Source organism: Rhamphochromis longiceps, linkage group LG7 (genome assembly GCF_057381845.1).
Source record: "Rhamphochromis longiceps isolate RC_006_pf linkage group LG7, R_longiceps_female_GT1.1, whole genome shotgun sequence".
In the NCBI taxonomy this organism is placed as follows: Eukaryota; Metazoa; Chordata; class Actinopteri; order Cichliformes; family Cichlidae; genus Rhamphochromis; species Rhamphochromis longiceps.
In genome coordinates, this window is record NC_140563.1 from 32,540,180 (window position 1) to 32,806,410 (window position 266,231).

Genomic DNA, 266,231 nt, shown 5'->3' on the forward strand with positions numbered 1-266,231 from the left:
TAGAACCACCTTTAGCAGCAGTGACTTAAGTAATCATTTTCAGCTTTCTCCACTCCCTCATCAGCAGCCAGGTCCAGGAAGAGGAAGATGGTGGAAAAAACAGAAACAAAACAAAGGGAGAATAAGTCCACCAATGCCAGAGAGACTGAAACAGTGCGTCTACCATGACGCTGTTCTGCCCTTTGATGTGATGAAGTTACAAGAACTCAGAGACTAACCGAGAGCTCGAGACAATACAGGGAACAAAGGTTAATGGCCTGTAATGACACCAGAGGCACAGAGCACACGAGAAACAAAAGAAAACCTGGGGAGGGCCCTCGTTTTAGTTTGGACTTGTTTCAAAGCCCTTTTATCTGTGTGCATGTGTAAAAACTAATCCGTGCAGCCTTTGCTCTCACAGCATTTTACAAAGTTCTGATTCTGGGACAGAATATAAGCTGGGCGGGGGGAGTGAGGAGGGGAAATCTCTTAAATATGCTGAACCCTTTTATTCTGGGATAATCAGCTGAAATAGTCTTAAGTTTTAAGGGATCAAGAACACAGTCCTCTGGGTCTTTTTGTTCCTAATATCTTGTTGCACGTGTTCTGAATGTTGTTTTCAAACCGCCTTTGTAGTTTATGTCACAGGTTTTATCTTTGCAACCTGATGAGCTAGGTCCTGCTGATACTACACGCTTTAGTTGGTTGTGCAGAAAGCACGTTTTTTATTCTTGAGTCAGTCTGCTGCCATGTTTGCTACAGTTCCAGCTGTGGAAAATTGAATATAGAACATTATTCAGTCTATTTGTGGATATATCATCTGTTAATAGATCTTCATTCCTGGTTTCTTTGAGAACATCTCTGGCTGAAGCAGATGGCACTCACTTCATCTGTGTTGTCCAGAAGAGTCAAATGATCGATGAGATGCTCTCCTTTTATGTGAGCGTGAGAGACGGTAAGAAAGATCACAAAAAGTCAGAGTTAACAAAGAAGGTTGATAACCATGGTGGGGTTTTAGGTTGGTTCCATCAAGCCAGCTAACACAAAGAAAACCTGTCTTCATCTTTTAAAGCACCTCAGTTTTCTGCACTTTATTTTACTTTCCCGTCTCTATTCACCCCACCAGCTCATCTTAAATCCTGAAACCTCCCCTAGCTATATCAAGTGTACTAATGGACAGATAGTTGATCCAAGATCTCCTAGCAAAAGCTTCCCTGAAGCAGACTCAGAGCTTGTGATTTATTACACCAACGGTACCTTCTCTGATTATCCCATAGGTCACCATATATTTAAGAAAAATGGACCCTTTTCCCGTTTTAATGTTTACCATGTCAGTGTGACCCACCTGGGCTTTGCTTTTGAATGTGGCAAAAAAAACAAAACAACCCAAAATGTTCAGAAACAAGATGACGATGGTAGAGGTTACCTTTCAAATATATCTTATACTTTGATTTTTAGTGTTGAAACGACATCAGGAGCTCGCCTTACTGCTTCTATAGCAAAGCCAAAGATCTCCGACAGCTCTGGGTATAACACTGTCCTTTTTTGCAGTTTGTGTGAAAGTAATCTGGAACAAATGGAAGACACAGCACATGCTCAGTTTCATATTCTTTATTTACTGGTGCCGTGGTGCGTTCAGGGACCTGGCATGGCCACCGGCAACTCCTACAGCAGGAACAACAGAGCTTTTTTTCATGAAGGAAAATATACTGAACATGAAGGGATTTAAAAAAGCAAACCAAAAAAAAAAGTGTTTTAGCTTTGAACATCAAAGCAAAGATAGTCACTCAACTCCAAAGAAAAAACAGCTTAAAACACATATCTGTCTATTAATTTTAAGCAGCCGCTTAACCAAAAAACACAACTCAGGTTTGGGATCAATGTAGCTGGATAACAACATGTTAGCCAGGATAAGTTAAGTCAGAGTTGTTTTCTTTTTTTTATTAACTCTCATGCATCACACCCAGATTGTTTTCTTACTTTTTCAAAGCACACAATCCACAAATAGCTGCTTTTCGGGCCCCAAAAAAACAGTAAACGAACGTTTGGTGGCTGAAACACGCGTTCATTCAGTTGAGTGTCACAACAAGCTTGAAAGGAAAATAAATGTTTATATTAGCATCTTTTTAACAATCAGATTTTACTGAAAAAAAAAATAATTCCCCCCCAACAGGGTGAAAAAACTACAGATAATCTACACAAACCTTCATACGGTTGATTCAGACTCTCTATGAATATGTTATAAATAGGCAGAGTGAGAAGGGACGGGATAAAAGTATAAATATATGAAAATAAAGACAAATATAAGGTGACAAACAGACGCAGGAAGTCAAGTCTAGGGTTTTTTTTTTCAGTATTTTCTACTTATAATTTTTTAGATTCTCATGTTTTGTGTTCAACAAACAGAATTAATAAGAACAGAGTAGCAGCGGCAGGTTTTTTAGTTTTTGAACGTTTAAATATTTTTTTGGGGCTCTGTTGTCCCCGCTGCAGGGGATGATGGGAGCTGACTGCAGGCCACCCGAACAGCTTGGCATCACACAGAGTTGGGAGGGGGAGGGAGAGCGGGACGGGGGTCATTTCACCGCAACCAAAACAGTCTTAACCACTAACATCATCTTCTTTTTAGCGGCAACTCTGAATGGCAACTTTCCCTTCGGAGCTGCTACTTTTTACTCAGAATCTCTCAGGCTTACATTTTTTTTAGTCGGAAAGATTTATTTTTCTCTTCCACGACAGTTTCCTGAAAACAGGAAGATGATGTTGGCGTACAGGCGATTTTGGCAGACAGCTTCCTGTTTGGTCTCTAGGAGGCGCTGGCTGGCTGCAGAGGCGGGCAGGGGGAGGAGCTGCCTTCCTGTCGAGCTGGCAAAACTCCTCCTCCTCCGGCTATTGGCGTTTTTGCCCCTTCCTGGACGGCGGTGGTATTGGTGGTGGTGACGTCTTCGTTGTAGAGACGTTTAATGCCATCGTAAAAATCATCCACCTCCATCTCCTCCACCTGGACAGGGAGAGAGATATTTATTGCTACAGCTACTGATTCCCATATTCTGCTTATTTTCAGCTCCATATTTTTATTCTAGGGTAGCTTTGCATGATTCAGAGTTCAGAATAAGCCTCGTTTGTTCCTAGCTGAGCCGCCCAGTTCAGCCTCTGTTTGAAGCAGCCTCATTTAACTGCATTTCATCTCCTTCGAACTAACTTGTCTGAGTAATTCACCCTAGCAATTAGAATATTTGAACATCAGGTGGGTGGAGCTTCTGTGCCTATGAGGACCAGAGTGAGGCTTCTTGAGGCTTCCCTTCTGTCTGACATCATCAAGAGGAGAAAAAAAAGTGTAACAGTGCATATATGACAGGAAACAGAGGAAATAACAACAGGTCCAGCCTAATATCAAATGTGAGAAGAAAATAGAGTCACCTTGCGTTTGGTCGAGGCCTTGCAGCGCAGTGTGACCTTCTGCAGGTGATTAAGATGGCGGAGATGTTTGGGGGGAGAAAGCAGGGCTGGGATGCTGCTGTCTGCAGAGGAGGAGGAGGAGACACTCAAGGGCTGCTGGCTCTCCTCCTCTTCCCCACCATCAGCAGTAGACTGTGGGTGGGCAGAGGTGACATGGTCCCTGGAAGACTCGGTGGTGGAGGTGATGGTCCCTACAAAGGAGGACATCACAAATACAGCTCACGCCCTCTGATGCTAACACTTACTTTATGAATATAAAATGTGGCTTACTAAGAAAACTTTTTTTTTTCTCCTCAGTGGCAAAACACTTTCACAGGTCCGAGTTGGTGACTGGCTCAGTAGCATAATGTGCTTCAAGAAAGATTTCAGACACTGTCCTCCAGCAAAATCTGATAAGCAGCTCTGATGTAGAAGTCAAACATACCCAGTGTGCAGCAGGGTGGTGTAGGCTGCGGGGGCTGGTAGATGTACACGGTGTTCGGAGGCAGGGGAGCTCTCAGTGTGGAAAGACTACGAGCCACCAGCTCACGGCTGCGAATCAGCTCAGAGCTGTCGATCTAAGGAACAGAGAGAGAGACTTATCTTTACACAAGCTCTGCAGCCCTGACCTGATGTGATGGACAGAAGCATGTGTGCTCGCCTTTAACTAGTAAAATTCAGTTTGATCACAGCAGCTTGTAAAATAGTCTTAACTTCTAGTGGAATCGTTCATGTTTGTGTTCACAATTTTTCATCCTCCTGCTACACAAAATCAACATTTTCTCATTTTAAAAGGTGAAAAAGTCCATACGTGGACAGGCTGCCATTGTTCGAGACATACGTGTCGTCATCTTTAATCTGTTCCCCGTTTAGGTTTGGTCAAAAATGACTTCATGCTTTGGCTTAAACTGCAGTGGTTGCCAATTTCTTTGTGGCCAAAGTGACGCATCGCTGCTTTATGTGGACAAAATACTACAGACGTGAAACGAAACTAAAAGTGTCTTGTTATGAAAAAAAAAAAAGACGTGATAATTTATCTTTATCTGTACACACAAAGATTATGAGGATGCAGCTGCTTTGTTCACCACTTCTGAATGGCTGTCATGTGACCTGTGCTTTGTCACTGATGGTCAGTTGACAGCAGCGATCGTGGCTCAAGAGTTGGGCGTTCGTCTTGTAATCAGAAGGTTGCCGGTTTGAGCCCCGGCTCCGACAGTCTCGGTCGTTGAGTCCTTGGGCAAGACACTTCACCTGTTGCCTACTGGTGGTGGTCAGAGGGCCCGGTGGCGCCAGTGTCCGGCAGCCTCGCCTCTGTCAGTGCGCCCCAGGATGGCTGTGGCTATAATGTAGCTTGCCATCACCAGTGTGTGAATGGGTGGATGATTGTGTATAGTGTAAAGCGCTTTGGGGTCCTTAGGACCAAGTAAAGCGCTATACAAATACATATAGCAGACATACCAGGCTCCTGTTGCCTGGGTAACCCTCTAATATATTTACTGCCACACATCAAAAAGCAAAATCCAGCGCTCTCATTGGTAGTCACTTCAATTGTTCGCCTGGACATTCAGAAAACTTAAGGCTCGCCCACTGCACACCTCCAGGAATCTTTTCAAATGACGGTGCTTGACGCCACTGGGGATCACTTCCTGTGTGGACACCACTTACGCTCTGCCACTTTTCTCATCAAAAGTAAGAAGTAAAATTTATTTACGTATTCCAGTTAAAATCCCTTCATCCTACTTCAATAAGCATGTTACACGCCAATATAGAAAACACATAAAAATATTCCACCTTTAAAGTTCCTGGTTTCAGAACAGTGAATTTAATATCCTTTTTTTTTTCCATTCATTTTTCATTCATTCGCTTCCGCTTATCCTTTTCAGGGTTGCGGGGGGCGCTGGAGCCTATCCCAGCTGTCATGGGGCGAGAGGCAGGGTACACCCTGGACAGGTCGCCAGTCTGTCGCAGGGCCAACACACAGAGACAGACAACCATTCACACCTAGTGGCAATTTGGATTATCCAATTAACCTATCCCCACAAGCTGCATGTCTTTGGACGGTGGGAGGAAGCCGGAGTACCCGGAGGGAACCCACGCAAACACAGGGAGAACATGCAAACTCCACACAGAAAGACCCCGGCCTGATGGTGGAATTGAACTCAGGACCTTCAGGCAACAGTGCTAACCACCGTGCCGCCCTGAATTTAATATATACAGTAAAATATCCTTTTCTGTATTTACGGGACAGAGCTGTTTTTCTGTTTCTTACACCTAGTCACATTTTTTTGTATTTTTGACAAATTACTGTAAAACAAGTCATTCGATGGAGATCCTCTCCATCCATCCTCAACCTTTTTTGAGCCACGGACCGGTTTATGTCCGACAATATTTTCACTGACCCGCCTTTAAGGTGTCGCGGATAAATACAACAAAATAAAACCAGTACCACTACCAAAAAAAGAAGATTTATTCATAACACACGGGAAAAGACCCAGGAAAACCGAGTTAACGATAAAAACAATAACAATAAAAACCCTGAAAACCATAAATTTCCCATTTCCCTACAGTTCTACTCTGATGAGCCATAAAGTAAAGAATGAGGTAAAAACAAAGAGAAGGCTCTCCACAAATCTGTGTTTAATATGAGTGAGGTGACCGCGGGTGCCCTTTGTCTGACAACAGAGCTCTCCTCCTGAAAGTCATGATGCTCAGTAAAGAAACTGTTGCATTAGTTCCTCTCGTTTTTCCTCATAGTACTTCTTCCCTTTCTGCTGCAGTCATGCTGCAGGTGTAGCGCCCTCTGCTGGTATTTGTTTGCTCTTTTTTCCTCTCTGTCAGCCTGTTTGTCTTCCTGTCATCCAGAGTGAGTCATTGAAAAATAAATGACAAAACTAATTTAAGAAAAAACAAAACAAACAAGCAAAAACAGAAAAAACAAACAAACAACATAATTTGTTGGGGGGTTTTTTTGTTGGTTTTTTTTTAATGCTAACAGGAACTTGGAAAGGAACTCAATGAACTTAAAACTTGAGGACCACAGTTTCCTTTTTGTTCAGCAGTTTAAAGTTCTACTTTCTTAAATGAGGTAAATGGTTTTACATCTGCAGCTGGTGCTTGGCTAAAGCCTCAAATGTCTTTCTTTGCCTATAGTTATTGGTCGTTTTTACTTAGGATGACAAAAACCAATCAGATTCCAGGTTTTTTATCATGCCACACCAGAGAAATATTGCACAATGTGTGTGTGTGCTTGTTTTTTTTTACTGAACTACTGAACAGCAAATAGAGGAACAAGCCTAACAGCTTTTACTTCCCCTCGCTGCTCTCTGACACATCTTGTATATTAAACATGGCTGCCCATCAGTGTAGACTAATAATGACATTGGAAAGCTACAGTCAAATCCCAATCCCATAAAGAAGTTGTTCTAAAGAGGTCACACGAACGCCTGAAGTCTTCAGAGATAAACTGAACTATCACAGAGCTCCAAAGACTGACAGACTGATACCTGCGCCTTCCTCAGCAGCTCGATAGTGAGAGCCAGCCAGTCAGGACAGCAGTTCTCCAGCTCCAGGGTGAAGAGGGCCAAGGCCAGCATGGATCCTCTGAGCTATGGAAACACATGAGGGACAAACGTGCTCAAAAACCAAGCTCAAGTTAAGCTTACAAAATGACACATTAAATAAAAAGAGAAGTGAATCAAAGTGGAAATGTTAAAGGTTTGGTGCCATTAAATTGGTCTGGAGTCACAGCTTGTAACAGCAAATGTGTTTTATAAACACACTTTTGATAAATGACTGTGGTATGCTCTGTTTCCTATGATAAAGATTATTTTTGGTAAGTGTGGCAAGTTTGTGACCTGGTTCTTGCTCTGTAGGTTCTAGTCAGAGTGACCCTAGAGCTCACAGCAAATATTCAGAGCAGAAAAGAGCATCCATTGCAGCAGGACAAGATCAGATCTACACACCAGCAACCTGGCCAGTGAGCAAGCCAGCAGGGAAAACCTGTGACACTAGCCTGTTAGCAAAATAGTAGTAGGGGCTTTCCACTGTGGCGCGACTATAAGCGGTTATATTTATTGATTATTAACCCCTCAAAGACTCACTCTTAGCCAAGACAGGCCCTGACATTGAGGTCATAACACTGCATATATACATAAATATCATAATTTTATTATTTATTGTGTTATCTTAATATTTAAATGAAAAGTGGTATGAAAGGCTCCGTGCTGAAGGCATAATATCTTCAATCTGTAAAGTAAGAAATACTGAGTGTGTGTGTACCTGCATGAGTGTGTGGTCAGCCAGACAGTGGTAGAGTTGCTGAGTGAGCAGGGCGAGGTGCTGAGAGCGGTTAAGTCCCAACATGGAATCCAAGAACCCGGAGCGACACGACAGCACCATCGCGTGGAACTGGAGAGGAAGGAGAGGAAAAATTAATTGATCTGAATGAAGAAAAGAGAATCTGTGAAATTAACTGCAGACTGATTTGAATTGGAAGCAACAACAGCACAAAAAAGCACTTCTAAAAACTGGATTTAAGTGCATTAAAATAAAAACAGAAAGAAAACCGCAGGAATTTCTTTTTGCCCCCAGGTGTCACTAGCTGACTTTAATCACTTTAAAAAGTAATAATGTGTAAGCATTTGTGCTCGTGTGTGATTAGACGTACAATGTGCAGAAAGTCCAGCGCTGTGGCGGTGTGCAGGTCCCAGTTCAGTTTGTCCAAGATGATCCTCTCCATCCTCAGGATCTCTGAGGGAGAACAGCCGCACCCGCTGGAGGCGGCGAGCTCCTTCAGTGATGGCACACACTGGCAAACACACACACGGAGTCAGCTCTAACTGTCCTGATGCACTGCCTACAATCTAGTGTGTGTGTGTATTCACCTCATCCTCCTCACAGGTCTTGGCAGCCAGGAAGAAGCAGGCGATGGCAATGCAGCGCAGGTACTTTGGACGGGCCTGACAACAGTTAACATGATTTATCAGTTACGTATAATTTAAGGATTATATGTTTAATCAATCTGAAAAACCTTTCACCATCTACTCTCCGGGTTCACTTTTAGCGACTATTCTGGTTCTTCCAGGAGAATATCAGAGTGTTCCCAAACCAGCCGAGAGACTTAAGGGCCTCATTCATGAATGTGTGCTTAACCATATGTATGAGTGTTTTGCACACAAATCTGTGATTCATCAACATTTTGTTACCTGAATTTGTTTTTTACTTTACCTTGTTTGCAAGGTCAGTCCCGTCTTACAGAGTTTTCACACATCTTTAAAGTCATTCTACTGCTGCCACCACCAAAAATAACAAGAATAACTCTGGACTAGAAGAGTCAGGGAAACTACCAATCCTCTGACTGATCGATGAGCTGCCAGCCCTGTTTCGTCAGAGGGGATTTCTGTATTGCTCTTAATCTGGTCCCTCACTCAGGACTGATTTTCCTTAGGAGACCCTATCAGGGGCAAACTGCCCCTGACATCATGGTTCCTGGGATCATTCGGGCAGGAACCCGAATGATCCTGCCCCTCCACTTCCAGTTATTGCTTACCAGTTGGAAGGGACTGAAGTGAGAAAGGACAGGTGCACTGCCTGCAGTAATATGAGCAGTATACCAGTTGATTGTGGTGAAAGCAAATCTGTTAATTTGCCAGTCGAAGTACACTCCCGCCCTCACCTGTGGTCATCAGCTGTGAGTAGAGACAGAATGAGGGGGGGGGGGGCTGAGCTCCCAGAGATGGGCTGAGCCAGGCACAGAGTAGAGCTAATACTCCTCTGGCTAACAGAAGCCATGTTTCTATCCTCTGCTTACTGTATCTGAGTCATTCCAGTTCCAAAGTATCCAAATGTATCTTCAACTGAGGACAGGCCAAAATGTCCACGATTCCAAGGTCTAAAGCTACTCATGAAGATAGCCACAAGCACACACAGATACAGTGTTAGGTAGTGTTTGCGACCACAAATAAACAGAAACCAGCTCCTGATAAACCTCAGTGAGAAACTTCCTGTCTGTGTGGAGGGATGCTGACGGGACAATTGGAGCTCACGCTTCCTGTTCCTGTATGAACACACACCGTCAGCTATGAGGCAGGAAATTTAAAGAAAAATCAAGAACGTTCTGACATTGCCCCTCCTAACAAGCTGAGGTCTTGTCAGAAGACCTCTGTTCCCTTTACAGTCTGCTTCCTTTGTGTGGTCTTACACTTGAGCAGCAGATTTCAGCTCCCACACATAAAAATCAGACATTTTCTAGTCCATCAGAGTAGACAAACAGCCAAATAAATGCTGTGTTTACAATAAAAAGATTGCACCTTAATGCAAATTAGGGAATATAGATTTTATCTAACATGATACATTTAATCTAGTCTAATGATTTCAAGTTCAGAGAGAAAACTGCGTAACACTAGGATCATAGGATATTCATAGTATTTTCATATTCTGGAGTATCTGGAGGAAACCAGAATTACAGAGATGTTATCACTCTCATTCATGATTTTGGGCTACGTGAGGCCGCTGAGGAATAAAAAGGACTTTAATAAATGTTATGCGTTTTATAATAGTGGCAGTCTGAACATCAAGACCTACATTCACTCTGTTGTTAATAAGATGACCTTCATTGGTGGCAGAGTCCGATGTTTATCTGCTGTATGTCATATCTGAGTTTCAGTATCCTGATAAAGGTCTAAGACTGACAAACGTTTGATTGTAGTGAAGATTTCTTTAGAACAAATGAAACTAAACAACAATGAAGAAAAAGAAATGTCTGTCATTTGATATATGCTTACAGGAAAACACCATCAACGCGAGCCTTAAAAATGACTTTACACTTTTAGTTTGTTTCCCAGAAATGTGTATTCCCCAATTGACTGATGAGTGGTTGCTGGAGGCTGTTGTTAGGTGCACCAAAAACACAATGGCAATTGCTTTGGTCATTTGCAGACTACTGTGCTTGCAGAGTTCTGGCAACAGCAAGACATAACTTTTACTCTGAAGGCAAATTAATGCTAAATCAATGGTTTGGAAATGATTTTGTTTGATGGTTAAATTTTTTCCTTTTGTAGTCGTCAACTGTCTGCGAGCTCCCTAAACTGGCAGCTAGCCATCAGACCTTTGACAAGCCCAGTCTTAGACAGGCTCTAAAACCATCAAGTGTTCTTGCAGGAATGATTAGTTAGTTAGGCAAACATAGCCTGCTTTGTAGCATAAGTTGCCATGGTGATGGCACGAAGTGAAGTAAACGATGTAAGTGAAGTGAATGGCTCTGAAATCTTAAACCCTCCCTTAAACACACATTTTTCATTCACTTACTGTCTGTTTATTATGAGTTCTATTACATTTACTTTTTAAAAGATTCCCTACACTCAGATTTTCTGATTGGAGGTTTAGGTTGCTCTCTGCAAACCCTCACATGCTAACAGCAGGATTTACAGCACACCTGTTGCTCTCTACATACCTTGATGGGAGCGAGAAAGCGATCCAGGATGCTGACAGCTAACACCAGCGTCTCTGGGTACAGCTGCAGCCTGCCATGGACCTCCGTCAGCCAGCGCACCGCCTCGTCCCGCTGGGCCGGGGAGATGTCTGTATCCTGCAGACAACAAAAAAACCAAAACATTAAGACTGACTCAAGGGTTCGATGTCATTCATTATTCCCTACAGCAAAGTATGACACTGTGCAATTTTTATTTATATATTTTCATATTATTTAGAATTTTTTAAAACTTGTTTATTTTATGTTTTGAAAGCTACTTAAATGTGTTGTATTTAATAATAACTATTAGTAGTCATCTTCCATTACCATTTCTACAACGCAGTCCTGCAGAAACACTGAGGTTTAAGCCCAGCGTTATACCCAACACTGAACTATTTGTGGAACAAAGTTGGAAAAAACAAACAAAGAAATTGGAAATCTTGCAGAGCCTTTTTTTCCTCAAAGACTTCCTCGACAGGGCAAAATGGGGTTAGACAGCAAACTGGAATCTGATTTCAGGTATTTCAGGACAAACTTGAGGCTTCTGCGACTGACACACTTCCACTAAAGGGCCAAACAGGATCCTAAATCAGCTTGGCAGGCGGATTAGACTTGCCAGCAGATCTGCCTCAAAAACATTCCAAGAATTCCTTCTGTAAAGCATCTGAGAACTGAAAGAATTCACCAGCTGACGCACCCTTCTCACAAGTTTGTAACACTAAGATAAAATGGGTTTATATGCCATGCACAGGCTTTCTGTTTGGAAACTCCACTGGATTTTTAATTTGTTAGTTGGTTGAATGGTTCAACATTCAACCATTTAACGGCATTTATGTTATAATTACTGCAGAATGAAAATAACCCTGCAACAAAATCTGTTAAAGCATGACGACACACTGCAAAACCCATGTGCACAATAATAAACTGTACAATATATATGTCTACTGAGCCACTTATTCGACCTTTGCTGTGCTTTAACAAGCCATCTCATTGTTTTATTATTCTGCAGTACAATGAATTTACTGGACTAATTTGCTGCTTTTTCAGCCCCTTTATTGTATGATATTTGGCTACAGTGGTTTAATTTAGTCTTTCCTGCAATTCTGTGTTGTCATATTTCATTTTATGGAGCTCCTTGACTTTATTTAAGCTATTAAAGTTTCTGTTGCTGTAACAAAGAAATGTAACGACTTTTGGGAAAAACAAAGCGCATCCTTATTATAAACGAGTAGAAAATGTGCAGGTCTGACATATAAAACCAGGTGAAAAACTGCTTTAAATGAAGATAAAAGAGAAATAATGTTTCAAAAGATGGATTTTTTTTTTTAGCCAAATCCTACTATCATACGGTGACCATATTTTGATTTCCAAAAAAAGAGGACACTTGGCGCAGTCATGAAGAACTTTAATAATAGTGTTTGCTTAAAAAAAACTTTTACATATTTAAACGATGCCTTCTCTGTGTGGTTAATGAATGGGGAAATAAAAAAATGTCATATAGGCTTTTACAAGTCATCAAGTGCAAAAAAAAAAAAAAAAAAAAAAGAGGACGATTGGTCACCCTATACCAGAGGTGGGCAACTCCAGGCCTCGAAAGCTGGTGTCCTGCAGGTCCAACACAGCGGATTTAAATGGCTAAGTTACCTCCTCAACATGTCTTGTAGTTTTCCAGAGGCCTGGTAATGAACTAATCATTTGATTCAGGTGTGTTGGCCCAGGGTAGCATCTAAAACCTGCAGGACACTGGCCCTCAAGGCCTGGAGTTGCCCACCCCTGCCCTATACTATCATTAACAAGTAGAGATTTTTTTTTCCCACCCATCCATCTATTTATTCTTTGCTACACTTGTCAACTGTTCATCCTCTTGTGTTGCTGAGCATCAGCTGCCTTAATGTTGTTTCATATTCAGTGTTACCAGCTTGTCCTCTTGGCTTTCTGTGTGTGGACAATTATTAATATGTATTACCAAACCTTTTAACTATCACTCTACAGGGCCGAACCCTAACACAAATTCTGACCATTTAAAAACTCTAAAACAGAGTCCTAACCCCTAAACAGGCATTTTGACACCTGAAAGTTTAATCACTCTGATGGACTAAAAGTTACATTGGTTCATAAAAGAGAATTGGACACATTTGATCTAACCTTTCCTCTTTGGTGACAAAACACAGATTACAAAGCACAATATAATTTTAGTTTATAGTTCAGAGCTTTTTACTTCTGTCGCACAAAGATTTAGTTTTACTAAAGGTTTTGAGATTGCTACAGTGCTTAAACCATCAAACGGCACTAAAAACCTCAACAGCAGCAAGTTTCTACAAAAACAATGACCCTGTTAACACCCAAACATCAGCAGGACTCATTACAGTCAGGCATCTGTGCATCAGACATGAGCCAAAAGTTCATTTGTGTGTGAAAGTGGTTTGACAAAGGTGGTAATTACATTTCAAAGCTGCCATTAACTCCAAATTACCAGACACTGTAACTACATGTAATAGTCAGTTATGTGCTAAAACTGACACTAACCTAAAGGGGACATTTTTATATATTCCTGTACTCTACTAAAGTGGAGTAGTTCAAAATAACTTTAGTCTCTCTTACCGCTAGAGTACTTTAGTTCATCTTCTATCTAAAACGAACCATTTTAACTGGCTACCCTCGTCATCAAAAACAGCAAGTGGGAGGGGCTTCTGAGCCTCTATGGTATCACAGAAAATCAAGAGTAGAAAAAACTTTCAAACCAAGCATTCACAGCAATCTGAAGCCTGAGGTTTTGTCTCACAGGGATCACTTGTAGATATACTGATGTTCACTTCTGGAACTATAATCTATATGTATATGAAAATAAAGGACAGAGCACAATAGATCCACTTTAAACCTGCTGGTGAATGTACTGGACTGGCCATTAAATGGTCAATTTTCAGAATGAACCAGAATTTAAGATATTTTATTTTTATTTTGATGTTTCCGTGTTTAAATGAAATCCTATAACAAAACTTAAACATTTCTGATTCGTCACATAGCTTCTGTAAGTAAGTGGCTTACAGTTTCCAACACTGGACTTGCAGGAGAGGCCAAAGGTCAAAGCACAGCTGAATGCACCAGCCAATTAATCTGCAACGTGACACCATCTGGCCTCTCAGCTCTTGACTGTCCAAACTAAAAACAACTGGCCTACTTCCATCTTGTTTGTACTGGCTGGACACAGAAGACAAGCTCAGTCAGAGGCTAAGGGAAGTAACCCAGACACCAGCTTAAATTAACTTCTTTCATCTCTCTCTAACAATTCACTGGCTACATAGTCTCTGCAGTGTCTTCAGGGTAACTTTGGCCAGCCATCCCTTATCATTAATATCAGAGGGATGGTCAAGGCTTCCTGTAACTTCCTGCAGGGTGTGCCAGTCAAGTTAAGAAACTCATCAAATTTTCCAATCTAAAAATGCTTTTTACAAAAAATTACAAATGCCAAAAAGCTACACAACACAAGACTGTTAGCCCAGAAATTCACCACCAAGTCTGGATTTACTTTTATCCGAAATGACTAAAGATCTCCAAAAGGCATCTGTGAAGGTTCTCAGTCATCCAGGTCATCATAGTCTAAGGAGCTTGGAAAGAAAAGCGTCTGGACATCTTTAAGTTGCTTGAAGACGTTTCACTTCTCATCCAAGAAGCTTCTTCACTTCCAGGGTCAAACGGTGGAGAGTCCCAGATTTACCCAGATTTAGTCCCAGATGTTTCATTGACTTTTTGCTTAGTGACTTTTGCTCGCTGTGACTGTAGTGTTTGAGCACCCCTCTTGTTTTTACACCCTGATTAGACCGACTGCCTCCTTGACCTCTAACAGTGGGCTCCACACCTGCAAACTGGGCTAAAGGCACTGATAAACATCATAACTATCTGTTACATCATTTGCTGGAGTTTACTGGCCTCTGTGTTATCAGCTCAGTACTACAAATGAGCTTGGCAGATGTCAAAATGAAGGTTTTTGTCAACCGGAAGTCACGGCCGCTCTCAGTCAGAATTTTTTTCTATTCAACTTTCACTTTTCACATGATAAATGTCTGTTTGAGCCCCACTTCTTCATCTGCATTTATTTCGCCTTCTGGATGCCTGATGCAGACAGGGGAGATCTACCCCTCCCAACCCAAATTGGGAGGGGTAGCTCTAGAGGTGACTTTCTCCCTTTTACCCTTCCAAACTAAAATCCCTGCAGTATAAAATGACCTTTCAACACGTTTCTAGCTTTTCCACACAGAGACAGTGGTTGACACACTAATTCTTGACCTTCTTCCGCATTTAAAATAAGACTCAGCCAGATGTTTCTCTAAATATAGCCCCAGTTAGTTGTTGTCTAACCCTAGCTCCCAGGATTTAGCTCCCAAAACATCTTGCTATCTCCAGATAGCTTCTGATGGGTCCTGTTAGCTCCCTTGAACTCCTTGTTGATGCAGCAGTAGGTGAATCTGAACTGCAAACTTTCAGTAGAAAAGTTCTATTTTATCCTTTTCTTTGCTACAAACTAAACGATAAAAAGGATGTTTCATGTTTATTGTGTTCTGTGCTTCTCTCATATAACCTAGTCTTTGTATTCTCGTATACATGGACTGTTAAATCATCTCAACTCAGCTACTGTTTTTCAATATGCTAGGTAAATAAATAGGTACTTCAGCTCTAATCTGAATACTTCTGGCCATGACGTGTGCCTGCTCCAGCGCACGTAACCATGGGACCATAAAAACACCTGAGTCACCTAATGCAGGTGATGTTATGTATGTTATCATGACTACCGCTGCATTGCTCTCTGGGTGTATTTGGACAATGGTATCAGCACTCAGCAGACAAAAAAGACAAAACCTTCTGTATTTACCAAACAGGGTGATACCTGAGAGAACACCTCCACCTTCAACAACAACAAAAACCTCCACCAGCTGGAAAACACAACAACCGAGACACGTGACAGGACTGAACTGAACTGAAAAATATGTTAGTAAGGAATCAAAATCCACCACAGCACCACACGGGGATTATTGACCCAGGTCATGACCCGAGACAGAGGAAAAAGGTCACCTGAACCTGTCAACCCAGCACAAGGTTCATGCTGCTTGTTTGACTAACCAATCCTATTTCACTAACTAGATAACGTGTTTTTGAAGAACATACCTGAACTAGTTGCTAGAGACATATGCCTAATATTTAGCTAAATAAGACTAAGCTGACACTAATGCTAAACTTAGATTGGGCTTAAAGTAGAGAGGAAATACAAAAAAAACAGAATATATCTAAATTGAACTAAACTAGGTACAGCTCATGTTATAAAGGCATGTAGGAGGGTTATTCTTGACTAAAATAAATCTCCATTTTCTAAACATTTTCTTATTTTTGACCATCTGATAAACAGAACTGTGCAATATCCTAGGTAAGTGACATCATGTGAGAACATGCACATACACTGGGCGAGACCACCTGAGGGTGTGATGAAACAACACCTCTGTGACGTCAAATAACGACATGTTGAGACGTTCCCAGTAAACGGGGCGAGACCAGCTGGGCCGAGTGACTGTTCAGTGACTCAACGCCATGTTTCTTCTGCCCTGCTGCTTTGTGATTACACAGTGTCTGTCTATGATAATGTCTGGGAGCAGACTACTCTCTGCAACTCCATTATCAACATGCTGATATGGCACCATTCGAGAGCCATAAAAAAAATGACAATCATTACATAATCAACAGAAATCAAGTCAGTTTTGTTGGACCTGTGTTGTCTCTGAAAATTTGAACTTTGAGTCGCCTAACACATTAAACCTGTCCGGTATTATTTGTCCAATATTTCAGTGCTGATATTTAAAGACCTTTCAGTGCCGACCCCTTGGCCTGCGCCTCTATAAATTGAACTAGTGCCAGCTCTTTTCAGTAGCCTCGTCTTAAATTCTTGGCTCTATATTTCAGTGTGTAGATGGAAACCCAAGCCTGTGCGAAAGATTACATAAGATGGCCAGTGAGGGCTGAGGCCTTGTGGCAGTAAAGCTCACTAAAGAACCTTTTAGGCAGCCTGTAAAACATTCACCTCTTTGTTTCCTTTAGGATGGATGGATTTACAGATACATATACTAGTTTCTCTTTGTCATTTACCTGCATCCTTAAGCTTCTCCCTCTCTATCTGCACGCCTCACTTACAGTTCTCCTGCTGCATGTGGGAAAGTTGTGTCATTTCACACTGCATTTGTGAATGAGGAGGTCCCAGAATAAGGAAAATGTGCTAATCAGGTGGGTTAGTGAGATAAAAAGGCAACAGATTACAAACACAGTTCTTGGAGGCAGTTGAATATTTACTTTGATTATTTTTGCCATATATCTCCGTTCCAGTGGTAGTTGTTCATATTAAAACTGACTGAAGATTAAAACAATGTTGTCAGCGTATGTAAAAAAACACATTCCAGTGGACCAAAGCTTGCGCTTCACACTATTTCGAAGTAATCTGTCTTTTAAAGAAGAAACACATTTTTTCCTTTTAAACAGCTGAGATGTAGCTATACACGTTTGCCTTCGTGTGCACAGATTTGTGGATACTCTTCCACTCTCTATATCTGTGAGCCCCACTCACTCACGGTCTTCTCTTGATGCATGGTGCTAACAATATATTTGTTGCACAGAATGGAAGAAGCTGGGAAAGGCAAGCCAAGAACCGAGAATCCCAGCCAAGCAATGATGCAAACAACCAATTTTTCCAGTATTTCCAATGTTTATTATCTCAGCTTCACTGTCTACAAATACCTCTCATAACTATGTGAGAAAAATGTAGTTTATTGAATTTTCTGATGTATAAACTGAAAATAGTTCACGAATCCCAAGCTAAAAACCATCGGATAGACGAGCCAACAATAACCCTCATTATTCTGCTTTAACTACCAACAGCACCAGCTCTAATGGAAAACATGCTATTAAATATAAATTTGCTGTAGTGCAATTCCCGTACTGGTTTTTCCATGTCAAATCATAATAGTTAGCTATGTGAATACATCAGTTAAATAAACAAGGGTGACTTGAGGAAGCATCTCACCTGTGATGAAGGCTTCTTTGGCACGTAGACCTTCCACATCTTGGCTTCCCTAGAGGCGGCCTTTTCCAAAAGAAAAGACAGCCTCTGGCGTCCCCAGGGTTCGGTGAACTTCATTGTGTCCTCCCTGGGCTGAGCCTACCTCCCCACTGGATACAGCTACCTGTACAATTGGAGGGGCAAAATATCAGAACATTGCCACCAAGAGGGACTGCACCGGTGCTTTTATACTCACAAAACCACCTTTAAGATATAATTTTTAAGGACCACAAATGTGGTTTTCCAAAGCATACGTCTTTATTTTTCAGTGAGGGATTAAAAACAAAGAAGTGACAACATTTACTGAAGGTGGCAAACACAGTCATGAGTCCGCCGTCTAGGCTTCTGGCTTCTTCAAAATTGAATAAATTGAACCCTGAGGAGCTGATGATTATATTCCACTTCTGTCTTACGTCACCTATTTCTTACTAAATGTATCTTGTTCCCTGCAGCTGTCCTAAATGTCCCTTTTATATGTGTACATCATTTTTAATGGATTCAGAAAGAGATTATTAATTATTAATGGTCATAACAATAAATTAAAAACAAAAAAAATATTATTTGCAAATTACACCATTGCTCTTGTCATTTTGAGCTTTTCAAATATGGACCTCAAAACAGCTGATGTCACATGCCCATGGGCGACTTAATTGTTGGTTACATCCATATAATTAATTTTTTTTTCAAATGCTTTAATTTTGTATGTGTAATTTTATCACTTTAAACTCTAAAGAAATTAGACATTTCCCCCCTGTTATTTGACTAATCTCAGAAAATATACTGTAAATTTACCACGGGAATTTCTAAAATGCATTATTTTCCCTGTGCTTTTGCCACTGTAATTTCTAAAGATTTTTTTTTTTTTTTTTGCAATTTATCAAGATTATTGTTTTCTGTAAATGTACCATTTTAATCTCTGAAAATATACACAATCTCTTTATTATGGCTCACTTTAATCTCTGGGTTAAAAAACAAATCTATAACTTTAGCATTCAATCTCTAAAAAGGTTCCGTTTTCCACCTGTACTATTACTAATATAATTTCAAACTACACGTATTTTTTTTGTCATTTTATTAATTTTATATCCGTTTTTTCCTGCAAATTTACTGCTTTAATCTATGAACATTTTTTACCCTCAGAAAACATACCAAGTTCCTGTAAATTTACCATTTTAATCTCTCAAAAATGGAGAACAATTTTTATCTAAATGTATTGTTTAACCGTCCGAAAATATAAACGTTCTAACCCTACATTTCCTATAAGGCTGTGGATCAAATTCAGGGCCGTGGGTGTTTTTGGGGGGTACTGAAGCTCCTGGAGATGCTTAAACTTTGACCTTATCGATCTGAAACGTTAGCTTTGAACCTAGCTAACCGTAATCACATCAGTCACCGTCTAATCTATGACAAACTGAAATCAAACAATTTCTCATTTTATCGGGAAACTACCGTGAATATCCAACTGGGAAGTCCCTTTCACTTCGAAGCACCTAGGCTTCAGGAGCAGGTGTATTACCGACCATTTCCTTATGATATAACCAAGGATCCGGCTATCTTCTGGAGCTGAGCTAATCTGACGTGGCTAGCTGTTCGCTAGCTGACGTAACATGCTATTACTTATATATTCGCTCTTGTTTAAAAACACAAACATAGTTGAAAATGTTGCTCGCTACTCTCCACTATTGTGAAACAAAAACAGCTGCGGTGCGTAAAAGAGTCTCCAGACTGCGTTAACAACACAGCAGAGACATTTAAATGGCTGAGTCAGATCCAGTAAGTAGCCGGAGCCTGGAGCCTTACCTCCCCTGCGAAGCGGAGAAGACCGCAGTTGGGTTTCATCCGGTCCACTCGGTTCAAGGACGAGAGAAAAGGGTGAAAACGGGTACCCGCACTTCACTTTAGTCGTCCATCGTGATTCGGGATAAAAGGGGGTTGTTGTATATAAAATATATAAAAATAAAAGAACGGAATATAGACTGATACGTCTACTTCCGAGGAGGGGACTCGGGGGGAAGAGCGAAACACAAAGTCTCCGCCCACCTCCACGCCGAACGGGAATGCAAAACAATCAAACCTTCAGCAGAGGGTCACGGTCATACTAATAGATGTACCTTCAGGGGGAGTTTGTTTAACAGTTTACAGTGAACCTAGTGTACTCAAGACCATCTAAGATCACCTGTGAGATGGATTCAGCATAGCTTCTACATATGTAGATGCAACCCTGTTTAAAAACACAAACAGCACCACTTTATACTGCATAGGGAGCCAGTGCAAGGCTGCTGACACTGGAGAAATGTCATCTCTCTTTTTTGTCCAAGTCAGTAATCAGGCTGCAGCATTTTGCACTATTAATACACTAGCAATAGATGATTGATTAGCTCTAGTGTACAGTGCATTAAAGGAACAAAAGTAAACATAACTCTTTTATATTAAATAAATAATAATAAAATTAAATTTAACAAAAAGATTTTAGTATGTGTTGTAACAAAAGTAGTTAAAGAGTCCAGTTTATCTGTTAACCCCTCAGTAAATAGTCAAGGGACAAACAATATCACCTGCAAAAAACGTTGTTTTCTTGTTTTTTAAAATATATATCGAATATGCACTTTCTTACAAAACAGTGATTTCTAAGATTCACAGCTAAATGCAACTGTAAATGATCTGCATGGCAATGACTCGAGAGGTTATGTTGACAAATAACTGGAGGTAGAGAGAACATGTAAAAAGAAAAAAGAACAGGCCCCAAGACAGACCCTTGTATAACTCTAGATGTAAAACTGAAATTAGTTAAGAGGCAAACCTTTGACTCCTACAGTATGAAAAGCAGCTTTCAAGTCCAGCAGAAAAAAAGCAGAGCAACCACCAGAATCAGCACCAATTACAATATTGTTTGTGAAAGGACCGAAACCCGACTGAAAGGGCTAGGAAGGATGACAGTTGAGTAAAAACAGAGTTGTGTCAAATCTTAGCTCGTCACAGATTGTGTTTAAGAGAACAGAATCAACACAAAGCTTCTTTCTGGATGTTTCTGTGGGAGTTTACAAGCATTTGTCCCAGGAAAGACTCCATTATGTGGTTAAAAACAAAAGAAAAAGGCTGGGTCTTTCTCTGGTAATCTTCTGTGGGCCAGCGTAACCAAACCGTACTGATCAGTGTGCTGAATGCGAAGTTCATCGTGGACTTTTCTGTGACTCTGAGTCTGATGTATGGCAGGGATTTATGGTGTGTTTCCTACCAGCGTGTGGGAAGTGGTGGTTCCTCAAAAGCAGCTCCAAAGTAAATGCTGACGTAAGGGTTGACTTCTGCCTTTTAAGATGACCATGCACTTTATCATTGACACAGACAGCCAGACAGAAGTACTGATATCATTAGTGGTCTGACTAACAATCTTATCACAGATAAATGAAATTTTAATGCAACTTTCCAGCAGGAAACTGCAAACAAACTACTTTTTTTGGCTTCTGAGGGTTTTTAACAAATATATTTTTCTTTCTTTGCTTAAGCTGTCTTCTCTCGGGCAAGAGGAAAGAAAAGCTCCTAAAAAGTGGTCTAAAATAGACATTTAAACGTTCATTTACGCATTATCTAATGGAAATGTATGTAAGTTAGTGCATATTTAGATATCCCTTACCCACTGATATTTGCATATCAATGGATTCAGCAGTCACACCTTTCAAGCAAACCCTGGTTGGTTTCGCCACCAGGGTTGCATAAAAGTAAAATCATGAACTTTCATATTTGATATTTTTATTCTTGAAGTACTTCTGTGTTTCATTGCGAAGGTTATAATTTATAACCTTCGCAGTTGTTATTGAATTATAACTTATAATTCAATAAAACCATAGCTAAAAACATATGGGAGACTTAAAGCTTATAAAGCCTTACTTTAGTGTTATCAGATCTGACTCTATACATGATGTTTTCATGTTAAATTGGACTTTTAGCTATATACCCATTAATTTAGACTGGGGTCTTAAAATAACTTACCAAATAACTCCTGACAATACATCAGAAGATATTCTCATTCTGGTTCATTGTGATGTTACATGAACCCAGGTGTAGAATCTCCCATTCCGCTTGTTTTTATAAACTTTATTGGGCTTGCCACAGTATCTTTGAATTTAATCACTTTTGTGTTGAATTCTTATTTAATATAAACATCTTCATTACATCTGAAAGATCTTAGAGTATATAAAAACACTGGTATGCTTGTTTAAGGTGGAATTGAGGTTTAACCATTTACAGACATATTGTTTCACATCTGACACAGACAATGAATAAAAAAAACTGTCCAAAAAAGGCACTACGTAATGCTATGATTGCGTCAGGTCTCTGTGTAGGCACGATCCAATCAAAACATTACATTTTGGGCGGACTATTTGAACGCAGCAAACTTCGGTTTGCTGATTGGCTCACGGTAATGTTACTCAAGGTGGGCTTGTTTCTCGCGATCCAAACGCTGTGTTTCCGTTTCTCCGAGCTGTATCTGTGGATTGAAGCTGGGTTATCTATCTCCAGTGTAAATATGGTGAAAATGCTAATACGGTGGTACAAAAACACCAGAATCGAGCTGCAATTTGTGCCTTTAACACCCTAAAAAGGGGACAGCTGTTCGTAAAGCGATGGGTCTGATTGGTTGTGGCCGGGTGACGTCGAGAAGTAGGCGTGAGCTCACTCAACATCAACAAAGGACAGAAAAAGAGAAAGACGAAAGAAGAGCAGAAGAAAAATAAGCCACAGCAGGACAAATATGTGGATCTAACTCACAGAAACAGGTAGAGTAAACCATTAAAATACATCACAGTTGCATTTATTTTACTTAGAGCGTTCACTTGAGCGAGTAAAGTGTCGTTTTTTGTTTTTGAAGGTTTTTCATTACTGTCGACAGGAACTCGTCCAGAAGCGCTTAAAAATAGCAAATAGGTGAATTTTATAGTTCTGACATTAGATTAAAAGCATTTAATGTGTGTTTTTCCTTAAAATTGATATGTTTGCTTCAGTTTGCACGTACAGCATAGAGGCTTCTCTTCGCTGTTGTAGCTGGTATCATCTGGACCCGTTTTCCTTTTTTCTAAGCTCGGTTAAACTCACTTTTACAAACCACTGCAATGACATATAATCGGTTTATTAAGTCAACTCTCTGCTCTAGTTCTCAATTATTAAATATCTGTGTGGGTAATCGTGTTTCCGTAGTAAAATAGTTAAGATATTTCATCATTTTTAAACAGAAGCCCCTCCCCCCGCTCCGACTACAGAGGATTTAAACCATTAGCTAGCGGAGGCTAACCGTCCACATCAACTACAAAAATTCAAAAAACAAAACCAAAAGACAAAAACAGTGTTTTTAGACGTGTGGGGCAACTTAATTTGTATTTTAGGTCGTTAATTTACAGCCATAACAGGAAAAAGGGGTACTTGTTTTTCGGTCAGGGGATCGAGAAGACGTAGACAAGCGGAAATCTGACACCGAAGCCCAGCTGAGGGAAGTGGGCCGGGCCCTGGGCTCTGACCCCCAGACTGAGAGTGCACGGCAGTCACGTAACAGTTTAGCAACAATGTACCCGAAAATGTGAAGTCGTGTGACAACACGGTAACAGTGTAGCAGTTTAGCAACGACCGAGTGATTAACTTAGATCCTCAACCTGGATACAGATTATCTGACACGATTCCAAAGACTTCACCTCAAATGTGTCCTCTTCATTCACATTATTCTCATGATATACTCAGGCGTCTACAATAAAACAGACTAGAAAGCGTTTGTTTCTGCTCTGTGTGAAATACAGTAAAACCGGATTTTATTTTTCCCAAAAAGTTGATAAAACGGAGCAAATAATACGATAAAACAAAAGATTAATAGAGGATAATAAGTAAAACAATGTGCCACATAATTCCTCAAATAGAAATTAAATAGAATTTAGTAGCTTAACATGGTTTTCTTGGTGGGGATGTGGTGTTTGGGGGGAGGGGATGTGTTCATTAGCAGCTCTCCTCCCTCTATAGTTGAGGCAGTGAGTTTGTTGCCATACTCACGACAAGTCTATTCACGCAGCAAAAAGGTTCAAAATATTTTCATATGATCACAGAGACCTTTTTTTTTTTGTCAGGAAAGGCCAAACCCTCTTTGGGTGGGTAACCTACAGATGTTTGAATGCAGTAAATAAACCCCCTGCTAAATGGCAAAAATCTCGAAAATATAATGAAAAGTTAAGTAAAATGTTAACTATGGAACAAAACTAAAATGCAAACGAATGTGCAAAAAAACGAATCATGAAGAAGTCGTGAGCTACAGGTACAGAAAAGAGCTAATTGTTGCATGAGTGGCGCTGCTGTAGAATGTTAAACTGCCCAGAGGCTCTGTTGATTTTGCTTGATTGAGCTGAGTCCAAACGTCCTTGTGGAAAGAAGTTTGTGCATCTGGTGACTTTGAATAACCTGCCAGATAAGGCAGCAGGTAAATCAGGCAGCTGCCAGGATGCAAACAGGATTTAAAAATATAATCTAGATTTGTATCATTCAATAGTTAGAGGCATAAGTGTGATTAACTCATTCACTGCCAGCCATTGGCAGTGAATGAGTTAAACCCATTGACTCATTCACTGCCATTGACGGCTATAGACGTCGATGACAGTGAATGAGTTAAAAGTCACTTTTTTTTTTTTTAAACAAACAAAATGGAGAAAAGCAGATTTAGGAAGAAATCAGAAAATTCTGGTTAGAAGTGAATTTCATAACATGTAAAATGTCATAACAAACTCACCTCAGGGGAAACTCCAAACTTCTGCTCTGCTCTTCATTGTGACGGAGAGTTTGCAGAAATCCTGTTATGTATGTGTATTACAAAAATGCTTTTAGTTTCAGTTACGATTTGCAACTATTTGAACTATGACAGTCTTGTAGCTGCCGAGGAGCACAAGCTCACAGCAAAGGCTGTAAGTCGGCCTTTTCTTAGGTTACAGCATAAAAACTAAACTTTGTGACTTTTCTTTCCTTGCAGTGTCGGTACTGTGTTTTTAAAAAAGAAAGATCACTTCCTGCAGTGCCAGCTGAGACATGGATGCCTTCAAGCTGATGAAGGAGCTGAGGGTGAATTGTGAGCAGGAAGTGCATTACCTCCCCAAAGTAATGGGACTCAGCGCCATTGAATCCACAGCGCCGGTGGGCACCTGTAGATCTAAGCATTGCTAACAGGCTTCTTAATAACTGTGAAATTAATCAACAGTGTGTCTTTATTCTCCAGGGTGACAGTCGGATCTCGGCCAAGTGCAGAGATGCCAAAGTGGAGGATCTGTGGAGTCTGACCAGCTTCTTCGGTTACAGCACGCAGACGTTCGTCCTGGCTGTTAACCTGCTGGACAGATTCCTCGCCATGATGAAGGTATGAGACGTTCACACCTGCTAGGAGCAGACACTGCACACTTTAGCTTCAGAGGTTTCTTTACTTAATTGTTGTCTCTCCTCCCATCAGATCCAGCCCAAGCACCTGTCCTGCATCAGCCTCAGCTGCCTCCACATAGCAGCCAAAGTGACAGAGGAGGAGTGCAACCTGACGCCCACCGACGAGCTCATCCGCATCGGACAATGCCGGTTCACTGTGTCCGACCTCGCACGGATGGAGAAGATCATCACCGAGAAGCTCAACTTCAAGTCCAAAGCCGTAACCGCCTTAACCTTTCTGCACCTGTACCACCAGATCGCGCTATCGCACTGCACCGATAGGTGAGGCCCTTACGAACACGAGGTTACATATTCAGATTTGTGTCTGCAAATAGATGATCCGTTACAGTTGATGTTTGGAAGCTTGATGATTCCGGATTGGGTTCAAAAGTCTGGACGACATTCGATTGGCAAAAAGTCTTGATATGTGGGGCAGCAGGCAGTGTCTGACTGAAGTGCACTGATAACACCCGTTTTCTGCTGTTGGCAACAAAACTTTGCTCTTATGTAACCCTGCCGTGTTGTTTTTAACCAGCTCAGCTTGGGTCAAAATGCCACATCAGAGTTTACACCAGTTTGTTTTGTTTAGAGCAAATTAAGTTAATTGAAGAGTTGCACAGAATTTAACTGTCCTCATATTTGACATCAGTGTTTTAAGTTGCCCAGTCCTGCTAAGTGTGTTTACCACTGCCACCTGGTTGTGAAACTGAACACTAATCGGCTGACCACTTGTGACTGACAAAGATAATGTTGAGCCACCTTTTCGATTCTCAGTTTATTGCTATTAATAATAATAGCAATGTGGACAAAACTGATGATTGCGTGTGTTCGAGAATTGTTAAAGACCCGAACCTGATTGCATGTTTGTGTCTGTCCTAACAGGAAGACTACACTCAGCCTGGAGAAGCTGGAGGCTCAGCTCAAAGCCTGTCTGTGCCGGATCTCCTTCTCCAAAGCAAAGGTAACAATTCCATGTCTGTCCTGGTTAAAAACTGACAAATGCATTTTATTCTTGACACAACACTGATCCTGTTTAACTGTTTTCTTTTCTTTTCCTTCCAGCCGTCCGTCCTTGCGTTGGCACTGCTGAGGCAGGAGATTGAAGCCGTTCAGTCAGAGGACATGTTGGAAATAACCTCTCACATCCAGAGACACCTCAAGGTAGGCTGTTGCCAAACAGTGCATGACTTCATTACACAACAACTCATCCGGGGAGGGGAAGGTGTACAAATCATGGGGAAAAAAAAAAACTGAGAAATAGATTTTCTACACCAAAGTCAACAACACAGAGCAGGTGGATTTCAGAGGAAATGAGAAGTTTAAATTAGCAGATGTCTCATGACTCCATTAAAAGAGAATTAGTGTGGGCATTTTCCTGGATCAGCCGCACACAGGAGGCATTTTTAATACATGTTCAGACTTTTACTTGGCAAATGTGAACAACTTTATTAACTATCCTTACAGCCTGCGGACTTGCAGCTTCAAGATGAGACTCCAGTTTTTAAATAGAAGAAGTGAGCACTCGAGTTATGAATAGCAGCAGCCGTGTATCGTGAGAGTGTTTATTCTTAGCCCAGCTCTGGTCCAGAATATTTTCTTTATGTTGATGTCTGTAGTTATGTAACCTGGCATGTTGTGATGGCTCCATGTTAAAAAGGAGCTGATGTCATTGATCTTTAGCCCTTTTGTCTTTCTCACACTTGCAAATCACCAACACCACTAGGTTTCTGTTTAATTGTTAAGTAACCGGATAGTTTTAAACACACCGTCGTCTTGTCAGTGCGAAGCGCAGACAGTTAGACTGATCTGCTCCCCTATTTGTTTTCAGATTGCTGATGCTGACCTGGTGCTGTGGAGCAAATGCGTGGCCCAGTGCCTGTCAGACTACGCGTCCCCCGAGTGCAGCAAACCCGACCACAGGAAGCTGCAGTGGATCGTGTCACGGCGGACCGCCCAGAGCCTGCACAGCTACCGTAGTGTCCCCGAACTGCCCACCATCCCAGAGGGCTGCTGGGATGAGAGCGAGAGGTGAGGACCCCAAACACACCCAAGCAACACTGCCGTCACACCTCCAAAAACACAACCGATCCTGAATTTCTTGGTCTTAGTGACTTGTTTCAAGCTATAGAAACCAATCAGACTGACTGTACTGGCTTCAGTTTCACTCTGATTTGATCACTTCTTTCAAACACTCCTACCACCATCAACAACTACAAAAACAGAGGCTAAATGAAAAAGGAACCAAACACACCCTTTGTGTCATCACATACGCCAAATATTTCAGCCTTTGCAGTGACGCAGCACAGAGAAACGCCCTGAAAAGTCTCTGTCAGGTAATCTAGAGCAAGTGTAACAGCAGTGAAGGAGGACACTTACTGTTTCTGGTGCTGATAAAGTCAGAAAAATCTATGAAATGAAGTTTAAATCAGTGGAGAGAGCTCTGCGTTTCTTTTATTTTATTTGCAGTAAACACTTTCCTGTGGCAACAAGCGGCAACACTGAAGTTTCTCCTGTGTTGAAACTGTCTGAGCTTGTCAGGGCCTCTCATATCTCCCAGCCAGTCACATCCCACTGACACAACTGTTTCCATGACGTCACATGAAGCCAGGGTGGCCTCGCCTTTATGTATCAAGGACAGCTCCTTTTTATTTCTACGTCAGTGTGTTGAAAGCGAAAAGAGGAACAGACATGGTTCCAGTGGGCGGGTATTTAAGCACAAGCTGAGTACACAAAGCTCCCGATCAACAAACATCTTTACACACCTTAACAGTTCAGTCAGCTGAGTCAGACAACATGAGATCAGCTGATAGTCTTAAGTGATATGCGGAAGTTTGAAACAGCTGACTGGTTTTGTTTTGCTTTCATTGCTCAGCCCATCTCCATCCCAGTGCCTCTCAGCAAGATCAGAAATGACCAAATAGATTTAGAAGAGATCAGTTTCTATCACTTAATGCTTTTTTTTTGTTTGTTTGTTTGGTTTAGTGCAGCTTCCAACTGCCTTCAGTTGGTTCTACTGCCAAGAAACTCCAATTAAATTAAGAATGAATGGTGGTTGATTAATTGATTTAAAATAATTTTGAAAAATGTTATGATTTAGCTTTTCGGTGAAAATACCCCAATGCACCAGATTAATTTTCTATTTTTAGAGGGTGATGAGAAGGATGAAACAGATTTACTCATTAAGAGCCCACAGAGACTACTGCTGATACAAAAACACACCCAAACCAGACACAGACTTCAAAACAACCCCAATTAAGATACTCTCATTCCAAACATACCTGTGCAAGGTACAACCACTCCACACGCACTACTAATTGTTCACCTTGAAATTGACGAGATACTAACAGTCCAAATTCACCTCAAAAACACGCCAAAGCAGGAGAGCTTAGCAAGATACTAACAGTGTTACATGTCAGATGCTACCACTATTAACGTGACTCAGGAAGTTACTACCATGGTCGTATCAACTTGCCAAAGCCTCTACATATGACTGTACTGACCTCATACCTCCCTCTGTGTGTCTACAGCGAGGACTCGTGTGAGGATATGATGAGCTCGGGTGAAGAGTCTCTCAGCAGTTCTCTGGGCAGCGATGCCGAAGGTTCCTTCTTCCCTCCTCACCTCCGTCGCCAAAATCAACGCCAATACCTCTATGCCTGAAGCCTCTGCCGCCCGTGCCTCGCCGTTTCCACCCCCCACCACCCCGTGTTCTCCTGCCGTTTTTTAATTTATTGTTCAATAAGCTCTGGTGCTGGTGGAGAATAGCACAACTGGCAGCTGAGCGGTTAGACATCCTCCAGGTAGATTTGATAGACTTAGTTTGTAGATGTGTCGGTGCATGTTGAGATGTCACATTCCAGGATGCAAGTTTTTTTTTTTCTTTTTTTTTTGTAAGGATATAAGTGATGTTTTGCAGATAAACTCTGGGCAGCCTGGTCTTCAAGGTGCTGAGCTAGCAGACACATGACGGTCGCTAAAATGTCAGATCGGGCTGGAAGAGTAATTTGCCAAAACGTGGCGTTTGTTTTTGAGTATGTCTTTTGACTGTTATTAATCCAAGACTGTTTTAAGGAGTAGGAGGCGTTTCTCTGGCGTACAGAGGCTGAAAGCAGCAGTGGTCGCAATTTTTCTTTTAGTCGAATCTCATGTGATAAATCAGGACTTTAAAGTAAATGAGAGCAACCTAAAGATGTATCAGTGGCGTGTTCTCCAGTTCAAACTGGAAACTTTCTGACCGCGGCTGCTCCGGTCTTCTGTTTCAGTTTAATTTGCACAGTTTTATTATTATTATTTTTAAATGTAATTTCAAGTGTTAAATGGAAGTGGAGGTTGGAAAAACATTTAACGATCGTGTGTTTATGGATGTGTTTGAAAGTATGGCTCGGATTTAAATTTGAAGTTGCCAATGTTAGGATGTAGCTTAAAAACAAAAGGAATGTCGTCTGTGGTGTTTGAAACTGTTCAGAGATTGTTGTATGAAACTAAATAATAGTGACCAAGTGTCAAAAAAAAGTTGAAAAATATCAAAAATGTTCATACAAAAATATGTAAAAGTGTAAATGCTGTACAAAAAAAGTTTAATTTTTTGTAGATATTAAGTTATTTATTCTTTTTTTTTTGGTCACCTGTACTTAAAAAAAAAAAAAAGAAAAAAAAGAAGAAGAAAAGAATAATCTTATAAAAATATTATTTTTAAACATCTCGTCTGTTTCTTTTTTCCCCTTTAAATCATGTCTGCAAGCAAAAACTACTCCATCAATCAAACCTGAACCTGAGTGCAGCTCATTTCTCTACAGGCACAGCACTCATGCACATCCAAGAATTTAAAACACATTTAAGAGCCACATGTGCAACTTGGGTGCGTTGACTCCAGTAAAGCTGGACCCCCCCCAAAAAAAAAGAAAAACCCAAACAAACAAATGACACCTTTCTCCAGCTGTGAACTTGGCCACCCAGTTTACAACCAAATGTTCATCAAAACGACTCTGAGCTGGACAAACTGCTTTTTGAGACTGTACACAAGGCACAAACTCTTCAACAGTCTTTCGCCACCAAAAGACAGTTTTCTTAGAAAATTTCCCAACTGACTAACAAGACCTGGAAGTTTCTGCCCGACAGCCACAACAGAAGCTCTCTCTAAATAAAGCAAAGGTGCCTCCGTGCTTCCTTTACTACCTCCTTTCATAGAAGATACACTGGGTCGTCCTTTATGGAAGGAGATGAATCATCTGACAAATAATCAAGAATGATAAGTAGTGCAGCGCATCTAAATATTAACAGCGTTTCCATTGAACGCCACAACCTGCTGAATTTAAACCCACAGCTGAACTTAGAAATAAAAACCCCACGAACGTGGAAGGTGTGGTTGGTCTTTTAAGTTTCTGCCCTTGTTTCCCTTTAAAGGAGAAGTTGAGATTTTTGTTCATGTTAGTTGTGGTTTTATTGAGAAAATAAGTTAAATTCTGCTTAGATGTAGAAAAGTCTCAGAAACATAAATTTGGCAAAATGAGTGAAACAGAAACATAAAAGATATACGTCATAGACAAGAAGCTTTTTAAATAATGCACATTTAACCACACAGACAGTTGATGAGAGGCGGCTGTTTGTGGGCGTGTTCATTATGACCTTCAGGAATGGTTTTGGCATTAAATATGTGAAAGTTGGATGACAGCTGTTTGGTGCAGTAATATAGCCTTCACAGTATCATCTTCTGAAATGCGTTTGGGTAAACCAACTTCTGGTATCTTTCGAATCATTTTTATGGAAATTATTGATACGTTAAAGGCTCGTTAGCTTTATCTAGACTTTATAGTTATAACAGACCCTAGCATAACTCAGGGACCAGCCCTTGCTGATCTCAAGTTAATTATCACCATTACTCTCTACAGTTTTAATAATCCTGCATGTTGACCCTCAGCTTTTGTCACAAAAAGTCATAAATAAAACAGGAACATGAGCTCAGTCAGTTGCGTGCATGCACACACACGCACAGACACACACATACACAACTGAGGTAATAAATTCCATTCAGTCCTACCAAACAGTCTGCAGTGACTCCTCCAGACGTCACACAGGTGATCCTCCTTGATTAGCTTAGATCCAGTGTCCAAGTTTTCTCATTTCATTCCAGTGTAGCAAATCCAGGAAGCGTAATCCCAAAATCCCAAACAATACATTCCCAGACTGAGTAAACATTTCAAAATCCCATTCGAGACTTCTTCTTTGGTTGCGATGCCTGTGACAGTCGACCCTGTGAACTCTGGGACTGAGAGTAGGATTGAGACTTTGACTGAGAGGAGCCTGGCGAGCCGAAGTTCATTCTGGTCAAATCCACACTGTAATTTCGGAGAGGGATGGACTGGGAGCTGCGGAGCTGAGATGAGGCCAAGAGTGGATTTGTGGAGCTCCCCTCATCCAAGTAATGGCTCTGCGAAGGATCATCCTGGAAACATCAGCCAGTTAATGCGAGCATAAAGGTCACAAAAGGGCATTTATTATTCATGCCTTTAGATTTAAGATATATGCCCTACGGTATATGTACTGGGGGTGGGTGGTATCAAGTTAGCATAAAAAAATACATTATATAAAGAACAGCAGTGGTCCTAAAACGAAGCCCAGAAACCGTCCTCTTCAGGTGAGAAAGAATGAAGAACAGTCAGCCAAGCTAACACACTATGTTTAAGCTGCCAGGTACTTTGAAAATCAGATTAAAGGATTTTTGCATGAGACAGTATTGTACTTTGGCTGCCAGTGGTCACCTTTAGCCACCAAACGCTCATAAAATAATCTGTTAGATGAAACGAATTCTGCAAATGTTTCATCTAATTAAATCAAGTACAAATATTCTATCTAGGTCCTGTTATACAAACAATAACATTCACACCAATTTTTATTGTTCAGGTTTCTATTCTTTATGATATATGAAAAAATTAATTAATTAATTAATAAAAGTATAAAATAAATCCCACTTTCTGTATGTGAGCATTTTAAATCACCTGATCTAAGACATGTTACTACCTGTGGCGCGAACAGAGATTCGAGGTAGTCGTCTGCTGGTCGTTTGCTCCTCCTCTGACTGGCTGGTGTGAAGTCCAGTCCGAGTGTCTGGGTCTGAGGAAGGGTGGTGGTCCTGCTGGGGGTTTGCTGAGGGTTGCTACGTTTATCACGTTGTGGTGTGGCGGTCGGGGTGGGAGTTGGAGTTGCTGTTGGAGTGTCATTTAGAACGGTGGAAGGCGTCGCAGCCCTCGAAGTCTCACCCTCGGACATACTTAAGAACTGAGACAGCCTCCCTCTGTCCTCTGTGTCTGACCACGCCGCCTGGCTGACTCCGGAGGACCAGCCCGCAGAGTCAGAGAGGTCATCCAGCGCCGACTGGTAGCTGACAGACGAGGTAAAGCTAGCGCTCAGATTCAATCGACGTCCAGTGGCTTGCTTCGCCTCTTTTTCTTTCCTCCTCCTCCTTCGCAGAGCCTGCACCTTTGCCTCCTTGGTGAAGCCCAGCTGGTCCTTCCACCACTTCTGCCATGCCTCCTCACCCTGCCAGGAGAGGGTCAGTCGGTGACTGAGTGGATCTGTCCAGACATTTGTGTTAAACTGGTTTGGTAAGGGTACTACATGTGGAGGCCTGAGAGAGGTGGAGACCATGCTGTGAACCAGCAGTGACCGTCTGGACATGCCCAACCTCAGCTCCTTCCTCAGGCTTTGCATGCACTTATCCTGCCGTGAAGTGCCTTGATTGCCTTCAGGAATACAAAGCAGACCTTGAGTGTTGGCTTTGAAGTGCTGCAAGAGGTGTGAGCGGTGCTTATTTTCATAGGTTTTTTGCATCAGTTTCTGGAGCCAATGTTTCCATGTGACGAGAGCACCACTGCTCAGCTTTACTGGAGTCTTTCTCCGAGATGTACCACTGACAATTTCCTCCACTTCAACAGCTTTATCATTCACACCGACGTCAAATCCAATTTCTTCCTCCGCCCCTGAATCATCGTTGACAACAACCTGCAGCTGCATCCGCCTTCGGTTCCGGTTCATCTCTGACTCTGAATCCTCCGAGAAGCTGGATGCTTGCTGTCCTCTTTCCGGTGTTTCAGGTACAATCCTCGATGGACCCTGTGTGGGCCCAACGACGTCTTCGTCACTTGATGTCTCGGAGATGATCAGCTGAGAATCAGGTGGAAGGCTCTCAGCTGTTTTCCTTGCCCGTGTTGTCATTCCTGGACTAATTTGTTGCCGAGGCTTCAGATCACCCTCCTCGGCTCGAGGCTGTGACTCGTCGGTGTCCGGCTGCTTGTGCTCCAGGATCTGATAGAAAATATCTCCTGCCTCCGTCAGCTGGAGGACGCACATGCACTCCTCGCCACCACCTCCACCTTCTGCTGCCTTCTGGATGCAAGTGAGACCTGGAAACAAACAACCCAGTGAACCTCTGCAGACTCAGAAACTGTTATTACAGTGGGGCAAAAAAGTATTTAGTCAGCCACCGATTGTGCAAGTTCCCCCACCTAAGATGATGACAGAGGTCAGTAATTTGCACCAGAGGTACACTTCAACTGTGAGAGACAGAATGTGAAAAAAAAAAATCCATGAATCCACATGGTAGGATTTGTAAAGAATTTATTCGTAAATCAGGGTGGAAAATAAGTATTTGGTCAATAACAAAAATACAACTCAATACTTTGTAACATAACCTTTGTTGGCAATAACAGAGGTCAAACGTTTACTATAGGTCTTTACCAGGTTTGCACACACAGTAGCTGGTATTTTGGCCCATTCCTCCATGCAGATCTTCTCGAGAGCAGTGATGTTTTGGGGCTGTCGCCGAGCAACACGGACTTTCAACTCCCGCCACAGATTTTCTATGGGGTTGAGGTCTGGAGACTGGCTAGGCCACTCCAGGACTTTCAAATGCTTCTTACGGAGCCACTCCTTTGTTGCCCGGGCGGTGTGTTTTGGATCATTGTCATGTTGGAAGACCCAGCCTCGTTTCATCTTCAAAGTTCTCACTGATGGAAGGAGGTTTTGGCTCACAATCTCACGATACATGGCCCCATTCATTCTGTCCTTAACACGGATCAGTCGTCCTGTTCCCTTGGCAGAAAAACAGCCCCATAGCATGATGTTTCCACCCCCATGCTTCACAGTAGGTATGGTGTTCTTGGGATGCAACTCAGTATTCTTCTTCCTCCAAACACGACGAGTTGAGTTTATACCAAAAAGTTCTACTTTGGTTTCATCTGACCACATGACATTCTCCCAATCCTCTGCTGTATCATCCATGTGCTCTCTGGCAAACTTCAGACGGGCCTGGACATGCACTGGCTTCAGCAGCGGAACACGTCTGGCACTGCGGGATTTGATTCCCTGCCGTTGTAGTGTGTTACTGATGGTGACCTTTGTTACTTTGGTCCCAGCTCTCTGCAGGTCATTCACCAGGTCCCCCCGTGTGGTTCTGGGATCTTTGCTCACCGTTCTCATGATCATTTTGACCCCACGGGATGAGATCTTGCGTGGAGCCCCAGATCGAGGGAGATTATCAGTGGTCTTGTATGTCTTCCATTTTCTGATGATTGCTCCCACAGTTGATTTTTTCACACCAAGCTGCTTGCCTATTGTAGATTCACTCTTCCCAGTCTGGTGCAGGTCTACAATACTTTTCCTGGTGTCCTTCGAAAGCTCTTTGGTCTTGGCCATGGCGGAGTTTGGAGTCTGACTGTTTGAGGCTGTGGACAGGTGTCTTTTATACAGATGATGAGTTCAAACAGGTGCCATTCATACAGGTAACGAGTGGGGGACAGAAAAGCTTCTTACAGAAGACGTTACAGGTCTGTGAGAGCCAGAGATTTTCCTTGTTTGAGGTGACCAAATACTTATTTTCCACCCTGATTTACGAATAAATTCTTTACAAATCCTACCATGTGGATTCATGGATTTTTTTTTCACATTCTGTCTCTCACAGTTGAAGTGTACCTCTGGTCCAAATTACTGACCTCTGTCATCATTTTAAGTGGGGGAACTTGCACAATCGGTGGCTGACTAAATACTTTTTTGCCCCACTGTATCCATCTATCTTCTACTTTAACCACCAGAACATTAAAGCTTGAGGTGTGACACGGGTTAAAAAACTTCCACCTCCCACTTAATTGTTTTAATAGATCAAATATGGAGCCTGCATAAACTGAGCTAATGTATCTTATACATTTTCTAACATTCATGACTAAAACTTAGAAACTAAAAGTGAAGGCTTTAATAACTCATGGGAACTGTGTTAAGTTCAGGTAGACCTTATTTAACTACATTAGATGAACCAAAACTACACGTAGCGTATTTCAGATGATGGCTAATGCCACATTATGATTATGTGACTGTGACTGGGCTACAGGTACGTCTAATCAAAACCTATAAAAATTTAAGACTTTAAAGGTTCCTGCTAAATTAATTTGCAACTGATAGTTCACGTAAACTGTAGCATCACTTTCTCACCTGCGGCATATGAGGACAGTCTGTTGGTTGCAACGTCCAAGCGGTGAGGGATCTGGACTGGGAGGTGTTTCAGACTGTCTCTGGGCCTGAGCAGAGCCTGAGGAGGACCTCGACTGAAACAGGCGTTCCCTCTGCCTCCTGAACACACACAGTTTCACTTTTATGTTCAATCCATATCTCTATCTATATCTCTATATATCTATATCTATATGAAAGTAACTAAACCATGCTGCCCCCTGGTGGCTCACCTGCATACTGCAGCATCATAATTTCCTGAGAACTCTGGGAGCTGAGCAGGACCTTAGTGGTTGCTTCGCCAGCTGACAAGCTTGACGAGGCGCAGCCAGGAACAATGTGACAGAAAATAGGTGGAGACGTCATCATATGATCCCATTTGAGCATTGGGACGCACGGGAAGCGCTCGTCCATGATGTAGGCCGAGTACTGACAAAAAGTGAGAGAGAGGAAGGTGAAGTGGAACCGTTAACGTTTTAGCTGTTTTGTTACTTCCTGTAAATCTTAAGTGATGCTGGGCGTACCTGAGTGGTGATTAGGTGGTGGAAGGAGTGGGAGTCTCCTAGATACCTGGACAGGACAAGTCTCTCTCCGCTCCGACAATCAGCGGTGCTGCTGATACGAAACAGAGTGTGGCAGGAGGCCGGACTCACCTGGAGGGACAGAAGATGAGGGCGAGGAGGAGGAGAGATGGTGAAATGAAAGAAGAAGAAGATGTAGGAGGAGTCATTTGATTTAAAATCCACTGGGGTGGAGTACAGAAGCAAAATCGCCAACGTTAACCAGCCTCCTGACTCACCCTGATATCTGTTAGGTCCACCCCCGTCCTGTCCGCATACAGCACCACTCTCGGGTGGGCAGTGAACTCGCACCATCTCCATGGAGACTTGGCGTTGAAGTACAGGTTGCTGTCCTCATGTCGCACCTTCTGCATCCTGATTGGTCAGAGGGTCAATTTTAGTTTGCGTTTCCCTTTAAACATTGTCATCTCTGAGCAGAATGCATTGACTTTCTCACCCTTTCCCCACCGTCCACAGGTTTGCGGCTCCGCTCTCGCTCGCCACCAGAACTTCACCTAAAACATGAGGACTGGCAGCACAGAGCAGAGATGATTAGCCTCACATGCGCCCCCATACACACACAAAAAAGATCCATCTCATCAACTTCACTCTTTGAACTGTCACCAACCTGGCGCTGATACAGGTCGCGACCTCCGACGTGCTGACCACCTGGAGTGCCTGCGGCTCATTTCTCTCACTGAACCTCCAAACACCACAGAGGTAATCCGACCGCACAGCCACACAACCTGCAAAACAAACAAACAAACAAACAAACATCTTTAAAAACACCACCGTGCTCTGAAGTCATCTCCAAATATTCCCCACAGTTGCTCTCACATTCGCCAAACAGCGAGGCGGTGCTGATCTGTCTGACGGGGCCTCTAAGTGGGAAGCTGAACGGTTTGCTGCTGGTATCCACACAGAAAGGACCGCTTCTGTGGTGCTGCAGCTCCACCTTGTGAAAGTCTGCAGGTACTGTGTTAAGGGCAAGACGCATTTTATCCAATGATGGCTGCAGCCATGGTTATGTGAAATCCTGGCTTTGACCCAGTGAGTACTTTAAAAGTGAAAGAGGTTTTTTTTTTTTTTTTTTAAATGGTTTTAAGATCATTGTGGACCCAAAATATTTCTGACAGTGCTGCTTTAGAAGCTTCCTAAATCCAAACTCAAGGATACTGAGGGTATTCAGTGCAGGGTTTCCAGGATAGAGGAGGCAGCCATGCTGAGAGCCACCATCACTCTGTGAAAAGGGAACGAAACTCAGAGCACCCCCTGTGGTTCCTTCGGAGAACAGCAGGCGGTCCCTCTGCTCCGCCAGCTCATCGTACAGCAGTGAGCCGAGCAGCTCTGGAGGGATGGAGTGCACCACGTCATACAGCTGGCAGCTGTGCCGGGCCAGCTTCCGGCAGGGATACTTCTGCTCGCACCTGCGTGGGGAGGGGTAAACGTGATTAAAATAAAACTAAAAGAAAGCTTCGACATCCAGGAATTTCAACCAATCAACTCAACTCACATTTTAACCTTCAGCAAATCCAGGAAGTAGGTCACCCTCCCCATCCTCACTGCATCCTTAAAATATTTCTGCAATCAAACAGAAATCTGATGACCAATGACTGCACGGCTTTCTTCTGTGTTTATATACAAATGTTTACGTTAAACAAAATCTGTTGTTAATGTTTGCTTGAAACTCTCAGCTCAAGATCCAACACAACAAAAAGAACAAGGCTCCACCTTTTGGCGATAGTCAGCACTGCAATCAACACCATAAAAGCTGCATTGTTACTATAGCCCAGTTGGTTTCTGGGCTATAGTAACAATGATGCTTGCTAATGAATACATCCTGACTGAGTGGATCAATTCTGGCAATGACTTAAAGAGTTGAGAAAGGTGTGCATGGTATCTGGCTCCAAGCAATAATTTTATTCTTAGAACATTTATACAAAAGTGAACAATGTTTAGGACCAGAAAACAAACATTTTAAGTCTGTGGCTCCAGTTTGTTTACATTTCACTGGATGTTGATTTCTGAGACTTTGTGCATTTCCTCTTTTTCACCTGTCTTCTGCTGTAAATGGCATCAGTCCCAAAAATGCTGTAAACCTCTTTCACCTCTGTCTTCTGGCACTCTGTTAAAGTGTGGCTTTTGGTTGCTTCTGTTAAATATCTTAAAGACCAGATTAATATTTGGAGCCAAACAATGCAAATAATTTGAAACTAAACTGCCCTTTACATTAAGGTTCTGTTTGTGCTGTATTAAATTTGCCAAATCATCCATCTTCTTCAGTGAATCATTCATCCTGTACTGCAGCTGGTAATCCATATTCTGCTCCACAACCTCAGTGAGTTTGCCAACTGCATGAAATCCACCTGCTGGATGGAGTGGCCCTCCACCTCGCCCAAGATTGTGGTTTTGGAGTGTGTATAAACACAAATCGAGCTGAATGATATCCACTCAATCAGCGGCAAGGAAAACAGCAACTACCTTTTCAAAGGAAGAGTCATAATTTGTTCACTGTGTTCTTTTGGGCTGATAAAATAAATAAATAATTAAATGCTCAAATGAGACACCACATTAAATGTCCATAAAATCAGGGTGTGATTTTGATCACATCTGAAGTAATTTAACCCTATTGTGACGACACCCACCTCTTTTTGCCCTTTTAGCTTAAAGGAGAAGTGTTCGGACAGAACGTTGCTCATGCAGCCGAAGGCGTCCAGGGAGTGATCCATGAAAAAATTATTCATCTAAACACAAAGAAAAGATGAATGTTTGTTAACACGAGTCATCTGGGACTGTTCGTTCCCTTTAATGCTGATTAGAAATTAAACAGTTCTTCACTGCCCAGACAATTCAGTTTGTTAAACTGGAAAAAATATATGAAACAAAAAATAGACACAACTTAAAAATAAAACCAAACCAAAAACAAAAAAACCCTAAAACAAACAAACAAAATAAAATTTTGTCTCTTTGTGATTTTATGATTTAAACTGGCTCACTTACATGCTCTGTGAAGTTCATTGGATCCGGAGGTGTCAAAGGCGAAAGAATAGCTAAAAAAAAGTTAAAATTAACTTACATATATGTGGAAAAACACATTCAATGGAAGTCAAGAGTATCTGAAAGAGAAAAACTGCTCTATATTCTGGGCACACCCTTTATCTTCCCTTAGATGTTAAAATCTGGTCCTGAGCTATGACAGCTGTCACTGCAGTTTATTAAGGAGTCTGAACCAGAGGAGCATCTGCTGACTGAGGACTAGAGCTGGGCGATAGAACGATAACGATATGTATTGCTGTTGGGGGAAAACTCTGTAAAAAACCCAGGAGAAATAAAGACACAATGAGACAAAGTTACTTTCTTTATCAAACGTGTACACGGGTGAGCTGCTAAGAACAACTCACACCATGCACAGTGGCTTGGTAATTTTTATAGGCACAGAGCACAGAGACAGTGAGAACAGGATAACAAATAATAAACAGATAAAATAAAACAACTCCATATATGGTGCTAGTCTCGTCAGCAGAGAGCTAGGGAAGATAAAACAATCTAAAACAATATGTCCCAGAAACAAGATGTGTTTGCTGGGAAAGTCTAAAAAGATAATTCTAAACTAATCTAACCATAGGCAAAGGGCAGACAAAAGGCATCATAGAACATTTAAAAGAAGGTAAAGAAACATAGAATCATTTTTCCTGTAACAATTGCGAAATAACTTTTTCTCGATAGAAACTTAACTATTGCGATAGACCTCACCGCTCTTGTCCTCTTAAAAAAAAGAAAAAAAAAAAAGAACAGACAATCCAAATTAAGTAGCGCAGAGCCGAACCAATCACAGCTGCAGCGTCACGTCATGTAACTTGTTATGTACAGCACAAGTGCCAAGCTGCACATGTGTATTTGTCTGGGAAGCAGCCAGCCGCCGTGCCACCCCAGGTAATGGAGGAAATGAGTGTGCCGACTAGGGAAAAATCAACCGAGAGCGTGACCGAAGGTTACCGAAGAGAAAACAGATGATGGTTCCAATGCCGGAGAGATTGTCGAACGGAAGAGCCATAGAAGTTCCGTAGTGTGAAGGTATTTCGGCTATTTCAAGTCTGACAAAAACAGAGCAGTGCGCACTGTAAATTGTGCCGAAAGCAAGTCTGGAAATACAATAAACTGGTGCATGCTCAGTCTCTGACTGGAAGCGCTAATTCGTCATTCGGCTTTTGTCAGACTAAAGTAACTGTTAAAACTGTTTGAAAAGCTAAGCTATACAACAAGGAGAGATTGAGAATTTCCTTTTAGTTCTCAGTTTATTTGATATTGACAAAAGTTAGTCAGTTTTGTCTGTTCTTCTGTAAAACAAACTAAGATTTATTTTTAGAATTAATATTTTGTTTCTAAGTGGAATTGACAATTTAGTCTGTTTCGTTTGTTCTGTTTTGAAACTTAAACGCTTTAGCGGCTGCCTTTTGTGTAGTTTGCAATATTTGCCTTTATTTATCTGAAAAAGTCTCATGTTCCTTAAGTACATCTACCCTGTTGAACTTATTATGGGAAATAAATATTTAAATCAAAACAAGCTGCTGATTATTTCACATTTTACTTGTGAGCAACGGCACATTTAAATCTTACAAATATAGTTATTTGGCTTATATCGTGATAGATATCGTTATCGCCTCAAATGAAAAACCATATCGTGTTATGAAAAAATCTTATATCGCCCAGCTTTACTGAGGACTCACCGTGTTTAGGAGCCAGGAGGGGGACCGGCACAGGCTCGACTTGACGCCACAGCTCCCCTCCGACCTGATGCCTGGATGTGAAAGTCCAGGTGGAGAGAGGACCAGAACCAACCTGAAAGTGCAACCACATCCAACACGAATAAAGTTGGAGCCTAACATTTAACACCCCCACAGTTACAGTCAAGCCACCTGCTGGGTTACAAAAAAGAGAAAGAAATATATTAAAAAATCTCTTAAGTTGTAGTTTAAGCCAAAAAGGGGCCGTAACAGTTCTGTAACTCGGTAGGTGTAAACCACATGGTTGCCGATAAATAAAAAGATAAATAAAAATAAACAAAGACATTAACAGGAGAATTTGTCACACACATTACTATGATAACTTAACCTCAGTTTAAAGACCTTAAACATAAATATTGCTACGATCTAGTTTATTTTACCCCTTGAATTATCATATAAGCAAAGTTATAATTATTTTCCCTGCAGGAATGCGGACAGATCTGGAGTCACGGAATTATCCACGTGGGACCCACCTGAGGTTTGACCTGGTCGTAGCTGGCCCAGCCTCCAGCATTGTGTTTCTGCACCAAATTCGGCGGCCCGCAGTTATAAAACGATGGAAAAAGCTCCTGTGGGAACTGGTAATCCATGTTTGTTTAATGTTAAATCATTCAAACTGCGGTCGGGTTTTCCGTTGTCCACGATGCCTGTCTGTCTCTCTGTCGGTGTTGAAGAACAAGTTCGGGCATGTTCAGCTAACGTTAGCTATCCCGCCGCAGGCAGCGAGCGCGTGTTTCTATTTATTTTCGTCTGAACATCGTGACACCCGCTCAGAGGTGCTAAACACGATCATATATAAACACACGGGAGTCCAAAACAGACCACGTAGACATCAAAATGACCCCAAATCCTCAGTTAGTCCACCAACACGTGTAGACCCCCTACGACAAAACTACCGGAAGTCAAGCTTTACAGCTGGCGCCAACAACAACAACAAATACAATGACTTCCGGTTAGCTTAAAAAGACAAAAACAAAAATTCCAAACTTAAATGAAAAATGTCATGAGACTTACACAAACGAACAACGCCCCCTCCACCCACCCCCAAAATAAAACAAACAAACAAAAAAAACAACAACATGAAAAACAGGCGTTTAATTTTGTAGGACTATTTAAAGGAAATCCCAAGTGAGAAAACACCACCACCAACACTAAAATAAATAAAGTTGATGGTCGTTTTATGGAAAAAATTACAAAACCCCGAGGATACCGGAAGTGTTCGGTTTCATTTCAAAAGCGAGCAAAATTTCAAAGTAAAGCTTATTTTAACCGATCGCATCAAGGCGATAGACAAGAGTCATACTTTTTTTAAAAAATCTGCTTTTATTATTTTAGTTTTATTTACGGCGTTGTAGTTAGTTCCAATTAAATTCAAGAGCTATTGTATTGTATATAATATTTACAAATTAAACTGAGATTGAAACTAAATACATTATTCTCTATAATTTAGTGGTATTTTAATTATTACTATCATTTTGCTGTGTTGTTGTATTTAAGGCTCCATATCGCTGTCAAACTTTGCATTATTTTAGTTATTTAAAAAAGTGTTTCTTTAAAATTTTGTTTTTAGGTATGGCACGATGATATCACATCTAGCCATTTCATTGTATTTTATTTTTGCACCCGGTTATAGTTTTCCGCTGATTTTTGTGGATTTCTGCATTTTAGGAGCCACAACTTATAACGAATTCCCTGCGCATTTTGTTTTATTTTGAAAACCGTTTACCGGATGCGGCGTCCTATGGTCAGCTGACCGAGCATCTCTGAGCGTCTTTAGGACAAACAGACGAAACGAGTCAAGAAAAGGGTATTCCTGCGTTTTATTTTCCCACAGAGGGAACCGTTTACCACTCAGCCCCACTGTTAGTGGGAAATGTTCCAGTAGGCCGCTGCTTTTGGTGAGTAAAAGACGTTTTAGCGCTGTTTTGGTTCCGTTAGCTGCGCTGCTAACCTGGAAGTCCCGACATTGCAGGTGTAGTTTAGCCTCAGCGTCTCAGACATCATTGCGCAGCTGGTGTGCAGCATCCTTTTAATCACTCATGGGTAGATTTAAGATCAAATGTCCGCTGCTGGTATTTTTCCAGTTGCCAGCTTAATAGCTAGCCTTGGATTAAACATCTCCGTTTTATCCAAACGTGTTAGCTTTAAACCCGAGTGACACCAAGGTTACTGATGATGGCTTAATTACGTTTACGTTGTGTGTGTGTTATTTGTCTGGCTTTATTGCTCTTTTGTGTGTGGGTGACTGTCTTGAGACTGATGGTGTGTTTGTGTCGGACTGGAGCAGCTGGATTAACCTTTTTGACTCTCAATAGTAGAGGAGCAGAAATATGATGTAAAGTGAGCACGTGGCTGTACTGCCTGTGAAAACGTTTCTGATCGCGTTTCAGGGGCCACTGTTTGGGTTAATGCCAGAGTTTCACTTCCCACTCGGGAGTTACTCTTAGTAACTCAGTTTCCAAGTCCTTCTGGTTATCAAGCTCACTATCGGTATACCCATGGCTGACCTGGTGGAAAGCATCATGAAGAATCTGCACTTGTAGGAGGAGGTCTTCCTGAACATCTCTCGTGTCCTGGGCAACAGCAGCTTAATAGTTTCCCATGAAGCATGGTTTTTTGAGCCATGACTGCAATTTGTATCCTGATATTTGTGCCACAGTTTTATTTATTCCTTTGTACAACCTCATTACTTCAGGTTTTGGGCCACCTAGAGCTGGGCGATATGAGATTTTTTCATATCACGATATGTTTTTTTCATTTCAGGCGATAACGATATCTATCACGATATAAGCCAAATAACTATATTTGTAAGATTTAAATGTGCCGTTGCTCACAAGTAAAATGTGAAATAATCAGCAGCTTGTTTTTATTTAAATATTTATTTCCCATAATAAGTTCAACAGGGTAGATGTACTTAAGGAACATGAGACTTTTTCAGATAAATAAAGGCAAATATTGCAAACTACACAAAAGGCAGCCGCTAAAGCGTTTAAGTTTCAAAACAGAACAAACGAAACAGACTAAATTGTCAATTCCACTTAGAAACAAAATATTAATTCTAAAAATAAATCTTAGTTTGTTTTACAGAAGAACAGACAAAACTGACTAACTTTTGTCAATATCAAATAAACTGAGAACTAAAAGGAAATTCTCAATCTCTCCTTGTTGTATAGCTGAGCTTTTCAAACAGTTGTAACAGTTACTTTAGTCTGACAAAAGCCGAATGACGAATTAGCGCTTCCAGTCAGAGACTGAGGCTACGTCCACACGTACACGGGTATTTTTGAAAACGGAGATTTTCCGTTTTCGTTTTAAAAAAAATAATCCCGTCCACACATAAAGGCAGAAATGAAGAAAAACGCTGCTAGGAACATGCCAAAGCAGCAGGTGGCACTAGATTCCTAACCGTGCAGAAATGTTGGCCAATCAGAAGTCTAGAAGCCTCGGTGGGGAAAAGTAAACAAAGCTGGGGCATAGAAGCAGAACCGAGTCGTAAGTGTGGAGGGACAGTAACTGTGTGTATATGTAAGCATTTAAACACTGCAGAGAGTAGAATTAACAGTATTGTAGAAATTCATTTCACCGAAACAATAACGTGGCACACAGTGTGACGCATGCACCAGTTTATTGTATTTCCAGACTTGCTTTCGGCACAATTTACAGTGCACGCTACTCTGTTTTTTGTCAGACTTGAAATAGCCGAAATACCTTCACACTACGGAACTTCTATGGCTCTTCCGTTCGACAATCTCTCCGGCATTGGAACCATCATCTGTTTTCTCTTCGGTCACGCTCGGTTGATTTTTCTAGTCGGCACACTCATTTCCTCCATTACCCGCTGCCTCCATTACCCGCTGGCTGCTTCCCAAACAAACACACGTGCGGCTTGGCACTTGTGCTGTACGTAACAAGTCACGCGACGTGACGCTGCGGCTGTGATTGGTTCGGCTCTGCGCTACTTAATTTGGATTGGCTGACCTTTTTTAAAAAAAAAAAAAAAAAAAAAAAGGACAAGAGCGGCGAGGTCTATCGCGATAGCTTAATTTCTCTATCGAGTAAAAGTTATATCGCGATACATATCGTTATCGTTCTATCGCCCAGCTCTAGGGCCACCATTTAATTTGTAGATTGGTTTATGAGTTTCTGGGTTCATGCCTCTGTTTAAGTACTTACCTCAGGATTTTGGACCACAGATTCATTCGTTCGTTAATTTTTGAGCCACAGCTTTGGTTTGCACCTCAGTTTTTCTTTAGTGGGGATGAGTAAATGATGAGTGGGGATGAATGGTCCTAGTTTTCACTACTCCAGCATGGTTTAACTTTGTGAGTGTGCTGGTCCAAAGTCCTGAACTCTTGAGCTCCCACAGTGAGAGTATCAGGAGGCTCTGTTGTTGCTTTTGAGTAATCTTGTCACCTTGGAGCTAAGGGTCACTGCAATCAATACTAATGCTGATTGGAATGATTGCCTGATTTGCCTCACGTGATTAAACATGTGGTCTCCTCCAGGATGACATTGGCTCTGTTTATGGATCAATAAATGATTTAATGGCGATCAAAAGGATGTAAATAAAATGTCACTTTACAAGGCAGAATCAAACTTCCTGCCCTGTTATTGCTTAACTGAAGTTGTGGTTTTTTTTAACAGTCATTCTTGCTGACTTCTTATATGTGTTGTTCTGCATGATTGTTGTTATTTTTATCATGATTTTGTTGGGTCTCTGTATTGTGTTTTTTGAGTTGTTGTTTAAAGGAAAACTCTCCAGCGCTCTTTGCATAAGATTTGTTCTTGAGTCACATCACTTGCAGAATATCCGGAGTATGATAATGATCTGCACTGAGGGATGAACTCTTCACCTTCTGTTGTCACATGTTTGAGTTTTGTTGTTTTTCCGTCTTTTAATGGAGTGTTGCTCTTACAGACTAATCCAGAAAACTTGAAGCTCACTGCACCACACAGCTTGTTTTGTTGGCAGAGCAAGCATTTTTTAATTATCACTTGATCGTATTCATTTCATTGTGGGAAACCAAAGTTATGATTTCAGATTAAAATTATATTTATTGTGCAGACCTGCTACAGAACAATGCTAAACTGGAAGCTGTCTGTCTGCATACGAACTGTTATCTTTAAATCTAAATTTCATATTTGTTGCAAACCTTTCTTCAGACTGACAGCAGCCATCCTCAGGCTTTCTAGCAGTGATACCTGCAGAGGGAGAGCTGCAGAGATCGCAGGGTGTGCTTGGGTAGATTTATCTCACTGCTTTAGTAACTTATTACAATTTGGACTGTAAATATAAACACACTCAAAGATTTGTTCCTGCAGAACAATTTTTTAAACTTGACAAGTTTAAAAAGGTATTCCCATGTGAAATGGGTCATAAATGATCATTTCAGTAGTATTTTAGCTGTTTGAGATTTAATCCTGGTTCTGATTGTGTCCTTAGATAATCAGCTTTATTTGCTGGAGTAAAATCAAACTTCCTCCTGATTGTTGTGCATGAGCATGAGATCCAAAATGCACCAATCAAAACTGTTCCAGGTTGCTGTTACCCACGAAGTCATTCAAACATGTAAATGTTGCTAAAACCATTAAGCTAAGGCAGACTTCTGCCACACTGAAGCCTCATTGTTTCCTCTGTTTCTAGACACCTCACCATAATGTCGGGGAACAACTTGGTTCTACCCATAGTGCTCTGGGGCCGCACAGCTCCCACACATTGCATCAGCAGTCTGCTGGTGATGGATGACTTTAGCACCATCATCACCGGCTGCCACGATGGACAGATCTGTCTCTGGGACATGACGCCTGAGCTGGAGGTGAGTGTTTGTGCTCCAGCTTTATTCAATCTGCTTCTTCTCCTCCTCTCATCAAACACTCTGCTCCTCTCTTATGTTTCCTGCTCAGATTTGTCCCAGGGCAATGCTGTTTGGTCACACAGCCTCCATCACCTGCCTGTCTAAAGCGAGTGCATGCAGCGACAAACAGTACATCGTCAGTGCATCTGAGAGCGGGTGAGCAATCGTGAAGCGTGCTTCCATGAGACTTCTTTTTGCTAACTTTTATATAACACGTTCATGTGGGTTGTATGTACAGTCGCTGTGTGTACACCTTTCTTTTCTTGTGATTTTTATTTTTTAACTTGTGTCTTAAAGTATTTTCATTTCAGTGCTGAGGCTCAGTTGCGGAAAGATTTGTCAGAATAGTTTTGGGAATAAACTCTGAAGACTGGTATTTAAATTTGAGCCTTTTCATCCTAAATATGTGTCACATCTGCCCTAATTGTTATGCCCGTACAGTGGTTACATGTTACAGACATAAACTGTATAAACGACAGGTTTTGGGACTCTAATGTGGTCCATTTATTTGTCCTATACTGAGACTTTATTACCTTTTGCTTTTTGGTTTATTGGAGCCAGAAGTCCACATATTTGGATGAAAGGGTGGAGTACGAGGCTTTTACAGATGGAACTGGCAGACACGTGCATCTGTTAATAGATCAATAACACACTGATCTGTTAATGACCTGTTAACAGATGGGTGTACTGTGATCCCTATAAAAGATAAAGCTCTCTATAGAGGCAGAAACTGTTCTCTGTACGAGTCTGTAAAGTCCTGTAAACTTGGGTCTTTTAATATGGGAGTCTATAAGCGACTGACTCACTTATGGACATAAAAGGAACTGCACTCTTTGGATTTATTTCTCAGTCTCAGAGGTTGCTGCTTGCCTTTTTTGATTAAATAAGCGTTATAGCTGTCCTAAATGAAGTTGCCGTTGTGTTTCTGCTGTGATGATTTGTTGTAGGAGGTTTAGTTTGGACAGGGTGATGCATAAAATTTAAAAACAATGAAATAAGTCATTACAACATATAAATAATTTTTTTAAAGCATAGCTTCTAAGCCAGCTCTGAGCCAAATTCCAACAAATGCATAAGTGTGAGAAATGTGAAAAGTCTGAGAGGAAGGCACTGGTGCAGGACAGCACATCAGTGGTAAATGTGTATTAGACTGCCTGACTTCACGTCCAGTCATTTTCAGAGCTGGATGTTTTTGAGATGAGGCATTGTTGGTGTACGAAAGGGACCATCTCATGTACTGCAACCACTGTGGTTTTCTAAAAGAATGCAGTCCATTTTACTACAACCATAATTAGCTTAAAACAGATTAGGCTTCTGTGTATGAGGAAGCTCTTCAAAGTACATTAATGTGTGACAGCAGCTTTTTGACCTTACAGGGAGATGTGTCTGTGGGACGTGAACGATGGACGCTGTATTGAGTTCACAAAGCTGGCATGCGCTCACATTGGCATACAGGTAAAACACACACACACACACACACACACACACACACACACACACACACACACACACACACACACACACACGTATGCAGTGAATGATCATCAGACATCAAGATGTTAAACAGTACATTTGCATAGCACTGATTCAGCCTCGCCTTATTTATTCAACCCAAATACAGTCTGATTGGTTAATTATGTCAGGTGTTTTCTACTTGGCTTCTTTTTTTATGGTAATAATAATAATAATAGATTGCATTTATATAGCGCTTTTTTTAGGCACCCAAAGCGGTTTTACAATGCCACTATTCATTCACACACTGGTGGAGGCAGCTACAGTTGTAGCCACAGCTGCCCTGGGGCAGACTGACAGAAGCGAGGCTGCCATATCGCGCCACCGGCCCCTCTGGCCAACACCAGCAGGCGGTAGGTGAAGCGTCTTGCCCAAGGACACAACGACCAGGACAGAGAGAGCTGGGGGATCGAACCGGCGACCTTCCGGTTACAGATGAGCTTCCCAATACTATTGTAAACTAGTGTTTACTGTAGGGTTTTCATAATGAGAGCATACAAAGGGAATGGTTGTGCTCTTTCCCTAAGCTTTAAGGTGTATTTCCCTTTTCCCTGAAAAAAGGGGAAAAAAGCTCAGGTGGGAAAAAAAAAAAAAAGGTGAAAAGTATTTAACCAGCACACAAAAGCCTAATGTTACCTTCAGGAAAAAGTAGAGACCAAAATTAAACCACAAGGTGATTGAAAAGACCTTTAATCCAGATCATTTCATCTTCACTCCCCTCCTTCTCTGCCTCCTCTTCAGTACTACCAGTTCACCATCGGCACTCAGAGGGAGGGGCGTCTCCTCTGTAATGGCCACTACCCAGAAATCTTGGTGGTGGATGCCACCAGCCTGGAGGTCCTGTACTCGCTGGTGTCTAAAATCTCTCCTGACTGGATTAGCTCTATGAGCATCATCCGATCCCACCGCACACAAGGTGAGAGTTTCCCTCAGGTTCACTGCTTTGAATGTTAGCTTGCAGACTGCCCTGCACAAAACATCATCGCTGTGGACTTCTTCATGTTTGTACTTGTGAATAAGCTATGTTCTGTCTCTGTGCAGAGGACACGGTTGTGGCGGTGTCAGTGACGGGCATCCTGAAGGTCTGGATCATAACACCTGAGGTCAGCAGAATGCAGGTACACCTCCATACAGGTGTTTATTAAAACGCACATCAGGCTTCAGTTACACCATCGTAAATGAAGCTGTAAATAAAGTAAAGAAGAAAACACAGACCTCCCCAGTCCTACTTAGATTAGAATATCATAGACTGTATACAAAAGATAGATGTGGCCAGCTTGATGTCACCCACTGGTTTCTGGACAGCTTTAAAAAGGTACCAGCATTTAGTGGAGGTCAGGCCTAACAAGTTTACTAGAGTCTGTTTCAGCATACCTGTCGCACCCCTAATTTTAAAGTATTATAATCTGATGGAGGAGTGTCAATAGTCTAAACATGTTTATTTCTGATATAAAGTTGGACATTTAAACATGAGTCTGTGGAGAGTCGCTCATTTTTGGAGCCAGCCTCAAGTGGACGTTAGAGGAACTATAACTTTTGGCACTTCAGCCCAGGAGGTTGTTTAAAAATCAAGGAAAAAAATACTTCTTTTCTGTGTCTCCAGCATCGATGCATGGCTCTGCTCAGGATCTAACTTGTAATTTCTTTTTCTGTTTTTTCAGGACTTGGACCCTGTGTTTGAAGAGGAGTCCAAACCGATCTACTGTCAGGGCTGCCAGAGCATCTCCTTCTGCACCTTCACTCAGAGCAGCCTGCTGGTCGTGTGCTCCAAATACTGGAGGGTAAGAACCTGCACGAACCACTCGGGGGTTGTTTTTGCTGGCATGATGGTCACAGTGGTGATTGAGCGTGATGAAATGCTCCTGTGTCTGGTTAACTATTTTAAACTGATCAAAATAGATTGAACAAAGTTGGTAGAGTGAAAGAAAGGTTATCATGTAATACCATTTAAGCCAGTCACATGAAGCCTGTACTATGTAGGAGGTAACTCGAGGGTTACCCTTGGGTTTTCTATACTATGAAGATGGTTTACTTCTTACTGGGTAAATCATTATGGTATGCTCCACCTGCTGTTGGAGCAGTGCAGTGTACCTGTTGTACAGAGAAATGAGTTTTATATGTGCAGCTTTTTAAGTCATACCCTACTAAAGCCAATGATTTAACCAAACTTTGTGTCAACTGCGCATGTATTAAGGTGGTGATTTAGGAAATGTATAAAATGTTGTCATACTTGATTATAATCTGCTGGTAAACCTCTTTTATTCTGCTGGAAGTGCATCCAAAAGAAACCAGGAAAAACACTGTACTGTGGTCCCTCATTTATCTCAGGTGTTACATTCTAAAAGTAACCCGCGATAGGTGAAATCCGAGAAGTATCCAGCTTTATTACAATTATTATAGACGTTTTAAGGCTGTAGAACCCCTCACTACACACTTTATACACTTTTCTCAGACAGACATGAACATTTTCACACTTTTCTCTCCTGTTTAAACACTCTCAAAGTTCAAACCTTCGTAGAAAAATAAGTCATGTATTATAGAGGAAACAAGAAGAATGAGTTGATTAAAGCTTGACTCACTTTGCTGTTTTGTTTCGCTTAATGCGCCTTATAATCCAAAAAACACGGTAACCTCTACCTTCCTTTAGCATGTCCAGAATTCCAACTTTTTGTGCGATGGTTAGCAACATTTTGTCGACATTGTTGTGTTTGTTGGGGAGAAAACATGCATACAACATACAAACATGCAGTACAGCACTTCACTCACACTGCTAGCGATCGCAGATTTATGTAAATTTGACAAGCTGAACACATTCTGTACTGGACAGGAGACACGGCATGGAGGAGATTGACTATGGTCTACAGCCGATCCGGACGCAGCACACAATGCGCTGTTACCCCCCCCCCCCAAGAAAGAAAACAAAAACAAAGAAACAGCCATAAGATTTGCACACACAAAATCCGCGAAACAGCGAGGCCGCGAAAGGTGAACCGCGTTATAGCGAGGGACCACTGTATTTGAGTCACACGTTACACTTATGAGACTTTGACTGGTGTTTCTCTGTTTGAAATGTGTGAAATTAACACCCTGATTAAGGCTTGTGTGTTCAGAGTATTAAAAACTGCTCATCCACTGAGCTAAACATACACTGAGGATTTTGATGATTTTCCAGCCCTGCTACCACAGAGGAGTGCTGATGGTTCTCTACAATATCATCACACAGCAGTCTGAAGTCTTGGCCTGGACAGATGGTTATGTTAATGAATTTTTGTCTGTTTCAGGTGTTTGATGCGGGCGATTACTCCCTGCTCTGCTCGGTGTCCAACGACAACGACCAGTCCTGGACGGGAGGTGAGTTCATCGCCGCGGACAAAGTCATCATCTGGACCGAGGATGGTTGCAGCTACATCTACAAGCTGCCAGCCAGGTAAGCCTGCCGCTCATCTGTCATCACTGCAGGAAAAAGACAGGTTCATCGTCATGACAATTTAACCTAAACATGTCTTTGTGTTTCTTAGCTGCCTGCCTGCTAGTGAGCATTTCCGCAGTGATGTTGGGAAAACCAAAGAAGGTTCGATCCCTCCGCTGGTGTACAGCATCGCTGACCGCTCAGACAAACAGGTGAGTCCTCCATCCGCCTCAGATTGCATGCGCAGGGAGGAAGACGGGAGATTCAATGATTTCATACCAAGTAAATACAGGGCTAGTGTTGCAGATATAGCTACTGATACCGATGCTTTGAACTTATAAGGCAGCCTCTGTTCTTTAAATGGTTTATAGGCTATAAATAGAATAGACTTGACGGGGGCGTCATTTGATTAGTTTAAAAAACTTTGAGAAGTGATTGAATGAGATCCTAAACACAGTTTGAGAATAACACAGGTAAAACAACATTATTATTATTATTATTATTATTATTATTAAGACATGTTTAAGCTAAAAACTTTATACTGCATTTCAGCATTGAGCCTCCATCAGGAAATGTATTTTCACAACTAAAAGTTATGAACTCCAGTTATTCACATTAACTTTCAGTAGTCGGTAAGTCAGCAAACCTGTAACCTTATTGTGCAGCAAACCAGCAGGCCTGTCCTGCTTTTAGCTATGTAAAGCCAACCTAACGTGGTACTAGCTGTCTACTCTGCAATAATATTGATAAATGTGGTTCTTGAAGTCTTCAGGCTGCTTTGTCTTGTCTATATGATTTATTCTATGTGAGGTTCACTTCATGCACCTGGATTAGTACACCTGGTCGTGTATTCAAGATTACAAAAAAGCCAGCAGAGATCAGGTCCAACAACAGTTGCAGATATGACCTGTTGTTCCAGGCGGTAGCTCATCCCTGTTTCCACTTTATTCCTTTAAAGCTTTTAATTTGAAACCGCTGCGGGAAATGTAAATGAAAGGTCTCATCTTGATCCGTGTGCATGAACCTGACTCTGTGTTCTGTTCCTTTCTGGTTTAATTTCCTCAGTTTTTTTTCATGTGTGTATTTATAATTTGTCGTCTTGTTGGTATTAATGTGTTGTCTGTGCCTTTTTTGTTACTTTTGCTGTTTCTACCTTATGCTCCCTCCCTCGCTCCTCTCAGAGGGAAGGAGAGGGAGGTGAGGAGGAAGAGATGGTTTTGGAGGTGAAGTGCTTCCCTCCCAGCGGGTACGACTTGGAGCTCTACATCCCAGAGCCGTTATTCCACCACCGGCCTCTAGAGGCACCTGTAAGCCCAAGAAAAATACATGGTGAAAGCGAAGGCAGGAAGAAGAAGGTTTCACTGTCATGGCTAAGCTGCAAAAGCTACAAGAGGCAGAATAAGAGTTTTTAGAATTGTATTCCTTACTTTGGAGAAGCCAGAGCTGAAAAATGCTCGATTAATCTTTCTTTCGAGCTAATTTGTGATATAAATTATTCTTAGGGTCCAGGTGGGGTCAAAAAGATATTATTTTGAAATGCTTGGAGCATTTACAAACTGACTTTGGGACTTTGCAGCTCATCCAGAAAGTGACAACCAGGTGAGAAGAGCGAACTGTGAGAACAGCAGTGAAAGTGTTGATGTCAGCTCAGTGGCTCACATTCTTCAGCTCACACTTTTCAGCCGTAAAAACACACCATCCCATGTCATCAGGGGGTGCAAAAGTCCTTTAAACACTAGGTAAAGACCCAACACTATTAGAGGGAAAACCTTAACAATCAGACCTATGACCAAACACTTGGCAACAGTGGAGAGGAAGAACTGCTTTTTCTTCCAGGATCATGGAGGTGCAGGTCTCCGATTGCTGTAGCCATTTCCGGGTTCAAATGTGCCTTCAGTTCTTAAAAGAAAGCAAACACTTAGGCACCACTAAGACAAATGCTTTTGATTGGTTAGTGAAGTTTGGCTTGTTGACATAGTGATGTGGTGCGTGGTGGGCAGATGTTTCCAAAAAAACCCAGATGATCCTGATGTGCCATTTTACTTGGGGAAAATCTAGGAAACACTTTTAAATCTGCAGTCTGAGAGTGACTGAGAGTGTTGGGATACTGTGGGTCTATACGAGGCCTGTAAGATGTAATGGGACCTGATCATTCAGGACTTTGTTTATCAGAAGAATATACTGAATTTTATATTTTATATATTTGAAAGCGTAGACTAATTCCTGATGTCAGTGAAGCTGTGGCTTAGGTTGTACATAAAATGGCAGTGGTCCAAGAATGAGTCCTTGAGGAACGCCATCATAATAGAAAATGCTAGAAATATGGTAATATCTGTAAGTTTGCTAGGAAAACAAACCACTGACGGCTGCTGTTTTGCTTGTAAGAGGTAATTAGTTGTTTTGAGAGTGAGCTGCTGAGTTGATGACTATTTGAGTGAACTGCCTGTTTTTGTTTGCTCCGCTCTTTGTTTTCCTTCCTGCCTAACCAACTGATGGACTGAACTCACTCTGGTTCACCTGGTTTCACGCTCTCCTCCCACTAAAGCAAAACTTGTCCTCCAAAAGCACCATCACCCTCCTCATCTGTCTTCATGCTGATGAAGATGCATGCAAAGTCCCCCAAGCTGCTTTCTAAGCAAATAATGACCCGCTGAGTCCCGGAGGTCATAACAAACCAAAGGCGCACAATGGGTCAGCCACAGTCAAATAGCCAAAAACTCTACGTTATTTGTGAGGTGTTGATAAATAATAAAAAAAAGATATTTAGCTTTCATGGGAACAGCTTTTTTCCCCTGTTAGGGAAGCTACAGAGTGGTTGCTATAATTACCAATGTCCTTTATTTGACAAATGTCTTTGTTTTCTTTTATATGTCTACATTTTCGATAACACAGCAAAAAGGTGGTTATTATCTTGGCATAATGGAAAAGATGGCCATGGTCCACATCAAATGCGAAACATTTCATTGAAGTGAATACCAATTTTTGGTACTTTTACAATAATGCTTTTTAAAAAATGTGACACATAATTGTAATATGGTGCACAGAACTCGCAAACATAACCAAAGCCAGCGTGAGCTCCAGCGCTAGGGCCGACTTCCTATGATCACCACCAGCTAAATAAATAATCCAAATATAAAATGTAATTTTATATTCATCTGGTGTGATATAATATTTAATGTGATGTAATAATAAGTTATTTACTGTAAATAATATTGTGTTGCTCAGGTGACATTTGTCAGGTCAGCCACAATGAAAAGTGTCATTCTGAAAGAATGAAGTTGATCTAGAACGAGAGATTTTCTAAACTAAAATCAGATTTTTGATTTTCATGGCCAAATTTCCAAAGCTTTTTTTTTTTTTTTTTTCCATCATCCTTGGTCTAAAATTCTCTTTCCTGGTTGGCCTTTAATTTAGAATTTACAAATAATTTTTTTTAGTAGTGGCATTAATTCTGTACAGTTTTGCTCACTTTTTCTTTTTGCATTAAATATTAAAATAGGTTAAAAGAAATTCAGGTTACAGGTCACAGAACTCTGAATATTGTGTTTCTAGTTATCCAGATGAATGAGGTGCAGTGGGTGGGTGTCCCGTCTCTGTTTTTCTTGCTTCCTCTCTGGTGGTTTTTGCTGAAAACTTAAACTCTCCTTGCTGTTTAATTGTTTGCATCTTTAGTGAAAGATGTGGTTTGGTTTGTGTGTGTTTGTGTGATATTTGGTGGCACTTTGCATACCCTCACTGCTCGTCCACAGCGCTCAGATGAGCTGAACTAACTGATCGTTCTTCACCCCCTCAGCCATTACGCAGTGACGCTACGCCCGCAGGGTCACCGGCTTTCATCATCGCAACCCCCCCCACACGCCTGCCAGCACCCCAAACTGCACTCTGAGAATTGTTCTCGCACTGCTCGTCACATTAATTAGTTTTCACTCTTTATTACTTCATGTATTGATAATAGATGTAAGTCAGCCCAGTTTTGGTTAGCGGTGGATTGCTTGTGTTTTTTAGGCAGTAAAAGCTCTGCTGCCCTCCTCCCATCTCCACCATTTTCAGTAACCTTTGGATTTTTATTTTTTTTTTAAATAGTATGAAATGCTAAAGTGTGATTCTAGTTGCGTTTATTCTCTCCCGGAGAGGTCAGTTTTATCCTGATGTCCAGAATTATTGAGCCAAGGAACAGAATCTGCTCAGATTTTTGGTGATACTCAACCAAACTGATGTCATCTTTTACTCTGCTCTACAAATTTTTACTTCAGAGCCTTGTATCAGGCTCTCATATAACCAAGAGATGGCGCTGAGACAGCCATCCATGAGTTCAGCTTATTTCATCCCAGAGTTAGAAAATAAAAAACAAAACAAAAAAACAGTGGTTGGAGCGCTTGTAGATCAGAGATGTGTGGTTCTGCTTTTCTGCAGTTTGCTGTGTGTTGTTGTTGTTGTTTGAAGACAACCTGAGAGCAAAACCAACCATTTCAGCTTCACTTGGCTCTTAAATTTAAGCTCAGCTTACAAATTCAGCATATTCCAGTATTGGTGGAAGTGTTCTGGCCAATTGGAGAGCCTTTAAAGATGTTTTCCAGCTGTCACCGGGGAGCTTTGAGGCATCACATCTTGTTGGTGTTGACATGTATTTTTTCCTGCCTTCCTCCAGCTCCTCATCTGCCCTCCTATGACCCGCTTCTTCTTCAGCCGGAGGGAGCCCTTCCATAAGCTGCTGATCCAGGGTGACTCGGCGGGCAGAATGACCCTGTGGAGCATCCCGGACACCTCGCCTCTGCAGCCACAGTCCACCTCCACAGGTAAGGAAGGGGGGAAGATGGTGAGGTTTCTCTGGTAAAAGTCTTTTCATAAAACTTTGCTGTTTTTCTTGAACTTCAAACCTCAGCATGACGTTACGATGATCTTTTTTTTTTTTTTTTTTTTTTTTTTTTTTTTTTTTTAGCTTTAAAGCAGCCCATTGTTAACGAGTTGGTACTAACGGAGGTTGTTTTTAGTCTGTTGGTCCAAAAATACAAACAAACAGAAAAACTTGATTCATAGAGTTTCTTTTCTTAAGAAAAATGTGGAAGAGAAAAAAGAAAAGCAGCATAGGTCCCCTTTACAAGATGCCTGATTGCATTGTTCAACTTTCTGGAGAGCTTATTCTTCATCCTCAAGTCCTTCAGAAGGCTGATCTCTAAACGAGTCCTTTGTCTGTTTGTATCACTGCAGAGCTGCAGGTGTCATTCACCATCAGCCTGCAGGAGGCATTTGATAAGCTGACCCCAGTGTCCTCAGGGATCATTGACCAGCTCAGCGTCCTGCCAGGCAAAGACGAACCCATTAAGGTCTGAACACAGAAAAGTTCTCATTAAATTATAAAAGAAGTTGTTTTAAAGATTCAAAATATTCTCACAGAGTTGAAAACTTTCAAAAATGAAAACAAACGTGTGTGTGTGGGTGTGTGGGGAACGTCCTTTTATTGTGTCCATCAACACGACCCCAAAATAACCTCTTTTGTGAGCACGTGTGCGATAGGGTTTACACAGTGGGGAAACTCTAAGAGAGTGTGTGTGCTTCACCTCAGGTGACGGCCAGCGTCTACATCCCCTCTCAGGGGCGCCTGGTGTGCGGGAGAGAAGACGGCAGCATCATCCTCGTTCCCGCCACTCAGACGGCCATCGTCCAGCTGCTGCAGGGCGAGCACATGCTCAGGAGAGGTGAGACAAACAAACTATACAGACACACTAACAAATCCAGGGAAGTTTTGTTTCAATTTGACTCCTTTTACATCAGTTAAGATTCATTTTCATGCCTATTTCTAGTTTTAGTTGACTTTAAAAACCTTTGACCTTTGTGTCGGTCTGTTCTGCAGGCTGGCCGCCTCACCGCACCCTACGAGGCCACCGCAACAAGGTGACCTGCGTCCTGTACCCATACCAGGTCTCGCCACGCTACGACCAGCGCTCGCTGGTGTCTGGGGGAGTGGACTTCTCCGTCATTGTCTGGGACATTTTCACCGGGGAGATGAAGCACATCTTCTGTGTCCACGGAGGGGAGATCACGCAGCTCATCGTTCCGCCAGAAAACTGCAGCGTAAGACCGCCACCGCGCGGGTCTATGTCTGCTTTCAGGCTTTGTTCTGCCGTCTCTGCAACACTGTTTGACATTAGATTTAAATGTTACGAGGTTACAGTCGTCATCGTTACTGTGGAAATAAGTTGAGACCTTTGTGCTGTTGTGGTTTCAGAAGCCCACCTGAAACTACACAGAGAGGACTTCGTATTGTTTACATGACATTAAAATAAATGGTTAGAGATGTTTTGCTGCCATGGAAATCACAGTAATGCTGTTGAGTACAATGGCTGAGCTGTTACACACACAAGCTTTAATGAAGACATCAGATGGGCTTCTTCTCATTCTTTTAATAGTAAAGGGTACCTATTGTAACTGTTGCTCATTTCTTGTCACATATGTCCTGTTCCAATTTGGTTCTTCATATTAAAGTAAACTGTGAGGCGGACGCTCAGGCTTCAGGATGCTCTAATCAGTTTCACATAGTTTGTTTCTACTCTTGGCTCTACTTGATGTCATAGAGAGCAGATATCTTTTTTTTAACCAGTGATATCTGACTCCAGAGATCAGAAGACCTTTGCAGCAGTGCAGTCACTAATGACTAAAAAGGGTCATTCCATTTAAATTGAATCAAATCTGACATCTTGAGTGGTTTTAAATGCTTCGAAATCCTTGAAAATAAAATAATGTTAAACGATTCAGAGGCCGTATTGAGTTTCTACTCTGACTTATTGTCTGCTAACCTCTCGGTGACCTGCAAGCACTTCTTCAGATTCTATGCCTCACCTTGCTGCTGTGTTTCCTCTGCAGACTCGGGTGCAGCACTGCGTCTGCTCGGTGGCCAGCGACCACTCTGTCGGCCTGCTCAGTCTCCGGGAGAGGAAGTGCATCATGCTCGCATCGCGGCACCTTTTCCCCATCCAAGTCATCAAGTGGCGCCCGGCAGACGACTACCTGGTGGTGGGCTGCTCTGACGGCTCTGTGTACGTCTGGCAGATGGACACAGGTAAGAACCAGAGGACCAGGAAGGAGGTGTTTTCACTGTACTAGAACATGGAAACCTTATGACTGTTAAGATACCGATCATAATATTCTATATTAGCCTGTTTGTTAGCTCAAAGGAAAACCTTTGCGAGCTGCTACCAAAGCTGAAAGGTTCAGGCTTGCAGTTTCCTCCTACTTCTAATCTTAATGCTAAGCATGCATTAAGGGGGGTGGGGGTGGGCGTGCTCTCTGCAGTTCCCCCAATGACCACTAGACACTGGCTTCAAAACAGTTAGTCCTCATACACTGATCAAATAATTAATACAAGCACTTTTCCTAAGATTCACATCCATATTCCAATAAACATGTCAGATAGCAGCTTGGAGCTCAGTATATTGGATAGGGATACTTTACCATGCAGACTAAAGAGTCAAACACAACCAACATTATAATAATAATGGATTGCATTTATATAGCGCTTTACAATTCCACTATTCATTCATTCACTCACTGGTGGAGGCAGCTACAGTGGTAGCCACAGCTGCCCTGGGGCAGACTGACAGAAGCGAGGCTGCCATATCGCGCCATCGGCCCCTCTGGCCAACACCAGTAGGCGGTAGGTGAAGCGTCTTGCCCAAGGACACAACGACTGAGACTGTCCGAGCCGGGGCTCGAACCGGCAACCTTCCAGTTACAAGACGAACTGCCAACTCTTTGAGCCACGATCGCCCCTAACCTTCTGATTAGTAGATAGCTGGTCAGCCTCCTGAACTACAGCCACCTAATAATCCCCCAAAACTCGTATTTGTGCCTGATGAACAGGTTTGCTTGTGTTGGCTGAACAATAACTTGGCTCTCGTCCAACAATAGCTCCAAAAAGTCAACATGGCAGCTACATCCTTTGTTTTTTTGTTTTCCCAGTTAACCTAATTTGAGCTCTGTGCTTAACAATATCCATCTTATCATCCTGACATGAAGAAACGAAGTGAACATCTTCCTCTGTACCTGCTAGCTCATGTGCAGTCTGCACCATGTGGCACAGCATAGAGGTAGCATTAACTTGAATGATGACTGGGTACTGGAACAGACCGTGTGTGTGTGTGTGTGTGTGTGTGTGTGTGTGTGTGTGTGTGTGTGTGTGTGTGTGTGTGACCTGAATGAGCTGTAGTGCTGGGAAATTGCAGGGTATCTAAGTGTGAAATTAAGGAAGGTGTGTGTGTACTCAGGCGTTAGACATGTAATGGGGCCATGGCTCATGGGCCTTCATCACTCACACACACCTATACACACTCAGGTATAATGGTGCCACTTCTCCTCTCACTCAATACCAGAGCCAATACTGATGTCAGCTCTGTCTGCAGCTAATGATGTCTCTCTAAAGCCCGTCTCTTTCTATAAAGGTGGAGAATTGTTACACTGGAGAAGATCATCTGTGACCTGAATCATATTCAAGAGACTATAGATAATGATTGTGAGTCTGAGATGGTGTGAGAGAGATTGGAAGATTGATATAAATAAAAGGAGAGTGCAAGGGCAAGAGGAGGGAGACTGATGGAAACAGAAGGCAAGTCTGTGTGATGAGAGTGAGAGAGAGAGAGGCTGAGATAAAACCATCGATGTGTCAGTTCATCCTGACGATGTCGTACAGGGTCGAGGTCAGAGCTCAGTGCAGTTCTGAGGCCCTGAGAACACAACGCACAACCCCACCTACTGTTCTGTCAAAGTTGAATCAAAACCATTGAGCTTCCCACAAACAAAGTGTGTTGGAAACCCTTAAAGTTTAGGGTTGAGTTGAAGATTTCAGAGATCACTATTGGAGCTCTTCATGGTCAAATTTCTACTTGGTATTAATGAACTGCTTCATCCATCATATGTAGCTCCTGGGTCTCTGAGCTCAGGGAAATGTTGGCTGTAGCTGGGTCCAATTTGCAGAAGTCTCTTTTTAAAAAGAAGCTTAAGACCCACCTGTGCAGGATTGCTTTAGTTTTATCCAGTGTGAAGCGTATTTTCTGTTTATTCAGATGAAATCACCTTTTAGAGTGCAAGTGGTTCAATTAATTGATTGGGTGGTCAACAGATGACAGGCTTTTTTTTTTAAACATACTTTTAATACAATCTTGTATTGAAGGAAATTACACTGGACATTTTTCACTGTTTCCAATTTACTGATAAAAAGGTCAGTGCAGGATGAAAATTGTTTTACAAAACTCTGGCTCTTTCTATTGAATGTTTTTCTCTTGAAATGTCTCTTGAGATATTTTAGGTTTACTTACTGTTTTACATGTAAAAGTTTTATTTTATTTCTGTCTGCTTAAAACACAACTCCTTTGTTTACTTATGGATCTACTATGACTGTTTGTCATTTTAAAATTCGAAATTTAGTTAAAGGGCTTGTAATACACTGCAAGAATTTTCTTTTTCAAACTGCATACGATTGCAGTGTTTGATTTTTATTGCTTTGTATTATCCTTGTGTTGTTTAAACTGAGTGTTACTACCAAATTAACCTAATAACCTTTGAGGACTGTACTGCAATTGAGAGCTTGAGGTTTAGAGCTATCTATATCTACCCTATGGATTTAATAGAGGGGCAGCACGGTGGTTAGCACTGTTGCTTCACAGCAAGAAGGTCCACTGTCAGGTCGGGGTCCTTCTGTGTGGAGTTTGCATGTTCTCCTCGTGTTTGTGGGGGTTCTCTCCAGGTACTCCAGCTTCCTCCCACAGTTCAAAGACATGCAGTTAGTGGGGATAGGTTAATTGGTAACTCCAAATTGCCCATAGGCGTACCCTGCCTCTCGCCCTAGACAGCTGGGATGGGTTCCAGCCCCCCTGTGACCCTGACAAGGATAAGCGGCAGAGAATGGATGGATGGATTTAATAGAGTACCATCAGTCAACTAAAACAGTGAGTGCTAAACACCTGCAGCTACAAGGAATTTAAACCATCCAATTAGCAGTTTCTTTCCATGCAAAATCTTTAGCTGGTCTAATTGAGAAATGAATGGGCACAATGAGAAAAAACAAGGCACTTATGTATTAGAAGTTAGCAGTGAATCTATATATTTCAGGTTTACTGTGCACAGGTGTACACCTGCAGGTGGACCAGGGGGTGAAAAAATATCAGACTGTTGGTTTGTGTGTAGCTTGTGTCTTCTGAGGCTGAGGCAGATTTGTTTACTGGTTTGGTTCCAGGAGCGTTGGACCGCTGTGTGATGGGAATAACTGCAGTAGAGATCCTGAATGCCTGTGATGAGCTGGCTCCAGCTACTGTGGATGCTCTGAGCCACTCGGCGGTGAACCTGAAACAGGCGATGACCCGCCGCAGCCTGGCCGCACTGAAGAACATGGCTCAACACAAACTGCAGACGCTTGCCACCAACCTGCTGGCTGCAGACAACGCTGACAAGGTGAGGACGACCACTAAAAGTCACAAACACACTGGAAGAAATAAGTTAAACAGAAAAAGGCACAAAACAAAGAAATGTGCATATAACGGTTGACCTGTAGCGTGTATACAGGAATATTTGTTTACCATCAGATCCTGAGCAATCCAAATGCAGGCAACGCTTGTTTTTTCTGCACACTGTGAGGCTGTTGGTATTTATTAAATTCAAAGGAAAGACCCTGACTCTCAGCCACCTGTGGGGAATAATGGTCTAGATTGTATTTGTTAGCTGAATTAACATGCTAGACATTTCAATATGTTAGATCAGTAAAGGGGTAAGCAAGCAAAATTGTATTTTGACAATACAGCAAAAATGTCAAAACAAATATTGTTAAAATGACAAGTTTTAAGCTGCTTTTTAAGACGGATCACTGAGCAACAGATCACACGTTTGCAGGTACACGTCTTTGGTCCTCATTATAGTTTTCGTTATACATTTATTGTTAAATCTGTTTACTTTAAGTCATTGAGATTAGCATCTCTTTTTAAAGAGAGTCCTCAAAAACCCATATACAACAGTATAAAGAGTAGTGAGTATATTTTGAAAGCACCTGCAAGTACAACTGCAGATATAAATATAAACTGTTGCAGCGCCTTAGAAACAGGGGACAGCAGACAAGCCTGATATCCACCAAAATGACTTGATGTTCTGTTTATGACCTGAAACTACTGACTGAGCCCATTAAGTTCATAGAGGTCACAGAAGACCATAGAAGTCGAAGGAGTCGCCCCCTGGTGGTCATTAAAATAATAGAGGTTCCGCATTGACGTCACTTTCAGCAATCTGATTCAGATTGGGAATCTTTTCAACACTTTGTGGTAAATCCTGATTCTACTTTTATTTATTTATTTAGTTTTTGCTCAAAACAAAGATTTGTTTTCTAAACCTTCTTAGACTGAAGCTGAGGTTTGTCAAATGTTAATTTTTTCATTTCTACGAAGTTCAGATGTCTCTTTATGTTCCTCATATAATGATTTTCTCTTTGCATCATTCACCACACACACACACACACACACACACACACACACACACACACACACACACGTCATCTCAGTCACAAAGCTGCTGGCTCAAGTCAGACCAATTAAAACTCTGCTGGAGACGACCCACAGGTCAACCGTACAGTGACTTCTCCAGGGAACGATGGCATTAAATGTCATAATGGTGAAAAAGAGTGAGTCCAGCGTTTCTTTTGAGACTTTCTGGAGACTAGCTTTTCAATATTTAAACCTGTACCAGCACAAGTCAAACTACTTGAGTAGCCCTTTTTTTTGTTTTTCTCTCTCAAGTCTTAAACTGGGTCCTAATTATTTATTTTTCTACTTTAAAATTACCTTCCAGAGCTTGTTTTTACATTTTTACCTCCTGTAGTGCCTTTGTGCTTTTTTCCCAACTTCCTGTGCATCAATACATCCTTTATATCCCCAGTTTTGAAAATGCGTGTGTAGTAAGTTTATAGTAACTAAATAAAAACATAAAAAAATGCAATAAACTACCCAGAACATAGATACAAAAATTATAAAAGGAAAAAAGTTGCATAAAATCCTTTCAAATCACAAAACATTATTTTGAGTGTGCACATAACTTTGTTTTTGAGATACACCCATTTTTATAAATTATAATAAAAATGAAAATAAAATGCACACTGTGCACAATTTGCAAAAAGACAGTATGTACATCAAAATTCCATTTCCAAAAGTGCATAGTTCTCAGTGTCTGAGGAATTGAATTGAAATGAATATCTTTATTGTCATTGGTGCTTGAACAACAAAATTAACAAGTTGTCTTTGATCAGTGCTAAAAACCTTAAAATACCAATAAAACAACAGAACTTTACATTCATGACGTAGAAATGACGTATAGAAAGTCACAAATTCCTGCCTTTCCTGGGAAAACCAGTTTTTACAGTTGGTGCTGTGCATGAAACCATGTAATGGCTCATGCTGATTACATGATGATGTATGGGAGCAGAGGCGTGCTTGTTGGCTCAAGTACCAAAAACCGTAGTTTCTCTAATATCCACTAGAGGCTCACTCCAAAAGTGAGTCAGTCCCACAGTCAGGACTAAAGGAGAACCTGGGACTGTTGTGGAGATGAAACTAACATAGAGGAAAACTGAGTTAAATGTTTTATTGTGTCACTCTACCATAAAATGTCTTAAATTTTGTGTTTAAGGTATTTTAATTATGAATATCTACCTTTTCAATATGACTGGAAATAATGAAACGAAGCTTTAAACACCGATCATACGTAATGAAGAATTATATTTTAGCTCACGGCACACCTGAGTTACCCTTTCTCTGCTGTATTCGGTAGCTTTCAGCTTCTTTGAGCTTCACCTGTGAGGGGACCACTTGTCAGACGTGATGATCTGATCTGTCCCGACAGCGGTAACCCCTCCCAAATGTGCAGCCCGGCACCGAAAACAAGCGCTGTGAATTATTTAGTGCTTGAACAGCGTTTAGTTTAGTTGCCGGTGCAGTTTGACTTCTGCAGGTTCACCTGGAACTCATTTACCTCAGGTCTCCTCTGCTCTAAGGGGTCGTTCTTTCTTTCTAATTTTCCTCCCTCCCTCCTGTTTCCTTCCACATGATAACCTTTGTGTTGTTTTCTCTCTCCTCTGGGTCGTCTGTGGAGGAACCCCCCCTCCCCTCCGGTCATAACTGCCCATAATCACAGCTCTTCTGTGAAAAGGCCAACAAACAACAGCTGTAATCTTTCTTCTCCTTTTATGTTAGAAATGCATCACTGTGCTTCACTTTCCTGCCTCCCACCCCCGCCGTCATTTCCCCCTCATGCCTGCTGAAATTATGGCTCAACACCACCAACTCCCCCCACCGTGTGTGTCCTCCCCTGCTGGGTGTAATGGTGGATAATGACCATGAAATGTCAGACCATCAACCCAAACATTTCACCCAGCTGACGTGTGTGTGTGTGTGTGTGTGTGTGTGTGCACAGTTGATGTTGGTTTGTTCAGAAGCTATTCTGCTGAATGTGCTGATCTGTGAATGTTTGTGTTCATGAGGAAAAACGACTGTATCCAGACTTTGGAGCTTGCAAGAATGATGTTTTAGGTCTTCAAACCTGAGGCTGAAGCTTTGCCAGGATCCACGAAGTCAGTTTACTGGAACTCTGAGTTTGTTAATCCTGAGCTCAGGGAAACCGGAACTCTGAGTCAGGTGCCTCAGATCCTCTGTGACTCCTCCCCCTCCTGCTGCACCTGAATTTAATGACAGCGTTGATCTGCTCCTCTTCTCCCCCATCTAATCTTCTTCTTCTTCTTCTCTCCCACCTTTTTCTGCACCTCATTCATTGCCTCGTCTTCCTCCTTCCTCTTCTTTTCCTTCTCAACTTTCTTCCCTCTGCGTGTCTCCCTTGACCACCCTCTTCTTATTCATGTCCTCCTCCTTTTTCCTTCCTCTCCTCTGCTGCCTTCATATCCTCCTCCTTCCATTTTCTTCCACTTTCTACTTCTCTGCCTCTGCCCTCTACTGTCCTGTTCTCCTTTTCCTCCTCAACTTCTTGTCCTTTTCCACCTGATTCTCTGCCACCTTCCCCTCCTCTACCAACTTCTTCTCCACCTTATTCTTCACCTCCTCTTCATCCTCGTTTTCTTCTCTGTCCTTGTGCTTCCCACGCATTATCCTCCTGCCCATTCTTCTGTCTCCTCTTTTAGTTTTCTGCACAAATTCAAGCTAACTGTATCTCTCCTCATTTACTTAAATGATCTCATGCCTGATTTGCCTTTCTCTCTCGCTCCTGTCACTGTGTTTTTAACTCCATGTCCTCCTGCTGGATCTGTTTTGTAGTCGAGTCGTGTTTGACTCTAAGAAAGCTGCTCTTTGATCAGGAGAACAATTTCAATTCTGACTCTCTCACCTAGTTCTGAAGCCATGTTTCCTCACATCACACCGGGCTGCTTCATGTCTGAATTTTTGTGTTCATAAATGTTTCTTCATTCTCAAACTTAAATATTACAGACCGCACTCCACTGTAGAGATAAATAGTGCTGCAGACTGCCTTTAGATGGCAGTGTTACTCCACCAAAATGGAGCCTCCGTCACACAGACCCAGGGATGAGGCTCCAGTATCAGGAAAAATCAAAGGCATCTATGAAAATAAGAACTAACTTCTTAGTCTGAAGCCAGAAACCAGAATTAAAATGATCCGAGCAGGAGTCTAGCCATTCTTTGAATAAAATACTTCATAAACATCCTCAAATGTATGTTTTTCTGTGCATGCACCAGCGTACCAGGAAACTGTCTAATAGACCGATAATAGTGCTGAGATTTATCTACTTCACATCTTTTTTTTCTCTTTTTTTTTTCTTTCATGTAAATGTAAATGATAAGAAAAAAAATAAACGGACAAGTAAAAAGATCAAAATGAGCCCAGATTTGATCAGTTATACATGTTTGAAGAATACACTGAATTTATGAGCACATCACTGTTGTCAGCACCACTTTTCAAACGCACACAAAGACATACAACACTTCAGCCCTCAGGGAGGACCAGCCTGTCAAAGGTGTGTGTGTGTGTGTGTGTGTGTGTGTGTGTGTGTGTGTGTCCGTGTCCCAGCTGCAGGTGTATTGTGTCTCTCGGTCAGTCAGGACGTGTCTTTACCGCTAATTATTGTTCTCGCCCACACAGTCACATCCAGCTCGATACAAAGAGCTTCAGGCAAAAGAAAAAAAAAAAAAAGTGCAACAAAATGACCAGTGATCAGTGAAGGTACAAATATGAAAATAATACCAGAATTTCACGCAAAGTCAATCAGTATTCAGTGATCCAGATACAAAACAAGTTATCACATAAAAGAATCATTTCATCGTCACTTCTGTGCGCTGATTCATAGCTTGTGCTACGAAATGTTAAACTTGGTAAGCTCACAGAGATTTAACTGTTTAGAAGAAATGAGTCTGTAAATATGTTTATATTGAAGATTTTTAACATAATTTTAAAAATATTGGCCCCTGCAGCATCAAATGCTTAACTTCATGCTCAACTTCAACTTCAATGTATTTAAATTTCACATTTTTAAGTAAAAACTCATAATTTTCAATAGTTAAGTTTTAAATTCACAAAGGAAAAAAACGACAACTGATAAGTTTTTACGGAAAAAGAAGGCAAAGAATATCAGACCCCTTGGGGAACAAATGTCAAATAGACAAAACCAAGGCAAATTTTTGTAAAACACATGAGCAAATTTACACGATAGTGGTACATTGTCGAGGGGAAAGGGAAAACGGAGACAAAATTGGCAAATTATGAAAGAAATAAGTGCCATACTTACGAAAGTGACACTGCCAAATTTCTATGGAAAAATTTCATATTCACAAGAAAATGGCAAATCTCGAAAGAAAAACGAGGCTTATTGCCGAGAGGAAAAAGCAAAGTTTGAAGTCTGTGTCTGTTTAAAGTCACTTTCCTGTAGTTTATTTTAAAATGTGGAGAGAAAATTAAACACAACATGATTATAACAGTGTGTTAACTCTAAATGCAAGTAAACAGGAGGAAGATTCGGTGAGGAATCAGATGTTTTCTCTTTCTTTATGTATCTTTAAAGAAAGATTTGATGCAATGCTATGGTTACAAAGGTAAATGATAGACATGATGTGACGTGAGCTTAGACGTGAAAAGAAATGGGCTTAACTCTGGGTCTGAAAAGTGAAGTCGGTGCTTTTGTCCCTGAAACCTGCAGCCTGGGGAATGAGAACCGGGTTGCTTCACTTGATCTATGGGAAAATGAGCCTTCTGTGAGTTTCCTGAGAAGTTTATGGAGTCTATTGTTTGTCTTATTTAATGAAAAATCTTTGTTTTTGTAGATTTTGGCCCCTTTAGAGTCAAACAGAATGATAGGGCAGGATGTGATGACCTGTCATGTTTCTTTTTCAAACACCATTGTGGTGATGGCGAAAAAGCTCTGTGATCTTAAGGCAAAAGGTTAAAAAAAAAAAACCAAAAACATGCAGATAAAAATCCAGCTTTGGCCTTTTCTTTCCTCTTTATTTCCTCTCTTCATTCCTGTCTTAATCACCACCTCCTCCCTCACTTTCTCCTCCTCCTGTCTCCTCCCTTGGAATCGAAGTCTAACAGGATCAGTTTAATTACAGTCATCAGCTCATTAACATGGAAACGAGAAGCAAACAGCTCCATGCACATGCTGTCTCTTCTAATACAATTAAAATTGAGCCGAGTGTTAATATTAGTGGCAATTACAGGTGTGTGTGTGTGCGTGTGCGTGTGCGTGTGTGTGATTTAAATAATGAGCTTTTGATGAGGAGCTCTTGAACTTCTTAATTAAATTTATATCGACAATGGATCATTTAAATATATTTATATATTTAATGTGAAAAGTGTCACACTGTGATTGATTTTGTTCTTGAAACTGAACTCTGTCTTTCCACCAGGGCAACTTACCAAAATATTCCCACAATGCCTTGGTGGTCCAGGCGATGAAGACCAACCTGACAGACCCTGACATGCATGTGCTGTTCTTCGACGTGGAGGCGGTGATCATCCAGCTGCTGACGGAGGAAGCTCAGAGACCAAACCCCATGCTGGTGTCCCCGGAGACGCTACAGAAGAGCCAAGCTGGGGCTGATAAGGGCGGGTCCTTGTTGGCTCATAAAATCTTCAAACAGGTCCATAAACACCAAAAAAAAAAAATTCCACTAATGAAGGTCTTTTATTATTGTATTATTTTTGTTTTTCATGTAAATAATTTCTCCTAAAACCAGGTGAAGGAGACCATGAAAGAGACCATTAAGGAGCACCTATTAGATGAAGATGAGGATGAAGAGGAGGAGATGAGGAGGCGCGAGGAGAAGTCCAAGTCTCTGAGTCTGCTGGAGTATAACCTGACGATGGACACAGCCAAGCTCTTCATGTCCTGCCTGCACGCCTGGGGTCTCAACGAACAGCTGGACACCATCTGTCTGGAGCGACTGGGCATGCTCAGACCACACTGCCCCATCTCCTTCGGCTTGATCTCCAGAGGAGGCCACATGTCTCTTATGTTGCCCACCTTCAAGGTAACTGTCTGTTATCACCTGGGTTCCAGGTGTCTTTCCATGAAAGACATATCGTTGAGCATGGAGCATTTAAAAAGCTAAATCAATAGTTTGATAACAGGGCACCTGAAAATAAGAACCTCTTCTCTTTGTATAACTCCATTTTCCAGGAATCTTTGCTTCGTCAGCTTTCCCTGGCGACAGGTCGGAAGCTATCTCTGTCAGACATAGTCGGGAAGGGGACATATGGTGTGTCGAGGGCTGTCACCACACATCACCTCCTCTCCGTCATCTCACTGGCCAACACTCTGATGGGGATGACCAACGCCACCTTTGTTGGAGAGCACATGAAGAAAGCACCGGCCAGGTAACAAACACACATGGACTAACTCTTAAAAGTGATTTATTTTTATATTTGTTCTTTAAGAACTCTTATATTCAGAAGAGTTGGTTGAGCCCAAACTAAAGTTAAAAAAGTAAGAATGTTGGATGTATGATCTTGCAGTGCTGTGATTGCAGCCATTCCCCAACTCTCTGTGAATGGTACTCATGGTCTTTGATCAGTGGGTTTTGGTCAGTGGTTGTTGATCAATGGTCATGAGAATTTTCTTAATTAAGATTAAGGAACTCTCCTCCCAGCCCATTGTTCCTTCAGTGGGCTGGTTTCAGTCATTATGCAAATGTACTGTTTATAAGATTGGGGAAACCTGCAGTCAGCTGAGACTGAAGAAGTCACTTGGATGAGTGACGAAACGTTTCTTCTACAAAATGCTACGTCCAGATGAACATAATCAACTTTTGGAGATTTACTTACCTGGACGATTGAGCATATGAATCAAGACGAAATGTTGGATGTAGATTTACCTGGTCAGTACAAACTAATCTACAATGGCAGGATTTACTTCCTGTGGCTTTGCAACTTATGTTTTCATGTTAGCCATTTCTTGATACATGAATTGATAAAAGGTTTGAAATATTGATGTTCAATGATTGGATGAATGATAAATGGTTAAATGCACAGATGCATGGATAGAAAGTTAAAGGGCTAATTATATAGTTGGATGACTAAATGGTTGGATAAAAGATGTTTTGGGCATGGATGGATGGGAAGATTCGATGTCTATTAGATGGATAATGACATGGATATATGTTGGATGGATAAAGAAATGTTGGATGTGTGCATGAACGGATAGATGGTTTAGTCTGTGGATGGTATAATTGATAGCTAAATACCTGAATAAATTATGCATGGATGGTTTGGTGGATAAATGTTGGATGAGTGGATAGATGGCTAAATGGTTTGTTGGACTAACAGCTGGATGGAGGCAAAGTGGTTGGATGAATAGACGGTTGGATAGGTGGCATGTTGGTAGTTAATTACATAACTTTAAAAAAATATATATATAATGTGCCATTAAATGAACCAAAAACAATATTAAAACTAAATGGAATGTGATTAATTCATATATTTATATTGTTAAGCTATCTTAACAATATAACAATATTACAATACATATGTAACAATACAAAAACTTATGTAATGTTTTTGTTTTTACTCCCTTTGAACTTTCACATTTTATACATTACTGTCTACTTCTATATTTACTTTTGATCTTTGTTCTTCTGTAGCTGCTCTGGCCCACGCTGAGTAAACAAAGCTGCAGCAAACTTGTTTCGTCTTCATGTGGCTTTTATAGGATTTAAATTTCAAACTTTGTTCATCAGCTAAAAACAAACAGCAATTTGTGGAAATCAGTCTGTTTCAACACCCTGAATTGTGCACAAAAATGTATCCACATTTGTTTTAAATTGATATCAGTTTATGAACCCAAGTTCATTTTATCTAGAATTATCAGGCTGATAACACACAATTCTGATTCCAGCTTAAAAAACGATAGAACAACTGAAACTGCAGCAGAAACTGAACTCAAAGTGCAGGACATATACTATCCTACCACCAGCGGCTGAGCTCTGGCTGTGTGTGTGTGTGTGTGTGTGTGTGTGTGTGTGTGTGTGTGTGTGTGTGTGTGTGTGTGTGTGGCTGATTGTTTAGTCTGTCTGAGCTCTCATTGTGCTGTGAAAGATTTAACACAGAGGTCGAGGTCCTGCTGCTGTAATACCAACACAACATTTCATCGTCCCGTCAACCCTGCTTCAAGGATAACTCTGCAGGGAGGGCGAGCAGCGAAGAGTCAGAGATGATAAAAACACAGGTCGAGGGGTAGTGAGGTGTTTGATCAGCCTTCATAAGTTTTCAGTCTATAATTGACTTATTTTTGTGGTTAAAATATATTTTTCCTGCCATATGTCCAGCTTTACAATGATAAATATTCAAATTAAACAAGGACAAAGTTATTTTTTTCTTTTAAACTGTGAATTCAGAAATGAGCTGTCATGAGCTGGGATACATAACTGGAAATAAATACAAAAATACCAAAACAAGACAAAAGAAGAACCAGGCTGTTGTAATGGAATAAACACAAGTGATGCTGGGTTTGGGTGGGTGTGGTGGTAGTGATTCAAGAGTTGCAAGAGCTGTAAGTATTGTCAGAACACAGGGAAAAAAATACAAATCATAGATTTGGTTCACAACACAAACATTGCCTAAAGTAAAGTTTGCGTAAAGGTATGGGCAGTAAAACAAGTCATTTCAGGCAAAATATTAGCTGACGGGCCCAATATAAGATAAATAAGGATTTTTTTTTTTTTTTATTTTTTTTTTTTTTTTTTTATTTTTTTTTTAATAACTGTGGATCAGGCAAACCTCTATTAGAACCCAAAACCAAAAATTACAGAGCTTTACTTTAGTACTTTAGTCCCTGTAAAGTTTCGTCCTCTCAGTACTTTCGATGTCATTTTTGAACTCTTTCCCCCATAAAGACGACATTCGAGGACATCCGCTGTTCCCATAATGACATGTTTTGACACCTCAGGATCTGTCAATAAAAACGTGGTTTGATGAAAATTTTTTTCCAAGGGTAATTGCCACCCTGATGCAAACTTAGTCATTTTGTTCAGTGAGCATACCTGTAATATGACAGAAACCAGTTCAGAAAAGAGCTTTAATGGTTACTCCTAAATAGGTTTTCAAGGGCTAAAGGGTTAAACCCCCTTATGTCTCCTAGGTTAGGGTGGAAAGTACAGCTTGGATTCTCATCATCATTAGTCTTGTCTAATATAAGTGACATAAAAGTCAGCTGTAAGGTGTCCTCAGTGTCAGTCCTGGGTCAGTTCTGAAATCCTTGAAATAGAGTAAACTCAACAATACTGTAAAGTCATGATGACTTTTTCCCTCACAATCAAATCTGAAGTCCTTACAGCCAGAGCTAAAGCCCCATCAACTTATACAATGATAAGTTTGAATCTCCTTAACATTCAAAGGAGCAGGTCAAATCATCTAATTTTGCCTCCTGGGTGCATCCGTCTCGAGGTTTAAAAGAACATGCTAGATATTCTATATCTCATCTGGGCTGGAAACACGTAGGGATCACAAAGAAGGGACTGGGGAATGTTACTGGGGTGAAGGACGTCTTGAATTAGCCTGCTGCCAAATTCCAGAAAGCAGAAGAAAACTGGTGGCTGGATGTCAAAGTTAAAATCAAATCAAGTGTTTTTCTATTTGACTCCTTCTACCATTGCATCCTGTCATTGGTGGCATTGCTGATGTCACGCTATTATCAGATTACCTTTCTGAGTAAGAAATTAAAGGAAGTCAAACTTTGTGGAGTAGATACAGTCACAGCATGAAAAGTAAAAAGCAGAAGAACAAAAGACGTCACTCATAGGCTGACTTTCCAGAGAAGTTTATTACTTTCACATAAACCCGTAACTGTGCTTCTGTGGAGTGTCCAGATCAGAGGAGGTGATTGTGCAGCTACAAACAGAAGCTGAAGACTTCTTTATGAAGCTCAAACAAGGATCTTCTCTCTGGCCGTCTTCGCCTCGAAACTGCAGAACAGCAGTTGTGAATATTTGAAGTTGTTTTGGTTTTTGGCTTTTTCATGTTCCTCATCTTACATTTATGATAGTGGAAAAGCTTCCTCTCTGTGTGCTGGAGTTTGAAAAGAAGTATTCCTGAACTCTTTAAGAGTTTCAACAGCAGTTCCTTCACCTGCCTTTGCTTAGGCCTTCAGCTTGGCTGCCTGAGACGGGACTGAATTAGCCTCAACCACACCTCATTTAAGTGATTTTTCTAAGTCAACGTCTATGATCATATTGCCTTTTTGTAGGAGTCTTTAGCTCTTTCTTCCTCAAAACTATTTCTCTTGTCCAAACCTTTCATGTCTTTGTCTTCACTTTGGGTGGATTCTGACAAGCTCCTTTTGGAAAACATGAGCTTTACCTTTTGGACATAAACTGTATAAAAGGTGGATCCTAGCCATGGTGCCATTTTGAAGCATCAGCATTGTGAATTCAGAATTAATGACCTCTATAGTTTCACACTTTGCAGAGTGATCCAGTGGACCTGATTGGACCCTTTGGATTTTGTTTGTCAACTGCACAGGGATGAATTGGTACATTTGGACGTTTTACAGATATGGTTGTAGGAAGCTGGCAGGTTAAAGACTTTGTACATTTCTCACTTCAGAATTATTGTACATAGTTTGTTTTGTAACCAGCTGTAAAAGACTAATAGGGTATTGTCATCATCCTCCTGTGTGGACGGGCGATGTGGACATCCAAGTTTGTGAATAGGTGTATCTACTAAAAATCTTGGACAAGTTTGAATCTCATTGGCCTCGACCTCAAGGAAAGAGTTCAGAGGTCAAGTTTTCTTAAAATCTTGTGAATGCAATAACTTGAGAACAAGGCGATGTGGGATTTTGAAACTGATACCATAGGTGTATCTAGTAGGAGGCTGATGGGTACCACTGACCGCTGCCAGTATTGTTTTTATTTGGTTTTGTTTCAGTTTTAGATTATTCTCATATGTATCATGTCTAGTTTTTAATTTTTCTTTTCTGTTTACTAAAATATTGTGGTCCTGCTGCAATTTTAAATAACCAAGAGTTGGGGATGGCCACATTTTTACTAGGCGTGACCAGAATGGGCAAAGTTAGAAAGGAGTATGTTAGAGGGACAGCTCAGGTTGAACGGTCGGGAGAAAGAGAGGCAAGGCTGAGATTATTTGGACATGTGCACAGGAGTGGATATTTTGGGCAAACAATGATGAAGATGAAGAACCAGGCAGGAGGAAAACAGGAAGACGTATGTATGTAGTGAAAGAAGACATGCAGAGGGTTTGTGTGACAGAGTAGGACACTGGGAAGGCTAAGATGTAGGCAGATGAGCCACTGTGGCGACCTCCAAAGGCCGAAAAAAGGGGCTGTTTGGCATTTCTATCAGTCATTTTCCCAGGTAAAGCAGCTTGGTTGAAGTTAAAACACCAGTAAACCACCTGTTTGCTTTTCTGCACATTAAACTGATCCAATCTTTTTAGCTGCTTCTGGTGACATTACGGTAAATTGTTCTTTTATATTGTTCATTTAATTATGAATTTTATTTAAAAATAGATTTTATATGGATTTCTATTTTTGTGGATAAAGGTAACTTTTCTGTATGCCAGTGGGGGAAAATGCTACGTTAATCACTGATTTTGTTTTAGTCTTCTATAATATTTTGTCACAAGCACATCTGGCTTTAGTGCATGTGTGAAGAGCTTTCTAACATAGGAACTCTGAGTGCAGTCCAGGATATTTGCAGAAGGACAAAAAGTAATTATTTGATCTCGTCTTTATGAGCTGTGACCACTGTCCTGCCTCTTTAAAGAATTTTGTCTTTTTTGTCGTTTTTTTTTCTTTCTTTTTTAAAATGGAGCTGTCTGGATGTGTTTTTGTTCCCCGACAACTGCAATTGATCACCCAGTGGATTGTTGTATTGGAAGTGTTTGTGTGCCTCTGAAAGTTAGACGCCTCCAGTCTGTTCACAGAGGACTGTGTCCTCCAACCAAAATTCAATAGGCTGGAGCCTGAAAAACACACACACACACACACACACACACACACACACACACACACACACACACACACACTCAGCTGGTTTCAGGAAAAAGAAATAAGAATCTTGCGTATGTGAACTCCTGGTTTTTATGAATGCATGTGTTTCTGTGTGTTTCTTTGAATTTTAGTGGTGTGAGTGTGTCTCTGTGTGTCTCTCTGTCTGTGCATTGGCCCATCTCTCTGCTCCCTGCTGCTTTAATATTTCATGCCCTCTCTTTGTGATCCTCCTCCAGGCCTCCCAGACCAGGAGGAACCCCGGAGACTCCTCGCCGGACGCCTGCCGCCCCCCCTCAGCCCTCCAACCCGGCGCTACAGGCCCAGATCAAACAAGGTAACTACAAAAGGAGGTGGCGCTCGCTTCGAACACCCCTGGGGCCCTGTGGGGAGGGAAGGAGGGAGGTGGGGTTTGATAATGCAGCCCACTGGCAATAAAACCCACCGAGGGTTGAAGAAAAGAAACAAAAATATCACAGGAGGAAGCTGCTGTTGTTTCCAAAGTCAGCAGGTCTTTAAAGGGCTCTCTTGCAGTTGTTGAACTTCAAAGTACAAACATATGACTGCAGCTTTGCATCTGGGTTCTCTGGACTGTGCTCTGATAAGGGTAGCATGGGTGGCAGTGCTCTGCTTTAATGGCTTGGAAGGGTTTTTCTTTGACTCAGTTGTCATCACAAGTTCAGAGATTCACTGTGAACACAAAACAGATTAGCGCAAAAACCTAAAATGACCGGTGTTTGTTCATAGTTGTGTGAATTGACTTTACTTTGGTCCGAATAAGTCTGAGTTTGTGCACTACAAACCCTGTGAGAAGAGTGAAGAAACAAAACTAAATACAGGACGAATTACGCTGGGCTATGGGCAGCATTTGTTGTTTGTCTTAGTGAGTGTTCTGTTACAGTTTGTGTGCTGTGATGCATCCCAGCATGCAAAGCGTACAAAGCATTCCTGTTTACAGGAAGAAGTTTATATGAAACTGGGTCAGATTGAGGTCGGATCATGTTCTCGCTACGAATGAGCCATTCTGGAGTTTTCAGTGTTAGGCCAGGGGGTTTCTTCTGAATTAGGTTAAAAGCAAATGAAGTCATGTTCAAAATCAGTGTTAAAAAACAAAACAAAACCCCACAGGCACATTTTCGGAATAATGCTTGCACCTCAGTGTTGGGTTTTTTTCTTTTTTCTTTGCCTTAATGATTTTGTGAATAAAATGTACTTTGTTTATCCCAAATTTGGGGAAATGGCTGTTTTTTTGGGTTTTTTTTTTTTATCGGCATGAAAAAATACAAAAAAAAAAAGAAATAACCCTCCAAAAACAGTAACAAAGAACAAACACAAAAAAGCAGCTCATAAAAAAACAATATTTTGTATCTGTGTTTGATGTTAGAAGCACAGCTGTTAGAAAAAGTATTGAGTAAGTGGTGCAGAGGTAGGTGTCCATTAATTATCCATAGTCCTTCACCACAGCCGGAGTCATTTGGATGACCTCTACGTTAGTTAGTGGTGAAATCCAAACAAACTTTTACTCTCTTTGAGTTGATCTAGTCTCCTCCAGGAGGGTTGGAAAAATGGCAGCACAAGAAGTAAAGTGGTAAATGGACTGTGCTTAGGAAGTGCTTTTCTACTCACACTGAGCTTTCTTACTACAAGACTCATTCACCCAGTCACACACACATTCTAGCAAGCGCTTTTGTTTCTTTGCCTAACATTGAGTCACACACACACTTCAGTGGATGCAGCTCATGGTTCAGTGTCTTGCCCAACAATACTTTGACATACAGACTAAAGGAGCCAGGGATAGAACTACTGTCGTTCCAGTTAGTAGATGAGAGGGATGTCGCCAGAACCAATACTTACGGTACGGTTTGATACCAAAATTCTGTGAATGCAATGTTACTTGTTTTTCTTTGGTACCACCAAGGCTGTATATCCAGAACTGACGGGGGCACCATACAACCCCAAGTGTTCTAGACTGTCTGTAGATGCTGAAAATGAAAACGGCCCAAAAGCAAAAGATTTGCTCAGTTTCCATGATAGCTCTGCTCTAACTCAGTGATAGGAAAGGCAGTGTTCGAGGGGTGGTTACCAAGGGATGATAATGGATTCACAAGAAGTGAAGAGAAAATTATGTTATTGTCTTTTTCAGACCAAGGGAGGAAATACTTCCAGTTCAGAGAAGCACTTAAAAAAAAATCCAGACATGTTCAAAGAATTCAAGCTGAGTAAGCTTCAGGTCATAGTAACAACATCCAAAATATTGTCCTCCTTACGTTATCCTGAAATGCAGTTCATCATTTTGTCCAAAACAGCTGGCACTGAAATGAAGTCAGCTTCTTTTCATAGGCTAAAATATTTGCAATGGCTCACATTAAATGCTGAAGCTAACATAATGTAGCTGTGATATTCGTAGGCTACTCTGCAAACATCCTACCACATCACACATTACTGTGTGTAATCAACAAATTAAAATGTTACCATTTTAAATAAATGATCTGCCACCATGTTAGCATTTTACAACCAGTTGGCATTTCTTTTCCACCACACAAACTAGTTCAAGTTTAATAACGTGGAATAATTATTTTGTTTTGGTGTTGAATTGTATAAGTCTGCTGTTATTGGACCCGACTGCTAGTAGATGACCCACTCTACCACCTGACCCCACAGCCTCTGAGTAAGTGGAAATCAGCCTCTATCTTAAGCAAAGGTTAATCACGTCTGTGGCAGATCAGTAAACAGTCGAATGAACAACTTCTGTGATTGGAAATGCTTATATTTGAAGTCAGTGAATGATTCCTCTGTGCATCCCAGAAAAACTTTACTAAAATATATTCTGTTGCTTCCCCATGTGGTATCTCTGTAACTTTGTGGGCTGTTTTCTTGACCATAACTGTAAGAGCTGGATGATCAAACGCCTAAACAAGGCAAAAAGAGGGAGAGATTTACAGGTTTGCACAGAGAAACCTGCTCTGCTTCACTGTAGGGGATGTTTTAACCAGCTGTCACCATCTGCCTGCTCCCCACCCACACACACATCTGCCTACCACACAGCAACAGCCTCAATACCTACAAATACACACCGCTAAAAATCAGGTCCACATGCATACACACACAAGCGTGTGCTATAAGTGGCACCCTCGGGTGTTGGGTGGAGGCAGGGTTTCTGTGCCATTGTCACGGCTTAATGGAGGCCAAGCGTGACAAGCGCGTGGACTTATTCACGCCACACGCCTATTCACCGCCATTCAGAGGGAACGCTCGGCCGTGACCTCTGCTTAGCCAGCTACTCCTGCGTGGCGTGTGTGTGTGGCTTTGTGAAGAAGAGCAGTGCTGTTAACCCTGCTCACCGTCTCTTTTCACATGGAAATAAATGAGGAGGCCCCTCTAATATACTCCGGTTAAGCAGAGAGATGAACAGAGAGAGCAGGGAGTCCACGCATGATTTTTTTTTTTTAAGGACACCCCCCCCCCCCCCCCCCCCCCCCCAAAAAAAAAAAAAAAAAATGTCACACACTTAGTATTTTATTATCATGTTCGCGACAAGGTGCAAAAGAGCTTTCAAATTCTGTCTCTATATTAAATTTTTTTCTCTCTTTGTCAAAAGTTTCCATATTTAACACTCTAATAGTGAATGTTTGCCTTCAAGGGTCAATCTGTGAAAATCCAATCAGTGTCTCCCACCTGACCCCCTCAGAATCGTCTGATTTATTAATTTACTTTCCCAAAAAGGTAAAGTAAACTTCATTTAATAAAGTCATGAAGAATATTACCTTCATATTATGCTGAACTTGTCACACAAGTTCAGACTGGAAATAACAGAATGGAAATGCTGGTTGCTTTTCTTAAAAGAACTTTATAGCAATCATCTTCTTTCTTCTGGTTCCTCTTTTCTTCTACTTATTGAATTTTCCTTCTTTTCCTTCCTCTCTTCTCCTCTTCCTCCTCCTCCTCCTCCTCTCCTGTGGTCTTTTCCACCTTCTTCTCATTCTCTTTTCTTCTTTTCCTTTGGGGAGGAGGTGAAGGAGAAGACATTCTTCTCCTTTGGGTTCTCCTCCTTGTTTTTATCCCCATCCTTCTTGTTTTTCTTCTTTCTCTGCTTCTTCTACTAGTTCATTATCATCTTTTCCTATTCCTCCCTTTTCCCTTTTTGTTGTTCACTTCTTCCCCTCGCCATCTCTTCTTTTTTCCCTTCCTCTTGTTGCTTTTTACTGTCTTTTCTTTCACCTTCTCATCTTCCTTCTCCTCCACCTTACTCTTCATCGTATGCTCTGCTTCTTCTTTCTTCTTCTCGTAAAGTAAATCATTTCAATATATGCTTTAGAAATATTCAGCTTAGACATAAATAGCTCTATATCATCTATATAAGTATTAGTATTTTATTAAACCAACATTTAAATCATGCTACAATGCTCAGGAGATAACCTGCCAGCTAAAACTGGTTTAAGATGGACAAATAAACATTTACTGCTCCTCGTGTACTGGCAAACTGCTGTCTAATTACCTCAAACTGATCATTTACTGTTTCAGTCTTTTTTTTTCTCCCTATTCTCCTCTTCTGTCTCTTCCTCTCTTTTCATTGCTCACTGCATGGCTTCAGCCTGCTGCCTGTTCTCTGCACAAACACCACTCCCTTCAGGATTTCTTTCACTTACTTCCATTCAATCTCTCTTTTGTATTACAGGGTTTCTTTCTTCAACCATTTTTTTCTTTCTACTTTTCTACTAAAGTAATGTTTCTCCGTTTCCTTTGTTGTCTTTGTGCTTCATGTTTCCTCTGTACTAGATTAACTTTGTTATCAAGAACTTGATCAAGAACAATTTTCTGTGTATCTAAGGACTAAAGAAATGTTTTTTAAAATGGTGTATATCAATGAGGTTTAACTTTTACTAAAGTGCCTTAAAGGTTTCAGGTTTGTAGTTCTGGTTCATGAAATTATTAAAATTACACTGGGTGCATAACATTTTTACCTGTAGACTTAAAGTAACTGGGGTTTGTTTGGGGTTTTTTGATTGTTCCAGGTTGAAAAGGGTTAAAAAAAATGGTACTATAGTCTGAAAACTTTCTTTTAGCTGTTGGTTGCTTGGGTGGTGTTTTATTGCTTTCACTGAATTCTTGCTGGGAAATACAGTGTCCATCTTCGTTTCTCTTGTTTTTATTTTGACAGTTATGTGAGTTTTCAGTCTTGTTTAACAATTTATATTTATAATTTTTTTTATAATCTGCTTTGACTTTTATTTTTTCATTTATTTTTGTTGGTTTGAATTAACTTTTTTTTATCTTGCAATTACTTATGTCACTTTGTTGTATGTGTTTGTTTATTGTTTTAAACAGCTTGAGCACATCCAGTAAATAGTTGAAGGCTTTTATTTTGAAAAGAATGAGAACTCAGAGCATTTAGTTACACTGCTGTTAGTATCTAGGTGAGTTTATTTGGAAAAATTAGGCACCCCATTTCAAAACAAGGCTCAATATTATGACTTGGCTCGCTACGTCCACGTTTTATCCTATCTGTGGGGAAATTTGACATAGCTAAACACTAATGTTAGCCTTTGATCCATTATTTCCAATCCTTTGGTTATCAAGGCCATTTTCACATTTTTCTTTTGTTTACCAAATAAGATGAACTACTTTGATTTTACTTTTATTTGCATATTTTCAAGCAGAAGAACTTAATTCAATTTGAAAAGGAAACATTATTTTCTAACCTCTAGCTGTTCTCTTTTTTTCTGCTGTTCTTTTGTTGTAACTTCATTTCTTCTTCCCTCCTGTCAAACTGCTTGTCTCTTCTCTCTGTTGGGTACTTAATATATTCACATCTTTCTCAACTGTTCTTTCCTTCTTGACTATTTCTTTCCTTCTCTTCCTTTACAAGCTGCTGTAGCTCCTGCAGCCAACACCGTTGCTGCTGCTGCCGCCTCTGCTGGGGCTCTGGGAGCCCCTGGGGGACTCCCTCAGGGGGCTCCTGGCTACCCCAGCCCCGGGCCTGCTTCTCATAACATCCTCTCAGTCAACGAAGGTACTGACTGAACTGACGGCTGCCACTTAGGAAAAGTCTCAGAGCCTTCTTCTGCTTCCCAGATCTTTTTCACTGCCTCCTGTCCTTTTTTATTATTTGAATCTGTCCCCCTAATTTCTTTTCTTTTATGAGTTATTCTCTGACCTTCCCTCTTTTAGTGTTTTCTTCTTATCTCTCTTGACTTTTCTCTTTATGTGATTATAATCCCTCACCTCGCCTTGGATCACCTCATTTCTCTTCTCTTGCACCAGTCCTGTTTTCCACTGCAGCCAGTTTTGGTATCTAGCTCCATTTTTGTTGTGTTTAGTTTTTTCCCTGAGTGTCCTATGTCCTTTTTGTCTACAGCGCTGCTATCTTTTTACCTGTTTAGTCCACTTTCAGCCCAGTCAGTTGAAGGAATTAGGTTAATCTGCATGTCACAAAAAACTTTGCATAGGAAGAGGTAGAGTAAATTTGTAAAATCTGGCTTACCAAGCAAGTGATTATTTCTCCAAGCCTTGCACTTTGCAATTTTGTTGAAATTGCAATTCTGGGCCAATCTGTTACAAATTTAATGATTTGTAAATGTGAAATACTCCACAAGAAGCTGCTAACATGTCAGCAGCTCTAAAATGATTTAATGCTTTTCCTAAATTTGGTGCAATAAAGAGTGGTGTCGTCTGCAAACAGGCTGACTTTACTGTTATTTGGAACTGACAGAGTTGAGTGTGCACTGAAAACAATCCTTATGCCCTAGTGTTGTCTCTATTATTCCCAGCTGTTGGCAGTAACATACAGTCCTGCTCCGTTTCTACTGTCTCTACCGCCTGTCTGAATGTCCACATGTCTTGATGTTCCAGTGTCTCTGTGCTGTTTGCATGCTTGCTATTTCCACCTGAGTGTTTCACTGAGGAGATTTTAAAAAAAAAAAAAAAAAAAACCAAACAAACAAAAAAATCAAAAAGGAAAGCAAAATGCACACCAGCACACCCACCTCACTGTTTTTTGTTTTTGTTTTTTTTATTAAATTTTTTTTTAAAAATTTATTTATTTTTAAACAGATGCAATATGGAAAATTGCGTTTAAAAACAAACAAAAAAACACAGAGAACTGAAAGCTAACTAAAATTTTGCATTATTGATTTTAAGGCTTCTTTTTTACATGGACTTGTGGTTGGAGTTTCTCTGGTGTCAGAGCCTACTGCTCTCCTTCCTTTCCTTCTTGTATGAACCTTTTTTGTTGTTTTTTCTAAAAAACAGGATTTTGGATTTCACCATGGAGGCTTGCTCTCACTCCCACACATATGATGAATGTGTTCTTTTGTTTGTTTTTCAAAGATTATTTGTGATGTCTAAGGGAATTCAAGGGAATACAAGTTCCTTTTCAAAGCTAATTAACTTTTTTGTACACTAAAACAAATGGGAGACAGCAAGCATGCTCACAGTGTCACATTCTTTCTCAGTACATGTAGGAATATATATATTTTTTTATTTCAATAGCTGTTTAGTCAGAAACGCTGCCCTGCAAAAACTAATTTCTTCCTTTGTTGCTTTTATGCTGTTTATAAGTACTATAATATGTATTACCACTAGCAGTTGCAGTAATAGCAAAACAAATTAACACTACACTAGTAGTTGTTGTAGTAGATAGTAGATACAGTTAACAGAGAACAAAGTGACACCACACACACACACACACACACACACACACACACACACACACACACACACACACACACTCACACTCACACTCACTAACTTTCATTGGACTTCCACAGCTTTGTTCCTGATTTGTCCTGAAGCTTGTCCTGTCGGCAGCAGTTCACCTAGAAGGTGGTTGTGGTAACACGAAGCCCATAAACCCAACTAATGCAACCTAAATAAAACTAAAAGCAGCATATCCAATACGTTATTGAAATAAAAACCCTTTAGGAAAAAAACAAAACAATTTTTACTCTGGTCTCTTCTTGTAAACATTAACAGGTTCCTCTTCATTCCCTCCAGGTAACAATTCAAATTTTTTGGCACTTCTCTCGTTGTTCTTCAAATATAAGTTAGTTCTGCACCATTTGATTTTCTGACTGGTCCATGACAAGGAGGGGACCTTGATGAGCATAGCTTTGTTCCAAAAGTTCATTGGTTGTCAACAAACCAACAAACTCGTTAATGGAGATTGTTTTTGGAGGTTGTTTGTTGTTGCTGTTGACCTTTTTAATAGGACTCATATATGAAATGGATGCTGCCAGCTGCCTGTGAGTACAGTCCTGGAGCAGCTTATGCTTCTTTGTTAACCAAATGAATCCTCAAGCCAAAGTTCAGTCTGATTTTAAAAAACAAACTAACAAAAAAAAAAAAAACAGGAGTAAAATTTTATTTTGGGAACTAGAATTGATTCAAATTTCTGCAGTTTTTGCAAGGCAGTGATTCATATTTGTATGTGGAGGTTGACTGATTCTGATTGCTTTGATTTCCTATGTTATAAACAAAATAGTTATTATAATATATCTGTCACATATGATGAAATCTTTAGTCTGTCAACCTCTACATAGTATTTCTGTAATAACGTTTTATTTTTTCTGTAATATCTGGATATTTCATTGGTGGAGGTAAGTTTATACGGTTCCCCCAGCAAAGAAATTTGTATGAAATTTCTTTCCTGCCTAACAGCCATTCAGTCTCCATCACACAAGTGCATTTCATAGACATGCATCATGTCCAGAAACCATATATTAATCCAATATATGTGATTAAGGTGCTTGATTTATGTTGAGTATCTGCAAATAAAAAGTTAAAGTCACAGATGAGTAAGAGGTGATGTGTATATCTTTGGTGTATGGTCAGAAATATGAATATATGCCATTGTTTTGAGCCCTTATAAAGCGATACCAAGACATTTTGAATGTTTTTGTCACACAACTGAGAAACGGAGCGTTTTAGTGTCTGCCATTTATTGTGAAAGCCTTCAGTGTTTCTTTTTGTTATCAAGTAAAAACCCACATGTAGCTGAGAACACACACTTAAATTCATCATGCCAAGGTATCGTGACAAGGCTTTTGTATACCTGTTGTTTACTCCATCAGACAGACTCTGGTTAGCAGAAAAAATTTTGTTTGCTCTAACCAAGACTGCAGATAATGTTGTCGATAATATTCTCATCCCGTGTTTGACTGTTGTTACTGTGATTTTTTTTTTTTTTTTTTTTTTTTTGTCTTTCTTTCTTTCCTTTGGAAGTCAGTGCTGTCACATGGAAACAAGTTTTTAAAAATACTTTTTAATGTACTTTTAAAGACTAAAATGGTGAGTTAAGTATGTTCTTTCTCTGCAAGGATGACTCAAGAAGACACTGAAGTTTGTTTTTTGGCCACGATTTAAAATGACGACAACAACAACAACAAGAAAAAAAAAATTACTTTCAAGGCTTTCAAAAACCTAGTAACCCCTTGAACTTTTCCATTTTGTTATGTTACAACAACAAACTTAAAAGTACTTAACTGGGATTTTGTGTGATACACAAACACAACACTGGATCGGGGGCATCTGTTCATATTGTGCATTTGTATTCAGCCCCCTGAGTCGATACTTTCTCAAACTATCTGTCACTACAATTACAGCTGCAAGTCTTTTGAGGTATGTCGCCACCAGCTTTGAACATCTAGAGTGCAATTTGCCCATTCTTCTTTGCAAAATAGCTCCAGTACAGTCAGATTGGATGGAGAGCGACTGTGAACACATACACTCCATTCCATGCCTTGCGTTTGTCTGTTACACAAAATCACAATAAAATACATTCAAGTTCATGGTTGACAAAATGTGGAAAAGTTCGAAGGGGTATGGATACCTTTTCAAGGCACTGCATTAAAAACCGTGTTTCTATTTGACAGCAATAGCATTAGAGAGACTTTAACTTGTTCTTGTAGTTTTTCTGACTGTTTGTGTAAAATGTGTTGGTGTGTGTGTGGTTGTGATTGTTTGTGCAGGATGGAGCCAGCTGGCGGCCATGCACTGCGTGATGCTCCCTGACCTACTTGGCTTGGACAAGTTCAGACCGCCACTGCTGGAGATGCTGGCGAGGAGATGGCAGGACCGCTGTCTGGAGGTATGTATGATGCCATCAAGGAAAAATTGAGTCAAAATTGAAAAAACAAACAAACAAAAAAAAACTGCAATTCCTCTAACGGCCACTTGAGGCAAGCTAAAAAAAAAAAGTGAGTCAGTCGCCATCAGTTTTGGTCAAGTTACTTCAAAATAGTAATGAGTTACTAATTATTACTTCTCCAAGAAAGTAATCCAATTACTTTGCTGAGTACTTATTTTCAAAAGTAATTAGTTACTTTATTACATAGTTACTTTTAAAAAAAACATGATACACAACCTGAATAAGTAATAAAGCAATTGGCTTTTCAGCCCAATTCTATTGTTTCTGCATAATCTATCGTATAAAAGTGAACCAAATGAAAAAGTCTATTTTAAAGGCTTTTTTAATTAGTTTTAACCTTTTAACTTTATGCACATTGCATAATCAAAAATTAAATTATATGCAGCAGTCTTTGATTTGAAGAAATTTGTTTAACATTTAAACATATTCCAACATATAAAATAAAAATTTTTTAAATGCTTACACTCACCCTTTCAAATAGATGCAAATAAAACACAGCAAAAATTAAATAAAATCAAAGATTCAGTAGTTCTAAGTCCTATCGCTCTTAAATCTATTTTTCTCCTGTTTAGCAGGAGTGGGACCGGTGCAGGTTTTCCCGGTACCACAGCAGTGTTTCTGTGAATTTCACATTCCCGTGGCAGCGTGCTAGGTGCTTGCTTAGATTTGAAGTTAAATTTTTTGCTGTAGAAATAAGTTTTCTTACCACGCAGAGTGTAGAGCGGACGCTAGTGGTTTTGTCACTTTTTACGGGTCAAGCTCAAAGTAATGTCAGTACTTCCAAGCTTAAACTCTGCATGGTCGTACTCTCTCCCGCACTCCATATTATCCATTGTTGATCTACACATGTCTGTTGCTGCCACGGACGCCGCACACTCGTACATCATTGTCATGAGACACTCACAAACAAAATCACAGTTTAGTAATGCAGCGTGCTTACGGGAAAGCAACAGTAATCTAATTACTGTTTACTTTTTCATTACTTGAAAAAAGTAATTGGATTACAGTAACACATTACTGCTCATCTCTGGTTGCATAGACTCCCATGTTTAAAAATCCAGCTTTACAGCATAAATAAAGCTGTTTATAGCCTGATACAGACATAAATTTTGTTCAGTTTTCCCTTCATAAAAAACATTACAGGGTGTGAATTTTTCTTAATAACTCATCCAACTGGATTTTTATTAAGACTTAAATTTAGGGGTGTGGCCATTTTTATTGACAGGCATCCCTACACATCCTGGGGTTGGTGCCATTTGGACCACTTTAAACTTTGAATGGAGTGGAGTTGGTCATCTATGAATCTTTACTTTTAATGGCTCTATTTGTGTTTGTCATATCTATATTTTAAAATGTTCTTATGTCATTAATTATATTAATTTATGCAACAGTTCATCCACACAGAAATCAGGATCTAGTAAAAAGTATTGTGTAACTCAAAGCAGCAGGTTTGATGTGGTGGTTAAAATGCCCATCTCGTCCACATTGAGGTCACTGGTTACATTTTGACTCTGTTTCTGCTTTCTCACTAAGAGTGTATTAGATATAATGACAGAAGGAATCTTTTTTTTTTTTTTTCGTAAGAGATTTTACTGTGAAGCACTTTGTGGTTTTTATCCTGTGAAAAGTGCTATATAAATAAATAGATTTGATTTGATCAATATTAATGTGCATGGGCGCATTAAGCGAAACAAAACAGTCAGATAAGTCAAACTTTACTCAACTCATTCTTCCTGCTTCCTCCACTTCCGTACCTTTGATTCATTAATGTTGAATTCTCACGCAGCTGCTCTATTCCCATGTTGTTGCAGTAAATTAATGACTAACCTCGTATTGTGGATGAATAATCTCAGTTGTTCTCCTGACTGAAGTTTGGTCCGTTTACAGCATCCTGCCATGCGATTACATTTGTCCCTAACCATAAGAAACCCTCATGTTAACTTTTATCAAGTGGAAAAAAGTTAGCATTCATCCTCCAGCTTCACTGTTTATGCTATGCTAACATAGCTGTGTCACTAGCGATCACATAGCACATCATTATATACCAGCTAGCCCAACTTCAGTAACCCTACAAACGTCACTGCTGTTTAGTTTCCTGTCTTCATTTATGTTGGAAGTGATAGCAGAGCTGTACGTTTGAATCTTTCAGAAATCTCTCAGTCAGAACATGCTATATCATGTTTAGGTGGAAACTACTTCCTGCTAACTCCGTTTAATTTAATAAATTATGTTTTCATGCCTGAATGTTAAGCTTAATTGCTACACTTGGTAAAGCAGCAATGCTGATCATTTTAGTAAAGATGAAAAATTTAGACAGTTTTTAACTCTCAGTGATGCCGCAGGGTTCATTTGACTTTGGGACCTGAAGCAGACGGAGTTTTGGACCCAGATTACTCTGCAAGGCTCCTGACTATGGTAGTTGTAATGCTCCAACAATCCATCAAGCGGTGCGGCTTCATAGCTTACCAAAGTCGTACTAAAACATTTTTTTGACAGATGTTTGAGCGCCGTGTGCTACATAAAATCTGTTCGAGGTCAAGTCAACCAGAATTCATACACAAGGCGCACAGGATTATAAGGCGCACTGTCGATTTTTGAGAAAATTAAAGGATTTTAAGTGTGCTTTATAGTGCGGAAAATACGGTAAATAATAACATGTGATATTGTTTTTAATTTAGTGTGTTTGTGGTTTCAGGTACGAGAAGCAGCCCAAGCTCTTCTCTTGGCTGAACTGAGGAGGATCGGCCAGTCAGGACGCAAAGAAACCATTGACATGTGGGCTCCATACCTGCCCCAGTATGTCGACACAGTCAGCTCCCGTAAGTATCACTTTGTGTGCTAATCAAATCAATCGTGATATGATGCGGTCCCTTTTATAAGGTGCCTTTATAAGTTCAAGGTATTTGTATCAGTATTGGTTACTACTACTAAAAAATTAGTACTACTACCAATTTTACTACTAAACTACTACTAAAAAAATATCCACAGCAGTTTCCTAGCAGAATTTCTAAAAACAAAAAAGGGAAATAAAGGTATTCCGTCTCCTTCACTCTTGGCTCTCTGTAATGTCGTAGAGAACTATAAGGAAGCTAAAGTAGCCTGTTTCAGACAAAATGAACTTGGAGGCTGAACCAAGGACCAACCTCAGTTTCTTTTTTCTTTTTTTTTTAGTCTTGTTAATATGTTAAGATGACTTTTAAAGCCGTGTATAGCATTGTCCAGCTCATCTAAATTTTTAACGAATATCTCACAATAGCGGCGCACAAACCACTCTGATTGGTGATTTCTTTCTGCAGCTGTCAGTGCCGTCTCTCTTTACCGCCGTCTCTCTTGCTTTGCCACTCTGTCTCCGGCTCTGTCTATTCCCTGGTCTCCCTCTCTGTCTATAGTTAGACCTGCTGATGGGAAGAAAGGTGAATCTCTACGTTCTTTTACTAGAAACGGCGCTCTAAAATGCAGTGTGTGTGTGTGTGTGTGTTCAGGAGTCGCCCTGTGGTTGCTGAGGATGCTAAGGGTTTCTCGGGGGAACAGTTGCCGTGGAAACGGGCACCGGTCAGTGTTGTGTTACCACAGCAGTACCGCAGGCAGGGGTGGTGCCTATGTGTAGGGGAGTGATGGACTGGTGACCTCCAGGGATGAGGGAGAATGGAGGCGGGTGGAAAAGGAGGTTAAAGGGTCATTGAATTTGAGCTGTGTGCTGCATAGCAGGACTGGAAAAGGCAGAAAGATGACTCCTGCTGGTCCTGGAAATCCTGGATCTTCAGGGGACAGTCGGAGATGTGTTTGAATCCTCTGGAGACGTCCTCTGAACCCTGAGGCTCTTCTTGGATCAGTCTTTGGTTTACAGTAATTACCGTAACTTAAAACCCAAACTTTTTTCTCTGCACAAAACCCATTGATTAACTGATTAAATGATTTTCTACTGTTAGTAAAGATGTAAAGATGCTGACCAGCACCTTCAGCAAAACACATCTCAGAAATTTGGGTCTGAGTGTTTTTCATCAATTACCATAAGTCGTTTACTGTTTGTCCTAGAGACAAAAATCTAACTATTTTGGAAACGAGAGGACACGATAGTAGCTGACAATATCAGCTACTGTTATTGCTATTTGGATGGCTATGACCACCCCTACCATGAAAATTATCTCAGTAGGTTACTCGTGTGTATGTTTCTGACCAAACTGTCAGAGTGCACGAGGGTGGGATGAGACCTTTAGTGAGACCTGTGCTATCTGACCAGTGTGGTAGAGAGTCGCCTGTATTTATCTGTTAGGCTTAAGTGCAGAGGAAATGTCACTGAGCCGAGTCCCTCCGTCGCAGCAGGGAGCCAACTTGACAACACACACACAAACAGCAGCAGCCGTGCCTGACCTTTCAGCTCTCCTGGAAGTGTTTAAAAGGCTTTAACACGGAGAAAACAGGGGCTGTTAACCTCCACTCAGAGGAAGAAATGAACTGTCCACAGAGTCTCCATCATCACTGCTGTGATGGTGTGGAGCAGCACATTGTTTTGGGAAAGTAGTTTTATCATCAGAAAGTGGCTGCGTGGAGCTGTTTACCTGCAGACGGGAGGTCTGGTTATATCTGGAAAGCCATGAGTGGCAAAGCTGCTGTTAACAATTAAAACAAACAAACAAAACAAAAACTGAAAACAGGTCTTTCATAGCTACAGGAGCTGTGAGGCAGGGTACTGAGGGACCCCACACACACACACACACACACACACACACACACACACACACACACACACACACACACACACACACACACACACACACACACACAGCTCTCATATTCACACACACTTCATTAACCAAAGTCCCTGAGCTTTGTTCCTTGTTCCAGTTTTCAGGGTCAAATGGTGGATATGTGAAGCAGCTGTTTCTTTGATCACTGAAGAGCACTCTGTTTCCCCCTTTTCTCTCTTGCTTTTCTCCGTTGTTGCTTCTCAGTCTACCTCGAACATCCAGATTGTTACTTTTTTTTTTTTTTTAACTCCAATCAACCTGCTGTTCAAAGTCTCCCTCTCCCCCCTCTTTCTTGCGTCTTCCCTTTTTTCCTTCATCCTTTCCTACACATTTTTCCCAGCTTTTCTGTAAATAGTCACACTGAAAACCCTGTTTCTTCATGTTCAAGAGCATGAAAGTGTCTAAAAATCATCAAAAATCATAATCGTTTCCTACATGTAATTCACAAATTTTTAGTCCCTAAAGATGGTCAGTAATATTGCCTAAATCTAACCAAGTAGCAGCTTGGTTAGATTTAGTGAGTAGTGAGTGGTTTTTAGTCCCATAATCTAACGGAGTAGTCTTTACTTCCTAAATCTAACAGATTACTCAATTAGACTTAGGAAGTAAAGAGTAGTTTTTACTTCCTAAATCTAAGAGTAGTTTTCAGTCCCTTAATCTAATGGAGTAGTCTTTATCGACTAAATCTGACATAGTAGTTCCTAAATTTACTGGAGTAGGTTTTAGTGCCTCAATCATCCATTCCATTTCTCTTCATCTCTCATCTCTTCAAACCTTTTTTCCTCTCTTCCTTTTCTTCTTATGTCTAAAACACAGAATCAAGCAAGCAGAAACATTGTAGTGCAAAGTTAAAATATCAGGACTACAGTACAACAATAGAGGCTGAAGATGAAACTCCCTTGCATCATCTTATATAAGACAGATCTGAACTAAAAATATTCCAGTCATCCTTATGTGAGTCCTCCTTTAGATGAATCTCTCCTGATGATTTAAAACTATAGTGAAAGAGCAGTAGAGGTTGGGAAACAGGAGAAGAACAGGAAGTGTGGGTCTCAAACATGAATACAGGGAGCAACAGTCAGAAGAAACGAAGAGAAGGAGGACAAGGAGGAGGAGGTCCTGGAGGTTAACAAGGCATGCTGGGAGCAATGTGTCATGGCTGACATGACAAGCTTGACCTTGGAGCAGGGCAGAACGCCTCCTTCTCCTCCCCTCCTTCTCCTCCCCTCCTTTTCCTCCCCTCCTTCGCCACCCCTCCTCCACTTCCCTCTCCTCCTCTTTCTTCTTCTCCCTCAGCTCTTGTATCTCTCATTTTCATTCTTCCAACCAGGACAGTTAAGTTGGAGGTTATAGCCCAGCTGGTGTGCACGATGTGTGTGCTGGAGATGCAGAACACGAGAACTGGGCCACCTTCAGGCCAAGCAGCAGCCTCGAGGGTCACAGACTGTATATAAAAGATGGATGTAACCACCATTATCTGTGGCGTGAAACCGCCTGCTCAGAGAGGGAAACATGCAAATAGAAACTGAAGCGAGGGTTGTTTTTGTTTTTTTTCGCTCTCCGCAGGCCTTTTGTTCATTCACAGTAAAACATCAGTTATGTTTTAATTAAATCCAATTAAGTTTTTATCACTTTAATGTCAGAGACAGGTAATCAACTGCCGGGCTGTGTATTGGCCTTCTGTCACCGTGTGTGTGTGTGTGGGTGTGTGGGTGTGTGATACGAAGTCATTATGTTGAGCTGTCAGCTGTGTGTGTGAGCAGGTTAATTGGAACATGAAGCACATGTTAACCTGGATTAATCAATGTAATTACACACAGTGTAATTACAGTTAATTTTATTGGTGTACTGAAGAAGCCTTATGAAACTGTGCCATTTAACTTTTTCTTTTTTTGTTAATTACATTTTTTTTTTCTTTAAAAAAAAGGAAGAGGAATATATTTCTTTGTTTTTGCTTTCTTCGTTTTTGATAAGCGTTTTGTGGTTCTTAATTCATTAAGCAGGCTGTTTTCCCAGAGATTAGCCCTGTGCCGACTCTGTTACCTTAAGCTGCTTCATTCATTAGCACAGTGTCATTCATTAGTGCCGGCCGCTAATGAAAAGCCACTCTTAATTGCCAACAGAGAGATAAGAGCTAAATGAAAACGCTAAATAAAAGCGTGTCCCTGTCCTTGTGTGTGTCCATGTGTTTCTATTCATTCTGCTTATACGAGGACGTCCAATAAGCCTTTATTTGCTGCTTAACCAGAGCAGTTAACTTGATCATAACAACAATGAGGACCAGAACAGAAACTCGCAGTGGAGAGCATCCTGACATACAGACATTCAAACCATTACGCTGATGGTCGGTGACATCAGTGAGCCTGATCTCATGGCACAATGTGAAATGGTCACGAATAACCTGTTCGGTCACGTTCACAGACATGAAACTAACTTAATTCAACTGGTTTCTGTCAAAGTAGTTTTTATTGATTAAATCTAGTGGTGTAGTTATTATTGACTACATCTAATAGGGTTTGGTTTACTGCTTAAATCTATCTGCGTAGTTTTTACTGAGTAATTGCATAGTTTTTCTGTGTAAATCTATCAGAGTAGTTTTTATTACTTAAATCTGTCACAGTAAATTTTATTGACAAATTTATCTTATTGGCTTAATCTAAAAGATTTGAGCAGTAAACTACATTCTACTGGGGTACTTTTTACTGCCTAAATTTAATATAAACATTTTTTTTCTGAATCCAGTGGGGTAGTTTTTAATGGTTAAATTATCGAACTGCATGCACTTTATAATTGCTATGATGCACTGAGGGGAGATGTGTAAATTATATCTATAATAGTAACCTGGGTTGTGCTCGTTGGACGGACTGCACTGAACCGTTTTGTCTCTTTCTCCTCAGCTGGAACAACCACCGACACTCCCCCTCCAGCCCTGCCGCCACCAGAGGCTCAGCCAGTAGAAACCAAGGCTCCTGAGGAGGAAATGGATGTCACTGATGATGACATCACAGCAGGTAAGAGCACAAATTTCTTTCTAAGCAGGGAAAATAGGATTAAAGTACGCACACTTCTTTGGTATTCTTTGTTTTTTTGTTTTTTTTACCCATCTCAGGAGTAAATAATAGAAACTGTAGAGCTGCAACTTGGTTGGTCGTGGTTTGAATTGGTTGTTCCCACACTCATCAAGTTGCCTTAGACTGACTGTAAACATCTAAAAATAAATGCTTTGAATGCTTTCACTGCTAGCTGGAACCAGAAATTTTAGTTGGTAAAGCTCATTTTTCTTATGGTATACTGGGAGTGGGCCAGGTTTCCAATTTTTGATGTGATGGGCTTTGTAACTGTAGAAGTTAATGATTTTAATAATAGCCTACTGCGTCTATTTAAGTGGGTACACACAGGGTACAGTGTTCCCTCACTATATCGCAGTTCACCTTTCGCGGCCTCGCTTGTTGGGTTTTTTTGTGAATTGTGAAGACCAGGCCATTCATTTATTTAAACGCAGAGATCCAAAGTGTAATTCTTAGCCAAATGATATAGATGAGAGAAAAAGAAAGAAGGAAAGTTACTACTGCTCAGCTACCTATTGAGGTTTTGCAGTCATGTGTAGTGACAATGTTGAATAAAGTGGATCAGGATCCAGTTGCACAGGTACGACTGGTCTGCAATCATCTGGCAACCACTGGTCATGAGACTGCATTGGGCTCAGGAAGGAAGAGGAGGGTCATCTAGTCACTGGAGGGTTGGTGGTTCAATCTCTGCATGCCACAGTATCCTTGGGCATGATACTGAACACCACTATGCTCTGCAATTCGTTCATTGGCATGAGGGCTCAATTAGAGTAGAACAGGACTGTATAAGACCAAGTGCATCTACCGTTTATTCCAGTTGTTAAAAGTTGCGGATTGCTTTGGCCACTAGCATATTGCTGCAGTCGTAGTTTAGAAGGCAGTGACAGTTTTGTCTAGAACGTCCAGCTGCTTTCTGAGCAAAACTCTGAACACTGTCCTAAAAAACCAGCAGCCTAGCTATCTCTCTGTGATGTGAAGTCAGCCATAATCAGCCAACGAGTTGCCGTGTGGATGCTGACCTCCAAGGAAAGAAAGAACAGTGACCACACTCTGCAATCTAATGTGAATCTTGTGTGTGCAGATTAAAATTTCAGCAAATACCCACGCAATATTTGACAAGGAAATTCAAGTCTCTTGAAGCATCCCTGCTTTGTCCCATGATCACAAGCTGAAACCCATTTCATACGATGCTGTAGCTTTAACCTCTTCAGACTTTCTTCTGTTCTTCGTGAACCTCTCCGGTGTTTGAGGATTACAATTAAGGGCTCATTTTTCCCCTCCGTGACCTGAGAAGTCTCATCTGGTTTGATTCCAAAAAAACATGAAGAAGTCATTTATTATTTATCTCCAGCTGAATTCAGGTGTTTTGCTCTGCTGACTCTGAGTGGAGGATAAGCATTAGTGTTTGTGTGCACGCATGTCCTAATCAATGCCTGCATGTAATACCCGTGTACTGTGACCTGCATGGTGTTAAAAGCAGTTTAGTGTAGCGCGCGCGCGCGCGCGCACACACACACACACACACACACACACACACACACACACACACACACACACAGACACACACTGTGTGTGTCTGTGTGTGTGTGTGTGTAAGGTGAGAAGCACTTCTCCCCAGGAAACAACTCACACCTGCAGTACAGGTAGAAAAACACACATGCACACACTTTCCAGTCCATTTATCCTTGCCACATATACCCTGAATGTTTAACTGTGACAGACACACACACAGAACGATTCTCCACTCTAAGATAAACACATTTAAGCACTGCATTTCTATTTTTCTTCCTACACATCAGCAGTTTTTGCATCCAGAATCACAGAACAATAAAGCAGGATTGACTCATTTGTCTAAATATTTTAAAGACATTCATTTCTGTAATAAAGAAAAAAAACCCAGTGCCTAACGCTGTCTCACTGTCTGCACCACCTTTTTTCCTCTTCCCTCCATCCTCGATCCTTCTCTCAGACCAGTCAATATCACAGATGTGTCTGACAATTTATCATTTCTCTCAGCTCGTTTTTCTCTTATTGACAGCTGTGGGTTGTTTTTTTTTTTCTCTTTTCATTCGGTCTCTGCAGGATTAAATCTGTTAGCAGAAACCTCAAACACAGAGCAACCTGAACCTTATTCTTCTGTGGAGGAAGAACTTTTGCCTCTTTGTTTCTTTTGTGGTTTTTATAATTGAACTTTTTAACATTGTTATGAATGAACGCACTCTCCATTTGGAAACCTGTCATATAAATATTTTCAGTGTATATAAACTCACTACTTGGATTTCTACACGGTATTTAACATTACCATGTACTGAAATTGCAGTTATAATTTGAATGGGTTCATATGAAAAATGATGTGTGTAGGGCTGTGCGATGAGACCAAAATCTCATATCCCGATATAATCATATACATCCATTGTCCGATAACGATATAAATCACAAAAATGTAACATTTTCTGTAAATTCTGTGAATCTCGGGCAGCTCGACTTGCGTGAAGTGTTTCCAGCTGAGCGTCGTGTACCTGGAGTTGAGCGTCTTAACCGATGCATGAAACTGAATATTTTTAGACATAAGTTGTAACAGCCGCAGTTTTCTTTGAGTATTTATTACACAGCATGCTGCGGGGAAAAGCCTGTTCTAACTATTGAGTCTGAGGTTTATTTTTTAACACCTGATGGCTCTTTTTTGCTTCTCATTCGTAACTACTCTGCATACTCTTTCACGTGATTCAGTTTCTTTTGAAACGTCTCAAAAGGATCTTGAGCTTTATTGTGAAAGGTTTATGTGGAAAATAAACAAGCGGACACGCGATGGTTTTACTGTCGTTGTTGCTAAAGACTTCACATAAAAACAGGCGCTTGTCTGTCAGTAGTGTGGTCATATTAAATATAAGAGAAAGAGAGAACTTAAATTCAAATTCAAATTCAAAATTCAAATTCAAATTCAAATTTTATTTGTCACACACACACACAACCATACACAGTATGACATGGGGGTGAAATGCTTGTAGCTGTACAATGCCCGACCATTAAATGACAGAAGAAAAGTTCTACAATATTTACAATTTACTACAAAAATTTACAAATTAACTTAGGAATTTACAGTAAAGAACGTGCAAATAGCAGAAGAGATTATAAAGATAAGGATTATAAGAGAAATTAATATAGCCACTACAGTGACCATCAAAACGATGAAAAAATATTGCCGTAAACAGTTTATTTTGCGACACCACGAAACAAACGATAGCGTAAAACAAAATGATAGATGTTTTTATATCGTCATCCGATATATTTCATTATATCGAACAGCCCTACATGTGTGTATGATTTCCGTTGCTTCATGTTAAAAGTTGGCAAACGGGTTTTACCTCAAGAATTCACAAATTGTGAGTCTGCACAGAGTGGAACATTTTGTCTGCATGCGGTCTGTCATTTCTGTCCATGACTTCCTGTTTTCCTCGTGTGCTCTGTGCAGCTTCACGAAACTTTTACAAAAAAAACCAAAACATGACACTAACTCGATGGAGCTGCACTGCTGATTTCACTCTGTGACGCTTATTTCCATCTCTGTTTTTATACTTTGACTCTACCAGAGTAGTTTGAATTATTCCTTTATCCATCTTATAGTAGAACTCAGTGCAGCCCTCTAATTCATCTTCTGTTTGTGTTATCGGTTTTAGCTCCAGCATATTTTACATATTTGCAATTGAGCTGTGTCCCCAAGGTGACCATTCAGTGAATATCTGCTCTGTGTGACATCATACAGAGCCCAGAGAGGGGAACAAACGGTTTAAGGCAGACTGAAGATGTAATTAGGATTAATTTAGGCTCATCCCATCAACCATCAGAGCTGTTCATGCACATACAGACTACACTTACACTAACACATACTCTCTTAATGTGCAGTGTTTTTATGTTCAGTCTTACAGCTTTATATGGAGCTTTATGGTGAGCAGTGGTACTGTAATTGTTTAGCTCATGTCAGGAAAAAATGTAATATTGCACATGGGCATGTGCAATATTACATTTTACTTCAGATACTTAGTAAGATGATTTTGTGGGTTTTATTGTTTTATTATAGAGTTTTTGTGTTTTGTATAGACAGAAATAGCCATTTGAGGTTGTGGGAACTCGAGGTTTTCGTCATGTTTTGGATTTGCTAGGAGAAAATGTGAAGCAAATGAAACGAGTGAAGGGGAAAAAAGAGAAGTGGACGAGACAAAGGGGAGAAGACAGAGATGTCTACAGCAGCAAAATCACTTGGCTGCAGGCTGTTTCCACGGCGATAGACTCATCACATCAGTCTGCTGTCACACACTTGCACACACAAACACCAACATGTACACACACCAGGATGTGCAGGTGAGAACATTTGTTGCTCAGTGCCGCAGCCCCACACACACACACACACACACACACACACACACACACCTGTAATTATGTCCGTTGCAGTGTCAGGGGATGTCATTAGGATCCACAGCCTCCTCTTCCTCCCCTCTCTCTCAACACACTCACTTGAATTTAGTTCATTAAATCTCTGATGGCATGGCATTTTGGTGGGAAAACATGCCCAAGAATCTAAACAATTAGAGTAAGGTCATTTGTTGTTATTGTAATACAAGAATTCCTACATTTCACTGTGTTATGCTGTGTAAGGCAGCCCTATGGGCCCTGGCTATTTCCTGAATGACTGCAGTCTAGTTTCACAGACTCAAACAACTTCAGTCCCACTGCCAAATCTTTGACGCAGAGGTCGTCCTTCAAAACGTGTCTTTTTGACTTTTTCTTATGAATTTAGTTTAGCTTGTGAGTTTCCAGACCCTGAAGCAAGATTTAGGAAAATCAGTACAGAGAACCCCACAAAACTTGCTAAAAGCAGCTGACTCAAAGTTTTGTAGTCTCAAAAAACACATACTTTAGTGCCTCATCAGGAATGCTGTCATTATTATTATTTTTTTATTTTTTGCAGCTCTAATTTTTTCAAGTCTATTTTTTTTTTAAATTTTATTTTAGTTAAGTAAAGCTTTTTTTCACATCTAGTTTTTAGTTTTAGTTAACTATAACCTCGATACATACTGTCATTATAGTAAGCTAATTAGTTTGTCATAAAGCACAAATATAGAATGTCCCACCTGCAGTTATCTTGGGTTAATTCTGAAATACCATTTTTATAATTATATAAAAACATGGATTTGATAGTTTTACATCAACAGCTAAGTGTGTTGAGATCCTGTGGGTGTCTCTCTTGGTTTTGCACTGTCGTTCAGTGGTGGGTAACCTGGAACAGTCATGTTTCTACACTAGAGGGAAGTCTGCCTCTACTGAGAAATAAGCGCACCCATGGATTTTGATGAAGGGGATGACCCCAGGGAGGTCAAAGGTTGTTGGTGGACGCAGCCCCAACACCCTCCATTCCTCACACACTGAACCACTTTCACTGCTGGGCAGTTTTGCCCTGCTGATTGCTCCCAGTCAAAGTCATTCAGTAAAATTAAATAAGTGGTTTTATACATCATGCAGCTGATCTTGCATTATTATCATAAAATATTTCTATGAGTTTGTTTATGAGGAGGGAAGGTCAGGACAACACAGAGTATGAAGGGATTTCTGTCCTCTCTTACCATTTTGACGGGTCCACAGCAGCGGTGATCGAGGTCAGAGGTCAAAGGTCAGGCTGACCCTCACCTCTCGGCATCATTAGCCCAGTTTTGATTTGGTTATCTGAAACTTCAGCCTCCCTGGCTAATCTAATACCCGAGCCTGGAGGTCGTTTGGGTCAGATCACATTTCTCCTCAGAACAGATTGAACTTATGGGGAGATAAATGCTCCGAGCCGCCACTCCGAACACGGTGATTGTCTCAGACAGTTGTGTCCCTACTGTGTTACACAGTGAGGGACCCAGCTGGTGTATGAGGATATTATTGTATTAAAGGTAGTCCAAATATTAATAATGTACAGGAATGTATTTCTGCTGGCTGTGGAGTGGAAACAGTACTGCAGGAAAGATGTGTTGCAAATACCACAGCCTCTCTTGGCATCTGAAGGCTGCTGTTAAAATTTACTTAAGCCGAGCAGTGAAAAGTTATCACCAGAGAGGCGTGGATACTTCATTCACTTGTTTTTAATGTTACAGCAGATTTATTTCAGAGTAGTAAAGCTGTAATATTATACAGTATGGTACCATAAAAGTTTGGTTACAGTGTGAAACACACCCTCCCCCACCTTCACACACCCCACCCTGCCGAGTGTGTGTGACTGTCTCTGTGTGTGTGTCATGGTTTATGAATGTGTCACAAAGATAAAGCGCTGGCCTTGGTGTGTGTGTGTGTGTGTGTGTGTGTGTGTGTGTGTGTGTGTGTGTGTGTGTTGTGAATGGATAGACGGCATGGTCATGTTTCTTGGTCACTCAGACTGGTATTCTCCAGAGAAAGTTGTGAACCCACTGAGGTGAGACGGATCTTGATATAAGAAAATCTGGTAATGGACCTGAAACGAGCTGAGCTGGGTGAGATGTACAATATCAGTGATAAAAATCTGCTGCAACTTGAAAAAATTTAAATTTGTAGGACTAAAGAAACATGGAGAGATGGAGAGACAGTCAGCCTTTGTGGCGTTTTCAGCCCCGTGGGCAGGTTCAGATGGTATTACTGATCAGATTGATCAGTTTAAAGCTTCACCTCAGAGGATGAGGTCTTACACTCATCACAGAAATACACAACACAGAAAGTATAATCGGATTATATGGAAATGGCCCCATATGTAGATAAAGGGAGGGATGGAGAAAGAGAGGATGAGTGATTTTGACAGTGCATGTCATGCCAATATTTACAAGTATCATTTTGTAAAGTGATTTCAGCTGCTTGTGTCGAGCAGTGACTGCCCATTTAGAGAAGTAGTAGGAAAAAAACTAGTAAACTGTATGTCTCACAAGACTGTTTTTTTTCCCCTCATGCAGAAAAGGTACAAGAATGAAGGATGCATAAATCAGGCAAATGTTACAAAAAGTGGCAACTTTAAAATGTAAATTCTCAATAAAAGTCTACCAATTTCCATATTAAATATGACCATTTCTCATAGACTGCATACTAAATAAACAATGCTTTGGTGAAAGATGGAAAAATAATAACTATCAGTATTTATGGATACTCGTTTCCAGAGCCAACTAGAGGCACGTTGAAATGTTGAGGCATTATTTTGAGGTTGTTTTTTTTTTTTGTTTTGTTTTTTTTTTAATTTAAATTTTCACATTTCTACAAGTGTTTTTTTTGTTTTGTTTTTTAAACGCGTGAATACAGCCAAGGAAGCATAACAGATGATTTTTCTTTAGTGACGTGAGAGTAAAGGCCATTACTTTACCCATGCCTATACAGCTAGTACAAACAAGAAATTATGTAAATAGGAACAACTTTACTGTGACTTTGAATGAATTTAAGTACAGTTGATGTGAGCACATTGAGCAGGTGGGAAGCAAACAGAAGTAACGTTAGCTGCTAATGCTAATCGGTTCCCGTTGTTGCTGCTGAATCAGTACTCATGTCAATGGTTACTTTATGAAATCATAATATCTAAATCATATTTTCATTAAAAAGTGTTTTGAAAGCATAAACATTTACAGCTAGGGATTTAAATCCATTTGTTCCACTTTTACTTTGAAGAAAAACTCTTCTAATCTATGGAAACTCCATATTAAAGACGTGTATATAATCATAATATTTGAGGCTACATAACTGGTAGTAATTTTTCTATCAGTGCTTTTGTCTCCCCTTCACGGCCTTGTCTGTATTTCTGTCCATATTGTTCCCATTCGCTCGCTCCACCTTCATCTTCCTGCTTCCACCACCGTTGGCAGTGATTGAGTTCAGGAAAACGTTGTGTTCAGATGTTCCCAGATAATTCGTCTCCTGGCTGCTCACATCTGCTCGTTGTGTGTAATCAGATCGGATTAACTGTCAGACGTCTTGAATTGATCCGACACTTCAGACTCGACACAACAAACTGTAAATCTGTCATCAAGCTCCTCTGTTATTTCTGCTCCATTTCTCTGCAATTCAGCAGCCATCGAGCTCTTTGACAACAAACCAGTGATGGGATTTGTTTTTGTTGTTTTTATGTATTATTAAAGTAGGAGTCACAAACTAAACAATTCTCAAACTCCGAAGTACCAAAACTGATTTAATTTAACCTTTAAGTGACTGAGCAGTCATACATTTATATGTTGTGGTATTTTTATAAACACAAAAGTATGTTTGACTCTTTGCCTTGGATTGTGGCTGCAAACTAGTGAAGTGCCAGTACAGCCTTTATAATATAATGGAAATATGAACGTTGCGTTTAATTACTGAATCAAAGCAAGAACGTCATCATGAAAATGAAAATTGTGCCGGGCTGATGGTGTCTGCTGCAAAGAGCTTTATAGGTATAAGAAACACAAATAGAGCAATTAGAAAAATATAAAATAAAATATGACATCATAAATGTTCAAATTTTTGTGACGTTAAATAAACGTAGATTTTCTGCTCAGTCCAAGTTCAAATATGTAAAACGAAATGTGACTAGACGTTAAGAAATGAGAACATGTGCAAGAAGGAGCAAGTAAAAGTATCCATGCTAGACATTAATCTCATGTATTGTAAATGCAATACAAATTAGTCAACACTCAAAATGATCAATGAAATATTGATCTAGGATCTCTTTGCAATAGGGGACTCGACTCAGCTGGCTGCCAACACTTTGTATTCTGGTTATATTCCTGTATATAACCAGATGGGCGGTGAGTGCCTGTTTGTTTTTTGTTTTGCAGTGAAATGTTAGTCCTGCAGCAGCTACATCACTAATTTCAGTTTCCAGTCTGAGGTTCTGGCAGTCATTAGCTCATGTAAGTTGGCATCAGATTTGTGATTTTCATGGATTTATCATAGTTGATCACCACATTATTATGCATGTAGCTGCCAACTTCACTCCATTCAGTTGCAGACTGGTAGCAGACTGACTCTGTCTTATTGCTGTTTTATCACCATCTTGACACGTCAAAGTCAATTTTAAGTTGTCGTCTTAAACAACTTTAAAGGCAACAGCATTACAAGTTCATTGTACACAACAGCAATTATTCTGGTGGTGCTGCGATCATGCCGCGGTTTTCCTTCGTGTGACTGAGGTTCAGATGGATCGTACATCAAATCAACATTTTTTAATAGAAGATTTTGGTTCTTGAAACAGTATCCAAGTTTGTTCAAAATCTAATCCAACTAAGGTGTTATGCTCCCAACATTAATTGATTTTTTTTTTTTATGGCTTTTTTTTTTTTTCACTGTTTGTCTATGCATCTATTGTGTGGCCCTTCTTTAAGTCAGCCCAGACCTGAGATGTAGCCCACCTGCATCCTAAAAGTTTGACCATTGCTTTCTTTTCAATCAGTGATTGTTCCAAATCTCTGGGGATTAAGTCAGTTTTTTTCCTCCATTTTAAAAAAAAAAAAAAAAAAAAAAAAAAAAAAGACCCCAAACCTCCATTTGTGGAGAAAATCGTTTTCCTCTACCTTCTCCAAGTTGTGATGCTTTTCATTTGGCAGAGCTGAAATCTAATTCTGTCACATGGCTTTGATTCATCTGTGATCGAGAGGAGAGTGTGACCAAGGCGCGGTGGCTTTAATAAAAAATAATTTCTCCTTTATGAAGACGCTGTGCAGTGGAGGCCGTCCACTGTCTCTGCATTAGTGAAATTAACATCCAGACTCATTTTTCAGACTGCTCCATTAACAGCATGAAAGTGACAGCTGCAAAGGACCGAAAGTATTAGCTGTATTAAAAACCTGTCGGAGGGGAAATTAAACTGCAAAACAAACACAACTGATAATGGAGGATTAAAAAATAAGACCTCAGGCTCTCAATATTGCCAAACTGTACTTTCATACAGTGTGACTGAAATATGAAGTGCGGAGAAGTTAATGTGATTGGGAGGAGGAACGGGAGACTCCTCCTTCATGCGTTTACTCTGCATCTATTTCTGCTGAGAAAGCAGAGTTTCTGAAATGCTGGGAATAATAATAATAGTAATGATAATAATAATAAAGTTATACAGGCCACGCCTGGGTCAGCCCTAGCCATCAGATCAATGTGATGTGGTTAAGTGTTAAATGACCCAGCATAGAGACCAAAAAGAAATGAAACCCGAAGAACTGATCAAAGAGACTGAGATCCTTAGTTAAAATTGGAACAATATTTCCCAGTATCATTGCTTTTTGTTTATTTTTGCCAAGTTCTTTGTGAGGTATAACTAAGCAATGAAGCCAGCGCTCTCTGAGTCTCTCATCCTGTGGACGAACTCCAATTCCACCGACTTGGACTGCACCTTCTACTCCATGTTCTGCTCGGTGTAGCGACACAGGAACCAGCTCTGGACCTGCTGCGGTTCTGGTTAGAGTGCTCCTCCGTCTCAGAGCAGACCCAGGATAATTTAAACCTCATGCTGTCGTTAGTGATGACTCCAGCTCTAACCTTATGTTTTGAATATTTTTTTTTTTAAAAAAGGGGGATGTTTGGAGGTAAAAAATTACAAATTTTAATACATGTCAGTTAAAATAATTATTTTTCCCTCTAAATGCCAAGACTTGAGAGAACAATAACTAAAATGGCAAGGCTTGTCTCCATTTAAAGTTAAAGGTTTAAAAAAACAAACAAAAAAACAACAGATGTGGCCAGTTAAATTTATATGTGGGGAAATACTGCTTTTAATGTTTGAGTGGTGACACTGTGAAGTGCTTTGCTTTGATCACACGTCTGTTCTGGAAGGAATTTGAACCATTTAGGAAATAAAAGTCTGAAATCTGATGAATGATCAGCACAGTCTGGTTCAGGGCTGCTTGCTTCCTCTTATGAACCTGAATCCAGTTTGTTTGGGGTGTGTCTTGTGGACTCCCCGCTGACCCTCCCTCCGTACCCTCGTCTAATTGAAGCTGGTGAGCGCAGATAGCTCTCCTGTCTCTGTCTTAAGATGGCAAATAAAATACACTTAACCTTCAGATGGACTCGGGCCGGTTGGAAGGGCAGCCACCGTTTCAGGACTCGAATCTTTTTTCTCTATCAACTTAATTGTGTTTTCAATTATTTCACCCAGATTTTCTGTCTCCTGACATTTGCTGTAAGGACAGTTTCCCCCTTTCCCTCCTCCCCACGAGCCTGGGATTTCTTTGTTTTATGGAAGTTTTTCCTTAACGGACAGAAATGTAACCCTCGAGGCCGTGCTCGGGAGTTTGTTTTGAGCTCTTCATTTCTTTTTCCTTCAGTCTGTCGTTCTCTTCCACCTCCTCCCTCTCCTTCGTTCTCACATCAGTTTCCTGCTGGTATTGATCCCCTCCCTCAGTCCCTGGTGATCAGGTTTTACCAGTCTCCCATTGATTACCAATGGAGGCAGAGCTGAGGTGCATGATGGGAAGATTGCAGGGCTGTAGCTGCAGCAGTAGGAGGCAGGGATGGGAGGGTTGTAGCTTTGATTACCAGAAATATAAGATATTTAAAAAATACAGCTTAATTATTGATCTGGGTGTCTCACACATAAACATAGTGCAGTATTGTACTAACTATTACTTGTAATTGATTATTGCTTATTATTATTATCATTATTATTATTAAATTATTGATTATCTGAATGAAAGTGTTTGACTCAGTGGCGTAAATGTGTTAAGGTTAAATTAAATTTAGACAGCGTTTAATTTTACAGTCGCCACAGCAGATGTCTGTCTGGTCGATCAGTGAAGTTGTTTTTTAAATTAAATATGATCAATCAGTTAATCTGTTTAAATTTCTAAATGAAACACTGATAATCAAAAACATTTATTTTCTGTCAGCAGCCCCTTTACAACTTCATGTCAATCAGACAACACCTCTCCTTTCCTTCCTTCATTCGTTCTTTTTTTTTCTTCCTTATTCCTTTCAGTCTTCCATATTACTTCCTTCCATCAGTCTTTTGGTTTTTCTCTGTCCTTCTTCCTTCCTTTTGGTCCTTTATTTACTTAGCTTTCCTTCTTTTCCTTTATTTCTGTCAGTCTTCCCTCCTTTCAGCATTGGTTTCGTCCTTCCTTCCATCATTCTTTTTTCCTTTCTTTTCTTCATTTCCTCCTCCTTCCTTTTGGTTTCTCTTTCTCTCTCTCCATTTTCTTCCTTCCTTCTATCCTTCCTTCTTTTAGTGTTCCCTTCCTTCCTTCCTTCCTTCCTTCCTTCCTTCCTTCCTTCTTCCACTCAGAATTCATTCATTCCGTCCTCCTTTATTCCCTTGTGTCCTTTGAGCTGACCCTCTTTCTTTCAGGCTTTCTTTTTCTCTCTCTCCCTTCTATCATTCTTTTCTCCATACAGTGTTCCTTCTGTCTTTCAATGTTTCCTTTCTTCCTTCTTTCTTTCTTTGGATCTTTCCTTCTTTCCTTCTTTTAGGTCTTGCCTCCTTCCTTCCTTCCTTCCTTCCTTCCTTCCTTCCTTCCAGTTCTTTTCAGTTTCTTTCTTCTGATATGAATTTCCTTTCAAGCACTATTCTTACATTTTATTTAAAATGAGGTCCTGACGTTATTCCTGTGGACACAGCTTTGTGGTTTTTCTCTGTTCCGTCATCAGTCATCATTAATCATTATTTAAAAAAAAAAAAAAACCCTTTCAGTTCTGTCAAATTACAAGCAAGCTGACCTCAGTCCTCACAGTACATTCAATAACATTACTTAAATATAATTAAATACAATTAAAAGCAAAGGCATTCTGGTGATATTTCTTGTTATTATCATTGAAATAAAGCTACCTCTTAAAGGTTACAGCCTTTTTTTAATGCTCGGTGACATTTCAGTTGTTCTCCTTTTTATGACACGTCCATAATTTAACTGCATGGACTCCACAGGTTGTTGCATTACACCGTCCTGCCCTTTTTTTAATGGATTCCTTCCTTTATGGATAATGTCATTTCAGCCAGAAAGCCTTTTTATCCCAATCCATTTCTGGTTTTTATGAAGATTTAGCCAAGCGGAGGCGCGCACGGAGGGGAGCTCGTCCGTCCCCCTCTTTAGTTTATTGGGTTATGTTTGGGAGCAGCTTGCCCAACAAATAGGATTTAAATACAATGTCATTATAATAGATCTGCTGGTCGCAAAGGAAGCGGATCGATAGGCTTCAAAAATCAATCACACTGTGCACGCGGGCAGAAACCGAGGCAGCAGGTACACACTGGACAGGAAGTGATACTGCCTCACATCTCACCAGCCAGCAAGTCGTTTTAATGGTTTTAACATGTCAAATCAAAGCTCGTCATTATCGGCTCGTCACTTTCATGATTGTACAAACAATTAGGATTAGTTCAAAATCCTGTTTACCTGTTAGTTCAACCTGTTGGGCCTCTGTGATCTCATCCACAGTACGGTGTTTAATAATATTTTTTTGAGTCCAGGTAGATGTGAGGAAATAACAATAAAGTGACTATATAAGAGTCAGTTTCACTAGTTAACATGTGACTGGTAAACTAAATCTGAATATAATATAGTCATCTGGCTCTTCAGAGTGAAAATGCGCGATAAGTGACATTAGAGCTGGGCGATATGAGATTTTTTCATATCACGATATGTTTTTTTCATTTCAGGCGATAACGATATCTATCACGATATAAGCCAAATAACTATATTTGTAAGATTTAAATGTGCCGTTGCTCACAAGTAAAATGTGAAATAATCAGCAGCTTGTTTTGATTTAAATATTTATTTCCCATAATAAGTTCAACAGGGTAGATGTACTTAAGGAACATGAGACTTTTTCAGATAAATAAAGGCAAATATTGCAAACTACACAAAAGGCAGCCGCTAAAGCGTTTAAGTTTCAAAATAGAACAAACGAAACAGACTAAATTGTCAATTCCACTTAGAAACAAAATATTAATTCTAAAAATAAATCTTAGTTTGTTTTACAGAAGAACAGACAAAACTGACTAACTTTTGTCAATATCAAATAAACTGAGAACTAAAAGGAAATTCTCAATCTCTCCTTGTTGTATAGCTGAGCTTTTCAAACAGTTGTAACAGTTACTTTAGTCTGACAAAAGCCGAATGACGAATTAGCGCTTCCAGTCAGAGACTGAGGCTACGTCCACACGTACACGGGTATTTTTGAAAACGGAGATTTTCCGTTTTCGTTTTAAAAAAAATAATCCCGTCCACACATAAAGGCAGAAATGAAGGAAAACGCTGCTATGAACATGCCAAAGCAGCAGGTGGCGCTAGATTCCTAACCGTACCGAAATGTTGGCCAATCAGAAGTCTAGAAGCCTCGGTGGGAAAAAGTAAACAAAGCTGGGGCATAGAAGCAGAACCGAGTCGTAAGTGTGGAGGGACAGTAACTGTGTGTATATGTAAGCATTTAAACACTGCAGAGAGTAGAATTAACAGTAACAGTATTGTAGAAATTCATTTCACCGAAACAATAACGTGGCGCACAGTGTGACGCATGCACCAGTTTATTGTATTTCCAGACTTGCTTTCGGCACAATTTACAGTGCACGCTACTCTGTTTTTTGTCAGACTTGAAATAGCCGAAATACCTTCACACTACGGAACTTCTATGGCTCTTCCGTTCGACAATCTCTCCGGCATTGGAACCATCATCTGTTTTCTCTTCGGTCACGCTCGGTTGATTTTTCTAGTCGGCACACTCATTTCCTCCATTACCCGCTGGCTCCATTACCCGCTGGCTGCTTCCCAAACAAACACACGTGCGGCTTGGCACTTGTGCTGTACGTAACAAGTCACGCGACGTGACGCTGCGGCTGTGATTGGTTCGGCTCTGCGCTACTTAATTTGGATTGGCTGACCTTTTTAAAAAAAAAAAAAAAAAAAAAGGACAAGAGCGGCGAGGTCTATCGCGATAGCTTAATTTCTCTATCGAGTAAAAGTTATATCGCGATACATATCGTTATCGTTCTATCGCCCAGCTCTAAGTGACATAAAATAAATGCTGTTAAAAAGAAAAGAAAAGATGAGAGAAACTTTATTTGTCTCAAAAATGGTGAAGCTACTGCTCTGTTAGCTTGTCGTCCATTTCTGATTGTTGATGGCTTCAGAAGCGTTCCACCTGATGGGTTTTCATGATGCAGAGTGAAGAAAAATTTTCCAGGAAGTGTAAGTTTATTAACACACATGAACGTGGATTTGCTGCATCAGTCACTCATGGTATTTACTTTACAGAAGACACGATGATATTCATGTTGTGTGTTCTTTATAATTTCTTGTCTGCTCTGTTTGACTAGAAAGCACATGATTTTGGTGGCTAGAAACTTGCTGCTTGTTGTCTATTGTTGTAGTATTTCCAACTTCATAGATGTTCCCTTTAAGGTCTTCTATCCTTTTGCTGTTTGTTTAACCCGATTGTTTTTGTTGAAGAGGTTTTAACTTGTTGGAAAGAGGATTGACTGAATTTTTGAAGCTTGAGTCTAAGACTTGAGTTGTATATGAGTAGTTATCAAATACATCTCTGATTCAAAAATGAGGAGGACTCTACGGCAGCGGTCCCCAACCCCCGGGCCTTGGACTAGTACCCCTCCGTGAGTCGTTTGGTACCAGGCCGCAAGAGTTGAGGCTCAGGTGTGAAATGTATGGTTTTCAGGGTTTTCAGCGTTATTTTGTTATCGCCCTCCTCCTGAATATGAATAAATCTTCTTTTTTTTTCGGTACCGGTACTAGTTTTAATTTGTTGTATTAATCCGCGACACCATAAAGGCCGGTCCATGAATATATTGTCGGGCATAAACCGGTCCGTGGCGCAAAAAAGGTTGGGGACCACTGCTCTACGGCACTTAAAGTTGGTAATAGCCAGCAAAATGCAGCTGAGAAAAGATGAAAGTTATTGCAGAGCTAAAAAGTCTTTCTTTGGAGTTCCAAAGAGTATTTTGGTTAGACTTTGCTTAGACAAATGAAATTACCAAGAATGTACTTGTGCTTGGTTGTTCTGACCAACCTTGTCTACTAAAAACTTAAATGCCTTTATTTCGTCCCCCATCTGTCTCTGTCTTTACTTTCACTTTCCTCTCTGTTAACCTGAACTTTTTAGTGATTCTGGTTGGGAGTCTATCTCTAATTCTGTTATCTACTGGCCCAGTCTGGCCCGAAGGATGGATGCCATCTGTAATCCATTTATCAGAGGCGGCCGCTGGGCCTTCTTCCAAATGACAGCTGGTCTAAAGCAATCTCATTATAAAGAGCATCAAGATATAGTATGGAAATATTGGAGGCAGGAGGGGGGAAAGGGGGTCCTGAGCTCAAAACAAGGGACAGAGAAGAAACACCGTGGGGATAAAACAAAACCACATTTTTACTTAGTCCAAAATACAGTAATGGTGACTCTTATAGTCATTTTTAATCCAGGTGGATCTAACTACACTCTGATGTCCAGATAACACCTCTGAAGGTTGTGGTTTACCTGGCCGATTTGATTTCATTATCAGATCACTAAAGCCACTGATTATACTGTCTGATTATCTGTGTCATTACAATCAATATATTACTGCTAATGAATTATTAAAAGTAATTGGGAATGAAGAAGCAGAGCGTTAAATAACTACTTGCCTGCAATGTTTTTTTTTTTTTTTTCATGTATACATTTTTATTATTGAAGAAAAACTGTTTTATTCTTAATTTTATTTTTGTTTTCTTGTACAGCAAATGTCTTATTATTTTTCTGATATTAGTTATCGGTCTTCTGTAATATCGATTATCATTATTGGCTCTGAAAAGGCCATATCAATCTATCCCCGTTCATAATATGTGTGTTACAGTCTATTTAAATTAAACATGTTGAGTATTTCAGGACCAAAATAAAATTGTTTAATTAGGAGCTTAGCGGTTTATATCTGGAAGGCACAGATAATTCCCTTCTCATGTTTCCTGCAGTTAGCAGGAAACCATAAGAACCATCAGGTCACTGTTGTGGCTTTTCCCTGAGACCAACTCCAGCTCTACCATTTTGGACTACAGCAGGGGATGGTAGTCCTGGTTCAGTTCTGCTGCATGTTACACCCCGGCCTAGGCAACCGGCGTGCAACTTCCACAAAAATAATCCCAAAACGAGATTTAAAGCAAGATACGACATTTATTTACATCACCAAACACAAGGCGCCAAACTATTTACAACGGGGGGGGGAAGATCGCGACCATGACATACAGAAACACAGGGCTTAAATACATAGAAGGAGCAATTAGGGAATGGACCACAGGAGGGATACACAGCTGGGGCAAATAAGACCTGACGAGACAAGGAAACGTAAACTGAACACTAAGATAACAGACTTTCAAAGTAAAACAGGAAACACATAACAGTCACGCCAAAACAAAACGCCTAAAACAATACACTGCCAACGCCGAATCGTAACATGCAAGCGGAAGGATCGCTCCAACCAGAACCTGTAATGTAATCATAATGCTGGATTTTCTCCATGTTTGGTCTATAACAAGCTTCTTTTTTTTTTTTTTTTCAGTGTTTTCAGAAATAGCCAGTGGCATATAAAATCATCTGTTTAAAACAAAAAAAGTACATACATTAGTTGTGGGTGGTAATTTTTTTTAAATTAATTAATTTTTTTAAGAGGCCCAAGTATAGATCCCTGTGGGACACTTGTAGTAATGGCAAGGGCCATGAACATGGACAGGATGCAGACCCAGCAGTGGCTAGCCCTCTCACTCGGTTTCTATTCAACACACCAAGTGTGCTCGCTCACGCCACCTCTTCTTGTGGGTGTGTGTATCTGTGTGTGTGTGTGTTCATTGTGAGTGAGTGCTTGTTCACCCTGCAATACAAATTCATAACAATGCTGTGCTTGCTCATCCAGAGAGAGAGAAAAATAAGAATTAGATATCAGAGGGTGGAGAGGTGTGTGTGTGTGTGTGTGTGGGGGGGCTCAACACACTTTTTATGTAGTCCTTATTGGGGCCTTGATCCAAAGTGTGTAAGGAGCTCTCATCTCCTACTGTGATATACACACACACACTCTCAGAGTTTCCCCACTGTGCAGACCCCATCGCACACGTGCTCACAAAAGAGGTTATTTTGGGGTCGTGTTGATGGACACAAAAGGACTCCTCCCCCCCCCCCCCCCCCCCAAAACTCTCGCTCTCTCTCTCACACTCACACACACACACACACACACACACCCCCAAAATCTTTCCAGAGGTCTGTGAACACGACCGTCTGTGTGTAAATGTGTTTGCACTGTGACTAAAGGCTTTCAGCGTGACAATGACGTGTGTGTGTGTGTGATGATTAATACCAGGACAATAGACGTGTGCCTGTTCAGTTGTTATCAGCTCACTGGAGACCCCCACCCCCTTTTTTTTTTTTTTTTTTTTTTTCAAACCACTTTTCACTTCAGTGTAAAAGGAAGGACAGAAATTAAAAAGTAAAAAACAAAAAAAAAATTACTCAATAATAATATGGTCCTCACACTGATCTGAATGATATATATCGATCTACAGATCTTTTAAAATAAATGCAGTGTCTAAAAACCAATAGAATGCATGAAAAGAGAAATAAAATCCATGTTTTCTGGTTCTCCTGATTACGTTTAACTATATGGTTCAGGGCCTTGAAAGAAGCCTGGAGGTTCTTGGCAAAAGATGTTTGAGTTGGTCAAACTAAGCTTCAGACTTGTTAATTCCAATTTCAAACACAGAAAGTTTAACAATACCTCAACCAGATGATCGTAATTTTCTGGAGTTTTCTGGAAGGGCCTTAACCCTGTTGTGTTTTTAAATAGTCACCAGGGGGCGATACCTGTAGTTGCGGTAAACCCGGGGTTTATAGGAACCAGTCCTCAGTCCTGACCTCCTGTTGACTTGTTGGATTCAGTCACTTATTTCGGTCATACTGAATAAATTATTTCCGAGTTGAAAACACCTGTGGTGGCAAGCTTTACAGCGGAACCTCTATATTTTGTAGCTGTTTACCGTCACAAGGGGGCAGTGTTAAAAAATTCTCATGCTAGTTTTTAGATTTTTGACTATATGTTTGTACTTCTTTCTCTAAACATGGAGTTTGTATGTTGATCTCTTTTCTGTTTAGGCAATATTTCAAACAATCCAACAATATTCTCTCCGTCTCTCTCTTAAGGTTGTCTGTCTAACCTCCCGCCAAATGCGAAGAAGATCTCCAACTCTTACGAGGAGCGCCGTAAACAGGCCACTGCCATCGTCCTTCTGGGAGTCATTGGGGCTGAATTTGGCGCAGAGATCGAACCCCCGAAGGGCTCGGCCCGGGCTCGAGCTGGTGGACAGGCACCCGAAGGTTTTGGACTGACCAGCGGAGGATCGTCCAACTACTCCCTGGCCAGACACACCTGTAAGTCCAGAAACTGCAAACACACTCATGATAACACATTTACCGAATTTCCCAGAGGAACCCACCCGAGGGATTAATAAAGTTTTATCTAATCTAATCTAATTTATTTGGTTAAATTTGCAGCCCAAAATTCTTCAAATGGACCACCAAGATGTGCACATTTTGTTTAGTTTGATAGGTTAAGAGAAATCTTAAAAACCTTTGGATGGATATGGCTGTGGTGCTTATAGGTTTTACATTTTTATGTTTGTGTAAATTCTGCAGAAAATCTCTAGTCCTGGCAGGTTTCACCATAGCAGGTTTCACCATAGCAGGTGTGTTGTGTCCTACTGCTTTATGATAATAACCTGTAGAGACTCTCAGGACTGTGTGTTTTCAGCTTTCAGAAGCCTGTAACGGTTTCTTTCTTTCTTTTTTTTTTTCTTTTTTCTTTTTTTTTTGCCCATTTCTGCGCTACTGAATTTACTTGCTCAGCGATAGAGTTTTGGTTGCTGCTGTGTTGGGTTTTTGGAGCCAGAAGTGACTGTATAGTACAGTACCTACTAATTAATAAGTGACAAACAAATAAAAATAAACTTTCTTGATTGTGCCACATACAAGCCCATAGTTATTGTCAGGTAATTCCACTAAAATGCTCCAAAAGCCACCAATAGCACAGTTTTATTATTATTTTATGAGGTTTAATTGGTTCCCAACTTAAACCCAATCAAATTTTAAAAGCATCTAGCCAACTAAACTGAAGTAAAAAACATCCTAAAGACACCCCGTAAACATCCACAACTCCACAACTGACATAGTAGAAACTTCAGTGCAGGATTAGAGGTGAGTAGAGATGGGATTGATTTTCACCTGCCAAGCTTGACACCTTAAGGAGCTTGGTGCTGACTTCCACACACACTCGGCGAGCCCGGCCCTGTGCCACGCTGTGCCTGCAGCGCTGGACCTTGGTGGGCATCAAACCTGCACTAAGTAGAGGTGCTCTTCCGTCCCACTGCTCCCGTGCTCTGATTGGCTGCCTCTGGGGGAGGGGAGGGGGACATCCGCCGGGTGACACAGCCTGCGCTCTCGCCGATAGGCTGTGGAGCGTGATGCTTCTTAGCTGGACCTGCACACAGCAGTCGGCTCACCTGTGTGGACACACACACGCACCAGAAACCTTAAATCCATGTCATGAGATGAAAACAACTCCAGATTTAATTGATTTCCTGGAGCCATACTTCACGACTGGAGACGCCGAAAAGCTATTAATTATAACTGCTTTTTAAAACAATCATCAGCATTGCATGTAAATATGAATATGAACACATTGAAACTACTCCTTAAGATTTATTCTAGTTTCAGCCATGCTTATATGGAAAATGAGTTAATTAACAACCCTGTGTGGCTAACGTTTGGTTTCTATTTTTCAGTCTTTTACAAAAATGCCCAAAACGGCGCTGATCAATTTTAAAGCCAATATGCATTTTTTTTTTTTTTTTCATTTAGCAGAAACCTCCAGAGTTGAAAAATCAAGTATTATGTTCTCTATTAGCAAAATTTCCCATGAAGTTAGATGTTGCGGACACAGGAAGTGGTCTGCTAGGCCTTAAAGGTCTTAAAGTTTCTATTTTGACTTGAAAGTGGTGAATTCAAGATCAGATATAGTTGATACTAGTAGATTGTAATTAAATGGTGGAAGGGTGCGTGTGCACATATTCTCTTATATTGGGTCATCTTATGGTCATAATAATCTGGTTATGTATACACTGCAGCACAGTTTAGGATGTTTTTATGCTTTCTCTTTCCATAGCTTTTTGTTACTCCTACCTCCTCCTCCTCCTCCTTTTTACTACTCTTGTTCAGTTTGTTGTCTCCCCCCCCCCTTCCTCCCTCACTCTGTTATGAAATTGAAAGATGGATCGGTGTTGTTGGCGTACAGCGCAGTGTGTGATGAATGAGAGCTGTCCGCCTAGAGAGTGGGAGGGTACAGTAGCCTGTAGTATAGATTGATGTTTTCATATGGCGGGGGTGGGGGGGGAGAATCGAGCTTAAGGATGGACGGATGGACCGATGATGGCGGGGGTGGGGGGAGGAATTATCCTGCTGTTGGGCAGGATAGGAGAAACAAACTGAACATCAGTGTGTTCAGTCTCTGGACAATAAAAAGCTCACAGTAAATGTCAAAATGCTCCGAGTCCCCTCTGAGGCCCACTCAAGTCTGATCCGTGGCATTTTCAAACATTCATGAGAGCTGATTGGAAATTGAGTTTTACTTTGTGTTGTAGGAGATTTAACAGGGAGAAGCAGGTAACGGAAGGTAGAAATGTCTCTGCTGCTGTGAGTGGGATACAAGAAATAGAACAGTTTCTTCATCAACACTTGAGAAACAAACAGAAGGGGAGAAAATGTTGGAAACTTTCAAGCTCAAAGTTGTACATTTATGGGGGGAAAAACCCTCAAACACTGGAAAATTTACAAGGAAGAAATTACATTAACAGCAGATAACTTGTGAAAAGTGATGTAGCCACATAGAGAATCAGGAAAGATCTCATCATTTGGTCGTTCGTTTGTTAAAATCCTTTCAGACATTGGCAATAATACACAGAAAAAATGGCATAATGCATGCCTGTCATATCCTGATGATCTGGATCTGCAGGCCAGTTATTACCAGATGTAGACGGGGTGAGACTGACTACAGGGTTATACAATGTAATGATGGACATTACATTACACTTCTCATGTAGCTGCACAGCGTCTCTACATGAGCTAAAACCTTCATTCTTTCTCTTTTTGTCTTGTTTTTCCTCTCCGTCTATGTCAAGCACTCTGCAGCCAGTCTGATCCAGCTCTCATCCACTAACCAACCCAGCATTGATTTACCTTCACCTCGCATTTAAGCTCAAACAGAGGAAGAGAGGGAGAAGGGGCAGTTAGCAGATGGAGAAAAGAAAGCACAAAGCCTGTTAGCGCTCGTTTCGGCCTGGTAAATTTTAGACGTCACCAATCTGTCACTATATCACACACTGTACTTCTCCCCCTCAGTCTTCCTTCCTTCCTTCTTCCCTCCTTCCTCCTCTTCCTCTAATCATCCTCTGTGTGTTAATGTGACATGTTTACTGCCCTAACTAACAGCTCATTATGGCCGACTGATGCTTTGTCAATAGCAATCAGTTCATTTGGGAGCCCAGTGCTGCCTTTAAACAAAGATGTCCGCTGTGAGAAATGAACCCTGAGTCAAAGCCTTCCTCTCGCTGGGAATGGGGGGAGGGGCTGTAAATTTGAATCTCGATCCGGCCAATTACAGCGCTGACTGTTAACGGCCGTCTTTAATTGTCTTGCGAGGAAATAAAAGTAAAATAATGAGGCTTCGAAGAGCAAATGTGGCTCTGTGGTCAGAGTGGGCTCCCTTAGGGTTTGTCATGCTCACACCCCACCCACATTTGCTGCTCACACTAATGAACTTTGACCTCATGACCTCTAAAGCCTATTTTGCATTAGGTGGAGAGAATCGGTCCCCTGGCTCACTGCTCTGATGGATTCACACTAAGAAAACCACTAAAGTTATAACATTTAGCCTGTTTGAGGACGATTAATGCTCATCTTTGTTTGGAAGCATCCCGAAATCTCCCAGAAACATTTTTAACATTTTACACTATTGTCTTTCTAACTGTCATTAAAGATTATTTTCTATTTTCACTGATTTTGATTGAAATAAAACTGTCAATATGAGTAGAAAGTTGATACTGAACATTTACACATGAATGTGTTTTTTAAAAAAAAAGCCAGAAACTCATTTGTAATTGATTTCTGTGCAGCTGTTATTTGTAACGATCACTAAGTGGAGGTCAGAGGTCATGGAGCCCCATATTTCTGCTGATATTTATAGTCCGCGGTTTTTAAGCTTATTGATGCTTTTTATAAAACATTGATAGATTTGAGTTCACGTCAGTATTTGCTTACCTGCTGGGGGTCAAAAGTGCACAAACGTACCTGATTTGCATGCTTCATTGTTTTCACCAAGCAGCAATAAAGGAGATGCTGCAGTTCCTTTGGTGACCACTTGAGGCTCCAAAAGTTAGGCGATCCCCATAGGCTCCAATGTTAAATTGACCACCTTTACAGCAGAAATAAACATATTTACAGCCTCATACAACAAATTGTTTTGTTTCCCCCATCATAAAAATTACACAGAGGGGTGAATCTTTTTTAAAAGGCAACTTTTCTTATTTTCTTGAAGTGCTAAGTTTGTATTATTGCTGGCATGTGCTGCCCAGTTAAATTGACTTCATTTCAATTAGTTAAAGTTACTTAACTAGACCTTTCATATTGTGTTTAGGGTGTTGATGAATTGTATTGAAAGATTGAAATAGTTACCATGTCACCTATTGGTCTTTAAACTTGAAGGTTCAAAGCTAGCAGGTTCTCTCTTGTTTGTTTTTTTTGGTTTTTTCCCCCGTAATTTTAATCCAATGTGACAACATTTGGACTTAAAAAGCAAGTCCTAAATTAACAGCTACCACCAACAACATTATCAAAGTGGAGTGTTCCAGTTCAAAGTATAAAATTGAACTTTCCTTTCCAGTAAACAGTAAAGCTGACATTTGTGAGTCTGCGCATGAGTTATTCCAGGTATCATTTAGGTTTTTTATGATTTATTTGATATTCTGGTGTGTTATTACTTTCATCTCACTCCCTCGTTCAAAGACTGTCACTTCTGGCTCCAAAAAACCAATGTGGTTGTGAAGCGAAAATTGGAGCCTTGAAAGTGCAGAGCTCACAAGCCAATATAAACCCTATTGTCTTAACAATACCAGCTAACAACATTAGCCAATGCTGTCACTGTCTGTAGATAGCTGCTATTCTTACACGGTTAACCTCTTGCCATATCGTTCATAGACCCATCCATAGGTTTTTGTGTGTGTAGATGTAAACCAATAAGGAAGGGGGTTTGCCATTTAAGGCAGGCTGATGATGAAATGCCAGGAGATCCTGGTGATGCGATTAGCCGAGTGCGTCTGGAGACCGGTGGACCTTTAGAGCCACCACAGGATTATAACTAAAGTAAATCATCTGTTTTATATCGTATGTTTCTTCATTTTATGCCTATTTAGCTTTTGCATTTCAAGTGAAAACACACAAAGGGTCGTATTGATTTCTGTGACTGCAGCAGCGGCAGAAGAGAACAGACAAAAGACAGATTTTCAGCTTCGCAGTAGATAAAATGAGAACTTAAATGCATGATACTCAAAAAAGAGGATGAAACAAATGAAACTCTTTTTGGTTGGTGTTATCTTTGGACCTCTGCCTGCAAAGATAGGTGGGTGAGACGAGCTGGGAAAGACAGACAGATGTGAGGTGGGGAACACAGAGGGTGGTGGAAGGAGAGCGTTATTGAGGGGAGGGGGGGATTTTTTTCAGGAGTCTTAATGGTCAGTCTGTCCCCACAGAGACTGGCTCAAATGTCAGGTCAGCTATGAAGTGACCTCCATCCCGCTTGCTGTCTTTATCCTCCGAGTGTGTGTCTGTCAGTGTGTGTGTTGGACTATTTTCACCCAAAACCTCACCAAAAATATCAGAACATATTTTGTCTTTATGAGAATGCTTTCCTTTCTTTTCTTTGTTTAAGATTGCGCCTGTGGTGCAGCTTGAGGCTGCTTTTCAGAGCTGATGAGACCATGAAAGATAATATTAATGTCCTTAAGATGACAAAAATTCCAGCATAAGAGGGTCACTGTGTGTATTCTTTAGTATTGTCTGATGCTGAACCCTCACAGGCTGATTTCAAACTCCTGCTGTTTTCTGATAAAACCCTCTGATTCGTTTCTCTCTGCAGGTAAGGCCCTGACCTTCCTGCTGCTGCAGCCCCCCAGCCCCAAGCTGCCTGCCCACAGCACCATCCGACGCACCGCCATCGATCTGATTGGTCGAGGCTTCACCGTGTGGGAACCGTACATGGATGTGTCGGCGGTGCTCATGGGACTACTGGAGCTGTGCGCCGACGCCGAGAAGCAGCTCGCCAAGTGAGTCACGACGAGCCGCTTAAACAAATGAAGTTGCTGCCTTTTTAAAAAATGTTTCATATCAGACCGAAGATGCTGACAAGATAAATGTAAAACAGTTTTAAGAGTTTCCTGCTCACTTTGCCTTCATCTTCATGAAAATCATCATGAGAGTCTAACTGCATGTATACTAGAGTCCTTAAAAGTGTCATAGTGTTGGTCTGTTGTGTTGGCATGAAGGCATCTTAAAGACACACTACTAAAAGATCAGGAGTCGTTGTTTCATGCAGGCTGCAGTGGTCGTTGGTGTTTTCACCGACGGATTCTCCTGTAAGGGCAGACTGGTTGAAATGGACCCTCACTAACAAATAGTTTCTTTTTTTTACACGCAGTATTTTCACATTCACACCGATTTGACAGTGTTTCACATAATTTGGTAATTTTTTTTTATTAAAAAAAAAAGATTTTGCATCTGGAAATTGAACGCTCTGCATTTGTTTACTTTCTCTCCAGCGACTGAAAACAGACAATTTGTCTGTACTCACTTCCTGTTTGTTAATTTGTTAAATTGTATCCGTCCCTCTCAGATTCCAGAGTATATCCTATAGATACAAACATATGCATCCGCACAAATACAGACACACACACACACACACACACACACACACCCACACACACACACAAACGAACATTATATAGCCGACACAGTGAGTTATGGAAGCCCGACTCTAATCTGATTTCAAGACATTATGATGATGTAACGATGTCTGCGTTGGCCTGACACGAAAGTCCTCTGTCTCTGTGCACACATTTGTCTTTTTCTTCATTTTATTTAGCATTTTGTGCCCCACTTAAAGTGGCTCTTAAAAATTTCCATCTAGAAAAGCAAGAAGATTGCCCTGCAGTCTCTAGCTCCAGACAAGATTAACCCATTAGACTTTAATCAGGTGAGAGACAAGATCAGATGTTAACAAAGTACACAATATTAGCGCCAGTGTGTGGATTTCCCAGCTTAGATAACGCCTTTAAATATTTTTGGAGAACTAAGATGAGCAAACGGTAAAGACACTGACACTCCGACTTGCTGAGTTACAAGACTTTGCTGACATCTGTGGTTTTACAGAGCTGGTTTCACGTACTCAACCATCAACATTACTGGCAGCAGAGTCGAGGTCAGAGGTCGTGGCTGCCTTCATGCAGTCAAAGTGAGGTTGTGGTTTGAAGCAGCTTCTTACACAAGCGAAGGTCAGGGGTCATGCGGAGAGGCTAATTCAGTGGCTTCTTCTTCATGTATGATACAAAGAGCAGCACGTGTGCGTCTTCCTCCCTGCTGAAATCTAACTGGCCAATATGAGTTGATCCTATTAAGTCTGAAACTCGAGCTGGCCCAGTCTGGTTAAATGAGTATAGATATATGTGTGTGTGTGTGTGTGTGTGTGTGTGTGTGTGTCCGTGTGTGTCCGTGTGTGTGTCCGTGTGTCCGTGTGTGTGTGTGTGTGTGTGTGTGTCCGTGTGTTCGTTCATTTTTGTTACCTCCCTGGGACCTCTCTCAGTATAAACACTGACCTTAGTCCTCATGGGGACCCAAACCAGGTCCTAATGAGGCGAAACATCGTTTCTGGGGTCCCGGTTAGGGTTTGTGTTGGGCTGTTCACAATAAATTGAAGTGAGTGAAGTATTCTAGCAAGGAAAGCTGCAGAGTGGTGTGTCAGGAAGGGAAATGACACAATTCCATTTTAATGGAATACATTTTCGGTCAAATAGAAAGAGAAGATGCCTATAAGATCCACACAAGAATTAATGCAAAAAAATTATTGTTATAAGTTACAGTACAGTGAAAAAACATTGATACAGTAGATAAAGTTGAATATGCCAGTAGTGTAAAAAATAGCAGTCAAAAATTTGATTGACTCCAAGCAACTTAATCCTCATAGTGCTTCCAATCACACCAGGAGCGTCTCAGAAGCGTCATTTTTATTTTACCCCCTTCCCCCTTGCACAGTCTTTTATTTTGAAAATTTCCTGTGTTTGACGTGCATCTCTTTTCACCTCTTCTGTCATTTTATATTTTTAGTAATTTTATATTTCAAGTAATTGCTGACAAGCTTATGCCCTGGTGAAGTGCTTGTCTATCCCTTCACAATTTAAATATTTACTACTTCTTTTGGAGCATTGGTCAGATTTTAACTGACACACACTGGTCACTTTAGGAGCTCTTTGCGCAAAGTGCGATCAAGATCAAGGCTGAGTGAGCTACGACCTCACTGATGTTGTTTTATCTTTTGTTCTTTTAATAACAATCTTCATGAACCTTTAAAACATATGATGCAACACAAGACAACAATAAAAAATTTATTTAAAAAAACAGGCAGACATAATTGTTATAATCTTGTCTTTAAAAAAAATATATATATATTTTTTTTTACAGAACCCCAAGTTTTACACATTTATTCCACCTTAAATCACATGTTTCTGCGAATATAATTACATCACATGGAGATGATGTCCAGTCAAAATGCATAATTTAATAACACAGTTGATGGGTAAGTAATCCCTCTAACGTGTATATGGATGTGTATAATATGCCAGTAAATAAATTCAGATTAATAAAAGGGAAATGTTAAATAAATTAATAAGAAATGAAAAATAAAGTTAACGGTAACAGTCAGAGAAAATACTAAACTGGAAACTGAAAATAAATTTAAAGGATTTTTGAATATTCAGTTTGAGAAAGATTATCTCAAGTCTCCTTATAGTAACAGCTGTCCCAATAATCCTTTGATAACCTTTTCAACATAGGCAAAAATTTGTCTATATTATCTATCAACCTCTGGAATCACATTTGAGACTAAACTAAGGTATAGCAAAAATAAGCAGTAGCACTAATGAGAGCTTCAATTAAGCTATTATCATGTGGTGTGTGTTCAGGAGTCACATTATAGGAGAAGTGTTGCAGTATCAAATGTTCTTTTTTAGATACTTTAGTTTAGGGTCCCCAGCGACTTAGTGGTGAGCTTAAGTAAATACTAAAACTTAAAATACGCACACGCACACACACACGGAGTTCATGACCATGCATAATTAATAATGTGAAGTCTGCAGGTGTGTGGTGTTGCCTCCTGGTGTTGTTGAAGTAAACAGCACGAGGGCTGATCAATGAGACGCACAGTAATCACATCAGTACATTATAATACATACGGAGAGGATGCACGAACACACACACACACACACACACACAGTCAGTATTCAGTATTCCTTCACTTGGGCAATTTTCTTTTCTGTGGACAGAGAAACAAGGAGTTGAATGCATTACTGGCTAAAAGAGAGCACACACGCTCACTCTTTCTTTCTCCGCTCTCTCTCTGAGGATGTATTTCCATGCAGCTGACTTGCAGTGAGGCTTTTTGTCCCTGATCCACCCAACCAGTTGTCAATACACTTCTCGCAGAGCTGTGTGTGTATGTGGGATAATCCCTTTTCAATAGGTAGAGATTTGAAAAAGCTCCCGGTGTGGAAGACTTGCACTTTATATTTTCAGACACACAAGCCAAAAAAAAGAAAAGAAAGGGAAAGAAACTGCTTCAGCAGTCTCCACACAGTTTTCAAGGAATCCATTCTAAGAGGTAAAAGCTGCTTTCAGCAGACGCACACCTTTATATGCTCTGCCTGTCTGCTTACTGTCTGAATAAACACCTGAGTTACTTTTATGTGAAGGTCATCGGTGCGTCCTGACCCTACCAGAGTTATTATAGTTACTACTAACTAAAGCTAAGTGTGAAGACATATTTTACTTAACTTAAATAAAAAGTGTAGTAATAATAATAATGATAACTAGACTATAAAAATTACTGATAAAAATACACAGAAAATATTCAGGGTCATTTCATGAAAAATCAATCTGCGCCTTCCACCTGACCCATATAGAATTGGCATTTTTTTCTCTCTCGTTTATTTATGTATTTATTCTGTGTGTTTACCTCTGTGCATCTAACCAGAAAGTTCCACTGTGGTCGAATCTATTTCACAAGGGAGACCTGGCCAAGGTAGCAGCCACACAAACTCTTAATATATTAAAAATACGACACAAAGTACAAGACATACAACATGGTATAAAACACTAGTGCCATCTCCAGGAAACGCTAACACATTCCTTATTCCGTATAATTTCATATCCAACGAATGTGGTGAAGCTACTAGAGTAGCTTTGCATGATTAATGGGTCGTAATAATCCATATTCCCTTTAGACTCACTGGCCACCACTTCATTAGGCACACCTTCCCAGTACCAGGTTGGACCCTGCTGCTTTAATTCTTTGTGACAATGATTTAGCAAGGTGCTGGAAACATTCCTCACAGACTTTGCTAAATGTTGACATGACAGTATCACATTGAACTCATTGTCATGTTCAATAAACCCGAATATTTCAGCTTTGTGTCACTGCGCTGAAAGCAGAAGATGGATACAGTGTGGTTATAAAGGGGTGGACAGGATGAGTGACAATGCACAGGCAGAATAAAGCAGGATGGATCAATGCTTTCTTGTAGTTTACACCAAAGCCTGACCATCCAAATGTTGCGGCAGAAACTGAAACTTGTCAGGCCAGTCAACGTTTTTCTAATTTTCTGTTGTCCTGTGTTGGCGAGCCTATGCAAACTGTAGCCTCAGTTTCCTGTTCTTAGCTGGCATGAGGGGCACTCCGTGTGGTCTTCTGCTGTTGTCTTCTTCTTTAAGGTTCAGTGTTTTCTGCATATCTTTTTTTCTAATGAGTGCTTATTTGGTAACTACTCTCTGAGAGACAGAGAGAGAGTGTGTTTTACCCAGGTGGTCAGTCATAGCTAGCCTACAAAATCATAAAGAATTCAGTGGTAACCAATTAATGTAATGAAACAAAGAGAAGCATGGCTGACTGGAAATGGAGTAGGTTGTGTGCATATAATCACAGGCTGAGTAGTTTTTATTCCTTAAGTCAAAGCCACTTTTACTTTGAGATTTCTACCATGATCAGCAATATGTACATTAAAGAGGAAAGCTTGGCATCTTTCCATACCCCCAAATAGTTTTATGCTAAAATTGTGTGGGATTGTTACAAACAAGATTTGACTGCAAGCTTTTTCTGCAGTATCTATTCTTGTGGCCCATGCACTATTGTATGGGTATCCTGATTAAGGCTTTTTCCACAGTGATTGTTGGATCTTTAAATTCTGTTCTCATTTGCACTATCTATAAGATCACTCTGAATTTAAGCCCGCTTTCGTACTACATATCTACAGAGATATCACATTTATATAGAAAGTTTTCTAAAACGTTGAGGGTGTTTGAATCTCCTCCCGGTCTCCATCCAATCAGAGACCACCACAGGGATAAATGCATGTTTTCAATGTGTTTGTCTTGCAGGGATAAATACATCTTTTTACACTGTATTTGTCTGTCTACAAGTTTTGAACGATTGCGTTTCTCATGCAGGGGTAAATGAATGCTTTGGCGATCTGTGTGTCATGCAGAGATAAGTACATGTTGTTGTCACCATGGATGTCCACTCATGAACCCTAAAGGGAAAAACAAAAATCTGGAAACTGCAGGTCACCATTACTGATCAGTTTTGATCTGTGGGTGTGTTTGTGCAAATTCCACCCAGACCTGAGATAAGGCTGTCAGAAACTCAGGAATATCATAAATATTGTTCCAAAATGTCAAAAAAGAAATGAAAAAATTATAATTAACCACTGAAAAAGCCAGTGTCTGCTGTAAAGATTGCATCAAAAGGTTGCCCTACTCTCCACCTCTCCACCATGCTCTCTGTAGTCTGTGGGTACATTTACGGTCAGTAAACCACGCCTTTAAGCAGCTGAGAAAACCAGTTAGTCAGTCCATTTAGACCAACACAGTGATGCGTGACCAGCCCATGTCAGAGTTTATGTGAACGGGTCAGCACACACCAGCTAACCCTCCACAGATAGGACACCGCCAAGCTTTTAAGCATCCATTTCTTATTTATTTATTTATTTTGGTCTAAAAATCTTTAAATCTATAAAAACTGTTACCTTTAGATTAAGGTGTTTTTAAAAAAAAAAAAAAAAAAAAAAAAAAAGGTTTAATAAATTGAACTTTAGTTCTTTCCATTTAATTGAATTGTTTGCTGCCATTTATTCATTTTATCAATATTTTTTATTTCTTGATGTTTATGAAAAGCTATGAATGATGACCAAAACATAACTTAAAACACTCCTTGTAGAACAGAAGAGACAGAGTGTGGACATGGCAAATGGACTGGTTCTTATATAGGGCTTTTTTGCTCTGCCTTCTCTACCTTTACACAACGTGCCTGATTCAACCGTTCACATACCCATTCTTACAAGCACTTTTTTTCTATGTTTTGTCTACGTAAATGCTTTCTAGCATTCTGTCTAACAGCTTGGAGTTAGTATGTTGCCCAAGGATATTTGGCATGCAGACTGGAGCTGCCAGCAGATTAGTAGATGACCTGCTCTACATCCTGAGCTGATCAACATATTCACACAAATTCCCTGCAGCATACTTACTCAGTTATTACGGTAAACAAAGTAAACAAATCACCACCCCGGGATCTTATAGTGTCTTGAATCTGCATTCGTTTTAACTGTTGCCAAGGGGTGACACAAAAAGACTTCTAGTCTGGTACAAATCTGTTAAAATTACTCTCTGCCCAAACCTCTGTAAAATGTTTCCTACCTAATTTATGGGCTCAGTCGGTCAATTTTAGGTGATATTAAATAAAAAATATGAAATTCATTTTGTAACTGTCACTATACAGGATATGCTTAGCCAATCAGCTTGAAGCCCACGCATCACTCCTCGAACCTGGTTTAAAAACAGCAAGATGGCAAGAATGAAAACACTGGTGGCTACATCCATCTTTTGTACTGTCTATAGCGAGTCCTGTGGTCAGACCAAATGACTCTGAGAACTTCCACATGTTCAGCCCTACTTGTTAAGAACTGCAGAACGTTTAGAATCAATGCAAGGAGGGTTGCTCCTGAAAATTTAAAGGAATCATTTTGAATATGGCTGGGTGGTTGTTAATAAATCTGGACAGTTGAAAGTTAAACTCCAGTCACCCAACCCCAGTAAAAAGTAGGGTCATCAGTCTACATAGAAAAGGTCAAATGTGCATTAACTAGAGGCACATCTTACAATTCAGAAATGATCCAGTAAATCAGTCTGTAAACAGTCCAGTTACCCCATCTGCAACTCAGTGAGAAAGCCAATCAGTAAGCCAGTGAGTCCCTGGAAGTCACTCAGCCATATACACACAGCGCTGGCTTCTTGCAGCGTGGATTCTGGTCATGTGACTGGAGTTATTCACTCCTCCCTCGCACACAAAAATCAATACTTCCAGTCCTCGCTCTGTGTGTGTGACTTGGTATCGACTGGATAATGTCAGCGTGATATTGGCTGTGAATACAGCCATGTTGCCAGCTTCTCTCTCTCTCACACACACAGTAAGCCCTGAGTGTGTGTTTCATGTCAGCACTGAAAGTTCATCACAGTGGAATCCTTTCCATCTGGACTCATTAATCCATTTCAGTACAACCACTTTAATGCTGAATTTTTGTTTTTATTTCTGCTAGTTTGGATGATGAAACACTCTTAAAATAGACCCATTTTAATATTTAATTTTATTTATTAATATTTTCTTGGGTTTAGTTTTGTTTCATGACTCTGTGTGTCTCTCTCTGTCTCCTGTGACTCTAATGGTAACCCAGATTATTTCATTACATGTGCTAAACGCTGGTTATTAACCTCAGCCGGTCTCGGCACAATTGGCCCTTTGCTGCCTTATATCAACACTGTGACTGTTTCCAATTACAGCCACCTCTCTGAATGAAATTAAACATTTCAATATTGCTGATATATTGCCGATATATTACCGGTATTAATTACGAGATCTGTGGCTGTGATGTGTAATCAGAGGAGATGAATCGTGCAACTCGCCCAGCCGTCCACCCATGTCTCTCGCTCTCTCGCTCTCGCTCTCCCTCCCTCCCTCCATTTGTTAACAAGGTGGCCTCACTCGCCCTCGTAGTCTTTTTTTTCTCTTACAATCATACACATACACTCTCTGAGAGGGTGTGTGTGTGTGTGTGTGTGTGTGTGTGTGTGTGTGTGTGTCTAATTCCTGTTGCATTGTGGGAGTCCATTATGCTGTCGCCTGGTGAATGGCTCCCATTGACTTGGCCTTGACATTATAAGCTGCTGGCTAATCTCTTCACTCCATATATTTGTAAAACTCAATCTCGCCGTTGCTTTTCTCAGATTTGTCTTGTTTTCTTCCACTCGCCTAAAGTGGCTGATTGAAATGTCTAAGTCCCCCTTTAGATTTGTAAAATCTCTAAGAGATAAGCCTCGCATGGTTTTCTTATTGTCAACAAATCCCAGCAAAACCACATAAAACAATAATGAGTATGTCCTGGGTTTAAATTTGGTGCTATGGCTTTTTTTAAGGCCTCATAACTTCATAATCACCAAAGATGGAAGATTCAATTTTCAGTGCTGGGAAACACACTTTGGCTCTGTTTAAAAACTGAAACCAAATCAATTTTACATTTATTCAAAGTGTCACAATTTACAAGCAAAAAAATTGCCTTCCATAGCGATCTTTTCAGCATCAATGTACTGCGATATGTTGTAGTATCAACAGCAAAAATCCCCTAATCTATTGTCTATGAAGAATAAGAGGAACATAAACAGTAATTTCAAACATCTGAATGATACATTTTACTCCCTCGTTCTACAGTGTCACCATGGGTTTGCCCCTCAACCCTCCAGCAGATTCGGCCCGTTCAGCCCGTCACGCCCTCTCTCTTATTGCCACCGCCCGGCCGCCTGCCTTCATCACCACCATTGCAAAAGAGGTGTGTTTTCTTTACCAGCTGCTGAAACCAAAGCCATCTTATTAGGTACTCACCAACTGTTTTCCCTCTCCAGCTCTTATAAATATAAGTGTTATATCTTTTCAGGTTCATCGGCACAACGCTGCTCAGGCGAACTCTCAGTCACAGCAGAACATTCACACGACCACTCTGGCCAGAGCCAAAACAGAGATCCTGCGAGTGATCGACATCCTGATTGAGAAGATGCCTGGAGACGTCGTGGATCTTCTGGTTGAAGTAATTCGAACTATATTTGAGATCGATGAAAGATAACATTCTCAAAAATCCCAGCCAAGGACACAAGCATAATATAATTCAATTAAGTATTTGACTTTACCAAAATAAAAAAGGAGCTCTTTTTACCCTTAGACAACTATTGTTATTAATGACGCCAGTGAAAGCTAGCATCATCCAAAACAGAAAAGACCTGAAAGTGCTGAATCAGAAGCTGCTGGCTAGTCAACCCCATGACTCAGGGTTGGATTTATAAACCAAACTAAAGGAGAGTCAGAGAAGATGATCTGTTCAGACCCTGGCAATAAAAAGTGTTTAATACATGGAAACAAGCTACATAGGTTAACTTCAACTACAATAAAAACTGTTCTCCTGATCCTTAGGTGATGGATATCATCATGTACTGTATTGAAGGTTCTCTGGTGAAGAAGAAAGGACTGCAGGAATGTTTCCCTGCTATTTGCAAGTAAGTTTGTCATCAGGTTCAACCCCAAGTAATATCTTCAAACTGGGAGGGGCTGGGAAAGGCGAGCTGGGCCCTGACTGCTGTGTCTGTGACCGTTTACATTACATTAAGGTGTGTCAGTCTCAGTGTGCTATTAGTGTTTCCGTTTGTTTGTTTACATAAAAATTAACCTTGAGGCGGGGGTGGGGGTGAGCCCCCAGAATTGGACAAGAGGAAGAAAATGGATGAATGAAATCTTCCTTCATCGCTAAACATCTTCCCTTATACAGTGTTAAATGTTCATGTGTGTTTGCTGTCCACCTTTTTAGGTTCTATATGGTTGGTTACTGCGACCGCAGTCACCGCATCGCTGTCGGAGCTCGCCAAGGTTCAGTGGCCCTCTACGATGTCCGTACAGGGAAATGTCAGGTACATCGAAAAACTTAAACTGATCAGCTCAACAGCTGTTTGATTACACCAGATGAAGTTGGTTTTTACTCTGGACCCCAGCTTTACACATCCTTTCTTCCACCGCCTCCTTCACACAGATCATCTTCTTTTTCATTCATTTTCCCACTCTCATCCATCCATCCATCCATCCCACTTTGTATTAATCCACCCCTGCATGTAGCCTTCACGGCCCAAGGCGTTCAACAGATTTCCAACCATAATTATGACTGCACGTGGAAAACCAGCTGTCTCCACAGATAGGTCTTTAGTACAGAGTGCAGGAGGCAAAGAGAGATTTCATCAATGATTAGAAAACCAAAAGGTTAATGTCTGGTATACAAAGTCTTTGAAGCAGGGGAAGGCGAGAAGGTAACCAAAACTCAGATATATTAACTAAACTCTAAGACATCTCAAAACTTAAGCACCATCATGTTTTCATCCTTTTATAATTAGAAAACACATGTGAGCAGGTAAACTGAGTGTTCAGTTTTTGTCTTTGGCTTTTGCACGCACTGATGTCATTATTTGGCCATATTTAATCCATCTGAAACAGCAGATATGACAGAAAATTAAGCATAATAGATGCCTTTAATCTCTGTTTGCTCATTATGTTGGAAAGTTTCCATCTGTTTGCAAACAGGATGCTTTAGCTCAAACTGGAGGAAATGAGGAGGAGCAGAAACAGTAGGTTTAAATGAGAGAGGAGGAGATAAGGAGGAGAGGAGTTTCATTTTTTCACCCCTCAGTAATTGATTAATGATGAAGCAATGACTCTCTTAATCATGTTTGTGTCTCGCGCGTGTGTGTGAGCTGCTGGTCTCCATGTTTGTGTGTATTTCTTGTATGAGCGGGTGTGTGTTGATAATTTGCTGTGTATTGATTTGCAGTAACCTGAGCAGTCTACTCTGGTGGAGGGGGTCATTTATATCTGATAACAGCACGGGCCTTTTCACCCAACATCTCGTTTGATTGTGTGTGTGTGTGTGTGTGTGTGTGTGTGTGTGTGTGTGTGTGTGTGTGTGTGTGTGTGTGTGTGTGTGTGTGTGTGAGAGAGAGAGTGAGACAGGAGACACTTTGTGTGTTATTTGCAGTAATTAACTTTTAATAGATAATGGCTTTGTAGGAAGTGTGTCTCTCTCTGCTGGAACCATTACAGGTGTTTTATTTCAGGTGCAACATAAAGCTATTATCTTTATTAACACACTTACAGAAATGGGTAATTAATTCAGCCAGAAAAGAAGAATGTTTAAAGCTCACTATTTCTTAAATGGTCTTCCCACAGCTGTAATTAAAACCTGTACAGCAAGGCTTCTAGCTGCAGCAATGTTCCAGGCACCTAATATTAGTCGATTAAACAGTAGAGGAGTCTAAAAGTGAGCAAACACTAAGAAAACGGTTAAAATTAAGTGCAGGCTAATGGATGAGGTTAAAAATTGGCCAGACAAATACTTTTGCTGTATTTAGGAGTCTTTTAAAAACCAGAATTAGCGTTTATAAATAACCAGCTCTTGAGTGTAACCAGTGGTTTGCACTTTGTTGTAAACCCTCTTTATTTACATACTTGAGAACTTCCCATGATTCAGTAGCTTGGGAAGCCACCTTCTCTCTATGACTTCAGTCTCTCACATCATGGGGGAAGGATTTTGACCAACTTATCTTTACAACATTGCTTCAGTGCATTTAGGTTTGCAGGCATTGGTTTATGCACAATCCTAAGTAGAATATTTTGGTCTGTGGGGGAGTTCATGGATGACTCAATGACCGTAAGGTTACCCTTGTCCTGTAGCTGCAAAGCAAGCCCAAATCAGCACCCCTCCACCACCACCACGGATGGCTATAGCTCAGGCAGTAGAGCAGGTCATCTACTGATCGGAAGGTTGGTGGTTTGATTCCTTGCTTCCCCTAGTCTGCATGCTAAATATCCTTGGGCAAGATATTAACCCCAAATTGCTTTCTGATGTATCCATCGGAGTATGAATGTGCGTGTTAGTTAGAAAGCACTAAGAAAATGTTCTTGTGCGAATGGGTGTGAATGTGTGAATGCACATTGCTTTGAGTGCTCAGAAGAGTAGAAAAGCGCTATATAAGAACCAGTCCATTTACCACCACCACCGCTGATACGTTGTTTGGTTTTCTCCAAACGTGGTGGTGCTGCGCATTATGCTTGAACATGGTAAATGGCCTGTATTTGTATAGCGCTTTTACTTAGTCCCTAAGGACCCCAAAGCGCTTTACACATTCAGTCATCCACCCATTCACACACACATTCACACACTGGCGATGCCAAGCTACCAGTCAGGCGCACTGACAGAGGCGAGGCTGCCGGACACTGGCGCCACTGGGCCCTCTGACCACCACCAGTAGGCAACGGCTGAAGTGTCTTGCCCAAGGACACAACGACCGAGACTGTTGGAGCCGGGGCTCGAACTGGCAACCTTCCGATTACAAGACGAACTGCCACGATCGCCCCTCTTCTTCAACATCACCACTTTGGTTTCGTCTGTCTAAGGGACATTGTTCCAGAAGTCATGTGGTTTGTTCAGATGCAAGTACAACAATGATTTTTTTGAGGAAAAAAATCATTTAATTTGCAGTGCAGCGTGTCACTTACATCACCGAGCAGAGAAAACCTCTTTCACTTCTGAGGAAAAATATTTTTTGTTGCAACTCTTTGACTGCAGAATAATACAAAACCGAAGTTTTCTGAACTACACTTTAGATTGTTTCACCAGACTCAGTTTAGAAAATCATGCACTCATAATAGTCAGCTTGCCAATGTCCATCCATCCATTCTCTTCCTCTTATCCTTATCAGGGTTGCAGGGGGGCTGTTCCAAGTTACACAAGTAAATTGCTGTGTACTCAAAAGGGGAATTCGGAAACGGTGTGTTGCATCACCTCTAAGAATGTCAGCTGTCAGTTTGTGTTCATGACAACTTAAAATAATCATCACAATAGGGGCCAGCTTTGTCCTCCATGGGGCTAAATTTTTATTTTTTTTTTAATTTTAAAAATTAAACGCAGCAGCAGAAAGTTGTCAGATCTCTTTAGAGACTTCTGAATAAACGGCATCTCCTTGGAAAAATGGGAACATCTCGATTTCCAAGAATTTCAGAGGAGCTAAATTGTTTGACTTGTTTAATGTATTTAAAACAAAGTGAGAAGGAGGAGAGAAAGGAGAGACGACCTCTTTGAAATAGTGGAGGAGGCGAAAAATGGGGACCAGAAGAAAAGCAAAGACGGAGAGTAGAAGGAGATGAGAGGCAGTTTTTGTTCATAATCAATCTTTGCATGTGTGTGTGTGTGTGTGTGTGTGCAAGCGGGTGTGTGTGTGTGTCCAACCGTAGCTAGCTAGTCCCCGCATGACCATCTGCCACGGCTTTGATCAGCCTCCGTGAACAGCCCTTTGTCAGCAGCGTGTGTGTGTGTGTGTCTCCAGCTGCTTGCTTCTTTAACAGACTCTACTCAGTCTACTAATTGAACACAAAGAAACAATCTGAGTGATTTCGTACCTCTTTTTGCATCTGTTTCTCTCTAACAGCTGAAACCTGCAGCTGAAGGTGGCAGCGTAGCCAAAATTAACCTGAAGAATCGTCTCCCGCAATGCATGACATGATGAATTAATGTAAACTGTGTCCCTATTCTGGTGGTAATTGGGCTACTGTGATACCTACACCACGTTCAGCTGCTATTTGCTGTGTAAAACACTCTATGAGGAATATGTTTTTAACTGCAGATGTTCCTGGAAACTAAATGCTAAAGTTATAAATGAGGGGAAAAATGAGTCTAAAAGTAAGAAGACGTACTCTGGTCATATAAATAGTGTCTGTGTATTTAAGTGCTATTTGAAAGTATTAATCTAGTTCTTTGATAACCATATTGCATTTTAAATGGACGATGATTTGGGTAGAAGCCTCAGTTAGATGTCAGTTTAATCCCACAGCCAATAAACAGCCACTCCTCTTATAATTCAAAGTACTGTTTCTACCTTTAAATTGTTACGATGTTCAAGTTTAGTTAAAAATTTGAAAGATTCTAATTTCTGGTGTCAACTAGCGAGAGCAGTAACAGCTTCTAGTCCACCAGTCACACTCACCCTTGTTTTTCTAGCTGTACTTATTGTTGACAGGAGGAAGTTGGTTTTATTCCTGTAGCTGTCTTGGTCCTGGGTTGTTTTTTTGTGTTGAGTTTTTTGTCCACACATAACAACTTCTCACTATTATAATTCCCATCTGATGATAACATACGGGGTACTGCCCGTCCAAAACCCCCCAAAGAACCCTCTCCTATTGGTTAACGTAATAGTTGTTCAGCAAGGGGGCGGGATTTACAAGCTGTCAGTCTTCGTCAGAGAAGATGGAATAATAAAATGGGGTGAAGCACCCATGTGATGCACACGCGCACATACACACACAGACACACAGAGCGGAGCCCCAGGCGTCAGGTGTATTGGAGTACAGAGTGCTGTAAATGGTTTCAGTGTGCTTCACTGCGCTCTGATAGGTTGATTGATTTGGTAGGCAGTCCACTGTGACACACACACACACACACACACACACACACACACACACACACACACACACACACAGATCATAATATATATGGAAGCATCAATGTTTAATCCATGTTATACAATTTGTTTTCTACATTATTTTTTTATTTCACCTTCTCTGCATGAGGATCTGAGGAAGACAAAATAATATTTAAATGAAGTGATTAAAACTAACAGTGACTGTGAACCAAAGCGTGATGATCGCTGCTATGAGCAAGAAGGAAGGATGTCAGGCAGAGGAGCTAGTTCATGCATCCACAGTGAGGAAAAACAAAGATACCTCCTCAATTTCTGACTTTTAGAGGGCATCTGAACAAAATGGCAGCTGCACATCAAATGAAACTGTCCCCACATAGCAATGTCAGAATCCTCTGTTTATTGTCAGGAACTCAAAAATTGTCTAAAAAAAACAAAACAAGAAAAACACCTGAATATAAGTAACTAGCTCTCATGTGTGTCTAAACCTAAATTTGTTCTGTTTTCTAAGCACAAGAGCTGGGAGACTGTGTAGTTGACTGATGAAGCCGATGGAGAAGAGCCCAAAACTCCAGTTCCTCTAATGCCCACCTGAAGCTCCAGACTTTAATTTTGAAATGTCCAACTTTACAGCAGAAATTAACAAAAAACTGCACGAGGGGTAGAATTTGTCTGCTAGACTTTACATCTGCAAATTTGAATCACTGAATTAGATATTTTGGAGCATTTTACCATTCTACTACATTCCCAGGTTGTCTTCTCTTGTTTTCATTGTGTGTTCTCCCATTACCTCACATTATCAGCTAGGGCTGTGCGATATGATCAAAATCTCATATCCCGATATAAGACATTTATCGTCCCGACAACAATATATATCACGAAACTTTTACATTTTCTGTACATTCTGTGAATCTCAGGTAATCATCTCGACTCATCTTCACTGGCCATGCTGGTATTCTCTGTGCCTGCATCCACGTGGTGACTGTAAGCACCATTTATAGTTCATGTTTTTATTTGAGGTAATTTGTTTGATGCATATTCTGAAATTTGATATTTGAGAATAATGTATTTTGTTATCATTTCAGTTTATTTTGAAAAACCTTAACACGATCTTTAGCTTTATAGTAAAAGGTTTATGTGGAAAATAAACAAGCGGACGTGGAGCCGCACGCTGGATTTATCGTCGTTGTTGCTAACGACAACGCATAAAAACAGTCGGTAGTCCGTCTGTAGTGTGGTTATTTAAACATAAGAGAAAGAGAGAACTTTAAGAAATTAATATAATCACTACAGTGACCATCAAAATGATGAAAATATTGCCATTAACAGTTTATTTTGCAACACCACGAAACAAATGTGCGTAATATGAAACGATAGATGCTTTCACATCATCTGATAGATATATATATATATATATATATATATATATATATATATATATATATATATATATATATATATATATATATATATATATATATATATATATATATATATATAGCTATAGCAGTTTTACAGTCATGTATCACTTCTATGCTGATGACACTACGTCTCTTTTAAATCTCACGAATTGGATAAGTTGTTTTAAAATTTCAAATCAATGTCATTTTTATTTATATAGCACCAAATCACAACAGCAGTCACCTCAAGTCACTTTACATTGTAATGCCATTTTAAAATCTTGGTTCGGTCTTTTATGCCCTCACCGGGTGAGGCCCCCAACCTGCACTATGGAAATAATCCATTCATGTGGTCAGGTTCTCAGACAGGGGCTTTTTTGTGATTCCGCTGAAAACTAAAGATGATTGGGTCTTCCAGACCCCAAAACTTCCAAAACTATGGACATCTTACCACTATCTTTTCACAACCTTGACTCCATGGTTGTCCTGTTCTTTGACCTCATCCTTGTCTGAACAGATTCATTTTAAACCCCCAGTTTAAAATAAATCTGCTGAGACAAGCAATTGCGGTAGTGTCTGTGTTTTGTGTTTTCCTGGGCATTTGGCTGTTTTGGTTTATTTACCTTTGTAAAAGCAGGTTGTGACTCTTCTTGGTCTCGAAAAGCACTTTGAAGACAGTTTACTTATTGGTTTTGGATTAACATGACTGTGGGCATTTTGACTTAGAGCAACTGGATGTAGTTGTCATATTTCCCTCTCAGTGGCTTCAGTATCCTTTATTTAGGGCTGATGATTGTTTGCAGACAAACCGCATTTACTCTGTTTTTGATCATTTTCCCTTTAAGGTGAGTAGTGACAGGAAATGAGATTTGGGATCTCTCCTAAGAGATAGAAAAATGGAGGGGAAAAGTAGAGATGAAGACAGACACTGAATGGGGGGAAGAGAGGGATGAAGGAAATAAAAATAATTCTGCTTTTTTCCCAGACAACACTGCTGGAATCTAATAGGGTTTGCCCTTTAAAGGGGGGAAAAAAGGAGGGAGAGAACGAATTAGAAAGATGAGATTTTCATTTCATTGTGTTATTATTTTTTTTTAAGCTTTAATCGCCACACACTGGTTATTATTTCAGAGTCTGGGTGCCTGAGGCGACGCGTCTTAATCTCATCTGGAGGTGAGAGTTTGTAATCCCAGTCGCAAGAAAAGGCAAGCGGGTGGGGGTGGGGGGGGGGGGTGATTTCTTTTATTGCGTTACACACCCTGCATCTGGTGGGACAGTTTATTGTGTTACACGCAGCGGTATATTTTGTCCCCAGAGTTCTGGAGGCGAATGGCAGCATCTGTCGGACCAGAAGCTGCCACCCATCTGATGGAATTATCTCTGCCAAAGCGAACACGTGCTGTCGATGCAGAGTTTTTCTAAAATGCCTCAATGAAATTTCAACAAGGGCCAAAATTTGTTTTTCATTCAGGCTTCATCACAGAGCAGAGTTTATTGAACTGAACTTCCAGCCATCAGAAAGAGGAACTGTCTGGGAAATCGGGGCATGCTCTCATTTTAGCGGCTTTAAGTGATGATAGTGAGTGATGTGCTGTTGGCTGATAAAACTGTAAAGTGATACTGTAAAGTGGTATTTTGTTCTGGTCTGTTGTCAGTGTTATAAAACCCTCAATAAAAATGGCTTCCCATCATCACAGCAACAAACAGAGCAACAAGCTCTCGTCAGAAGAGGGTTGGACATGTCAGAACTGTGCTTTTTATAGATGGCTATTTAAAGTGTAAAGCAGACAAATGTGGGGAATCAAAACCACAAACATATTAATAAATAAGTAATAAAAGAGGTCTTTCTTTACCTGTTTGGTTGATAGGTTGCCTGCCTAATTGATTGGCTGTTTAGCTACATGCCTGCCTTCTTGTTTGGGTGGTTGCTTACGCACCTGGCTAGCTGGTTGACTGGTTATCCACCTTGTTGTTTGGTTGCATGGCTGCCTGGTTGACTGGTTGTTTCGTTGCTTCCCTGTTTGATTGCCTGGTTCCTGGTTTGGTTGCCTTCCTATTTGTTTTATTGAATTCAAGAATTATTGGCTTAGTTTAGTTATCCACCTGGTTGGCTGGTTGTATGCCTGGCTGGTTGCCCTCCTGGGTGGTTAGTTGATTGCCTACCTGTTTCTGTTTTGGTTGGTTACCAGATGTATTGGTTGATTCGGATGTCTAATTGATTTGAGTGGTTTGTTTTTCTTAGATATTAATTCATAAAACATCACAAAGATTGAATAATTTTATTTTCTTCTGAATTTACGTTTTCTTGTGTTTATTTACTTTACACTTTCCCCTAATTTATTTTTGTTTTAAATGTTTAACCAGTTGGTGGAAAATTAATTCCATAGCACAGTTTGAATTAGACCACCTCATTTGTCTTCTGAGTAAAGTACTTGTGGTAAATGTTAAAGAGTAAATATTTTAACAGGCTGATTTCTGCATGTTGACACCATCAACACACAGTTTATGACTCCTGGAGTTTTAAATGAAGTTTGCATAAGTTTTTCATTTAACAGTTACTAGTAAAAAGAGAAATGAGCATTGATGCTCTGTTTTGTTTTCCATCTACGGCATGTTTTTTATTCACTTTATTTTATTCTTCATTTGTTTTTAATGAGTTTGTTTTATCCCATATTGTTCCTCTGTAGAACATTCACGGTCACAAAGGTCCAATCACAGCGGTATCATTCGCCCCTGATGGCCGTTATCTGGCAACCTACTCCAGCGCTGACAGCCATATCTCCTTCTGGCAGGTAAGACTCACCCATACAGACACATAAAAACTATCTTAATGCAATCCTTCTGAAGTCGTTAACTATTTTGTGGTAAGACTGTATAGAGTCAGATTTACAAAGGTGAGTTTGTTTCTGATGTAATAAACATGGACTTGGGTTTGTGGTTTGATATGAACTTCCAGTATATTTAAAGCAGATTTAAAGCTTTATGTGAAGGGCAACCTTTTTTGCACATTTCCACCCTTGTCTTTTTATTCAAGCAAAAAAACGTTACACAAAACTAAAGAAATAGATTAGATAAAATAGATAAAAGAAAGGATGTGGTTTATGCAGTGCAAGAAATTAGACTGACCCTTTGTGCAGCTTTTTGCTTTTAAAAAAGTTTATTCTATGAGACAAGAGAATAACTTATTTCTAAATTAATATTTATATTATAAATCGGGGGGGAAAACAATAGCTAAGGATTTCTTTAGTATATATACAGTGGAATAAATGCTGAGCCCTCCTTTAGACTCCTCCCTGCAGGTATCTTAAAGTTTACATGAAATCTGCCAAGTGTAAAGAGCTATCAGTTTATCAGCATGCAAACAGCTTCAGATTTCACTTCTTTTCAGACAAACCAGTGGTGGATTTGAACAAATTAAAAAATACTGTCCAGTTGGCTGCTTTCAGTCATGACTGTTCTGTACAGTGGGTTAAAAACATAAAAAACTGAATTTAGATATTTTCATTTACATGTTTACTTTTAATTCCACTGTATCTACACAAACTAAAAAATTAACTTGAAAATAAAAGTCTTAACACATAAAGCATCTAAATAAACTATAACAAACTCAGATAACCGATCAGGCTCCTCTTATCTTCTTCCAGGAACCGTTATTTTGAGTGAAAGGTCTTTACGACCTCTGACACAGATGTCTCCACACACACACACACACACACACACACACACACACACACACACACACACACACACACACACACACACACACACACACACACACGTTAATGGCATTACTGTAAGCATAAACCACTGTAAGCGCGCCGGCAAGACGGCTGCTGTGGTAATGAGCTGGCAGACGCTCTGTCGGGGCGTGTGTGTGTGTGTGTATGTGTGTGAGGCAGTGTAGTCTTGGTTTCCACTCGCTGTGTATTTCCTACATAGACACACTCTGGGGTTAAACTCCAGGTTTTCCCTCTGAGACGTCTTCACAGGGTTCAGCAGAAACTGATGATCATCGGATGTTCAATAACTAATTTTTGTCAAAATGAGGGAGGAGATATCAGCTCTCAGTAGAAAGAGAAGGCAGTGTTTCCTACACAGACTTCACATGAGCGCATGAGTGGGACGTTCAGGTTTATTAATGGCTGTCTGAGAATGACACCATTCCCTTGCTTTTATTTTGAAAATTCAGGCAATACTGACCAGCTAGCCCAGCTCTTCCTGCCTTATGTTTTATCAGTTACCTGCTGCTCCATAAAATCGTTCTTTAAATTGTATTTAACCAGAAAGTGATACTTGAATAATACGCAGAAAACCAAGACTATGACAAAAAAGGCTCACAGAAATAGTTATAAAGTGGGTTTTCATTTTCCAGAAATGAAACTGTGAGATCAAAAATCTCTTTTAAAAGAGTACCCATGGATGAAGGTGGACCAATCCAGTCTACTGTGGATGGCTTTGCAAACTGCAAAAGTTGTTATTCAGAAAAGTCATTAATGATTCCATCTCACCAATAGCTGCATTTGCACTTACGTTAAAAACAAAGATAGCTTACTACCCATTGGTTTTACTGATTTGGCCCATCTGAGATCAACTTGTGGTGGTATGTATGTTCCCCAGGAACTAAAATTAATTTAACATACCTGACCTGCTCCAATACTGAAAAAACATCCATACAGCCAAACTTCAAACCTCCCAGGCTGGCTGAGCAATAAACTGGTTAAAATCCTCCAGGTTGCTAGTGACCTGTTTAGTGTTTGGGAAGTGCAAGTATCATAGTGATTCTCCCTGTTTTAGTCCACCAACTTTACTTTATCCAAGAAACTTGAATTGAAAGCATCTTCTAGCTTCTAGTTTATAAAACTCTGCTTGTTTAGCACATTGCTAAAAATGAAACTTAACCCTAAATTGGTCACCTATGAACACCTGGCAAATGTTAAAAGGCTTTGATTGATAGATAAGGTGAATGTGTGGCTTCATGTGTTGTTGGTCCTCCTCAGATGAACACCAGTCTGCTGGGCAGCATCGGAATGCTGAACTCTGCTCCTCAGCTTCGCTGCATCAAGACGTACCAGGTTCCTCCGGTCCAGCCGGCCTCCCCAGGCTCCCAGAACCACCTGAAGCTTGCCCGTCTCATCTGGACGTCCAACCGCAATGTCATCCTGATGGCCCATGATGGCAAGGAGCATCGCTTCATGGTCTAAATCCAAGCTGTATTTACTTCTGACAGACCTGGGCCTGGTAGGAGGTTTTTCCTTTGAAGCAGACTCTAGAAAGCTACACTCTGGATTTATTTGGTGGTAATTTTGGTATTTGCAGTTCAGATGATATTTTAGTGGCCAAGTCTTAGAGTTAAGAGATTCGAAGTATGATCAAAACTAATAGTTGAGGTCAAAATCTGAAGGAATGATAAAAGCCCAGCTCAGGCCCAGGTTTGGACCAGATTCATGTTCTCATTTTATCTCCTGCAGTAATCATTGTAAGGAAAGTGACTGTGTGATATCTTTATAGGCCGTGATAGAAGCCTTGTTTACATGATTTGCATTGATGTATTTTTAATCATTTACTTTGCCATTCCTATTTATTTGCCGTTGATGCTGGATGTCACAGACCCTCCAAACCTTTGCTGTTAATTTAAGTCTCCTTTTTCATTTTTTTTTTTTTTTAATTTTATTTCAGTTCCAGTAATTGGATCACTTGATTAATAAATGTTTTCTATGTATGGGAGGTATTTACTTTGGTGATTAAACTTTGATTAAAATGTGTATTTTGGGGGGTAGAAAATGGTGAAAGGAATTAGTTTGACCTCTGGCCTTAGGTACGCTCCGACCTCTGTAAGACCAGTACATGCATTTCACCTTTCAAGCTGCACAAATGTGCGTGTGCACATGTGAGTATTTTTGTGACACCTTGGAAGCTTTTGAAACCTCTCTGGCTTCACACAGAAGTGTTTGTGTGTGTGTCTGCACCCAAGTGTATTTTCACTGTTAAACACACATTCTCACTTCAGACTGCTCGTCCTGAAAGTCCCATTAAAGCTTTGGAGGTTGGAGGTGTAGCTGCTCTTACGGCAGATATGTAAAAGGAGACAAATTAATGCTATTTTGGTCACCTTTTAAATTTAAATTAAGTTAGATACATCATCAGTGGTTACCAGTAAATGGGGTTTTTTTTTTAATGGGAAAGCTCAGTTTAGCTCCCAATGTTTGGTCATTTTTAAGAAAAAAAAATCATATTTCTTGTGTTTGTTAATTTCACTTGTCGCATGAACGTTTACCCCTCGTTTTGTATGTCAACTGGTTCGTAGCTGGCTGATCCTCAGCCTTCAGCACCTTCATAAAGCAAAATATTCACTTTTTGGTCTAAAATATCTAATGAAATACTTCTATTTCCACCTCTTCATATTATTTTTTATTCTTCCAGTGAAATCATTCCTATCACTTCCACAAAGTTTCTCTGGACTTTGTTTCTCTTTTCAAAGGCTAAAAATTCTGGAGGTTAATACATTTAAAACAAAAGTTAAAAAAAAACCTCCTTTTTTCCCCACTGGATTGTTTCTTTGCAGAGGACAACACTGTATATTTGGCAGTTGCACGTGAAATCGTCATCGTCCTCTTCTTGCAATTCACATCTGACTTTTGAAATATATCTATGACTATAAATGTGTCCATATTCAGCCAACATATCCTCAGAGCCATTGTGCAATGTATGTAGGCTGTTCATGTTGTATAGTGATCTGAGCATCTGTCCTGTTTTGTATGTATTGTGGCTAATGTGGCGAATTTCCACTTTTCCAGTTCACAATTTCCAGTCCATTTTCAAGCCTCTGCCAGCAGTTTTTTTTTTTTGTTTTGTTTTTTTAAACCGCAAATCACTTATTTTGGAAAATGTGCTTTTCCTATTGGTTAACAAGAAGGACCAAATTTGTTTAGCATAAGTTAAAAGAGCCAAAATGGAAAAGTCGTCTTATGACACTAAAAATACATGATGCAGAGATACATTTATATTTAAAATGCTGCTATCATTCTAGATTTACCTTGTTTGCCCCAAGCCAAGTACAACCATCACCTCTTAGGAGGAAGATGATGAAATTTAACAATAGCAAACTAGCAGAAGTTGCACATTCTGCAGAGGGATAAACAAACTCTACAGTGTTGGTACATGATTACATCGATGTTAGGGGTGCTTAGAGATGCAACAAAGGACATTTCCAACGGCAAAATTTTACCATCAGGTTTTTGAGCTCTGTTCTTTGTGGTTGATGACACATTTTTGCACATTATTACTTTAAAAATTTTTTTAACTGTTTTAGTACTCAGTTTTATTCAGAAAGTGAATTCTATCTATATATAAATATATGCAAATATATTTATAGTGTTTTCTGTCAGTTGTACTGGGCTTAGATTTTTGTGACTCTTGCAAAATGCTCAAACTTGCTTTGCTTCTATTTTCTCCCCTCGTCATTCTCCTCTCTCCAGCTCCTGTCAGTTTCATTAGTGCAGTCAGAAAGCTTCTAACACCGATACACACCTGTAAACCCGGGCGTGTCAAAGCTTTTCACAAGTTCCTCCAGCATTTCGTCAGACGGCTTCTTTTTGAAAACACGCACACACAAACAGTCCACCAGGTCCTGACAGCTTTGAGATCTTAATCTTTCGTTTTCTCCAGCACACTTAACAGTTTGAAAAAATGTTTTTGGCAGCCTCTCGAGGGAGGAAGGGTGAGGAAAAATGAAGGAGGCAGAGAGGAAGAGCTGAGGAGTAAATAACAAGTGAGGAAGATCTGGTCATCCAGCCAGAAAAAGAGGTTCTGCTGTGAAGGTAGTGAACCAAAATGGTTAGAACCTACTGGGGATTTTTCTTTTTTAAACACACGAGGTACATTTGCTGGAAATATCCAAACTGGAGATGGTAAAACTCATCTTTAACCAGCTGTTTACAACAAAGTGAAGCAGTCTTGTTACTTTAATATAGAAACTCTCCCATTTTCTGCTTATATTTTCTTCTTCTTGTACAGCCGAACACCTGCTTTCTTACTTGCAGTCTACACTAAACGAAATCTGTGTTTCTTACTCATTTTAGTTTGATTGTATTTATTGTTTACAGAGTGTTTAAGAGTGTGTGATGTATTGCATGTATGAGCTTAACGTGACGTAACAGAACAGGTTGATTCTACTGTGCATCCTATAAATCTGCTGTGTAAAACTGTTGTCATCATGTCCAATAAAGATGAAAATGTGACTGTGGTGGTCAAATGATGCATCTGTTTTATTCTCTACACTCTGATCTTTCTTTCCAAATGATCATGGCAACTTTTATTAACCAAAAGCTCCTGACATGTTATTAGGGAAAGACTTAATGATGGAGTCATCCATCTTTCACGTATACTTATCAGGGTCGGGGACTGGAGCCTACAGGTTTGCTTGCATTTCTGTTCATATTACCACACACCTCTGATTAAAACACCTTTAAAAATTACTATGTTTTATATTTCTCTCTATCTGCTCCTTTGAAAAACTTGATTATTAACAAAAATTTCCACCAGAACCCGTCAGAATCACCAGATATACAGGACTGTACAAGTCTTGAAGTAGGCCTCATTTCTTTATATTTTGCTTTCAAGAAGCAATTTTTAAAGTGGTCTTCAGCAATAATTCTCTTTCTGAATGTCTGGAGGCTTTTCTTTTGGACATTGCTATCATCTTCACTCATTTTCAGTTGAGTCCTTGTATTTGACCATTTTCAGAGAAATGTCTGTTTTTAGTTGTTTGTCCAGCCACTTATCACTGACCTATGAATCATATTCAAGTATAAAAAGTTGTTCAACCGGAGGGATAAACCAATGTTGTGTCTAACAGACAACTTGGCAAATAATCAATTTCCAATTGTACCTTTAGACACTTTGTTACTAGCAGCCTGTCAGTAAAACACATAATTTGTGCAAATGGTAACAGCTTGAGAAGCATAAAATTGTATTTTTGCACCATTAAGGTGATTCTCAAAAAGCTATTACCCAAAAACTTAATCTGGACAAGTGAAGGATGAGAGGAATGGCAAAAAACCCCTAAAAAATCTACCTGCAGCAAGTCATTGTTTGGAGCAACACTTCAGCCAGTGTTGTTGGGGATTTTATCAAAACCTGATGGAATTACAAATGTGGAAAAGTACTCTCAGACTTGTATGAACCGTGATAGCTAAGCATCTGGGCCCGTATCCCTAAAGAATCTTTGTGCAAAAAGTGGCTCCTAGCGGCCAAATTCTAAGAAAATTCTCAGAGTCATGACGTTTTCTTAGAATTTCCCCTAAAAGTGACACGACAATCCCAGTTAATATAAAAGCTATTCCTCAAGATTCCTAACGCTTAAAAGGGCTCCTAAGGCGAGATCTGCTAAGAGCAGGGAAGAGGACTTTTAGTGGCTTAGGAGTTCCCCTAAGCAACTGCACAAAATGGCCAACAGAAGAGGCAGGAGAGATGTCCTGCAAACACTGGATGACAGGGAATTATTGAGATGCTACAGATTGGATCGTGCAGGAATCATGTTTGTGGTGGATCTCCTTAGAGATGCAATTACTTCACCAACTCGACGCCACAACGCTATTACACCAGAGACGAAAGTAATCACAACCCTGAGGTATTTGGCAACCGGGAAAATGCAACAATGCAGCAGTGATGACTTGGGTCTGTCCCAATCCTCTGTCAGCAGAGTCATCACCCAAACACTGACAGCTTTGTCACAACCTAATATTGTGACACAATTTGTTTCATTCCCGCTGGATGCCCGCACTTTACACACACATAAAAGGGCATTTATGGACATTGCAGGATTCCCTGGCGTTGTGGGTGTAATTGATGGAAAACATGTGAGAATAACTGCGCCATCAGAGGACGAGGCTGTCTTTGTTAACAGGAGGCATTTCCACAGCATCAATGTGCAAATAGTCTTCAATGCGGCCTGTAAGATTTTGGACATTGTGGCTAAACGGCCAGGCTCCACACATGATGCGAGAATGCTCTCCGAGAGTGGCATCAGACAGCTTTTTGAGAGACGCTATGTGCCAGCTAATTGCCACTTGTTAGGGGACAGTGGCTACCCATGCAAACCATGGCTCCTTACACCTTACCTCCAGCCACACCAAGGGCCCCAACTAAACTATAACAGGTAAGCCAAACAATACAAAAATCATGGAAATGAAATGTAAGCAATATGTTAGAGCATCCAAGTAGTGCAATATTTCCATCAAATAATTAAAGGTCTCTGTATTCTATTGTAGGGCCCACAAGACAACAAGAGCGGTGGTGGAGCGTGGCATAGGCCAGCTTAAGAGGCGCTTTCATGTTCTCCACAGAGGGGTGCAGCTGAGGCCTGAAAAAGTCAGCAAAGTCATCATAGCCTGTGCAATATTACACAATATTTGCAAGGTTACAGATTGCAGAACCTCTGGAGGATGGCGATGAGGATGAAGACAACGATGAGGATGGTGGTGAAGAAGATATTTACATTCCACAGGGGAACCTAGCCCAGAGTGGACTGCCTTACAGGGCAAACGTCACAAATTTACATTTCAGGCAAGCTGTAGCCCCATGTCTTTTGAGAACTTGTGATGGTATTAAGAACTACCACAGTTTTACTGCACATCACCTGCAATTGTTAAATGCAAGACACAGAACACAATCTGTAAATGGTTTATTTTTTAGGTGTTCAATTTTAAGGCGGTAGTACTCCTCCTGAAGGGAAAGGACTTTTTTTTTTTGTTCAAACACATCAATTGTGAGTTGCAATCTGCTCTCCTGCAGGGATGCTGACGGAGCAGGTGCTGCGGATGGGAATGGTGTTTGATCCGCTGGGCTATCCTGATATTGTGTCCCAGGCGCGCCTCTTGCCTTGGCTAGTGACAGTTGGGCCAAATTTTCCTCGTAACATACCTTTATGTTCGTTCACCAACTGGGCCAGCAACAAACCTTGCTCCTCAGTCCAGTTCGGCTTGCGAGTCCTTTTTTTCCCTCCATTTTCTGTGTTTGTAGGATATTTGTTAACAAGCCTTTATAAATATACCAGCCAGCAATCACAGACATTGCTAAAAGCTGAGCCGTGTTACCCTCGTTAAGACCACACTGGACTTGCAACGTTGTGATTTCTACTTCAGCCTCTTGAGATAGGCCATCTTGTTTTCAATGGGGTCCATATGGGAGTGAAAGTACAAAATATGCCAGCTAGGATATTAATATGAGCAAATAAGACACAAATCATTATTTGAACAGGGTGTAATGAGTTTAAGTTTTCACATATTTTAGATTCTAATGTTAGGCTATAACCCCTACAGCTTACTATTCATTTTCCAGATATTTTCTTGAATGTGAAATATTATTTACAATTACAGTCAGCATAAGATTAGAGTGTATAATTATGTTTCTTGATTTGAGGGTACATCCTTTGCTCATTATCACCAAAAGCTCATTTCCATCAAACTTGTAGGATCAACCAATCACGGCTTTTGAAATGATGACTCATACCTAGCAACGGGGTCAACCACACCTCCTCACTAAGATAGGATTTTCCATCCATTCCTTGCTCAGAGTTCACTGAAAATGTTCTGGAATCACTTCTAAGCTAAAACTCCTGGCAAGGAATTTTTAGGTTAAGTTAGGAGCTCTCTGAGAGGATTCTCAGAATCTTTAGGGATACGGGCCCAGAGGTTTATCCACAATATACAACCAGAGGAAGCTGCTTCCCTCTCAGCTTATGCAGCTCCACCATTAGTTTATGGGACACACAAGCAGAGTTAAGCCTGCTTCAAGAGACAATAACCAGTTGTAGCCACAAGATGGCAGCATTTTACAGGATGGATGCAAAAAACACTGATTTTAAAGTGAAAATGTATAGCTGTAAGATGCAGAATATTTGCTTTACAGTAATCGACACATATGGTCAGCTAGCTTTAACTTACTTAGGCTACATATCTGCCACTTGTGGGGTTTTCTAAGGTTAAGCAGAGTCCCTTTAACTTAATGTAATATATATAAATTAACATTCATCTTTGCATTAAAGATACTGAAATATTTATGCATCTTGTCTCTTTCTGTCATTAAGCAAATTTAATTTAATGAGGAGGTGAACACACATACACACACCATGATGAGCTCAGGGAAGACCTGCCTAACAAGTTTCTGATCACAGAGAAGCAGATCGATCTCCCTCTGATCTCTGACAGTTTCTGTTTCCATCTTTTGGACTTCCAAACTCTTTTTTTTTTTCATCTCATCTACACTAAAAACATGAAGTCTGTTCATAATTTAAACGTGAAAAATGATTAAAGTTGAAGTTCTGTTTGTAAAAGTTAAGCGTGTGCTCAATAATTCACTTTTAACTATTAAAAATGAACAGAGAGACAGTAAAAACTGAAATCAAATGAGCTTTCTCTCTTTTACCTTTGTTGTTGCTTAAAACACTTATAAGTGTTTTTGCAGAAAATGCGAATTAAATCTTAAAACTTTCTTTAAGGGATTTAGGCAAAATGTCCAATAACCACTTGCAAGGTAAATGGTTATATGCTTTTGAGGAATTGGCTGTTTTGTTTTGTTTATTTGTCTGAAATAATTCAACCTGGAAAATAATTATAAAGGAGGATCACTGATTTGATGTTTTTATTTTATAAAGTTAGGAACTTGTAGTTCTTCACATGGGTCAATAACACCACATAGAGAGCTAGAACCACTATGAAACATTTAGAAATGCTACACAGAGATATACAACCACCACAAAGGCACCCAGAAGTACCACAGAGACTTGAGACCCCAAAAAGAGATTTGGAAACCACCACTTAGAATGATTATTTAGACATTTAGAACCACCACAAAGACTCAAGGTTAGGTTATATGCAATAGTGCATAACTAGAGCCTCACGGACTAAGATATCACAATATTCTGTATAAAATATGGACATCCTGTCTGTGTGTTTCTCCCTCTGGTCATTTCTCAGGCTATAGATCAAACCTCCAGGTGGCTTTGACCTTTGACCTTGAGTCCTTCATCAGAAACCCGACCATTTATCACATAGCGTCTTTCTTTGCTCCTCCTTCCCTGGTTTCTCACTCCAACTGTCTGATCAGTTTCTTACTGAACACAATGTATTGATGGTATTGATCAGGAGCGTGTCTATTTAGGGGATGAAAAACAGCTCAGGAAGAAGAGATTCCTCATCAACCATACAGACTTAAAACCTAAAATAAATAAATGAAGCAGACCACCTGTTAGCCAGTGTTTGGATAAAATTTCGCATTTGTTTCCACAGCAGGATCAGAAAGATTCCTGATTGGACGTCAAAGTTAGTCCACTTCTCTTAAAAGCTCACGATTATTGTCAGCCCCAAGCTACTAGCTACTTGTTTCTCAAGTTGGTTTATGTCTGGGCTTTGACTTAGCCACTCCAAAAACTTCATTTTGTTTTAATTTTTTGAGGTGGACCTGCTGGTGTGTTTTGGATCATCGTCCTGCTTCATAACCCAAGTGAGATCCAGCTTCAGGGCAGAATTCATGTTTCCAGGACTCGAAGCAGCAAAGTAGCCCCAGAACATCACACTACCGGGACCATGTTTGACTGTTGATAGTGTTCTTTTATTTACATTTTAAGTTTAAATTCAATTAGTTTTATTTTATTAGACCAATACTTGGGAAAAAGTCCTACTGTCCACTTACTTACCAAGAGCAGCAGGAGGTTCAGTTTCTTTGGTCTCCTTGATTTTTTTCATTGATCTGCTGGGGCGAGGCAGCCGACCAAAACTCTTCATCTTCATACCCTCTAATACTCCCTCTCCTCTGCCTCTTTTCCTCCTTTTCCTTTGTTCCACCCCTCTGAAGAAAACTTATCCTCTTATTAAATATAATCACGGAGTCAAAAACAAATCTGAATATTCTCCCCATCTGTCGTCTTATCTCCTTAGTTTTTTTTTAAGTTGTTGTGGATATGAAAGTTTTGTCAAGATCAGAAAAAAATCATGTATTTATCCATTATTGATGTTCCCAAAAGTTTCTGTGATTTTACTGTGAGTGAGTATCTTTTTTTTTCTTTCTCAAGATAAAAAGATTATCAAAAGATCTGCGGTGGGGTTGAATCGATACGATCTCACAGCTGGATGGGAGAGCGTTTGAGAAAAAAACTCTTCATCTGCAAGTGGTTTGCAGGGACCCGACTGCTTGATTTAGCCCAGATACAAATACACTATCACTGCAGTTTTTTTTAAAGAGAAAAGTTTTCAAAGTTGTTTTTTAATTTGAGGAACTTCATAGTTTTGTAAGATGGAGCCCAGCAGCAGCTTCTACTGCCTCACAGCATTTCATTAAAAATGTGGAAGTAAAACACAGTTCAAACACCTGTACTGCTGTTGGATTTGAAACTCATCAGTGTAGCAGCTGTGCAGATTTCAGGGAGTCTGTAGTCTTTAATAAGATTAGAAACAAGTATCAAAGTTCAAGTATCTCAAGTAAAAGTACTTCTTATACAGAATCCTAAACCTTATTACAATTGCTGATTCATTAGTATTGCAGCCAGATATTACTTTATTGACTTATATACTACTGGGTAGCTTTAACCATAATAATAAAGTAATATTTACTAGATTTATGTTTTTAAATCTCCAAAAATAATAAAATATATGCAATGCAGAGTGCAATAACATGAGGAAGAAGAAAGAGAGGGACAGCTCAGGTTTGGAGATAAAGTTAGAGAAACAAGGCTGAGATGATCTGAATGCAGAGGAGGGACAGTGGATATACTGGACAAAGGATGCTGATGATGGAGCTTCGAGAAAGAAGGAAGAGAGGAGCACTGCAGAGAAGATGAGAAGATGAAGGAGGACGTGAAGAGGTGACGGTTATTGTGACAGAGTAGGATAATCCGCTGTGGCGACCCCTGAAAGGAGCGGCCGAAAGAAAAAGTGAGTAAAATTATATTTATATAGCACCTTTAAAGACAAGGGTCATAAAGTGCTTCACAACAAATGTAATGTCTGTGGGGGGGCACTGTGTCCCCTTTAGTTTTGAGCTCTGATTACAAGACCTGAGGGACCTGCTGGGGAGATATGACTATAAAAGTTCACTGATGTAAGCTTGTGCTTGTTCAAGAAGAGCTCTAAAAGTCAGAACCAGATCTTTTACACGGACTCTGAATTCAGTGTGGAGCCAGTGCTGCTGGATCAGCATCAGTGTGACATGAGAGGGTTTAGAGGACTCAGTCAGAAGCCTCGCAGCAGCGTTCTGAACACGCTGCACATATTCAAGGGAGCTTTGCTCAGATAAGTGAACAATGAATTACAAACATGATGACTCTAAGCACCTATTCATGATCTGCAGCTTAGAAACAAGAATAAAGCAGCTTAAAAAAAGTACAAGTACAATTTAACTGTACTTTTGGAGTACTTGTTTACGAGGCACCATTGCTCATATCTATGCTGTCTCCCAGGGGTGTTGGGCATTATACGATTAGTTCAGTATGAAGGCTGTTTGCTGTCTCACTATCTCGTGCTTCGAGGATCTCGTGTTTTTATCTCTTTATTTTTAAATACACACAATTGCTCAAAAACTATTCATGTATATTTGAATAAGCATGTGCAGTAACCTGGAATGCTTGTTTTTGAGTTAAATTGGAAATGCAAACACTATCCTGTGTTAACTGTACTCGAGTTTCCTGAGTAGGGAGTATTTTCACAATAGCAATTGCAAAGGCTCTTTAGAGCTTTATCATGCACTGATGATTATTTCATTTATGCTGTGGTTAAACTTTGATTTCTGTGGACATGGGCCAAGGTTTCCAGTGTTTGTGCAGCCAAGTGCAGCACAAAAATGTAACAGGTCACCATAACCAGGACTCCTGCATCGATTCACGTCTATGCAGTGCAGTGGTTTGGGTTACAGTTAAAACGCTGTGTACAGGTACTCATGGGGGTATTTATAGCAAGGCTTTGAGTTTATTGTTTTAAATATGTTTCTTACATTTTTAAAAAAATATATATTTGAAGTTGATATTTGAACATTAGCGACATTATTTTATAATAGATCAAAATATTAAATTTCTTGATGTGGGCCTTTAGAAACAACGGCTCGGTGTGATCAGGTTAACCCATTTCACAAATTTCTTTCTGAATTTCTTGTTGATTAAAAGGTTGATCTTCGAGGAAACCCAAACACTGTGGGGAGTTTCTGCTCTGGTTGGCTGGTTTTCATGATCGTGGCCATGCTGCAACCAGCTGAAGCTGACCGGGTCTTTCAGCCTTGCATCTGTGAGAGCACCATCTCTGAGCGATTGTTCCTGGTGGAAATCTGACTGGATAGAGATTCTCCAATCCAAATTTGGGGAAACCTCCTGCAGCTGTCCTGATAGGTCTCCTATCGAACATGGACGTGCTCGTTCGATGTGTTAATCAGAGGCATCTAGGGAGAGGAACTCCTCAACAACAGATCTGGACACAGGCGGGTGATTATTTCCATCATGTTCAGAGGAGGCCATGCCTCGTATTAAACATAGCGTTGGTCTATAAAATCTATTTAACCCTCGTGTGTAACCTTTGCCAGTGCCTTTCAAATTTCTCCTCTAATTTAATCTGTGCACCGTTACCCTTCAGCTTCTTTGTCCTTACCAAAAATCTAACTTGGCTTTCTTGATACTGAGAGATGATTTAAGTTAATCCTTAAATGACACCCTGCAGAATACTCCAACCCTAAATCCATACCATTTTAAATAAAATGCACATAAAATTTGATGCAGGTCAAGTTAAAAATGATAACGTTTTTTATTTCTGATTGTCAAGACTTGGAAATTCTGAGTGCACAGGGTTTGGATTTGGGTTGGGGTAATAATTTAGACCTCTCAGAGTTCATTTTACGCCTCTTCTCATGCTGGATTTCAGTTCAGCGTTTTGATTTCAGGTTTCAGTTCAAAAATACTTTCTGATCTTTATCCCTACAAACTGTCTTAAGAACTCCTCTTATCCTCCCGTATCTCAGCGTCCTGACAGTAGCTGCAGCACATTTCAACGTCAGCCTGCTAAGTTCACTTTAATCCTGAAAGTATCCGCACATACTTAAACATGGGACAAAGTCCTCCAGTGTCGGCGTTTAAGGAAAATACGAAGGAAAGTCGATGATAAGTGCCGAGTGAAGAGCAGATCAAAAACAGCACAATGTGTGTGTTTAGCTCCGACAAGCTCGGAGTTTGTTGGGTAAAGTTGGCGAGGATGAGGAGGGAGGGCAAGGGGAGAAAGAGGAGGGAGTTCAGTGGGGGGAGTAGAGGTTCAGGTTTCGATTAGTTAAGAGCAGAGAGGCTGTGATTCTGCTCAGCTGGAGAGAGAAAGTATCGACGTGGAGTCAGAGAACCTCGGCTTCCCTCCCCTTCAGTCCCTCAGGTAGGCATTAAAACCCGGCCAAGCGAGGGAAGGATGGAGGGATGGAGATACAGAGGGAGAGAAACCCTCAAGAGCCCAGTCGGAGCTTTGATTCACCAGGATTTCTCACATCAACAGCAGGAGCCGGCGGGCCCCCGCGCTCGAGGAGGGGCCGCCAACTCTTAAAAAACCCACAACGCTGTCAAAAATTAATCGCCGCCTCTTTACTTTTCAATTATCAATGCAGCGTCGAGCTGCGCGCAGCTTAGAGCTGGCTTAAGGTTACTAACGGCAGTTAAGATGCAAGGGTTTGTGGGATTGTGGAGGGATGTGTGGATGGTGTTTTAACGAGGTGAGGAGATCAGAGATAAGCAAACACACTTAGAGAAGTTATGCGGCCCTGAGAGGTTTTTAAATTTTGATTAGACTTTTAAATGAAGAACAAGTATTCTGGTGTTAAAAAAACCCTACGCTTTCTACATGTTACTCCAACATATGTCCTGTTTCAGATTTTGTTTGGTAAATCAGTTCCCATTCCTATTTTTTTTATTTGAGAATCATTACAGAATGTTTGCATGGTTATTTGAGTTGTAAAGGGTTAAAAATCAAATAGATATATGGTTTGTAGTATACATGGAAAACCATCCTCCGCTTCCTTGATTTCCCCCCCAATATATGTGTATATATATATGTATATATATATATAAATGTATGTATGTATATATATATATATATATATATATATATATATATATATATATATATATATATATATATATTTTTTTTTTTTTTTTTTTTTTTGCCTGTCCCGTTTGGATCTTTAGTCATCAGAATTGTTGCCTGAAGGCCAAGAAAGATGCCAGGCGGATTTACTTTACCAATTGGATCATCATGGCCTTGCCATATTGGTCCATTTGATTGACCTTTATTATAATTATGTATTTATTTTATTTTATTTCCGGTTGTTACAGATGGGACAGACATAACTGGGGGATAGGACAGGGAGAAAGAATGAAAGAATAAGAGGGGGAGAAAGAAAAATAGAGGGGAGAAGAGATGGTGAGAAAGGGGGGAAGAAAAATAAAAGGAAAAACAAACACAACACCTGGATCACCTGTATGGAGATAAGTAAAAACAGAAGAGAAAACAAACAAGAAAGAGCAACATAATAAATACAACATCATCACAATAAACTAGCTAACAGTAGACGCTAAATATTACATGTTATTGTGCAGTACGCAAGATCGAGAGCGCACAATGTGCTTTGAGGTAGCAGCCAAGAAAGGTGTAGTTTGTGTCTGTGAACACCCGTGTGTACACCTGTGTGCACACCTGTGTGGATCAGCACGCTTGTTCCTCCATGTAACAATCTGCTAGGGAGTGTGGGGAGCCATAGCCCCGTCCACCAGGGCATGAAGCAGGCATGGAGGAGATCCAGGCCCCAGACATCCAGAGACCCCAGAATACGAAGACCCAAGGAGGACCACCAGGGGGGCAACCGTGCCACCCTCCTGGGAAGAGCTGAGGAGAGCCCCAAACGAGAGGTCACCCAGCAGCCACAGAGCAGAGGCCAGAGGGGGTTGCAGTGACGTGCCCGCGGGCTCTGCCGGCAGCCAGCTGTGCCAGAGAGGACCGGGCCTCAGGCCCAGAGGCCAGAGGCTGAGGGCACCCCACTCCCTGGAAGGAGCCCAGCCGGGCCAATCGACCTACAGGAGTGAGGCGGTACATACATGAGCGCCCAGACCCAGACACCAAGAACCACCAACACACCAACGTCTGAGGGCATCAGCCACTGGCAGGGAGTGTGGTGAGGGGAGTTAGGTCTCCATACCTCAGAGAGCCTGAGATGTTCCCAGAGAGGTGGAGTCTAAGACCCAAGCTGACATATAGACACAGACGAACGCAGACACAAATGTGCATTCCTACCCCCATATACACTAACAAATACTCAGCACTCACCCGACGTGGGGACAGACACAAATAGACACTGTACACACATTCACACTCCCCAAACATACTCAATATCCCAGGCCCAGGTGCCCCTGCCCCCAGAGGGGCAAACTGGAAATGGCACCCCAGGAAATGTAACCCTTTTCTCTGGGGTGGAGGAAAGCAGCCCGCCTCCTTATCTGCAGTAGCAGGGAGGCCCCGCATCCCAGACCCCAATCCGACGGCCAGCACCTCCTCCCAGCCCCCCAGCCCTGACGGTTAACAGAACGGGGGTGAGTGAAGACCCCAAACCGCCCTAATTTTCTAATGAGATCTCAATTGGTAGTTTAACCTCTTATTGAATACAAAGTGATGTTTATTTTAGAAGTTATGGTCACTCTTAGTGTCCAGAAGTGCGGCAATTTGTTGTAATTTCTGCCATTTTACTTTTCTCTTCGATAGGTTTAGTGTAGTCTACCTAACTTGCTCTGGGTACTGTAATATGTGAATTTAATCTTAAATCCAAAATTCAAGTTGTTTGCTTACAGGAGAACAAGAAGTGCAGCAATTCAGTGTTGTTGTCGTGCTATCTGCCATATTTTGCAGACATTTGCTGTTGTGTTTATTCAAATCTTCTACAATAAAGACAACAGTTTTGCATAAACACCATACAACACTGATTTCACTTTTTCAAAGCCCGAAAAAGATCTGCCGTGACTAGTTATCTGCCGTGACTAGTTATCTGCTGTGACTAGATAGCTAGTTGGCTATTAGCTAAAACATATTGGTCCCTGCCCTTTCTTTTACGTTGGCAAGATGGTTACCACTGAGCGTGGAATGTGTACAACTTTAGCTAGCAGCTAGCAGCTATACAGAAGTGGCTTTCAGACAGGAGTGGATGGGATGTGTACCTACATGTCTTCTAAATAAACTGTTACAGTGTTGTTGAATTAGCTTGCAAGCTCATCTGACAAGCGACCTTTAGCAGTTTTTTCTACTTAATAACTTTTTACTTGAGGAAATTGCATACAATATTAAAACATTTTAAGGAAAAAGAAAAAAAAGAAAAAAGTTGTTATTTTCACTGTCAGTTGTTTGTTCTTTGCTAAATTAACTGCAAACAATCAAAGCCATCAATGTTAGAAGGACCAAAGTTTTGGTCAGAAACCATATCGGTGCACCTTGGTTCCTGGAGGAACGTTGTTTCGCCTCACTGTGTATTTTTTAAACTGTATATGGTTGAAGTGACAATAAAGTTGAACTTGGAACTTGGAACTTGGAACTTGTTTTTTGGGCACTGTATACAGAGACAGGTAAAGTATCCAGATGTTCTGACCACCTGTTTTGGTTCAAATAAATTTGCCTCACTTCTTGCAGTGTTCTGACCATGTACAGTGATGAACTATTGATGAAAGAAAGAACTTTCTAATGTTATATATTGATCAAAAATTACTTATGCAGCAAATTTAGGCCTCCTTCCTCCTCCCTGCTTCTCTTAATTCCTTTCACCCGCCAGCGTGGAGGCTTTTCTCCATCGAGCGCAGCGTAAACCTCCTGCCTTCTGTGGAATGACCTCGTTATTCATCATACAGAAACCAAAGAAAAGTTCATCAACTCCACTTAAATCTGATTCAGGGCAAAGTTTTTACTTTTCTCTTAGTTTGGGAACATGAGAAAGCATGAGAAAGAGGCAGTTGTACAACCATCCCGAAATGGTAAAGAACCACAAGCTTTATTTCATCGGATTTAATAAGGAACAAATTGGCTTTATTATAAATTGACTCCAAGATTAATAGATTGTCTGCATGGTTTTTATAACACTTAAGAAATGTAGGAGCAGATTGCTCACTATATAACATTCAATTTATATTTTATTATAATTTAATACAACTTTTAGTGGCCTCAGTACTTATTGCTTAATATACAGATGCTTTTATACTGTGCGGATAATAAAACATTTTAATATATTATAAAGAGTTAATTAACCCTTCAATCTGAGATTTGTCTTAGTTTTTTTTAACTGACATGTAAACCCATAGAGTATACAACATCTAAAGTACACATCAAATATGATTCTAACAAACAAACACATGGAAAAAACAAGCTTACCCCAATAATCTGGTGTTTTAGATTAGACCCCCTTTTACCTTAATTCTTTATGGCATAAATTCAGCAAGGTGCTGGAAACATTCCTCTGAGATTTTGGTCTGAGATTTGTCGGCTGCACATCCATGATGTGAATCATTTCAAAGGTACTCTACTCAAGAAACCAGTTTGATGGTTTGAGCTTTGCGACATGGAGTGTTTTTGTGATTTTTACTTCAAATTCTGACTCAACCTTCTATTGTCCAGTTTTGTTGAGCCTGTGTAAATTGTAACTGCGGTCTTCTGCTGCTAAAGCCCATCTGCTTTAAGGTGGGACCCACAGGTCACAGCTGTTGTGTTCACATAAACGTAAATGATGCTTCAGATGATTTGTGATACATCCAGTGCATCTGGATGTACTTTAGGAAAGTATATGTGGAACAAATCAGCTTATTTTCATCTTGTTGGAGTGACTTTAATCTGCTTATAAACCTGCTTATTACAACGATTACAGGGAAAATTTGCCATATGACATATTTTGTAGGGATCATGAACTGTGAACTGGCTTCCTCCCTCAAAAGGGCGATGTAACAGATCTCAGAGCTCAGAGAAGATTGCAACTGCAGGGTTTGGGTTATTCTGGTGGTCCTAAGCCTTTTAAATTCTGGCCATAAAAACACAACTTTTGTAATTCCAACTCCAAATAAAAAAACAAAACACACCACACCACACAGTAACTTTTATTTCTATGCACATCTGCCTCTGGGGGGGAAAACACACACAGTCTATTTAGACCATTTCGCCTCCACACGTGTCTTCTGACCCTCCAGGGTTTTGACCTTTAATCTCTCCTCTGTGCATCAAAGTGTCACTGCATCAGTCTGAGTGTGTGTGAGCGTGTGTGTGTGTGTGGGTCGGGGGAGTTACTGGAAACGACCCATCTGTCCTCTTTTAGGACACACACTATCCCTGTGAGGATCCCTGCTGATATAATCCGTTATCTGAACCTCTAATCTTAAACCTAAACCAGGTCTTAATCTTCATTTAAAAATAAGACGTACTAAAAGGTCTAAAATAATGTTTTATCCTTCATTAAGTGATGTAAAAATTAAAACAACAACAAAACTGGTTTAGGCATTTAATCCTACCCCTAAGTTATCCCCGTGGAGGTTTTTCCCCCCCAATCTGTGTTTTGAATTCAGATTTAACCTTAAACATCTCACTGCAGCCTACTTACAGATCTTTATCCCTACAAACAGTTTTAAGTAGTCCACTTATACCCTCCCGTATCTTTCCTCAGAGCCTCCTGACAGCAGCAGCAGGAGCACATTTGAACATCAGAGCCGTCAACCTGCTAAATTCACTTTAATCCTGAGAAAGTATCTATGCATACTTAAACGTGGGACAAAGGCCTCTGGTGTCGACGTTTAAAGAAAGATACGAAGGAAAGTCGATCTTAAGTTCCGAGCGAGGAGATCAAAAATGAGTGTTTAGCTCCAACAAGCTTGGAGTTTGCTGTTAAAGTCGGTGAGGATGGGGAGGGAGAACAGAGAGGAGGTGAAAAATCCGAGGTTATATTTAAATTCATCCCCAGATAGATAAGATAGACCGCTATACTGGAACTCCCGTTTGATCCACCTTGGTCTAAGGAATCCGCAAAGACCAGGAGAATGAGTCTTGGGGAAAATGGTCACATGAAGGACTTGAAGCTTAACCTCTTGCCTTAGTGCTCCTTTTCCATTTGCCATTGTCAACAGTACAAACAGTAAAACAGTAAATAGTAGTATAAACTATAATTTAGGCCTCAGGCACACAGGCCTAATGAGTGACTGGCACCACCCTGGCAACCATTAGTCACTAGGACTGGTTGCTGGCTGTCCCTGGGTGAAATTGGTTGCAAAGAGGCTGCTGCAATCATTAATTTCTGTGTAAGCCAAACTGCAGAAAATGCCCAACAGTGATCTTGGCCTCTAGCTGCAATTGCTCAGGGCTCAATCAGTTTCTTGTCTTTTCTTTAAGAAAAAGAAGAAGACGCAGAAAGCAGAACACAATAACGGCCCTTCAGCTCTGCCTTTAGCTTCAAACGAGTGCTGATAGAACTGAATGAACCGTGTTTTCCCCTCAGGGCTCACACTGCACCTGTTTGTGCTCAGTGCTGACACTTTCAGGAGGTCAGCTCACCAGCTGCAGGTTGTAGCAGACTGTCGAGGTTCCCCTCATTTCTGATGAGTTCTTCTGGATAAATATATAATTTGAATGACTTTAGCTTGAAAGACAATATTTAGTACAGAGCTCTTCTTTAGATATTGACTGCCTTTTGTTCCCACGCTGCTTCAATAACGTTAAAGTTCAGGGAGGCCAGTCTTTGACTTATAGTGTTTCAATTGTGTGTTTTGTTTTGGTTGTTTACTGCATTGGAAGTGTGTTCAAGATCACTGTCATACTGAAAAGTGAAGCTGCTGCCAAATAGATGCTTTCCAAATGGTATATGATGGTGGATCACTGATGGTGCTTTTCTGCATGCACAATTTTAACAGCTTCCATACTGACAACAATTGAATAAAAAATGTCAAATTTGGATTCATTGCTCCATAAGACATACTGCCACTAATTCTTGGTCAAGTTCTGGTGTAATTTGGCACACTCAGCCTTCACTTCCTGTTTACCTTTCTTAAGAATTGCTTACTGACAGCCACCCTTCCACTGAGACCGTTTCTGATGAGGCTTCAGTAAACAGTAGATGCATCAACTGAAGGGCCAGATGCATCTCTCAGGTCCTGTGCCAGATACTGTTCAACTGCTGGAGAGGTTTTTTTTAGGTCACTTCTTCTTTTATCCTCCACGTGTCCAGTTTCCTCACTGTTTTAAGGACAGACTGCACACCATGCTGAGATATGCTGAGTTTTCAGCTGATAGCCCTTTGTGAATCGCCTTGTTGGTGCAGAAATACTATTTTAGACCTGTCGAATTGCTATCTTTGGCACTTCTCATAGATTCAGTGAAAGAAATGAGAACAAATGATCTGTTTTTGTGACAAGCTGGTAGTAACAAAGAGCCTAAAAATGCAAGTGAAAATTGGTTCTTTGCTGATTTGTCTGTTATGTTTAGATACAACACTGGTTCCTCCCAAATTAGGTCAGTGTGAAGAGGCTTAACAAACAGACAAACAGAAATGGTCAGGTGTAAGGACTGGACTGAAAATGAGTCTAAAAGACCAACATCATTATCTGAAACATTGGCCACGTTTAATAGGCACATCCACTGTTTATTTTATTTCAACATAAAATAACCGTCCATTAAACGTTGTTTCTCAAATCCTAGTCTTTTGTTTTTTTGCCAACAACGTTGGAGACATGTTGGTGTGTTTGGACTTTCTGACAGGGAGAAGTTTGTGTACAAGAACTGTGTTAGAAATATTTTGTAATTTGTTAAGAAAATAAGAAACAAACTAATCGGCCACAATGGAGACGGAAATTGGCTTTTTCTTGTCCTGTAATTGTACCGTACGAGGAAACAACAACATCTGTCCAGCTGTCGTCAACTGCTACGACTACTATTGACTCAGTGTTTTGGTGATGTTTGCCTATCACAGAAATAAGGAAAAATATAACAGGACCATTTTAGGAGATAAAGGTAGTTTCATACAGGAACTGGGCAGAAACAAAAATGTTATATTTCAGTGTGAAATGTTTCCCGGCTGTCTTTAGGATACAATTCAAACTTTCTGGCTAAATTCAAACTATCAAACTGAATCTGTATGACTTACGGTCTGGAAACTTTTTCAAAGCTTTCTTTGCAGTCATGTATCCAAAGCTGTGTTCTTGGTTAACATCTCTGTGTGGACATGCTACACTAAGGTCCAGTGAAGCTCAGTTTACTGAAGGCTGAAACCTGTGTGTGCATTTGTGTGCACATGTGCCACTGAGCAAAGCACCCCATCTCTACACTTACCTCCTGAATCATGGACCCCTTAGTAAAAGGCAGAGAGAGACAAACTGTTTCTCCCATTAAAAGAAGCATAATATATTTTTAAATTCTCCTTACTCTGAGAAAACCTCCCATGTCCCTGTTCACATCAGTTTCATGCTCCATTTCAAAAATGAGATCAATACATTCCCGTGTTTGATGTCTCAAAGGTGTCGGTACGATTCCGCTCTTAACCGCCGTGATTTGTACACCGGAGGGTATAACGATTGATCAAGTTTCCAAACTAAGAGCTGCTTGATGATAAATATTTTATATCCGTGCACGTCAATAAATGACTCCCCGACAACGCGTGAGTTGTTGCGGACTCGTTCTGGACGCAGACGATCTCAGCGAGGCTATCGATGGACTGTTTATGAGCAGCTGATGAGAGATGAATTGGTTTTGTGGTGTAGCATCCGCTCCGTGTGTCTGAGCTGCTGCTTATAATCACATCTCAGGTGATTGACAGGCGACTGGCTTCGCCCAGTGAGACACATATCAGGAAACAAACAAGGAAGAAAGGACCAAACTTTGAGGATGTAGAGTTGTTAAAGAGTCACTAATGTGGTGTCTTCTGGTAACAACTTTAAATTATAACATTGCTTTGCACATTTATTCAGATTAACAGATTAACTGTTGGGATTGTTGCAAATGGAACATGCATAAAGCACTATATAGAAATTCACATGAACTATTTGTATTCAGATTCCAGCCAGAACCTCGTAGATCTGAAACAGAAATTCAGAAACTCCTCCACAAATAGTAACACAGTTGCTGCAAGATGGAAATATGACACCTGCAGATACCAACATTTCTTTTTTATGTACAGAAATATAAGCAGAATACAACCTGTGGAGCTGAGTCCCATGCGAGTCACAGATGAGTTGTGCTCATTGGCACTGGAAATCTGTCTGTGTTGATGAATTAAATGGCAAACCCTTACCCAGCTCTCTGGGAGTGATTGCAGTGAGTCTGAGTGAGATTGGGATTGTGTGGATTGTGTGGGTTTGCTCGCACCAGGCGGACCTGTGCACCTTACAATCGAAAGTCATTGCCCTGATGTTGAGCGTCTCAGTTGGTTACCAGAACTACTAGTAATTTCTAAAGCAAAAGAATCAAATGTTATCACCGGCCAACGGTCACAAGGATCTGGGTGTCCTGTTTTTACTCTAGTGTGCCTGAACACACCTTACTCAGCCTCCTCCTGCAACTCTCCCGGGAGAATATTGAGGATACATAATTCTTTCAGAGTGTCCTTGATCTTCTTTGGGCTCTCATCCCAGTATGAAACTCCTCACGTAGAAGCCGTCCAAATTTGGCACTTGGAGATTAAACTGCAGTGATTCTTCCTCTGACCACAACCTGACCCACAAAGCCCTACTGACTACACCCCGGCCACCTCTACCTCTACTCTGTTGCCTCCCGAGGCAACAGAGTAGAGGTAATTCTTCTTCACTGAAGACTTTTGAGTCACACTGTAGTCTAGCTCCCCACCCAGGAACAATTTAGTTTGGAGACTCTGCCAGAGGCCCTGTCATTCATTTGTTTCAAATCCAGGGTTTTCAAAAACCTAGCAAGGATGCATGCGCATTTCCCCCCAAAATTAATTGTAAGCTACAAACCTAGTTCCTGGAAGCTTTCAGTTCCTTCCAAAAATACTGTAAGATATTTTTCTGACTGATATTTAAAAAAACTGTTATTATATATTGGAAATAAATTAAGGCCTTTAAAGTGGTGGGGTGGTGTTCCAATAACTTTTGGTGAGAAACACCACAGCACTTATTTTACAGAGGGCCTCTCAAATTGAAAATCCTTGAGACAAAGTCCAGAGGGAGCGAGGAAGCAAAGATTTATTTTCCCTCTGCTAAATGGCAAATGTCAATTCTATGATGCCACCGCATCTGAAACACCCTCACGCCAGTCTGTAATTTCACCTCAGCGCGAGCAGCAAACAACAAAACTAACAACAAACAATAACAAATAACAAACCGCAGTCAGCAGCAGACACATCGAGGAGAAGCGAGGTTGTCATCTGACGGCTGTAAATCGCCTCCAGAACAGATTCCTCAGGTCTATTAAAGCCGGAAGCCAAGCAGGAGAGACGGCGGCGTGCAGGATGTGACCGGCAGCAGCATCGACTGGTTAGGGCTGGAGATTGTTGAAAGAGGACGGATCGATACACCCGGAGCCTGGACAGACAGCTGGACGCTTGGAGAGGGAGAGACGTGATTACTGCAGGGAGAGGCAAAGAGAAGAGTGGAGGGAAAGAAAGAGGAATGAAAGAAATTCTGTTGTTTTTATTGTGTTTCTTCTCTCTCTCGCCCTTGCTCTGCTCTGGCATTCCTTGATGATCACAGGAATAATGCTGGGTTCTTAAAATTGATGGTAAAATGGAAACTGAACAGATTTTAAATTGAACATGTAATGCTGAATTTAAGAAACACGTGCAAGCATGAAGGTATCATGTCAATTTGCCTTTTGCCAGTACACACCTGTGAGGACACAATCAAAGTGAAAAGCATGCACCTTTGTTCAAATGTATTTGTATATTCTTTGAATTTAGACCCTCGTCTCTGCCGAAGTGGTGTCAGGTGTATCCTGCCTTACCAGCCTACACACTGGGCGGCTTTCTGGGAAGTTGTTGGGCTGCTTGTGAGCACCTCTCTGCCCTGAGGACAAAAAAACGCTGACACTATAAACAGCAACTGAGACACAAATATGCAAGTATTTTTCTGTTTTATTTTGTTTAGTGTTGAAGAGGATTTTACTTGTTTCAGTTTGAATTGGGCGGTTAGCTCATGTTATAGAATTGTTAGATGATCACTTCCTATATATGGAAAGAAATTATGAGTCAAGTAAAGTTAATTGGATTTTATATGAAGCTACACTGGTGGAAGTTTACATACACACCATGGGCAGAAATACCATGGTAATTTGGGACGTTTATTTGTGTCTTTGAGCTGTTGTTTTTCAACTGATTGTACTGATTGTTTAATGACTTTAAAAGACAAGAATTGTGTGGAAGGGTTTGAATTTATTTTGGATTTTCTATAATCCACACAGGCTCTAATGCATACACGTGGTCAAACAAGACAAAGATTGACCTTTTAGGCCACAATGACAAAAGGTATGTTTAGACGAGTAAAGGTGAGAATAGAATAAGAATAGAATAGAATAGAATAGCCTTTATTGTCATTGTACAGAGTACAACGAAATTGGAGTGCCACTCCCTTGGTGCAAGTTTCAATAATAAATATAAATGTAAAATATAAAAAGTACAAAAAAAACAATCGTAAGTACTCAAACAATAGTATGTACAATATATACAGGATAGCAGCATTAATATAATGACAGTATGAATAGCAGCATAATATAATGACAGTGACGGTATGGAATAGGTTCAATTGTTTTTGTGCTTATTTACTACGGTGGTAGCTCTGGGAAAGAAGCTATCCCTGAATCTGTTTGTCCTGGTTTTATGTGACCTGTACCGTCGGCCTGATGGTAATAGTTCAAACAGTTGGTTGCTGGGGTGAGAGTGGTCCTTGATGATATTGCCAGCTCTGCTGAGGTACCGAGAGTTTGCAGTGACCTCCAGGCTGGGCAGAGAGCAGCCAGTGATCTTCTGGGCTGTGTTGATGACCCTCTGCAGTACTTTCCTGTCTGCAGCTGAGCACCCTGCATACCATGTTGTTATGCCGTACGTTAGGATGCTCTCTATGGTGGCTCTGTAAAATGTCACCAGCAGCCTCTCCTCCAGGTTGTTCCTCCTGAGCACTCTCAGAAAGTGGAGACGCTGCTGGGCCTTTTTAACCACCGCTGTAGTATTTGCAGTCCAGGAGAGGTCATCAGATATCTGCACGCCCAGAAACCTCATGGAGTGTACCCTCTCCACACAGCTCCCGTGAATGAGGCGTTAAAACCTAAGAACACTGTGCCAGCTGTCTAGCCCAGTGGTGCTAGCATCATGCTATGGGGTTGTTTAGCTGTCAGTGGTCCTGGTCAGTAAGTCAGAACTTACTGTTCTAATAACACTGGGTTAGGTTTACATATCATCAACATTAAGAGAGACCTTGCTTAATGACCTAAGCTTGAAGTGTGTCTGCAGTTCGGATTGCATATCAGGACAAAAAAGAAAAACAACGCCATGTTGTCCAATTCTAGGACTGTATAAATCGTTTTGGTGACACAGGACAGTTTGGTATAAAAGCACTGGCTAATCTTGTTGTTCTTCCATTGATATTTTTTACTGTTTCTGGAGTTTTTACAGCAGAGGTGGAAAATCCAGTGTTGGCATTATTCATGGAGTCACAACAGCCACATTAATGGGAAACACAACAGGTTGAAATAAACCAGAATGATCCTTTAAGTCCTGAGAGCACTGGATCATCAGATTATTAAGGATTATCCAGACACTAATCCAATTAGCAAACACATTATCCCCTCAGATTTGGAGCTGAGGGCCACTTCAGTGGGATCTGGACACAATATCTTAAAAAGGCATCCGAGCTTTGAAAACTTAAACTCCCTTTTCAAGTTGCACTTGCCTGGATATATCTTAGTAGCTTATAGGCTAGCTCTGGGTAAACTTAAACTCCATATCTGATGATTTCTGAGAAGAAAACTGCTTTAAAAGACAGTTTACAGCTAGAGTTATGTTTTTGTGATTTTGCCTTGTTGGTGATTGCTCTGTAAGACTTCATGTCTTCAATTACAAAAGTAGGGTTCACAACAGATGAGGAAAACAGTGCCACGTGACAAATTCAATTCAATTCAATTCAATTCAATTCAATTCAATTTTATTTATATAGCGCCAAATCACAACAAAAGTCGCCTCAAGGCGCTTCATAGATACAGAGAAAAACCCAACAATCATATGACCCCCTATGAGCAAGCACTTTGGCAACAGTGGGAAGGAAAAACTCCCTTTTAACAGGAAGAAACCTCCGGCAGAACCAGGCTCAGGGATGGGCAGGGCCATCTGCTGCGACCGGTTGGGGTGAGAGAAGGAAGACAGGATAAGACATGCTGTGGAAGAGAGACAGAGGTTAATAACAGATATGATTCAATGCAGAGAGGTCTGTTAATACATAGTGAGCGAGAAAGGTGACTGGAAAGGAAAAACTCAATGCATCATGGGAATCCCCCGGCAGCCTATGTCTATTGCAGCATAACTAAGGGAGGATTCAGGGTCACCTGGTCCAGCCCTAACTATATGCTTTAGCAAAAAGGAAAGTTTTAAGCCTAATCTTGAAAGTAGAGATAGTGTCTGTCTCCTGAATCCAAACTCCAAACAATGACTCAAGGCATTTAAAGTTTGGCACATGAAAAAAAAAAGGTTTTCACATCCCCTAGAAACCTTGCTACAATAGGACTATAAGGCCAGAATGTATCTGGGAAACTTGATTTGAAGCACGTATGCAGCCCTCGACGGGGCACCGATGACCTGGTAGATGTTAGATCCCAGACTGAGTGAAGTCACCTTGCTGCTAGTTTGATTTATTCAGGTGCCATACTTTATAGATACTTTAGAGGTTTGGACTTACTGAGGCTGGTTGTGTGTCATACATTTTTGTATTTTTGCATTCTGTGGTGGGATGTGCTGTGGGGAAGGTGGCTGGAGGTTTGTTTACAGCTATTTATCGCTTGTGATTGCACCTCGCCAGGCTGTCACTTTCTGTTCAAAAATCAATAAACAGAAAAAAAAGACCTGAAGAATTAATATCTAGAATTGTCTGAGACTGAATAAGCAGCAGGTTTTTTTTTAATAGTTTGAGCACAAGGAGGTTAAAGGGTCAGGGACAGGATGAATGGAAAAATAATGTTGGTAAGTGTGTGTTTGTGTGTGTGTTCCCTTAAGCTAAAGGACAGGCCTAAGGCTAGAACTCAGTCAGTGTCATGGACACACACACACACACACACACACACACACACACACACACACACACACACACGCACACACACATGCACACACACACACTTGGACCAACACATCCTCACATGCACACACACACTCAAACATAATGGGCAACACACACCTTCTGTACCCTGCATGGCTGTGCCTCATTAATATTGCATTGATTGGACGGAGAGGAGCAGTGAACTGGAAGAGCTGTGTGTGTGTGTGTGTGTGTGTGTGTGTGTGTGTGTGTGTGTGTGTGTGTGAGAGAGAGAGAGACACTGAGTTTCAGACATTGGGATTGAGGACATTTTTTAAAAATTAAGGCATTTTGACCTGCCCTCGCTTTTGGAGATGTCCTGCGATTTTCTGTGTGGCACATGAGACTTGGATATAGAAGAATTAAAATATAATAGTGTTTTTCCACAATCCTATATTTCAGAACTGGCAACAAAAAAATTGCAAAAAAACAGTGACTTTGGCATGAGGACAGACTTATCTTACTGTAAACTCAACCAAACATGCCACAAAGAAGGAAAAAATGATGACACAGAAACAAAAACAACCACAGAGGCGCACAAAATGACCATAAAGAAGCTGAAAGCGACTCTAAAAAGCAACCAAACAACCAAAAAGAGGAGAAGTAATGCCCAAAGCAGAGACAGGATAACCACAAAGAGAAAGCACAAATACCCCAGTGGAAAAATGACCACAAACCAAAGTCATTTTTTTGTGGTCTCTGTCTAGCTGTCTAGCTCCTCAGCAGGAGGAGTCCACAGCATGATGCACGCAGCATCACGTGTCTTTGTGTCCTTTGTCATCTTCAAAGTCTTGAGAGGGAGATCTGTGCCTTAATGGAAGTGTGTACAGCAGGGCTGTGCAGAGATGTTTGAAGATGTTTGATTCTATTATTTAATTATCCACACTTAAAAACTCTTGCACCTAATGTATGATAAAGAAAACTGTTATAGAACCAAAACATTGCTATTTATTGCTGTTTTTATACTTGAGTAATAATTTAAAAAACAAATCAGATGGAACAGATGGAAGGAGAAGATGATGCTGCAGGAAAAGAATGATTTAATGAAGGCAGTGGTGAAAGAGAAGAAGGAAACAGGAAGGAGAAGATTGTGGGGATGCTGGAGAAATTTGGGAATAGTCTAGAAAGTTAGAAACAAAGAGAATCTGGTCGATTTTCAAAATAAAAGACTCTTTGCTGCCTCCCTTTCAGGAAGCGTTGAAAGGAAGACAAAGATAGGAGAGATGAGTGCAAGGAAGGAAAGATAAGGAGGAGGGATGGATGGATAACAGAGTGGAAAGAGGTGAGAAGCCAATTAAAACAGTCAACGGGCACTTTGGATTCCCTTGGCAGCATCTCATCATTACATCACACGAACAGTTTACAGGCGAAGTGAGGCGGGCAGGCCGGGGGGCCAGACACTGAGCTCTTTGGTTGCAGCGGGAAACACTTCCTTGTTTGCCATAACGCCCTCACTTCCTGTCCGCTGAGACGTTTAGAGAGCTCTGTGTGTGTATATGTGTAGTTTTTATGTTGCATGTCTAATTTTGACAGCATGGGAATGAGAGTAAGTAATGGTCCCAGCAGACCGTGTATATATGTGTGACCGTGTGTGTGTGTGTCCAGAGAGTTCCATCCATTAGTGATAATGGGGAAACAGAGCTGCTATTAGCTGTTAATGGACAAACAACCACATTGCAGACTCTCTTTCTCCACTAGACGCATAGAAAGCCGAAGGATAGTGGTCGAAGCTGGTGGTTGTGAACTTGTATTTGCTTCTGGACCCTCTGTGATGAGCTGACCCACTTTAAGGACTTCCTCCATGAGTGCTGGAATGCCCCACTGCACATTAGTTACTCCATCTGTGCACCAAAACCAGTCCTCCAACCTAAACAGCCTTCTGATTCAACCTTCTGATCCATCCAGTCCCATTACCGTCCAGAAGGAAGATAAAGTAAGGGAATGCTTTAGCATCAAGATGGCTCAGCTTGAGGCTTCAGAACTTAACCAACGGATGATGTCATGATCGGTCACAATGGTTATTTACAGATTTAAAAACGTCCTCGTCGTGACCCACTTAAAGGTTTTCAGATCCCAGGGCTTCATGGCTGATTTGTTGTCCTCACAAAATCCAATAATTAGAACTTCAATCACATTCTAGAAACAATTTGTCACGGCTGCCGAGGCGAGCCGTGTGGATTTAGAAGGAGGACCCAAGATGCAGGCAGTGGATAAGATGCCGGTGAGTTTATTTATACAGGAGTGAGAAGGCAAACAGGCAAGAGGGAAGACAAAACTAAAGACCTGAACTGGGAAATCTAAATGACAAACCTGAGATGATACAAAAAGGGACGAGAGGCAGAGAGCCGAGCAGGACACCGAGTAACACAGACAAACCGGCAACAGGCAGCAAAACACACAGGGCTTATATACACAGGGTAGTAACGGGGGAATCGGCAACAGGAGGGAGACACAGCTGGGAGAGATCAGGGCTAACGAGACATGGGGAACAAAGCTGCACATACTAACATCAGACAGGAACAAGAACCTTCAAAGTGAAACAGGAAACAAAACACACTTTACTAAGACACAGACTAGACAGAGACAGACTTGACACTGACCAAAGGCTACTAAATGATAATCATAATCACAACAGTATCAGATCATAAATCATAATATAGAAAAACACCAAGATAACTGAAACACCAAGTACCAGAGAAACATAAAGGAAAATCCATGATGCAAAAGTACCAAAACATAATGAACTCAAAATACTGGGTCCAACGGACCCAGAACCGTGACACAATTCAAGCTCAATAAGGCAAACAGAACACACCCGTCAGACCAAACACAACACCGATGTTTATAAATATATATGCAAAAATGTTCATGTTTTCACATTTCAATACTATTTCATAAGTGTACACTGTAAAACTGCTACATCAAACCTTCATTTTCAGGTGGCAATTTTAAAAATCCTGGATCTCCCCCACGATAAGTGAGATTCAGGTGACTCTGAAAGTTGTGTGATGAATTGGCTACAACATTTATACCAAATATTCAATTTTATTTATACAAATCCCAACAGCCATGGTCTCAAAGTCCTTAATATTGTAAGGTAAACACCTAAAAATATTATAAGGGAACCCCAACAATCAGATGACCCCCCCAATGAGCAAACTCATGCGACGGTGTGAAGGAAAAACTTCCTTTTAACTGGAAGAAACCCCAGCAGAACCAGGCTCAGTGAGAGGCGGCCATGAGCCGCCACCAGTTTGGGGTGAGGGAAGGACGACAGCACAAAGACACGCTGTGGAAGAGAGCCAGAGATTAATAACAAAAAAATTAAATACAGATAGGTGTATAAACACATACTGAGTGAAAAAGGTGACTGAAGAAGAAATATTCAATGCATCATGGGAATCCCCCCAGCAGCCTACACCTATTGCAGCATAACTAAGGGAGGATTCAGGGTCACCTGATCCAGCTCTAACTATATGCTTCAGTAGAAGGGAAGCTTTAAGCCTAATCTAAAAAGTAGAGATATTGTCTCTGTCCTGAATACAAACTGGAAGCCCGTTCCATAGAAGAGGGGCCTGAAAGCTGAAGGCTCTGCCTCCCATTCTACTTTTAAATACTCTAGGAACAACAATAGGAACAGCAATAACTGGAAGGAATCGTTTCCTGTATGTCGTTGCTGTGGAGGAATTTTATTCCATTTGTCTTTTCACTGATTAATCAATGAATTACATTTAATTAGCGGCACCTAGGAGCTACTTACCCTCTCAGTTCTTGTGGAAATGGTAAAAAGTGCAAGATTTTAATGAGACTTTATTTTCTTTCTTTCTTTTTTAATTGTTTTTACTTCCAACAAACATTCTTCAGGAAAAATCAGTTTTAGACACGTTTTAACAAGCGAACATACTTTTAAAAACAAAGGCAAGTTTGACTTTATTTAATTTCACTCAAGCTTAAAATCAACATTTGGTTTGCCTTTCACTTTATTACTCTCCTGCTGCTCCTGCTCCCCTCACCTCTTCTTCCTCCTGCTTTCCTCTCTGCCTCCCCATCTCTCCCTCTTTTCCACCTTCTCCCCCCTTCCTTCCCTCGCCCTCCTATTAAGGTCAGGATGGTGCTAAGTGTCTATCAGTGCTGATGAGGCTCAGGAGACTCCTTTGTTCTCAACGAGGGTGAAAATTTGAAACAGCCACAAGAGCGAATAGCATCAACCTCCCCCTCCTCCCCCATCTCCATCTCCTCATCCCTCCATCCTTCATCCCATGGCCCGATCAATCGCTCCCTCTCTCTAACAACTCTATTGATCAGATGCACTAACAACATCTTTCATTTATTAATTATGAGAGAAAGTCTTCCTTGGATTTCGCTACCTCAGTTTGTTCTCCTGACGACTCTCCCTCCTCCCCCTCCTCCTCGTCCCTGCTCCCTCCATCCACCCATCCCTTCAGTTGAAATCTGATTTCTCTCTGTTTTAATGCTTGTAATGTTTTATTTTATAGTGTATAAAATTGTGAAAGGTGCCACACTCATCTCATGTCCTTCGGTTGTGTCTGTAGGAGCAGAAAGAGAAATGTGTGGGAACCTTCGCATTTTAGAATTTAGGTTTATGAGCCACTAAATCACAACTTTTGATGCCACAAAGTAAACAGGAAATAAATCAAAACACGTCTAAACTCTACTAAAAACACTTCAGGCCCTTTAACCATTATGAAAACCTTGTTCAAGACCTGAAATGTTTAAATGACGAAATCAGTCCAATCTGTCATGTAAAACATGAACATCAGTGTTTTATCCTCAGTTTTATAAACAGTCTAAAAATTGATTTTGACCCAGAAGGACCCAGAGCCTGGTATCAACATTAAAGTGAATAGGAAACCTTGCCTATGCTCTAATTTGTTTTGAGCAGCTACCTATCAGACAGGGTGATACGGCCCCCAAAAGTTTAACCAAAATGCACTTTCGAAGTTTTCTTCAGCAAATGAACAGAAAACAGATCAAACATCCAGGGTAGCAACGTTACCTTTCCTCCGCATCACAGACATTAAACTTATTGAAAGGTACAGGATTAGACATGAGTACATCAGAAGGACAGCTCAGGCTGAGCAGTTTGGAGCCAAACCAAGAGAGTCGAGGCTCAGGTGGTGTGGGGATGTTCAGAAGAGGAAGAGTACATACATTGGACAAAGGATGATGAAGCTGGAGCTGCTAGGGAGGGGGAAGAGAGGAAGACTGAAGGAGGAGATGCAGAGGGTTAGTGTGATGGAAGAGGATGCTGGGTGGATGCTACGTGGAATGACCCATAAAGTGTTATTAAAAATAAAATGAGGGTTTTTAACTATAAGGAAATATTTTATATCAGAAAATTTCCTGGAAAATTATTTTTCTTTTAATTAACAGAAAGTGTTTGGCTAATGATCTGCTGTGTGTTTTCTCCTCTTCTTCTTCCTCCTCTGCCACACCAACCCTCTGCATCTCCTCCTTCATTACATCCATGAAGCTCCTCTGTGATCTTCCTGTTTTCGTTCTGCCTGGAAGTTCCACATTCAGCATCCTTTGTCCAATATATCCACCATGCCTTCTCTGCACATGTCTAAGAAAAAGAAGACAGAAAGTGTAGAGTGGGAGAAAATGGGGAAATAAGATGGAAATTTTTACTTTAAAGGGTCTGATTGGTACCTGGTAAGCCTGCTGGTTGAGAAACAGCTGATGGGAAGCTAGCTGGTAACAGTGCACTTCCAAAGTATGAGTGAGGGACTTGTTCACAAATAAATCTACCAGGTCAGTTCACTGTTCTCAGAACAGTGACAACAAAAATAAGTAAACGGGAAACGCTGATGAATATATCTGTGTTTTATATTTCCATCAGATTATTTCTGCACGAGGGAAACAGGATTTGTCCCATATTTCCATCACACTTGTGTCTCCTCCTCTCCGTCCCATCCGATCTATGTTGCGTCCTCCCGCAGCTGCATTTACACACTCGGAGAGTCTTCATTGATTGGAGGAGCGAGTGCTGACAGACTGACAAATAGCCTTTTTATTAACGGCCTGTCTGTGCCTGGTAGCCAGAGATCGCAGAGAAGAACAATTCAATTCAGTTCAATAGACTTTATGTCTCCCTGCAGGGCCATTTTCATTACAGGCATAAAAACACTGATTAAAGACAAAAAATAGACATCGCCTTTAGAAACCGAGCCTGGACTGAGCACAGAAAGGGTCTCCTCGTCAGGTTTACCTGCCTTTACCTGTTCTTAGGCATTATGGGTTTGTAGTTTATTTATAAAGGACTTGTAAAGGTTTATTAACAGTACAGTGTGTACAGTGAGTGATTTTTTTGTTATGGTGCAGCCATTTTGATTGGCAGGTATGTCGATACCAAAGACTCAACCTTTCCCAATTCAAATCAATAAACTGGACCTCTTGATGGTGTTTGTGCTGCTGGTGCCTTTTTGAAAATAGATTTACTGTGAAGTTACTCTTTTGAATATAACTCCTCCTTTTTGCGTAAAGTTTTTTCCCTTTCATTTTAACATCTTTTCTATTTTTGACCAGCAAAACGATCCAGTGTCACGTTTCTGATCGTTTATCCTCCTTCAGGATCCACGTTTTCTCTCTCTGTCCCTCTCTCCTCTCTCTCCGGTGCCCTCTGTATCACCCGATCCCCTGGGGGTGCTGTCACACCATTGGTCAGTGACATGACAACCAATTAAGGACTAATTAATCAAGCTCCAGTTGATAGGTAATATCCTGAGCCACTCAGGGTGAAATTGTGTGTGTTAGCGAGTGAGGGTGCGTTAGAGAGAATGAGCTAAATGTGAAAGATGGATTTGAAATCACACTGCTGTTGTTTTTACTCTTTGCCATTTTTCTTACCAAACATATTCACCTACTCATTTAAGCACCGAACCCTGAATTAAAGCTTACATTTAAGAGCATAAGTAAGATATTTTCATGTAATTTTGTGACACAAGTACAGTAAGAGATGTTAAATTTCATGGAATTTGGTCAAATGAAATTTACTTGATTTGTTTGCATTCAGTTTGTACCAAACACATTTTTCTTAATGTTTAATTATTTTAATAAATAAACCTCAAAATTATTGCTTCATGTTTAAGAGGGCAAAGAATTATTATTATTATTTTTTTGTAGACCGAATGAAAGATTAATATAGCCTCAATGTTTGCAAAGTGAAGTCAGCGCAGGGGTGATTTAAATCTGCATTCTTTTTTTCTGACCACCAGGGGGCGACAGCTGTGCTTGCTTATGGGAAAATCAGTCACCTGCTTCAGTTTCATTTTGTAAATTTTAGTCATTCTCAATGCATAAAATAAAGCTTAGGGTGTTGTCACTAGCTAATGACTTTTGATTGATTTTGATTTAATCATTAGCCAACGTGCACGTGGTCTTAAAGTCAGATCTGCCCCTTTCTGCGGTTTTAAGACCACCAAGGTTCCCCAGAATGCTCAGTGCAAGGCTTCAACTGTAGCTAATAGCTGCCTTCTAGGCCTCGTCTGTTAGAGCTGTTGGGGCCTTTTGGAGCTCCCTGCCAGAAGTTTCTTCCTGTTATAAGGGAGTTCTTTCTTCCCACTGTCTCCAGGGTTTGCTTACAGGGGGATCATCTAATTGTTGGGGCTTTCTCTCTAATATTGCAAACGCTTGGCGTGTCATCATATTTGGCTCTATAAAAACAACTCGATGGTGGCAAAATGCTAACTTTGAGGTATCCAACACCAATGAATCACTTAGTGATTGTACTGTGGGACTGCAGATGTGTAATACATGGACATCTTTGTACTGGATCACCAGATTTAACCAGGAAAATGATGCCTATGAACATTTGATATTTGGTAAGGGGAATGTTTCCAGAGCTTCGACTCTCCATCTCCAGTTTGTTCAAATATTGAATAGTAAACACCCAAAGACCCGCTGAATATTTCTTATTGATCAAAACAAATCTCCCCATTTCTTCCTCCCAACAGATCTCAGCTTGCCTGTATTCTTGTGCGACTTCTTGTACTCGATAGATTGTCTATAAATACATTAGTGAGTTTGTTGTACATTGACTGTATACAGTACTGCTGCAGTCCAAACACATGGAGCCAGGATCTGCCCCGCAGTGAAACTCTGTCGGCCCTCTAAAAATAAATGTGAGCACTGTGGGGGGGCCCGGGGCCCTCAGGCTGACCGAATGGAAGTATTGATGAGAGCAGAGGAGAGAGAAACACACACACACACACACACACACACACACACACACACACACACACACACACGGGCAGAGTATTAGAGCCGCTGGCTAGAGGCCACAGTAAACCTATTGATCCATTGTTGTTTTCAGCCCATCTCTGTACGCACTAACACACACAGATGCTGTTGTTGGGGGTTCTTTTGTTTTCTCTCCATCCATGCCTCCATTTTAACCTTTCTAACACCTGCATTCACAACACTCTCACTCATATACAGCATAATAATCCCTCTATAATAAACTCACTATAATACTGATGTAGGAAACTGCTGCCTCTGGAAGGGCAGAATGGCTAATATGTGATCCACTTAACACAGAAGGAAGTCTCCCGTGCTGGCAGCCATTTTGAAATGAATCTGGGCAGTTACTTGGAAGCTCCTGTTAACATGAATGAGGATGACACAGAATTCAAATGGTCAGCGGAACATAAAAACTACAGAACATAATCATTAATCAAAAAGTTTGCCTATTTTCCACAAAATAAAGCACAAAAACCTCTTTCTCCCTTTGCAGGTTTTACTTGTACATGTGCATGCGTAAAGTTTTACATTACAGGTTCATTATCAGCTCCATCCAGAAATCCAGAAATGACCATACTGGTTTCTTGGACCAAACCATGAAATTCTTCCTGGTGCTGCCTTCTCCTGAGGAGTGGATGAAGAATGCAAACACTTTTGTTCTGAATTTTGTGTTTGTTTCTTTTTTGCAATGCCCTCAATGTGTAATAACCTTTACTTTATAACTTTAATTCTTACGTTGTCCAGTAACAAATCAAAATAAATGAAAACTTTTTTCAGAAAACTGAATTCTTAATTCTTATATTTTACAAGTTGTCCTTTAAAAATTCATATAACTCAATTCCATATGATAAATCTAGAGGATAAGATCCACCAATACAGGCTCGTTCATATGATAACACTTTTATTTTGATTCTTTTGAGATCAGGTCCTAGGCCAAGCACATTTTTCTTTTTAAGACCCGATGCAATTTTTTTCAAAAACATTTTTACAATGAACTAAAGCAGTGACAAAGTGGGCTTATTATCCCTGATTCTCTCATTTGGTTTTCATCCTGAACTCGTTTTCTCTCATCGTTAGTTAGAGAGAACTTAAACCGTAAAGTAAAGATGTTGATGGAGAAAAAAATAATCAGAAAATCAAAATGAATCAATGAAAGTTTGAAGTAAATGTTCTTTCTTTCCTCTCTGCTGATAATAGTTGACACTTAAGCTTTGGGTGGAAATAAGTGATGATTATTAGAGTTCAGGAAATTCATTAAGTTCGACAGAAAAAGGCAGAAATCACACAGACACAAATCTGTGTGTGTGTTTTGGTCTTGCTCTCCTGTTGTGAAGTCAACCCTCATGCTCTATTTGCACTGATTAAATCGCCCCGTTCCCATGCCCTCTCTCCCAGATAGGGAATTAGCACACACACACACACACACACACACACACACACACACACACACACACACACACACACACACACAGTGAGCCTCATGAACCAGGTTTTAGATCTCACCCTGGGTCAACACACCTGAATCACATGATTAGTTCATTACCAGGCCTCTGGAGAACTTCAGGACATATAGGCTGTGTCCCAATTAAGAGACCGCACGCTTGAAGTAGGCACACTACGCGTACTACGTACGGTGCGTACTATAAGTACGAGAAGTGCGGAAGTGAGAGGCTTGTGAAATGGGACGGTATACGCTTCGTTGCGCTGTTCAGGTTGCCTAGCAACCATGATACTAACCGCGAGACACGTTACATGCAGCATTGTTTGACAGAAATGAAGGAGGAAAATGTTTTGTTGGTCATTCATTTTTGTCATGACATCACTTTGATTAGTTGAGTATCTGAGGCTGAGACCACGGGACTGTAAACATGATTGTTGGGCTTCATGTCTGTGCTGAACAGTCATTTAAGATTAGTTAGTAAATAACAATTAGTTAATGTTGTTCATGAGACTAAAGTCATCTCACTGTGGCAATGTAAATATAATATGGCCAATATTATAGTATTGTCAGATTATTATGATATATATATATATATATATATATATATATATATATATATATATATATATATATCACTGACTTCCAGCTTGTTGTGTTTGTGGATATATGACTGACTTTAATTATTAAACATTCGCACATAAATAAGTGACGTCATATTCAGTACTTTTGACAGTTCACTCTTCGGGCGCTCCATTTTATTAGGGAAATTCCACATACATAAATGTAAATTTCAAAACTCAACCCCATCATTTAATTTGTTTTTGATTGAAATTGAATATTACTTAATCTCTCTTAAATTAACGTCCAATAAAAAAGGTTTATCATTGATTGAAATTCATTCAGAAATGTTTAACGAATGAGCTGTCACAACTTTCAAGTACAAAGTTGTTATGAAGTCTGTCACATTCCCCCCTTTTTTTCTTTTTTTCTTTTTTTTATCCTTTATTAATTTATCCTTCTTATTTCATTGTACTGTATATTGTTACTCTTATTTGCCTTGTATGTCTACTGTACAAACTGAACTGGAATGACTGACTGTTCGCTTTATGATTTCAATAAAGTTTGGAAAAAAAACCCCAACCTCTTCGGCCGCTCCCTTCTGCCGTATTTTGTGGCACAATTCTCCACACCCACCGGCGCGCTATGAATTGTGGGATATATGGGACCACGAAGCGTGCACCGGACCACGCTTGATATTTGGGGAAATCGACGGCGCATTTGGAGTATGCATTTGAAGCACACTTCGAATTGGGACAGCCGTCGTCGCGTGGCGGTGACGTAACCGCACTTACAGTTTTTTACAGCCGCTAGGACACATTTCACAATACTTAGGTCACTTTTGCAAAACTCTTCACACAATTCTCCTAACTGACCTTCAGCTTGGCAAAGCGGTTCATTTCACATTCAAAATGCACTACAACTACCAAAACACTTTATTCAGGTCTCAAATAAACTCATTCTTCCAGAACACTAGCAAAGGTTGACAGCCGACAAACACACTTTGTCACCCACAAAACAATGACCTAAAAAACACTAACAACATGTAGCATTACACAGTGTTTTCTTGTGTAAAACAAGGACACATCTCTGTTTATAATTTCAATATATGTTACTGGAATGAATCAGACATCATGCAGAATTCGTTAATATTTGTTTATGTATTTTTATTTTTTTGCACTAAGTAACCCAAAATACAAGAATTTGTATACACACCATCCACTGATACACATACAATAGTAATGCTAATCTACTCGGTCTTCTCCATTTGGCCACATGTTCTCATCCACATCACATCTTATGTCATCTAGGGCAACACACCTAGGAAAGAATCTTCTGGCTGCCAGAATTGAAGGAGTTGAAAAATTGAAGGAGTAACACCTGTGTAGATGTTCATCTACAATGAGAATCAGCTGTGGCTGGTTGAACTGCATTTTTAGATTTAAAATATGTTTCAATAAAATATTGCTGTTGAATTTTGCTGTCTTTTCAAGTTTTGCATTGTGTTATTGTTTTGGCCATAAGTTTAACAGTTTTGAAAACAGTATGTAAGCACATGCAAAATGTCCTGTCCGTACAAAGATTTTTGGCAGTTGTTGTGTCTGAGTGAGAAAATAATTCATGAAATTTGAGAGATGTAGTCATTGAATGCATTTTGTGCCAAAACAATGATAACTGATCCTCAGTTTAGCCCACATAGACTTCTGTTGTGCTCACTGTGTGAGGAGTTTTGCAAAAGTGACTTAAGTATTGAGAAATGTGTCCTAGCGTCTGTAAAAAACTGTAAAATGCGTACTTCAAGTGTGCAGTCTCTTAATTGGGACACAGCCGTTGAGGAGCTAATTTAGCCATTTAAATCAGCTGTGTTGGTTCAAGGACACATCTAAAACCTGCAGGGACACCGGCCCTCGAGGCCTGGAATTGCCCACCCCTGGTCTAAAAGCTGGTGGCAAAATGAAGCAAAACTATCAGAATTTTACTGTAGATGAAAACTGATTATTACGATTAAGAATTGTAACAAAGAGTCAACATGGTGCTCAAATATTCCTTTCATAGGAAGTCCAACAATTGTTTCTAGTATTTTTCTAAATAATTAGCACAAAATAAAACAAAATGCCAGAATATAAGAAGCTACTACATCCAGGAGATGGAACTATTTTTGAGTAACCATTACATGTCAAAGCACAACATACTTAAAACATCCAGGCATGAGATGAATAACGTGTGTCATGCTGTGAGAGACACGCAAAGCCAAATATGATGACACTTGTTGAGTTTAAGCTTTTTTTTTTTTGTATTGGTATGATCAATACTTCTTGATGCAGATCCTGCACTGGTTTGTCCTGATGAAGGGAAGCTGAGTGTTTACCTGCAGATTGACCTGTAATCTATGTTCCTATCCTCACCTATGGACACAAGCTCTGGGTAGTGGCCGAAAGAATGAGCTCCATGATACAAGCAACAGAAATGATCTTCCTCCAAAGGATGTCTGGGCTCTGTCCTAGAGACAGGGTGAGTTAATTTATTTAGGATGGGCTCTGCTCCTCCACCTTGAAATATGATGCTTCTTGGGCATGTTTAAGGTACATCCAACTGATAGGAAACCCTGGACACACTGGAGAGGAGATGTCTCTTAACTGACTTTGGGAACACCTTGGTATTGTCTGGGAGAACTGGAGGAAGTTCCTCAATAGAGAGAGTTCTGGGCATCTCTGCTCAGACCAGTGCTGAAGGACAGGCGTCACATTGCTGCTGTAGAGTCTTTTCTTGGTCAGACTGGTAAGACTTGCTTCTTGGGCGAATGCTGCCAATACTGGGGAGATGTATAATTCGGAGTAGCGGGAGAACCATGAGGATATAAATACACATGTAAAAGCAGCAGAAGGCAGAAAACGATTTGATCAAAGTGTGTTTCTGAATGAGCTGCAGTGTCTTTCAGACTCTCATTGATCTAAAATACACACACTTGATTCTCTTTCTTTCCTTTCTCACTCTTTTGATTTACTAACTCTGCCTGGCCCCTTTTCATCCCCCTCTCCCTCTCAAACACACACACTTACTTTAACATGGCCTCTGGTCTGTTCTCTACTCACTGGCAAATCAATAGACAACATGTTGAGCTCTATACAGGCACTGCTACTATGGATCCAAGGCCTAATTGCATGGCTGTAAAGCATTTGTGTAAAATGCAGAGGTTTAACTAAACAGTTTGTATGTGAGAATATATAGAATCAGAGACTTTGTGTGGTTCATTTTAGGTTCATGTGGGATTGTTTTACTATTAGACATAAGGCTGCTATTAACAAAGTGTCTAAAGATTTAAAACTGGTTTGAGCCTAAGGTGTCAGTTCTGTGTAGACTCAACACCAGCTCAGACCTTGTGTCAAGTGCACTTTTTAGCAGGTCACATGTTGGATTTTCCAGGTGGTCAGGTACAAGGACTTGACTGAAAATAAGTGAAGAAGCAGCAAATGTCTAAAGTAAAACTTTGAAAGACCTTCAGAAAACCCAGAGAACTGTTACTAAAGACCACTTTAAAAAAAATACAAGAAAGTCTGGCTCATTTGAATCAAACTACAAGGGGTGGTTCCAGGCTTTTACACAGTACTGTGCTTCATCAACAACTTGTCCCAGGATAAAGAAGCAAAGTGGCATCAGCTGTGGTCAGAAGCGTACAATTGCTTCCACACTGCTCCAGAAAAATCATCTAGAAATAATCTGTGTCTCCCTCCTGTCCATCCACTGAAGAGTCATCCAAGAACTTGTTCACGACAGTCTGAGGTGCACAAACAGCAGCAAACAATAGGCTTAATTATGCTCTACATGTCTAGGACCTGTAAGAAAACAGCTTTTTGATGCTACTTTTTAAACACAAATTTTCTGCCTCATATATTAAACACAAAGGCACAGTTTAACCTTCACAGATACACTCCAGTAAAAATGTTTTCTTTAATCTCCTCAAACTGTTTCCGTGGAAAAGTGGACAGTTGGTCCAAAGCAAGGTGACCTTCACCATCAGACAGGGTGGGACACATAATGATGATGATGTCACAGTGATGTAATCTGTCAGGAAGGTAATCAGGAGGTGACGTTTTCAATAAGTGTAGCTCATCTAAGATGGGTTGACCCAGAGTTTATTGTCTTGAAACTACAAGACGTGTGGAAGATGAGGAGGGGAAAAAAGAGATCCAAAATGTGAAGATATACGCAAAAAGGGAAGGCTAATCTGATGGGAAACAAAGGAAAAGGCAGATAAAGTATGAGAGACAGGCAGAGAGACAGGTACACGTGTTGACCCATGCAGCGTCCCCTCATGTTTCTGTCGTCCTTTATCCCCCTTACTCACAGATGAGACACAAACGTATGATTTGCCCTCTCCACCGAGGCTCCATAACTCACTGCCGCGCCTGCCGCTCCCTGTCACTGCAGCGAGACCCTCGCTTTTTTCGGGGGTGAAATATGGCCGCCTGCCCCGTCCCTGCGGCCCTCTCCAAAACAACGTTAGGCTGGAAAAATTGCACGAGGAGGCGCAGGGTTAATAGAGCGCTCCTCCTCTTTTAATTGAAAAAGTTAAACGAGGCGACGGGGCGAGGATGTTATTACAGGCAACGAGCCGGGAGCAGAGAGATGAATGGTGGCCTTCGAGGTTGGGTTAATGAGGACACTGGGGAGCATGTACTGGATACTGGGTACTGGACATAAGGGTCAAACGTGTGTGTTTGTGTGTGTGTGTTGAAAAGCAGGGTTCGCAGGGATAAAAACTGAGTTTTTCGGCTTGTGGTGGACAGTTTCCATGGTTTCTCAGGGGCTGATTTAAGGTAAAACCAACAGATTGTGACAGTTTCTTGAAGCTTAGCTTCGTTCATTCCATATCACTGGTTACAGGTGATCATTTGAATCATGAAGACTTTGGTGTTTTGCTGATGGCACATACATATGTGAGATTATTCTGGGTTTTCGTTTAATCATTTCCTGTTTCATTTTCCAGGAAACGACCTTGAACTTGGCACTTCCTGTCTTTTTCAGTTTCTTATCTACAGTATCTACTTCCTATTCTTGACATTGTCTCTGCTATCACGAGAGCATTATCAGAGCTTTGTTGTGATCTTTTGAAATAATTCATAGTCCAGTTATTCCATCTTCTCACCCTTTTAGGTTTCATTGTGTTTTTTCTGTCAGTTATTTTCCTTGTGTTCCTAATTCATCAACTTTCAGACTGGTTTTTGCTTCTCACTTGCTCATTTGCTCGCTTCTCCATGACCATTACATATATTTACTGATCATTTAGGTAATTGTAAATATAATAATGTATGCATCATTTTATTCATGACGGCTTTTCAAACGACTTGAAAACAGTGAAAACAACACAACTTTTCATGAGGTATAGTGCTTTTCTACTCTGGGCACTCAAAGCTCCTTTTAGGCCACATTCATACACATTAAGATGGAGGTAATTTAATGCCTTTTCTGTCACATGCACACACTCACACTCTGCATCAGGAGCAATTTGGGATTGGGACACTTCAACATGCAGACTATCAGAGCCACGCATCAAAACACTGACCTTCTAATTTGTAGATCACCTAATCCATCTCCAGGTAGCCAGATAGTCACCTGGAACTGTTTTCAATTAAGAGGTGGGGCTTGTGAAGCATTAAGAGCTAGGGTGCACTTACACTAGACCAGTGGTTGTTAAACTGTGGTACACGTGGTGGTACTTGGGCTCTCTCTAGTGGTACGCTGGAAATCTTCCAAATATTTTTTAAGATTAAATAATATACCATTGTGGAGGTATGCAAAGAAGACACCAGAGTTCATGAGACTCTTCTGGGAGCCGGAGTCGACCAGAAAACATCTCCCTGAGTGTGAGTCTTCTATGAAGAGCAGCCTTTCCTCATCGCCAGCGGTCGTAGCGGCTACAGAGCGCTGGCGGGCTTGTTTCCTTGGGCCTTAAAACTGTACCGTGCTGTGGCGCCAACACACTGATGGTAAAAACACAGCCCTTGTGCTGTGCCGTGGTGCCACGATCCCAGCCACCATCGATGAGTCTGAGGCACCGGGAGAATCAGTGGGGGCACAGGAGATGCCGTCAGTGAGTCAGGAACTATCGCCTGGATGCTGAAACTCCTAGTAGCCAGGAGAATGTGATCTGCTTCTTCTGCGAGTGAGTGGTAATCCTTTGCAGCCAGCAACGGGGAGTCGGAGGAAGAGTGAGTTAAGAGGAGTCTTCCGTCATCCGTTCCTAGCAAGGACAGCGTGCTCTCCATGAGCTCAAGAGCAGTACCGTCACCCAGACCCGAGAGAGAGAGGAGTTTCTCGGCCCGCTCTGCGTCAGAGAGGAAGTAGCACCGCAGCAGCGCCTTGAGAGCGGTGGTCAAAGGAGCTTGCAAAGAAAAGCGTCTGGACTTCTTTAAGTTGCTTGAAGACGTTTCACCTCTCATCCGAGAAGCTTCTTCAGTTCTAAGGTCAAATGGTGGAGAGTCCCAGATATAAACCTAGTGGGAGTAACCCCCCACAGAGGGACAAAAGAACCCCCTGATGATCCTCTAATCGTCTGAGCCAAGGTGGGAAACTGGGCGTGGGTCCCAATCAGCCAGAATTTCGGGTATGTTCATTGTGAAACCTGGCCCCACCTTATCATGCGAATTCCTGAGGTCAGATGGCCCAGGATGTGAGTGGGCGTTAAGGTGTCTGGGAAGGGATCTCAAAACTGGATTATAGATGGCAGAGAGTTGGTGTCGTAAACCCCCGCCTCTGTTCAAAGATGGTCGCTCACAGTGGACATAGATGGCTTCTTTCACTCCTCTTTCAAACCATCTGTCCTCTCTGTCCAAAATGTGAACATTGGCATCCTCGAAAGAGTGTCCTTTATCCTTAAGATGCAGATGGACTGCTGAGTCTTGTCCTGTGGAGGTGGCTCTTCTGTGTTGTGCCATGCGCTTGTGAAGTGGCTGTTTGGTCTCTCCAATGTAGAGGTCTGAGCATTCCTCGCTGCACTGTACAGCATACACCACATTGTTAAGTTTGTGTTTTGGCGTTTTGTCTTTCGGGTGAACCAGTTTCTGTCTGAGCGTGTTGCTGGGTCTGAAATACACTGGGACGTCATGCTTGGAGAAAACTCTCCTGAGTTTCTCTGATACACCGGCTACATAGGGGATGACAATGTTGTTGCGTCTGTCCTTCTTATCCTCCCTCGCTGGTGTCTGGTCTTCTTTTCTGTGCCTCTTTGCTGACTTTAAGAACGCCCATTTAGGATAGCGGCACGTTTTGAGAGCGGTGTATTTCCCTTGGGTGGGGGGATCCCGGAGGAGGGTCATCACATGGCGGGTGGACAGCAGATCCAGCGAGGCCACCACATGATGGTATTTCGTGTCATCAGCTGAAACGCCACAAAGAGCAAACTGAGCTTTGAAGTGCACGAACCATGAAGGAGAGTCGTGAAGGCAAAAATCCGGAAGCTTAACTGTCACAGCAAAAATTAAAACTGCTATCACTTCTGACATAAATGAAGACAGAAAACTAAACAGCAGTGACGTTTGTAGGTTCAAGGTTCAAGGTTCTTTATTTGTCACATGCATAGTTATACAAGTATAACACACAGTGAAATGTAGCCAGTAGGGTTACTGAAGTTGGGCTAGCTGGTATATAATGATGTGCTACGTGTTAGCTAGCTACACAGCTATGGTTAGCATAATATGAACACAGTGAAGCTGGAGGATGAACACTAACTTTTATCCACTAGATAAAAGTTAACGTGAGGGTTCCTGATGGTTAGGGACAAATGCAATTGCTAAATGTTTAGGTCAAAGTGTGTTAAAAGCCAGTCCATAAAAATGTGTCTTTAGGAACGATTTCAAATGTTCAAGTGTTTGTGCAGATCTAATATTTAGAGGAACCATATTCCAGAGTCTGGGACCTGCCACAGAGAAGGCTCTGTCACCATGAGACTTAAGTTTAGTCCGTGGCATGGATAACACATGGATAACACTAACTGGACCTCATGGTTTTCTCTGGAACATGAATAAATAGGAGCTCAGACAGGTAAGCAGGGGCTCGACCGTTAACTGACTTAAAAACAAAAAGTAAGAGTTTAAATTGGATAACATAAGGAACAAGGAGCCAGTGTAGAGAGGCCACAACCTGGGATTAAATGCTCTTTCCATTTAGTGCCAGTTAGCAGACGAGCAGCTGCATTTTGGACGAGCTGGAGATGATAGAGAGAGGCCTGGAATTGCAGTAGTCCAATCTTCAAGTAATAAAGAGGTGAATAATACGTTCAAAGACATTAGCTGGAAGGTATCTCTTAATCTTGGCTAGCTGTCTTAAATGAAAAAAGGATTGCACTCTCCTGCCTACACAATTTGAAGGAACCATCAAGGTACACACCAAGGTTTTTTACATTTGTCCTACAATTGGAAGATAAGGGGAATTAAACTGATCATAAACCTGGCTTTAAGGACTGCCCCCACTAGTGATGGTTGAAGCAGGGAACAAAACCAAGCTCAGCTGATCTCGTATAACTTTACTGTGCCCGCAGTTGCTCTGCGAACCACTTTTTGCAACCCATGGCAGGTCCTTTTTTCATGACATTTCTGACTTAATAGTATAAATGTGTCATTATTATCATTTTTTTTTTTAAAATAAAAACTAATTGTAAAAACATAAAAGTGTGATTCTATTTTAGAGAAGAAACTTAAAAATCTGATCTGAGAGAGAACATATGAAAAAGCCCCTCCCTGGTAATGAGAGCGTGAAGTTTTAGGAAAGATTTAATCACCTTGTTGCCACAAAATGAGACAAATCAAGCGCTCCTTTTTCTGTTTAATATCTGAAACTGATCCAGTTCCCCCCCTCCTTCAGGCACCGTCAGTGCTCACAGCACCCCTCCCCCTCTTTACATGCCATCATTTATTAATGGTAAGAGGTCTGCATAAAGCATTAGCCGTGTTTGTGATAAACCATTAGTGATGTATTTCATTTCTCAGTAGGAAACGGAGGAGCGTTGGGGGCCGTTAATATCCGTTAATGTTAAGAGGCGGCGGAAGGGGAAGAGGTTCCTCCCTCTGAGGTGATTAGACCCGTCCATTTAGTTAGAGGATGCTGCGTACGTGCACACACAAACACATTACTTCCACAGGCTTTATGTGAGTGTGAACATGTCTCATTAGTGTGCTGGGCAAGCGACTGGGATTTAGCCTTTGTACCACCACTGCTCTTTTTCCAGCTGGAAAGTACATGCAGTAGTAAGTACTTGAGTAAAATGTCAGTTTACTCCAAATGTACTTGCATGTACATTACAGTCTTGGCAGGAAAACACAGCACACGCTCACTGTGTTACGCTGTGCAGACTTTTTTCCAAACAAGCAAACGGAAACTTGTGAAAATGTTTTAACACATTTTCTACAAAACTAAGAAAAGCAAATATAAAACTTAACATAACAAACTAGCAGCAGCTCCTCCTCTGATATACTCGTCTATAATATTAACACTGTAGAGCAGGATTTGTTAGATATCAACCGACCTTTACTTGATGTTACAATGCAGGGAGTGAATAAAACCTAACTCTCACTTATGGTCATGAACTGACATGGTCATGGGTAGTGAGCTTCCTGTGAAGAGTGGCTGGGCTCAGCCTCAGAGCTAGTGTGAGGGGCTCAGAGTAGAGCAGCTACTCCTCCACTCTGAAAGGAGCTGGTTGAGGCCACCAAGAGCCTTCTGATAAGGATGGTGTCTGATGTGGCCTACTGGTTGGAAAAACTGGGGACAGACCCACTCCTAAGCCCCTTTTATGTTAGTACCTACTTGGATCAACTCGGCACGGTTTTCCACGGTTTTCAGGGTTTTCCATTAGGTCATAATACCTGGTACCAGGCACTTTATTAGTGCCTGCATGCTACGGACTGGCCAGTAGCATCACTCAATGAGTCTTAAGACCCTCTTGTTTACGAAAATTAAAACCGTCATTTTTGAAACCCGAGAACGAGGGAACTGGCTACAAAAAACACCGTGTTCCCCAGAGTCTGATGAAAACATACAGACCAAACAGCGGGTACATTCTTGCCTTGACGTCCACCTTTTTTTGTAGCGTTCGTGTTGCACATTAATTACGTTGTGGGACATTCTGACACGTTGCTATGATGACAACCATGGACGTTAGGTAGTACCAGATTGTAATGGAAAACCAGTCTATTTGAGTCGAGCTGATCCGAGTAGGTCCAAATGGAAAAGGGGCTCCAATAGACTGGAAAGAGTTGCATCAGGAAAGTCAGCAAATTTTTGTCAAATCAAACATGCAGATCATCAAGAATGAGATGGGTTGGAATAGTTTGTAGCGTGTATAGACTGCGTTTTATAGACAATCTGATATATTGAGTAATATTAAAAACACAAAACTTAGGAAATCTGTACCCCAGTTTTTCAAAATAAAGTTAAATGGTGTTGCAAATTACAGGAATCAGACTAGTTACAAATCATTTACCATCAGGTTCTTCCAAAACATGAGTGTGATTTAGAGAGAGGCGACCATTGTTCAGCAGTCCCCCAGACCAGTCATGAACGGCTCTCCTTCACTGGCATCCCCGAGACTGAGAGACCACCTGAATGCTACCTTATCACTGTTGCTATGCAGAATTCTGACTTAGAGACTTTTAGTCATAATTTTGCAGCCTTGCAACCAAGGACATACTTAAAATGTCTGAATCTGTGATTCCTTTTGTACTGAGCAGGATTACTATTACAACAACACATCGTCATTGAGGTAAAACTAACCTGTGTCATGACTAATCCCAGCTCATGCACCCTGTTAGTGAGCGAACAATCCAACGCTTGTTGAATTCTGCTTCACAATGACGGAAAGAGCCGACATCGAAGGGTCAAAAAGCGACCAAAGAACGCTTTCCCGCCACAAGCCTGTTATCCCTGTGGTAACTTTTCTGACACCTCCTGCTTAAAACCACAAGAGTCAGAAGGATCGTTAGGCCCGCTTTGGTGAATATACAACATGCTCACTCATCCAAGCACTTTTTCTGTGTAAGTTACCTCACACTCTGATGAATGCACCTGAGAGCAACTTGGGATTGGGATACCCAAGGATATAATGGCATGACCTTTGGAGCCAGCCTCAAGTGGACATTAGAGGAAGTGCAGTTACCGAAAATACTAACATGTCAAACTATATGAATGCCTGTAAAGGATCACTTGGTTTCACATTTAAAGGCACAAAAACAATATTTTCCTAAACTTAACCAAACACCTTTCCCAGCAGGACACTAATAGAGGTCTCCTAGTTGCGACTTATGAAATCACCATCCCTCCTAACAAGCTTTGTAGATCTTTAAAACGGCACTGTTAGTCAGTATCACTGAACACTGCTGTTTAAGTCTTAAATCCACAAACTTCGTTGATCAGTGAGAAAAACCATTCAGCTGTTTGCTTTTCAGCTCTCATACCAGTTGAATGTAATGCCATTACTACGGATTTGTCATAAGCAGAAGAAAATGGATGGATGAATGAATGAATGCTAAGAGCGATTATCCGACTTATGCGGCAGTGGGAATTTTATTGTGCAGAAACAGCCGGAAGAACAAGTGTAAATAATAAAATGATTGATTGCCTAATTCCATTCAGCTGCTTCAGTTTCAGGTTCCTGGGATTGTTCGTGTTGGCTCAGTGTCAGGGCATACTGGTGTGTTTCACTGGAGAGGAGCCAAAGTTAATGTATAATGTAGATAGTTGGAGAAAAAAAGAGCTTCTCCTGTGTCCAGAAAGTATCTCTGCGGCACGGCAGGATCCCCTTTACTCTCAGTCCTCTCTCTGCTCTCTCTCTCTGAGTGTGTCAGTCTCTGGAGTTTTAGCCGACACAATCAGATATAAATTAGTAATGATGAGCAAGCAGCTGGTGTGACTCTTTGTGTCCCTATAGTGTTCATCTTCACAGCTCAGAGAACATCCACTCCTCTCAGTGTCTGAGATTCACCTGCCGTGTTTCTTTATCATTCTCTCTCATACAAGACGTCACGACTGAGGTTTTCATTTACATTAGCGTGGTTTATGATCAAAGTGCATCAAAACGAATTACCATCGGACCTGCCTGAGCTTTATATTGCATTTAGTGCTAATCTTATCCTTCTAACCATGGGAATACAAAAAGCTCCATCAGTGACATCCCATCTTCTGTGTACGGCCTCAGAAGTGAAACGTTTAGCCTGCACTTATTTTGAAGCTACTCCTAGTGAATTCCTGGCCTATTATGCTAAACCAAGATGTTAAATACTACATTGCAACCATGAGCATGCCAGCATTGCCACTGCGAGTATCTTAGCATGGTAATGCCATACTATACATCTCTCTCTCTCTCTCTCTCTCTCTCTCTCTCTCTCTCTCTCTCTCTCTCTCTATATATATATATATATATATATATATATATATATATATATATATATATATATATATATATATATATATAGGGTGTATTTTGCAAGCAAGAGCGAACAAGAGGGTGAGAGAGCAAGAGCTGGAGAGCGACCAAGAGTGAGAGAATGAGTAAGAGCGAGAGCAGTAAATCGAAAGGTTCACTTTTTGGCTCAGCTCTCTCTCTCTCTCTATGTAGTCAAAGGAGTGCTAAAGAATCGCCACCTTAGCGTGGACCAGACAAGAAACCATTCAAAATGTCTTGTGAGTCCACGAATAAATAGTAAAAAGTTAGAAGCAAGGTCATTAGCACAGGCTTCTCTACAGCCAGGAGTCTCCCCCTGTGGTTAATTAAAAAAATTGCAAGTATAAAGCACCTCCATGTTGGCTTCACTTTTCAGAACTGAAGGCTAAGCAACCTTTATTTGGTAATTGTTGCTTGACTTAATAGAGTATTAATAGTATTCAGGAAACTGATTAAACACCTAATTTTCTGACATCCCACACCTGAATAAGAAAAGCAAAACGGAAGTAGAATATTTATTAATAAACACATGCCAATTATATTTAGTCATATGCTTTAATTTCAGTGTATTTTGTTTTGTGTCATGCCTTAATTTATATGGCTGTGCTTTTGTATTTATTATGTCTTCTTTATCGAGGCGCTGATCATTCTTGCTTTGTGCTTCAAAAGAGTAGATGAAAATTATGTTGGCATGCTTATGTCACCACTTCATGTTGTCTAAATACATCTAGGTCATAGAATCCCACTCCGTAGGGGCAAAATTTGCATTAGTTGTGACATATTAGTGTAAAAGCAGCAGGATTGAATGTCACTGGAGAGTTTTAATGTTCTTCTTTGTGTGTTTTTTCTCCTGCACAAATGGAAGTCATAAAACCGCACCTTAGACAACGAAAAACAAAATAAAGTTCAGTTCAGCCTCGGTTCGAGCTCTGCACTGTTGCAGCTTCAGTCTCAGTGTAATAAGTCAACTGCTAATTACAGAACAAGTGATATTACAACCTGAGTGTGTTCCCGCTGCCGCCTGGTTGTCAAACATCCCTGCAGCAGAAATCAATAGGTCATCATCTCTACATATTACTACATATCGGGAGGAGATGAGGGGGAGGGGGAGGCAGAGGTGTGGACAAGAAATCAAAGGAGGTAAAAAAAAAAATAGGAGGACAGACCTATGTTGCTCCTATTTCTTGGCATAGGAACACATTTAGGTAAAAAAAACATTTGACAGAAGATCGGTGTAACGCAATGGTGGCATCAAGTCTGTCTACAATCCAGGCATCTTCTGTCTTTTCCAGGCTACTTAATCTCCACGTGTGAAATATTTAGTGGGGTTTAAGTCTATTGTTTTCAGTGTGAAATACCTTTATAAGTTAGAGGAGTGCTGTGCCCTCAGTAGTGAAGCTCAGAATACATCAACCGTTGGCCATTGTCCAGAGAAAGAGAGCGATAGCATCAAAGCGTGAGTAAACAATTGGAATATTAATGGTTAAACTGAGAAACTGCAGAGTAGCTGCAGGAGGGTGTGTGTGAGTCAACAGAAACAGAAAATCCACTTAAAATGTGCCACTGACTCAGAGTCAATCATTAAACAGTCTGAGAGTCCGTGCAGGGATAGATATTGATTGCCATTTTTACAGGTCATTTCCTCTGAAGATGATTAATACGTCTGTTTCTCAATTTTCCTTCGGCCCGCCGTCTCTGATGTTTAACCTCCAGGCTGGCTGGGTCTCTGAGGAAGCCGGGGGAAGTTTGAATGCACTGGAGGATATTTCTATCCACAGAAAGCCAAATTCAAACCCTGGTGCTGGTGTAGAACCAGTTCTGAACTGGTGTCCTTTTAGAACCTGCTTACATGAGTGCCACATACAGTACTACAGTGGGGCAAAAAAGTATTTAGTCAGCCACCGATTGTGCAAGTTCCCCCACTTAAAATGATGACAGAGGTCAGTAATTTGCACCAGAGGTACACTTCAACTGTGAGAGACAGAATGTGAAAAAAAAAATCCATGAATCCACATGGTAGGATTTGTAAAGAATTTATTCGTAAATCAGGGTGGAAAATAAGTATTTGGTCAATAACAAAAATACAACTCAATACTTTGTAACATAACCTTTGTTGGCAATAACAGAGGTCAAACGTTTACTATAGGTCTTTACCAGGTTTGCACACACAGTAGCTGGTATTTTGGCCCATTCCTCCATGCAGATCTTCTCGAGAGCAGTGATGTTTTGGGGCTGTCGCCGAGCAACACGGACTTTCAACTCCCGCCACAGATTTTCTATGGGGTTGAGGTCTGGAGACTGGCTAGGCCACTCCAGGACTTTCAAATGCTTCTTACGGAGCCACTCCTTTGTTGCCCGGGCGGTGTGTTTTGGATCATTGTCATGTTGGAAGACCCAGCCTCGTTTCATCTTCAAAGTTCTCACTGATGGAAGGAGGTTTTGGCTCAAAATCTCACGATACATGGCCCCATTCATTCTGTCCTTAACACGGATCAGTCGTCCTGTCCCCTTGGCAGAAAAACAGCCCCATAGCATGATGTTTCCACCCCCATGCTTCACAGTAGGTATGGTGTTCTTGGGATGCAACTCAGTATTCTTCTTCCTCCAAACACGACGAGTTGAGTTTATACCAAAAAGTTCTACTTTGGTTTCATCTGACCACATGACATTCTCCCAATCCTCTGCTGTATCATCCATGTGCTCTCTGGCAAACTTCAGACGGGCCTGGACATGCACTGGCTTCAGCAGCGGAACACGTCTGGCACTGCGGGATTTGATTCCCTGCCGTTGTAGTGTGTTACTGATGGTGACCTTTGTTACTTTGGTCCCAGCTCTCTGCAGGTCATTCACCAGGTCCCCCCGTGTGGTTCTGGGATCTTTGCTCACCGTTCTCATGATCATTTTGACCCCACGGGATGAGATCTTGCGTGGAGCCCCAGATCGAGGGAGATTATCAGTGGTCTTGTATGTCTTCCATTTTCTGATGATTGCTCCCACAGTTGATTTTTTCACACCAAGCTGCTTGCCTATTGTAGATTCACTCTTCCCAGTCTGGTGCAGGTCTACAATACTTTTCCTGGTGTCCTTCGAAAGCTCTTTGGTCTTGGCCATGGCGGAGTTTGGAGTCTGACTGTTTGAGGCTGTGGACAGGTGTCTTTTATACAGATGATGAGTTCAAACAGGTGCCATTCATACAGGTAACGAGTGGGGGACAGAAAAGCTTCTTACAGAAGACGTTACAGGTCTGTGAGAGCCAGAGATTTTCCTTGTTTGAGGTGACCAAATACTTATTTTCCACCCTAATTTACAAATAAATTCTTTACAAATCCTACCATGTGGATTCATGGATTTTTTTTCACATTCTGTCTCTCACAGTTGAAGTGTACCTCTGGTGCAAATTACTGACCTCTGTCATCATTTTAAGTGAGGGAACTTGCACAATCGGTGGCTGACTAAATACTTTTTTGCCCCACTGTACATACAGTAGCATTTCTAGGATTTCCGTATATGCTTGTCACCATATTCTGTATATTTAGTTAGCTAGCTAGTTACACTCGCAGTAGCACAGGAACAGAGCCGGAGGGAAGGAGAGAGAAAGAGAGCCAGGGAGAACAACGTCACATTAGAAAGGTATAGTAATCATCCACAACTATTTTCAGTTGCAGATGATAAAGGATTCAGAAAGTTTATTCATGCAGGCCCATATGACAGAGAATGTGCATCTTCTTTTTGTTTTCATATTTTTATTTATATTTAATTGTGTTGTGGTTTGCAGTGTTTTGTGTTGTTTCAGTTTAAATTGGTTTAAAAGGAAAAAGTTGAACATTTTTTTAAATTATTTGAATATATATGAGTGCTTGTGTATAAATACACAAACAATACACACATGCTTTCAAATTGTGTAATTTAAGTGATCTAGTAGCTCTGTTTTGAAGTTCAGTTAACGCTAGAAATGTGTTTTGGAGTTTGTACGTGTTTTGTCTCTAGGGACCACTGTATATATTTATATATAAACATATATAAATAAAACCACGTTTTTATTTATTTACATTAGTAATTCCTTTTGTGCATAATTTTATATTATTGTTAATAATAAATTAATTAAAGCAACAAAACAACCTGAAGAGCCGGTTGGGAGCCAAAAGAGCCGGCTCTCTAAAAAGAGCCAGAAATCCCATCACTACTGTGAAGTACACTTAATGTCCATTCCAAAATACAACCACAACCACTTCATTAGGTACATCTGTTCAACTGCTTGTTTGCGAATACTGAATCAGCTAATCACAAGTCAGTGCTTTTAGGCATATAGACGTGGTCAAGTCGACCTGCTGAAGTCTAAACCTAAATAAAAATGGGGAAAAAGGAGCTATAAGTGGCTTTAAACATGCCAGACGTCTGAAAAAGAGAACACATCCAGTGAGCGGCAGTTGTCAAGGCCCAAAATTGTTGATGTCAGGGGAGAATGGCCATACTGCTTTGTGCTAAAAGAAAGGTGTCAGGAGTTTTCCTGTAATGCAACTCAGGTCAGAATAAATGACACTCAGACAGGTTTGCAGGTTTAACGTGCACACGGGTGAGAGCTCAAACGGAGACTCACACTCCGCAGCAGTTGCCACCCTTTATTTATACTCAAGCATGTTTGCGTCACAGACACATGAGTGGAAGAGATAACATACAAAGGTAGAGACTTCATCACATGCAGGAAGAGATAACATACAAAGGTAGAGACTTCATCACATGCAGGAAGAGATAACATACAAAGGTAGAGACTTCATCACAGATACATGAGTGGAAGAGATGACATACAACAGTAGAGACTTTATGCTGAGCTTTGCACAGTGTAACTTCTCTAGAAAAAAGAGCAAACACATCTAGAGAACTTTAAATGAAATGTACTTCTATACATAAACATAATAAAATCTTTCAACAAAAGGCAATAGTAATTCACTTGTTACAATCAAGGTATGCAGAACTGCATCCCTAAATACACATGCCCATCCCTGAAGCAGAGAACGACAGTAGCAGAAGACCACACGAGGTGCCACTCTTGTCAGCCCAGAACAGGAAACTGAGTGTACAGTTCACACAGGCTCAGTACAATTGGAGAATGGAAGATTGGGAAAACATTGCATGGTCTGATTAGTCGTGATTTTGGCTGCAAGATTTGGATAGTAGTGTCAGAATTTAGCAAAAACAGCATGAAAGCATGGCTCCAACAAGGCAGGCTCATGTTAGTGGTGTAATGGAGTGGGCGATATCTTCTTGGCATGATTTTGGACCACTTAGACTGAGCATTATCTAAACACCACAGCCTACCACAGAATATTGTTTTTGGCTATGCTCATCCCTTTTTGGCCACCGTGTACCCAGTGTAGCCTCCACAGCTACAAGATGTCAATCCTGTAGGGCACCTTTGGGATGTGGTGGAAGAGGTGATTCAAATCATGAATGTACAACAAACCTAGAGCAACTGTGTGATGCTGCCATGTAAATATGGACCAAAATCTCAGAGGAATGCTTCCGCACCTTGTTGGATCTGTGCCATTAATAAAATGAAAGCAGCTCTGAAGGAAAACGAGTTTCCAACCCAGTACTAGCGTAGGTGTGTGTAATAAAGGGATTGCTAAAATGTCCAGTAAATGACAGGTAGACCCTAGAAAAGTTCGGTTTAGGCCACATTGGGTGTTAACTTTCCAAATAATTTATCTTGTAAAAATATAACTTCCACTCTAAACTAGTTGGTTTGCCCACTGGCCCTAAAACACTTTCATTTAAACAGAAATAAATAAGCAGCAGAAAACATTCCTTTTGAATGCAGAATGAACATCTATAAAAATATGAAAGCTAAGGGGAAAATGGACGACTTTCTCTATAATTCAAAGTAGCTCATTTTTTCTCTATTCTAGTCAAACTGAAATTTATTTGATCTTTTAATAGGAGTGGACTTCTGTGGGGTTTTCGCTGTTATACCCAATAGAAATGAAGCAAATTTAAAAATTTGCTTAAGCACCTCACGGCCTCGTTATTGTATGTCTGCCACTTTCCATTTCTCTCTCTCACTTTCCATTTCTCTCTCTGTATATGAATCATTCTCCTTCCTCTCAATCATATTTACTTCCATTTTCACCTTCATCATTTCATAATCACATCCCAGATTACATTTTCTGAAATGAACCGAGTCAGTGTCACTGCCTCATTTGTTGGACTGTGCCTGTTTATTCTTCCTGATTGGATGTGAAGTCAGTTCACTGTAAAAACTCCATCACAAAAACAGCACGAAAGAGGAGGACCTTTGTTCCCTGGGCACTGTGAGGTTTTTTAAGCTAATGTTAAACACTCCAAAGGCTCTCTCTTCTTTCTCCACAACGGGGTAACACAAATCCACTCACTCGTCCACACGGTAACAGGCAGGCAGGGAAAGGTCCGGGGTAGATCTGTACACAGAAACTAGTGTTAACGGCGAACAGACGGAAACCACTTTACAGAGTTTAACTCACTAATGGTAGAGTGACTGACGCTGATAGCTCAACGATCCAGCAACGAGTAACACCGTGCCGCCGTCTTAAATAGGCCTTGCGATCACCCAGATAGGCAGCAGGTGCGTGGGCCAGGGGCGGGAGCCCATAATGAGCACCGCCCCGGCAGGTGAAAGAGAGAGAGAAAGAGAGAGAGCAAAAAAACCACCAAAACACATGTTGCCTAATACAGGATCAGCTGGTGAGGCACAGGGACCATGACACTATCTGCAGAAAAAAAAATCTCTTAAGGCAATTTTACTGTAAAGAGTTTAGGTTCAACTGAAATTTCATATCTTAAAGATTCAAGTAGGGTGTAAGCATTTCTCAGGTCAGTTGGTATTGCCTGAAAGTATAGCCGTGCCCAGTTGACAATATGTTTGGAATCACTGTCACGCTGAAAAATGAATAAGATGCTCTCCAGAATCTGATGGTACTTGTCTATATTTTCTATAGAGTACAGACCATGACACAGCCTGCACCGTGTTTTACAGATGGCTGCAGACACTCACTGATGTACCTCTCTCCTGATTCTAAACAATATCATGGCGTAGTTATGATAGGAGTTGAAATGCTGGCCGAGATCTCTTCACTTAACATCAGTGGCTTCTTCTCTTACCGTCAGTGTGAAGGACCTGATTGAGCTCTACATCACCTCCTGCCACAGTCTGTCATCTTGCAGCTTGACAGCACGTCTACCTCGGTGTCTCTCTGCAGCAGTTTTCATATGAACCTACAATGGTTTTCACAGTAGATGTCTTGCACAAACAACTCTCATTAGGATGTTTTTTTTTCTGGTTTTGAGCTTCTAAAGAAGAGCAGAGTAAATCTTGCAACCGTACTTTATTTTTAATTCGACCTTTTCTATCTAGAACCACGCTGCTTTCACTGCTTGCAGACGCTGTAAAAAAGAAACTGGATCATTGACTCATCCATCAACCTCTTGTTGGGTTGAATCAAGGTTAGAACTACAGCTGTACCCAGTTTAATCTGTCTGATGGATGTTTATTTTGTAATCTTCACAGGTTTGCACATTTTTCCTTTCATCATATCACTCCAAAAATATTCACTTTATTTTCTGAAGCCTCAACAAGGACACTCGTCTCCATCTAGGTGTTGAGAAGCTAAAACTTAGTCACCAAACACTAAATCTCTCTGGCAGAATTTCCTCTTCATAGCAGAGAAGAGGATAAAGTCCAAACAACCTCAACTGGTGTTGCCAGAGCTTTAACTACACCAACAGATGTGGCAAAATGATCAAGGAATTGTCTTTGAGAACCCTGTAGACCACTAAAGAACCTCAAACACATTTGTAGAACTCAGGCTGGTGAAGTAAGCTTGAAGTTGAGGTACTGTGAGGACAGCTGACACCAGGCTGGAAGCTTTTGCAGTGATTACGCGTCACTGACAGTCACTTCTGTTCTGACTCCAGGGTTCGGTGCAGGGAGATGATTTGTGAGGCCTGTCATATTTTACAGTGTTCATCTCATGGGCTAAAATCATCCTAAGAGATCAGATCAATGTCAGCTCGTATAAGGACAGATCAATAATGTTTAGAGACAGACTGATCAGTAAAACCGGCGAGTTCTGATGTCTGGGAGCCTCGAGTGTAATGAAAGAGACAGGCAGAGAAAAAGAGGAAGGCCGGAGTTTTATCTACAACTCTTGTACATCTCCAGGTACTTTTCTTTAGTTTGTAACAGTTTGTAGTCCTGTAACTATTTGGGGACTGAGTAACTGACATTATTTTACAGTCAACATATTCCCTAAATGCTTCACATACACGCAAAGTATGGAAGGTGTGAAAGCAACAGAAAAGACTTATGAGCTAAATCTGAAATAGATCAGATAAACTGCAGTTACCAGCTTTCTTTCCTTTTTTCAACTTGCTTCATTTCCTCATCACTAATTGGCTCTTAGCTGAAATAATCTTCACACATGACTGCACATTGCACTTTTTTCGATGGAATATCTAGGTTGTTTTATCAGGCTTATATTATATTATAGTATTTTTTTTAATGAGTGTACGTGATGTGTTGGTTGTATGGTTGTTGTTTGTTTTGACATACTGCGAATCAATTTCCCATCAGGGACAATAAAGTTACCATTGACCATTGACCATCCTCTTTCACTCTCTCCTCCATGGACATACACTATCAGTCAAAGGTTTTAGAACAACAATTTTTCCTGGTTATTTATTGCAATTCAAGTCATTCAAATCCATTGAATAGCTTGAAATGATACAAAGGTAAGTGGTGAACTGCCAGAGGTTAAAAAAAGGTACAACTTAAAAGCACAGTTGAAGTTGTGTGGTCATAGTAACCAAGTCTCAGTTTGAACTATGAAGAGAAGAGCTGCAGGTTTGACAGGACGAGCTGCAGCAAGAAAGCCACTGTTTTCAAGCAGGCGAAAGGCATGTTCCACAGTGTGTGGCATCAACTGTCAAACAGGGTGGAGGAAGTGTGATGGTCTGAGGCTGTTTTGCTGGATCCAGGGTTGGTGACTTGTACAGAGTGAGAGGCACCCTGAACCAAAACAACTACCACAGCATTCTGCAGCACCATGCAATACCCTCTGGTATGCGCCTAGTTGTTCAGGGGTTCAGCCTACAGCGAGATAATGACCCAAAACATAAGTCCAAGCTATGCCAGAACTACCTCAGGAAAAAAGAACAAGATCGTAAGCTTGAAAACATGGAGTGGGCAGCACAGTTTCCAGACTTAAACTCCATCGAGCTGGTTTGCGAGAACCTGGACAGAAGCGTGAAAGTAAAGCAGCCTACAAGTGCCACACATTTATGGGAACTTCTGCAACAGATATGGGAAGAACTTTCTGAAGGATATTTGATTTCTTTTGTTGAAAGAATGCCACGGGTGTGTTCAGCTGTTATATCTGCCAAAGGTGACTACTTTGAGTCAAAGGTTTAGAATACATTTTGGTCTCTAAATCGATTCCATGATTTCTTTTTTAACTCCAATTGTTTATTTGTACTATGATTTCATTTCAGAGTGCAACGACACATTAAACTGCATAATTTTCAATAAAAAAGAGTTAAAAAACTTTGACCGGTAGTGTACACAACTTGAGCTTATTATATAATATTATACTACAATATATTTCTAACTAACTAGGCAGTTCATTCTGTTTCTCTTGACAAAATATTCTTTACAGATACAATACATTTTTGGGTCAACCTGAACATTTGACCTTGAAGAAGTGGTCAGACGTCCAGCATAATGTGATATTTAGACTCCCCATATATCATTCCTTATAAGCTTATTTGTTGTAAATACAAACAAGAAATCATTTTAAAAGCTCTATATAGCATTAATATCGCTTATGTCACCCACTTATGTAGGCAACATCATGTAGCAACAAGCTCTACAAGATTCAGTGCAGAAGGCCAAATCATCTATAAGAAGTAAACCAACTTTCTAAGGCAGAAGGCCCAAAGTTAATTCAGCTTGCTAATTCATAAATGATTCAATGGTAAGGTTCTGGAAGACAAAAGCGAGGCTACCGACGAACCCATTTTCTGGAAAATAGCATAACGATTCCAAAGGATTCCTCTGACCTCCATATGTGAAGAGTATGAGTTTTTTTTTTAGAACATCTAAAGTCTTTTTTCATGGTTTTTGATTGCTCCCATCCATGTTCCTTTTCACAATCAGATAAATGAGAAATACAAGAGACTCGTGTATTTCTCTTTATCACCTCGACTGTGTTCACCTTTCATTCCTTTTCTTGTTCTGTTTCTTGGGCCCAAAATCTGAAATAACATCACAGAGACACCTGAGAGATCCAAGAAGGTGAAAAACCGCTTTCTTGAGTTTGATTAACTATCAAAGTACCATTTATGAATGATTGTTATTATAAAGTGTTATCCATTAAAGTGGACTAACCATAGTACATGAATGGAGGCACACTCTACATATGCACATTTACTGCTGCATGCTATTATTTTTATTGCTATTTGTCTCCATCCTGATTATTAATGCATATTATTGTAACGGGATTGGTTGTTTGAACATTAACTGAATTAGTTTATGGTGTTCAGTTTCACAGCAGTGAAATTTTAAGACACAGACTGCAGCCGGAGGCCTCAACTCAAACTCTTCTTTAATTTTCATTTCTTATTCCTCCGCTGCTCTCTCTGGTTCTTCTTTACACGAACACTATTTTTCCTCCTCTTCTTGTTACTTTCTCAAATTGCTCTGTAATGAATGACTTTTAATTCGTGTGTCTGATTGATGCTGGTCAGCTGTGGTCACGCACCTGCTGCAATTGATTGGCCGGAGCGACTCCTGCAATCAGTGAGCGGTGACCATCGCCTCACCCTGCCCCCTCCTCTTCCTCCTTCTCATCATCCGTCCTCCATCTCCTCTTCTCTCCTCACCTCTCCTCTCCTTCCTAGTCCCTTTATCTCCTCCCCCATCATCATGCCCCTCCTCCTCCTTATTTGCCTCTCCACACCTCGTTGGTCAGGCGAGTTGCTTGGCAACAGCTGTTCTCTCCCCTCCTCGCTCTCGCCTATGGTACTGTGGATGTGTGAGGTGAGAAAGGTGGGTGACAAAAAGATGAATGATTGGAAATAGGAAGAGATATAATAAGGGATGGAGGGATGTGAAGAAAAGGGAGACAAAAGGATAAGTAAAATATGGGGATGCTTGCAGGGGGAAAGGAAGGCGTCATTGGGGGGATGCGTGGAAGTAGGGAGTGTATGTTCTGCAGCACAGCGACCATCTCCGCTCTCCTAATTCTCCCATTTATCTTTCGTACCTGCTCTCAAATGGAAAGAAATTGACCTTTCAGCTTCTGGACATGACAGCTGCTGTACTTGCTCTACAGCTGAGTGAGTTCAAACTAGAGCCTTGAACAGAGAGAGTTCAGCACAGGAGTAACCCGCCAGCCGCTGGTGTTAAGTTATTTCTTTAAATGTGAATTAGAAGTGAGAGGGTGGTGTTGTTTGTAGGTAAACCTGGATGTTGGATATCCTTTAATAAAAAGCTAAGGGGATTTTTCCACATACACTAGAAAGTATAAGTACCATGTAAAACAATACTAAAAATTTAATTCGAGTTTACAATACTTAAAGAGCAACATCAGGCTATGAAAGACTACACAATGGATGCATGATGTTAGTGTCACCACCACTCGATGTATCTATTTCAACACAGGATGTTTCCAGGAGGACCAGCTAACTCCAGCTTGTTGTGGTCATGGTTCTTTGGGTTTATGAAGTGATTTATACATTGTTTAACATTATTTAGTCTTTTGAGTGTAGTATTATCTGCCAGTGCTTCTGAGTTTTGTCATCTGTGTTTCTAGTTCTTAGTTAGTGTCAACTAACTTTTGTCCCTTTTGTCAACTAACTTTTGTCCCTCTGTGGGGGGTTTCTCCCACTAGGTTTATATCTGGGACTCTCCACCATTTGACCTTAGAACTGAAGAAGCTTCTCGGATGAGAGGTGAAACGTCTTCAAGCAACTTAAAGAAGTCCAGACGCTTTTCTTTGCAAGCTCCTTTGACTACGATGACCTGGATGACTGAGAACCTTCACAAACAGTTAGTGTCAACCCTCATTTGATCTAATTGTGCGCCCCGTGTTATTGTCTAGCCTATTTTCTTGGTTTTGTGTTTTGATTCCCGTAGAGCCAATAAAACAATAAAGCTCTTTCTGAGTTTACATCATGGTCACACCATGGTTTTCCCATCTACGGTTGGGGTGGCATGATGCAACGGTAGACAGCACTTTTGCACATTTTGATTTGTACAGGTATTTGTTTTAGAAAAGCAACTTTCAAGGTGATTCCATATTTTGTTTCCTATACTTGATCTGGAAGAATGTCATTAATTTAAAAAAAAATGTGTTTCATGATAGCCATTATGTTCAGCTCTTAAACAAAAACAGTTGTGTCCTGTTTGTAGTTTATTTTTAACAAAGTACATCCTCTACATTTCTACTGTCGGCTCTCTATGATGTCATAAAGATGTTAATTTGTTTCAGACAGGATGAGCAGAAGAGCTGCTGGATAAAATAAACAAGGATTATTTTTAACTTTACATCTTGCAAAGCTAATCCATCAGAGTCTGAGAGTCAAAGATGGAGATGGAGATCAACAGAAGAGATTCAGTTTGCTCTACATCCAGCTTTTTGCCACAGTGACCTCAAAAAGAAAAAAAAGAGTGACTGTGCTGACTTGAACATTATTCAAGTCACAACGTAATCCACCTCTGTCTGTGCAGCGCTAAGGCCAGTTTGGTCTATTTGGCTTTGTGGCACAGTCCTATAGTACTGTCTAGACACACACACACACACACACACACACACAGAGAAACAGAGGGCTCAGGCCATCGCTGTCTGAACTATGAGTGATATACAGTCTATCTGCTGTCCTCCATCGATACAGTGGACGTAACAAAGCACTGCTTCCTACTCCATTTACACACACACACTCCATCTTCAGAGAGGAACAGGTTCAATTTCCAGGTGGGGATGATGATTTATGAAATGTGGAAACTGGATTCTTCAATGTGACCTTGGACATTCGGCCGAGGCTTCATTTACAGTCGCTCTCTGTTCTTTACCTGATGAGCTCCATCTCACCCGACACTCAGTGGAACATAAATAAACTGACAACAGAGCACATTAGTCACTTTTCACATACATAGATGGCAGATTTTAAAAATTAGGTGAAAAAGTGCAGACCAAGGCTGGATCACCAACCAGGCCCCGTACCATTTTCATGTTTAGTGACAATTTTCACTATTAAAGTGAAATATATATTAAAGCAAATGGTGGATTGTTAACTTTGAGCACCGAACTATCTGTCTTACTATTGTTTATGTCATAATTTAACATACAGGGTGATTTTCTAAGGCACAGAGATACCCCTCCAGCATCAATTTCCAATATGAGAAAACATGAGAAATAGGTTGTTTAGAGTTCTGAAGACTAGAAGACCCAAATCCAGAACTCCAGTTTTGGCGTGAACATGATCCGACCCCAATCCGAAGCAACTTTCAATTAATCTTTCTTTTTACATTGTTTATTAACTGTAGTTGTATTCGTGGTGTATTTTGGTTTCATGTAAATAAAAATAATAATAAACTTGTTTTGTATTTGAACTATGTTAAACTGTCCCTTTTTAAATGAAGGATTATTATTATTAACTTCCAGGTGTACATTAAAAGTGTGAGCTAAAAAACATCCCGCAGCCATGTATGCTTTGTATCCTAGAACAGCGGTCTCCAACCTTTTTTGCGCCACGGACCGGTTTATGCCCGACAATATTTTCACGGACCGGCCTTTAAGGTGTCACGGATAAATACAACAAAATAAAACTAGTACTGGTACCGAAAAAAAGAAGATTTATTCATAACACAAGTGAAAAGACCAAGGAAAACCGAGTTAATGATAAAAACGATAACAAAATAAAGCTGAAAACCGATAAAAACCCTGGCAACCATACATTTCACACCTGAGCCTCAACTCTCGCGGCCCGGTACCAATTTAGATGAGGAGGCGGCGTTAGGTGAAAGTAATTAACAATAGGTGAAAACAATCAGACAAACAGGAAGTCAAAATTAAAATACAGCGCCAGGAAAAATATACATACCAAAGTGAAACAGTAAATACCTCTACAGACACTACTTAACACTGGGACACTGGGTGGGCTGTAATAATACTAATCAACTCCAACCAAAATCTAACAATCAACAAACTAAAAAAAATCACAAGAATAAAACAAAGGGATCAAAAACTTCATAAAACTAAATTAAGCACTGATACTACTTGGTTTGGTTTAACCCAGGAGTATGTGTCTGAAGTCATGTGTCCGGTTAAGTTTTTCTGAGTGCTTCATTCACACTGGGAGTGACTTCATGCCTTCTTCAGCCACTCTAAGCAACTTAGGACAGCTTCTGGCTTCTGGGAGAATTATATGAACGATGCATTTTGTGGAAATGCAAGTGTTGTCTTAAGTTGGTGCAATTCAGTGGCCATGGTGGGTGTATTCTAGGATTAAATCTGAATTCATGAAAAAGATCTGGTTTAAGGGTTTAAGTTTAGGTTGAGCTTAGGGTAGGACAGAGGTTCTCAAATGGTAAGTCCAAGCTTGTCTTGGGATTTTGTGTCAACTCATTAGTAATAACAACAACAAAGGAATACTTTATCATGTATAAGGGAAAATCTTTAATTATCACTGTAACCACATAAATAATAACTAATGAAAGCTAAATGTACCCTGTTAGGGCAGCGGTTTTGCTCAGCAGGCGACCCTGTGCTGCATGACTGGAAAGTAGCAGCTCTTTGCTATGTGTCTTCTCCTCTCTCCTTGCTTTCCTGTCTGTCTACACGTTCCAATAAAGGCTAAAATGCTAAAAAAAATAAAAAAGAAAAGAAGGTATTATTATTTTTATATTTATTCATATTAAAAAATAAATAAATGTACCCTATTAGTATCTGTTTTATGGCTTGCCCAGTTCTAACATGGTGCTAAGCAAGCTAAATCAGGACTTTAAAACCAGATAGCTTGTTGTGTCCATTTGCTTAAATGTTCTATCAAACATGCCTTGAAATATAAAAAAAAACAAAACAACAACAACACACCATTTCGGTTATATGGAGGCTAATCTCCACAGATTTGAATACTGGTATGCCTTGAAACTTCATTTTATCTTCTGGTAAGTCTGGGGTAAGTATTGTGGTTTGATTATGACTCTGTGTGTGTTTGTCTGTGTGTGTTGATGTGTGCACGTGCGTGCGCGTACAGTGCATTCATTTCATGCTCCCCCGGCTCAGGCGGTGCTGCAGACTCTGATCGTCCACCAACCTCTCTGCTCTAATGACTATTGATTATTAATTGACTCTTTCATGAGATGCGAGCTCCTCTGATTGGTTTCATATCGCGGGGTTCACATGAAAATCTGATCAGTCTGATTTGAGTTCATTCTGGTTTTATTGAGGTGCTCAGTGAACTGCTGCGAGAACAAAGGAAAACAGCATATCTCATCCTTTCAAAGTAAAAGCTTATATTTTTGCTTGTTTCACTGCCAGTATTACTGAATAAATTTTTAATTTCTCAGTGCAGTCATGGTGTTTTTTAATATCTAAGTAAGTGGTTCTGCTGTAATGATCATAATAATTAAGTTCTTTTTTATTATACCATCTTTTTTCTGAATAAATCACATTTGGAGTCAGTTAAATTGTGCTAAAATCAACCCGAGCCTCATACCTTGCTGCGAGCAGATAGTCGGGCACGGTCAGCATTAGGTCATTATTTTCATGGCAGTTTTCATGATTCTACTAATGAACTGGTTGGACTATATAAAGAATACAAAGTATTCTAGAGTTAAATGTGAGGTCATCTGTCTGACTTGCCTGAAAGTCGGTCATGCAGCAAATCGATAACAGAATGGCTGAAAAAACCCCAAACTGAATCAAGGATCAAGGTGTTGCAGTGGTCAGTCAAAGAGAGCTATGCATAAACAAATTCCTGCAAATCTCAATGAACTGAAGCAACGTTGTAAAAATGAATGGAACAAAATTTCTCCACCATGATGTGAAATACTGATAAAGTCATACAGAAAATCATTATTTTAAATTATTGATGCTGAATCCTGGTGTGTAGTATGTTTTTCAGATGACTATATGTAGAGTGTGTGTCATGCTGAGAACTGGTCGTGTAGTGACATTAGCAGCTTATGGACGCTGGGGGTGGAAGAGAGGCACTTGAAAAAGAGCATAAGCATCACACCCTTTGGATTTTCATTGAAAATTCAACCCAAGTACATAGAAATCAGTCCACAGTTCTCACTTTTTACGTTAGGCTACATCTGCATATACAGTCCATGGGTATTTTTTTCTTAATGGGGATTTTGTACTTTTGAAAATTATTTCTGTCCCCATGAAACGACAAAAACCGATGTCACAGCTGTGCTAAGAATAGAATAGAATGAAATAGAATAGAATAAACCTTTATTATCCCACAGATGAGAAATTGTGGTGTTACAGAGCTCTTACAGCAAGAGAAAATAAAATATAAAAGGAAGACACAGGGTGCTCCTATAAACATAAGCAACCAAAGTTCGTATATACAGGTATATACAGGTAACAATGTACATCTTGATGCATGCTCAATCATCCAGGTAAGTAGATCTCCAAAAGTTGATTCTGTTCATCTGGTCTGTCTGAAGCAGTTAGAACAAGACAAGGCTATTGACCGGATCTCATACCACTGGCTATACCCAGGTGAATCTACACCAAGTCTGTATGGTTTACTGAAGATACATAAACAGGGTGCACCTTTAAGACCGATTGTCTGTATGATCAACTCGGTCACCTATAACATCTCCAAGTTTCTGGCTTCGATCCTCAAACTACTGGCTCTGAACACCACATCCAGAACATTTTGGATTATGTTGAGAAGGTGAGAGATGTCATTATGGAGGCAGATGAAACCACTGTCTCGTACGATGTTACATCTCTCTTCACTTGCTTGCTTGCTTGCTTCACTTGCATCCCAGTCACGGAAGCGTTGGAGGTAGTTCGTAAGAGATTACAGGATGTTTGCTTTTGGAACGGAGTCGTCATTCCACCTACTTCACATACAAGGGTCAGTTCTATAGGCAGAAACATGGGTGTGCCATGGGTTCCCCAGTTTCACCCATCGTGGCCAATTTGTACATGGAAGAAGTGGAAAAGAGGGCTTTGCTATCCTACCCTGGAACACCACCAAGCCATTGTTCAGGTATGTGGATGACACCTGGGTGAAAATCAAATCTCAGAACGTACCACAATTCACGGATCACATTAACTTGGTTGACCAACATCAGTAATGGGGGACATATAAAAGCTAATGTGTACCATAAATCTACACACACGGATCAGTATTTAAGGTTTGACTCTCATCATCCACTGGAGCATCAATTGGGTGTCGTCTGGACGCTAAAACATAGAGCGAACACCATCTCCACTGACACAGCGGCCAGGGAAGCAGAAGAACATCACATCAAGAAGGCCCTAAATGTGGTTATCCCAGCTGGACTTTTGTCAAAGCTGGGAAGGCGCCTAAAGAAAGCTCCAGCCGATCCAGGAGAGACCACAGCCTAAGCGAAAACCTGTAGTGATCCCATATGTGTCAGGAGTATCAGAACAGCTGAGACACACTTTTTCTAAACACCGGGTCTCTGTAGCTTTTAAACCCCAAAACACGCTGCGCCAAAAATTGGTCCACCCCAAGGATCGGGTCCCCCGACACAAACAGAGTAACATAGTGTACGCTGTGAAGTGCCAGGAGGATTGCCAGGATTTATACATCGGGGAAACCAAACAACCTCTGGCGAAGCGGATGACACAACACAGAAGAGCCACCTCATCAGGCCAGGACACTGCAGTCTATTCACACCTACAGGCCAGTGAGGTGTGAATAGACTGCAGAGTCTTTCAGTGATGAGGATGTGCACATCCTGGACAGGGAGGAACGCTGGTTTGAGCGCAGAGTCAAGGAGGCCATTTACGTGAAAAGGGAAAGACCATCTGGAGGGCCCGAGGAGCCCGTCCAGCCAGCTGCAGCCTCATCATCCTCGCCTGCTGCAGCTTCATCATCAGCTGCAGCCTCATCATCCTCGCCTGCTGCAGCTTCATCTTCAGTCTCGTCTGGTCCAGCCTTAGAGCCTTCCGCCTCGCCTGGCCCAGCCTCCGTGCCTTCAGCCTCGCCTGGCCCAGCCTCGTCTGGGTCTGGAGCTAAACGGCCGTTTTCTAGACCGCTGGCCGAGCGCCATCGCCGTCGTGGGCGGCCCCCGGACCGCCTTCGCCTGAGTGGCCGCCGCTGCCTTCCGCACGGCCGGCCCCCGGACCACCATCGCCTGAGTGGCCGCCGCTGCCTTCCGCACGGCCAGGCCCCGGACCGCCATCGCCTGAGTGGCCGCCGTTGCCTTCCACACGGCCGGCCCCCGGACCAGCGCTGTCGTCACCGCCGTTGCCGTCCGCACGGCCGGCCTCCCGAACTGTATCCACGTCGCCGCCGTTGCCGTCCGCACGGTCGGCCCCCTGAACTCTTTTGTCTTGGACTCCTGTGCTGTCGGCCTCCTGGCCGGCCCCCTGGACCTTTCTGTTTTGGACTCCTGTGCTGTCGGCCCCCTGAACTCTTTTGTCTTGGACTCCTGTGCTGTCGGCCCCCTGGCCGGCCCCCTGGACCTTTCTGTTTTGGACTCCTGTGCTGTCGGCCCCCTGGCTGGCCCCCTGAACTCTTTTGTCTTGGACTCCTGTGCTGTCGGCCCCCTGGCCGGCCCCCTGGACCTTTCTGTTTTGGACTCCTGTGCTGTCGGCCCCCTGGCCGGCCCCCTGGACCTTTCTGTTTTGGACTCCTGTGCTGTCGGCCCCCTGGCTGGCCCCCTGGACCTTTCTGTTTTGGACTCCATTTTCCTTGGGCTATGGTGTGTTTTGTTTTATTGGTCTTTTTTTGGTTTTGGTCTCTGTTTTCCTGTGCTTTGGTGTGCTTCTTTTCTTTTGGTCTTTGGCCTCGTGTTTTGTTTTTCTTTTTGTCTTTTGGCCTTCTGGTGCTCCTGTTTTGTTTTGCCTCGAGCCCTCCTTCCTGGGTCCCCCGCCGCCCGCCCTGGTCGGGTTGTTTTCTGCTTTGGGCGGTTTTCGTTTTTTTTTGTTTTGGTGTTCTTGTGTTGGGCTGTCTGGGGCCAGCCCTTGACGGGGGGGGGGGTACTGTCATGATCCTGGGTCCTTTTGACCCAGCGTTTTGTGTTTTCTCTTCGTGATTGTGGTTCTGTTATTTCTCTGGTTAGTGTTTACTCTGTTCTGCCCGTGTGTTCCTGTATCTGGCGGGCGATCGTGGCTCGAGAGTTGGGAGTTCGCCTTGTAATCGGAAGGTTGCCGGTTCGAGCCCTGGCTTGGACAGTCTCGGTCGTTGTGTCCTTGGGCAAGACACTTCCCCCGTTGCCTACTGGTGGTGGTCAGAGGGCCCGGTGGCGCCAGTGTCCGGCAGCCTCGCCTCTGTCAGTGCGCCCCAGGGTGGCTGTGGCTACTATGTAGCTTGCCATCACCAGTGTGTGAATGGGTGGATGACTGGATATGTAAAGCGCTTTGGGGTCCTTAGGGACTAGTAAAGCGCTATATAAATACAGGCCATTTACCATTTACCATATCTAGTCCGCGTTTCTTAGTTTGTGTCTTTTCTTGTGTAAGTTCCTGTTTTATTGTGAAGGTCTGTGTCTTATGTGAGTGTTTTCAGTTTGCCTCCCTAGTCTCGTCTTGTTAATCACTCCCAGCTGTGTTCCCACCTGTATGTAATCTCCCTGTGTTCTCTGAGTGTATTTAAGTTGTGTCTTCTGTCATAGTAATTGCTGGTTCGTCTGTGTTGTTTCCCCTCGGTCTCCCTGCGTCTCTCCGTATGTATTTCCCCGGACCTCCCTGCATCTTCGTTTCTGGTTTGTCTTATTAGTTTACCCAGTTTAGGTTTCTAGTTTCATGTTTTGCCACCCTTGCTGTTTGTATTGACCCACTATTATAAATAAACACTCACCTGCACCAGAACTGCCGCCCTTTTGGTCCTTACTACAAATCCACACGGCTTGCCCCGCAAACCGTGACACTTGGCATGGATACAAAGCTACCTAAAATATAGCGCATGGAAACATGGCACAACAGACAACCTGACACTGAACAAAGGAGGACAGAGGACTTAACTACACAGAGATAATGATGGGATGGGGAACAGGTGGGAACACAGCTGGGAAAAATCAGACCTAACGAGACAAAGGGAAGCAAAACTAGACACACTGTACATAGGACGGGGACTAAAACACAGAGGGAATCTAATAAACAAATGAACTTAGCTAACCTAAAGAACTTAAACATAAACATCAACACCCAAATAAACTAAAACTTAAAACACTAGGCCAGAAGACCCAGGAACGTGACATCCATGACATCTTTTACATTATGTCCTGCTGACGAAGTATAAAGTAGTAGCAGCTGGTGTCTGTTTGAGGCTTAAATGGACGGAGGAGGACCATGACAGAATCAGCGAATCAGTGAAGAGAAAAAACCCCCCGATGGCCTGCTTTATCTGGAAGCTGATACACCAATATCTTGATGCTGGATTGCTCTTCCTCTCCTCTCTTTCAGTGTCACTTTACTTCTTGTCTGTTACATTCGCGTCTCCCACCCTCAACACTTTTCTTCTGTCATCTTATTGTCTTAGCTGAACTCATAACCTCTTTTTTTAATTTGTCTTCATGGATGCTCAAATCATCCAGGTAAGTAAAATCAAAAAGGTTGATTCTGTTCATCTGGACGTAGCGTTTTCAGTGCGAGAAACATTTCATCATAATCCAAGTGACTTCTTCAGTCTCAGCTGACTGCAGGTTTCCCCAACCTTAGAGTACATTTGCACATCAGTGGAAACTAGCCCACTGACTGAATAATGGGCTGTGAGGTCAGTTCCTTGATCATTAATATGCAAATTCTCATGACCATTGATCAACAACCACTGATCAAAGCCCATTGATCAAAGTATTTTTTAATTCCCCCCTTTAATTTCTATTAAAAAATATTGTTGGCTTTTTGTTTACTTTAGATTTTTATATTTAGAGGATTTGGGGGGGGGGTTGCGGTAAGGTGCAGGGAAGTAAAAAGATATCAATGGAAAAGCATAATACAGTGCTGTGCAGTGAAATAAAGTGATGTTAAGGGCTCACTAATATAGCAAGCGGCAACCTCTGATGCTGAAAATTTGAGTGGCGAATACAGCAGTTCCTCTAACAGCCACTTGACGCTGGTTCCAAAAGGGAGTTGGTCTCCACAGACCCCCATGTTGAAATGTACAGCAGAAATAAACACATTGATTGGTTGCCAAAAAAAAAAATCTTCGTTTCTATGGATTGTTTATCCCTTCTTAAAATCTTTTTTTTTTTTAAAGAAGTTTGATGCTGGTGAAGCTTAAAGTTCAGTTTGGGGCTGCTGATAGATTCAAAGTGCCTTACCCTACAGGTAATATCACTTCATTAGTCTGTATAAAATATGTCATTTCTTCTTTACTAATGTGATGTGTCTGTTGACACGTTGTAATCATTATTTTTTTGTCAGCAAAAATAAAAAAACCAAAAAACTGGCAGTGGGTAGTTTAGGTGTGGAACATGAATACACCATTTATAGTATACTTCTAATATTTAGTTTTTCTGTATCTTTTTAATAGGAAATTAAATATTTAAAATTATTAATTAAAGTATTTCAGTGGAATTGTACTTGGTCTTTTTTCCCCCAATCAGATGGATGACCTCCTTTTTAACACTGCCTGGATCTCTCTGTGTCTCCCTCTCTGCTTTATGTCCTATCAGGCTTCAATAGCAGTATAAAGGTCACTGCTGAAATGCCAGCAGCCATGTCAGCCAGTCTTTCTCTCTGTGTGATGGCTTTGTGGAGCCTCATCTAATCTTTCTTTGTTTCGGTGGAAAATAATTGACATGGAGGAATCCCTAATCTTTGTTTCTTTACTTCTGTCTAGAGGAGGTGATCTTAAACCAGTCTTTACACTATGTCTGTAATCCTATAAGGCTGCGCTGAAATGTGGATAAAGAGATAGCATGATCTGCTATTAACTGCATGATTCAGTTAAAAAAAAAATTCCTTATTTAGCTTAAACTGGGCCTTACATAAACACATTATCTGAACCTACCACGTTTAATGTGATCATGCACCACCTATCTATCGGAAAGAAAATATTAAATTAACAGGCCTGCTTTAACAACCTCAAAGTTATTCAGTGATTCGACTATTACGCACACATTACTGACTATATTTCAGCATTGGGTGTTTGATCATTTCCTGTTTTCTCTGACTTTGACAGTATCGCACGTGCCTCGCTTTGAGTTTTGCTTCCTTTCTAGACCTGTTTTTCTTTTTTGTCATTGTCAAGTTGCCTTTGTGCATATCTGTGTTTTTATTTATTCACCAGCTTGATTGTGACTTCCTTTTTCTTGGAACAGTGATTAAAACTTGCCTTTTGTTAGTCAACACATTGCTTCATCTTTTTTGTGACACAGTCACAGCTTTTTCTTTAGTGAACTGTAAATACCTTTTAAATCAGTTAAAAAAAACCTCACAATCTTGATTTACAGAGCTTATATGAATGTGTTCTTACTGAAAAACAACACCTCAGTAGAATATTTTTTATCACCGCAGTGTAATATAAAGATTTGTATCAGTTCTGTTGATTGTTTTCTTGAACCATCAGATGTTGCGTTGCTATGGGAGGGTTTCCTGTGTTTCTTTCATCAAAGAAGTTTATCTTCTGCAAAAAAGAAGCAACAAAGGAAGCTCTGGAGCACCTTTCTTTGCTAATTATTACACTCTGCCTGCATTAAAAACCCACGTTTGTTCAACACAGCAGTTTGGATGACTTCTGCATCATGGAGGAATGGAAACATTTGTGCTGACTTAATCTCAATTCCGTCAACAGCAATGACAAGACCCTCTGACAGTAATATAAACAGCTAGCACCGACCAGCTCCTACTCTGGCTACCATGCAGATTATTCTGACTCACTTCACTCAGCTCGAAACCTTAAAAAAATATATTTCAGTTGCACCCCAGCTTTTTTGTTCTGAACATTCTTGAGACCATTTTCCTCTGAAAATGTGTTAAATTAAAATAACAATACCTACATTAAGATCAAATTTTGTGCAGATACATACCAGTACAAGTGACCAAGCTCATACAGTCATCCTCAATAAAAAGGTTTCACAATCACACTCATACTTATTAATCTTTGTCTCTCTTCCACAATAGGTCTTCTATCCTGTCTTCCTTCTCTCACATCAACTGGTAATATAGTTTTTGTATAGAACGTGTAATACAGTGGAGTATAGTACTTCTGTAGTCTTTGCACTATTTTTTTTTTATCTGTGCGCACATTCTTTGTTCTTTATGTGCATATTAAATGTTTGCATTTGCACTATTTTTTTTATGCCTTGCACATCCGGAGATGCCAAAGTAATTTAGTTGTTTTGGTTGATTTTTGATTGTCATACCTTCTTTTGGGTTCTGGAAAGCACTTTGTAGCTTAAGGATAACTATTATTATTATTATTATTATTATCAGTAGTAGTAGTAGTAGTAGTGTAACATCCTAACATATTACAGTTTGAATAGTACTCACTATAGTGCTCTGAAACAGAATTTCAAAATATGCAAAATGTAAAATGTTTTGTGTAAAGGCTTCCTCAATCTCAGCTGACTGCAGGTTTCTCCAACCTTATAAACAGTATATTTGCACAATGCCTGAAACTAGCCCACTGAATTATTACATTTATTACATTTAAAAGCTGATGTGTACCATAAACCTACACATACGGATCAGTATTTAAGGTTTGACTCTAATCATCCACTGGAGCATAAACTGAGTGTCATCAGGACGCTACAACACAGAGCGAACACCATCCCCACTGACAGAGAGACAGCGGCCAGGGAAGCAGAAGAACAGCACATCAAGAAGGCCCTGAGTAAATGTGGTTATCCCAGCTGGACTTTTGTCAAAGCTGGGAAGGTGCCTAAAGAAAGCTCCAACCAATCCAGGAGAGAAGGACAACCGCGGCCTAAGTGAAAACCTGTAATGATCCCATATGTGTCAGGAGAACAGCTGAGACACACTTTTTCTAAAACTGCAGCTGTGTGTTTTTATGCGTCTCTGTAGCTTTTAAACCCCAAAACACGCTGCGCCAAAAATTGGTCCACCCCAAGGATCGGGTCCCCGACACAAACAGAGTAACATAGTGTACGCTGTGAAGTGCCAGGAGGATTGCCAGGAATTATATATCAAGGAAACCAAACAACCTCTGGCAAAGCGGATGACACAACACAGAAAAGCCACCTCGTCAGGCCAGGACTCTGCAGTCTATTCACACCTTCAGGCCAGTGGACACTCTTTCAATGATGAGGATGTACACATCCTGGACAGGGAGGAACGCTGGTTTGAGCGCGGAGTCAAGGAGGCCATTTACATGAAAAGGGAAAGACCATCTCTGAATCGAGGAGGGGGCCTAAGGGTACATCTGTCACCATCTTATAATGCTGTGATTGCAGCCATCCCTCAACTCTCTGTGAACGGTACTCATGGCCTTTGATCAGTGGTCTTTGATCAATGGTCATGACAACTTGCATATTTATGATCAAGGAACTGACCTCACAGCCCATTGTTCCTTCAGTGGGCTGGTTTTAGATATTGTGGAAATGTACTGTTTATAAGATTGGGGAAACCTGCAGTCAGCTGAGACTGAAGAAGTCACTTGGATTATCACGAAACGTTTCTCCCACTGAAAACGTCCAGATGAAGAGAATCAGCCTTTTGGGATTCATGTCATAAGGTTTCTAAAGTAGCCATGCATCATGCGGTCCTGCATATGACCATGTGTCAGAAAAGGAAATTAAAACTCCCAGTGATGCATTTAGAAACTTAGGACACATTGAGTGGACAGCGAGTTCAAGTGACCCTTTGCACTGCAGCAGAGGAGAGAAGCAACACCCTCGCAGAAACTCATGAGTCACATATTCTGTTATTTAACAAATACTGAAAGTCTACGCAGCAGCAGACTAACACTCAGTCTAAACTGACGGCTGCTTTGTCACGAGCTGAAAACAGTGAAATGTTGTCACGTGTCTGCAGATCTGCGTCTATAGACAGAGCGACACATGACGCCTCAGCTGCCTCCTCTCTCCTGCTCGCTCTCTCTCCGCATCTCTGCCTCCATCAGGACACGGAGCTCCGCCTCGGATGCTGCTGGAACTGTTTATCTGATTACCAGATACACGAGCTGCGCTTCCTTAAAGCGACACCCTGGCCTTAATTAATTACACTGCCAGAGAGAAAGAGAAAGAAGGAGAAGAGGAGAGAGAGACGCCGAGGATGCAGTGCCCACCTCCTCCCTGCAGGATGCCGCGAGCCGCCGCTTCATCTCCTGCCTCGAGGTTATGAACTGTAATCTGACCCTGCACGCCAGCAGGAAGACCCCCTCCTCTTCCTCCTCCTCCCCCCTCCTCTCCATCCTGGGATACATCCACGATCAGTGTGTCACGCGGGTTTTTCTTCCGCTTTCTCTCTGCATCACGCTCAGCTGATGAAACTGGCAGCAAACGCGCGTCCCTACAGCCTGCACGGCATCTATGGAAGGCGTTTTTAGGTCCGCGTGTGAGCGTCCTCTCTGCTGTGCTGGCGGCCTTCCTGTGTTTCTGCACTCCTGTTTCGCCGCTGGTACTTTTCCGCTCGCACGCAGCAGATGAAACCCCGACTCCCTGCCTCTGCGCTTCCTCCCCGCGTGGGCTCTGAGACCTGCGTCAAGCGCGCCTCGTCCTCTCCGCGCCCCCGCCGTCGCCGTGCCGCTGATGCGGTGCGCCTGGGTGCTCGCTTTCTCCTCGTCCTGGCCGGTTCCTGATCCTCTGGGCCGGAGGGCCAGCCTCCTCCATCGGGGCAGGATGGTACGGTTTGTGAGCGCGCTGGGGCTCGTCATATTCAGCGTGGCGCTGCTCATCCTGTCTCTCATCAGCTATGTCTCCATCAAGAAGGACTTCCTGTTCAGCACCCCGAGATATGGACACAACGGCGGACCCAGGATGTACATGTTCCACGCGGGGTTTCGGTGAGTCCAGGCCAGGCTGTGGACCTGCAGGTTGTTTGGATCGCAGCAGCTGAGTGTTTGCTTTTTATTTTTGCATCAGTAGGAAACCGTTTTTTGGCGTTGGTCACACTCAGGCGAAGGCCTCTCTGCTGGGTGAGGCCTGCCTGCTTTTTCATTTTTACTCAAGCTCATTTCCATAATTTACACTCAAGAATGTCCAGAAGTATGTGGACACCACATTCCCGTAAATAGCCTACATTGTAAATGTAAACAATGTCCACGAATTTAAAGTTGAATTAATACACTTAAACATCTTTGAACCTTAACCTTCTCACTCATTTTTGTGTCCACACACTTGAGCTTTAAATGTTTCATTTCATTTTTTTCTGAGTAATGAATAACTGCAGTTTTTATGACTTCCTCTTTGGGTTCAGTAATTTAGTAAATCTGTGCAGTGGGTCTTAGTCAGAGGGGAAGCATTTAAAACAGTGTAACCAAGGAGGAAGTGCTAAAATCTGCTGTTCCTCCTACTTAAGTAACTGCTGACTTTGGAGTCAGTCTGCTTAAGGAGAGACTCCAGTCTTTTTGGTTTTGCTAAAGTAATAACTCCAGTAAGGACATTGTTAAAGACACGAGAAACAAAACTCTTATAATGACTCAGCAGTCTCAGAGAGTGTCCATGTTGTTGTTCAAAACTGTAGCTGTGTGTATTAATGTAAGGAATTCAAATTAAAGAAGATACTCTAACTCACCCGGGTGACCTTTACTTAGTTTTTGAAACATGTTGTACTTCTTAAGTCTAGCTTGTCTTGCACTTTTTTCTGGTTTAGACTTGAGATCCTGATTTACAGTGACGGAAAACCACAGTGTTAAAGCATACAGTTATACAACCCCAATTCCTCAAAAGTTGTGAATCTGTGTAAAGTGTAAATAAAAAAATAATAACATGATTTACAAATCTCATAAACACAAATCTAATCTAATGTTTAAACTGATCCAAGACTGGATAAGAAACATATTAGCTCATTTTGAATTTGATGGAAGGAACATGTCTCATGGTCATGCTTAACTCTGTAGCATCCCCACTACTTTTAACATTGGTCTGTAACTGTGTAACTGTCTGGGAACTGACATTCCATATGTCAGTTCCCAGACAGTTACAGACCAATGTTAAAACATCCATCCATCCATCCATCCATCCATCCATCCATCCATCCATCCATCCATCCATCCATCCATCCATCCATCCATCCATCCATCCATCCATCCATCCATCAGGTGACAGTATTCCAGACATATTTTTCTCCAGCCACAGTTTCTCCTGTGGATCCTGGGGTGCTCCCCGGCCAGACGCAAAATATAATCTCTCCAGAAGGTTTTAGGACTACCCTGGGTTTTCACCCCAGTGCCCAGGAGGCATCCTATTGAGATGCCATACCCACCTTAGCCAGTACCTTCTGACATGGAGCAGCCGCTGTACTTAAGATTCTTCTGGAAGTCTGAACCTCTTACCTTTCCGTCACCTGACTATAATATCCCAAGATACTTGAACTTCCTTGCAACTCCCTTGCTTGAGGCAACTTCTCAGTTTTGGGTTTTATAAACTGCTCTCACCTTTTCTGTTTTGTCTCTTATGTGATAAGATTAATGCCACTTATGTCTGACAGTCAGCACAGGAAACAGCTGACATATCTCCCTAAAGTTGAAAAAAACAAACAAAAACAAAACCCACATGAGATCCATAACGAATATATTTATATAACTGAAAAGAGAACATCTATCTCTATGTGAAAGAACAGGAGCATGACTTCCTCTCTCTTCTGTTAAATTTCCAGGAAGTCAAGGCTACAGTTTCTAGCACCTGTTTAACAAAAATAGCAGCATGCTCTTCCTCCAAAATCTAAAATTATTTTCACTACAGATGTTGCTACAGATTAAATTTATAGCCTCCCGTTTCCCCGTCTTCATTCTAAGGTCAACTAAACTAAGAAAAGTCGAAACGGGGTCCACAGGCCCACACAGCGTGGTACATCCTGTTTACTGCTAATGCTACGCCTGTACTTGCAAGTGCAGGTGGGACTTCTGTATCACCCCCTGATTAGGTGAAAACAGATGATGGTGGCAATTTGATCAAAACACTGCAGAGTTGGTTCAGCTTAACATTTTCTATCAAAGTGTCCGTTTGTTATTGATCAATTTGCAGTTAATACACCGTAGAATGACACTGACTGCTTCCTAACTCATCACTGGTGGAAGGCGTTTTTTCCCCCACTGAATAAGGAGACAGCTTTGTCCTAATAAACCGATCTAAATGTGGTACACGTCAGTGTGTTTTCCAGTCAGTGTGAGTGTGTGTCAGCCTGAAGAAAAACAGGGCATCTGTCACTTAATCCCACAGCTGTGAACTAGATCAGCACTTCTCACTCTCATTTAATTTTATAAGTTTTATTCTAATGAAGGAAGACGTACGTTTTGCTCTTATGAAAAAAACCCATTTGCATTCATCAGCTGCTTTATTACACCCAACAAACTACATGTTAATGCAAATATCTAAATCAGCCAGCTACATGTCAGCAATCCAGTGCATTTAGGCATGTAGACATAATCAAGATGACCTGCTGAAATCCAAACCAAGCATCAGAATGGTGAAGAAAGGTCATAAAGTGAATTTGAATGTGGCATGGTTTTTGTGTTGTCAGACAGGTTGGTCTGAGTATTTTAGAAAGTTCTGATCTGCTGGGATTTAACTGCACAACCATCTCTAGGGTCTGCAGAGAATGGTTTGAAAAAGAGAAAATATCCAGAGAGTGGTAGTTCTCTGGGTGAAAATACCTTGTTAATGCCAGCAGCAGAAGACAGGGTGTCACTCCTCTCAAATAATAAGAAGAATCTGAGGCTACAATTTGCACAGAATGTTAGAAAAACATTGACTTGTCTGATTAGTCTGGATTCTGTTGTGGTGTCTGGATGAAACGGTCAGAATTTAGTGTAAACAACGTGAAAATATGGATCCGACCTGTCTCTGATCAATGGTTCAGACTGATGGTGGTGATAGTAGTGGTGGAATAGTGTTGTGGATATTTTCTTGCCACACTTAGAGCCCCTCAGTATGTACTGATCATTATGTAAACGCCACAGGCCACCTGAGTATTGTTGTTTATCATGACCATCCCTTTATAAGTACAATGTACCATCTTCTGATGGCTGCTTCCAGCAGGATAACGCAAAATGTCACAAAGCTCATTTGTGCCGCAAAGAATTAAAGCAGTTCGGAAGGTAAAGGGGTGTCCAAACTACAATATCAAGGTGTACCTAATAAGGAGTGTATATTCCCAGTGTTTACGCAGGACTTCTGGCTAATATATGAACCAAAGACATCAGCAGGTTCATCATAAGTGGTTTATTTAGTCATCAGTCATTTAGACACACTCAGATTACAAAGTTCTCTCAGATTTGACCTCATCTGTCTCCAAATTCCAGGTTTTATACTAATTCTACACCAGTAATGTGTTCATTGTATAAAAGTGGCAAAATTGATGTAAATCCTCATACAAGCCAGTATTACAGCTACTGTCAGGTTTGTCTTTAAAACATTATTCCTCATAAAGACTGATTATAAACATTAAGGATTAGCTTGAGTTACATTTACTGCAGGAACTTACAGTCTAAATACAATGTAAAGTGCATTTCCACAACATTAATTCCATCAGTACAACAACATGTCATCAGTCATGTCACACTCGCTGCTCTGTAGCTTCCAAATTATCTCTCCTCCTCAGTGTTAGGCTGATCTTCCTACAGATGTTTCACATTCAGTAAGGGGGGTGGGGAGTATTTTGTGAGCCGCTGGAAAGTTTTTAAAGTGAAACATCTGTGCAGAAAGTAAAACATCCTAATAAATAAGCTGTCTCCCTACGGTGGCCCCTAGAGACAAAGCATGTACAAACTCCAAAACACTTACAAATTCCAAATAGCACACACAAACTCCAAAACACATGCAAAATCCAAAACATGTGCAAACTTCAAATCCAGGACGCTAGGGGCAGTGTTGAACTCGATTTGCAAAATAAACGGCAAGTTTGTTGCAAACACATAGGCTCTAGTCTCCCTCGCGCTTCCCAGGTTGCCTAGCAACCATGATACTAACAGCTGGAAACGTGTCATACAACTTTGTTTGACAGAAATGAAGGAGAACATTTTTTTCATTTGTTTGTTTGTTTCTACAAGAGCTTTGTGTGATTTGATAAGTATCTGAGGCTGAGACCACAGGACAGTAAAACATGATTTTTGGGCTTCATTTCTGTACTGAACAGTCATTTAAGATTAGATAGTAAATAACAATTAGCTAATGTTGTTCATGAGACTAAAGTCATATCACTTTTGTAATGTAAATATAATATGGCCAATATTATGGTTATTATATTAATCATTATTAGCTATTACAGCAGTGAACATGAACTCTGTGTCAAATACTGAGCCTCAGTACAGATTCAAGTTGCAGTTATTTACATGTCTTATCACCTTAAATCTTCACTGCCAAATTTATTTGCCACTGAAGCAGAAGGATGGCATCTGAATAAAACCTCTCTTGACATGCCTAGATGACATTAAAGCTTGCACTGAAAAAAATATGTTGTTGGATTTACTTAATTCAATGGTGGACATTTGTTGCACACAGATGTTTTGCTTTGGCAGCAACTTAAACAATTGAGTTAAATTAACACAATTTATTCATGTTCAATAAATCTGTGCAATTTGTGTTGATAAAATGTGACTTAAACATGTTTTGATGAAGTAATTTGAGCTCTTGAAATATTTTAATCCTTCACAATTTTCTCACTTTATCCCAACACCATTCAATAACTTTTACCCAATACTACTTGGTCACTTAAATACTACATGTTATCTTCAAATTACATTTTGCTATTATATTCTAGTATCAAATACACAATTTTCAAATGGAGGCCTTATAACAGATTGTATTGTTCTCTTCCAAGATGGTTGCTGGCATCCACCAGTAACCTTTCAAAACAACATGTCTAATTTCACTGCAGTAGTTAAAGAATTAAACTGACATTACTCCTCTACTGAATCTATATAAATCAACAGTTAAATAATGTCAGTTCTTCCGTGTTCTCTGGAATCAATCGCAGCAAAGAAATTGGACTGTTTCTTTTGAAAAATGTTGGGAAAGAACAATACAAAACATTCTATTTAAGGCCTCTGACATCAAGATTCAGTTAAACAACAATTATAACTAAACAATTTGAGGTAATGTTAGTTTCCATTAACATTAAATTAGGTTACTGAATTGGCAAACACCTTCCTATTAACACTACCCATTTTACCCCGATAACTAAAGAAATTAGCACTTGCAGGTCAAAACCTTTATTCAAGAGACGCAAAAATAACATTGATACAGTGACTGTCAAAAAATACAGCACTGATCATACGGTGACATCTTGGTTCAAAACAGCACACTTAGAAATATTCAACGTTCTTTACTTCAACTGAATGAAACTGAAAATACCATTTCACACGACCCATATGGGATATTTAGACTGTATAACTGTTCACGCTACATCTCTTCACTAGTAAAAGAAAGAAAAAATACAAAGAGAAATTTAAAAATGCTGCCAAACAGACAAACAGAACTTGTACAGAGCAAAAGGAAAAACAAACAACAACAAAAAACAGCTCGTCCTCATGGCAGTTGCAGAGTATATAAAAATGAACCCTGCGATCCGTTCCTGGAATTGAGCTTCAAAAATGCAGCAGAACAAGTGTGAGATTTAAATGTCCTCTCACCTAGAGCTGGTCACCTCACATGCATAACAGTGAGCTTCGTTGCAGGAGCAGTTTTGTCTTAGTTGTGAGCTTTTCTTGAGAGCTGAGTTGCATCCAACTCCATTACCACCCTTTGAATCACCTCAAAAGTGTAGCAGAGTTGTGATGGGTAACTCATGTTGAAGGAATAAAAAAGGTCCAAACAGCATGGCTACTGCAAAGGTCACGTTATCCAGATCTTGAAGAACAACATCAGAAAAGTCATTGCCTGGCGCATCTCTGGAGACAGATGTTCATTGTGGTTTTCTCAATCTGTGCAGTGGCCTCAGGCAAGTCCTGGTTAAACACAAAACATTTCTTTAAGATTCCTTTTTAAACTCATCTCTTTTGAATCTACCAGTTCTAATGTTAGAGTAATTTAAACCAATGCAAGCAACACAGTAAATAGCTATAGCCAAAGAGTGGCCTGCCATGCTGCCATTCATGGTCTAACAGAGTTTCTAAGAGAGGGTGAAAAACATAATAATTTCAAATGCTTTACATTAGTTTTTGTTAGAAAGACACCGGCCCATCAGAAATCCAGGTTATGTCACTCAGAAGATGTTAGAATTTAGACTTTCAGCCCCACAATTTGGTTAGCTGTTGGTCAGTTGGTCTTTTTTTTTTTTTTTTTCAAACAAAAGCTAATGTAAATACTGGTGGGATTTTCCTTTGTTCACTAGAATGACAAATTTAAAGTTTTTTCACACTGATGTGACCCCTAATACAGGGGTGGGGGTGGGGCCTCAAGGGCCGGCGGCCGAGTTCACTACCAGGCCTCATGTGAACTTCAAATTATTAAAGAGGACTACTGGTCCTAACCAGTCCAATGAGGATCAAGTGGATTACTAAATGCATTTTTAAATGTTGCAAATCCACAATCTACTCATAAAACACTCACCATGAACTCCTGCACCAAGATGTTGCAATTGTCTTTCACACAGATGCGGAGCACTTTGATGAGGGACTTCAAGCATTAATGTCATCCTTGAGTATTATAACAAAGAAAACAAAGATTTGTGAACTTTTCAGTAGCACAGAAGAAAATGATCCCAGACAAAAACTCTTGACTTTTTAAACCAGTCAACATGCAACACCAGCATCTACAAAGCAATAGCAAAAGTTCCTGTTTGACATCAACTTTATGGATATATAGTTTCCAGAACATTTATTTTTAAAAAAAAAAGATAAATTTTTCTCAGTGGGCCAGTAAATGCATGACGAAAATTATGGCATCCTTTTAGTGGAATCATTACTCACAGGTAATAGTTGACTGTTTCAATGGATGTAGCATAAAAATCTTTTACTGACCTAATGCAATACATATACACTTTGTAGTTAAAGAATTTTAAAGTTCTTACTGTCATTATGGCAGCTACATCCTTTAGCTTTGTGCCCTGTTCCCCCGATCACTTTGCAAACACTTTCAGCAGACTGTCAGAGAGAAACTCAGCTCCGTCAGAAACCTTGACTGTAAAGGCATGGTTGGGATGCACTGGAATGCTGCATTTTATCTAAAATGACATAAAATTATTTTGAAATAACAGCAGGCACTGTGCTTGGTTAATCAGTAATGTTTTGTTGAATAAAAACTGTGTTTCCAGATCTTATGGGATTAAAAAAAATCCAAAGATGTTTGTTTCTGATTTGCAACCCAACAACCCACAAGTTACAACCTCATTTCAGTTCAAGTGTGCATTAATGCGAGTCCAGTAATCACCTTTCTGGCAATACATACAGGTATAAGTTAAACCTATGGCAGATTTTGGATTTCTCAGTTGTATTAATAGGGTGAGTATGCATGCACCTAATAATTATAAAAACCTATTATAATTAAGTTACAGAAACGAAAATAGAATATACTTTCTTACCATAACACCTTGAACCCACAATCCATCAGCTGACTCCTGGTGAAATGCAGAATAGAGGTCGTCTCTCAATGTGCAGCAAAAAAAACAAAAACAAAAACAAAAGGACAGCAGGTGAGGGCAGGAGGGGTAGGGATGTAAGCTAGCATAATGCCGCTGATGATATTAGCTAAAGCTGTTCAATGTCCAAAATCTCACTAACACCACGGTGCAGTAAATACACAATGTAACTGAAGAGTCAGTTGGCAAATCTATTCACACAGAAAACCAAATTATGTTATGAGTGCCTCGTAATTAGGTTTAATGTGATATTACGGCTCTTGTGCCAAAGACAAATTCAAATGAAAAAGCGCCAATTCTTTGACAACAGATAAAACAGCAAATAAGCTAACGGCTCTTTTTTAGCATGTTACATGGCGACACTCTAGACGTTTAACTACATTTGGCTGAAATATGGTAAATATTAATTCAAAAAATCAAGACATACCAAAAACGTAGAGTTGGCTGCTCGACTTGACTGAGATGGATGCCTTTTTTAAACCACGATCCAAAGCCCGCGAGATGAAATCACGCGTGGTTTCACGAGATTTAACGTTGCTATCTTATTGACTTACTTCACCTGAACATGATATGAACAATTTAATACACCCTTTCTGCATATCATGTAGTTTTTACACTATATAGTTACATTTAACTTTAAAACATGAGGCAATTGTGTTAAATACATGCAAGATGCTTACATAAATCCAAGAGATGGCCAGTCCCTTTTTTTCAGTGTGGTTGGCTCTAAACTTTTTAAATTTGAATGAAAACAAAACAGATTTGTTGGTGTTTGGACCCAGTGGCCCCTGTGAGTCCTCTTCTTTTCATTTGGAACCCCTGGAGGTTTATTTTAAACCTGTTGTTACTGCCCTTGGTTTTAAGTTGGACCAGTCCATTTTTATCATTTAAGGCGACTGGCAAGAGTGAAATCTTTTCTTCCTAGGCAGCACTTTGAAACCGTGATCCATGCTTTTATTTCTTCCCCTGTGGACTACTGTAATGCACTTTATGTGGGGGTCAGTCAGTTGTTACTCTGACATCTGCAGCTGGTTCAAAATGTATATTGACAGTGCATATATAGGTGTATCATATATAAGAGACAAATGTTGTTCCTTCAGTATGTTGGCATTACTAAATTTGGCTCAATGCTTACATACATGTGTAAAAAGAAAATGTAAAAGCTGTGATAACTGTTTCTGATAGAATGAAGAGTAGACTGATATATGAAATATTCCTTTGAGAAAATCAGACCATGTCATAACTGCTTTAAGTCATACAGAATAGATATCAGAGCCTTAAACAGGCTGGCTTCTGCTAAATGGGTCAAACTGGGCAGAAAGTCTACAAACACATAACATCCTTATAGAATATGATGTAACACTATAGATCAACTTACCTCAGAATATATAAAGCATATAAACAATTACAGCAATATGATGCAACAAACACAGCAGTGCTACTGATCCAAAATACTCAAAGCTTCATAGAACTGAAACAAACATTTATTTTTAGCTCCATTCTGCTGCTGATACGTATTTTAGGTTTCTGAACATTAAACTTGTTGCTGCCTTTCATAGTGTGTAACCTGAAGGCCCTGAGTACTTTCTCCCACACTGAAAACACTGGAATGATAAAATTATTTGAACATTACCTAATAAGAATGATTCAGGACAGACAGTTAGTTATTTTAAACTTTTCTAGCAGTCCTTCAAAAACAGGGAACAGTCTGTCTATTCTCTCCAACTGTCAGCTGCTGCTGGCTCTTCCTCCTCCTCTTCCTCACACACTGTTGAGTTTGTCCTGGTGGATCATCAGGGGTGCAAAGCCTCACAGATGATGTGCAGCAGTGGGTCCCTCAGTCTGTCCTCACTCTGGACACTTGCAGGTGTCACACATAGAAATCAAATGTGTGATAAGCTGCAGGATTCAAACACAAGTGTGACTTATAAACACATGTTCATATTTTTATTACACAATCAGAGAGAAAGAAACAGAGAGAGAGTGCAGGACAGACAGACAGGTTAAAGTCTCAGGTGTATACACTGCTACAAAACAGCACCAGAGAAGGAGGATTTAGTGTTTGTGTTATTACGAGTGCTAAACAAGAACAGTGCCCAGATGGTACAGTGGACACATGTGTGACTCCTGTGATTAAAGCATCTTTCTTTCAGCTTAACGAGTGAACCGTCAGCTGACTGACATGACTGACTTTAATTACGCATAAAATCATCAGATTCTCTGTAAGATTAAAGTCAGCTATTGAACGGCGTATATTTTGAAGTAAAGGCTTTAAAACCAAGTTAGTACAAACATCGCTAATGTCACATAACTTTCCCGACATGTTGCCAACAGTAATGTTTTAATGTTCATCATTATAAAAACATTTGCGCTTAAATAAGTGACATAATATTCAGTACTTACTTCTGAAAGTTTACTCTTCGTCCGCTCCGCTTCCGCCGTTTTTTTTCCGGCAAAATTATCCAAACCACCGCCGCGCTATGAAGTCTGGGATATGTTGGGCCATGAAGGCTACACCGACCCATCCTTAAAATTCAGGGGAATTAAGGACACATTTGAGGGCCGCATTTCGAGCAGCCTTTGAATTGGGACAGCCTTCGTCGTGTTGCTGTGACGTAATCGGCCTTAAAATGCGACCTTTAAGGCTGCAGACCCCAAATCCGGTCATTGGTACTTCCTGGCTTGTGTAGTTACTAGGTAGCAAAAGCTCAACACTGCTCCTAGCGTCCTGGAGCACTTCCGTTGTGTTTTGGGGTTTGCATGTGTTTTGGAGTTTGCGCGTGTTTCGGGGGTTTGCACGTGTTTTGGAGTTTGTAAGTGTTTTGTATTTTGTACGTGTTTTGGATTTTGCATGTTTTTTGTATTTTGTAAGTGTTTTGGAGCTTGCATGTGTTTTGGAGTTTGTAAGTGTTTTGGAGTTTGTAAGTGTTTTGGAGTTTGTACATGCTTTGTCTCTAGGGGCCACCGTAGGGTCTCCTGTATACAGTGCTTAACACATTCATTAAACCACCAACAAATGTAAAGTTTATACCACAGCTGCCCTAAATTGTCAGTAGTGGTAATTACCAAAAATCATTTTTATATTTCTGATACCATCAATACACCTGTGTGCACAAGCTGTTAATCAAAATTATATTTTTAATTCTAAAATATTATTATTGCTATCCCTGAAATTTCAAATGTACACCTAAAAATAGTAAAGCACATTATTATTATTTTATCAAGATTACAGTTTTACTTGATTACTTACTTCCTGAAAAGAAAAAAATGTTTTAGTGGTTGAATGTTATTTGTGATTAATTTGGAATTTTTCAGAGAGATCGGCCATAAAAAAAAAAATTCAAATAATTTTTTTTAGTTTTAAACAAGTTTTTGAAATATCACACACACACACACACACACACACACACACACACACACACACACACACACACACACACACACACACACACACACACACACACACACACACACACACACACACTTTGTCCAAATATTTATAGTGTTCTGTTTGAAAACTGCATTTGAAAGCACAATTTCCTTTTAGCATTAGTTGTGATGCAAAAGTACAGAAACTTTGCTCATAAAAAAGTGAAGTGAAAAAACCTGAGATTAACTTGGGGGATGTCCCCTTCCAGGTCATCTCTTTGTGCAGCTTTGCACAGCTTCCTGCATAGCTCCTTTCCATTTTTCACCATTCACTCGTCTTAGATTTGATGATTAGAGCTAAAACTCTACCTCCGACCCCATGAACACAAAGTGGTCCACACAGCCCAGACCTTGGAGGTGGCCAGGTGTGCTCAGTTTTCTAAACTGGATTCCCAGCAACTTTAGCGACTTATGTTTCATGTTTTGATTGGTTCCTTAAACTTTCCTTTCAGCCTGTTGTGTGGCAGGTCTCATCTGTAGACACTGGAGATGTGGTGTGGTTTGCTTCCAATCAGTCACACTGGCACCACCTGGGCCCAGTCTAACAGTGCTATAAGCCCTCAGTGTGGTTCTCCTCCCTCAGCCACCTTTTGGATGTTGTTTGGTCTTTTATTTGATTTTCTACACTACACCATTTCTTTACTCAAGCAATCATTTATACCACTGATTGCATTGATTACACACACCAGTTCAAGTTCTTTCCTTGTTTCCTAAATTTGAAATAGTTTAATTGGCATTTGTGTGCATCTCCCTTGTGAGATTTCACACCAATGCTGGAGAACTAGAGCCCATACAAGTAGCAAACAAAAACCTGGATGATATCGAGGACTACCACAACAGTGGCCTGGCCAGCAGTTGGTGTGGACCGGGGATGGCTGGTCAGCAGCTACTGATTGACAGACCTGATGGATAAAAATATAACTAAGAAAGAATGATAAAAAAGTCACCAAATATACAAGTGTGTGTGAAACAATGAACCACAGTCTAATGCACTTAAAAAGGTGTTGACATTTTTCTGTCCAGTCACGCAGCAGACAGTCATTTATCTTAGAATATGAACAGAAAACATCAGGAGCTGCTTTTCACAAAGACTGATGGCAGAAATCACCTGTGCTAAAAAAAAAAAAAAAAGGAAGAAGAAGCAGGTTTTAGTAGGGACAGTGCAGCTGAGCTCCACAGAAATCTGTAAATCTTTGCTGTCCGACATGTTGGGTCATGTGCGATGTTCAAACAGCGCAGGTCTGATGAGGGCTCTGTAGGCCGGCCGGCCGTCCTTGGCTGATTTGATTTACAACACGAGTGCCGCATTCATTTTCCTCCCGCCTGTAATAATTTTCCCCCTCGCTTGCTACCATCGCAGGCCAAGGTTACGCTCAGAGTGAGTTAGATGTGGAGCAGAGCAGCATTTTTAAAAGAAAGCAGTTTGTTAGTGGACAAGTTTCTTGTCATGTTGTTGCAGCGTGAGCCCTAATTTATCATCAGGAACTTGGTGATTGCTCTGATCACTGTGCAGCCATATTGGATGGAGAAGGTTTTAGTCCATGTCATGGACTTTCTGCCTGCCAATCAATATTACAATTCAAATGATATTAGTTATCTTTGCTGTTATATCTTAATCAGGAAGAAAATGTCACTAGTTTCTCATTGCTTTCTTTCTGAAGAGGAATGAAAGCAATGCCACAGCTTCTGAAAGTAAATCATGCTGATGAGCTGTTTTGTTAAGATATAAATAATTTCAAGGTTTCAAGCTATCTCTCAAATCACCTGCTTTGTATACAGTAACAAACATAGCTAGATGCAGGGAGCTATAGTTATGGAGCTTTTCTTTTTTTGCATAGTCTCTACATGTGATGTAATCTCAACCAAGAGCTATCTCACTCAAAACCACATGTACCACCAGCCTCTTAGTTGTACTCGCTGAAACATCAGAGGGTTAAAAACATCTTTCAGACTCTTGTAACCGATCCATTTTGCCAATGCGGAAGTTTCTTAGAAAAAAAAAATGTACCGCTGTTCTTGATTGAAAATGCCTGTTTTCACTTTCCCATTACAGTGAAAGTATTTTGTTTAAATCTGTGCTTTGTTGTGTGTGATGATTGGAGGTCTTCTTATTTTTGATACTGCTGTCACAGTTATAAATGTGCTGTTGAGCCATTTAGATGATTTGCGGTGAGTATTTGAAACGCACTATAGCCTCTGCATGCCTGGTCTCCAGCTCCAAAGTGGTGGGTGTCATTTGAAATGTCAATGAAGAACGAGTGAGTTATTTATCTTTTCTTTTTGTTTCACGCCCCTCCTGCAGTGAGAGGCCACCTCGCAAACCCGACCTGAGGTGAATAAAGAGTGCTGATGCTAAAAACGGAAGGATGCAGTGCAAGCCTTTCTTTTTTTATATCCGGGTTTATGTCAATCACATATGTATCAAATGGGTATATGTATGTCAGTCGACTGCTGTTAAAGCTTGACCTGCCAGCCTACTTACCATCTTTCAAGTCAAATCAAAATTAAGATCACGAATGCTCACTTGAGCCCTGTTAATGTTGTGGTGCTGAATTTGACATGGCATGAAGAAATGTACCATATATATATATATATATATATATATATATATATATATATATATATATATATATATATATATATATATATATATATATATATATATATATAAATTAGATGTATATTTGTATATTGTAACCTTACTCAGTTTAAGCAGAGGTTGCAAAATGATTCAGCATTTCATTGTAATCTGTGAGCATTATAATTTGAGCATACACAGCTAAATACATTCAAAAATAAGAAGTCTTACATACAAGCTTAGATCCTTTCCAACCTCCAGTTTGTAGAGCTTTAATGGTAAAAATTGTATTTCATGCTGATTCAGATTCAACTCCTAAACTGCAAAAAATGTCTGCAAAAATGTCAGATGCTACAGCAACGCCTGAGTTGCACAGACATAATAGAGGCCGAGCCACCAGTTCATTAGGGGAAAATGTGCATTCTCTAATTGGTGGCAAGTGACTAGGTGGCGGCAAAGAACTTCGTCATGATTGCTTTAGTTGCTAGCAGATTGTTGCCTGTAGTTTGCATGAAAGATGCCAACTTTTATAACTTTTATAACCTTTGGGGTTATGTCAGAAAGGGTATCTGGTTTTAAAGTCTAACAAAACAAATATGCAGAGCTACCTTGTGCTAATCTTGTGTTGCACTGTCTAGCTTCACTGCTGCTCAGAGAGTAGTTGGCAAGTGTTTGCAGACAGGTTGGTGTCTTCCATTCAAACTACAGGCAACCATCTGCTAGTGAAGAAAGCAGTCATAAGCTGTGTCCCAAAACGTAGGCTGCATCCTTCGGAGGCCACATTTGAAGGCCAATTACGTGACAGCCAGGCGACGAAGGCTGTCCCAATTCGTCGACTGCTTCAAATACGGCTCACAAATGCGTCCTTCATTTCCCCAAATTTGAAGGATGGGTCGGGTGTGTCCTTCGTGGCCCACCATATCCCAGAATAAATAGCACGGCTCAGCCAATTTCAGTTTCCAACAATGGCGGCCGCTACTAAGTTTTAATATTACTCTTATTGCTCTTTCTGGGTCACAAAATAAACTTTTAACATATTTTCAGACGAGAAAGTAGCCATGTAAACTTCAAATATCTGCTTGGTTTATCAAGACATCGCATATTTGCAAAAGTGCTCCGACATTTTCGGAGACGTCTTTTACCCACCCGCTTGATAGCTAGCCGGGGGGTTCAATGGTCACTCGAGCCGGCAAGAGCAGCGGACTCCCAGCTTCATCGTTTTCAGACCCTGCTGTCTTTCACTACTCAGGTTAAACATGATATATAAGTCACTCGGATAACTTAAAAATGTAATTTTTTTTGAAGGCTAGACCGTCCCATTTCACAGCCTCGCACTTCCGGCCTTCTCGGTCTTCGAAGGACCCGGCCCAGGCTGGGTCCTCCGAAGGATGCGGCCTACGTTTTGTGACACAGCTATAGACTTTCAAAAATCTCAAGCAAACTCCATGCCAACTGGTCAGGGAGTGCATATTTTTCCCTAGCAACCAGTCATTACTGGCTTGCCTGGTAGGACAGTCCAAGTTACCTCTGTTGCTTTCTGGACTGTCCTAATGCAGTCACCTGCACGAACCTGGTTCTTCATGGAGGATAAACATCAAGGACTTCAAACAGTATTTGATCAACTATTATTTGCCTATGTCATACTAGAGACCTAAAATCTTGACATTTTGAAGTTTAGTCTGTGGCAGGAAACTAGTCTTAATGACTCAGTTTTCCCAGACAGGGATTAAGCCTTGGAATAAAACTTTCCAGTGGAGACCTTCATTGAATTTTTGTTTTAGTCTAGGCTTAATTCACTATATACAAAATGTCGAGTTTTCATTGCAAAAACCCGGTGTATAGAAATTCTTTTAAAATACTTACCTGATGAATCTCTTTGTTGAGTCTAGGTTTTATTACAAATGTTCAGGACGATTATCATTACCGAGAAATTAAAGTTGGGCCTTCTTGCACTGCAAATAAAAATGTTCATCTTAACACGTTTGTTTTGTCATTGATGTGAATCAGTGTTTTAAAAGCATCCCAAACACAGACACAGTGAATGAAACTGTATTAGGCTGAACAGTCAATATTTCCTCAATGTCACTATGAATAACTTGTTAAGATGGACAGAGTTGATGCAACTGTTTGGCCTTATTGCTCATTTTTCCACAGAATCCCGAAGAGTCTATTCTTTGACTAAACCAGATTCGCATGCAGGAAAGAGACTGAAAGTCTGCATTTACATTGAGCTGAGTGTAAATGAATGAGCTGTTTTTCACTGCAGCTGATTTCCAAATGAACAGAATGATAGATATTTGCAAAATGGCTCTTTAAAGTCTTGCACATTTCAGTAAGTTTCTTTTGGAAGCATTTTAGCTTTGTGGAGAAAAAGACAAAATCTGATTCATGAATGGAGAGTTCCCATCTACAGTTCCTGTCTTATTTATATTTTCATGTAATAGTTTTAGCCATATTGTTTTTGTTACTTTTATTAAAACATCACTGTAAAGAAGTTGTGAAAAAACACCAGCTGACAATCAGACAGGTTTTTAAACAATTCAGCATTTTTGGTTCCAGGTATTTGCCCAACTAAATATCATTGAGTATTTGTGGCTGTAGCAAGAAAGGCTGGCATGCATGCTGCATGCACGAGGTGCGATCAAAAGATGCTTGGCCATATCAGTGCAGTCCCTACTCATTAACTGGACTACTGGCCAGATTTGCATCCCTGCAACTTCATCTTTCTTAAACTTTCTTAAAAATGCAAATAAAAGTGGAATGACTAAAGTTTTGACACAGTGGAAGAAATCAAGTGCTTATTGTAGAAGGAGTCATGCTGACCTTGATGGAAAGATTGTTCAAATTTGATTTTTATTGACTACCTTAGAACTTTCTGATCACACCTCACATACTTTGTGCAAGAAGACATAACGACATAACAGTGCAAGAAGCTGCTTCTCTGGATGGGCTCCAACTCCACCGCTTTGGACTGCTGCTAGTGACTGTAATCCATGTTCTGCTCTGCAGCTTTGGTGAGCTCAGTGTAGTGGCATCAGCTCCTTACCTTTTATGGATCACTGGGCAACACTCTGTAGTTGGTGGTATTGGACACTCTCTCTCCAGAACAGAACAACATTTACAGTCGCCAGCTGCAGTTCAAGGCACTTGTCGGTGTCTGAATGGTGCTGAGGACCCACCAGAGCACAAAGCTGACCAGCATGCAAGTGTTAAATGCTATATGAAAAAAAAACAAAACTCAAAACACTTGGGCACTCATACCAGTATAATATGCATGTTTGAAAAAAAAAAATAATTCTTTAATAATTAGCTTATTCTTAAAAAACACGCCTGTTGACTTCATGTAAAGATATGCACAGGATGAATATTTCTGACACACTAAAAGTGTATTTAGTATATTTATTCTCAGACTGTTGCTGTACTATTGTACAGTTTCTAGTTTTATTCAGAAGCCACTAAGCCACAGTTTTTACTACCAAATAAAAATGTGTTTATATCCTGGCTTGGTCAAAACCTGCCTGATTGCCTGACTTTTTGTTATTATGTCCATTTGATGATATTCAAAGCTGCTTAATGGTTTACCAAAAAGCTAAAATGCTTCATAAAATATTTCTAAGTGCAACTGCATGATTTACTTTTATTAAAAAGAGGACCAAGTTAATTGACATGTCTCTGCCTCCTCTGTGCAGCTCCCAGTTGGCGATGAAGTATTTGGATCCAGCTTTTACTTCTCTGACCAACGCTCTCAGCGAGGACCTGCAGAACTCATCTAAATGGAGGCACAACAGCACTGCTTTTAACCAGCAGAGGTAGAACACACACACACACACGCACGCACGCACGCACGCACGCACGCACACACACACACACACACACACACACACACACACACACACACACAAAAACTGTCTCCTGCATTGGTTTCTGATGGTCTTGAAAGCTTAACATGCTTTTAGCACTCCCAACAGCAAGTGTTAGTTGTGAAAAAGTTTGCCACATTTTTTGTGTTAGTGAAAGCTTTGGGTAGCTGTTCAGAAACACTTCACTGAATCCGAGCCCAGTATCACTTCTGTTTACTGATTGTGGACCATTTTGAAACTCTTCTGGATTAGTGCAAGATATTTTTTGCTAAATGAAAGCATGAACTTAAAATTCATCTAGTAGATTTTTCCTTGTGGATAGGGCTGCTACTGACCTATATTCTACAATACAAAAACATACAAGTCCAAGCTATGTGTAGTCATAGCGAGTCACATTAAAGTCCAGAAGTTTGATGCTAATCTAAAGAAGTTTCAAGTCTGAAGTTAGAGCATCACTTAAGTCAGTTAAGTGTTTAGTCACATTTTAAAATACATCCTCCTGCTCTAAAACTGAAGGCACTTTTCTCAACAGACTCCTAACTGTTTAGTAGAGTTCGCTATCAGCCAATGAAGATACCTTAAACCTCTTAAGATTCTTTTTAATGGCCACCAGGGGGCAATACCTGTGGTTGCAAGAAAGATTTTTGATAAGAAGTCTCCGGGAAATTGGCCTTCTGACCTGACCTCAGTAAATAGTTTCTTGATGAGTTTATGGGCTTAGTCAAATAATAGTCTCAGATTTAGGTTACTCAAGGCAATCCTACAATCATATCTGCCTCTTGCTTCTCACATTTGGCTTCAAAAGACAAAGATGGTCATTATGAAAACACTCAGATAGAGCCATCAAAGCAGGACTTTGGAACTGTGGTTGACATCATGTAGCTACATCCATTTTTTATACTATCTATGGTTACCACCAATTATCAGACCCAAATCTATTTGTGTCAAAATAGAGTTCAATGTGCCCACACAAATACAAGATACAGGGTAAGAACTCTGGTGCCAGCAAAGTGGAGGGAGGAGAGCCTTTCTTCCTGAAGATCGACTACATATCAGCTTCCAGTCCTACTGCCATCACCTTGTCTTGTTTATTTATTTTTGTCCACCTGGAACAACTCCCAGCACACTTTCGCTGCACATGCTTTTGTAGTGTTCTACCTGACTGACTTTCTCTGTGTTGTCTGTTGTAGCTAAAAAAAATCTCAACAAGGCAATATATTTCCATCTTGCAGGAAGGAGATCTCTCAGTACATCGACATACCCCACAACTTCACGCTGACTCGAGACTCAGTCCGAATCGGTCAGCTGATGCATTATGACTACTCCAGCCACAAATACGTCTTCTCCATCAGCGACAACTTTCGCTCTCTCCTCCCGGAGGTCTCACCAATCCTCAACAAGCACTATAACGTATGTGCTGTGATTGGCAACAGCGGCATCCTCACTGGCTCACGCTGTGGTCCCCAGATTGAGAAATACGACTTTGTCTTCCGCTGCAATTTTGCGCCGACTGAGATCTTTAAAAAAGATGTTGGGCGTCGCACCAACATGACGACCTTTAACCCCAGTATCCTGGAGAAATACTATAACAACTTACTAACTGTGCAGGACAGAAATAACTTCTTCCTTAGCCTGAAGAAGCTAGATGGCGCCATTCTGTGGATCCCGGCGTTTTTCTTCCACACGTCGGCCACAGTGACGAGAACGTTGGTGGACTTTTTTGTGGAGCATAAAGGTCAGCTCAAGGTCCAGCTCGCCTGGCCTGGAAACATCATGAAATATGTCAACAAGTAAGAAAAAGCAGACTATTAAAGTACATTCAGGTGTTAAATCATTAGTATCTAGTACGTCATCAGTCCACATCTCCACATGTGATCACTATGTCATTAGTAGCAGTAAAACATTTTATAACTCTACTCATTAAAAATAAAGATGTATACTTAATATAAATTTGGCTGATCTCCTCTTCAGTGTCTTCTCCATGTGCACCTCTGGACCTCTTCCAGATGAGGAATTTGCACTTATATTTGTATGTCTGTGACGTACACTGTATTGTCTTCATTGTGTTATAAAAACAAAAACTCTACAACTTTAGTTTCACATTAATGAAGACTTCAAAAAGCCAAGCCGGAAGAGGAACAGAGCTGCATAAGGAGGCAACCCTGATGGCCAAGACTGGCCAAATTAGGACTGGCCATCATTTCTGTGTGGAGTATCCTGAAGGGAATAAATGGTTAAGAAGATAGGGGGATGGTTTTAAGTCAGGAGTCTGTGTGGACAGATTTGTTTTTGAATATAACCCCCCAGTGGCCGTTAGATGAACTGCAGTTTTGGCCTTTTATTTTCTGAGGTTGTAGCTGAGTTTTTACAAATTTTGTTCTAGGGTACATATTTGTGTTCACAGTAATGAGGAAACATGTTCTTCAGTCCAACAACGCAATTTATTGATGACTTTAATAGTTTTTGGACAACAGTAGGGTTGTTGGCTGATAGATTAATTTCTGGATTTTGGTCTTTAATTGATTTGTTTGACAAGGAAATCTCCATCATCAACGTGAACATTAGGTTTACTAGATAACTTTTTTCTAAATATGTCTTGTCATTGTCATTGGTAATTATTTACCTTTTACCTATGATGATACTCACATTTCATAAGGTTGTCAAAGTGACCTGTTGAAGTTCAAACTGAGCACCAGAATGTGGAAGAAAGGTGATTTATCTGATGCTGAACGTGGCATGGCTGTTGGTACCAGACGGGCTCTGAGATTTTGGAAACTGCTGATTTGTGATTTTTTTTCCAAACAACCATCTCTAGGGTTTCACATTATCGATAATGTTAGTAGATCAATATAGACTAAAATCTAAAGGAATGGTTCCAGTATGTTTTTGAATCTATGCCATGAAGGATTAAGGCAGTTCTGAAGGTAAAATGGGGTCCAACCCACTACTTGAATTAATCTCTGAGTTTATTGCATAGCTCATTAAGATTAACAGCTGATCAAATTCGGTGCTTTCTGCTTGTTAAAAATGGACATGCTCACAACTGGATTTCATTTCCGCCCGGTTAGCTTGGTCGTCCCTGTCTCTTAGCATTTAAAGGCTGTAGCTATTTGTGCTTTCTCTCTGTCTGTGTTTTTAAATGTCCCTCATCCACCTCAATCCTGTTTAAAGAAACTAGTAGAAACTGGCTGACACGTGGCTGTTTTGTATTGAGCTGTATTCTATATGTCAAAAGAGGAGATTTAGGCTCCAAAGCCGGATTATAAGGAAACAGCTATTTAGTGAAAGGTATGGCACACAGCTGTAACAGTGTGTGTGGAGAGAGGGGGATTTAAGTTGGGTTCTTAGTGTTGTAGTGGCAGAATAGGGCTGCCCGTACAGTAGTCTAATCTTTACCAATCCCATTAAGTCTACCTGCTCTGGAAGAATTACCACTTTTAAGCAGCTCAGACGGCTTTCAGCGCTGTAAGGACTCTTGAAGCCGCTTTTGTTTAGGCCAGTTTGGAGAGTTTCCCCCTTTGTGATTCTTCAGAGCAAAACTGCCACATTAAAGCTTCAGCAGATTATGTCCTATCAATAGAGTCCTATTTTCAGAATTTTTGGGAATGATTTCTAGAAAAAAGCAGACAAAAGTGGACAGGATGATATTCCTTTATCTCCGTTTACCAAAATTCAGGTTTTTGCCTAAACTGTTCAAAACAAGGGGGAAATAACTAGGAACAAAAGCAGGAAGTCGATGCTAAAAAGGATCAAAACACAGCAAAAACATTGCAAAAAAAGTACAAGGAACATGTCACAGATAAACTCAGTGGTTTGTTGCAAATCCTTGATTCTAATATTCTTTAATTCTAATAATCGCTTTGCATTTATTTGCCACTTAGTTATTAGGTCATAGCATTTTTCAAGTGTTTAATAGTAAAAGTGATATAATTCACTTTAAGAGTGAATAAATAAAGTTGTGAGTGCCTGAATTATTAATTTAATCTGTGACCAGTCTCTTGTCATTCATACTCCACAGCTACTGGAAAACCAAGCAGCTGTCGCCGAAGCGCCTGAGCACAGGCATTCTGATGTACACGCTGGCTTCTTCCATGTGTGACCAGATCCACCTGTACGGTTTCTGGCCCTTTGGCTGGGACCCGAACACAGGCAAAGAGCTCCCCTACCACTACTACGACAAGAAGGGCACCAAATTCACCACCAAGTGGCAGGAGTCCCACCAGCTGCCAGCCGAGTTTAAACTCCTCTACAAGATGCACACAGAAGGACTGCTGAAGCTCTCCCTCTCCCACTGTGCTTAGGGATAAAACTGTGGCAGGTACTGTGCTCCTTCAGGCTCCGATCCAGCACTTCCACTGGCCGGAATTACAGAAAGGGTGAGACAAGCAAAGTTGGGACTCCTGCCGTTTAGTCAAAGGCAACAGCTTGACTGTAAGGCTGAGTTGGTGCAGTGGAGATCAGTCTGAGATACCAGAGCAAAGGCTCGTAATCGTGTGCTCAAGATGAACTGTGACAGCTCAATAAACAAGCAGTGTGTTAATTTTCTACTGCTCATAAATCTACAGCTGAACAGCACTGCGTTTAGTTTCATTTTACCACAAAAAGGTGGACTGTCATACAAAAGCTGGTCTTCAGACGAGTGTCACAGTGCTGAATCATTTAATAGCTTTTTAATTGCAGTCGTGGTCTTTCACAGAACTAATGCAGACACATGCAACATAAAACTGCTCCATCCAGAAATGACAGCATGTAGGCCAATCAGATTCAAGCACATAGATCCAGGCATGGCAAAAAACATGATTTTGTGGCTGTTTTCAAAAATTGCAAAGTGCTGTCTTACGTTCGTTATATATTATAATAAACAGCCGTGTGGCGCTGGGGTTTGGTAAACCCTCAAACTCAGAGCTCTGACATTTTGGGTTTTTTTTTTCTTTGGTTTCTTTGCTGTTTTTGGTCTGAAAACAACAATGCTGGGATCATCCGCATGTCAGGGACCACACTGACAAAGTCTGGAGGTTGGATGTATGCAGGGTTCTGACAATATCCTAGATTTTATTTTTGCACATTAGAGTCATATTAAGAAAAGAAGATGAAGCTTGATGAAGATGATGATGAGATCAGAATACACAGTATTTTGCCTTTGACCAAGATACATTATCAGACTACATATCTTTCTGTTTTCAAAACTTCTACAGTGCCACATACAAAGGAGAACAAAAGGAGGGACCAGGTTTGGCTTTCTTTGCTCCACCTGACAGCTCCAACATCATTATCAGTCTTTCCTTTTGCCATGTCTGCTGTTGTGCTATATATATATATATAAGAACGCTCAGTCTCTATATTTAGCACAGTGAAAGGATATAGTAGATCCTACAGTAGTGCAATCGGTGCCTGGAGAAGTCTCTTTTTTGTTTATTTAAGCAGCAGGCATGATATAGTATAAACGCCCTGTGCTACAAGCACTAAAGTATGAAAAAACTTATTGCATTTGCACTTCACTCTCCAAAAACGAAGTAGTATTTTACATATATTCACTTAACTCTATCTGAGTTTGTGTCCATCTGATGAATACAAATCAATTTTTCTTTCTCCTTTTAGTCTCATTAGCTCATTCCTTATTCCCGTTTCTACCCTGCTGTTTTTATTTGTTTGTTGCGTATGAGTGGTTTGATAACCTTTGATTTCTAAAGTGAACCTACTGCTAATGTTAGAGCTATAAACAGAGTAAACCGTGGAGTTAACGTCACTTTAAAAGATCTACTTTTAAAACAAATAACTATACGTTTCATAGGGATAGTAGGGCTGAGTGATTCTTTTGAATATCATTTAGGAAAAACAAGATAATTGGATTAAGTGTTGGAGATGGAGCCAAGACGATGAAAAGAGCTACTTTGGTCAATACAATTTCTGTAGAAGTAAATTATGACAAGGTTTAGGAAAGGCTAGAAGCTCTGAAAGGCAGGTTGGTACAAAGCAGAGTTTGCTTTGCAGTCAAAAGCAATTCAATTCTCTACAACTATTTAAAATATTTAAAATTATTTATTTATTTATTAAATTAAATAAATGCATGATTCTTGAATCAATAATCACATTAAATAATCACAATTACAAACAATCCCAAATCCCAGCTGATCTGTAAAGTTCAATCACAGACTGTATTTAAATGATGGAAATTGTGACGTCACAGTTGATTAGTGCGGCAAGGAAGCTAATTTACCATATTAACTTATTTTTTTAAAAAAACAACATAAATTCAGTATAACCTGAAACTACCAACTGAGCCAAGTCATAAGAAAAGTGTTCACTTCACATGGCAAGAAAGCCGAACTGCTGAAGTTGCCCCCGACTGGCTTTTAGAAATAATGTAGATTTAAGGTACTTCTGTATGGACCCAGAAGCTACATCCAGCTTTTTTAAATGCAGTTTAAGAGTCCAGCCCAGCTAGAAAGAAATAAAAAGACATTAATTTAAGGTGACTAATAAAAAGTTAATTTAAGATGCATCAGCAAAGCTTCTTCTTCTGCTTTTACATGGAAAATAGTTCCTATTATATTTTATTCAAGTCCTCTTTGATAGAAGTTGTGGCATTGTAGTGTAGTGCCTCCTGGATGACCACACGGGGCCTCGCCTTCTCCCTTTGATGATGAAATTTACATCACTTAAACCTTTTAGCTGCTTGTCTTTAGCATCGTGTTTTGGGCCGCGTACAATTCACCACTTTATGCCAGCAACAACGAGACTTTTTACAGACAATCAGATTGAGCCACGAAGACATTCAAGAGGGAATTAGCATTGTCAGCGCCATCGACACAATGTTAAAATTCTTGTTTGCTGTTTTGTAAAATGGGCTGTGTGGTGTTTAGATTTACCTTGTTACTCAGTAAAACAGTGAACCTGCCACAAGTGAATGGAAAGAGTTTAAAAATATAGTATAAGAATAAGATGTGTTTATATTTGTGTTTATTTATTAGTTTTTTTAAATCATGTCTAAATTTTATTTTGTGTAAAGGGACAACACTGGTAAATGTACAGGTTGTTCATTTTAGCAGGAAGACATGTGTTCCCTCTTCCATACTGTTTTTTTTTTTTTTTAAAGAATGACGATGATGCAAGTCCAGATATTTGACTGACCACTGGTGGGTCCATTGAGACGCTGTTATTTTGAACCTTTACTGTTAGAAAATACTAGTAAGACAATGGAGAGAGCCTGAAGTGGTTTTAACCTCAACTTATGATCAAGAATCGGTAGATTAAAGGTCGTCACTGGCACGAGACTCTGTTGCTTATCTGTTGATGTAATTGTGGAGAGTTGAGACTTTAACATTGAAATAAGATAAAGTTATTATAAAGGGGTTTTTTGTGCTTACACAACAAAGTCTTTGTTTGTCGGCTTGTTCATTGGTTTTATAAAGTATAACAAGCACAAAGATAAGACAATTAAAATATCAATTTTCTTACTGTCATTAATCCCTGTTTGTAGTTGTTACAGAAATGTGCACATTTTTCACAATATATCCCAGGAGGCACTTTTCATTTCATGGGAAAAATCCACCATCGATGTAAAAGTTTTGGCACTCTTGGCTTTCCATACATATTTGCATCCACATACTCAGGTTTTTGTGAACAGGTACAGTTGGACAAACTTCTTTTATCATTACTTCCTTGAGTGTTTTGTGGTATGTTAATCTTTTTCTCTTTTTTTGCTGTTGCTTCTGTGTATGTGTGTTTACAAATCCATCAAATACTTTTTCATTTGTAGTTAATTAGAGATGATTTAAGACACCACATGCTACATGAGAGAAATTCCATCATAAGCATGTTTTGTTTTTAGGCACATCAAATATGAATTATAATTTTTTTTACATGCTTTTTATCTCCAAGGGAGAGTTGTGTCTTTGTGGATTTTTAATTTTTAACATTTTTTGAGTTTTGCAAAAACGAGGGAAACTGGGACTAATTTTGTAATCTGCAGCTCAATTTTTGCTGGATTTCACTTATTTTTCCTTTTAGTGTCCTAAAATTTTATTCCAGAAAGATTAAATATGATGTTTTAGGGAATTAAAGACATAGAGATTGTCGTTGTGAAGGTTATGCTATTTTCTGACTTGAGCTGAGTTTTACAAGATGTTCTCATGTTTTATTTTTGTCTTTTTTCTTCTTTCTTTTGTCATCTTTTATTTTTGTAGTGTAAAATAATAGTAAAATATCAGGTAACAGCTTTTACAGAATGTATTTTTTCGCATTGTGAATGAAACTGATGCCGGCTCCATTCACGTCCATGTCTTCAGAGACCAATGGAGGAAGATTCGTGCAGGAATAACATAAACTAGAACCACTTTTAGATATCATAAACAATATGCTGTAGATTTAATAATAAGTTTAAGTCATCCAGTACTTGAAAGAAACTATATCTACTCTGTATTTATTTCATTATTTAGTCATTAAATGAATTAAATGATCAGTTTGACAATGTGAGTGGTGTCTTCTTCTCCTTTGTTTGTTAAAAAGATGAAAACATCTTTTTCCTTCCTTAGTCAGCACAAACTGAAATAATTCTAAAGCTGGAAGCTGCTGACTGTGGTGGGAAAAATAATCTCGGTTCAGAAAATGCTCAACGTTATCAGCAGTAAACACTGATTTGTCCACGTCGCACAGAGTAAAACCCGCTCAGTGACCTTTAATCTACACGAGGGAGGACACGGAGGTCCGTGTGCCATCACACGTCGACACGTCTAACGCTGATGTGACTGCACATCATTGCCTTCCAGTGAAATTTTTATAACTGTTATGCAAAACAGGGCAACAAATGGCGATGCAGTGGATAGCTTTGTTGCCTCCCAGCAGGAATATCCTGGGCCTGGGACTTTGGAAGTTCTTCATTCTGTCTGCTTCCCTCCACAGTTCGGAGATATCCATGCTAGGTTAATGGGTGATTCTAAATCTCTCTTTTAGCCCTGCACCAGACCGGCGACGTGTCCAGGGTCCATCGTTTGCCTTATGACAGCTTTGATAGGCTTCAGTCTCACTACTACTTTGAATCAGATGAGTGGAAGAAAGTGAATGAGTGGATGGATACAAAACCCTGCACCAACTTACCTCTGCTTAAACAGCAAAACTGCAACTCATTCCAGCAGCCCGTGTCTCTGATCCAGAGTTTTTACAATTTTATCATTTTGTTTTTGAAATTGTTTTTTTTTTGTTGTTGTCGCTGTGTATCTACACAGAGTTTATGTGTCACATGCTTTATGTTTAACATAGAAGCCAAATAGAAATATCTGATATAATGAATATTTGAATATTTGAATATTAATGATAAAAAAGCGTATTCAGTCACTCATTGAGACATTGAGAAAGTCCACTTCACTCGGCCACTGTGAGTGCACTACCTGTCAAAGTGCAATCAAATCACTGATTAAAGCTTAATTAGACAATACTCTTTGTTTCTGGACTGTTTTCAAAGTGCACTGCGATGGTGACTGAACTGTGCACAAATCCTCGCCTTGTTCATGGGTACCTGAATAGTTTTGAAGCCTGCCGGTATCTCATACATCAGCCCAGGTCTGGAATAACTAAAAAGCCTCCTTTGACAGTCTGTCCCACAAAATGCATAAACAGTACAAGAAAACAAAAGATGCAAAAGCCTCATATTTAAGTGAATGTATGTATATATTTGAGGCTGTATGTTTACTTGTGACCCTGTGTGGATTACAGAAAAACCCAAATAAATTCCAAATTGTGCATCCAAATCTTGTTTTTTAAAATCATTGAAGATGTATGCTGTGCAATCATTTCACTCAGGCAAAAGACATGAGATTCATACTCAAAATGAGGTTAGGTGTACTTAAAGGATGGATCAAATTATAACATAGGGATTACCATAAAACATGACAAACATAAACATAAACACAATTACAATTACTGCGGGTTATAATGGCATGTTTATAAAAAATAGTAAAAAAACCCAAAACAACAACAACCTTGTTAAAACTATGGAAAACTATGAAACTATTTAGGCCAAACCCTTTGGTACTAGGCTGTAAATACGCTTTTAGATGATGTAAATTTGGACATTTTAATCTGGAGGTGTGTGGAGATTCACTCACTTTTTGATCACTGGATTTTCGGCTCTGGGGTTTCCTCTCGAAGAAGCCTGAGAAAAGTAAGTGCAGGCCCCACAAAGAAACTCAACTTTCAGCACAACTGCTTAATCACTGAATTCAGTCTGGCATGGACCATAAGGATAATGTAAAAGTGACAATGATTCAACCTGTTCGGACCAAGTAAAGTCATGACATCAGTGATTTGCAGCACACTTCTGAGTCCAGAGTTTTCTAAACTGAAGCCTTGTTCTCTCTTCCTTCAGCATAAAATTTCCAACTGAATTCTTAAAAAATTGTTTCAGATCCAGATGTTTGGGACCCTACTCTCTTTCAACCATCATCACATAATTCCTTTATTTGTGTGTAACATGTGAGTTACAAAGCCCAACCTGAAGTCAGGCGCACAGTTTCTTGTGAAGGCTAAACAGGCCTCTTTCATCTACTAAACAGAAGGGAAGTAGTTTAATTCCTGCAATCCCCATTTTGAAGTGTCCTTGAACAACATCCTAAACCCTAAATTGGCTTGATCATTGATTGGTGTGTTTAAAAGTGTTTAAAGACATTGAAAAATAAAGTGCTGTGTGAATGAATCAGTCTCCAAAAGCAAGAGTCCACAGTAGGAGCAGAGAACTGCAGTACAGCGTATCCCTCTGTCCCTAGAAAGTCCAAGTGAAATGTCTTCTTCCAACATATCCTGTACTTCACGAGTGTCCTCATTTATAAAGATATACATTTGATGAAAGTCACTTAAAATATCATCACATTTGCAGGATCTGATGTTTTCAAAGTGGTGTCATTTTATTTGTCTAAAATGCACACAGCAGTTCAAAGGCAAACACACAATGCAAACAGAAGTGATACGAGGCTGCGACGCCCTGCAGGCCGATACTCTGTGAACAGCAGAGGTCAAAGGTTGTCGAGGGTCTTCAGAACGACTGCAAAGCTGCTGAGAGGACGCTCAGAAAACAGCTGGATTTTAAAAGCTCTGCTTCAGGAAAGATTTCTGCACATTTACAGATATGCCACAAATACTTGTGAAGATGTTTAGGACACATTTTCATCTGAGATGAATCAGGATTCAGGAAACTAATAAAACTGTGATTAATTGCACTAGAGCTTTTTCGAATATCTGCCATAGACAAAGTTTAGGTATGATGAACAATAACAGGTCCAATAAGAAAATGTATTTCTGTATGAAACAAAAACAGTCCACTCACTCAAATAGACAAAAAAATAAATACATTTTGATTCCACAAAATAAGGCAGAAAATAGATGTTAAGTAATACTTAATTAACCACTACTTTAGCAGTTATTAATTGTTGTTATTATATTGTAACTAAATCAGAATTAGGTGGAAGTGAATGTATTTAATGTTGTGGTTGATCAATGTTTGGTCTTTATTTATAACACTAACCCACTTATTGTTTTCTTTATTTTTGTAATGTTTTAAAAAACATTAAGTTATTTTATTCATTTTGTTATGTCGGTATTCATTCATTAACTCAGTTAGCTATTTGCATATCTATTGATTTTTGGTTTATCTAATTTTGTATTTGTTTGTTGAGTATCTATTTATATAAACTCTCTGCAGGAATCAATAAAGGTTTTTCCCCTAAGACCTTTTTCTTTTTAAGTTGTCTTTGACTGTTGACGCATCTTCAGAAGCAGGTCAGTAAAGTTGGATCATCTAAAATATCTGTGCTCCCAGATGACTTTTAAAGCTCGAGAGTAGATGTGAAAAAAAAAAGATAAGATTTCATACCAAATTAAACATTAATCACACAAACAGTTGTTTTTTTTAAATTTTATTTAAAGCACCATTTGATTATTTTATGACTAAATTAATAATCCCTTTTTCACACTGATTAACGATCTACACAATGGTGTGTTAAATCCAGCTGTTGACTTCTGCAGAATTTCTTTTGTTAAGCTTTGCTCACACGGGGCAGGGAGGACTGAAAGTGTCAGAGGTCAGAGGTCAGCCACCACCGGCGCACGCCATCTGACCCGTCTCATTTACATACAAACTGACCTACTTTCAGATGGCGCTAGTTTTTGTCTTTAAAACTCCTGAAAGATTTGAAGGAAATAAAATTATTTTAGAATCAAAACTTTTTTTTTAATAAACTGAAATTTATTGGAATTTGCTTTATTTGAATGTCTGCATTTTCATGCAGTTTGGAAAAAGAATAAAAGAAAATTTGAAGGCATATTTAATAAACACTAGTTGCTGACGTTTGATGGCTTCAGAGGCCCAAATTTAAATTTTCATAATAAAACGAAGAAGCAACTGAGAAACATGAACTCATATTTTTACATACTGTAAAATAAAAAGTTGATCTCAGTTTCAGTAATTAAAGCACTTTGTGTATATTATAAGTTGGATTTTCATGCTGGTGTATTTTAATGTTCTATTACCACAGAGTAGGGCTGTTTTAATGTCCTCCCTCTATTCTTTTAATCTCTCACTGAGTCCGATTCAGGACGTCTTCATCAGGATAAATTTGGCACCAATCACCTTCCTTCCTAAAGAAGTAAAAGTGGCTAAAATGATTAACCAGGTCTGTCTCATTGAAGTAAAGTGAGATATATAGATCTTTTTATTTGCCCAACCAAAATAAACCCATAAAATTCAAAGTGACAGATAAAAAATGACATCATGTGTAGAAGAACGAAAGTCAATATCGCGCAGATGAGAAAAATAAGAATAAAAAGCCAAAGATGTATGTATATATATATATATATATATATATATATATATATATATATATATATATATATATATATATATGTATATATATATATATATATATATATATATATATATATATCTTGTAAATATTAGTCTTGAAATCCTCAGATGATTTTTTTTTCAGCTGTCGTCTCCAATTCAAACGTGTCGATTCGTGAAATATTAAACTCGGCTCTTCTTTCCCTTATTTCTCCTCTCTTTGATCAGTGTTGTGAATACTCAGAGATGCTCAACCGTCTTCTTGACGAGTGGAAATCAATAAATCAAATGCTATGATTAAAAGAGCAACATGCCAGAGGACATTAAATAATCATGCAGGAAGGAGAGGAGGAGGAGGAGGAAGAGCCCTCCCCCTATTTCAGTCCTGTAGTTAATGGGCGAGTCTCTAACTAAACGTGATACTCTGCAGAAATCAGCTTCAGATGCTCAGATTTTGGAAAATGAGCCATTTTATTGACAAAAAAGATAAGAAGGGGGAAAATCTTTGTGAATTATTTAAAATTATTTTTGGCATTTAAAATGTGTGTGTGTGCCCTCTGTCTTTATAATGGTGTTACAGCTGGTTTATAAGGCAGGTTATTGCTTGGAAGTCCAATTTTTTACTTACTTTTGTAATGTTGCACTTCTTAGTTAGCATGTATTTTGTGTAAAATTATGTGTTTATGTCTATTTATTTTGGTGTCCTGTGTGTCATGTAAATACACGTGACCCTCCCACAATGGCCAGTTCAGCATCGTCGATTCCTCCTGCATTTCCGGCTACCTTTTCACTGTAGTTTTTGCAGTAATCAGTGAGAGAATAACAATCATCACCTCAGTATAAAGTACGATGATTGTAGTGTAAATAGAAGGCCTAAAAAATGTCAGCAGATTTCTGGAGGGAGATTTCAGAAACTGGCGAAATGGATGAGAATGTATGAAAAACAACGACATCAAAAAACTAACCATTATAAAGAGCAGGAGGAAAAAATCCCAGGATTTTATGAATGGATGGATTTTAATTTTAATCTCGGCTGGCATTGCATTAGAAACATGGGGACACTTACATAGGATACATCATCGGCACAAGTCTATATCAGACTTTAGTCTTAGGCTTAGTCTATATGCAAATTTGCTATAAGGTCAACAAGTACAAATAGATTTAGACAGACATCAGAATCAGAATCAGCTTTATTGACCAGGTATATGTCACATACAAGGAATTGGGCTATTTCTTTGCTCTCAGTTTAACAGAATAGACAACAGACAATACTGACACTAGCAACAATGGTGCTAGTGCATATAGCACAATGAAACTGTTATAAAATTGCAGTTTTCAGAAAAAAAATACTAAGGAATCAAGTTTTATCTAAGAATTTCTATTCATGATCGATGCTTATGAAGGAAACACAAAGACTTTAGACCCTCCTACTGTCCACACACAGAGATCTGAAGGATTTTCCTGGAATGGTGATGCTGTTTTCCAGAGAACTGATTTGTCAGTAGGCAGTGACAGCGTCGGTCTCTGCTGAAGCAGGTTAGGTTTGCAGCATAATTTAACGTAGCGATGTACCCAGTGAATCCCTTACCCTTTACCAGGATAAGCCCAATTCCTGCCTCATAGTGCAGACCTCTGAAACCAAAACTCAATAATATGAAAGAAGAATCAAACACAACATAAACCCAGAATCCAGGAACAATTAAGCTTTTAGTCCTAGGATCTAATCTGGTGTCCAGTTCTGATTTATTGTTTTTGATGTAACTGTAATGACACAGACACAAATAACGATAAAATAAAATAAAATAAAATGAAATAAAATGCTGGATAAAGATAAAAGGAAAAAGACGTAAATGGAAGAAATTGAAAAATTAAGGTTCCAATTTTTTCAGAATATATTTCTTGGTTTTGACTTCTACAGTAAGTACAATATGGACAAAAAGAACATATCAGTCCAGAATCAAAAATGACAACATTTCTGTGAAACGAGCCCTGCTGCAGGAACATTCAGACGCTGCATCGCAATGGCACAAGGCTCCAAATACCAAACTTTAAAAACTTGGTCTGGCTTTGAAATTAATACACATGTGGGGGTATTCAAAAACAGGGTCTTCTAAAACACTGCACATAAAAAAAGGTCACATTTTCTGTTTTTAAACTAAAGATTTATTAAAGCTGGTAATCAAAACATCACAGTCTTTATCACAGAAATTTGTTTAAAACCTTTTAAACAAAAGCAAATCTCAAACAGAAAATACTTACTGTGCCTGCCAAAATCTTTTTTAATTTTATTATTTCAAATAATTGAACTAATAAAAAAAATAATTTTCCCCCCATTAGGCCAACACAGTAACGTGTTGTTTGTCAAACTGTGCACTGTCAGCAAAACCAGAGAAAGCACAGATGAAACGCACTGCAAAACATTTTGTTTAACTTTAGGTTAAAATCAAGTTCATCTTCTCTTCAGAGTGAAAAAAGAAACGTGTAAATTATAAAATGTAAACAACACTTTACTCAACAAAAACAACCTTGATTGCAAGACTGTTTATACATTGTGTACTGCATTATACTACACACACACACACACACACACACACACACACACACACACACACACACACACACACACACACACACACACACACCAGGTCATGCAGTGTGAACCAAAGTGCAGAGTTGAGAAGTAAAGCTGCCCTCAGATCACCGAGAGGAAACTGAGCTCACATGGAAGTTCATCACCAATATTGATCTGAATTAGCATGAGCTGTCGCGGCCTGTGGCCATGTTCCCTCTGATGTTTGCCTAAACACACACAAATATGTGTGTGTGTGTGTGTGTGTGTGTGTGTGTGTGTGTGTGTGTGTGTGTGTGTGTGTGTGTATAAAACCTAGTTAATGAGTAGAAATGATAAGTGCATTAATAATTATGAAAAATACTATATTTCTTCCTTTTCCATGTGCAGGTTAAAAAATGTAAAAATATCTACTTGCTCAATATTTAACTAAAGACAAGACGAGTTAATAATATTTCATTTTGTTTGATTTGTGTCCTCTTTGTTTCCTGTCTTATCTGAGCAGCAGCGCTATTAAAACTTTATGATTCGTACATTTTCAAATGTATGTTATGAGTTGCAGATGATAGAATAACAGCATGGAAGTTAATTATTGTAAAATGTGTGAAGACTGAGGTTATGTTATCTTTACTGTGAGTGCACATTTTTGAAAACTAATTTTAAAATTTAAATAGAAATAAGCAGAAAATATAATTTACCAACTTATCAACTTACTTCCTGATTCTACTTTACCTTGTCCCCTTGTTTAAAAATACTGAGCACTATAATACTCACACAAGTAACATACATCATTTTTTTCAAGGCAGTCTGTACTATATATAAATACTAGAAAGATGGTAAATACTATAAAAAAAACATAAATTCACTTAATTTAATTCAAAAGAGTTAAAGAACTTTACAGATTCAAATATTTCACCTTTAAAATGTTTCTCTCGAGTCTTCACATTTACGGGAAAAACTAATAAACACCCTCACCCTTGTGTTTACCCCTTGAAACAACAAAATTCTGTTGTCACGCTCAGTGGGGTTTTGTCTAAACTGTAAAGTTTAGATTTTTGGGTGTGTGGTGAATTTGATCCTTGGGTATATTGTTGAATCTTCTGTAAAGGAATTTTGGTCTTAGAGTGAAGTGTGGATTCTTTGGAGTTTTGCACTCTGTGTTCTCAGGGCTTTTTTTCTGTTCAGCTTTATCGTGATTCTAAGTTCTCACTTTGTTTCTGCTCATTGTTTGAAGATTTGATTTTCATGCGCGCTGGGATTTTGAGCTTTCACTTCATGTCGTAGTGCAGGTTTAATTATTGGGTTTGTTATGTGTGGAAACGCCTCGGTCTGCTCCTCGTTCTCCCTGTGAAGATTTGTATTTCTGTTTACCCCGTTTTGGACTTTGTAGTGGACTCATCACATGACCTGATAAAGATTCTTTGGCTTTGTGTTGGTTGAATTCCTGCATTTGTGTGCTTTACTTTCCAAGCTGTAATGTTTTCTAATATTCATTTAAGAGTGTATAGTGTAAGAGTGCTATGCATGGGTTTAATGTATATGTCTGTTAATCATTTTACCTTTAAAACATGTCGTCATATAGTGATACAAGATGAAGCTCCTTACCTTTATGCATTTTTTTTTATATCCGCATGTTTAAATAAAGAGTGGTTAATGGCAGCTCTGATCTTTTTAGCGTGTTGCTGATGTTGCATGACAGCATGGTGCTGTAGCTGCAAAACAAAGGCAACCAGTCCATTAAAAAAAACAAAAACAAACATTGACGACATGGAGAGGCAATCTTTTTTGTATTTTTACACTTTCTGTCCGTTACTGCACTGCTGCTGATGCATTCACACCCTCTTTAATTGTCCCTTGGGGAATATCTTGTTTACTATTGTTATATTTTATATTTCTTATACTTCATACTTTTATCTGAGTCACTGTTTTCCTTTAATGTTACACATCACGTGAGGCTGGCATAGTTGCAGTTTTATTGTTCTTGTCTTTGTTTTTCATGGACAGTGGATGTTTTCATTATATTGTTGCTCCTTCACGCCTCTGCACACAATTTGATGATATTTCGGTGTCTTGTTTTGTGTTTTTCCCACTTTAATTTTTAAAGAACCTCCCGCCATTTGCCTGCAAGAGATAATTAGCTCGCTAACAGTGATACATTTATAGAAATACTTGTTTATATGCGTTGCCCTTCTCCATTAAAAAATAATGAATCCAGCATCTTTTATGTATGAAAGTTTGCTCATTTGCTTCTTTTTTTGTTTTCTAAAAACAAGGCTGACTTCATTATAACATGTTTTTTACCAGTTAAAACTGCGAGGCGCGTCGGTCCAACCCTGACCATCAGTGTCAAGTTTTTAAACGGCCGATTTGTTGCACTCGGCTGGAGTTTAGCAGCAGTTCAAGAATGCCCAACAGCTAATATAGAAATTCATAAAAGCATGAGATAAAAGGCTGTTAAGGGAGTGTTTATTTAGAGCTGGAAATGCAGCAACAATGGCGTGCGGTCACATTTGAATACAGCGGGCCGGCTCTGCACGCGGCCATTGTGTTCCCATCAAAGACTGATTTCATGGCCAACAGAGCCGCAACAAAAGAGGCAGCAGGTCCCGAAAGTTTGAAAAGGCTTGAGGAGAATAAAGGAGGAAGAGAAAAGGGATGAGGAGAAGAGAAGGGGGAAGATGGGAGAAAAAAAGAAGGAAGATATTTGAAGTTTGCTCGAATTTTTATTCCCAGAACACACACAGAAAGCTCTTTTTTTTTCTTTACAGCAGAAAGTTAAAGCCTCTAAAACATTTATCAATGCTGTTATACAGGCAGCCAGGGACGGAGTCTTCTCTCCATAAAGACGCGGACTTGTGCTGCAGATTTTGCATCTATAAATCACTTCATAATGTAGACATTTAACCATAATTAAGCCATCTCTTCTCTTGTCTTTATAAATGATCTTAGCAGATTACTGCAAATATCATGTTAAAAACATCAGTATTTTATAGATCTCATACAACCTTGCATGCCTACATTTCTATATATCTATAAAGAAATTAGGAAAAAAAGGATTTTTCAGAATGTATTGTGTGTCCATAGATATATTCATTATATTTATGTTAGCTTCATACATTCATATTTTCTCATTAAAATATTCTGTTTTATCATTACATGTTTGTCCATATATGATCTTTGTACATGTATAGATCTATATTATTATTATAATTATTATATATTATTGACATAACTCTAAATTAGCTGTTTGTTTCATTTTTTCAATACTAACTCAAAATATCTGCAAAAGCTGCACATCCTTCATCATGATTCCTATTTTTACCTTGTTTAGCTTTTATATTTCATACTTGTTTTTTTAATCTTTTTTTTTTAAATTTGTTGTACAAGGTGCCTATAAATAAAATGTATTATTATTATTATTATTATTATTATTATTATTATTATTATTATTATTATTATTATTATTATTATTATATTTGCAGCCATGCAAAATTACAGTTTTTCTGAATTGCTGAAACACTAAATTCCATTGTAAAAACTAAACTGTTAACTATGAAAACTCTTTCATCAAATCAATCCCACAGTTGCCAAAATCTTACAGTTTTTTCTGATTGCTTAAGCACATTTTATGTAACTATTGGCTAATTTTGCAAAACTCTTCACACAAATAAGAAAACCTGTCACCCAATTATCCAAACATTGTAGTTCTCTTGCAAAAGCAAACACAGCTAGATTAACTCTTCACACCTTCGTAAAAATGGTGTTTCCGTATCAAACAGTACACACAAGCCATCATCTACTAAGCACACAATGCGCCAACTGCACACTGATGGTATGAATACAAAACACATCTGGCTTTTGCCTTCCCTGTGCACAAGGTAGGCTATGTCAGTTTGAACTCATACTTCTGTCATGCTTCCTCTGCCCCCTCCTCGTCTTCCTCTTGCTCCTCCTTGTCCTTGACGTCCTCTTCATCCTACTCCTTCACCTCCACGTCCTCTTCCTCGGCCTCCTCTTCTTCTCACTCTTTCTGCTCCCTCCATTGTACTCCGCACACACAGCTTACCTGTATTATAGTGCTTAGGCTGATTGCAAAGTGAACTAATTATCTAAAAAAGTTTTCACATGTGAAAGTGTGCCAGACAGTTGGCAAATTAGTGTTAATGATAGCCATACATGTGTATACTTTTGCTGTGTTGGAAATTTGGAAATTGAGTGTTGTGCAGTGAATTGTGCCTACAGTTTTGCAAAGTGTGTGTTACAAAATTGCAAACTGAGTGCAAAGCAGTTTTTGTGCTTTTAGTTTTGCAAACTCAGTGAGTGGTTTTGCTATAAGTCTGACTAGTTTTAGAAATTGTGCTACAGGAATCACAGTTAGTGTTTAGGCATTCGGTAAAAACTGTAAACACTATTCATCTGGTTAGGACACCATTTGCAAATCTGAATCTCCCATTTACCAAAACTCTAAGCACATTCTCAAACACAACACACATTTAGCAGTGTGGTGCACTTGTACCCAGAACGATGCACACAGGCTACAGAAGTGAAACACAACTAACACACTGTTTTCATGATTACAGTTTTTTCTGATTGCTTAAGCACATTTTTTGTAACTATTGGCTAATTTTGCAAAACTCTTCACACAAATAAGAAAACCTGTCACCCAATTATCCAAACATTGTAGTTCTCTTGCAAAAGCAAACACAGCTGGATTAACTCTTCACACCTTCGTAAAAATGGTGTTTCCGTATCAAACAGTACACACAAGCCATCATCTACTAAGCACACAATGCACCAACTGCACACTGATGGTATGAATACAAAACACATCTGGCTTTTGCTTTCTCTGTGCACAAGGTAGGCTATGTCAGTTTGAGCTCATACTTCTGTCATAGATCCATAAGCATAGAGGGATCCAAACTTCAAGTACATCAAAACAAACACAAGTGTTCATTTCCAAGTATAGGATTATTTGCAATCGCCATAATGACTATATGGGTTACTTGGTCTGCAGTGAACATGCTTCCTCTGCCCCAGCATCTGGTCACCTAGCAATTCTGTCAAGTAACAATTTCAGTATTTTTACATCAATGGTATTGGTGTGTTTCTCATTGGCATATGGCAGTGCTACAAATCTTTGTGCGAAGTGACTGTACTAACCGATTCTCATTTCAAGATGTCCTTATGGTACTTGCTACAGTGTAGCGGCTCGAGTTAGGCTGGACCCGTTGGCCAGCTACCCTCAGGGTCATTCCACGGTTGATTACATGGTCCACTATTGTAGCTCTGATGTCATCAGCAATTCTATTTCTTACTCTTCCTACCCTTCCTCTCCCCCCTCCTCATCTTCCTCTCCCTCCTCCTCGTCTTCCTCTTGCTCCTCCTTGTCCTTGTCGTCCTCTTCATCCTACTTCTTCACCTCCACGTCCTCTTCTTCGGCCTCCTCTTCTTCTCACTCTTTCTGCTCCCTCCATTGTACTCCGCACACACAGCTTACCTGTATTACAGTTTTTCTCAGTCGCTTTGGTGCGTTTCTCAGAACACCATTAACATTTGCACAGCAGTTAGTGCATTTCCCAAAACAATTAGTGCAAACTGCAAAACCTAGTGGATAGCCTGCAAAAGCACGTCACATGCACAGAATTGATTATCCATACCTCAAAAGCAAGTATCTATGTCAATGAAACTGTCAGTGCCATCAAAATGAAAAGTCTTGACACCATCTTTATGAACAAGATAGTCAAATGGCATTGTCATGTTTCCACTATGACAGTTTATAATTTCAGTGTTTCCCATTGCAAAAACAATTGGTGACACCTGAAAATGCTGACGACAGCACTATGGCCTACCTGTACAGCCATCTGAAATGTGCAGTAAAGTCACTGTAGATGTTATGGGAGTCTTGGGAGTAACTGAGACACTGAATACGTACGTTTCACATTTCCATTGTGTAGAAGTGTTTGTAATCCTACAGAATTGTGCAAAAGAAAAATATGCTACAGTCACTTGTGCACTGTAGAATACATGTAAACATAAAATCACCCATTTGGTAGAGCTGTGCACTAATGTGAACAATAAACAGCACATGTAACAGTACAGTAAATCATTCTGGCACATCCAGACGTTCCTGTCTGTCTGGCCACATATTTTCATCTACATCACAACAGATGTTATCCCTCGCAATGCAGCGAGGAAAGTATCTCCTGGAGTGGCGAATCCATCCTCTGCAGGACCCTGCTGTGATGTCGTCACATGCTGCATCCATGGCTGCTAGCAGGGCCATTTGCTCATGTGGATTTCATTTTTCTTGAGTACTCTGTCAATTGTTGAAGTTGAAACAGATTCAATATTGCCAAATACCGTGTAATTCTCTATGACAGCGCTTTGTATGTCTCTCAGCTTTATTGCATTGTTTGCAATGACCATTGCACAAATGGCTTCTTCTTGCTGTGGGGTAAAAAGGGGCCCTCTTCCGCCTCCGCGAGGTTGTCTTACAATCCTATGTGGTGCAGAGTAAACTTTTTGTGAAATTGCAAATACAGTACAGTAACATGTGATGTGTCTGAGATGGCACAGTACAGTACAGTGTATTACTGTTTGCATACCTGTTTTCCCTACGGAATGTTTGAATGATTGAACTGACAGTAGTTCTTCCAATATTGGGTTGCACCCTTCGACCAGCCTCCTCCATGGTGAGGCCGTGATTGACAACATGGTCCACAATTGTAGCCCTTATTTCATTAGGAATCCGCCTATATCTGCCTCTTCTCCCTCTTCCCCTTCCTCCCCGCATCCTCACCCCTCTTCCACGGTGCTGACCTTCCATTTTGTGTCACAGAAGTGTAGAAATGGTACACACTAGCTCCTGCGCAGTTTATATATGCTTGCCAATTGGGGATTCACAGGATTCATCCATAATTGACAGTGAACAAGTTGTTTGTCATTGGTTACAACTAAACTTTCACACGCCTCCTCATGAGTGACAGCTGTAATTCACCCGAGATCAATTGTTCAATTTCGGAGACATTTCCAGGAACAATGATACAGAAAGGTATAGGATTTGCTTGACAGATGGCCAATATTTGGCATGTGATAACTAGTTCAACAATTTTGTGTGTGATGACTCAAGCAATGGATGTATGACTATTAGTTTTATTGGGAACGACTATTCAGCATCCATAGGTATGATTACTTTTGACTGACATGACATAAGCAAATGGAAATGTCAGAAAGCAGCAGGGAAATGTATGGAAGCAACTGATTCATGTCCAAAATCATTTGCAGTTTGTTCAGAGAGAGGAGAAATTGCTACTATGATGTGCACAAATGACTGAGTGTTGTGGAGGTTGAACTAATAGTTATGAGAATTTCAATTCTGATCTGAGAAACGCACCAAAGCGACTGAGAAAAACTGTATAGTGCTTAGGCTGATTGCAAAGTGAACTAATTATCTAAAAAAGTTTTCACATGTGAAAGTGTGCCAGACAGTTGGCAAGTTAGTGTTAATGATAGCCATACATGTGTATACTTTTGCTAGGAGTGTGTTGGAAATTTGGTAATTGAGTGTTGTGCAGTGAATTGTGCCTACAGTTTTGCAAAGTGTGTGTTACAAAATTGCAAACTGAGTGCAAAGCAGTTTTTGTGCTTTTAGTTTTGCAAACTCAGTGAGTGGTTTTGCTATAAGTCTGAATAGTTTTAGAGATTGTGCTACAGGAATCACAGTTAGGGTTTAAGCATTCAGAAAAAACTGTAACACACAAATTGAAAACACATATTGTAACCTCTTCTTCTGCTTTTTGCTAGATTGAATACAGCTTCATCCATGAAGATGTGTTCATGAGGCCTAACCATTGAGTCAAGCTCAAAGATTCTCTTTACACAACAAACTAATTTTAGTTCTGTAAATGAAATAGTATAATCTATACATGTGCTATGTATACTTATAACAAAATGGTATTTTGTTTAGAATTGAAAGACGGCCACATGCATAATGCAATTTGTCTGCATGAAATGCAGCAGAAGACAACATACATTTTGAATCTAGCAAAAAGGAGAAGAAAAGGTTGCAATGTCATAGGTCAACGTGCCATTATTGAACTGCCTGGTCAGCGTGGTGGAAATGTAACTATCTGTGCTGCCATCAGCAGCTATGGGGTTCTCCACAGTCATGTTACTGTTGGGCCATATAACACCGAACTTCTAGTTAGATTCCTGGATGCTTTGCTTGAGTAGAGAGATCGCGAGTAGGCAGAGCATCCCATTTCATTTGGGACAATGCGAGCTTTCACCATGGTCCAAGAATACGCAATTTCACAATGAGCAGCATTTTATCAATGTGTTTCTTCCACCATACTCTCCCTTTTTGAACCCTATCGAGGAGTTTTTCTCAGCATGGTGATGGAAAGTGTACGACCGAAACCCTTACACAAAGGAAAATCTACTTCAAGCATTGAATGGAGCATGTGGTGAGATAGGACTGGAATCTTGCTAGGGCTGGATTCGATATGCTAAAGGATTCTTTCCTCGTTGCCTTGCAAGGGAGACCATAACATGTGATGTGGATGAAGTCCTGTGGCCTGACCCAGCACAGAGGCTTGATGCTGAGGCAGATTAAATAATCTGATTATGCTGTAAAAATATAGAATATGTATGCATATATATATATCTTGTTTTTGCTGCTGTTCTTTTTTGTTAAAATGTGAGTACAAGTATAAATGAATGAATAAATACATATTATTTTCCACTATCTCACAGTGTTTTGTATTTATTTCTGTAGTGTGTAATCGTTGCTAAGTTGTGTTTGCACATTGGCTGGTTTTGTGTGGTTTTTGACAGTAGTGCTTGATTTTGAGTTAAGTTAAAATAGTTTTGGGTCAAATGTTTGGTTTTGCGAGACAAGTCAAAGGTTTTGCGTGTGTAGCTTGAATTTTGGAGTTTGTGTTTAGTGTTTTGAGACAAAGAGATGAGATTTTAGGAAATGTGTTTTAGCAATTCAGAAAAACTAAAAATACAATGCATGAAGCATAAAATAGGCTGTATCACTGCACTATAAATACAAATGCTGAGAGCAAGGATGCTGTGAAGTTCAACAATAGGTCTAAGCATAAAAATCTATGCATAGTCTTTTTACGTATTGATACATTTATGCAAATTGTATTGGTTTTAATGTCTATATTGTGGTTATTTTTCATTTTAAACTTGTTCATATTTCAACTTTTTGGATATAAATACTCATATAAACATCCAATTTATTGCAAAACAATTAAATAAATGTCATCAGTTACACAAATTATGGATGTATCTGTGGTGATACTATCCTAGTGTCTTTTTATGCACATTTAATTATGAATTGGACTTATGGCAGAAATTGTATTTTTATAATCATATAAATATGCAAATACTGTGTATGTTTGTCTATGCCTCTTCTATATTATGAATTTAAATGCAAATCACCTGACAAAATGTCATCAGCTACACAAATTGTTACATATTATATTGATTGTGTGTGCCTTTAATTTTAAATTGCATATGCTGTATATATTTCTACAAAATCTTACTTTTAAACATGTTACTACTGTTAAATGTTATACTGTGTACTGTGTAACACTTTTATCAACCAACAATTAATTCAAATCTCCTATAATCTGCTTTAATCTGTTTTATGCATATCAACCTTCACATTGTTTCAGTAAATCTCTAAACTTACATCAGAAATATCTGAGTCTTTACATTTTGCTTCAAGCTCTACAGTTCTTCCTGTGTATCTTTTCTAGACGTATTCTCTCTGTATATTTCCATTAATCCATTTATATACATGACAATCTGTAAACAGCTGAATCTTTGTGTCTTAAAAGTGCCACTTTATTGGTTTGTATACATTTAGGTTTACATTTACAGTTTTTTCTGAATGCTTAAACCCTAACTGTGATTCCTGTAGCACAATCTCTAAAACTATTCAGACTTATAGCAAAACCACTCACTGAGTTTGCAAAACTAAAAGCACAAAAACTGCTTTGCACTCAGTTTGCAATTTTGTAACACACACTTTGCAAAACTGTAGGCACAATTCACTGCACAACACTCAATTACCAAATTTCCAACACACTCCTAGCAAAAGTATACACATGTATGGCTATCATTAACACTAATTTGCCAACTGTCTGGCACACTTTCACATGTGAAAACTTTTTTAGATAATCAGTTCACTTTGCAATCAGCCTAAGCACTATAATACAGGTAAGCTGTGTGTGCGGAGTACAATGGAGGGAGCAGAAAGAGTGAGAAGTAGAGGAGGCTGAGGAAGAGGACGTGGAGGTGAAGAAGTAGGATGAAGAGGACGACAAGGACAAGGAGGAGCAAGAGGAAGACGAGGAAGGGGGAGAGGAAGATGAGGAGGGGGGAGAGGAAGGGTAGGAAGAGTAAGAAATAGAATTGCTGATGACATCAGAGCTACAATAGTGGACCATGTAATCAACCGTGGAATGACCCTGAGGGTAGCTGGCCAACGGGTCCAGCCTAACTCGAGCCGCTACACTGTAGCAAGTACCATAAGGACATCTTGAAATAAGAATCGGTTAGTACAGTCACTTCGCACAAAGATTTGTAGCACTGCCATATGCCAATGAGAAACACACCAATACCATTGATGTAAAAATACTGAAATTGTTACTTTACAGAATTGCTAGATGACCAGATGCTGGGGCAGAGGAAGCATGTTCACTGCAGACCAAGTAACCCATATAGTCATTATGGCGATTGCAAATAATCCTATACTTGGAAATAAACACTTGTGTTTGTTTTGATGTGTTTGAATAAACACCAGTACTTGAAGTTTGGATCCCTCTATGCTTATGGATCTATGACAGAAGTATGAGCTCAAACTGACATAGCCTACCTTGTGCACAGAGAAAGCAAAGGCCAGATGTGTTTTGTATTCATACCATCAGTGTGCAGTTGGCGCATTGTGTGTTTAGTAGATGATGGCTTGTGTGTACTGTTTGATACGGAAACACCATTTTTACGAAGGTGTGAAGAGTTAATCCAGCTGTGTTTGCTTTTGCAAGAGAACTACAATGTTTTGATTATTGGGTGACAGGTTTTCTTATTTGTGTGAAGAGTTTTGCAAAATTAGCCAATAGTTACAAAAAATGTGCTTAAGCAATCAGAAAAAACTGTAATAGTTTCTTATTTATCTGTATGCATGTATGCACTTATGTAAATCTTTGTATGAAATCATTGCTTGTTTTAAGAGAGCATACATGAGCAAAAATCCTTTATATGCCTGTAAATAGAGAAATGTTAATTTGAAATATCCCTGTTTTTAAAATAAACACACATCTATTTATATGCAGCACATATGTACAGCAGCATGTCTCTATTACCTCTGCTTCCGCTCGTCATCAGGTCTTACATGCAACACCAAAGATGGCTGCCATGAAACACCAAAACACAAGCCTACCGACTCAGGACTCACCAGCAACCAACCACTGCAGCAGGAGGAGGAGGAGGAGGAAGAGTTTACAGCCGGACAGATGGACCCCCGTTTAAAAACTGCTGGCTCATTTAGAGGGAGATAGGGAGAGAGGGAGAGGGAGGATGACACTAGTTATACTGAGAGAAGAGAGAGAGAGAGAGAGAGAGTCAGTGGGACAGATGCGAGGCAAAGCGGAGCAGTGTTTGTCACTAACACTATAGATTAGCATGTGGTCTCCAGCACAAAGCTGCAGATCAATACTACTGCTCTGTGCACAGCAGATGGCCCGGGACACAGAGAGAGAGGAAGCGAGAGAGAGGAGGAAGCAGGAGGAAGCATCCAGATCATCCTGCAGCTTTTTTTCCTTTTTTTTCAGCTTCATTCACATTTTACAACCAGCCGTAGCCACTAAAACTCACCAGGAAACACGGCAGAGGAACCTGCTGTGTTTTCCCAGCCTTTACACAAATTGCACCGTGAATTAGTCTTTTATCAAGAAGATGCCAACTGAGTCTGTCAAGCATTTGCAATGATGTGTTAAAGCCTCTATAAATCTGTAGTGTGTTTAATTTAATAACAGGATGAAGATCAGGTTTCTCTGATAAAACATCAGAGTGCTTTCTGATAAAAGTAATAAGAAAAAGAGTCTCTGGAACAGTGACGACCACCAGACCTAAAATTGACTGTTTTCCTTATAAAATAAATGTATGGATGTTCTGTTTTACATGCAAAGAGCATTCAGTAAGTTGCTGCTTTAGGTAGTAATTTCTCTGCCAGATAAGTTCATAACTAAATGCGTCATCACTGAGGGATTTGTGTGTGCTGATGTACAGGGACACCAAAGGCGCAACACTGACAGGTCAGTGATCTAAAGAGCTCCTCGAGTTTGCAGAAAGATGTCTTCTTAGTGTATAGAAGCAAAAATGTGCTCCAAATGTACAAAACATTTACATGCAGTAAAACATCACAGAAAATGTATTATTATCATTGTGAAGGTAAAGTAATGTAGTTGTAATTCTATATAATGTAACATGCAACTGAATACAATCACATAACTGTTATTAAATAATGTAAGATTTAACGTTGTGGTGATGTAAAAAAAAATGTAATAAATGAAAAACAAGTCAGCAGCACTGCAGTTTGTATATGAAAAAAAAATTATAGTCAGTAAATTAATTGCTCAGTATTTTTTATGTTAAATAATTTCATTGGAAATTACTTAATGTGCTCTCAGTCCATCATTCACTGGAATACAAAACAAGTATTAAAGAAATGACTGAAAATAAAACCGTGACTTTCCTTCTCTTGTTTTTCTTTTTAAACTTTTTTTAAACTTTTGCAATGCTTGTTTTTCCTGAGCCTTTGAAATAATGAACTCTATATTTCTGATGATAAAATGTTGTTCTTTGGTGAGGACCAGATTCACACAGAAATGATATGCTTTTACTTTTTTCTTACTTTATTGATAATGCTTTTTAATTCAGTTCAATTCAATTCAAGTAAATTTTATTTCTACAGCCCTAAATCACAACAGCCTCAAGGCACTTAAATTGTAAGGTAGACCCTACAATAATACATACAAAGAAAAACCCAACAATTAAATGATCCCCTGTGAGCAGGCACTTCGGTGACAGTGGGAAGGAAAAACTCCCTTTTAACAGGAAGAAACCTCCAGCAGAACCAGGCTCAGGGAGGGGCGGGGCCATCTGCTGCAACTGGTTGGGTCACTGGTGTATCTATGATTGTCCCTATTATAGTATTTGGTACATGTTTCTTTCTGTTTTTGTTATTTGTGGACTCAAATTGTAAGGAATAAAAAAATGTGTATCATTCGCCTGCACAAAATAGTTCTTTATGGTGTCGCATCATCAAACGGTGAACAACTATTATTTAAGAGTACAGTGCGCAGTTCTTTAAGGACATTACTGAGACTAATAATTAAACTTCATATCTGGGAATTGTTAAAATATCAGTCTCCAGTGGGTTGGTGTTCTAGTACAACAGAGGTGTTAAACTGTTTCTCAGAAAACAACTGACAGATTGACTGACAGCCAGAATTACACCACATGGATCTTTTAATTACTGATTTTATTAATTACTAAATATTTGTATTTATTTATTTTAGCTAATGTTTGCCAACAGTGTACCCCTCTGAGATGATTCACGTACACGTCTCATGGGAGCTGGAGCTATTGGAGGAAAATACAGGTTTACTGGTTTTAAGACAAAATGTTGGTATTTGAGTGTCAGCCAGTCATTTATAAAAGTTCATGCATGTTTCGGAAATTTTGATATGAACTTTTTCAGAAGGGGCGGAGCTTAAAGTTTTGCTGGGAAGTGATTTGTTTTGTTTACGCCCCCACATTGACTCCAAATTCGGTCACTTCCCTCCCTCCCCCTCAACCCACCATCACCACCACCTCAGCCTACAGCTGCTCCTCTCTCCTCAATCTCCTTGACCGACCCCAAACTCCCTTATTACCTCACCTCTTTCTTCCTGCTCTTCATCTTCTTCTTCGCTTGCTCATCCTGCTCGGCATGCCACCTTTCTCTGTTGTTTTTCTTCCTCTCCGTGCAGTTAAAAATATCAAGTGGAGCATAAAACATAAACAGTTTGCTTCTCTTGCAGTGTTTCCTCAGCAAGGCAGCTGAAAGTTTCAAGAAGAGACAGACAGACAGACGGACAGGTTATCCCTCAGCAGACCTCCTGCAGAGTCTCTGACAACTGATCAAAAGGAGAAAATGGGTCAGGCTTCTGTTCTTCTGGCCTTAATTACACAACAGTCTTTAAACAAAGCAACATCTGCCCAACTACCCATCCTGCTCCTCCTCCTACTGCTCCTCTCGCCATTCTCTGTCTCATCCACCACCTTTTCTTCTGTGGTTCATCCTCCTTCTCATCAGTGAATTCTCAAAATCTGTATTTTACGGGCCCTCAGCTGAAAAAATATAAAACATACAGAATAATTGAGGGAGACTTTTACCCAGTCGGAGAGCTGAACCTGCAAGAAATAAACTTTGGTTTTAGGAAAGAAAATATTGTATATATATATTTGTGGGGAATAAAACTTCCAATAATACTAAATAAATGTAATTTATATAATTACCATAGTCCACTAAAGAGAACCAAAAAAAAAAACCCAAAAAAGAAGAAAATAAGTAATCATGTTTTAAAAAACTGTTTAGAGCAGCTTTAACTTTTACTTTGACTTTTTTGTAAGTGGAAGCAAATCCTGGTCATTTATCCAGATACACTGAGAATAGAAACAACTAGTAATATTGTTTTAGTGCTGAATGTTTACAAAGTCATATATATAGTCATCACAAACGCTCTGAGTATAATTGTTTACGTTGAGAATATTGTTGAGTGATTATAATTCCCTACTAGAAATATCAAAAGTGTCTATTAAAGACATTTCACAGTGTGTACACAAACACTTCCTTCTTACATTTACTATTATTTATTTACTTTAAGTACGACATCTTCCTGCCGTCTCGTATAGCTGCAGTCATGAGCAAAAGTCTTGGCAGTGACACAAATTTTGTTTCCTACACTTTACCACGTCTGTTTTTATTTGGATTATTCTGCAGGTTGTTTTAGATTATGTTTCTATTATACACAAAACTGTGCAAAAGTCTTTAGCTATCCCTTTTTTAAAATCCATTTTGCTATTTCATGAGTTTGAAAGTCAATATCTGAGATGACCACCTTTATACTTCAACAAAATCTGAACTTACTCATGGAAGCTTTCCTATAATTTTACTAAGTCGTCTTCAGGACATTCAGAAAGTCAGGTCTTTGCTGGATTTTTCTTATTTCTTAAAGATGTGATTTTCATCTGCTGGATATAGTTTTTTTTTTTTTTAGTCCTCCCACTTCTTCTTTGGGCCTCCAGTTGTGGCTACTTTATCAACTGGACAAGTGGAGGAGGCAAAGAAGTGCCAGGCTTACAAAAAAGATAAAAGATCTCTACAACAGATGAGCAGTGTCTGAAAATCATGTCCTTAAAAATGTCCTCTTGAATGTAACTCAAGAAGCCTGAAGAACTATTCTTGAAGACTACTTTAAAAAATTAGAAGAATGCTCACCTGAGAGAGTTCAGACTGTGTTGAAGAACAAAGGTTGTCTTGCCAAATGCAGACTTTCAAGCTTACTTTAACTGAACAAACGCTACTGTTGCTTTTCTCATTTTCCTGGCAAAATGTACAGAAACTAAGGGGTGGCTCAAGACTTTTGCACAGTACTGTAATTCCTTAGCAGGCTGATTAGAACAATGCTAATGTCTTTTTTGCCCTGTGAGAAAAACGACCGGTGTTAGCATAGATTAAATGTCCGATCGTATATGTGAGAAATAAAAAGGTGGATATTTTTGTTTAGCAGCCGGTGTTAAAAATCATTCTACCTGTTCAGCTCCATCCATGACACAAGAATGAGAACAGGCTGGATATTTCTCTCTCAAAGCCAAAGTAAAGCTAAAATAGTGATTAGCAATGCTCCACCAAGCAGCTATTCTCCAACAATCAGCACTCTCACCATCCAAAACCTTACTTTAAAAAATGTTGCACTGATGAGATTCATGAAGATTCATGAAGCCACAGAAATAGCCATAAAAAGCAGATCTTTTACTGACTGGATCTAAAATAACTGCATGTTTTTTTTCTTGTTATCTAACAATAGCAGTGATCAGTTGGAGAGGGCACAGAGACAGAGAGGCAGACAGAGTTATTTAGCAGTCATTTGTCCTTGGGAGTGTAATGAATTGTAAAGTGAACTGGCTACGGGCTATAATGCTCTCTCAGTGCAGCTCCCACGCTCATCACTCCACCCGGAGTCTGTCGATAACGTCCCGACACACCACCACATCATTTACGCTGCAGCAGCCAGCGCTCAACACTGTGAGCTACACGGCTGCAAACATCTATCCAACCAGCATCAAACTACAGTCCAGCTGCACTAACACCCACAATATTCATCTACCAGTTAAATGAGGTACATAGGTTCATTATTACCCAACTGAATTTTGGTGGAGAGGTGGAGGAAAAAGTCATAAAGATCTGGTTTGGTTTGAGATAATTTTCTTTAAAGTTAGAAAATAAAGTATTGACTTTGGTGGGGATGCCTTGTCTAAGACACTTCTGGTCTCATTTAATATTAAAGCATGTAATGTTTTGTTGTAATACTTCCCCATTCTTTTTCTTTCTGTCAATTCTTTCTTCAAACCATTAGATTTCCTGTATTGAGGTAATTCAAGTGAGATTACTTGCAGATTGTTCCATATTTGTCAGCCATGCTGGACAACCACTGGTTTCTGGGGAAAGATGTGCATTGACTGACTGATTAGCAGCGGTTCCTGGAGGTTTCTGGTTCTCACTGGAAAGAACGTTGCCTGTGGTTTTTCATGGTTGTCAGCAAACAGTCCTTAATTATTAGCCACGTGGTAATAAAACTTGAAAAAGTACAACGAACACTGGAACTGGAGAAGGTTTGCCATCAAAGTAAAAGTTGTGATGACATTGTGACACATCCAAAGTGGCCAATAAGTAAATGTCATGTGGTTAGCGGTCACATGTCTGCAGAACCTCAGCGCTGAGTTGAGTTAGCTGGCTAAACTGCCCTGTTCTGCTATAACTGTGTAAAGTACATGTTTTTAGGGTGATGGGTCAAATTACTTTCACAAATGCGTTTTAGATAGTTTGAAGTTAATGAAAATCTTCTATTAGTCAGTCAGTATGTCTTTTATATCCTGCATGGTGACTAGCTCTAGAATTGCTGAAGGTGCTGATACTGCATTTAGGGACTGATAACTTATGCTGTGTACATGTTGACATGATCTCTGTGTTGTGTCCTGGGTCAGCCTTGAGAGCTCCTCCAGGTTGGACATGCCCAAAACCCCTCAAGCTCTGGCTCCTTTTGCAGGAGTACCGGCTCCTCTCAGAGTCCATGGTCCAATGAAATGCCACTTTAGTATGGCGGAAAGGTTTGTGTGCCTGAATGATCCCAGGAGCTGTGTTGTCCTTCAGCACCAGTTTTCTCCTTGTGTGGTCTCCAAAGGTAAAATGGTCCAGGATGAGGGGAAAGGACTATGTGAGATTCAGAAGACCACTTTGAAGAGAACAACAGTAGTCCATGTTACCTTGCCCAGCCAGGGCTCTGGGTTACCAGGGGAACCTCCCTGGAGTTAAGCCTGAGGGAGGAGCTAATTGGTGAGGGCCTTTTGGCCAGGCCTTCGTCTGTGTGACTCGTTGGTCTCTGTGGGCCAGCCCTCCTATGGGCGTACCACCCTCAGGAGAGCCTGTAGGGATCTGCTGCAATTTGGATAAAGTAGCATTCAGAAATGGAGGCCTTCACAATCCGATTCTCGGTTGTAAAAAGTGGTAATTGGAACATGGAATATTTATATTCAGTGCATGAAATACCTAGATTTTGGACTCTTCAGAGGGGGTGCATCACCATGGCGACGGAGGAAAAGTTGGAAAAACTCATTTTAACCCAAACCATGACTTTCGTTCAAACTTAATCTATTATATTTATTGGCTAAAACTAACCTGGTAGTTTTTAATGATAATAAATATAATATACATGGTGAGTCTCAATTATAGGTATTTTTGTTTTACATTTTGTTGCAGTCCGTTCAGATATCAGCATCAAAAAGTTGCAAAAAGACTGCTGAGATTAAACAGTGTTACGATCATGTGGTATTTTGCAAAAACATCACTTGTTTAATATCAGACAAGCATAAAGGCTCACTTCCTCTGTGCTTCACGTTTTTGTCATGTGTTATTGCCTGTCCCCACACTGACGGTGAACAGTCAGAGACAGCAGGTGATGCGATGAGAGCTGAGATGAGATCAAATTTTAATGATC

The 266,231-nt window shown here is 40.3% G+C and overlaps 5 protein-coding genes and 1 long non-coding RNA gene across 9 annotated transcripts; 3 read left to right on the forward strand and 3 right to left on the reverse strand.

Annotated features, from left to right (window-relative positions):
- Positions 1-1,577: 1,577 nt before the first annotated feature.
- Positions 1,578-31,587, reverse strand: ccni (cyclin I). 2 transcript variants are annotated; one of them, XM_085413392.1, is made up of 10 exons: positions 31,450-31,587; positions 17,943-18,102; positions 10,868-11,002; positions 8,301-8,375; positions 8,084-8,224; positions 7,696-7,824; positions 6,921-7,022; positions 3,863-3,995; positions 3,400-3,629; positions 1,578-2,980 (listed from the first exon to the last, which is right to left on the reverse strand). In XM_085413392.1, exons 2-10 carry the CDS (start codon positions 18,054-18,056, stop codon positions 2,786-2,788), a joined length of 1,254 nt encoding a protein of 417 aa, XP_085269518.1. In that variant the 5' UTR covers positions 18,057-18,102; positions 31,450-31,587; the 3' UTR covers positions 1,578-2,785. The 2 variants fall into 2 exon arrangements, with proteins under 2 accessions (XP_085269518.1, XP_085269517.1); XM_085413391.1 differs by lacking the exon at positions 31,450-31,587 and adding an exon at positions 19,779-20,008.
- On the forward strand, positions 22,121-29,554 carry ccng2 (cyclin G2). Its single transcript, XM_085413393.1, has 8 exons — positions 22,121-22,753; positions 24,973-25,133; positions 25,216-25,353; positions 25,444-25,694; positions 26,295-26,373; positions 26,475-26,573; positions 27,241-27,440; positions 28,940-29,554. Exons 2-8 carry the CDS (start codon positions 25,029-25,031, stop codon positions 29,070-29,072), a joined length of 1,005 nt encoding a protein of 334 aa, XP_085269519.1. The 5' UTR covers positions 22,121-22,753; positions 24,973-25,028; the 3' UTR covers positions 29,073-29,554.
- Positions 30,828-42,172, reverse strand: taf1c (TATA-box binding protein associated factor, RNA polymerase I subunit C). The gene is made up of 15 exons (XM_085413390.1): positions 41,724-42,172; positions 41,194-41,305; positions 39,467-39,516; positions 39,112-39,210; positions 37,980-38,047; positions 37,643-37,893; positions 37,304-37,432; positions 37,095-37,212; positions 36,924-36,995; positions 36,706-36,841; positions 36,431-36,559; positions 36,140-36,335; positions 35,892-36,029; positions 32,430-33,811; positions 30,828-31,854 (listed from the first exon to the last, which is right to left on the reverse strand). Exons 1-15 carry the CDS (start codon positions 41,838-41,840, stop codon positions 31,609-31,611), a joined length of 3,243 nt encoding a protein of 1,080 aa, XP_085269516.1. The 5' UTR covers positions 41,841-42,172; the 3' UTR covers positions 30,828-31,608.
- Positions 42,173-42,859: 687 nt separating this feature from the next.
- wdr7 (WD repeat domain 7) lies at positions 42,860-142,990 on the forward strand. 3 transcript variants are annotated; one of them, XM_085413396.1, is made up of 31 exons: positions 42,860-43,148; positions 46,895-47,066; positions 47,155-47,261; positions 48,482-48,560; positions 49,359-49,533; positions 49,659-49,735; positions 50,279-50,398; positions 51,899-52,044; positions 52,136-52,238; positions 53,208-53,333; positions 56,675-56,822; positions 57,235-57,350; positions 57,590-57,722; positions 57,878-58,098; positions 58,888-59,083; positions 62,252-62,466; positions 68,916-69,149; positions 69,246-69,539; positions 69,689-69,885; positions 75,751-75,848; positions 85,477-85,595; positions 88,351-88,474; positions 93,301-93,414; positions 112,582-112,809; positions 118,622-118,808; positions 127,562-127,679; positions 127,785-127,934; positions 128,315-128,397; positions 128,706-128,805; positions 137,441-137,545; positions 139,751-142,990. In XM_085413396.1, the coding sequence occupies exons 2-31, from the start codon at positions 46,908-46,910 to the stop codon at positions 139,952-139,954; spliced, it is 4,476 nt and encodes a 1,491-aa protein (XP_085269522.1). In that variant the 5' UTR covers positions 42,860-43,148; positions 46,895-46,907; the 3' UTR covers positions 139,955-142,990. The 3 variants fall into 3 exon arrangements, with proteins under 3 accessions (XP_085269522.1, XP_085269521.1, XP_085269520.1); XM_085413395.1 differs by lacking the exon at positions 53,208-53,333 and having other exon boundaries at positions 42,864-43,148; positions 49,659-49,720; XM_085413394.1 differs by lacking the exon at positions 53,208-53,333 and having other exon boundaries at positions 42,865-43,148.
- A 71,027-nt stretch (positions 142,991-214,017) lies between these two features.
- Positions 214,018-239,580, forward strand: st8sia3 (ST8 alpha-N-acetyl-neuraminide alpha-2,8-sialyltransferase 3). The gene is made up of 4 exons (XM_085413398.1): positions 214,018-214,892; positions 232,322-232,441; positions 233,725-234,282; positions 236,511-239,580. Exons 1-4 carry the CDS (start codon positions 214,639-214,641, stop codon positions 236,791-236,793), a joined length of 1,215 nt encoding a protein of 404 aa, XP_085269524.1. The 5' UTR covers positions 214,018-214,638; the 3' UTR covers positions 236,794-239,580.
- On the reverse strand, positions 221,958-223,349 carry LOC146665674 (uncharacterized). Its single transcript, XR_014912641.1, has 3 exons — positions 223,306-223,349; positions 222,569-223,184; positions 221,958-222,211 (listed from the first exon to the last, which is right to left on the reverse strand). It is a non-coding gene; the product is annotated as an uncharacterized LOC146665674 (long non-coding RNA).
- Positions 239,581-266,231: the final 26,651 nt, after the last annotated feature.

What these genes read in the sequence shown, in the direction of transcription:
- ccni (XM_085413392.1), bottom strand. Translation starts at nt 18,056, where the DNA reads ATGAAGTTCACCGAACCCTGGGGACGCCAGAGGCTGTCTTTTCTTTTG. An exon ending in CTGACCACACACTCATGCAG is followed by an intron (nt 7,023 to 7,695) that starts GTACACACACAC and finishes GTGTTTCCATAG; the next exon opens with CTCAGAGGATCCATGCTGGC. An exon ending in ACCACCCTGCTGCACACTGG is followed by an intron (nt 3,630 to 3,862) that starts GTATGTTTGACT and finishes CCTCCTTTGTAG; the next exon opens with GGACCATCACCTCCACCACC.
- taf1c (XM_085413390.1), bottom strand. Translation starts at nt 41,840, where the DNA reads ATGGATTACCAGTTCCCACAGGAGCTTTTTCCATCGTTTTATAACTGC. An exon ending in GATTTGCTGAAGGTTAAAAT is followed by an intron (nt 37,894 to 37,979) that starts GTGAGTTGAGTT and finishes CTCCCCACGCAG; the next exon opens with GTGCGAGCAGAAGTATCCCT. An exon ending in CTGTGGACGGTGGGGAAAGG is followed by an intron (nt 36,842 to 36,923) that starts GTGAGAAAGTCA and finishes CTGACCAATCAG; the next exon opens with GATGCAGAAGGTGCGACATG.
- st8sia3 (XM_085413398.1), top strand. Translation starts at nt 214,639, where the DNA reads ATGCGGTGCGCCTGGGTGCTCGCTTTCTCCTCGTCCTGGCCGGTTCCT. An exon ending in ACTGCTTTTAACCAGCAGAG is followed by an intron (nt 232,442 to 233,724) that starts GTAGAACACACA and finishes TCCATCTTGCAG; the next exon opens with GAAGGAGATCTCTCAGTACA. An exon ending in ATCATGAAATATGTCAACAA is followed by an intron (nt 234,283 to 236,510) that starts GTAAGAAAAAGC and finishes CATACTCCACAG; the next exon opens with CTACTGGAAAACCAAGCAGC.
- ccng2 (XM_085413393.1), top strand. Translation starts at nt 25,029, where the DNA reads ATGGATGCCTTCAAGCTGATGAAGGAGCTGAGGGTGAATTGTGAGCAG. An exon ending in CCATTGAATCCACAGCGCCG is followed by an intron (nt 25,134 to 25,215) that starts GTGGGCACCTGT and finishes TTTATTCTCCAG; the next exon opens with GGTGACAGTCGGATCTCGGC. An exon ending in ACATCCAGAGACACCTCAAG is followed by an intron (nt 26,574 to 27,240) that starts GTAGGCTGTTGC and finishes ATTTGTTTTCAG; the next exon opens with ATTGCTGATGCTGACCTGGT.
- wdr7 (XM_085413396.1), top strand. Translation starts at nt 46,908, where the DNA reads ATGTCGGGGAACAACTTGGTTCTACCCATAGTGCTCTGGGGCCGCACA. An exon ending in GCCACAGTCCACCTCCACAG is followed by an intron (nt 56,823 to 57,234) that starts GTAAGGAAGGGG and finishes GTATCACTGCAG; the next exon opens with AGCTGCAGGTGTCATTCACC. An exon ending in TCGTGGATCTTCTGGTTGAA is followed by an intron (nt 127,935 to 128,314) that starts GTAATTCGAACT and finishes CCTGATCCTTAG; the next exon opens with GTGATGGATATCATCATGTA.